Raw genomic sequence first — 288,358 nt, 5'->3', positions numbered from 1 at the left:
GGCAATTATGAGGGCGCAGAAGTAGAAATGGCTAAAGTGAACTGGCAAATTAGATTAAGGAATCAGTCAATCGAGATGCAGTGGCAAATAATTAAGCAATTTATTCAGAATATACAGAATAGCCACATTTCAATGAGAAGGAACAATTTCAAAGGTAGCACCCACCATTCATGATTAATTTTAAAAAGTTTAAGAAGAATCAAACTGAAAGAAAATGCAAATAATTACACAGGTGACAGGTCAGAATATTGGACAAAGTATGAAAAAAACCCAGCAAGAATGACTAAAAGATTAATAAGGAAGGAAAAATTAGAGTATGAAATAAAGCGAGCCAAAATGTAAAAACAGAATTTCCATAGATATATATATATTGATATTCAGGCTTGGATCTGCCCTCCTATATGCTTCTGAGACCTGGTCTACCTTCAGCGGGGATGTTTCAGGCACTGGAAAACTACAAAAAATGCAGGCTTGGCAAAATCCTCCAAATCCATAAACAAGCCAGTTAAGAGTCCCCTCTCAAGTTGGCATCACCATCATTGAAACTCTAGTTACACTGTCAGCTACACTGGGCAAGCCACATCTATTGCATGCCAACACTAAACTCCTGAACAGCCACTTTATTCTGAGTTCTATCATAGGAAATCTTTACCAGTTGGACAGAGAAAAAGCTTCAAGCATGTGCTCAAAGCCTCCTTGAGAAAATCCAACACTTGGGAATCCCTGACTTATGACTGTTCAAAGTAGAGAAGAAGCATTTGAGATGGTATTGAAAACACCATGTCCAGGCATTGGGAGCACACTACTTCACAAACTATCCACCTATCTGCCCTGTCAGGTATCTGCTGCCCTATCTGTAGAAGAGTTTCTATTTTAGTCTCATTGGTCACCCCAGAACCCACAAAGAACAGAAGCAAATCATCCTCAATACTAAAAAGAGTTAGCAAAATGAGTGGTGGTCCTATGGAAAGTGAATTTGGGGAATTAATACTGGAAAACAAGGAGATGGCAAATGAATTAAACAGAAATTTTGCATCTGTCTTCACTATGGAGGACAAAATAACATCCCAGGAATGGCTATACATCAGGAATTGAAAATGAGGACAAACTCAATTACAATCACCAGGGAAGTGGTACTAAAGAAATAGTGAGAGCTAGTGAGTTGGTGCATTGGTTTTAATTTTCCAAAATTCCCTAAATTTGGGGAAGGTTCATTAGAATAGAAAATAGAAAACAAAACTCTTTTACTCGGAAAAGGAGGGAGACAGAAAATAGGACAGTTACTGGACAGTATCTGTCATAGGGGAAATGCTAGAAGCTATTATTAAAAAGGTCATTGTGGGGCACTTAGAAAAATTCAAGGCAATCAGGCGAAGCCAGTGTGGTTTTGTAAAAGGAAATTCATGTGTAACCAATTAATTGGACTCCTTGAAGAAGTAACGTGCTGTGGATAAATGGGTGGATATACTAAGATTTGCAGAAGGCATTTGATAAGGAGCCACATCAAAGATTATTGCAGAAAATTAAAACTCATGGTGTAGGTGGTAACGTATTGGCACGTTTAGAAGATTGGCTGACCAACAGGAAATGGAGAATAGAACGGGTCTTTTTGTGGTTAGCAATTTGTAACCAGCAGCATCCTACAGGGACTGGTATTGGTGCTGGAGTCTCAGCAATCTTCAATTTATATAAATTACATTGATGAAGTAATCAGAAGTATGGTTGCTAAATTTGCTGATGACAGAAAGATAGGTAGGAAAATAAGTTGTGAAGAGGGCGTAAATAGGAATATCGATTGGTTAAGTGAGTTGTCAAAGATCTAGCAAAGGCAGTACAATATGGGAAAATGTGAAATAGTCCATCTTGGCAGAAAAATAAAAAAAAGCATATTATCTAAGTGGTGAGAAATTACAGAACTCTGAGTGGCAGAGACATTAGGTTGTCGTACTGCAAGAACAAGGGTTCTCTGTTTAAAAATTGGGTGTTGTCCACTTAAAATAGAGATGAGGTGATTTTTTTTATATCAGAAGGGTCATGAGTCTTTGGAACTCATCCTCAAAGGGCATTGGAAGAAATGAGAGATAGATTCTAAGCAAACTGGTGAAAGGTAGCCATGAGTAGACAGTAATGCAGAGTTGAAGTTACATTCAGATCGGCCTTGATCTTATTAAATGGTGGAGCAGACTTGAGGGGTGAAGTGGCTTACTCCTGCTTTTAATTTGTATATTTGGTTGTTGGTGTAATCTTGATTTGTGTTTCCTTTGCTTTCACTACCCTGTCCTCCCACTTTACACAACCTGGTTGATGGACAATGCATAGTGTCTTCAATGAGAAAGGGCAGGACTCAGTTTCCACTGCCCTTTGAGGAAGATTTCCAAAGACTTGTGACCCTCAGAGGAAAAAAAATATCATCCCTGTCTTAAATGCTTGGCACTCAATTTTTAAACAGAGAACCCTTGTTCATGCACCAGGACACGTCTATAAGGAGTCTGTACGTTCTCCCCATGTCTGCGTGGATTTCCTTTGGGTGCTCTGGTTTCCTCCCACATTCCAAAGACATACGGGTTAGGAAGTTGTGGGCATGCTATGTTGGCACCGGAAGCATGGCGACACTTGCAGGCTGCCACCAGAACACTACGCAAAAAGATGTATTTCACTGTGTTTCGATGTACATGTGGCTAATAAAGATATCTTATCTTATCAATATCTTCATTGTGTCTGAATCTGTCCATCCACTTAATGTGCATTCTTGCACTTACTTCCAAACATTATCTTTCTGTATAGGTCTAAGTATATTTACTGCTGTGACAAGAAAAGCATCTTCTACTGCTTATAGAGTATACATTTTATTTTGACTATTCATTGTGGCTTCCTCCTAGACTAGTCATGACAACGCATTGCTATAGCATTTGCTTGGATGCTCTGTAGCAATGTCATGAATGTGTTGACACATCACTGAAACCACCACTGTGGGAAAAGCAGACTTTGGTTGCTAAATGGTCAACAGTAGTTTGAATTATTACTGTGAATAGTCTTCCCAGCAAATATTCATGAAACTTTGAAACTCCAAATATAATCACCAACTATTTAGTGATTGAGTCATCTGAAAACGGCCTCCTTGGCCCAACTGATCCATGACAACCAAGATTCCCATCTAAACTAGTCCCATTTGCCCACATTTGGCCCATATCCCTCTAAACCTTTCCAATCCATGTACCCGTCCAAGTACCTTTTAAATGTTGTTAATGTACTTGCCTCAACCACTTCCTCTGGCAGCTCATTCCATATACTGACCACCCTCTGGGTGAAAAAGTTGCTCCTCAGGTTCCTATTAAATCTCTTTCCTCTCACCTTAAACCTATGCCTTCTAGTTCTTGATTCCCCAACCCTGGGAAAAAGACCGTGTGCATTCACCCTATCTGTGCCAACATGATTTTATACACCTCTGTAAGATCACCCCTCATTCTCCTACACTCCAGTGAAAAAAGTCCCAATCTACTCAGTCTCTTTCCACAACACAGTCCCTTGAGTCCCGGCGACATCTGGGACTCAAGGGACATTTGAGTGTAATTTTTTTGACTTTTGATCATTGTGCATAACACATAAGCAATGGGCTTCTCATAGCCACTGTGCATGACATGACTAATCATTGCCCCACATCTATAGTTGAAAGAATCGTAAGTTTTAGCACTTGGTTGGTGTCCTACTACACCAAAAATGTCTTGCTTTTTGAGGTTTTGTTGACCGATCACATTCTTTTTCCTGGTCTTCACTTCAGGATCATGGCCCATCCTTCATTAGTCATTGGTGAAATGGTGCCAACACTGCGGCAAGGTCTGATAAAAATCTAGTGAGGTACAGGATCATCCCTAGGAATGTCCGCAGCTTGGTAGAGTATTCAGGTTTTCCGGCTGTGGCAATAGTCTTAATGTTCTTTTTAACTAGCTACATCCCATTTTCATATTATCTGAAACCTAAGTAAATTGCTTCCTTTTGCGTGAAAGCACATTTGCTTTTTTTCCAAGCTTAACATTAGGTTGATCTAGTCTCCTAAACACTTCCTCAAGTCCTGAAGGCTTTCTTCCTCTGTGACTGCTGCAATTAGAATGCAATCCTGATTGCTCATCAGTGCTGGAGTCCTTGCAGCATTTTATTCATTGTTGCTTGTCATGTTTCCGGTAACAACTTTATCTGAATTTTACTTGATATTGAGTACAATCCCTTCTGGGTGTTCTTTTTCCAAGGTATTCTTGATTTTCTCTGTCAACATTAAGCTGGGCGTAGGTGTTGTACAGATACAGTTTGGTTCAGGCTTTTGCTACTGCTAGCTTGTATATAAATATTGAATAGTACCGGATGTAATGGGCTATTGCAGTAAAGATCATTTGAAAAAGCTCTGCAGAGCCTTGGGTATAAGTTTGTTTACCTCTTTTTCTGTCTAAATTTTCAGTGCATAAGGTACTGGACTGGGTTTAGTGTAGATCAGCTTGCACTCTATGCTTATGAGCTTTCTGTCTTTTGATGCCGGTGTATGACTCCTCAAACATCTCTTTATATTGTTCCAATTTTCCAATTCATTCGCAACTCTTTCAACCAATCTCTTCCAAGCAGAGTTGGTTTATTGACATAATATGCAATGTTCTATATTCACGAGGAATTACCCCATTATAAAACACTGAACATTCCATTTGTCCTGATATTCCCAAAATCTCACTGGACTACATTCTCAGCTTGGGTCAAAAAATGGCTAATGACACCTTCCTAAATTTCTGGAGCAGTCTACAGCTGTGTCAATATTTATATTGATATTCTTGTTATAAATCTTCCATTTTGGGATTGCTATTTTTCTTTTCATCACCACCAGTGGTATATATGGTATTTAAAGTGCACTCCTCACTGTTATTTAATCCCCCCTTCTGTGTTTTATTACAGCAGTCATTTCCAATCTGTTGGGAGACTACATTACTGCCACTGCTTAGCTGGCCATTCCTTTTTCAACACTCCGTTGAAATGCTCTAAACCTTCAAACTCGTGCTGAATGATGCCCATCGCAACAGTAACAGAACTTCCAGCCAATTCTGTGTTTGCTCTGTTCATACACATACGACTGAGGCTCTGTCAGAGCCCCACCATTGATGCTGCTATTGGACAGTGTACCATGTTTGCACTAATGTTCTGTACTGGCTGAAATTACTTTGCATTTTTGGAGGGCATTTCCATAGATCTTTTATACCTGAAATGTTAAGCAAGTTGTACTGGTAATGTTCATCCAATTGTCCATACACATCATGTCTCAGAGTGTGTGATCCAGAAATACACCAATATCAAAGTCATGACAGATCTTTCCGAGCAACTAAGTGGAGGCTAATCATCTCACCCGACCTCCGGTTATGTTTCAAACTTTCTGCAATCTCTGTTGGCACTGGGTTGAAATGATTTTGTAAATTCTCCATTATTTTGTTAAACAGCACAACCAAGTAAGTCTGCCAACATCACATAAGTATTTGACCCTTTTTCTGCCAACATCTACTTGCATTTGTGTGTGGCCTCATTATGAATATCTTCACTCTTGTCCTCACCCTTTGATGTTAGTCACCTGACAAACATTTTGATCCCTTTTCTAACCACCAATGTTTCCAATAAAGCCAGTCTATGATCGACCTTACATATTGTATTCATAGCCATAGAGTCATACGGCACAGAAACAGGTTCTTCTGTCCATTATGTCTATGCCGACCATCAAGTACCGATCTATAGTAATCCTATTTATTCGCCCTTGGTCCTTATCTTTCTTGGCCTTAGTGATTTAAGTGCTGGATGGCTACCTACAATGCTGGTCCTTGCCAATGACGCCCAATACCAAAAATGAATAAAAAAAGTTTAATGCTTTCTTCACTTCTACTCACTGCTCTTTGTTTCCAAGTCTTGCGCCAGGAAATGGCATAGTCTTTCTTAGCTAGGCATACTCTTCTTGCATTATGAGGTTGAAGATCTCAAAGTCTGAGTGGATGTGCTGAGCCATACACTCTTACCCTCTTGCATCCTACAATCCACAAAGACCCTCCCTTGCTGCCCAATGTCCACATGAAGTTAGAATCTCACCAATGAGTTGTTGAGCACTACATTTAAGCAGAATTTGCCTTTGGCAGTTTTGGTGTTACTATCTAACTAAAACAAAGCAAGAATGCAGTTTTTGGTTGTGTAAGAAACAGTGATTCAGATCTGCATCTAATAAAGCAGAACTATTTTAAAAGCAGAAAGGAAGTTTTGTGGTTTATCCTGGTGTGGGGGATTTTACTTGCAGTTTCAAATTTAGTAAGACAGAAAAAGGGAAGACAGTCGTATTGGTTGCATAACCTTGTAACTAAACATTGCTGGTTTAGTGATGTGAAGACCTAGCAAAGGTAAATCCAAAGTAATAACATTAATACTCAGCAACATTTATTCAAATTCATAATCACATGGTACATAAACTGCATAATTTTATAATTGTATTTCTAAACAAAAATGTGTTTGGGTCAGGTGGTCAGGCAACACACCAGAAGTCCCCTTTTCAAATATTTTTTTAAGATTTATTCATGTTTGGGAAATGGACATTGCTGCCAGGCCAGAACCAAACGGATAGTCAGAGCTTTTCTCCCAGGGTGGAAATGTCAAATACTAGAGGGAATAGCTTGAAGGTGAGAGGGGGAAAGTTTAAAGGAGATTTGTGCGGCAAGTTCTTTTACACAGAGAGTGGAAGGTGCCTGGAACGTGCTGTCAGGGGAAGTGGTGGAAGCAGACACAATAGTGACATTTGAGAGGCATTTAGACAGGCACATGGCCAGGCAGGGAATGGAGGGATATATTTCTCCATTTTCAGGCAGATGGGATCAGTTTAATTTGGCATCATGGTCAGCACAGACAATGAGGGCCGAAGGGCCTGTTCCTGTGCTGTACTGTTCTATGTTTCATTATTGCCCAACCTTAATTGCCTTTGAGAGGTTCAGGGTAAACCTACCCTCTTGAACTGCTATAGGCTTTCCAGTACCCAAATCTAATCACAATCCAGTGAGATTTTGAGCTTGTAGTCACTGAACCATTTCATTTGGTAACTGATTATCACTTTATTTTTGACAATGTTATTTAGCTGCATAATTTGCTCTCTCATCTCAGGGCCAAGCATGATAAATTCATTGTCTTCTAAGATAGGCTTTATCCTTCAGTAAATATGACTTTTCTTAACAAGGTGCCAAAGCCTTTGAGCAAAGTTTAACATCCTGAAAGTTTGAGTAAAAATGAGAAAGGTAATTTACCACTTATAGAGGGGACGTTGCTGCAGAAAAGTTAATAACATAAAATACAAATTGGATATTTTTTAAAACATGGTTAAGTTCACATCTAATCAATGAGATTCTGTACTTCCAATCTAATTGGTTGGAGATGAGAACCAATTCAATATGAGCTATATTTGGGCATCTGAGACAAAAGAAAGTTAAAGAGGTCACAGAATTCATGGGGTCTGCCATATTTGCAGAATTTTAGAATCTCACCAGGCGACAAACAAACTTAATTTAAAAAAATACATGGTAAAATGAAACAAATTTGATAAATGAAAAACACAAGATCCAAGAACATTCATTAGAAGATGAAAAATAACAAAAAAACCATTCTTGGTCAGGTTTGTTCTTGATTCAACCCTTGATCAACCCATATTAAAGGACCGTAAGGGCCCTAGTCCAGATACTCACGCAGTTAACTAAAAAAGCAGGACTGGAAGTTACCCCTAGATATTTGTTCAAACCAAGATAAATATAACATATTTAAAATGCATTACTGAGTTTACTAATTAGGCGCAATCATGGGGAACTTTCTCTCAGTCAATGAATGTTAGTTTACAGAATCTCTATGAGCAGCAGTGCACTCTGCTTCTTTCAATTTATTCATTCGCAGCATATAGGCTATAACAACAACCTCACACTCAATGTCAGCAAGACCAAGGAACTGATTGTGGACTTCAGGAAGGGGAAGTCGGGAGGACACACACCAGTCCTCATTGAGGGGTCAGCGGTGGAAAGGGTGAGCAGCTTCAAGTTTCAGAGGATTAACATCTCAGAGGATCTATCCTGGGCCCAACACGTTGATGCAGTCATGAAGAAGGCACTCTAGTGGCTCTACTTCATTGGGAGCTTGAGGAGTATGTCACCAAAGACTCTTGCAAATTTATAGATATACGGTGAACATTCTGACTGGTTGCATCATAGGCTGGTCTGGAGGCTCCAATGCACAGGATTGCAAGAGGCTGCAGAGAGTTATAGACTCAGCCAGCTCCATCATGGCACAACCCTCCCACCATAGAGGATATCTTCAAGAGATGGTGCCTCAAGAAGGTGGCATCCATCACTAAGGACCCTCACCATCTGGGACATGCCCTCTTCTCATTGCTACCATCAGGGACGAGGTACAGGAATTGGAATAGTAATTGGTTTATTATTGTCACTTGTACCAAGATACAGTGAAAAACTTGTCTTGCAAAATGTTCATACAGATTGATTCATTACACAGTGCATTGAGGTAGTACAAGGTAAAACAATACAGAATGCAGAATTAAGTGTCACAGCTACAGAGAAAGTGCAGTGCAAGTAGACAATAAAGTGAAAGGTCATAACGAGGTAGATTGTGAAGTCAAGAGTCCATTTTATCATACTAGGGAACCGTTCAATAGCCTTATAACAGCAGAATAGAAGCTGTCCTTGAGCCTGGTGGTACGTGCTTTCAGGCTTTTGTATCTTCTGCCCAGTGGGAGAGGGGAGAGGGGAGAGGGGAGAAGAGAGAATGTCTGGAATGGGTGGGGTCTTTGTGTCTGAGGGCTCACACTCAATGATTTAGGAACAGCTTCTTCCCCTTTGTCATCAGATTTCTAAACAGTCCATGAACCCAACCTCATTATTCCTTTTTTTTTGCACTATTTATTTATTTTTGTAATTTATAGTAATTTTATATCTTTGCTCTGTACTGCTGCTGCAAAACAACAAATTTCACATCAGATAAGTCAGTGATAATAAGTCTGATTCTGATAGATGTCATTACAAGGTCAAAAATTTATTGATCATACTGTATACAAAAAATGTTAGGAATACTCAGTAGGTCAGGCAGCATTGATTTATTGGACTTGTAGCTTGTCCTTGAGGAGGTGATGGTTTTCTCAATATAATGAAAGTACTCCCTCAGTTCACTGAGACAAACTTTCTTTTAGTCTGTCAAAAAATTGGATTAATACACTGACAATAGACTTCAAGGTTCCAGGCAAATCTTTAACTTCTCATCTTAACACCTCATCGAGGAATTGGCTGTGACTTATTGCTGATTTTATGCTCTAGAAATAATGATGGTCATCAAACTTTTTTTATCAACCAGTTCAGATGATAACTTCCCAGAGGAACTGTAATAACTACTGGATGAATTAATTAACCATATATAAAAATGGAATTTAATAAATTTAGAAGAAAGAAGAGGAGAAACATTTTCATACAAAGAGTTGTGAGAATGTAGAAAATGTAAATACTATGTGTAGATGTGTTTAGAACAATCTTCCAGTATGGAGGTGAAATACAAAATGGGTTGGTTGGACCAAATGGTCTTTTCTTCATGCTGTAAAATCTATTTGTGGACTTCCACTCCAGCAGTTGTCTTTCCCACATTTGGTTCATGAGTCCTGACCACAACTCATGAACCAAGAGTCTGATGGACAATCTGGGAACCAAGCCTGATACCGGCAATTTATGAACCAAAGGTGGATTGAAATTTGCCATTTTTACAGATTTTGCTGGCACTCACCACTGACCTACAAGAAACGTCTGCACGTCACTTGCTCACGTTCCATAACTTTGAGTTGTGCTCTTCAATTGACGCTGTCTTCAGTAATGAGGCCCAGTGTGTGAAGGGGCCTTGCGTGAAAAGGAAAGGGGCTGTCAGTGAGATCCTAAACATATTCACCAAGGAAAAGGACATGGAAGATCATGAGTTCAGAGGTAGGTTGGTAGTCTGGAGCACACCAGTATTAAGAAGGTGGAGGTATCAAATGTCTTGGTTTGCATAAGGGTGGATAAATCCCCAGGGCCAGATGAGATCTAACCCAGGATGCTTTGGGAAGCAGGGGATGAGGTAGCTGGGGCTGCATCCTACATTGAATGCTTCTTTCAGATCAATGGGGTGGGAAATCTCGCAAAGGGCATTCTTTACTCAGTCTAATATCAGCTGTCATGGGCGTTAGTGAAAAAAAATCCCTTAATTTTGTTAGTCAAAATGCTTTGTTTTCATATATAAGTCTGTCCCAGAAAACACCAGTCCAGCATTCCAGTCCAGTTGTATTGTGGCCCAAGATGAAGCATAAAAACCCAACTAAGTTAGAAGATGGAAAATCTGCTGAGAAGAACTGGATATGAGACTTTATCGGAGAATGCAATCTGCTATCATCAGAACATTTGTCTCACCACAGCAAGAATCTGTCAAAGATAATTTATTTGCTTTATTCTGATTTACTTGTTCACTTATAACTTATGATGCTATTAAAAGAGATCTTGGATATTTTGCTGAATACACCAATTCCATTTTGAAAAAATGACTTTCACTGCTTATCTGTGTCCTATTGTTGTGTTAATGCATTTTAAAAGCTTTTTTTTTGTTATGGATCACGTTAATCAAGAAATTCCATGAAGTGGATGACCCTACAAAAATTGATATCAGATGGATTTATCTTAAGCCTAAAGAATTTTCAATAAAATTCATCTTTGGCCATTATCTCTAAATGGGTGCTTGAGTACTGGTTTCTGTCATCGTGGAAAATGGGTATGAAGTGGGCATTACAACAGGAAATCAATGTTTCTGCGCTCTTTAGTGCTTACAATAAAAGATGATTTTCTAGCCCAGAGTTTAATTCCATTGGTCTGGAAGGAATTTATAGACAGAGGTGAAAAGGTATTAATAGATTCATAATCCATGTTAAGGAGAGCCCTATGTTAGGTCATAATATCTCATCTGTTGTTCAGTGACTTCCCCCAGAAAGTGTTAATTAATGGCTGATTGTGTGGAAGAAAGACTTCTTCTGTATGGGCATTTCTTGGTTTCAGAGCAATCATACCATGTTTTCATGTTTGAAGACAAAGTTGACCACATGTACCATCATGTAACTAACCATTACACCAGGTCCTGAAATATTTATCTAGTTATTTATTGTAGTTATTTATATTTGCAGGAATATCAGTTCCTTCTCTTCAGATTGTATTAACAAATAAAACTATTTTTCCACTCAATTTGTATAATGTGTTGAGATGATGACAGATGCACCTCTACTCTATTGATGTGATCCTATGAACTGTTGGAACCAAGTTCGGAAATACAATGTCGCTTGGTATTTATTTTAATTCGCTCTGAGATATTGGTCACCAAGTTTTCTTTCAGTTACTTAGGAATAATGCTTTTCCATCATATACTCTTTTTTTGCCTCAGTAACCCGTTGTGAGTGCATCAAGGTAAGTTGCTGGACTCGCAGTCACAGTTCTCAGACAATGATCCAGAGACACGAGTTTGAATTCCACCATGGTAGCTGGGAAACTTGAACTTAAGCAATTAAATAAATCAACAGATTAAAACAAATAGTTTCAGTAACGGCAACTGTGCTTACCCAACTTGGCTTATATGCGACTCCAAACAAAATGTAGTTGGCTATTAAATGCCTCAGTTCAGGGGCAACTAGAGAGGGACAATAAACACCAACTTTCTCACCCCATAATTATTGAATTTCCAACCTCTCAGTGCAGTTCTGATTTATGGAATTGATCTTTACAGTTGAACCACAAATATCCGTGACACTGCCATTGCTCCCAGGGTGAGGCAAGAAGTGGTTGTGAAGTTCCACACCAGCTTAAAATCCCAGTCACAGCACCCTCTGTTGAACCAAGTGACTTTATGCAGCGCAGAGAGGAAAGAAAATAGCTTTCAGAATATAACATACAGAAACGATTAATTGTAACCTTCTCAGTTCCGAAGTTTTGTTTTTTTCATTACGTAATGATTTTGTTCATGTAAAGTTGCAAAATTACCAAATGCCATTTCAATCAAAATTAACTACAAAGCAGCAGCTTAATCCATTTAGAACCTTCAGTTTTGAGAATCCAGTTGGCCTTTCAGTAGGAAGCAAATCTTTCACAGTTTGGAAATTGAAGTTGAAAATGCATTACTTCAGTGATAGTGGAAGCAGCTTCTGAATCTTATCAAACTCCATCTGCTGGTGGATATGTGCAATGGCAGGCATGAATCTCACTAAATAGTGACACTCAAAGAGATGATTACAATATACTTACTGCACTCCAAATGTATGATCCATGAAAGTAGCTTCCATAATTGTGGATACAGTACCATCAAAGTTCATCAAACTGAGAGAGAAAGAAAAAGCTGGCAGGAGACACTAAGTGCACAAGCGTTGTCTCTCTTGAAGGAATTTAACCTCAGAGTGAGAGTAAAATGAGGGAGAGTGCAGAGCAGTTGCTCTGTCCAGTGAATGAGCTCCTTTGAACTGGAGAACCCCTTAAATGAAATATTAGAGCAATCACAAAAGACCAATTGTTTCTTCAGCCCTGGGCCAGAGACCAGTGACTAACTCTCACGGTCTGAGGGAGCATCCCCAATACTCCAGGCTCTCCTTAGTTTCCGTACATTTTAGATGCTTGCTCAGCTGAATTACAAAGCCAGCCATCAGAACAAAAGAAATTGTTGGTTTCCGATCAAGGTAGGCAACTTCCATCTTTGGACAGGCCAATGCAAGGATGCAAGTTTCTCTGGAGGTCTTGCCACTTTAAAAAAAAACTTCACAATACATTCTCAGAGTGTCAGTGTTTTGTGATCCTGCCACCTGACTTTTGCCCTGTCAATCTCCTAGCCATGAAAATGTGGAGCAGTTTAAAGCTGGGCCTTCTCGGCCCAGAGATGCTGCAGCTCATCTGCAGCCTTCTTTGCTGTAGCATACCCCCAGCCATGCTGGAACCACTGCCTGTGTTAACATAGCAGCAGAGACACAACATTCACAAGGAAAACATAAATTAAACTTAAATTATACACAAGTTTTACAAGAAAGAACACAATTAGAACAAAATAAAGTCCACTGTAGTGCAATGTGGTCATAGTGTCGCTATACTGAGGTAGTGATTAGGGTTGTTCCGATTGGTTCAAGAATTGAATGGTTGAAGGAAGGTAGCTGTTTTTGAACCTGGTGGTGTGGGACTTCAGGCTTCTGTACCCCCTGCCCAATGGTAGCTGCGAGAAGATGGCATGGCCCGGATGGTGGGAAACTTTGATGATAGATGTTGCCTTCTTGAGGCAGCGCCTCATGTAGGTACTACTGATGGTGGGGAAGGATGTGCCCATGATGCATTGGGCTGTCCACTACTCTCTGAAGCTTCTTACGTCCCTGCGTGTTACAGTGCGGTGTAGGCACATGGTAGATATTTTTCTTGAGGAAGCCAACTGTCTGTCACATTGCAGCGGAGTGTGGTATTGTTACAAGCATGCAGTTCTTGCATGTGTAGATATTGTATTGAAGAGTCATGGGGTTGGCAGAATGCCCTTTTGTTTAGTTGAGGGGGCCCCAAAACAGATGGCACTGTGGACTGCCACAAAACAAAGGTGTCACATAGGCTGCCAAAGGAGCAGGCATTGACAACACCTGGATCGATATTTTAAGGGCTGAAATCTCTTCCCATTGTGGTACATCTCAATTGTGAGTGCAGTGAATGGTATCCTGCATAGGATATCTGGTGAAGCCACCTGCTCTCTCTGTCTGCTGTTCTCTGGCAAGAGATAAAGATACATTATCACCTGTCTAAGAATATAATGCAAGTCTAGTCTTCCTAATGCAACAACATATTGCATTAGGAAGACTAGACTTGCATTAATGCAAACTGCGAGGTGTTGCAAATATAGCCAGCCTGAGAAGAAATTGACACATAGAATTTGATGGCAAAGGGCTTCTGTGGCCAGATTACACGGCTCCTCTGTGTGGATGTTCTTACGGAACTGCAGAATCCATTAATCTTTGTCAGCAATGAATGTGGGAAAACTGCACCCTGAAAAGCCTTGGAAAATACACCCTCCTTATCTCTCCAGGGCTACCAGTTTGCCTTGTTCAGCATGATCCATTCTCTTTCTCTCTATCATCTTCTGTAGACATTACCAGCACAGAAGGTGGCTAGAGGCAGTAAACACCAGCTAACTTGAAAGAACACTCTGTAGAACTTAATTAGCAACTAACCTGCAAGTACTTGGTAATCCCTGCATGTTTCCTTTAGGTAGGGGGATTCTTCCTACTGCTCAGTGTTTCCTCTTCTGTGCCGCGAGCTGCATTGTTGACAGTGCTGGGATTAAATCAATGTTTGATACTGTGATCTACCTGCTCTCTATATCTTTGGCAGGATAGTGTTGTATCCACTAACTCTCCTCCCATAAGGCATTAAATATACCAAAAGTGCGCTTGTACATCCGTGCCAAACTGGAACCAAATGGAACCCATTGCAGCCAAACAGCCCTGATGAACATTTATGGACCCTGACTCCTGGGACCATTTGATGAGCTAATTAATCATTTAAGGTCACAGCACAGCAGCTTTTAAGTTTCCTATTACAATTCTTGTGTCAAATCTTTGATGAATACATAAAAAAAACACATCAACTCTCATTCCCTCATGTTCAGCTCAAAATCACACAAACTATTTGACAGGGAATTGGGAAAACCCACACTGCTGATGACAGGAAGATACAGAGAGAGTTAATGTGGGACCATGAATCGAGCACATGAATGAGAGGAAAATGGAGGGATAGGGGCATTCTGCAGGTAGGAGGGATTAGCTATGTTGGCACAACATTGTGGGCTGAAGGGCCTGTTCTGTGCTGTACTGTTCTATGTTCTAACATCATTAATACACAGTTACTCACAAGGCTGTTCTCTAAGTCATCACTGAATTGTGTCAGAAAACAGGCTCCTGTACAAAATAAAATCAAATCTTCTTCCAAACTGTCCTCATTGCATCACACCACCGTCTGACAGCAAAGGTCCACAAAGTGACCCTGAAAAACACCAAGAACTTTCCATATCTCAGAAGCTGCCTCTCAGACAACAATAAAGGAATTGGTAAATTGGCTTATTATTGTCACATGTACCGAGGTCCTGTGAAAACTTTGTTTTGCATGCTATCCATACAGATCATTTCATTACAACAGTACATTGAGGTAGTACAAAGGAAAACAATAACAGAATGCAGAATAAAGTGTTACAGTTACAGAGAAAGTGCAGTGCAGGCAGACAATAAGGCACAAGGCCATAACGAGGTAGATTGTGAGGCCAAGAGTCCATCTTATTGTATCAGGGGACCATTCAAGTCTCATAGCAGCAGGATAGAAGCTGTCCTTGAGCCTGGTGGTACGTGCTTTCAGGCTTTTGTATCTTCTGCCCAATGGGAGGGGGGAGAAGAGAGAATGTCCAGGGTGGGTGGGGGCTTTGATTATGCTGGCTGCTTCACCGAGGCAGTGAGAAGTGTAGACAGAAGCCATGGAGGGGGGCTGGTTTCCGTAATGTGCTGATCTGTGTCCACAACCCTCTGCAGTTTCTTGCGGTCATGGGCAAGGCAGTTGCCGTACCAAGCGGTGATGCATCCAGACAGGATGCTTTCTATGGTGGAATCCACCACCATCTCCCATGTGCCAACCCGTCCTTTGCCCCACAAATAAAAAATCTGTTTGAAGATCAAGACCTAAACTATAGCATCTTGCTTAAAGTATAACGAACAACATTGATACCCACCTTTCCTTTACACTTCAGATCCATGTTTACCTACAACAGGCACCTTAAAGCACAGAACAGGTCCCACCGTCACTGTCTCCCAATGCACTGGCAGGATAAATGAACCAATGTCAACATCCTCTCCCAGGCCAACATCTCCAGCATCGAGGCTCTAACCACATCCCGCCAGCTCTGATTATGGATAGGGAGACACAAGAGACTGTAGATGCTGGAATCTGGAGCAACACACAAGGTGCTGGAGGAACTCAGGGGGTCAGGCACCATCTGTGGAGGGAAATGGACAGTAGACATTTTGGGTTGAGACCCTTCACCTGGGCTGAAAGATAAAGGGGAGATAGCCAGTATCAAAAGGTGGAGGGAGGGGTGGAGCAAGAACTAGCAAGTGATAGGTAGATCCAGGTGAGGAGGGGGTGATAGGCAGATGGAGGAGGGGAGAGTTTAAGTAGCAACAGAGGATGGAACAATGACAGGTGGAGGTAAAGGGCTGAAGATGATGGAATTGGATAGGGAGGGAAGGTGGAGCATGAAATCACAGGATGGAAGTGGGAAGAGCAGATGGGAACAGTGGGAGAGAGGAACCAGTGGGAGGAGTGTGGGTGATGGGCAGATGGGTGGGTGGAGGAGGGAATGCAACAGGGTGAAGGGGGCTGGGGTGAGTGCGGGAAGAACTGGGTAGATCAGGAGGAGAGAGAAGAGGGACGGGGAGGTGGAGGGGGGTGGGGGGGGCAGCCACAGGGTGACAGTTTACCAGAAGTTGGAGAATTCTGTTTTCATGCCACCAGGTTGTAGACTACTCAGGTGGAATACAAGGCACTTTTCCTCTAGTTTGCGTTTTGCCTCACCCTGGCAGTGGAGGAGACAGAGGACAGACACGTCGGTGTGGGAACGGGGAGCAGAATTAAAATGGCTGGCAAACCGGGAGCTCCAGACGGCCCTGACAGACAGAGTGCAGGTGCTCGCAAAGTGATCCATGGATATGCCTGACGTCAGACTTCCAAGAGCTGGAGTGAAACCAAGTCATCCCTGATGCCTTAGAAGATGATCCTTAATAAAATCATGTACTTACAGACCCAATGCAAGTTTTGCAAAGTGGAACAGAAGTAAATAGAGCAAGCTATCTGGCAGAAAAGGCCACTACTCTTTTGACCATCTCTCCATTTTCACTTGTACTTTCTCTGAAATGAGAGATCTTTGAGGTGCGTTTCAGTATTTCATTCTTGCTTCTTTGCCAAAAATTCCAGGTTCAAGTTCTAAGGTGACACTCTAGTGCAGTGCTGAAGGAATATTGCATTGGCAGAGGTGTTGTCATTCAGATGGTCTATTAAACTGAGCCTCTTTCTGTTCTTTCCAGTAGTCATTGAAGATTGTTCAGCAAAAAAAACATTGACTGTTTATTTCCCTCCACAGATGCTGCCTGACCCACTGAGTTCCTCCTGAAGGGTCTCAACCCGAAACATCGACTGTTTATTTCCCTCCGTAGATGCTGCCTGACCTGCTGTTCCAGCACTTTGTGTGGATTTCCACCAGCAGTTTGTTTTTTGCTCCAGATTCCAGCATCTGTAGTCTCTTGTGTCTCCATAGAAGACGCCACTCAGAGTCATACAGTGCAGAAGCAAGCTGCGTGTATTTTTTCAATGAAACTAATAAAAGGGTACACAAGAAATACTGAATACACAAGAAAGAAGATGCTGGATTCTGGAGCAATACACAAAAAGTGCTGGAGGAACTCAGCAGGTCAGGCAGCATCCACAGAGGGAAATGAACCAGTGGAAGAAGAGCTCGGCGTCATGGCGGGCACGGAACTCGTTAAGGTGTCGGAGCAGGGGGCCAAAGGTAAGGCCCCTGCTGAGCACGTTCAGCCTCAGAGAGGGGAAGGTCGGAGGGGATAGTGAAGATGTGGCAGGGGTTGGAGCTGGGGTCAGGGGAGGGTAGAGGCGTCGGAGGAGAGAGGAGAGTTAGAGGGGTCAGGGAAGGTGGGGTGGGAGGAAGTAGAGGGCTCAGAGGAATGAAGTGGGGGGTCGAGGGGTGGGGGGAGGCTTGCGAGACCAGGGAAGGGTGGGGTGTGGTAGTGAAAGCAGAGGAGCAGTAGGACCCAGCAGGACCCAGCGGCAGTGTGAGGTGTCTCAGCCGGGGCCGGCGAGGTCAGAGCTGGGGGTGGCCAGGGTCGAGGTCGGTGGCGGGGGCCATGGTCCGGGGGTAGCCGGGTCAGATAAAATAAAAAGGGTAGTTATTTTTACATATAGCACATACTCAAAAAAGCCCATCCCAAGTAATGTTAAAACATTCAGGATAGGTTAACTTGTTTTGAGTCAAAGTGGGGAAGGTACACTGAGATAATTAGTGAGTGAGTGATAGGGAGAACATAGAAACTCCACACGGACAGCACCGGAGGTAGGATTGAACCCAGATCTCCAGAACTGCTAGGCAGCAGCTCTACTAGCTGCACCATTGTGCCACCCATCCCCTAAACCAGATCTCTGGAGCCTATATTTCGTATCCTTGTGTCTCCCACATCTCAAAGATATGTGGATTATTGGGTTAATTGCCTCCTGTAATTTGCCCATAGTGTGTAGGTGAGTGGGTAGAATCTGGAGGGAGGTTGATGAAGATGTAGAGAGGATAAGAAATGGGTTTATTAGGATTAGCGTACATAAATAGGTGGTTAATGGTCAGCATGGACTCGATGGGCTGAAGGACCCATTTCCATGCTATATCTTTCTATGACCCATGACTTTATATGACTCAAGGTGCAAGTTCAAACTGGGGTTAGATTCAACAATACTTTGAAAGTTGATTTGCAAGCTTGAGACAAGTGATTTATTGTAACAGGAGTCAGCACCAGGTACAGTCAAACCAGACTGCCAGCAATAAACTTCAGTTTGAGGGATTTTGATGAACAGTGGAACCAAGCACAGAAGTTAACAGCCTGCTGGGAAAATTCAGCTTGGTAGAGGAATTTTATGAAAAGGCACAGCGAATTTGTAACAAAGGTCAGTTGGGACTGAATGACTATTGCAGACAGGATTGCAGAAACATTTTAGTTATGATGTCTTGAATTACATGAGGTGTTTGCTTTAGCAGAACAGGGCATGGTGTGTGACTGCAATGTGCTGAGACTGTTAGAATGTGAGAATGGAAGAAATAGGAGAGCAGTAAACCACCTGGTCCTTCAAACCTGCTTCACCATTCATTGAGGACATGGCTGATCTCTACCTCAGTGCTTTTTTCCTGCACAATCACCAAATCTCTTGTTTTCTTTAACATCCACAAATCTACAGGTCCGTTTAAAATGAACTCAATGACTAAACCGCCACAGCCCTCTAGGTAGGGAATTCCAGATGATTCACCACCCCTTGGGTGAGGAAATCTCTCTTCAGTTCAGTCCTAAACAGCCTATCGGTAATGATGAGGACTCTCTCCCTGGCTCAAGGCTCTTCAGTGGGGAATTATCCTCCCTGTATCCACTGTGTTGAGCCCTGTAAAGATTTTGCCAGCTTCAGTGAGGTTTCTTCCCATTCTTCTAAACTCTAGAGAACAGAGACCAACCTACTCAATTTCTCCTCGTACAGCAAAGCTGCTATCCCAGGAAGAAAACCACTAACTGCAAGTATGCATCTCAACAGCAAGTACATTTTTCTTTAGAAAATGGATTTTATTTTCAAAGTAAATCACTTGGTAGGTAGCTTGTGTCAGGTGTGAACGTGATGGTGTGGCCACACCAAGAGACCCAAGGAGCATAGTTAACTTAGCAGGGTGACTTAAGGACACAGAGCATGGAAACAGGCCTTTTGGCCCACTGATTCTGCACCAACCACCCATTTACACTAATCCTGCATCAAGCTCAATTTTTGTTCTCCCCACATCCTCATCAACTGCCCCCAGATTCCACCGCTCAGCAACACACTAGAGGCAATTTGCAGTGACCAATTAACCTACTAGTGTGCACATCTTTGGGATGTGGGAAGAAACCAGAGCTCCTGGAGGAAATCCACAAAGGGAGCACGTGTAAGCTCCACACTGACAGCAGCCGAGGTCAGGATTGAATGAGAGTCTCTGGCACTGAGGCAGTGGCTCTATTAGCTGCATCACTGTGCCGATCTGCAACCTCCTGATCTACCACAGGTAGCTCATCCAATCAATGACCTGAACTGCAGTCAACCCTCCTGAGGCATTAGGCCTCAGGTAAGCTTAGGAAGACGGCTCAGCGGTGAAGTGTAGCTAGCCTGCTCCTACCAATTGTGGCTGGTTCCTCAGCACCTTTCTACCAGGTGAAATCAAGTGACCCCATTTTACTTCACAGGATGCCAGCTACCTCTGGGGCCCTAAAACAGGTGTTGGGCTCTTCATTTGCCCACAGAGGCCTAATATTCATTCCAGGGGACCATCACTGACACATGGAAAATCAACTGACCACCTCTTCCAGTCAAATGTCTTTCAAGTAGGATATCACCCCAGAAAATTTGTAAAACATCTAAAACAAGATCAAGTTTTTGTCCTGATGAAATGTTGACTGCCCATTTCCCTCCACAGATCTGCCTGACCCGCTGAGTTCCTCTAGCAGTTTGTTTGTTGCTCCAGATTCCAACATCTGCAGTCTCATGTCTCCATATGGGCTACTTGCTTTTGTTGGCCGAGATAGGAATACGAGAGCATGGAGTTCATGTTAGAATTGTAAAAAACATAGTTAGGTCACAGGTAAAGTGCTAAGTACAACTATGGTCATCACATTACAAGGAGGATGTGATAACACTGGAGAAAGTGTAGAGGAATTTTTCAAGGATATTGCTAGGGCTGGAGAATTATAATTATGAAGAGAACAAAGAATGAGAGATTTGACTGATATGATTATGAGAATCCTAGACAGGGTGAATAGGAATAACCCATGTCCCTGAGCAGAAAGGACAATAACTAGGGAGTATAGATTTAAATTAGTTAGGGGAGTTGAGGGAAGTTCCTCTAGCAGTTTGTTTTTTGCTCCAGATTCCAGCATCTGCAATCTCTTGTGTCTCAAATTTTTGCCTTGATGCTTTGAACTATTGTTGTATCAGCCCAGGAAAGCCACAGCTTTATTACATTAATGACATTTTGCAGGAAGCTACATTCTCTTTGGTGTAATGGAGTGACACCAAAGGCAAAAATAAGCAATCACTGGAAATATGTTAACTGCATTTTACATTAGTAAATCTGGCAGAATGAAATGCAATTTTGCACTATTTCATAAAATATCTGCTTAAAGATCTTGGCATGTGAAGTACTTGTCAACACACTAGAACAGTTCTGTTCATTACCTCACACAGCAGTATATTGGAGGACAGTCCATTTAGTTTTTTAAAAAAAAATGATTATTCAAAAATTTGTCAAGGATGCTTTAAGCTACATGGAATCTCCACCTGACACTTTCAATTAGCCAACTTCAAAGTAAGCAAGCAACATAATTTTGCAGTTGCTGATTTTCTGGTATTTATGTTGTCCGTTAACTTCAAATTATGATTCCCAGTTACATGTCTTTCACATAAACAGAAAATGCTGGGAACTCTCAGCAGGTCAGTCCACATCTGTGGGAAGAAAATGTTGGGCGTGTTTCTCTTCCCACAGATGCCACTTGACCTGCTGAGTATTTCCAGCATTTTCTGTTTTAGATTTCTAGTATCTGCCGTTTTTTTAATATTTTGATTTACACCTTCTTTCATTACCACCCGTTTTCATTCCCTGTCTCATCATTACCACCCCCTTTCAGTGGGCTTGATCATTCCCTTTCTCATTTAACTTCTGCCTTTTGCCCTATCAAACAGATCTTCCTATTTTTAAAAAAAAATTTAAGACATAGGAGCAGAATTAGGCTATTCGGCCCTTCGAGTCTTCTCTGCCATTTGATCATGGTGGATTTATTTTTCCCCTCAATCCCATTCTCCTGCCTTCTCCCCATAACCTTTGACACCCTTACTAATCAAGAACCTATCAACCTCCACTTTAAATACACCCAATGACTTGCCCTTCACAGCCGAATGTGGCAATGAATTCCACAGATTCACCACCCTCTGTTCATTACCACTGTGCAAGGTAATGAACAGAACTGTTCTAGTGTTGACAAGTACTTCACATGCCAACTCATCTTTTCTAAAGGGATGTCCTTCTATTCTGAGGCTGCACCCTCTGGTCCTAGACTCTCCCACTACTGGAAACATCCTCTCTACATCCACTCTATCCAGGCCTTTCAATATTTGGTAGGTTTCAGTGAGATCCCCCCTCATCCTTCTAAACTCCAGCGAGTACAGGCCCAGAACCATCACATGCTCCTAAGACATTAACCTTCTCATTCCCAGGATCATTCTTGTAAACCTCCTCTGAAGCCTCTCCAATGCCAGCACATTCTTCCTTGGATATGGGGCCCAAAACTGCTCACAATACTTCAAATGTGGTCTGACCAATGCCTTATAAAGCCTCAGCATTACATCCTTGCTTTTATTTTCTAGTCCTCTTGAAATGAATGTTAACATTGCATTTGCCTCCTTTACTATCAACTCGACCTGCAAATTAACCTTTAAGGAATCCTACACTAGTCCTTCCAATCCCTTTGCACCTCTGATTTCTGAATTCACTCCCCATTTAGAAAATAGTCTATGCCTTTGTTCCTTCTAGAAAGATAGAAGTCTGTACACTTCCCTACGCTGTATTTCATCTGCCACTTCTTTGCCCATTCTCCCAACCTGTCCAAGTCCTTCTGCAGACTCCCTGCTTCCTCAACATTACCTGGCCGTCCACCTATCTTTGTATCATCCACAAACTTGGCCACAAAGACCTCAATTCTGTCATCCAGATCATTAACATATAATGTTAAAAGTAGCGGACCCAACACCAACCCCTGCAGAACACCAGTAGTCACCGGCAGCCAACTAGAAAAGGCCCCCTTTATTCCCACTCTTTGCCTTCTGCCAGAGAGCCAATCTTCTATCCATGCTAGGACATTTCCTGTAATACCATGGGCTCCTATCTTGTTTAGCAACCTCATGTGTGGCACCTTGTCAAAGGCCTTCTGAAAATCCAAGTAAACAACATTCACTGACTCCTTTGTCTATCCTGCCTGTTACTTCCCCAAAGAATTCCAACAGATTTGTCAGGCAAGTTCTCCCCTTAAGGAAACCACGCTGGCCAGTCTATTTTATCATGAGCTTCCAAGTACCGCAAAACCTCATCCTTATTATTGGACTCTACATCTTACCAACCACTGAAGTCAGGCTAACTGGCCAACAAATTCCTGTCTTTTGTCTCCCTCCCTTCTGGAAGAGTGGAGTGACATTTGCGATTTTCCAGTCCTCTGGAACCATTCCTGACTCTAGTGATTCTCGAAAGATCACTACTAATACCTCCACAATGTCCTTCAGCTACATTTTTCCAGAACCCTGGGGTGTAGTCCATCCAGTCCAGGTGACATCTGCCTTCAGACCTTCCAACTTCCCAAGCATCTTCTCCTTAGTAATAGCGACCACATTTACTTCTGCCCCGACTCTCAAATTTCTGGCACATTGCTGGTGTCTTCCACAGTGAGGACTGACGCAAAATACTTATTCAGTTTGTCTACCGTTTCTTTGCTCCCTGTTACCATCTCTCCAACATAGTTTTCCAACAGTTCAGTGTCCTCTCTTACCTCTTTTACTCATATTATATATGAAAAAACTTTTGGTATCCTCTTATACTTTTGGCTAGCTTACCTTCACATTTTATCTTTTCTCCCCTTATTGCTTTTTTAGTTGCCTTCTGTTGTTTTTAAAAGTTTCCTAATCTTCTAGCTCCCCACTAATTTTTGCACTATTGTATGCTCCCTTTTGCTTTTGTGCTGTCTTTGACTTCCCTTGTCAGCCACAGTTGCCTCATCCTCCCTTTAGAATGCTTCTTCTTCCGAATGAACTGATCCTGCATCTCTTGAATTACTCCCAGAAACCCCTGCCATTGCTGCTCTACCATCATCCCTGCTAGGGTCCTCTTCCAATCAACTCCGGCTAGCTCCTCTCTCATGCCTCTATAGTTACCTTTACTCAACTGTAATACCAATACATCCAATTTTAGCTTCTCCCACTCATACTGCAGGGTGAATTCTGTCATATGATCACTGCCTCCTAAGGGTTCCTTTACCTTAAGCTCCCTCATCAAATCTGGTTCATTGCACAACACCAAATACAGAACTGCCTTTTCCCTAGTGGGCTCAACCACAAGCTGCTCTAAAAAGCCATCTCATAGGCATTCTACAAATTCCTTCTCTTGGAATCCAGTGCCGACCTGATTTTCCCAATCTAACTCCATGTTGAAATCCCCCATGACCACTGTAACATTGCCCTTTTTACATGCCTTTTTTCTATCTCCTGTTGTAATTTGTACCCGACATCATGGCTACTATTTGGAGGTCTGTATACAATTCCCATCAGTCTTTTTACCTTTGCAGCTTCTTAACTCTACCTTGAAGTTGCCTGAAGTTAAATTCTTATCCCTTTCTAAACTTTGTCTTATTCTTTATTCTGGAGACTTCAGTAACCTCTCCTGCACTCTCCTTCCCTTTTACTTTATCCATACTTTTCTAATCTGTTGAACCCACCCCCCTACTATTTAGTTTAAAGCCTCATCTGCAGGGCTAGTTACACAATTCACCAGGATCCTGGTCCCAGTGTGATTCAAGTGGCACCCATCCCATCAGAACAGTTCCCTCCTTCCCTAATACAGGTACCAATGTCCCACAAATTCAAACCTGCTTCTCCCACACCAATCTTTGAGCTACTCATTTAACTCTCTAATCTTATTTACCCTGTGCCAATTTGCATGTGGCCCAGGTAGCAATCCAGAGATTACTACTTTTTTGGTTCTGCTTTTTAGTTTAGTCCTTAGCTGCTCAAATTCCTTCAGCAGAACCTCTTTCCTTGTTCTACCTACGTCATTGGTACCCACATGGACCACAACAACTGAATCTTTCCCCTTCCATTCCAAATTCCTCCACAGGTCAGATGAGGTGTCCAAAACCCAGACACCAGGCAGGCAACACAGCCTTCAGGACTCCTGATCCTTGCAACAGAGAATTGTGTCTATTCCCCTGAATATACTATCCCCAGTCACAAATACATTTCTCTTCTCTTCCCCCTCTTGAATGACTCCCTGAACCACAGTTTAGTTGCTCATCCTTCCTACAGCCCCCACTCTCATCCACACAGGGAGCAAGAATCTCAGACCTGTTGAACAAGCTCAAGGGCTGAGGCTCCTCCAGCTCTACCTCTTGGATCTCCCTACCTGCCTCACTCACAGTCACACCCTCTCGTCCCTGACCATAGACCAAATTTGAAATAGTTAATCCAATGGGTGTGACTGCCTCCTGAAACACAACACCCAGGTAACTCTCCCCCTCCCTGATGCATCACAGTGTTTGAAGCTCAGATTCCAGGTCATCAACTTTGAGCCTGAGTTCCTCGAGCAACCAACCCTTACTGCAGATGTGGTCACCAGGAACCACAATGGGGTCCACCAGCTCCCACATCATGCAGCTACAACACATCACCTGATCCTGCATCCCTACTTTAATTAGTTACATTTTGGTATCTTTTTATTTAACTACTATAAAAAAAACCTTACCTGTTCTTACTTGCTACTCACTTGTGACCCCCACCCCCCCCCCCACCCCCCCCCCCCCCCCCCACCCCCACCCCCACCCCCACCCCCACCCCCACTCCCACTCCCACTCCCACTCCCACTCCCACTCCCACTCCCACTCCCACTCCCACTCCCACTCCCACTCCCACTCCCACTCCCACTCCCACAATAGCCAACTCTCACACTGGCTGCTCTACTTTATTCTACCTTCCTTTTATTGGCTGACTTGCCACACACTTAGCCAATCACACAACTTTAAAAAAAACAGCTAGCTCCTCCCCTCTGCTGCTTTGGCTGCTGTAACTGGTTTCTCCTCCCCTCCTCCTTTTCTCTGTGTCTTAAATCTTATTTATCCCTAGCTTTTCCCATTTCTGATGCAGGTCACCAATCTGAAACATCAACTCTGTTTCTCTCTCCATGGCTGCTCCCTAACCTGCTGAGAATATCCCTATTTTTATAGCTCTAGACCAAACAGTTACAACACAGCCAGAATGTGTACTTATATAGAGTCTTTAGCATAACCACATGTCCCAGCCCCTCACAGGAGAAGAGAAGAGGATGTAAGAAAGGAAAGTTTTAAGAAGCAGCTTGATGGAGATTGGGAATTTCAGAGCCCTGGGCTTTTGCAGATGAAAGCACTTTAATTTGGGGATGATCAAAAGCCTTCTATAGGGTGAGTGGAGATATTATGCAGAGGGATTACAGAGAAACAGAGGGGTGATGTGAAAAGAATCTTTTGTCACTTTAGTCAGACCTAATTTGATGATGTGAGAGGGCAGAAGCCTATTTGGGGGGATTCAAACAAGGAGATCTGGGAAAAGTGGACATGAATAGGTGTTGTTGACAGTGAGGAGGGTGGTCTTAGGTTACAGGAAGATAGTGTTCAGTTGGTAAAATGGGCAGAGTAATGATGGATTGAATTTAATCCTGATAAATGTGAGATGATGCCATTTGGGAGGATTAAAAAGGGTAGGACATACACAATGATAGGTCACTAGGGAATATTAAGGAATAGAGAAACCTTGGTGTAGAAGTCTGGGATCCTGAAGGTGGCAGCTGAGGTAGATGAGGTTGGTGAAGAAGGCATACAGGGTACTTGCATTCATTAACTGGGGCATAGAATATGACAGCAGGGAGATTATGGTACAGCTTAAAAAAAGTTGGTTAGGCCGCAGTTGGAGTACTGTATGCAGTTCTGGTCACCACACTGTAGGACAGACGTTTGCACTGGAGAGAGTTCGGAGGAAATTTGCTGCCTGGAATGGAGTATTTCACTTATGAGGTGAGATTGGATAGGCCAGGTTTGTTTTCTTTGGAGTGACAGAGGCTGAGGGGGAATCTGATTGAGGTATTCAAGATTATGAGGGCCATCGACAGGATATATAGTAGGGAACATTTCCCGATAACAGAGATGTCAAAAAGTAGAGGACATGGGATTAGTGTAAAGGGTAATTGGTAAAGGGATCTGAGGAAGAATTTTTTGACCGAGAGTGTGACTGGAATCTGGAATACACTTCTGAGTGGATGTTGGAAGCTGGTACTCTTAGAACATCTGAGTATCCGGACGAACACTTCAAATGGCAAGGCTAAGAAGGCAATGGACCAAATGGTAAAGGGATAGGTAATTGAAGGTCAGCAGGGACATGGTTGGCCAAAGGGACTGTGCTCTATGATTCTATGAATGAAGCTAAAACATATTCAAGAATTCTGGAGAGGGGAGAGAGATTGGAGTAGCACAGTAGTTTACAAGGATATAGAGGTCAAAAGTTTGAGTAGTGATTACAGAAGTTTTTAATGAGAGTGTGAATGGTACCTGAGGGAAGAGAGGCATTAACAATAACATGTGATCTAGGAGGAGAAGATCGGTAACCAGTAATTTAGCAATCGGCACTTTCTCCTGATGACGGCAGGGTTAGATAATGCTTTGCGTGATCTAGCAGTGAATGGCTATAACAGTAGACTGCCAGACCCACTTTAGTCTGCAGGGTACTTGAAGAAGTTCAAAAGCTAACCTGTAGGAAAATGTGACAAAGACCAGAGTAACTAATTCTCTGTTGTGAGAAGGTTGGAATGGCAACCTACTCCACTTCATCATCCCCGCTCTCTCACACTCTCCCTGCACACACAAGGCAAGCAAAGCCCCTACACCAAATAGCGATCATAAATACTCATATTGCCAATGTACTGTTCCAGGAACAGTAAAAACTTGTGTTTTGACAGATGTCTATGTTTTCACACACATAAAGAATTCCTTCAAAACAGCAGATTGTTTAATAATTCTCAGTTTTGAAATAATACCAAGGACAAAACCCACAGTGATCATTTGGGAATTAATACATATCTTACCCAATAGCCAAACATCTGCATTGATTCTCATGAGGCACGAGGCTATGCTTTTCTGCTGGCTAAAATAACAGCTCTAGTCAAAGAATGTGTTCTGGCAGGAGTTATTATGGGCAGTGAAGACAATAGCAAAGAAAGTAATAAAATCTGCATTAATGGTGTGTAATTATCATGACTCCTGCAAATGACTTCATGGCTCTGACAGGGGATGTTTTATAACAAGATTCTGCTTCCTCAGCTTTCTGGAGAAGACCCCTGATTTAAACTCTATATCTTATTGAGGTCAGTGGCCGTGTCAAAAGGTGTTGCAACATTCTCTGGTAGTAAAGCAAAGTATAACACTGGGAATTGTGCATTGATGTGGACTGTTTCCATGGCTTCTGAAAGCTGCCTGAATGTTCAATGAATAGAAGTCTTTATGACTGATGTGGTTATCAGATTGGCTAGTTTCTTTTCTCATCTGTACATCCAGGAAAGATCAATGAGCTCTATTTGTTAATTTTTTCGATTTACTAACTTCCCAGAACACTTCATTACTTGATTCACGAATACAGAACATTGTCTGACTATATCCCACAACAAAATATTTGCAACTGCCATCACTCTCAGTCTTCACTGAATAATGACTTCAGTGCGTTGGAGCAGTCCCACAGCAGGACTCAATTGTGTTTTTAAGTCCACTTGGGTAAACTATTTGGCACTGCCTTACATTTAGACTGATACTTAGAAATTGAAGTAATTACTGCGCAAAATACTCCTGGCATTGAGCAGCCATTTCTTGCATAGCTTCAGGGAGTGTAAAATTACCAACTGCTCAAGTAGATATTATTTCATTTACCTGAAAAATCAGTTTTTCTGCAGGGCAAGCTTTTCCAAAATGAATTTACTCATTTGCTTTCTCAGCAATGCCATCAGCACTGTTGTTATATTGGGGCTGTATAGACCCAGACAAAACTATTGTGCAATTGATACAGCTTTGCACTCTTGCATGCAATAAAATGGTAAAAATAATGCATTCACTCTGATGCCTAATCTCTACTCTTTAACATGTTTTTCTCTTCCATATTAAACTAATGTGTTTGGGTGACACATTTAATTAATTATCTTTGCAAACATTTACAACATTAAAGACTTACATGTGACTGTGTTAGTGAATCTTGCGTCAGTGATTAAGCTGAATTTGCATTCTCCTTCAACCCTTAGCAGGGGAAACTAAGAAGCAATATTAGAGCCACTTAATTAAATGGCCATATCAGATGACACCTTTCTGAAAGATGGCAAATTGAAGTTTTTTAACTGAAACCCTTTTAAAGGCATAATTCAAGGAAATCAGCAGATACGGTGCAGAGCAAGGTGAAGCTCCACGTTGTTAGCCTTTGTTAGCCTTTGACAACAAATTATGGACAACATTCTTCATGCTGTGTTTGGAAGAGCAAGTCAACTCTTCAATGACAGCATGGCATCATGACCAGAGCAAATTTGCACAGCACTGGGGAAAACTGATTCCCATTTAAAACCTGGAAGAGTTAATGTCTAATGACTACAATTTTTTCACATTGTCCATCTGTGTCCTTGTGATGTGGAAGTCTTATCCCCAACTCTCACAAACAGGCTTTGGCTTTAACCCCTCACGACTGGCAGAAGGCGAAATGTTTAAAATTATGCACCTGTTGCAGGTTTTAAGGCAATGGACTTCAATCTTGTGCCCCACTATATGTATCGACAGGATCCCAGGGTGCAGTTGGAAACCCAATTTTGCTTTAGCAACTGTTGGGTGGTCAAATGGAAGTGGGAGGAGCTGACTGGAAAGGGTTAAGTGCTCCCCACTGCAATATGGCCCAGGGGGAGCAGCAGTCTCCTATCCCCCAAACACCACCCTCCATCTTCCTTAGTCTCAAGAGGCTTTTTGCTTCCATTCTGTAAATTATACCTCCTGTCCCTTCCTTGATTGTGAATTCCCCCCAAGCCCTCACTCTCTCTGTCACTTCTGTGATGGTCTTTCTCCCAACCCCAAAACCCACGACCTCTTGCTCCCCAGCCTTCCCACTTGTCAGGCACCAATCTGGCAGGCTACAGATTGAGAAATGAATGTAACACTATAGTGAGGTACTGCCATTAAATTCAACAGGGTTTAGAACCATCACCCCCCCACCCCTCCCCCCCCCCCGGTGATTTCCTGAGCTATTGCTCTTTGAAACCCTCTCACAAGTATTGTGATTGAGGCCCCAACTGTGCTATTTAGAAAGGTCTCTAGAAGTTGGTAACCTACTGAGTTTTTGTCTCAGTTTACATTTGTACTCCAGGTACATTTTCTTTCAGGACCCTATCAAATACGTATAAATGTTCAAGCCACTGTGAGCTTACTACCCTAATGTAACCATTTGGTTTAACATATTACTGTCTGCATTGCCATTCCACCAATTTGTAGCTGGGAAGCTTGAAATAGAGATGCCTGTTTTGAGAAAACATTGCGGTATAAGACTATTGAACAGTTCCCTTATACAATGAGATGGACTATGACCTCATGATCTACCTTGTTGTGACCTTGCACATTATTGCACTGCACTTTCTCTGTAGCTGTGACACTTTACTCTGTAATTTTATTGTTTTTACCTGTACTACATCAATGGACTCTGTACTAACTCAATATAACTGCACTATGTAATGAATTGACCTGTACAATCAGTATGCAAGACAAGTTTTTCACTGTACCTCAGTACAAGTGACAATAATAAACCAATACCAATACCAATAGTGATAAAGGAGAGATCTTACAGTCTAAATGAGAATACTTTTTTCTTTAACAAAACTGCAAAGAGAAATGAGAATCAGAACTTACTCCATCCAAAGTAGTAAAGAGATGACAGTAATCTCTGAATCATGAACCATGTGTTTTAAATCTGGTCAACTGCCCAGAAACATATTGTGATTCTATTTTGGTAAAGTTAGCAGAGCCACAATCCCTTGCCACAATGCCCTTGCCCCACTCCCCCCACACACAGAGTTCCCCCAACATAATGGGAGATTTTCTTTCTGATCTTCTCTACGTATAGTCCATTTGAAAGAGCAGAAGTTTTTGACCGTAAATCACATGGCATATCTGTTCTTACATAGCATTGTAGGACATTTTAAAGTTAATTACTGCAGGATCTGTAATATTGGTTGCTTTAGTGCTGTCAAACCTATGGGGATGGTGCTATGTGGCTAACTGCTCTTTGGGCTACAACAATGTGTACAGAAAGTCCCAGAGATAGTTTATGAAGAGCCCTTAAATAAACTAAATACACCTTGCTCCTCATGGCTTATGTGTTTCCATCAAACATTCTGCAATGGACTTCGTGAGAAGTTAAAAATTCATTGAGTAGACATGCATTACAAGTACACCATGCTTTTGTTCATGAGTATGTAAGGACATGAGTGCAGCTTCTAAATTTTACAACATTTCTGCAATGGCCCAATAAACATCCTAATTGCTCTTCCTTTAATCTTTTACGGTTCACTTACAATGGATTTTGTGTTGTTCCAGCAAAGGGCCAGTACTGACAATAGGCCAAAGGAAGTTTGTTGTATGTTTCTATAGTACTATGAATAAGAAAAAAATATTACTGGATACACTTTAGGTCTCCTTACATTAAAAAGGATAAACCTGCCACACAGGGAGCACAGCAACGGTTCACTGGACTGTTTCCAGGGATGAACAGTCATGTAAGAGGAGAGATTGAGAAGACTGTTTTCTCTAGAATTTAGAACAGCGAGAGGAAATCTTATTAAAACTTACATTCTTACAGGGCTGAATGGGCTGGATGCAGGGAAGTTGCTTGCCCTGGCTGAGGAGTCTACAAGCACGGGTCACAGCCTCAGAATAAAGTGTAGGCCATTATAGAGTCATAGAGTTGTAGCTGCCCTGCCTGTCCATACTAATCCCATTTGCCTGCATTAGGCCCATATCCCTCCTCTCTTTTCCTATCCAAGTACCTGTCCAAATACCTTTTAAAATGTGTAATTTTATCTGCCTTTACCACCTTCTCTGGCAGCTGGTTCCACATAACTACCACTCTCAGTACGATAAACTTGACCTTCAGATCTCCTTTAAATCTTTCCCCTCCCATCTTAAACCTATGCCCTCCAGTTTTAGACTCCCCCACACCGGGAAAAACACTCTGACTATCTACCCTACTTATGCCCCTCATAACTCTGCAGACCTCTAGGAGATCATCCCTCAGACTCCTACATTCCAGTGAGAATAAACCCAGCCCATCCAACCTTTCCTTGTAAGTAAAGCCCTCCATTCCAGGCAATATCATGGTGAATCTCTTCTGCACTCTTTCTAATGTTACAACATCTTCCCTGTGGCAACCAGACTGTACACAACAAGTGTGGCCTGATCAATGTTTTACATAGCTGCAACATGACATCCCAACTCTTGTATCCAATGGCTCAGCTGATGAAGGCAAGCATGTTGAATGCCTTCTTCGCCACCCTATCCATCTGTATCATGGGGAGCTACAAACTTGTATGCCAAGGTCCCACCTGTACATCAACATTCCTGATGTTCCTGCCATTTACTGTTAGTATTTGATGTCCCAAAATACATTACCTCATACTTGACTGGATTAAATTCCATTTGCCATCACTCTGCCCAAATTTCTAACTGATCTATGTCCCTCTGAACTTTTTCATAACCTTCTGCACTATCTACAACTCCACCAATTTTCATGTCATCAGCAAAATTACTAATCAGTCCACCTACATTCTCATCCAAGTCATTTATATACATGACAAACAACAAAGGTCCCAGCACCAATCTCTGCTGTATACCACTGGTTACAGACTTCTGGTCAGAAAAACAACCCACCACCACTACCCTCTGCCTCCTTTCACCAAGCCAATTTGGATCCAGTATGCCAACACTCCTTGCATCCCATGTGCCCTAACTTTCTGGACCAGCCTACCGTGCGGGACTTTGTCAAAAGCTTGCTAAAGTCCATGTAAACCATGCTTATCACCCTGCCTTCATCAATTTTCTTTGTTACCTCCTCAAAAGCTCAATCAGACTTGTGCGACAGAATTTCACTTGTACAAAAGGTTGGCAAGGTAAGGGAACCTTGGATGACGAGAAAGGTTGTGAATATAGTCAAGAAGAAAATGTAAGGTTTAGGAAACTAAAATCAAACAGGGTCCTTGAGGAATATAAAGAAGCCAGAGAAGAATTCAGGAAGGGAATTAGAAGAGGCAGAAGGTGCCATGAAAAGTCCTTGGCAGGTAGGATTAAAGAATCTCAAGGCATTCTATACATACATCAAGGGCAAGAGGATAACTTGGGAGAGGGTAGGACCACTCAAGGATAAAGGTGGGAATATGTGCTTGGAGGCAGAGGATGTGGGAAAGGTCCTAAATGAGGACTTTGTTTTGGTATTCTCCAAGGAGAAGGACATGGAGGATAGTAAGATCAGTATGGAGCATGATAATGTGCCAGGACATTTTGAGATAAAGAAAGAGGTGGTGTGGTTATCTTGAAGAACATTAAGGTGGATATGTCCCCAGGGCCTGATGCGATGTACCTCAGGTTATTTAGAGAGACAAGATTGATGGGGCCTTGACCAAGATCTTTGTGTCCTCTCTAACCACAGGTGAGATCCCAGAGCACTGGCGAGTAGCTAATGTCATTCCTTTTGTTCAAGAAGGAAAATAAGGATAATCCTGGAAATTATAGGCTGGTGAGTTACATGTCAGTGGTAGGAAAGCTATTGGAGAGAATTCTTAGGGATAGGGTTTATAAGCAGGGCCTAATTAGAGACAGTCAGCATGGCTTTGTACAGGGCAGAACATGTCTTACTAACTTGATTGAGTTTCTCAGGTGACCAAGGTGATTGATTGAAGGTGGAACAGTGGACGTTGGCATTCAACAAGGTCACTCATGGTAGCCTCATCCAGAAGGTTCAGATACATTTGATCTACGGTGGCTTGGCTGTTTGGATTCAGAATTGGCATAGAACACAGAGGGTAGTGGTCGATGGGTCTTATTCTGTCTGGAAATTTGTGACAAATGGTGTTCCACAGGGATCCATACTGGGATCTCTGCTGTTTGTGATATATGTAAATGACTTAGATGAAAACATGATTGGGTGGGTTAGTAAGTTTGCTGATGACACAAGGATTGGTAGCATTGTGGATAATGTAGAAGGTTGCTAAAGGATATAGCAGGATATAGATTAGTTGCAGATATGGGTGGCGAAATGACAGATGGAGTTTAATCCTGGCAAGTGTGAGATGTTGCACTGTGGGAGATCAGGTGTAAAGGGAAAGTACACAGTTAATGGCAGGGCCCTTAAAAGTGTTGATGTACAGAGGCATCTTGGGGTCTGTCACGAACCAGCAACAAAAGAAACACACTGAGCATGATTTAGTGTTAAAAACTATTTTATTAATTACTACTTATGATAATACGTAAAATAAAAGTAAAAATGTTAGTATGTTAGAATTCAAAAATGTTAAACCTTGAACGTTAACCCCAAAACTAAACTCGTCGTGTGTGTGTGTGACTAAGTCCAAAACTCCCAGTTCTGGAATGGTTCTTAAAGTTCAGTTCCGCAATCCATAAGGTGAAACATGAGCAAGGTCTTCTTCAACAACCACCGTTGTCTGAAGATAAGACGTAGACGTAGAAAAACATAGAGAGAGTAAATACGAAATCCAAATGTTCCACGATGGAACCCAAACGACACTTCAGTGTTTACTCGGTAGTGACTTCCTCACCCCGAAAAGCATCCGAATCGTGGTCGTCCACACACAAATACCTGTTTCCTTCTACAGGTCAGCAACAAAGTGAACTCCACCGGATTACTTCCAACTTCCATACATGGGTTTCAGTGGCAAACACAGTTATTGTTTCTCATCCATCGATAGAGAAAACAAGCAGGCTGGTGTCTCTCTCCCTTCTCTCTCTCTCTCCTTCTTCTTCTGACTTCTTCAACAACGTCATTACGTCCTTTATCTTCTATTGACGTAAGCACGCCCCACACACACATACACACACACTCTCTATCTTAAAGGGACTTTCACTGAGTCCGTAACAGGTCCAAGTCCATAGCTCCCTGAAAGCGGCCACACAAGTCGATAGGGTGGTAAAGAAGGTGTATGCCATGCTTGCCTTCCTTCGTCGAGGCAATGAATTCAAGAGTCAGGAAGTTATGTTGCAGTTTTACAAAACTCTGGTTTGGCTGCATCTGGAGTATTGCATCAATTTGGTTGCCCCATTATAGGAAGAAAGTGGAAGTGATGGAGAGGGTGCAGAAGAGGTTTATCAAGATGCTGCCTGTATGAGAGGGCAAGTGCTATAAGGAGAGGTTGGACAAACTAGGGTTTTTTTCTCTGGAGAGGTGGAGGTTGAGGGGGGAGCTGATAGAAGGTTCTAAAGTTATGAGAGGCAAAGAGAGAGAGCCAGTATTTTTTTCCCAGGGTCGAAATGTCTAATATTAGAGGGCATGCATTTTAAATGAGAGGGGGACGTTTAAAGGAGATGTGCAGGGCAAGTTTTTTACAGAGTGGTGAGTGCCTGGAATGCACTGCCAGGGGTGGTGGTGGAGGCAGATACGATAGAGGTGTTAAAGAGGCTCTATATGTGGAGAAGGGAGGGATATGGACCATGTGTAGACAGAAGGGATTAGGTGTCATTAGCTTAATTAGTTCAAGTACAACTTCGTGGGGTGAAGGCCCTGTTAATATGCTGCACTGTTCAGTGTTCTATGTTCTAAAACCATGTTGACATTGAACTGAGGTGAAATTCCTTCAAGTTTTTAGAAATTTTGAGCCCAGGGGGCTGTGGAGACTCATTCACTGAGTTAATTTCAAACAGAGATCAAATGATTTCTGGCTATTAAGGGATATAGAGAGAGTGCAGGAAAATGGCATTGAGGTGGAAGATCAGCCACGATCTTGATGAATGGCAGAGCAGCGCCAAATGGTCTATGTTCTTATGTTCCAACATTGCTGATACAGCAAGATTCTTGGCTTGGTGAAAAACATTTGCAATGCAAGTTTTTTATTGTTGTGAATAGATGTGAATATTTTTGCTTACTCTATTCTTTCCTGAACTTCTTATTCTATTTACATTGTGCAGCACATGCTTCCTCCCTTCCTCATCGTGGACCTTCACTACACATGAGATGGAAATGCTGGACATGAACTCATTTTATAGAAGGGCGTATATACTTTCTTAGGCATCTGAGAAGATTTGGCTTGTTCACAGGGATTAACCATAGAACCATAGAACAATACAGCACAATACAGGTCCTTCAGCCCACCATGTTGTGCCAAACTTTAAACCACGCCTAAGACTATCTAACCCCTTCCTCCCACATATCCCCCTATTTTAAATTCCACCATATGCTTATCTAACAATCTCTTGAACTTGACCAACGTATCTGCCTCCACCGCCACCCCAGGCAGTGTATTCCATGCACCAACCTCTCTTTGGGTGAAAAACGTCCCTCTGATATCTCCCTTGAACTTCCCACCCATTACTTTAAAGCCATGCCCTCTTGTATTGAGCATTGGTGCCCTGGGAAAGAGGCGCTGGCTGCCTACTGTATCTATTCCTCTTAATATTTTGTATACCTCTATCATGTCTCCCCTCATCCTCCTTCTCTAGCCCTAGCTCCTTTAGTCTCTCCTCATAATCCATACTCTCCAATCCAGGCAGCATCCTGGTAAATCTCCTCTGCACCCTTTCCAACGCTTCCACATCCTTCCTATAATGAGGCGACCAGAACTGGACACAGTACTCCAAGTGTGGTCTAACCAGAGTTTTGTAGAGCTGCATCATTACCTCGCGGCTCTTAAACTCGATCCCACGACTTATGAAAGCTAACATCCCATAGCTTTCTTAACTACCCTATCCACCTGTGAGGCACCTTTCAGTGACCTGTGGATATGAACCTCCAGATCCTTCCGCTCCTCCACACTACCCAGAATCCTGCCATTTACCTTGTACTCCGCCTTGGAGTTTGTCCTTCCAAAGCGTACCACCTCACACTTCTCTGGATTGAACTCCATCTGCCACTTCTCAGCCCAGCTCTGCATCCTATCAATATTCCTCTGCAAGCTTCGACAGTCCTCCACACTATCCACACCACCACCGACCTTTGTGTCGTCTGCAAACTTGCTAACCCACCCTTCTACCTGATTCTCTTGAACTTCTACAGATGTGCTATAGAAAGTGTCCTGACGAGTTGCACCTCAGCCTGGTGTGGCAACTGCGCTGCTCTGGACCGACAGAACCTGTAGAGTGGTAAACACTGCCCAGGCCATCACAGGCTCATTACTTCCTTCCATCCAGTCTATCTTCACCATGTGTTGTACCAAGAAGGCTAATCATATCTTATGCCTGCTACCCTGGCCATTCCTTTTTCTCTCTTCTACCTTCTAAGAGAAGATACAGGAGCTTGAAAGCCTGGCCGACCAGACTCAAGAACAGCTTCTTCCCCACTGCTATCAGACTTCTGAACCAATCCCCTCTTTCACATCCCCTTCACTGGTGGTGCTGCCATGTTCTTGAACCCTTAATTCCTTCTCTTCCTTGTCACATTTAGCATTTCTTTTTGCACTACTTCAGTTTGCACGACTATACTTTGCACTATTCTGTTGTCCTGCGCTTATCGCTGTCTTTATTGTTGTATTAATTTTTACCACGTGCACTGTTTACTCTGTGAGCTTCATGCGAGCAAGGAATTTCATTGCACCCTGGTGTAAATGACAATAAACTAATCTGAATCTGAGATCATTGGTCTTCTGGGTGATTCTAGATGTTCAGAATGTTTAACCTTTGCCTTCTATCATTGTTGTTTCATTATAACTGATGGTAATCAAATATTTCTCATGCAATCAACTTGCAATAAATATACATATAGGGACGTGAATGACAAGACACACACAGATCTTTATCGAACTGAATACAAGGAAGATGTTTGAGTTGAAGTACCAGAAAACTTTTAGCCAGATTTATTCTATCCAGGATCATTAACTCAAGATCTCAGCAAAGAGACATTCTGCATTAAGGAGTTGCTCTCTGCCTTGGCAGCTATCCATTCTTTCTTAACACGCAACCAAGCAAATCAAATATAAAGTTTATCATTTTGCAATATCTTTTCATTCAATAACATTTTTTACCCAGTTTTAGTTAGCTTGAGCAAATAAACCAATATTTTAGTGCAAATTCTGTGAAGAGATTAAAACAAATAAACTAATCATAACTGTCCTTCCATAAAACACCAGGTAGGGTCGAACACGATCGGACCTGGGAGGGAGAAGGCCCAGCGTACCATGTAGGGTGAGCAGATGGACAGAACGAAAGGGCAACAAAACGAGGAATGCGCAACAGTAATTGGCCGTCGGGTGAAGCAGGGAGAGCGGGGTGACTGGAATTGGAGCGAAATGCGAAGAGATGAGGGGCGACGTGCAGCGCACCAGGTGGGGTGAAGTATGAACCAGTTCACTTTGAAGGCCAAGTGAAGCGAGAGTGAACTATGAGGGCACAGAGACAGCGGGCGGCAGGGAGAAGCACAGAAGGAGCAGCAGGATGATCCCGAGGGGACCTGGCAAACTGGGTGCGGACCTGGCAGGGTGGGGCTCAGGCGGACCTGGAAGGGAGAAGGCGGGGTGGGGCTCAGGCGGACCTGGAAGGGAGAAGGCGGGGTGGGGCTCAGGCGGACCTGGAAGGGAGAAGGCGGGGTGGGGCTCAGGCGGACCTGGAAGGGAGAAGGCGGGGTGGGGCTCAGGCGGACCTGGAAGGGAAACATTAGGATAGATGCGGACCGTGTAGGGTGAACCAGGAGCAGGGATGGACAGAGCGAAGGCGGCGACCAACCAAGGGACGTGTAACAGTAATGGCCCGTAGGCTGAAGCAGCGAGAGCAGGGTGACTGGAAGTGGACCAGGCAATGTGGCGAGAGCGTGGACACGGCCGGGTGAAGCAGAAAACGATGCGGGCAAATGGAATTAGTGTGGAGGGGTACAAGGGCAGCATGAACATGGTGGACGTATGGCCTGTTTCTGTGCTGTATGACACTGACTATAACTGCACAATGTAAAAGGACTAATTTTGCATTACATTTCATACAAATGTCCATCAATTGGCCATTATTACAGCATTTCTGTCTCTCCATATCCATTCAGTAACAGAATGATTGCCAATATGTACATACACTGATATATTTATCAGGTCATTGTTATATTGTGCTGAGCACACATTCTCCTGGCAGATTAAAATGTGGTTCAGGGAACATAAAAATTATCTGTGTTTGTGATACATGCTAAAGTTGTAATTAATACAGTTCCAAGAATGCATGCGCTTTCATATTTTTGAAAGTAATACTTGAGTTAAGTGATTTGTATTATAACAGTGTAAAGATGTTTCAGTAATGGTGATGTGTTGAATTCAGATTAAAGCCAGTGCACAAGAATGCAGATGCTGCTGTTATGAACTAATTTTCTATTATGATCTGTATAGATGATATTGATCATTGTATGTGCCTGATCATTTAACTGTTGCATCCTATTTTGGGCTGGACCAGGAATTCATAGCACTTTTTTCAATACTTCTGCCACTCAATGGTACTTTTAAAAGGAGACATATTTTATAGCAAATGGTTACAGCACTGTTTTCGATCAGACATATTAAAGATTATTAAATCTTCTTCTTTGGCAGTCCCTCCTCTTTGAGGATGACTTACATCCACACTGGTCCTTTGAGGCTCTCAGGTGGCAGATGAGGCCTATGTGAGAGCCACAGGTTCCTCCAAAGATGAGACAGGAGGTGCCTGACAGAGTGGGTGAGTGGGTAGTTTGTGAGGTGGTGGACTCCACCTGCTGTTTATGTACGGCTTCTGTATGCTTCTTATGCACGTACTGAATGTTCTCAATCCTATCCTGAATGCTCCTTCTCCACTTTGAGTATCAAGGGCCAGGACCTCTAAAGAATCAATAATACTGTTGTATTATTTTCACACAGGCTTTGAGTGCATCCTTGAACCTTTTCCTCTGCCTGTTTCGCAATCTCTTTGTATGACAGAGCTTGGAATAGAATGCCTGTTTTGGGAGTCCAGTGCCAGGCATGCAGAAGATAGAACATAGAACATAGAAAACCTACAGCACAATACAGGCCCTTCAGCCCACAAAGTTGTGCCGAACATGTCCCTACCTTAGAAATTACTAGGCTTACCCATAGCCCTCTGTTTTTCTAAGCTCCATGTACCTAGCCAAAAGTCTGTTAAACGACCCTATCGTATCCGCCTCCACTACCATTGCCGGCAGCCCATTCCATGCACTCACTACTCTCTGGGTAAAAAAACTTACCCCGATATCTCCTCTGTACCTACTCCCCAGCACCTTAAACCCGTGTCCTCTTGTGACAACCATTTTGGCCCTGGGAAAAAGTCTCTGACTGTCCACACGGTCAATGCCTCTCATCATCTTATACACCTCTATCAGGTCACCTCTCATCCTCCGTCACTCCAATGAGAAAAGGCCAAGTTCACTCAACCTGTTTTCATAAAGCATGCTCCCCAATCCAGGCAACATCCTTGTAAATCTCTTCCGCACCCTTTCTATGGCTTCCACATCCTTCCTGTAGTGAGGTGACCAGAACTGAGCACAGTACTCCAAGTGGGGTCTGATCAGGGTCCTATATAGCTGCAACATTACCTCTTGGCTCCTAAACTCAATTCCACGATTGATGAAGGACAATACACTGTATGCCTTCTTAACCACTGAGTCAACCTGTGCAGCTGCTTTGATTGAGTGTCCTATGGACTCGGACCTCAAGATCCCTCTGATCCTCCACACTGCCAAGAGTCTTACTGTTAATACTATATTCTGCCATCATATTTGACCAACCAAAATGAACCACTTCACACTTACCTGGGTTGAACTCCAGCTGCCACTTCTCAGCCCAGCTCTGCATCCTATCTATGTCCTGTTGTAACCTCTGACAGCCCTCCACACTATCCACAACACCTCCAATCTTTGTGTCATCAGCAAACTTACTAACCTATCCCTCCACTTCCTCATCCAGGTCATTTATAAAAATCACGAAGAGTAAGGGTCCCAGAACAGATCCCTGAGGCACACCACTGGTCACCGACCTCCATGCAGAATACGAACCGTCAACAACCGCTCTTTGCCTTCTGTGGGCCAGCCAGTTCTGGATCCACAAAGCAATGTCCCCTTGGATCCCATGCCTTCTTATTTTCTCAATAAGCCTTGCATGGGGTACCTTATCAAATGCCTTGCTGAAATCCATATACACTACATCTACTGCTCTCCCTTCATCAGTGTGTTTAGTCACATCCTCAAAAAATTCAATCAGGCTCGTAAGGCAGGACCTGCCCTTGACAAAGCCATGCTGACTATTTCTAATCATATTATACCTCTCCGAATGTTCATAAATCCTGCCTCTCAGGATCTTCTCCATCAACTTACCAACCATTGAAATAAGACTCACTGGTCTATAATTTCCTGGGCTATCTCTACTCCCTTTCTTGAATAAAGGAACAACATCCGCAACCTTCCAATCCTCTGGAACCTCTCCCGTCCCCATTGATGATGCAAAGATTATCACCAGAGGCTCAGCAGTCTCCTCCCTCACCTCCCACAGTAGCCTGGGGTACATCTCATCCAGTCCTGGCGACTTATCCAACTTGATGCTTTCCAAAAGCTCCAGCACATCCTCTTTCTTAATATCTACATGCTCAAGCTTTTCAATCTGCTGCAAGTCATCACTACAATCACCAAGATCCTTTGCCATAGTGAATACTGAAGTAAAGTATTCATTAAGTACCTCTGCTATTTCCTCTGGATCCATACACACTCTCCCACTGTTACACTTGATAGCTCCTATTTTTTTACATCTTATCCTCTTGCTCTTCACATACCTGTTGAATGCCTTGGGGTTTTCCTTAATCCTGCCCACCAAGGCCTTCTCATGGCCCCTTCTGGCTCTCCTAATTTCCTTCTTAAGCTCCTTCCTGTTAGCCTTATAATCTTCCAGATCTCTAACATTACCTAGCTCTCTGAACCTTTTGTAAGCTTTTCTTTTCTTCTTGACTAGATTTATTACAGCCTTTGTACACCACGGTTCCTGTACCCTATCATAACTTCCCTGTCTCATTGGAACGTACCTATGCAGAACTCCACAAATATCCACTGAACATTTGCCACATTTCATCCGTACTTTTCCCTGAGAACATGTGTTCCCAATTTAAGCTTCCAATTTCCTGCCTGAGAGCCTCAGAATTCCCCTTACTCCAATTAAGCGCTTTTCTAACTTGTCTGTTCCTCTCTCTCTCCAATGCTATTGTAAAGGAGATAGAATTATGATCACTATCTCCAAAATGCTCTCCCACTGAGAGATCTGACACCTGACCAGGTTCATTTCCCAATACCAAATCAAGTATAGTCTCTCCTCTTGTAGGCTTATCTACATATTGTGTCAAGAAGCCTTCCTGAACACACCTAACAAACTCCACCCCATCTAAACCCCTTGCCCCAGGGAGATGCCAATCGATATTTGGAAAATTAAAATCTCCCATCACGACCTTTCCAGGATCTGTTTCCCTATCTGCTCCTCTATCCCTGTTACTATTGGGCAGCCTATAAAAAACACCCAGTAAAGTTATTGACCCCTTCCTGTCCCTAACCTCTACCCACAGAGACTCTGTAGACAATTCCTCCATGATGTCCACCTTTTCTGCAGCTGTGACACTATCTCTGATCAACAGTGCCATGCCCCCACCTCTTTTACCTCCCTCCCTGTCCTTTCTGAAACACCTAAAACCCGGCACTTGAAGTAACCATTCCTGTCCCTGAGCCATCCAAGTCTCTGTAATGGCCACCACATCATAGCTCCAAGTACTGATCCATGCTCTAAGCTCATCTGCTTTGTTCACAATACTCCTTGCGTTAAAATAGACACATCTCAAACCGTCGGTCTGAACGCGTCCCTTCTATATGACCTGTCTATCCTCCCTCTCGCACTGTCTACAACCTTTCTCTATTTGAGAGCCAACTGCCTCTTCCCCAATCTCTTCAATTTGGTTCCCACCCCCCCAACAATTCTAGTTTAAATTCTCCCCAGTAGCCTTAGCAAACCTCCCCACCAGGATATTGGTCCCCCTGGGATTCAAGTGCAACCCGTCCTTTTTGTACAGGTCACACCTGTTCCAAAAGAGGTCCCAATGATCCAGAAATCTGAATCCCTGCCCCCTGCTCCAATCCCTCAGCCACGCATTTATCCTCCACCTCATTCTATTTCTCTACTCACTGTCACGTGGCACAGGCAGTAATCCCGAGATTACTACCTTTGTGGTTCTGTTCTTCAGCCTTCTGCCTAGCTCCCTAAACTCACTTTTCAGTGGCTTGCCCAATTCAGCCACATCTTTACAGAGTTTAAGAAGGGCTCAATGCCGGGGATGCTGGCTTGGGGGAGGATACTGATGTTAGTTCCCTTGAATTTGGAGGAATTTGCAGAGGCAATGTTAAATGCAGCAACACAATTCACTGATAAGAACTGCATTTACCTGTTTAACTAGTGTAAAGGATATATTGAGTCAGGCTAAAACTACCATGCTGATCTACTGGGTGTTAGGTTAGTAAATGCAATGTATTACTCCTCAGACATCAAAGTAGCATTCTTTTTCTTCTAAAAGCACTGGAAAATATTGTTAAAATATCATAAAAAATAAAACAGATTTCTACCAAGAAACAGGAGTTCTGAAAATCCAAAAATTATGTTAGTAACTGTATTTAGTCAGAGCAATTTACATTTACACATTAAAGATGTATTACTTCTTTCTTTCAATCGACTGGTCCTGTTTTAGTAAAAATATCATTTTTTAAAATTTAATTACAGCAGCACTGTGCTTTTATTTAGATTAGTTACTTATAATGAAGAGCCATCAAAAAAGGCAGAAGCTGTACCACTTGAAACTGGAGGGGAAAGAATACAAGTGTAACTCCCTGAAAAAAAAGATGTAAACTTTTGGATGCTGTAATTAATATTATTATTACTACAGAACAAATGGCAGTGATCATTCTATCGGAAAACATATAAACTTACACTGTACAAAAAGTAACAACCACACTATTCATTTAAGAATTATTACAAACAGCAAATACACTCATCTAAAACAGACCTTCTGACTGTAATAACAGATGACAGCATGGTTAAAAAGCTAACTGCAATTTATCATTCTGACAGATTCAAAACAAAACCTCATGTACCATTTCCCTCAAGGTTAACTTGGTATTTTGCATTTATTTGTTAAATTAGACACTTCCTGCCTTTTTTTGGACAAGACTTCAAAAAAATCAGTAGGAGTCTTATAATAGGCATTTATTTTTACCCACTTAACAATTTCATATAATTATTTTATGCTTTCAAGGTGCAAAGTTGTGAAGTGTAAAACATATATAACCTATATATAAGTATTAATTGATGCTATCCAAATCCTGATGTATTTTAAGAGGAGGGTAACTAGCATAAGAACTAGAAGCAGGAGTAGGCCATTTGGCCCCTCATGCCTACTCCACCATTCAATAAGATCATGGCTGAACTTTAATCCTAGTCCCACTTTCCTGTACTAACCATAAGCCTCAATTCCCTTAACATCCAAAAATCTATCTGTCTTAAAGAAAAAATCGTGCCAGATATAACAGGAAATGCGCTGCACTAATTTCTTTACATGTTACTTTAATACAGATGGATATGTTAAACCTTATCCAACTAAACAACAGACCCTCTGAAGTGCTGGTAACTACAGTTTGCTGGGCTATATAACAACCCTTAGTTGGGAGATATTATTATTAAAGAGGTTACTTTAATTATAAATTATTTTAGATACAAAATAATTTATTTAGAAGAACAGGTAAATCATATATGTGTCTGTCTTATCCTACAATCAGCTCCTACACAGAAAATTACAAGTTATCCCCATTATTAAGTACTTTGCATACAGCTATTTTTATTCCATTGACTACTATCAGTAACTTTATATTACACTCACCTTCAAATATAGTTACTACTGGTATCCAGTAAATTGCTATGTAGCAAACCAAAAAAACTGTCTACCCTCATCATCACATAATGGTCATTAAGCTTTCACCAGGAATACCTAGACATCACGACATCCAGGAGCTTTTGGATGCAAACAACAAACTTTGTTGTAAACATCAAAGCTAAACAGAAGATCTACTTACAGAACAATTGCATTACCACTTGAAATGGATTTTGTGCCCAAAACTGCATTAAGTGCATTCTGTTCAAAATATAATTGAACACAACTATTTCAGCTGGTATTTATTAGTAAATATTCAATTCCAATTAAGTGAATATCTGCCAAGTAAACATCTTTGTGAAGTCAGTAAAAAGCAGAATTTTTTTCTATTTTCATTTTTATTAATGAAAGTTGTAAATTCCTGTTAAGTGAATACGAATACTTCAATTACTTAATTTTACAATTCAATTGTAATGAAACATTGCTTGATACTTATTTAAATTACAGTAAATTTCAAAGAATATAAAACAAATCAGATTTCAGAAAACATTCCATTGTGATTAAAATGTGCATGGGATTTGGCCAAGAGAATAGTCTTACTAAGTTTTTCTGTCAACCTCTGATAACTAAATACAATTTTGACATTTAATGACTATTCAAGTAACAGGAATTGACTGTACATTAATGATAGTTTTCTCTCCCCACCAGGCAAATGTTTATGAATATTAATATATGTTCACATTGGTAGATTTAACCCTTACACCACATCTGAATATCCCTGGCTGACTGTACACTACACAACCCCCTCATAAATGACAACAGAAATTCTTGTTAATACACTTCACTCTTTGAAATATGACTAACATTGAAATCATTATGATCTGTAACACATTTTAAGACTGGGACAAATAAAAACTGATCAAAATATTGGGAGTGAAGTAAACTTATTAATTATTAGGATCAGATGTGATACTACTTATTTTATCATGTATATACATAGTTTTCTCTGAAGAGGAATAGATTAATTGTCATTAGGTCCTCTTGCTGGTGTGTAGCTGCCAGACTTCCAAGTAAGCTATAAAACGTGATTGATTGATTAAGTATACAAAATGTACATTATGCAAAATAAAACAGCCTGGGGCTTTGTTAAGGCTGTATGAGATCCTCAGAATCCTGAGGAACGTAACAACTGGATATTATTAGAAGACTAATGTATTTCAGCCTGCTTTGCACCTTGATCAGTATGTTTATCCACACAACACAACTCTGCTGGTAATGGGTGGGGAGGGAAAGGTTTCCAATTGAGTTTTCTTTTATTTTCTCTCTTTAATTCTCATCCACCTTAAATCATCATCAAACAGCCCAACCTTGCTACCTGAACGCATACCCATGCCTAGGGCAATCTCCAGCCAGTCATCAGCAGGTGCATGGGGCCTACTGAGAAGATTGGCTCACTTCTTCCCTCAAGGGGAACACCCTTGCTTCCACTCCAGCTTCACCTCTGCAAAATGCCTGAGATTAGACACGCAGAGCAAATAGGAAGTAACAGCCAATTATCTAAGTGCTTCAACAACATGACACATTATGCTAATACACCAGTGCACAAGCTGCTATACATTCCTATTTGCATTTAACTCTATGAAAGATGTTTTATTCAGATCACAACACCTAACCAGCAACACATGGTGTTTATTTCAATAATCCCAACGTGTGTGATATGTTTAAGTGGTGTAAGGGTTCAACCAAATGTACTTTTAATCATGGCAAAAGTAGACCAAATGACTTCCCCCCTCAACTGAGCATTTTCACATTCAAAAACATATTGTCCTTGATAAAGAATAATTATATGTGCTAAGAAAAGTTCTTTTAAAAGAAATCTAGGATACATTCACTCAGATTAAAATGTCACTTACATATAAATTATAGGAAAGATGCACTTGTTAAATAAAAAATAAAATGAAAAAACAATACAAATGAAAGAGGGATATTTAATAAAATTCCAAGCTATAACAAACTACAAAAATATAAAATGACTGCAGATATGGCAAAAGATATGAAAAATGTTCTATTGCAGAGTTAAGAAGTTCTCTTTCACTGTTAAATGCTGAGGAAGTCTTAAATCACAATTCATAAAAAATAGGTAAGATGTTCATTGTGGAATCAGCACATTGCTTTACAGCTGCTGGGCAGAAAATTTACATCCTGATTCTGACTTGCTTTAAATACAAATATACAAAATGTAAACCAAGACAGTTATAGAGAAATTTACAAAACCTCCTTTTTTAATAAAGACAAAATACAGTTCTAGTAAATGCTATATTATTTTTAAATACGTGCAAGTAGCCATTTTCATTGATTTGCTATTGCAATATTCTAAGGAGACACCATCTTGTTTCGAACATCATGATCCCAACCTCCAAGACAGACCTGAGAGGAAGTGAGGCAGCTAGAGCAAATAAAATGGAGCAGCTCTGTCGTGTGGAATGGATACTCTACCAGGAACTGGTGCTTTCCCGCTAAATAGTTCCAGTAAATGGCAAAATCTGAAGAATACAAAGATTCACCACACGAGCGATGAGCTGAGACTAGCTGTTTCCTCCAGAGTTTGAGTTAGCTTGATGATAATTCACATGATGATTGGAATGGGCCTTCACACCTGTAGTGCTGTTTGAATGACTATGATGATTCTGCAAAAGAGACCACAGTATATGACTTTGCCATTCATTCCATATCATTGCATTGCAAGCATAAAGGAAACACAATTTTGATTGAAGAGCACAACTGAATATTTTAACAGTAATCTCATACTGGAGAAATGTGGTTAAAATTTGGAATCTAAAATGGAACCTCTCTGGGGAAAGCATTCTGACTGGTTGCATCACAGCCTGGTATGAAAAGCTACTTCCCTTCAATCATTCAGTTCTTGAACCAACTGGTACAACCCTAATCACTGGAGTTTAGCAACACTATAACCACTTTGGTCACCTTGCACTAAAATAGATTTTTTTGTTCTAATTGTATTCTTTCTTGTAAAAATTGTGTTAAATTTATGTTTAATGTATGTTTTTCTTGTGAATGCATACATGTACTTGTGCATATGACGATAAACTCGACTTTGTCTTTGACTTTGAAACTCTAATGCACAGGAATGCAAGCGGCTACAGAGAGTGGTGGACTCAGCCAGTTCCATCATGGGTACAGCTCTCCCCACCATCGAGGACATTGACAAATTAACAGAAATTATAAATAAGAGAAACAAAGGACTGCAGATGCTGGAATTTGGATGAAAAACACAATGATGCTGGAGGAACTCAGCAGGCCAGGCAGCATCCGTGGTATCTATCATTAGAGACCCCCCACCTTCCAGCCCATGGCCTCCTTTTGATGCTGCCATCAGGCAGGAGGAACTGGAACCTGAAGACCCACACCTCAAGGTTCAACAACAGCTTCTTCCCCACAGCCATCATGTTCTTGAACTGACCTGAAAAACCTGAACATATGTCAGACTAGATTTCTCTCTCTCTCTCTCTCTCTCTCTTTCAACTTGCACTAATGTTGTTATGTTTATTTTGTTGTGTAAGTTATATATAATTTACACTCCCCTCCTTCCCCGCACCTGCCTATCACTATCTCTTACCTGCATCTACCTATCACCACCTTGTGCCCAGCCTGCCTCCCCTCTTTTGTCCACCTATCACTGCTCTGCTTTTCCTTCCTCTATATTGGGCTTCCCCTTTTCCTATCTTCAGTCCTGAAGAAGGGTCCTGACCCGAAACGTTGACCGCCTGCTTTTCTCCACAGATGCTGCCTGGCCTGTTGAGTTCCTCCAGCATCATCGTGTTTTTCATCTAGATTCCAGCACTGCAGTCCTTTGTTTCTCTTATTTATAATTTATGTTAATTTGTTTATGTTAACTCATGTTTGTCATGTTTGTAATGTACTGTGCTGCTGCTGCCAAAAGCTAATTTTCTTGGCATTTATACCCTGTGTATGGATGCCTATGACAATAAACTTGAACTTGAGAAACTTAGGTCAAAGGTTTCCATTTTTCCCATTTCACTGTACTTTCTTTAATTTGCTTTTTTATTACAAATTCTTTCAGCCGTTACAAGACATCAATGTCCTGAACCTGAACACCAGATGACACCTCAGGGGACTGGGTAGACGATGGTGTTTCAGACCCCAAGACGACACAGCCTGGATCACCAGTCTGGTCTCTGCTGTCTCTACTCTTCCCCTCACAGTCATCTCTCTGAGCTGGACTCTGGTCAGGATGAAGAGCTGTGTGAGACTGGTGGGGAGAGCCCCTGCAAGGGATGAATTCCCTGTGGGAGAGTGATCTGCTCCTGTGTGGAATCTCTATGTTCGTAGAGAAGCACGGCCTGCTCATGTGAAGCATCTGTTTGTTCATAGAGAGCTACAGCTGGCCAGGTGCAGCATTCCTGTGAATGGTGCGCTGCACATGATGGGTATCCCTGGGTCCACTGAGAGCAGCAGTCTGCTCACGAGGGGCACCTTGCTGCTCGATGAAGCATTAAGCTGGTCCCTGGTGGCACGTTGCTGTTGCTACAGGGCTTCAAGCTGCTCCCATGTTCAAGAGACCAGACCACTTTGAGACCATTTTTAGAAGAACAGATGTTTGGGGTGTTTTCACTAGCGGGAGAATCTTGAGTAAAGGGGCACAATTGTAAACTGGGCACCAAAACTTACTGCTTTTCAGACTTGAAGCCTATTCTATTCATCATATTTTCATTAAGTGATATAGTAACAAAATTTTCAATAATCTTTTGTCATCAGCAGAAGTTTACTCAAACAGGGAAGACCTTATCTCACTTTTTATTCTTACCCTTCTTCAGTTTGAACTTAACAGTTAAGGGTCATTGTGCACTATATATTCTGTCCTCACACCGAGATGGTGTAGTCAGACTCCCTGAAAATGAAGCTATCATTACTCTGCTGTGGAAAAGTGCCAGACCTCCCCGTTTGCTTTAATTTTCCTTTGAAGGCATAGCCAAAAGTGGGACAACAACACATGGGGAAGTTGTGGATGGGAACCCATGTTCGAATCAAAATCCTGCAGTATCCTTAGATATTTTTTGACCTTTTGAAATCTCACTGTTGTAGAATGTACTTTTCGCTATTAATTGCATCACATACTGTGTTGATCGCACAGCAGAACTGAAGTCTCAGCAGACTGCTTCCAACTTGAACTCAATATAATTCAAAAAACAGCATGTTGGGTCAATATCATGTCAGAAATGTGCCATAATCATTATGAAATCTGGTACACAGACCACTTCTTGCACGTTTTTCCATAGTTTCTGTGAACCATAACATTGAAACAAAGCTACATATTGCAGATGACTTTTTTTTTATATATTTACATCCCTACTGGATTCCTTTCCAAAACTATGATTCATTCAAAACTCTGCTGTCTGAATCCAGAGCTAAACAAGTTATGTTTGGTTATCGAAATGCTTTGGTTCCAAAATATAATGTTTTAAATTTAAGCATTTTGCATTCCTGTCTTTGAAAGAGTCCATAACTTCCTGCCCCCTGCCACTATAAAATTTTCCAGTTATGTGCCATGTGCATTTCATTGGCACCCTGTCAGCCATGCATTCAGTTGCTCAGGCCAATGTCCCAGAATATCCTCCCAAAGCTCCTTCAACCCTCCTTTTTGACCAGGCTTTCAAATCTTGTCTTCTTTGGTTCAGTATCCATTTTGATTATATTCCTCAACAAGTTCCAATGTATTTCCATGTTAAAAATGCCTTACATAAATGTCCATTTTATTCTATCCTAAAATATTGTTCCATGCATCAGGGCACAGCATTAAACACCATGTAACAAACTAAACATAACATCTCAAAGACATTATATCCAATGGGTAAATTTTAATCAAATTAGGCAGTTTGTGTTGAGAAGCAATGGAACAATATTTGAAAAGCTAACTGGGTGTGAGGCGAAAGAGAGCAGTTGTACACATTTCTTGGATTTCCAAACTGTGAATTAGAGTCAGAGAGTTATACAGCATGGAAACAGGCCCCTTGGCCCAACTCATACATGCCGACCAAGTTGCCTACCTGAGCTAAATGTATTTGCCTACATTTGGCCCATATCCCTCTAAACATTTCCTATCCATGTACCTGTTCAAATGTCTTTTAAACATTGTAATTATATCCACCTCTACCACTTCCTTTGGCAGTTAGTTCCATTTACTCCCACCCTCTATGTGAAAAAGTTGCCCCTCAGGTCCCCTTTAAATCTTTCCCCTCTCACTTTAAATCTATGCCCCCTAAGTTTTAGACTCCCCTAACTTGGGGAAAAAAGATTCTGACCATTCACTTTATCCATGTCCCTCATGATTTTATATCCCTCCATGAAGTCACCCCTCAACCTCCTAAGATCCAGGGGAAAAAGTCCTCAGCCTATCCAATCTCTTCTTATAACTCCAGCCCCGGTAACATCCTTATGGATCTTTTCTGCACCCTTTTTGGCTTAATGACATGCTTCCTATAGGTGGGCAACCAGACTGCACAAAACATTCCAAGTGTGGTTTCACCAACATCTTGTAACGTGATGTCCCAACAGTTGTAACATGATGTCCCATAAATTGTTTTACTCAGGAACAAAATTTTCTGCTCTGTTCTGAATAAAAACCAGACAGCCAACATCACTCTGAAGCTCAGATCCAAAACCACTAAGTCCTGTACATCCCAGCTTAACGTGTCCATAGGATTTGCTGCAGCTTGAATCTGCTTCTGTCAAATACATCATCTTACTTATTTTGGAATAAATTTATTTGCTTCATGCTGTTTTACATACGTATTTCTCTTGTGGTGTATTTACAGAAGCATTCTCTATGTATTTGCATATAATAAAATTATAACATGACAGTGCACAGTCTGAGTGTGCACGATGGCTACAACAAACATTCTTCCTGGAATTTTTGATGGCATTCTGCTTAAGGGAGCCAGATACAATGCGCATTATTGGACGGAAAAAATTCTCATCTTATCTTACGATGACAAGAGGATAAGCCCCTCAGTTCTACAAACCTAGGCTGATTTGCATCACAACCACATTAACCTGTATTTCAGTCACCCCAACAAAAATATATCAACTTCCGTTTCAAACCCTGCACCTCTGAGCAATTGCTTTTGGAATTATGGTGGGGTGGTAGGGGTGTGTGTGTGTGTGTGTGTGTGTGTGTGTGTGTGTGTGTGTGTGTGTGTGTGTGTGTGTGTGTGTGTGTGTGTGTGTGTGTGTGTGTGTGTGTGTGTGTGTGTGTGTGTGTGTGTGTGTGTGTGTGTGTGTAGAGGAGGTGGTTTAGTTCTCCATAACACTGCTGTCCTTTATATGAAACTCGAAAGGGATTACTTTACTGTGTTATTCCATGTCCCTTCATTTTTTAGTACCCAATTTGTCACACACAGATTTAACCTTAGTGTTAAACCTTGATAATGCACAGAATGCAATTGATAATGCGTTGATATACCTTTACCCAGTTTGTTGTGTCATTTAAATGAAAAAAACTACTTAAGTTTTAGATCAGAAGTCAAGATAAGTATGATGTTGGTGGCTTTAGCTCTTCACTACTAAATCATAGCTTTATGACGGAATGTTAATTATACAAATCCCATATTCCACAAACTAATCTGTTGCAAAATAAACTTTGATCAAAAATAAATTGTACATTGAAGCATGCAGTATTAATTTTCATCCATGTATGCTGCAATTAGAGGGCAGTGTAGATTTATTGTTACATTTACTGAGGAGGTACCACAAGATGGCACTAACTGTGCTCCATTGTGGATTCTGCCCTCTCATTTATTTACTAATCTGACATTGTTGTTAATTAGATAAGATATCTTTATTAGTCACACGTACATCAAAACACAAACTGTGAAATGCATCTTTTGCATAGAGTGTTCTGGAGGCAGCCCGCAAGTGTCGCCACACTTCTGGCGCCAACATAGCATGCCCACAACTTCCTAACCTGTACATCTTTGGAATGTGGGAGGAAACCAGAGCACTCGGAAGAAACCCATGCAGACATAGGGAGAATGTACAAACTCCTTAGAGACAGCGGCGGGAATTGAACCCAGGTCACTGGCGCTGTAATAGCGTTACGCTAACTGCTACACTACTGTGCGTGCCTATTAGCCATTAACTTCCTGATAAAGTTGAAGGGACCAAACAGTAGAACCGTGGTTTATGGTCTTAAGGAATTTTAATTCTCTTAGGTCACTACAAGTCACCAGTATCAAAATTCTGGTAGGCAATGTAAAGCAGATGTGCACAGTAACTGAGGAACCTCACAGAGTTCAGTCTCACCTGCCGCCGGAAGAGCCTTTGAAGTAGACTTCGTTTGGGTGGTTCAGGCAGGTAACTCCTATCAAGGTCCTGAGATAGACTTCCATTTGGACCAAATACATTCAGTTCCTTAAAACATTCAGTTTCTATCATCTGCAGTGAACACAAGAAATAAATATTACTGGCTATACAATAAATGTTAACAATAAATCTTCCAATACCTCATTAAGCCTATTTTGAACAAACTCATTGGTGTATTTGTTGCTCTAACTCTACATTCTTATTATCAATTCCTTGAAACACATCAGCCAGAAGAACCTGGTTGGTGCCTGCATACCAGACACCTACTACGCACAGCTTCTTCTTCCTCTTAGGGATTCCTTCGGAATTGAGGATGACTTAACGTCCACTCCAGTATTGTGGGTTCTAAGATGCTGGCAGGGTCCATGTGGGAATCTCAGACTCTTTCACAGATGGTGCGGGAGGTGATTGACGAGCCAGGTGAGTGGGTAGTTTGTGAGGTGAGGTGAGGTGAGCTGAGGTGCCTCTATTGCTATGACTTGGAAAAAGGGTTGACACTGGTGCACAGCAGTAGGTCATCATTAACTGAGGAGTTAAGTAAATGGATAAACCTTTTGGAGTTCTAGGTGTCGAAGATCATTTATGATTCACTTCTACCTAAGTGGTGACAGGTTGTTCTGCTATGAAGTGATAGTTATGTTCCGAAGAAACCTCGCATTATAGAAAGTCACAAAATAGCAGAACAGGCTGTAGTTGCCTTCAAAGCACAGATTTCAACAGGTTTTTCCGATCACGATCAAGCTATAACCAATGGAGTCACGTAATGCTAATGGTGTTCCCTAATCCATCAATCGCATTATAACCAATTCGCGGTATGGAAACACACGTTACAGCAGTCACTATGCCTAGGATGCTGTCTGGCCACAGTTACATAAAAAAGGCATCATCCCGTACCAAGCTATGTAATATCTGGTGCATATGAAAATCTCTTTGAAAAAATCTTCTGATTTATTGCCAGTTAGAAGTAATGTATGTTACGGGCACAAGGAAAATAGCTTTATGCAGTCTAAATTCATTCCATTCATTAGACACACTGCTACCGCTTTACATTGGTAAATTGGCTTGTTATTGTCACATGTACTGAGGAACAGTGAAAAGCTTTGTCTTGCATGCCATCCATACAGATCATTTCATCACATCAGTACATCAAGTAGTACAAGGGGAAAGAATGCAGAATAAAGTATTACAGTTACAGAGAAAGTGCAGTGCAGGCAGACAATAAGGTGCAAGGCCATGACAAGGAAGATTGTGAGGTCAGGAGTCCATCTTATTGTACAAGAGGTCCATTCAATAGTCTTATAATAGCGGGGTAGAAGCTATCCTTAGACCTGGTGGTACGTGCTTTCAGGCTTTTGTATCTTTTGGCCGATGGGAGGGGGAGAAGAGAGAATGTCCAGGTGGGAGGGATCTTTGATTATGCTGGCTGCTTTATTGAGGCAGTCAGAAGTGTAGACAGAGTCCATGGAGGGGAGGCTGTTTTACATCAGATATCAGATTCAAATTTCAACTCTGGCATAGAAAGGAAAGGGACCATCCTTCAATGTAGACTTCTATACCAAATTAATTCTGATAGTTTACCACAACATGCTTACTAAGCCTGGGTACTGGGCATTGGGCAGGGAGGGGGTAATAACATCACATTGCACTGATTAGTGATGGCATTATAAATGGGGAGTAGATGGTGTGAGAGAAGAGATGAGAGGTGTTGGTCTGGGCAGGAGGTCAGGAGTCTGCAAGTTTATTTGAGAAAATATTTTCAATACACTGCGCCTATGTTAAATCTTTTCAACACCGCTACAATGCCATATTGACACTATTTGAAGGGAGAAAGCCAGAAAGAACAGACAAAGGTATGATAGATTAAGCTATGTTAATCCTACTTCACCTGACACAGGAGCAACAAATAGAAAAAATTGGCCAACTTTCAGTTGGAGAGCAGCTTTCGGAATCTTGCAAAGTTCTTTGCAGCCAAGGAAGTATTTTTAAAATTTAGTCATTGTAGTGAAACTATCTGATAATAACCAGATAAATGACATGCTGCCTGAAGGATAACTAATGCCCAGAAAGCTAGGGGTAATCCTTCTGCTCTTCTTCACAATATATTGTAAGGGACCTTTTGCATCCAACTGAGAGATCAGACAGAACCTCTTATTAATGTTTCATCTGAAAAGCAGTCCCTCTGACTCTGCGGCTTTCCCAAGGGCTGCATGTGAAGGTCAAACTAGATTGTTGATACTCAAGACTCTGGAGTGGGATGACTTCACTTAGAGATGAGAGCACTACCATTGGGAAGGTAAGTGGGATAAAATGTAGTGTATAGGCTACATCCATTGAATGAGGCACTAATTTAACTGAGCATGAGTGCAATATATTATAGATTGTGAGTTTTTAGACACATATTCACATCTTAATTAATTTCTAATTATGGAATCAGCTGCCAGAGGAAGTGGTTGAGGCAGGTACATTAACAACATTTAAAAGGTACTTGGGGACGTACATGGGTAGAAAAGTTTTTGAGTGATATGGGCCAAAAGCACGTAAATAGGACTAGCTTAGATGGGAATCTTGGTCGTCATGGACCAACTGGGCTGAAGGGTCTGTTTCTGTGCTGTATGACTCTATGACTCTAATGTCATGATCGTTATATACTCAGCTGCAGAATTCTGCTATGTTTCAGCCTTAAACTACTGGCTTTTATAATATAGTGTTTAGACAGAATGGTCAATTCTATATTTTATTCTGAATAGAGACTATTACATACTTTCTATATATTTTCATAAAACTGCACCTGTGAATAACCGATATGATGAAAGAAAAGCTGACTGTCATATGCTTAAATAGCAAGCTAACACGAGGGATACAATCTTTCTTTCAATGCAGCCAAATTCAAAAGGAAATGGTATTCGGCTCACCTCATTCTGCCAGGGAATAGAAACACAGCCAGTAGAAAACTTTGAATAGAAATCGTCATCTGTCTGGTCCAGGTTCACCCCTTTCACAGTGGAGAACTGTTCAATATCCAGCACATCTTTGCAGTAGACTGCTCGTGGCTGTTGGAAGAGCAACAAATAACATTAGATCTGCTAGCATAGCCACAAAATGCAGAATGAATGTCAAACTTCAGTGTGTTTGCAAACAGAGGAAGCATGTTCAAATTTTTCTCCCTTTTTTGTCCCAGAAATGTTTGTCAATATTCGTGCTAAAATGTCACAATATATTTTAAGGGAAGGGAAAGAGGAATTACTGGGGACCACAGCCTTGCAGCCAGTGAATGTAGAGTTTAGAACAATAGGTTGTGGCATCATAGCCAATGCTGAATTGTTTATCTATTAAAGCCTTCATATAGTTGAAGGTTGTCTGAAGGGTAGAGTCCCGGCATGACAGGATCCAAATTTGCCTTCAAGAAATGGAGGCAGGATACAAGAACAATATTGTATTGTACTCTGTAAACAAACCAACAAGTTATGATTTATGAATATAAATACTTAAATCACTTCCCTTTCAGAATGGCCATAACACAATTCCCCAAAGCAGCTGCAATTGGCTTCTAATAGTTTTTCTTTAAACATAAAGAAAACTTCTATGTGTAATAAATTGTAGTAAATGAGGCATTACATCAGTGGGCATTACAAGAATTTACAATAATCCAGTCAGAATAATTTGTGGTTTTATGAGGTGCTGTTTGGATTACTGGTAATAACACTGCACTGAGCTCATGTACATGCTGAAAAATGGTGAGGCTGTACAAAATAATGGTCCATAACGAAGGTTAAAGAGGAAATGAATATTGGGTTGTGCTGAAATGGGATCCCTGCGTATTATGTCCGTTAAATAGAAAACAGTCCCACCCTGGAAATGCCTCTGAGAGCATTGACAGCTGGCAAAGCTAAACAGACACCTGTCAAAACTGTGACAGTTTTTAAATATCTAATAGATAGCTAAAAACTTTAAAATTGAAGTAAATAGCTGAAAAAAATGAAATAAAAAATAAAACTGGCAAAAGCAGTTATAAAGAATTAAAAACGTTATGCTAAAGTAGTTAAAAGGGAACTTATCTTTCCCTTTGCTTTGTTATCCCCATTGAAACTTGTGCCTGGGCAGAGACTGGGAGCTTTGCTGGGGTATCCCAGTGAGATGTAGTGCGGAGTGAACTGACCATGGAAGTCCTGGATTTGGTAAATGCCAGTGGTTCTGTTTGTAATGGCTAGACATTCACCAGCAAAATCTGAGCCACCTAGTTCAACGTATCTGTAAATAATGCTTGTAACAATGCATCATTACTCACATCAGGTACAAATGGAGGTTCCATGATGCCCGCTTCTAATCGCTTGAAATTGATATTCCTGAAGAATGGGTTTTTCTTCACATCAGAAGCACCACCTCCTGTACAGCCCAACCTTTGCTTGGGGTCTTTGGTTAGCAACTATTGAGGAAACAATCAGGGATTTTACATGCGCATAGCTCCGCTGAATCTATAATCACCAACTTTTCACACAGAAGAAGAAAAATATTGACATATCCACAGCTGCGTACCTGTCATTTATAATCACACACTAAATCCTTCAGAAAAATGCTAAGTGGTTCATCAGAGTTGCATACATTTGTGTGAATCGTCTCATGCTCATTCCTTTTGCACACATCAAAGTTTTGACACATTAAAGAACACATTTAGCATTGGCATAAAGTAGTGTGGGATGCCTTGAGGCCAAGGTAACTGCGACAAGCAAAGTCCTCTCTGTTTTGGTAATACAGAATTCTAATCATGTCATATTTATGAATGGAAATGTCATTCCTCCTATTTTTCCTGTTTGTCTTTTGCCTTTACCAGTGATGCCAGGTACCATCCACAGTTCGTTCTGTCATTTATGAAGAAGATGGTATGGGAAGAAAAAGCTTATTTTCATTATGTCGCTTTAATCCTAGAGCCTCTAAAATACTTCTTTCAATTCAAATTATCCTTCAGTCCACACAGAGCAAACAGGATGACGAACTGACGCTTTGATCTCCATGCACATAATATCGTTGTGTTGGTAACACGGATGGCCTGGGTGACTGCAGATCACTGAATATTGGCAATTGCTTAAAGATCCTTATGCTTAGTAAGTACCAATCTTCAGCTTGAAAATCAGTATTCCTAGATCATTCTGAGAAATATGATAACGCACCTAGCATAATGATTGTTCGGTTTAAGTTCCAGTTCATGCAGAGGTCTCTAATCAACCAGCCCTGTGGGATTTCCTTTACTAGAAGAACTGCTGTGGTTAAGATGGTGGCTCACCACCACCTTCTCGAATGCAATAAATTCTGGCCTTGTCACTGATTTCTGGATCTCATGAATGAGTAAAGAAACACAATCAATCATACCAGAGGCTGCCAAAGCCATCAAAAACTGATAGGAGGAAGATTAACTTGTAAAAATATGAGAATTTCCTTCAGCTGTGGTTTTTCTTCTATACCACACACTTCCTACCTCCCTTTATTCCAGGCTACATAGTATAGACAGTTTTAACACTGTGGCAAACCCAGAAAGCAGATAATCTTAACATCAAATTAACAATGCATGCTCTGCAAATAAAAATAATGAAATAGGTCTGTAAATGCTGGAAATGGAAACAAAAATTGAAACTGGAAATGGAAATAAAATTACAAACTGTTGGGAATACAGGGCAGATCCAATAATGGGAAAGGTCCTGCCAATGTTTCACATGTCCACCTTTCCCTTCTGCAGATATTAATGAATCTCCTGTACATGACAGGAACAATGATATCAATGATCTACTGTATGTAAGAGAAACCGTGCCAATGGACCTCCTGTACATGACAGGAACCTTGATATCAATGATCTCCTCTGTGTAAGAAGGAACATCCAATAGATCTCCTGTATGTCACAGGAACCTTGATATCAATGATCTACTGTATGTAAGAGGAACCCATGCCAATGGATCTCCTGTATGTGACAGGGACCATTATACGACCCAGTAAAGGCATTCTAACAACAAAGGAATACATTGCAGGATACATTGTCTACAACAACTCTCAGCAACTTATTCTGAACTAAAAATTACCTCACCAAACATCATGCCAAAAAAACAGAAGCTTGCTCAACATATTCGCCCCCTTAGAAGCACCCTGCCTAGTGTGAAAGAGAAGAAATTAGAAGAGGAAGAGTACAACGAAAGATATCTCTCCGATAAATAAACTCTCAATTTTAGCAGAGTTGCAGGCTGAGGAGGAGGCAGTGAGTCAAATGCTTGGGCAGAGCAGATGGGAAAAGAAGCTCTGTAATGGTAGTGGATTGATGTAGATAAAGAGAGGCAGAAGAACCCTAAAGTGTGAGGGTACCCTCGGCTATGACAACATAAGAAATTGGAGCAAGGGGAAGCCATTTGCCCCCTCAACCCTGCTCCATTATTCATTAGACATGACTGATTTGACCTTTGGCACAATACTATTTCTATGTCCGATTCCCTGGTAGTCCAGATATCAGAAAATGACAGCCCAGAATTTACCCACAGGCTTCTGGGATGGAGGCTTCCAAACGTAGAAACAGAAGGTAAGAAATAGGAGCAGAAGTATAACTGATACTTTGAGCCTGCTCTGACACTTAACAAGACTGTTGTTGACCTAACTCAATGTCCTTTTCCTGCACTATCCCCATATCCCTTCCCCCTTAATATTCAGAAAACTATTGATCTCTGCTTTCAAGAAATTCAATGACTATGTCTCCATAGTGATTCCAAAGATTCACCATCCTTTGTGTGGAGAAATTTCTCCTCATCTTAGTTCTGAAAGGTCTACCCCTTATTCTGATACTCATGGTCCCATACTCCTCAGCCAGGGGAAACATCCTCCCTAAAATCAGCCTGTTGAAGCCTTGCAAGAACTTTGTAAGTTTCAATGGGATCTCATCTAATTTTTCTGAACTCCAGAGAATGCAGGTCTAATCTACTCAAGCTCTGCTTAAACAGCAAAACCACCATCTCTGGAATCAGTTTGTTGCACTCCCTTAGTGGCATGATGAAAACTGTACCAAATACTGTACTGTGCACATACATCTTCATCACAATTTTACATGACTAAACTCTTATACTGAGGCTACACTCCCGAGTTCAACAGTCTCCTGTCAGTGGAAACATCCTCACAGCTTCTACCCAGTTAAACTCCCGCAAAATCTTATATGTCTCAACAAGACTACCTCTCATTCTTCCAAACCCAAGAATATACAACCAATCTGCTTAATCTTTCCTCAAAGGACAACTCCTTTGTCCCAGAAATCTATTGAATGAAATTTACTGCACTGCTATGAGGCATGTACATCCTTCCTTAGAAATACAAGGTATGCATCATACTCCGCTATCTCTCTATAAGCCAAGATTTCCCTACTTTTGGAATCCATCCCCCTTGCAATAAAGACCATTTTTCTTCTTAATTACTTGCTGTAGCTGCAAGCAAACTTTCTGTGTTTCAGGTCATTAATGAACTTGCATCATGTACAAATAATTGACAAACAAAGTTCAACACAGATAAGTGTTAGCAAAGGCATCTTAGAGAATATATGCACCGATTGCTACAAGTTAGCAAAGGCATTGAGAAAAAGCAAATCAAGCATGAGAATTTATTTTTAAAGAGAAAGAACTGAAAAGTAGGGAAGCTGTACAAACCTATACCAAACCTTGCTTAGATCACACATAGTACTGCATGTAATTCTGGTTACTGTATTATTGAAAGAACATAGAGGCATTGCAGAGGATGTAGAACAGCTGTATAAAGGCGATAGCAGAAATGTGACGGTATGCATATCAGGAAAGGATGAACAATTGGTCTTTCTTCTCTTTGCTGTTGATAGTGAAGAAGGTTATTGTAGATTACGGGGCAATCTTGATCAATTAGGGAAGTGGGCCAAGGAGTGGCAAATGGATTTCAATACAGATAAGTTGGAGGTGATGCATTTTGGAATGTCAATGCAGTGTAGGACTTATACTATAAAAGGTAGGGTACTATGGAGTGTAATAGAACAGAGGGACCTAGGAGAACAAGTGCATAGTTCGTTGAAAGCGGCGTCATAGGTATACAGGGTGGTGACAAAGGCGTTCAGCATGCTGGCCTTCATTAGTCAGAGCATTAAGTTTAGGAGCTGGTACATTATGTTGCAGTTGTATGAGTCACTGGGGAGTACTATGTACAGTTTTGGTCACCCTGTTAGAGGAAGGACGTGGTTAAACTGGAAAGAGTGCAGAAAATATTTACGAGGATGTTGCCAGGACTAGAGGGCCTGAGTTATAGGAAGAGGTTGACCAGGCTAGGTCTTTACTCCTTGGAATGTAGGAGAATGAGGGGCGACCTTATAGAAATGTTTAAAATTATGAGAGGCATAGATAAGGTGGATGGTAACAGTCTTCTCCCCAGGGTTGGGGAGTCCAAAACCAGGGGGCATAGATTTAGGGTGAGAGGGGATAGATTTAAAAGGGCCTAAGGGGCAACTTTTTCACGTAGAGGGTGGTGAGTGTATGGAGCGAGCTGCCAGAGGAAGTGGTGGAGGCAGGTACAACAGTATAATTTAAGGAGCACTTGGATAGGTACATGCAGGGGCGGGACTTAGAGGGAGATGGGCCAAGCGCAGGAAATTGGGACTAGCTGGGTGGGCACTGTGGACTCGTTGGGCCAAAGGGACTGTATCCGTGCTGTATTGCTCTATGACTGTATGAGTTAGTTAATAAAGGTCTATAAAACTATTAATGACTTTGACAGAATGGATGCAGAAAGAACATTTCCACTTGTAGGGAAGAGCATAACTAGAGGCCATCAAAATAAGGGGGGGTCACCAAGAAATTCAACAGGGAATGCTGAAGCAAAAACAGGAGATGTTGGAAAGAGAAACAGAATTCATGTTTCAGCTGTGAGACCCTTTGTTCTGTTTTTATGCCTGATTTCCAGCATCTGCAGTTCTACTCAAGGAATTCAGAAGGATCCTCTTTACCCAAAGAAAACTGAGAATGTGGAACACCCTTCAACAGGGAGTGATTGAAGTGAATAGTTCAGATACATTTAAGGGAGGCTGGATAAAGGTATAAAGGAGAAGGAATAGAAGGTTATGCTAGTAGATTGAGGTGAAGAAAGACTTTAGGAGGTGTGAATAGAGCACAAATACCCAAAAGGACCAGTGGGGCCAAATGGCCTGTTTCTGTGCTGTTTTTTCCAGGGCATCCCTATCTTTCTGGTAGGACAGTACCCAGCATGGCCCTGTTGCTTGATCCTTTACTCTCTGATGTTAGCGTAACGCTATTACAGCACCATCGACCAAGGTTCAATTCTGGCCGCTGTCTGATAGGAGTATGTTTGTTCTCCCCACGTCTGCGTGGGTTTCCTCTGGGTTCTACGGTTTCCTCCCACATTCCAAAGATGTACAGGTTAGGAAGTTGTTGGCATGCTATGTTGGCGCCAGAAGCGTGGCAACACTTGTGGGCTGCCCCCCGAACACTCAACGCAAAAGATGCATTTCACTGTGTCTTTCAATGTACATGTGACTCATAAAGAAATCTTATCTTAATGCTGTTCACAAACACCAATGCATAATAAATACCACCATTTACTTGGCAATGTGCTTAGTTCCTAACTACAAGCCAAACAAGAGTAATTAATTTAAGTCCAAGCTTTTGTTAGGATATCCGAGTGCCCTTAATAAAAGGGTTGGTTGATTATTAAAGTATTAAATATTATTTACTGGAGCTTACCATCTTGCAAATAGACTTTGCCTCTTCAGAGAACTTGTCTGTGTAAGCTTCTTCTGTTTCCAACACTCGTCGGTCTACCTCCTCCCTTTTGACTTTCTCTTTCCGACCTCTAAATGGAGACTGCCCAGCAATCATTTCAAAGATTAAGCACCCCAGACCCCAGAGGTCAGGGCTTAATGTGTATCGACGATTATTTAGTACCTCTGGTGCTAGAAAATAGAACTCCAAAATTAAAAGTAGAACTCAGGTCAGCAAATTCAGCTTTTTTCTTAAACAAAATCAAATTGATCCAACCGCTACACAAATTGAGAATAGCAACCAAATGCCTGGATTTATTTCCACAATGATTGACGAAACTACAAAGCAGGAATCTCAATTAATATTTAGGTTCTGAAACAAGTATCCATGCTGCAATTAGTTAAAGTATTTTTTTATTTTAGTAAGTTTTCTGGAGTATTATAACAAAACATAAGCTAATACTTCAAGAAGAAAACCTTGCTTTGTAGATACTGTTTGATTATCCAATATTTTCAGCATTTTCTGTTGCATTTCAAATTTCCAGCCTCCATGGTATTTTGGCTTTTGTATTACTTCAATGTTGGCCCTGTTACTTTGAGAACCATACACAGCCAACTGTGAATTTAATATACTACAATATTTAGCTCTAAGAGAGACAATAAATATTTCTTAGCTAAAATTTTAATTCCCCAAACTTGAGAATGATCCACAAAATAATTTGGAGCAATGTTCCTCAATGTAAACTGTGAAATGTCAAATGAATTTTATCAGAGTACTTCAAGGCAATAAATTCAAGTCATACTGGAGATACATCCAAGTGCACTATCCATAGCCCTCTATTTCTCTAATTCTGGCTTTGCAACTCTGCTGTAAATATAGGTGAGTGGTTGGACTGCAGCTGTACCTTGCTGCTTAATGCAAACTGATTCAAACTCTCGTAAAATTAATCTGCAATCCAATTACATGAAAAGAATTTCAACAAATAAATATGTTTGCTATCAGATAAGGCAGAGAGTTTGCCTTATTGAACGGAAGTACCAGAAATCCTCCAGGCAATAATATGGATCGGCAGGAAGGATTCCATAAATGGGATGCTTGCCTTCATTAGCCAGGGTATAGAATGCAAGATCTTGGAGATCATGGTAGAACTTTATAAAACTTTGGTTTGGCCACAGCTGGAGTACTGTGCACAATTCTGGTCACCACAGGTGGAAAGATGTGATTACACTGGAGAGGGTGCAGAGAAGATTTCTCAGGGTGTTGCCTGGGGTAGGATGGGTTTGTTTTCCTTAGAGTAAAGGGCACCGAGGGAGCACCTGACAGAGGTATACAAAATTAGGAGGGGCATAGATAGGAAGAAATTTCTCCTCACAGCAAAGGTGTCTATAAGAGAAGATCTGAGGAAGAATGTTTTCACCCAGAGTCTAGATGGAATCTGGAACACACTGCCTGAGGGAGGGGTGGAGGTAGGTACTCTCATAACATTTAAGAAGTATTTGGACAGGCATTTTAATCAACAAGACATGGAGGGCTACAGACCAAATGCTGGTAAATGGGATTGGCCCTGGATGGTCAGCATGGACAAAGTGGGCTGAAGGGCCTGTTTCTGTGCTCTCTGACTCAGTGACTCTGCCTTTAAATATCAGCATAACTGAAATACATGTTTTAAAGGGAGCAGACAAACAGATGATTTATTGCAGTGATCTTGTTCTGAGTATTTCAGATTATAACTAAACCAATTTAGATGCAAAGTAAACTGAAAATGTAAAGAGACCAACTAATGAATTGTTTGTTTAGGAGCTCAAATATCAATGCTTTGATGCTAAACTCAATAAGGGCCACATGATGGCTGCTAAGGTGTTTTACTGCAGTTAAAGATCTACTACCCATTTAGTATACCAGGAGATGAGCCACTATATAAATGCATCAAACTGTGCCAATAGGGTAATATGCTACCTACACTTAGCAGGGATACGTCATTCATTAAAATGCATTCTTGGATATGGCAACCCACTGCATGTGTGCTTCTTGTAAAACATTCCCAACTATTTGTTGCATAAGGAAACAGAGTTTTACATTAAAAGTTACTTTCTCTTACAAATTTTATACTCAAGAGGGAAAAATTTTCCATCAGTTGAACCATATGGCACCACATTCTTTGATGACTCATATTTACTATGTGTGAAGGTTAGTACTGATTATAGTTAGCGCAGAGGGAGACAAATCAAAAATCAGCCAGCAGAAAAATAATTTTGCATCAATCTTTATAAACACCTGCCAGTAATTACCAATTCAAAATATCATCTGAATATTTAAATTACCTAACCAGTGGGATAAAAAAAAATCCCTAGGAAATAGCATATCCGTAAGTCAACATCAAATCAAAAGTATATTAGATTCTATCCTTATGTTTTGCTTTTACATCAGCATATACGTCTTTCATTTTTAAAAATGGAATTCCAAGCAAGTATTCTTAGGAAGTGTGAATTATCGAATCCACAATACCATGGCGTTAATCCCATTACAATGACAGGTTTACATCTGGAGAATACAAGAAGGAAAGAAGGAAAAATCACAAAGTCCAAATCAAATGGAAGACCTTACCCATGTATCCTACTGTTCCTACCCTGCCACGGATCGTATCCCCTTCAGGAATTTTCACAGCTAAACCCAGATCAGATATCCTAATGTGACCTGCAAGAATATCATACAAAGTAACACGAATGAGTGAGTTACTTATCTGACTATCACTTTATTACAAAGACCCTCAAAGAGAACAAAAGATATGCTTGCATCCCCAAAATAAACCTCTCAATGAAATAACTAACATGGTTGTAACAACGGCAATTTTAAAAGAAAACTACTTCAATTTATTTGGGACTATCTACTAAAACACAATGAATAATTTACTATTCCCCTGTGAAATCATACTTGACCTGGCTTATTAGAAAGAAAATTAATTCTTAGTGACTTCATTACTCTGATACAAAAGAAATCATTTGTAAGAAAGAATTGTAAACAAGGTATTCAAACATGAGGAATAGATTTATTACTAATTTACTACAGCATAGGAAGCCATCCTGTTCACCTGATCCCTGCTGGCAGGGTCACCAGTCCCACTCCCACTTTCCTTATTTCCCTGTAGCCCTGCCTCTTTATTCTCTCTCATAAGCCCATCAACTCTCCTTTGAATTTTTGCTGCTTACCTGCAGTGAGGGACAATTTATAGCAGCCAATTAACCTACCAGCATGCCTTTGGAATGTGGGAGGAAACCAGAGCACCCAGCAAAAACTCACAGTCATGGAACTTGCAGACTCCACACAGGCAGCACTTCCAGCTGCAAGGAGCTGTAGCACCGTGCCTTGAGATAACGTTACTTGGTTTAATGTCCATATTCCACATGTTTTACATATAAAATGTTGCACAGATGTTACACTCAGGAAATGCTGTAGTTTTGTTTTTTTCCTATTTCAGAGTCTTATCTTATACTCTTACAATGACAAGGAGGCCATTGAGTCCATCAGGTCCATGTCTTCTCCAAGGCGATCTTATTCCCCTTCCCCTCAGTTCCCTGTACACCTCCTCCCCAAGTTACATCGGAGTCCCACTCCTGTAAACTGTCCATAAGCCGAACAGTCCGCAAGTCGTAAACGCGGCCATAAACCAAGTTCCCGGGTGACAAAAGATACCTGCAGCCCTGCAGCAGCCGGTAAAATCAACCTGCTGGTCTACCAACCGCCCATCTGTGTGTACAGGCTCTACATGTGTCGGGTGCTCGTAAGCTGGGGAGGACCTGTACTGCTGCAACTTAACCTCTCTCACACATTCCCATCAACTCCCCTTTGATTTGTTTATTGCCATTAACCTACACCAGGGATAATTTATAGTAGTTAGTTAACTTACTGGTGCTTCTTTGGCATGTCGGAAGAAACCAGAGCAGTGGGAGGAAACCCATGCAGTCACAGAGAGAACATGCAAACTCCACACAGACAGCACCCAAGGTCAGGATTGAGCCTGGGTCCCTGCAGCTGTACGCAGCATTGTATTTTTAATTACATAAGGTTAATATTACAGTGACGGAAATACTCTTGACATTTGAGTAGCTCTGTTACTGTAACATTAGCATTTGCTTTAGCAACAGCATGCAGGCTAAATAAAGGACAGTCCCAGAAATCAGCATATTCTTTGCTTATAGTTTCATAAGTAGAACTTCAATCATGGCTACCGAGGAAAAAAGGTATTCTAAGTATTGACTATCCGTTGTATCTTCCCCCAATTTTCAATGCATTTTGTTTGGTTTTCAATGACATATATAGTTACATATGAAATAGAAACTTTACATAATGTAGTGTATTAGAAGCAGCTGAAACAGTAACATATCTGATCTCTTAATCGTTAGCTCACAAAAAGATGAATTTGGATTTTACTGCGGAATAATGTGATTGCATTAGATCCCCATTTTCGAATGGAAATTGTTCATTTGATCATATTTTGACTAGTATGACTTTCCAAATGTCTACTTTAATGTCTCCTAAGTTGTTACTATGCACCTCACTTTCTCATTTCATCCATTTTTCTTGGTTAAATTACAAGCACTTCCACTAATACCGTGGCATTATGTTCTACACTATCAAAATCACTCCAAGGCATTCTCCTTCAGCTCTTTCCATTGTTAAAAATTCTAATTAGGATTGCAAAAATGTTCCATGAAACTCCCTAATATATAGATTATTGCATTCCATTGTGGTGTAATCCTACAGCTCAGAATGCCTCATTTGTGCGACATTTTATGTTATAAACTGCATAGAATATGGATGTTAATCAAGAATCTATAGCAAGTGACCGAACATGACGATATAATTGCATTCATGCAGCTTTAATGCAGTAAATTGGCTATAATAATCTGATGCTGAGTCACTTATATACATTTATTTACACACACAATTTTTAACACAACTGATATCTAAGTTAAGGAGGAAAATAACAAATGAAACTGCCAACATTTTAGTTAGACTCTAAATTCACCCAACTATGCTATACTTAAAAGTTAAAAATTTGAAGTACTTACCATAATCATCTAACAATATGTTTTCAGGCTTCAGATCTCTGATATAAATGAAACAAATAGAAAACATTACACACATGGACATTTTACATTTGCATTTTAGCAAAAATAAAACAGAACTTTATTTCTTTTTCTAATTGTATTTACAGTACCGAAACAGGCCATTCAGTCCTGCATATCTGCTGGTATTCGTGCTTGACATGTGCCTCCTTCCACCTTTCTTTGTGCCAACCATTAATATAACCTCTGATTTCCTTCTTCCTCATGTTATTACTAAGCTTCCCCTTAAATGCACTGAGGACTTGATGACCTGTCTCCAAGGGCTTTGAATGAGATTATGGATGCAGTGGTTTTCAGCTTCCAAAATTACATAGATTCTGGAATAGTTCCCAAAGGTTGTGATTGTAACTCCATTACTTAAGAAAAGAGGGAACTATAGAACGGTTAAGCCAGAATCGATTAAGAAAGTGGTACCGGGGCACCTATAAAACAATAATAGGATTGGGCAAGACAAAATGGATTTGCAAAAAGGGAAATTTTACTTGGCAAAACTGTTAGGATTTTTTAAACTTTTAAGCATCTAAGTAGATATAACTGATAGTATTTGGACTTTCAGAAAGTTTCCGATAAGGTTGTTAAACAAGATTAGAGCACATGATATCCAGTCTAGTTATAATGATGTGGCTTGAGGATTGATTAAAGGACAGAAAATAGGGTGTGGGAATAAACAAGTCATTTTCAGGTTGTTATGCTGTGATGAATGGGTTGCTGCAGGGATTAGTGCAAGGATCTCAATTGTCTGCAATCTATATCAATGGAATCAAGTGTAATATATCCAAGTCTGTTGATGTTGTAAAGCTGGGTGGCAGGTCGGACTGTGAGAAGGATGCAGAAAGGATTTGGGGAATATAGATAGGTTAAGTGAAAAGGTGAGGACATAGCAGATAGAATCTAACATGGAAAAGTGTGGGGTCATCCACTTTGGTAGAGAGAAACATAGAAAGGCAAATTATTTTCCAAACAGTGAGAGGTTGTTAATATTCAGAGGGAGCTGTGTTTTTCTTGTATATGAATCACCGTGCATGAGCTAGGGTGGTGCAGTGGTATAACTTCAGCAAACTGGATTCAATCTTATCTCTGGTTCTGTGTGGAGTTTCCACCTTCTCCCTGTGACTGTGTGAGTTACTGCTGGGGGCTCCAATTTCCTCCCACATCCCACAGATGTGCTGGTTGGTAGGTTAATTGAGTACCGCAAATTCACCATGGGTGTAGGTGGGTGATGAAGCAAAAGGAGTGCCGTTAATGGGCATAGAAGAGAGATGGGGTTAACAAAGCAATAAATGGGAGTAAAAGGATTGATGGGACTGCTTTAAGAGGCAGCATTGAATTGAATGGCTTAATGGCCTCCTCTGTGTTGGATGGAGAAATGAGTAACATACTGAAGGTTTGTAGGTACAGCTGATGATGAAGAAAGCAAATAGTATACTGACCTTTATTGCAAGATGATTTGACCACTTGAGATATCTTGGCCCAATTGTTTAGGGCCTTGGTAAGATTGTATTAGGGATATTATGTTATGTGTACTGGGCTACCTATCTATGATAGAGGGAGTGCAGTGAATATTTAGGTTCCTGGGATGGCAGGTTTGTCGTGTGAGGAGAGATTAAGCAGTTTGAGCCTACAGTCCCTTGAGATTTGAAGAATGAGAGGAATTTTAATTGAAATGTACAACATTCTTAAGGGATTCGATAGGCTTGATACAGGATGATGTTTCCACTGGCTGGTGTGCCTAGAAACTAGGGTTTACAGCATCAACATTAGGGGACAGCCTTTCAGGTCTGAGAGGGGAAGAAACATCTTTACCCAGAGGGTAGTGAATTAATTGGAATTCTCTACCCAAAAGGGCTGTGGCTCAGATACTGAGTGCATTCAAGGCCAAGGTTGATAGATTTTTAGATATTAAGGGATATTGGATGGGGGAAACCTGAATGAGGTATACAAAATTATTGGGGACATTGATAGGGTAAACAGTAATACATTTTTCTCCTTTAGAGCAATGTTTAAAACTAAAGGGTATAGGTTTAAGGTAAGGGGCAGGAGGTTTAGAGGGGATCTGAGGATGAATTATTTTCACCCAGAGAGTGGTGGGAACCTTGAATGCACTACGTGAGTGGGTGGTATTCAGAAAAACACTTGAATCACCAAGGCATAGAAGGCTACAGACCAAGCGCTAGTAAGTGAGATTAGTGTAGATGGATGTTTAATGGTCGGCATGGACATGGCCTGTTTCTTTGGTGTGACTATGAAAGATGCAGGAATGTATCCTGAAACATGTACTGCCCAGTAAGATGTGGCCTAATGCAGTTTTGGACATTTATCAGAATTGATATTTGGACATGTTTTGAATCTAATTTCTATTTGCATGGTTGCTTTTGAGGAAATATTTTTGCAAATACATAGGATGATCTGTACCCTCCTATTTGCTTCTGAAAAGCCGATGAAGGGTCTCGGTCCGAAACACTGACTGTTTACTTCTCTCCATAGATGCTGCCTGACCTGCTGAGTTCCTCCAACATTTTGTGTGTGTTGAGACACAGGATGATTTGTTTGTTTCCTCCCCTTGTATGTATATGCACTTTGTATTTGGTGACAATGGCTCATATTGACTGCAAGGGAGGAGACATCAAGAGCCAATTGTTTTGCATTAGGTCTGTCCATTCTTGGTATCTATGTAAATTGCAGTTTCAACTGTGTGTATGGATGGTGTTATGATCTGATGGGAAATTATATGTTTGATCAGCCAATGAGATGATCCATTTCCTTCATAATTCAGTGAAGTCTCTCCTTTTTCATGCACAGATTTTTCTTTTCAAAAAACTCATAGCTAGAAGATTCATTAGTCCCAGAACAAGTCACAAGAAACATTTATCTGTTTTGTGCATTATTCTTTCATGGCTGACAGAGCAATTGGTGGTTTTTAAATGACCGTCTGATTTAATTTCAGAAATTAAATGTCAAGCACCCCTTGAAGAGTCCAAGATCGGTGCTGAGAAGGCACAAGGGGTCAAAGTTTCATGTTGCATGACTCTGAATGAATGTGCATGGAAAGTTTGTATTGGAGATTTTCCATATGTTCCTAACACATAGCATTCTGATAAAGGAGGGCATTCATACACAACTGTTGGGAATGACTTCAAAGCTATATGTCCCAGGTGACAGTGCTAATGTAGTCAGCTTTGATTGACTGGTTTAAAATACTGATGAAATAAATATTTCCATTCTTGGTAATGTATTGTTTTCACAAAAGGATTTTGTTATAAACTTGCTGAACTCCAGAACAACAGACCAGCAAGGAAGAGCAAACTCAACTAAGAGGCTGTGTGTTTTATATCTTACAGACTGCATCAAATAAATTAACAACAGTTAGTCTTCACTTGAACTTGACAGAGAGTGAAGGATGAATCAAGGGTGAGCTTTGAATAGAAAAGCTCCTTAAGAATGGATCTATGATACAGGCTTGATCACAAAAGTACTACAAGAAGCTACAATTCTTTTAATTGTTTCATTCCCATAGGCATGACAGAGAGACATCATACTTGTAATTTGCCAGTGAAAGGCAATGTGATGTGTTCACAAAGCATACAGCACAGGGATGTTTTCAAAAAAACAATGGATATATCTGTCATTCATTACATAGAACATAGAACAGTACAGCACAGGAACAGGTCCTTCAGCCCATGATGTGTATGCTGACTATGATACCAATTTAAACTGCACATCTGCTTCCACATGGCCTAGATTCCTTCATTCCCTGCCTGTTCCTGTGTCTGTCTAAATGTCTCTTAAAATATTGATCTCTTATCTGCCTACACCACATCCCCTGGCAGTGCATTCCAGGAACCTACCACTCTGTGTAAAAAGCTTGCCTCGTAAATTTCCTTTAAACTTTCCATCTCTCACCATAAAGCTATGCCCTCCAGTATGTGACAGATCCACTCTGGGAAAAAAACTCTTACCATCTACCCTATCTACGCTTCTCATAATTTTATATACTTCTATCAGGTCACCCGTTAACCTCCAACGTTCTAGAGAAGACAATCCAAGTTTGTCCAACCTCTCCTTATAGCATGACGTAAATCAAAGATTTTACTATGTATCCAATCCAAAGGAATGATTTACAGTTTCACAACAAAAGGTAGAATTCATGGTGGGATGCTCATGCTCACTGCTGATCCATGAGGCAACTACAAACTTACCTTCTCCAGACCCCTAGTTAATGTTGATCCACATTGATTGCAAGCACTACAGAGCAACAGTGCGTTGCAGGATACAATGCTGTCATGTTTGGCGGTGGGGGATGAAGGGAGATGGACGGTGGGACAAAATGGCTGAAATAAAACCTCTGGCTCTCAGATTTTCTCACTGTCAAAGGGTCCTTAATATCTCGCATTCCAAACTATTTCAAAGATTGAATTGTTAAAAATATTAAACTAATTGTAAATGAACTTATGCTCTCCCTTCATTCTCTTGGCCTTTTCTCACCACTGAAAAGTGTTAGTTCCTGCTGAACAGACAGTCACCTGGGGAACTGCAACAAATCTGTGCTCCACCATAAGAGGGCAAATGCCAACTGTGAGGCGTAGAGCTGCCTGCGATCCCTGGCAGGTTTCAGCCCATTGTTTTACAGCTCTGAATTTTATCATTTATAAGGTTTAGAAAGGGGTGTTGCACAGATTTACTTCCACCGAGTTGCCTGAGTTTTTGTATTACACTCCTAGCTTTCTGTCGCAGGCAGATGAGATGTCCAAGGGTGGATGAGAAGTTTACCTCATCTTACTTTGCTTCTACCCTAGCTTTTCTGTATGTTTGTTTGACAGTTTTGCTCAGTCTCTGTATGGAGAATCACAGCCTTTGTGACACATTGATGAACTGCGTCACTGAGCTGCCTCACATCTTTTGACCAAATGCAACCTTTTCAATTGTGAGAAACTTCACTTGATAATTCCCATGGACGTTCAAAGACTAAGTTTGTTGCTAACTATACTTTAGCTGAAAAAACTGTTACTTTCCCACAGTCCATGATAATGTAGAAAGCCACATAATGACCTCTTAATATCAACAAAAACTTCTAAGTCTGACAATAAAACATCTACAAAAGTCAAATACTGCAGATGCTGGAAATCAGACACACAAACATAAAATGTTAGGCTGCATCTATGGAGAAAGAAAGAGAAATCCAGATTTTGAAGAAAATGAAAGTGACAGTATTATTGTGTGTAAAAAAAAAGAGGGCATAGGTTTAGGATAAGGGGTAGGAGGTTTTGAGGAGATCTGAGTGGATGGTGAAGGTTGGTGCTCTCACACTTAAAAACTATCTGGATGAGCATTTGAATCATCAAGGCATAGAAAACTAAGGAGCAAATGGGTAAATGGGATTAGTATAAATGGGTACCTGATGGTTGGCACAGACATGGTGGGCTGAAGGGCCTGTTTCCATGCTGTATGACTTTATACCTCTACAACTAATTCTGGATGGGAGCTCTCTCACACTGCTGGGTTTGACACTCAAAAACGTCGAACAGGCTTAGAGCACTTTCCAGGGGTCTGCTAATTAAATATTTTCGCCTGTAAGCTTTTCCACTATGCTCTCAATACATATAAAATCAACAGCTGGAAATAGAACTCAGTGTGCAGAAATAACCAAGCATGGCTGAGTTCTCTTTGAGCTGAAGGAATTCAACTCTGAGCCAGGCAGTTTGAGAGTACGGATCCAGGTAAAGTAACTACTACTCTTTGTCCCGCAGATGTAGTATAATAGTATCCAAATATTACTGAAACTAGTTGCTAAAGAAATGTACCTTTGGCCATTATTTGTTTTGCAAATTTCATAGCAGTGTCATATTACATACATAGTATACCTGCCCTGATGGTGTTGAGAAAGTGTTCATTGGTTAGTGATGTTTAGTGATGGATAAACTTCAGCTAGAGAGTGTAGGTGGGGAAGAGCTGAAATGCTGCGTCGGTGATTACTGTGTGCATCTTCCCCCATGCAAGTTTCTTCTGGGTGGGATGGATTGCTGCCTGCCTTTTCATTTTATTGATTGTTCTGATGTGATCAACGTGCTGCTTAATCTACAGCCAAGAAATAGGAGAACACGTCTTGGAAGTAATCCTCCTCTTCGAGTACATGGATTGGAAAATGAGATTGCGTGGAAAATAAATGGTGGACGAAGTGAAATGAGACAAAGCACATTTCTGGGTCGGCTCAGGTCACTCCATAAAACTGACTGGATGTTTCCCAGTTGGAGTCACACATGTGCGTCTGACCTGATTTCAACTTCTGATGCACAGAAAAATGATATCATTCTCTCTGCAATACTTGAGCATTGCTTGGTGAATTAGTCCACCAATTTGCTCCCACTCTGGCCCTGATCCTGATCGCCCTTTGAATTCAGTGCTTCTGAAGTATGCGGCCACAGACCTATGACAATAATGGTTGTTGGCACACCACTCAGTTACAATGTAGTGCAATTAAACTGGCGCACCACAACCTTGGACTTTGATACTTCCAGGCAGATGTCTGTGATGTGCATCAGGCTGCATTATGGTTGATAGAACTGCACTGCTAGACTGCAGTGAGAACACTGCAGTATGGAGGGGCACTTTAGAATTACTATGATTTTTCCATTTTTTTCTTCTATTTCCAATGAGGGTCATTCAGTCCATCGAGTCTATGCCAACTCACTGAGCAATCTCATTCCCCCCACTAATTTTACCTTGTAATCTCTTCTCTTCACATTCCCATCAACTCCCTGCAGATTTGACCATTCACCTACACAGTAGTGGGAATTTAATGGTGGCCAATTAACTTACCATTACATTTTTTTTTGACATTGGAGGAAACTGGAGCTCCTGGAGGAAACCCATGCAGCCACAAGGAAAAGTACAAACCACACAAACAGCACCAGAGGCCAGGATTGAACCCGGATTGCTGGAACTGTGAGGTAGCAGTTCTACCAGCTGTGCCACAATGCTGCTGATCTGGATGATTTAGATGGTAACTGTGGGGGCTATTTGCAATATACATCCAAACCCTCAGGCTGTTCCAGAGGAGACACAAAAAATTCTGCAGATGCTGGAATCTGGAGCAATACACAAAAGTGCTGGAGGAACTCAGCAGATCAGGCAGCATCTATGGAGGGAAATAAACAGTCGACGTTTTGGGCCGAAAACCTTCACCAGGACTGGAAAGGAAGTGGGCAGAAGCCAGAATAAGAAAGTGGGGAGAGGGGGAGAAGAACATGCAGGCAGGGGATAGGTGAGTCCAGGTGAGAGGGGGATGGAGGGTGGGTGCTCCCGGTGCGGCCTCCTGTACATCGGTGAGACCTGACACAGATTAGGTGACCGCTTCATCAAGCACCTTTGTTCTGTCTGCTGCAACAGCCAGGACCTCCCGGTGGCCACCCACTTCAATTCCACATCCCACTCCCATACTGACATGTCTATCCATGGCCGCCTTGACTGCCACATTGAGGCCTGACACAGGTTGGAGGAACAACACCTCATATTCTGCCTTGGTAGTCTCCAACCTGATGGCCTCAACATTGATTTCTCTAACTTTCTGTAACCCCTCCCCTTCTTTTTCTTCCCCCCCCCCCCTTGTCTTCCCTTATTCCTATGGCTCCCTTCCCCCACCTTGATGACCTGCCCATCGCCTCACCACCCCCTTCCCCCATCCTTTATTCCATGGTCCACTGCCCTCTCCTACCAGATTCCTTCTTCTTCAGCACTTTGCCTCTTCTACCTATCAACTCATTACATCTTCACCCCCTCCTCCACCCACCTACCTTCCCCCTCTCACATGGACTCGCCTATCACCTGAACTCACCTATCACCTGCCCGCCTGTGCTCCTCCCCCTCCCCCCACCTTCTTATTCTGGCTTCTGCCCTCTTCCTTTCCAGTCCTGATGAAGGGTCTCAGCCTGAAACGTCGACTGTTTATTTCCCTCCATGGATGCTGCCTGACCTGCTGAGTTCTTCCAGCACTTTTTGTGTATTGGTCCAGAGTAGGGCACTTGAACAGGCTGAAGTTGATAACTCTGTGCACAGCAAGGCAAGTGTGAAATAATGAAAGATTGATACTTCTTGTTTCATCTTTATCCAGCTCCAATCTGGCGAGATACCGTCAAATGTCAGTGATGCATGCACTTCTGTCAACTAATTGTGGCAGCAGGTCAAGAAGGCATGTTTTCTTCTATTTTTGGGCAGTTGTAGCCTTAAACTGTTTCAATTAAATCTGATAATCTGCTGATTCAGACAGACAGTTTGAATGATTTTGGCAGGGTCAATGAGCAACGTACATTTTGAGTAAAATGATGCCCCAGGTTACAGCTTCTCGAACGTGAAACAAAACTCAGCGTGAGCTGGGATTTGCTGCCTGTGGTGTGATTTGCCAGTGAACACTGGGAATGCACAGCGGCTCTGTCAGCATCTTCGAAAGAGGAAGAGTTACAGATTCAGACCATTGATAATAAATGTGCATCTTATGTGGATGTTCAGTGGTCACAATGGATATTAGGTATTGAATGAACTATTTGTTACGGTTTGCAACACACAAGCTGGAGGAACTCAGCGGGTCAGGCAGCATCTATGGAGGGAAATGGACGGTTGATGTTTCGGCTCCATTTCCTCCATAGATGCTGCCTGACCCGCTGAGTTCCTCCAGCTTGTTGTGTGTTGCTCCAGATTCCAGCATCTGCAGTCTCTTGTGTCTCTATTTGTTACCGTTTGTCAGCATTCGTAGTCTTCTCCCAAGTCACCCCCAACACCCCCACAACCACTGGCTTGCAGATACATAATTTCCAACAGGTAAGTATTTTGCTTTAAAGAAGCAAAACTGCTTTATGGAACAGGCGCTGCCTCACAGCTCCAGTGACCTTGGTTCAGTCCTGACCTCCGGTCATGCTTGTGTGGAGTTTGCAAGTTCTCCTTGTGACAGTGTGGCTTACCTCTCGCTGTTCCAGTTTCCTCCTACACCCCAAAGACATGTGGGTGGGTGGGTAGGTGAACTGACCACTGTAAATTGCTCCTACTGTGTAGATAAGTGGTAGAAGCTGGTGTGATGTTGATAGGAATTTGGGACAAATGAGATAGGGTAGGATTACTGTAGAAATGGGGCTTGATGATCAGCATGAACTCAACAGGCTGGAGAGCCTGTTTCTGTGCTGTATCTCTCTGTGACTCTATGGTTCAGTGAAGCTTGGAAGAAGCATGTTACTCAGCTCACCTGTAAACTATATTTTCCTTGTGAAGATCTCCCAGGCCACAACAGATTTCAGCTGCGTAAAATACTGCCCGATCTTCTTCAAACCCTGGATTTCCCATGTTGTAGATATGGAACTTCAAGTCACCTCCATTCATTAAGGTCAGAACTAAGCAGAGTGCATCCTTTGTTTCATAAGCATAGGCTAAATTAACCTATAAATACAAGAAACATAGAAGTTGTTAATTAAATAAATTTGAGTGTGGGATAAAAAGAAAAATAAACAGCTTATGGCATAATCTGAATTCCAGAGTACTAATATCCCTAGTATTAAAACAGGCATTTTTTAAAAACAATAATCAAGATTACTTCTGGAGCAAAGTACTGTGGATGCAGGAAACCCAAATCAAAAACATAAAATACAGGAAATTCTCAGCAGGTCAGGCAACATCTGTGGAGAGGGAAAAAAAGTTAACATTTAAGCTCGATGACCTTCTTGCTCAATTCCCCGTCATCATGTCTACAGGTACCAGTGTTTAAACAGACCTGCAGGGTGTCATATCTACTCAGCAATTTGCTCTCCAATAGATTTCCAGGATTACTGAGGGCCTAACTGTGGAGTGGCCACGGGTCCATGAAGCAGGAATCTGCCGTCCTCTCTCAGGATGAGAGTGCTTACAGTGCCAACACTGCCAATCGGCCAATGCACGTGTCACCTGGAAAGTGATGGCCCTCTACACCTCAGGAAAGCCTGTCATCCAAGCAGGCGCCACATGATGCTCCCTGGAGAAGGAGAATGAAACTTCACCTTTGATTAGAGAGCATTGGTGACATCACTAACTCAACAGTAGACGGGAAATTGCAAGATGTTACAATTACAGCTCAGCTTTGTAGGCTCCTGCTACATAACGTCTCCTCACCAATGTGGTCTCGACAGCTGCAGGCATTGCACTTCCTGACCAGGACTGACGTTAGGGTTGTACCTACTGCAAATGATGTTTAAGTTGGAACCCTCTTCACTGAGGCAAAGACATCTCAAACACAGTTCCTCACTGAGGTACAGGTAGGAGAACTGCTCCCGGTGGACATGGTCTTCCAGCCGAGAGCCATACCGTGATCCCCAGCAATGTTCCAGCTTGTCTTGTTCTCTGTGTATTTTCTCCTGGGTAGGCTAGACTCCAAGGGCAATGCCTACGGTGGACCTCACCAGGGAGAACTGGCTTGTGCAAAAGCCTGAAGTCAGAACAACAATGTTCAGCAGCTCCCTCATACTTGAGCAACTTTACAGAACTTCAGAATGTTTTATTTTTAATTGTTCACATTGCATACTGGCATTTATTGCCCATCTCTAATTGGGAAGCAGTTAAAAGTTGGGCATATTGGTGAGTCTGGCATTTTTCAAGGCCTAGGCCCAAGGGTGGAAAATGTCCTTTCCTGAATGATATTAATGACACAGATGCCAGTGAATGTTGCAAGCTATTCAACCATGAAGAATGGCAGTGCAGTCCGACAGGACTTTCACCTGTCGTTTTCCCAGAAACAATTGCCATTAGGAGTGGGAATCTTACTCATTTGTCCTTCACTGAAGACACACAGCTACTCCGTTTCCACCATGGCTGAATGTTAATTCAGGGCAGATGAGGGAGTAAATTTATGACAGGTTCTGAGCTCTGTTACTTGTTCTGTTTAAGTCAGCATCTTAAATTCAGAATATGCTGAAGTAGATCTAAGGAACTGCGTTGTTTGCAAAATCTAAACTTTGTAAACAATTCTCGAGTGCTGTTAATGTTTATATGGATTTTATACAAGATGTGATTAAGTATTTAATGGGAGAGACTGAAGTACAGGCAGCAGGCTAAACTGGATACTAGGGACACTGCTGTTCAAAACACCCTCCATGAACAAAGCATGGGCTGAAATATTCATGAAAACTCCTATTCTACTTTCTTAAGACAGCCGACAAATACATAAACATATATGAATGCAGACATGTTGAAAAGTAACATACTACCAAATAAGGGAAATAATTGTTGGCAGTTACCAAGGACTTCACACTTTCCTTAGTCACAAGAAAATTAATTTATATGACTAATGAAGCACCATTTAAATTTTCTAGAGACATTTTATTGTTTCAGAGGTACATCAGCGTCAAAGAACATCAAGAGTTATTTCAATATTTAGCAATGCTTCAGGACCCAAATTATTCACCTGAATGATTCACCTTCAAAATGAAGAAACCCAGAAGGTAAACTTATGCTTACATCTTTAGGTACTAACAAAATTGTTTGCAATAGGATCATGCTTTTTATTATTTGGATTTCCAGCATGTGTTCTTTTTCATTGCATATCTTATTTAACTGATCATTTTGTTTCTAATGACTGTATGTATACAAATATACGTTAAGATGTATAGCCCGTCCAACTGAAAGTCAGAGGCAAATGAGAGACAGCTTAATCTGGTTGATGGAAACGTAATAAGGCATGTTTGCCTTTGTTGGGTGGGATATTGAGTATAAGAGGAAGGAAGTCATGTTGCAGCAAAAGAAAACTGGTTAGGCTGCACCTGGAGTGCTGGGAGAAATTCTGGTCGCCCCATTACAGGAAGGATGTGGAGGCTTTGGAGAGGGTGCAGAAGAGGTTTACCAGGATGCTGCATGGATTAGAGGGTATGAGCTATAAGGAGAGGTTGGACAAACTTGGGTTGTTTTCTGTGGAGCGTCAGAGGCTGAGGGGAGGCCTGATGTAAGTTTATAAAATGATGAGAGGCATTGATAGGGTAGACAGTCAGAATCTTGTTCCTGGGGTAAAAATGTCAAGTACTAGAGGACATGCATTTAAGGTGAGAGGGGAAAAGTTCAAAGGAGATGTGCAGGGCAAGTTTTGTTTATATATATACAGAGAGTGGTAGGTGCCTGGAATGAGCTATCAGCCGTAGTGGTGGAAGCAGGAATGACAGTGGCATTTAAGAGGCTGTTTGATAGACACATGCAGGGACTGGAGGGATACACATCATGTTCAGGCAGAAGAGATTTAGTTTAATTCAGCATCATGTTCGGCACAGACATCGTGGGCTGAAGGTCCTGTTCCTGTGCTGTACTGTTCTATGTTCTATGTAATGAGGCTCAAACTGCAAAGACTGTAATCTCAACTTCTGAAGAGAAAATGTGAACAGTTCCCAACATACCTCTGAAATAAAATCTGATCATGTGTCAACATTAAACAGTTATGATGACATATTATTGTTTTAACATAATTGATGGAAGCAGCATTATTGTTGAAGAATAAAATGTTCAGCACTATTACAAAATGACGTATTAGACAAACACATATTGGCACAAAATTATGAGGCACTAAAAGTGAACACAATTTAAAGGTCAACTCTCAAACAGATAAGGTGGTTTTGATTCAATACATCATGTAACATATTGTATGGCAATTCATGGCAAATACTTACTACAAATCTACTGTTAACTTTTTCTAAAATCTGCTTTTCATTTAAAGCCATAGCTTCTCCTTTTCTCTTTTTTATTCGCTTTTTCTCTAACTTCTTACAAGCATACATTTTTCCTGTGGCTCGGACTTGACAGGCACACACCTACAATTGAAGAAAACACAATAAACATCTCTGTAAGTGCTTCCCTTGTACTTAGAACCAACTTGGTATAATAGGCATTTAATACATAAAGCCTCTTCCCTTGGCAAACGTGATGATTATGAAATTGAACGTCTTTGCAATTTTGTCTAAGGCACTGTAACAGTTAAAATATTAGTTTAAGTATTTAGATGAAATTGTTTTAAAAAATTGAAGTATTGATTCTTTCTTAGGCAATTTTATTTTAAAAGTCCTAAAGGAAAATGTGAACAGATAGAGCCTATCAGAGAGTTGTGCTTACCTCACCAAAGCCGCCTTTACCTAGTACTCTATATTGCCTAAAGGTGTTTTTTGTTACAGCTTGTCTGAAAGAAAGATACGTCATTAGTGAAGAATGCAGATCTTTCCATTCAGTAAAAAACAAATGATTAAAAGTTTTGACGTGGGTAAGTTTTAACATTTCTGTTCCATTCCCATCAAAGACACAAGAAAATTTTAACTGACTCCTCTTTACTCCTTTGTTGTTTTCTAAATGTACTAGCCAGAGCAATGTTATCCTTAGACGGTATTACTTCAGTCAACCAACTTTTACTAAAAATCATGGCTCACATCTGTTGCTACTGCTATTGGCTGCTGGACTAAATATATTTCATGGTAAAGAAATGCAGTTGGAAGGATTATAGTGCAACATGGAAATTAAGGCAGCATGTGAGCTCCACCACATACATCAAGGTTAGCTATTTATCCTGTCATTTACTGGAACATCAATTTAATTAAAAATATATGAAGTTAATAGCAGAACCAGCAATCTGTTTATAACGGGATTGTCAGACTTCTATAACATGCTAGCCCTACTGTATCTTGGTATTGGTTTATTATTGTCACTTGTACCAAGGTACAGTGAAAAGTTTGTCTTACAAACCGATCTTTGTCATCTATGCAGTAGAGCTGATGGAGAGAAACAAAGTTACCCACAGCCCATCTGTTCCTTTACAAGAGTAAAGATGTCTTACTCCAATTATATAGATCCTTGGTGATTCTGGTCTTCTTATCAAAAAAAAGGATATACTTGTTATAGAGGAATTGCAGTGAAGATTCACCACAATTGTTTCTGGAAACGGTAGCTTTGTCATGCAAGAAGAAATCGAATAGGCTAGGTTCTACTCCTGAGCAACAAATAAGATGCCGGGGGAACTCAATGGGTCAGGCAGCATCTGTGGAGGGAAATAGACAGTCAATGTTTCAGGTTGAGACCCTTCATCTAGTCCAGATGAAGGGCCTTGACCCAAAATGTCAACTGCCCTTTTCCCTTAACAGGTGCTACCTGACCCGCTGAGTTCCTCCAGCATCTTATTTGTTGCTCCAGATTCCAGCATCTGCAGTCTCTTGTGTCTCCAGAATGTTTCACCTGGCTGTGAAGTCTAAGAATTAGAGGTCACAGTCTCAAAATTAGGGGTAGGCCATTTAGGTCTGGAATGAGGAGAAATTTCTTCATTGAAAATGAATGAATCTTCGGAATTCTCTACCCTTGAGGGCATTAGAGGCTCCATCATTGATTTTATCCAAAGTTGATATTCATTGATTTTTGAATTAAGGGATCTGGGGATGGAGCAGGAGACTGGAGGCAAAGCAGAGATCAACCATTGTTGAATGTGGAAGCAGGATCGAGGGGCTGAATGGCCTACTCATGCTCCTATTTCTTATGTTCTGATGAAGTCAGAATAAACCATACAAAGATATTTCCAAACAACATGCCTGCCTCTAAACTGCATTTTTAAACAAAAGGCACAGATAGGGAATGATTTAATTCCATTTCTAAGTGCAGAGTTATTTTCTTACATAACAATTACGATCATATGACAATTTAGTAAATTACATTTTTCTTTAAGTCATGGGATATCATAGTTCACACAGCTTTTATATACTTCGTATAGCGCTTTGGGTGGTTTAATGTTGAACTGTGGTTTAGAGCTTCAGCAGCAGCTCTGTTGGATTTTCTGCTACACTGATCACATCGTACTGTAGTACCTGGACTTCAAAGGAATTTATTGCATGCAAATTCGGAGGCACAATACATAATGTAAGGTCTTTGGCTGACAACATATGGTAAGTGGTGTTGGAACGAGGTGGGTACAAGTCAAGAATCAAGCAGAGGGAGGAAAGCACAAGAAAAATAAATTCTCCCAGAGCTTCCAGTGGTCAACTGTAGAGCAACACTGGCAGAGGCCCAACTTCAGGTTGTACCTAGGCCTTAAAACTCTTCCAAGGCAAAGGTAAGGGGTAAGGGGTAAGGAGTGAGGTCAATAACATTACAGGCACCTCTGCATTACAGCCGTTTGGATAACGGAAACCTGCCTTTGCAGAATTCACAATTCACTACCCAAAAATCTGAGATATGGAATAAAATTCATTCTCATGGAACTTATGTGAAAAAAAGTAAACATGTAAACAGAAAATTTATTTTTATTGAACCCGCGCTATGACACATGCGTAGATTATGCGGTTACGTGTTATGGAAAATTGCGATACAGATTATTTTCTAAGAATGCAACCCCTCCCCTGTAATGTGGGGGTCATCTGTACTTGAAAAAAACTGTGCATCTCTAATGAAATACCTTTGCACTATTATGATACTTCAAAGGATTAAACCAATGACTGTGGCACACACATTGTAATACCTCACGGAAATTTAATGCCATAAGTTTAAATATCTAGTCTAATTATCAGCCAGTTAAATTAATCTCAAGTGTGGCATCTGCCTGGAGTTCCAGATTCTAAATTCTCCTGAACATTCCACAGCTTTCTCTTATTTTCAAAAATGTAGTGAAAATGCAATTTTAAGAAACTTGGCTGCTCTTCTACAAGCCTTACCTTTCCAGCCACTTCCACTGGAGAAAACGATCAAAGTACATACTTTCCTGATATTCATTAAACGGTTGTCCGCTGAGATAATCATGCACCGATCTGTTGTAGAACATACAAGTTATTACAAAGGGAGAAAGGATATGGTGACAGTTTAGAGCAACATCAATCTTCCCACATTTCTAACACCACCACCAATCACACATCCTTCCAGGTGTTACAGCAGTCTCCTGCAGATTCCTTTTCAATGAACTGTAGCAAGATGTTGTGGAGAAAAGGGTCATCAGCTCATTATGCCCATGTTGGTTCTTTGTTAGGGCTACCTAATTAAGCCTAGTATCTCACCACTTTCCTCTTGGTCTTGTAAATTCTTTTCCTTCAAGCATCTAACCAGTTCTCTGATGACGGTTACCACTGAAGCTGCTACTATTACTATGCGAGGCAGAACCATCTAGGTCCTACAGCTCAATGTGGGTAAATAAAATACTCATTTTCACCTCTAGTTCTTTGACTAATCATCTTAAATCTGTGTCCTCTGGCTACCAACTTTTTTGTTACTGGAAACATTTTCCCATTATTTAGTCATAAAAGCCATTCATGATTTTCAAACATCTCTAACAAATCTCCTCTTAACCTTCTCTGCTGATAAAGAAAGCAACTACATTTGCTCTAGAATCTATAGCATCCATGGTGCTGTTCCACTAAATCTCTTCTCCGTCCTTTCAAAGGCCTTAGTAAATTTTCTAAAAGTTCATTGCTAAATTGAATGCAGTACTCTGGCTAAGGCCTAACCATTGTTTTAAGTTTTAGCATGCTTCTCTCCTTGGTACTCTGTTTCCCTATAAATAAAGTCAACAAACTCTTGTACTTTTTAAACAGTCTTCCCAAATGGATTGCCACATACTTTCTCATGTGGACCCAATGGTCTTGTCTGTTTAAAACTGCAGCATTTAGTTACCTATTCTCATTCCTCCAACCAAAACTGGTTCACTTCACACCCTCCTTAAATTAAATTGGAGCTACATTTATCCTATTCATCTGCTTCATTGATTATTTCTAACTTCCCAGTCCTTCACACAGTAATTGAAAACTCTCCTTCCACCCCACCTCAGCTTTACCCTCTATATTGCTTGCAAATTTTCCCCTTTATCTCCTTCACACATTCTGTGGCATATTGTACACATCCAGTACCATAACAGCTCATCTTATCAGTGCTTAATTTTAACCAGATAGTGTCTGCCTTTAGTACTCATCCTCTTCAGTGTTTAACCAGTTGCTTTGATGAATGCTGCCATCTCCACCACTCCTTCCTTCTATGTAGTTCCTGAATATCCTGAAATCAGAAATTCTGTTCTCAAATAATAAACGAAAAAAAAGCCGCATTTGCCCTAATATATTAAATTTAACAAAATAAAGAGCTTCCTCAAAATTCATATTGAAGGTTTATGAAAATAATGAGTTGATGTTCTATTTCCCAGCAATCATTCTCCTTGCTTATTCGAAGAATTGACAATCTTGCTGTGCGTTTCTGGATGATCTAGATACTTAATGTAGAGTCTTCCAGGGCAACACAATGTGGATAAGACACCACATTCAACTGTGAAAACAAAAACCAAATTCTTGCAAGTGATCCTGAATTTTAGTTGGTTATTCTGTGTAAATCTTAGTCTATGAAAGATTTTTCAATGTCTTATAAGTTGATATTGCAAATTATAGCAAAAATGCAAATGTATTTGAATCAATATTCTCCCAGCAATGAATCATGTTTCCTCTCTCTTTCTCTCTCAGTTCTGATGAAGGGTCCCAGACCTGAAGCTTTAATTGTTTCCCTTTCCATAGATGCTGCCTGACCTGCTGTGTGCCTCCAACGTTTTCAAAATCTTTACCATATTTCCAGCATCTGCAGACTTTTGATTTTCTTTTATTGATGAAAAGCACCCCATACAGAATTTTTGTTTGTAATAGCTCGATATTATATAGTCATGCTCAAAGTATTAAACATTTTTGACTTTCATAACTTCTTTCACTATTGCTACACAATCTTAGTGTGTCACTTGCAAACCAAGTTAACATACTTACTTTGCTTTCACAACCTTATATAAACCTCTATTTTATTACCCTGAAATTCCGAGCAGCCATTGCCATTATTCAATTTAATGAGACTATTGCCCCTTTACAAAACTTGTAGGTGGTACAAGTGTCAGGCTGTAAGTTATAGACAGGGTTCTGATGAAGTATGCATCATTCACAACGTCAGTTAGTTGCTGCTGAGATAAATCAAGAGCTGCATTGTAACAGCTTTCTAATGTCATTCTTATGTTCCTGCCTTCCATTTGCATGCTGCCCTGTTTTACTCCTGTGAGGCTATGAGCATCAGCCATAAAAAAGGGTCGCCAAGTCGCACCTCTGACATTGGGAAGGTAGCCCAAATTATTCCACAGGAGCATTAAACAAAATTTAACACCAAGCAGTAGAAAGGATTATTGGAGCAGAAGATGAAAGGATTGGTCAAAGACTTGGGTTTTAAGGAGAGTCTCTAAGAAGAAATATCAGGAAGAAATTCCAGAGTTTAGGTCCTTGACCAGCTGAAGGCACTTTTATTACTATACAGGAGGTCATTCAGCCCATGGAGTCCACTCCAGCTCCCAGCAGGACAATCCCATCAGATGCATTCTCCCTCTCTTTATTTCTGTGTAGTCTGCAACTTATTCTCTCTCATACATGTAAATTAAATCTCCTTTGACTTTTTTCTGCCATTTAACTTACACTGAGGTGTATATACAGAGGCCTGGGGAATCCCACACAGTCATGGGGAGAATGTGCAAATTCCATGCTGACAGCAGTGAAGGGCAGGATCAACCTCATGTCCCTGGGCTTGTGAGGTGGTTGTATGAACTGCTGCATCACCTTGCCACATAGGCTCTAGTAATGGAGCAATTCTATCTGGGGAGGAACAAGAGGAGTGGCAATATCTTGTTGCTTGTGGAGCCAGAAGAGATTATAGAAACAAAGAGGGGTGAGGCATTGGAGAAATTTGAAAATTCTTTTTAGGAATTTTCATTTTAGCCATTGCTTAAGTAAGAGTCAGTGGTAGTTCAGGAAGCATAAGGGTGATAGGTGATTGACACTGGTGCAAAGTTTCCTCTAACCTGGGACCTGGCTGCAAGACAGGAAACTCGTTTGTACATTGAGGGGAAATACATTCAGATACAAGTTACTGTACCCCCTTGTGATGGAAAAAAATTAGCATTTTTGGTACTCATGAATAAATATTTACATTTCTAATTTTACATATTATGATGTTTCCTTAACCACATACTGACTTAATCTTAAAAAACTGCAGATAACAGCTGCACATGCTGCTTTCATAACTTAAGCACCCTCTGTCTTCTGTGCATCTACTGTATGTGTGTGTTCATACAATGAGCCTTATTGGGCAGGAGAGGCACTTGGTTTCTCAACAATATATAAGACCGCTAGCTTAAAGCCTCAATATATAAGTAGCGTATACAGGTATGTGCTACTTTGTAAGCAACAACCCCTTTCAAATATGTGCCATATATGTACGAATATCTTTGTGCAGATATAATTACAGCAATTAACTACAACTTCAAAGTGTAGAGAGAGAAGCATTAACAAACTTTCAAACCCTGGCATGTTTCTTGCATGCTGTATTCCAATTATCTTAACTTACAGTGTCACGTATGCAGGATATGATGAAATGAATTCACAAACCTGAATCTGAGACATACTTTAACCAAAGAAATGACTACTGGCCCCCCAAACAGAAAGCTGGTTGACTTGCAGTTCTTCTGACTTGGTTTATACTGCCACAGTAGCATTTTCCAGCAGAGTTAGGTCTAATTATATCAAACAGATCATCAACATTCCATTTGACTTGCAGAGAAAAGATGGCAGCTGATAAAATGGAGCAGAATTTACAACCAATGGCAAGTTAAAAACATTTGCTGCTGCCTCTGGTGTACAACATAACCCTCCTTCTGTGATCTAATTAGGAACTTATTATGATCTAATTAGGAAATAAGGCTAAGAGAGTACTTTGTGCCGAGTCTTTTCATTTCAAGACTGTAAAAGGAGTATCAAGTTATGTAGCAAAATTTAACAAAATTTGACAGCCAATGAAGTCATGTCCCTAGACTTTGCTAGAACTGTCAAAGATTTTGGAGGCATTCATAAACTTAGAGTCATAGAGATACAGCATGGAAATAGGCCCTTCGGCCCACTGAGTCCATGCTGGCATTAAGCACCCATTTTACACTAATACTACCTTAAACCAGTTTATTCTCCTCACATCCCCATCAACTCCCCCCAGATTCTACCACTCACCTACACACTAGGGGCAATATACAGTGGCCAATTAACCTACCAACCTGCATGTCTTTGGATGTGGGAGGAAACTGGAGCACCTGAATGAAACCCACACAGTCACAGGGAGAACATGCAAACTCTGCACAGATAGCACCCGAGCTCAGAGTTGAACCTGAGATGTTGGGGCTGTGAGGCAGCTGCTCTATTAGTTGTGTCACTGTGCCATCTAAAAAGTTAAAATACTCAAAAATATTAATAAACTCTTAATGACTTAAAAAAATCTTATAACGATTTAAAGGAGTACATTCAAACTAATAACTTGTCTGAGTATTTTTAAATTACAAAACTCTTGCTCAAGTGTCTTGCAGCCTTTGCTCCCATTAAAATCAACAGGAAAACACTAGGTCTTCTGGGACATTGCAGAATTCCAGAATTCCCCAGTGAACTTGTAACACCAGTGCTGGACTAACTACTTCCCACTTTCTCAGTTAATTCCATGATGATTATAGTCTGAAGTCTCAGGAGAACAATCATTGCATTTCATTTATGGAGAATTTATACCAAAATCTGTTGGCTTCTGCAGTGATTTTGTCGACTGAACTTCCATCAGCTTCCTGCAAAGCAAGACATAAACCATGCAAAAATAATATAATTTCAAGAATTAACAGAATCGCTAACCCCAATTTTCCACCCTTATGGTTGATGGTTTGTAACTCATTAAGAATTGAAGGCATAATCATTGCTAAGTCCTGCACCATCAACATCCCAGGGACACCACTGCACAGAAACATAACTAGACTACAACGCAAAACTACTAAAGCATGCCAGAAGCTGGGTATGGCTGACCTCCTAATCCCCCAAACCCTCTCTATCACTGACATGGAACAAAGCAAAGTATGATAGAATACTCTGCATTTTCTTGCATGGGTCTGGCTTCAACCACACTTAAGAAACTAGGACAAAACAGCATCTACAATCAGTGAATTGTGTATCCACTCTCTCTACTATCAGTGTACCAAGGCCACACCACAACAACCAAAATTTCACCGACAGCACAATCTCTGATTGCAACTTTCAGCACTTAGGAGGTGAAAAGCAGCAGATGCTTGGGACGACACAAATTCCATAGTCCACCAAGATTCATGTCAGATTTATCCGTAGCATGGTCACCCTGCACTGGGTGTCAAAGTACTTGGGTAGAAAAGGTTTAGAGGGGTATATAAGCCAAAAGCAGGCAAATGGGACTAACTTAGATGGGCATCTTGGTCAGCATGGATGAGTTGGACTGACGGGCCCATTTCCATGCTGTATTACTCTATGACTCCTGGAGTTCTCCAGCCAACATGCTCATGGGAGCACATTCATGTAGATAGCAGAGATTTGATAAGGAAGCTCAACACCACCTTTTCATGGGTATTAGGGATGGATAATAAACACAGGCCTTGCCAGCAATGTCCACATTCCAAGAAAGAATAAAATAGTAATGTAATGCCATCTGGTGAGGAGCTCTTGACTCTGCTGCTGCTTTGCAGTAACATGCAGAATACAAACGAGAAAGCTATCACAGCTGCCCGGTCTTTCTGAATCTAAAGAACATAGAACATTACAGCATAGTACAGGCCCTTCGGCCCACAATGTTGTGCCAACAGTTTAAGAAGGAATAAGGGGTATGGGAGTTTGAAGAAAATTCAAAATTCCCTATGAATTTTTATTTAAATCAGGAAGATTTTCGAACTGCTGAAGCTTCAGTCACATTGGTGCTGTCGGCTTCAAGTCTGGACTCACTTAAAGATTTAGATCAATACCAGTGCATTACTGATATAAATCCAAGAAATTCATGGAGCTGATCTTTAACATAAGCGTTACAAGGTTTTATCTGACATTTTGGAAACAGTGTAAACAGTTGTGGAAATATGCATGTGGTGATTGGATTCAGTGTAAATACATTGCAAGTAAATTTGATTAAGGAAAATATGCAGTTAACCAGAAAATTTCTTGGAAATTATGAGCTGCAGTATATTTAGAAACCACATTACCGATATCTAGGAGCAGAGGATAAATGTGTCTATCACTTTTAACCATTTCAAATCTGCAAATCCTAGTCACGAAATAAAAGGACAAAGTTCTGAGCTGAAAGGGGACATATGTTGCTTGTGACATGTTTAAAATGGTGCATCAATGGACATTTTACATCGTTTCTCAATAGATTTTGTCTTTGTGCCAGGATTCTAATTTGCCAGTCAGTGATGTTGGGCAGTGATTAAGTCTCCCCTGCCAGCCCGAGCCCCCTGCTGGATATTGGATAGGTTCCTTGCTCCTTACTTTCAGTGTGCAGCCTTCATTTTATTTTACATCCAAATTCTAGCCTGATAGTCCAAACTTACTGTTAAAATGGCACACCCAAGCCAATTTGGCATTGACTCTAATGTAAACATGAATTAGATTAACTGAATAAACATTAAAATGGTGCACATCTTTGCTCCAACTGTTGGCCTTTGCTTCTCTGTTGAGCTAAAGCTAAGTTATGAATTAGCAATGTTTAGCAAGAATCACACGCAAATAGCTTGCATTCATAAACACTCTCCACATGGTGCTGCAGTTTCATTTCTCTCTCAGAAGCTCCAGTGCCGTCTGCTCCAACGAACTAACTGTAGCCCATTGCAGTGATAAAAACAGAATCTTTCCAATGACATAAAACAGTTTGGAGACTGATTATTTCACAATTTAAAAGACACCTTGGACAGAGTGAAACATAATAACTACCAATTCTGGCTCTTTCTGCATCACTCAGGAATTTAAACCAGGCATTTGCCTGCTGAGTCATTTGATGTGAGATTTCAGCATCAGTTGCGCATCAAGGTGACATCAAGCACCTTGCAATACACTTTTTGAAAAAATGCAGTGGAAATTGGTCTACATTGTCCTGGAAATGGCCATTGTTGGTCACTTCCAGGACAACTGGGTTTACATTGCATAGCACTGGACTAAAACCCCATTAGCATAACTCTCGTAATCAAGTCTCAAACCATAATCCTTCACACTGCCCCTCACCCCACCATAGTACTAAACCAGCACCCACTCCCCCACCCTGATGACTGGTCCATCCTCTGAATCCCCTGTTGGCCCAGGTCCTGATACCTGATGGCCTCAATCCACAGGGTCCTGATTTTCTGAACCCTTGATCTCTACCTGCCCCAGTCCTCTAGTTATCTCTCCTCCCGGCCCAGATGCTCTGACAGTCGACCATTCACCACGCCCTCAGGTCCCAGTCATACCTCTAACTGCTGCCCTTCTCTCCTCACCAAACCCTGGGCCAACTTGGGTCCCCAGTGCATGCTTTCCTCTGCAGCACCAGAAGCCCAAGGTGTTGATGCTGAAGTGTGCAGCTTTGAATCCATAACAGGCTGGGTTGTAATCAGGCTGTACAATGACTGCAGTGCACATCTATACTGTCACACGACAGCTTCTAAACCACAGTGTCTTCATTAACTTACAAAGAAGCTTGCAAAAATGCCATCATCAAATACATGGTCCAGTTTTTGATCTATTTCCTTAAATTAAATGAATGCAAACCTCACAGGAGTTTCTTATTCCTCCTTTGGAGTGTGGGAGTTGCTGGCAAGGCCAGTTTTAAGTGTACATCCTTAATTGCCCTGAGAAGCTGATGGTGAGTTGCCTTCTTGAATTGCCACAGTCCTTCTGGTAAAGGTTTGCCCACCATGCTGTTGGATGGGGAGTTCCAGGATTTAGACCCAGAGATGTTGCACAGTAATATATTTCCAAGTCAGGGTGGTGTGTGACTTGGAAGGGAACGTGGAGGTGGTGGTGCTCCCATCTGCCTGCAGCCCTTATCCTTCTGGGTGATAAAGGTCATGGATTAAAACCAGGAAAAGCAATCCCAACTTAAAACTATTACTGCAGTCACAAGAAAGGAACCCAGATCAAGTAGCTTGGTGTAACAGGTTTTATACATATGGCAGACGTGAGTGTTTTGAGCCAAGGGAGATAACATAACATTGCAGCATAACATGGTAGCTCTCGAACAATGCAAGCTTGCTTCTCCTTATGATGTACAGCGAGTATACATTTCACCAATGTAGAATTAATACTTTTGGACTGGTACGAAATATGCAGGCAAAGGTCATTCATTTCCTGAATAATCGTTGCTTTCTAGGAGGCATGTAAAGAATTTGTGGTGAGAGGAAGTACGAAGTGAAATACCACTTTTAAAAGACTAGACCAAAAGAAAACATTTAAAAAATCCATTTCTGTTTTTTTGCCACCTTACTCTGGTGTTTAATGGTCAGATCACATTTAACACTGACTTGAATTTTGACAAATCATTTATCAGAAAATGCACTTTACAAATAGTGATTGCCCAGACTGTGCTGAAGAGTGATGTGTCGAAGTCTGGAAGCCTCCAAAAGCAACACAACTTGTTGTCTTTAAGCAAAATACCTTGGAAAAATTAAGGATGTGGTTTCTTTTACAGCGATAAATGTAATAAGTATTATGTACACTTTTGGTCTCCTTACCTAAGAAAGAATGTACTTGCATAAAGGGAGTGTGGTGAAGATTCACTAGACTTGTTCCAGGGTTGGTAGGTTTGACACATCAGGAGATATGCATTCATTTGAGTTTGGAAGAATAAGAGGAGGTCTGACTGAAACTTATAAAATTCTTAAAGGGCTTCACAGTGTGGCTGCAGGGAGGATGTTTTCCCTGGCCAAGGACTCTAGGATCAAGGGTGCAGTTTGAGAATAAGGGATATGCTGTTTATGTCTGGGATGAGGAGACCTTTGGAATTCTATACCCCAGAAGGCATGGAGGCTCAGTGGTTGCATTTATTCAAAACCAGGATTGATAGATTTCTGGGCATTATGGGAATCAAGGGATATGGGGAAAAATGGTGCTGAGATAGAAAATCAGCCTGCTGTATGACTCTGCGGCAGGTCTGATCTAGATGAATGGTGGAGCAGGCTCTTGCCCATATTTCTTATGTTCTTATGTTAAGAGATGACGAACTTTACTCTGACTGATATTCAATCCGGATAGCTTGCATTATACAAGTTCTGGTATTGCAAACACATCAACTAGACCATGAATGTGAAGAAAATCCTGTCGTCTAGAATGTGACTTTTCTCGGAAGTTACATAAATTAAGCAACATATTGCATGCAGTCTTACAGGTGTGACTGGCCTATCACACCAACTGCAAACATCCCTAGCATGTCCTCTTGACATTAACCCTTTAAAACTCAGAACCCTTGAAAAGTATTAAATTGAACTATTGCTCAGTCACAAATTGACCTATTTCAGTTAGGTTCATGTGGCACGAGGTCAGATTCCTGTTTTTGAGTACTGTTTAGTGGCCTTTACTGGAATCCATGTGCATAGATAACTATGAAGGCAGGAGTTGGAGCATGGCAAGAATATTCCAGTTGGAACTGCCAGCAGCCACACATTGCCTAGGTTTACACAGGCCACTGCTGAGGTACTAGGGAACAGTGACTGTATATATACCTTTATTTTATACCTGTGATCTTTAGTCTTTGGTCCCTCCATCAATGGGTATAACCTCCCACCATTCATTCTGTTCAGACTTTTTATAATTTTAAATACTTCTATCAGATCCCTCCTCATGCTTCCCTTCTTCAAAGAAAACAATCCCAGCTTTCCTGATCTATTATTGTCACTGTGGTCCCTCATCCCAGAAAACATACCCATAAATTGTTTTTGGACGCTCATGTCTTATGATGAGGCAACTAGAATTGAACACACTAATCCAGTTGAAGAAGGACAGTGCCCTTTAAAGGTTTTTCATGACTTTTCTGTTGTGCTCTATACCTCTATTGATAAAGCACAGTATTGTGCATGCCTTATTAACCAATTTTTCAACCTGCTCTGCAACAATGATTTGTGTGCACCTACCTGAGGTTCCTCTGCTCCTGCACTGCTTTTTGAATGGTATCTTTTATTCTACATTATCTCTCCTCATTCTTTCTACCAAAATGGATCACTTCAAATTTCTCTGCACTAAACTTTATCTGCCATGCATCTGCCCTTTCTACCAGCCTGCTCATAATCTGCTGCAAACTATCACTATCCTCTTTGCAATTCACAAAATTGCAAAGTTTTGCATGATCTGCAGTTTTAGTAATTATGGCTTGCAACCCCAAGTCTAGGTTATTAATATAGATCAAAAAGTGCTTTGGTCCCAAAACAGATTTGTATGAAACGCCACTTCCTCTAGTCCCAAAAACAAAAAAATTCACCATAACACTGTTGCCTGTTACTAAAGAACTTTATATTCATGCTATCAATGTTCCTGTTATGCCATGTGCTTCAAATTTGTTCATAAGCTGTTATGTGACACCTTATCAAGTCGCTTCCTTAAAGCTTTGCTTGTCAACATTTTATTCCTATTTTCCTGGTCCAGATCCAATCTTATCCCTTTGAAATTGTCCTTCCTCCAGTTATTTTTTCTTACTTTGGATTGTTACTTCCCTTTTCTATAGACAACCTAAACTTTATGATAACTAACTCCTGCACAGTCCCCTACCAAAACTTGGTGTACCTGACTCAACTCATTCCCTAGAACCGGGTTTAGAAATGCCTCCTTTTTGGCCAGAAACATACTCCTCTAGAAAATTGTTCTGGACACATTTTAGAAACTCTTCATCCTCTCTGACCTTATCACAATGAATAGCTCAATTCACACTCGAATAAATAAAGTCCCTCATATAAATACCCTCCAGTTTTTGCACAATTGCTTTTCTGTAATCTCTCTACATATATGCTCCTTTATATCTGCCCCTCTTGGTGTCCTATAGAATGCACCTAACATTATAATGTTCCCTCTACAGTTTCTTAGTTCTAGCCAAGCAGATCCTGTCTTTAAACCCTCTACCGTATTGTCTCTCTCCAACACTGTTATATTCTCTTTAATCAACACTATTTCCCATTCCTCCTTTTTATCCTTTCCTACGTTTCCTGAACACTTTGTATCCAGGAATATTTAATGCCCAATCCTGCCCCTTTGAGCAATGTCTCTGTTATCACCATAAGATCATTTTCCCACATGGCTATCCTGTGTGTATAGTTCACTAACCTTACTTACAACACTCGCATATTCACATACAGGCACTGTAAACCAAATTTTGTTACATCATTTCCAGAGTGAAATCCTTATGCTGACCTATTGTCATGTGAACTGTCTTCTCCATTTCTTTTGGCTTTTTTGCCTTTAATTTCAATTTAACATTTTTCCTGACTCCGACTGTATTTGCTAGTGCACTCCTGTATGCTTTGCCCTTTCCCGACACAATATGGCTGTCATTACTCCAGACTTTTCCTTCCTGAATATCCCTCACCTTTTTTCAGCTGAGTTTCTACTCTCAGGCTGCAACATTACGAAACAAACAAATTAGTTTAAAGACTTCCCAACAGCATTAGAAAACTCTTCTGTATGGCTATTGATCATGTTTCTGTGAAGGTCCAACCCACCCAACTTGTAGTTGTCCCATCTTTCCCAGAAACAGTTCCATTTCCTCACAAATCCAAAGCCCTGCCCCCCGTCCCAAACCTTCACTGCACATTCATCTGCTTTCCTAGCAGATGAAATAATGTTAAAGAAATCATTAGGATTTGAAGTATATAAAAGACATCTGCTTCAAACTGTATTTCCTGATACAATTCAAAAGAACATATACTCAAATAGAAAGCACTTAATGATCTTAGAATGATCTTAATTTGTAAGCAAGTTGTTTAGTAATTGTCTGGTTTTGTTCTCCTTAAACGTATGCACAGTGGAATATATTGAATCACAAAACATTGCACAATAAACAGAACAACATATTCTAATAGAGAGTACTGAACATAGATATAGTTTAGTTAATCATTTGTAGGCAGTTTATAATCAAACTCTGAATTAATTGTTCTCAAACTATACATGTTTAACTATTAACAACTGATTTTCAAAAGAAAACAACATGTGCAGGAGTCCAAGCACTGAGGTTGCTGAAGTCCTCAAGATAATTTACGTTCGTATTTTAAAACTTCTCGGTATTGCCTGCTTTTACAATAGACTTCTAGCCTTTATGTGTAGATATCATTACAATTATAGACTTGACCCAATTTGGAGCCCAGTGCATAACTTTTGTGTCAAAATCCCCTTTGTAAAGGAAACTAGACCTTATGAATTCTTGTTAGGCTGCTGTTTGATTGAAAACAAAGAATAAATTCAAATCTTCCTATCATTGCTTTTGGACAAAAGGAGCAGGCAATAAATTGCTATTAATCTGTGTGATACTTTGAAACATGTTGGTGTTTTATTCGTGAGCTGCACTTATTCCTTTCATTACGTCTAAACACTGTTTACTTCCTCTTCTACAATTTGCCCCCCTCATTATGTTAATACACAAGACCTGCCCTTGCTCTTCATTACTCTGACTCTGAGCCCTATGTACTCTTCCTCTCTCTGTTCCATCAGTGGGGTGGAACCTGCAGCCATGTCAGCTCTCTCCTTTGCCATTCCACCTATCTGCTTCTTGAAAAGTTTTGATGAAGGACTGCAGAAATGTTCCTCTTTCCACAGATGCTGCCTCACCTGTTGAGGTCGTACAGCATTTTCTTTTTTTGTTTCAGATGTCCAGCATTTGCAGGTGTTTTTTTGTATTTTCATTGCTCCTTAAAAGTCTCCCTAAACTCTCTTCCAACGCTGGTACAACTTTGTTATCCCTATTATCTCTGCAGTTCCTTATCATGTTTCAACTCTGTGATGTATCTGAAGGTATTTCTATGTTTAATACACTATTCAATGAAGTAGCCATCATGGTTTGAAATGTAATCAATACATCAATATGCAGGCTAAAGAGGTGTTTCTGCACACTAAGCAGTTTCCTCACATTTTCAAAGGCAAAATCTGTTGCATTTGCTCTGAACTATCTCAATGAAATATCAATGAGCTGAGCTTACTTTTCAGTTTGCGTATTTTAACCTAGTTTCCTTGTTAGTTTTGTATGAGGGCAGCCAAACTTTTTATTTAAAATCAATAAACTAGAAATGTCCCACAGGAGCATTTCAGAGAATGTCCAAAAGGAGGGGAGGATACGGTTTATGATAATAATATGGCAACCAAATAGCAAGTGGAATGTTATCAGAGATTCCAATTTATATCTAAAAACTATCTTGCATTGAGATTTTGTGCAGCATGTTCCAACTTGACACTTGTGTAAAATGGAGAGTAGAAATTACTAAAAGAATAAAACACATTAGTTATTTATGTTTTTACACTTACTTTACACAGTTACAGAAGAGTTCTTTGCATGCATTCATTTCAAGTTTTTCTTTACATTGTTGGACAATATCTTCGCTGACTTCTTCTATATATTCTGGGGTCTGAAAACACATAGGAATTGAACAAAATCCATCAAAAATCCACTTAAATTAGGTCACATCTGGGTAAATGAAAATCAGTAAGTTATAATCTGTAGTAAAATGTTTGCAAATCTCCAAATATCTACCAGTGATAAGCATTACAAATAAGGATGTTTTTATCTTTTCTGATTCTTGCACATTATAAATTACTTACTTTAAAGACATCCTGGAATATTATTTTCATGGACCAGTCAAATGACCAGGCTAAAAAAGGCTTGAAAATGTATTACAGAATAATACCAGTGGAAAATATTGCACCCAACCTTTTACTAAGTATATGGGAGCAAAGTTCTGATGGAAGGTCATGGAACTAAATCTTTAGATCAATATTTGCTTGGAAATAATGATAGTTCCATGTGGAATTGCTGACCTTTCAGTGTAGGTCAGCAAGCTCAGGAACCTTGAACTTGCTGGCTGAATATTGCTGGTGACTCCCAGCTGCATTCTGATCATGGAGGTCCGTGGCAAAAGGCCAACTTGCAAACAATCCATTCGTGAATGAAAATGAGTAATTAATGCACTTTCTTTTAATGTTCTTAATTGCTTAAAATGCATTTTTAATTTTTAATAATGTTTAAACAATACTTTATTGACTTTAATAGATGCAAAAAAACAAAAGAGCTGGTCAATGACTTCAGTAAGCAGGGGCGGAGAACGTGCCCCCATCTACATCAATGGTGCTGAGGTGGAGATGGTTGAGAGCTTAAGGTTCTGAGGTGTAAATATCACGAACAATTTGTCCTGGACCAGCCACGTGAATGCTACGGCCAGGAAAGCACACCAACGCCTCTACTTCCTCAGAAGGCTAAGGAAGTTCAGCATGTCCCTGTTGACTCTTACCAATTTTTACCAATCCTATCCAGATGCATTACAGCTCGGTATCACAAGGACCGCAAGAAATTGCAGAGTTGTGAACACAGCCCAGTCCATCATGGACTTTGTCTACACTTTCCACTGCCTCGGGAAAGCAGCCAACATAATCAAGGATCCTTTTCACCCCGGTCATTCTCTGTTCTCCCATTTCCCATCGGGCAGAAGATACAAGAGCTTGAGAGCACATACCAGCAGGCTCAAGGACAGCTTCTATCCTGCTGTTATCAGATGCTTGAATGCACCTCTCATACACTAAAAGATCTCTTGATCTCCCAATCTACCTCATTGTGGCCCTTGCACTTTATTTGTCTACCTGCACTGCACTTTCTCTGTAACAGTAACACAATTTTCTGCATTCTGTTTTCCTTTTTACCATCTTGACATACTTATGTGTGGCACAATCTGCCTGGTTGGCACGCAAACAAATGTGTTTCACTGTACCTCAGTACATGTGACAATAATAAACTAAACTAAACCTATACCTAAGGTCCTTGACAAGTTTGACAGCTGACAAAGCCTGGGATGTGGCTTATCCAGCAGCAGGAGTTGTCCAGGGCTGATCCTGGATTGGCTAAGTGGTGGCATTGTGTTGCTTATAGTACTGGCATTGTGCAAGGCCTTGACATCTTGGATTGGGATAGCTTCAGGCGGCTGATTTGACTTAGGGATTCAGGAAAGTTTGTACTTGATCCTTATGTCAGCAGTGAATGTGAGGGGACTTGTGTCTGGCAGCAAATTCTGGCCTGCTAACTCTGATTCCTTCTCCACAAATGCTGCCTGAATTGATGAGGATTTATAGTGTCTTCTGGTTTTAATTCTCACTATAATCACCTTTCGTGAGTAAGAGAATGGATATTCCACTGGGTAACAACATTTTAGCCTTTTTCTCTTTAACATGTACAATGTTATAGGACCAATTATAATTCATGACTAACATTAATTTCATGATCTATTGCCATCAGAGGAGGAAATTTCTATCAGCAGGAATGATGGAATGGGAGTTAAAACATAAACTTAAATCACCCATATTTAGGCATCTCATAGTCAGTGAAACATCTCAGGACTTTTGGGTGGTTTAGATACTTTCCTCCTAAATATATGTCAATCAGGGTCCTAAGGTGCCATTGGGACCAAAAATCAATTTTATTGGCTGGCCAAAGCGAATGACTATCATGGACTGTCCATTCAATAAAGCCTAGCAGAAAGTCAATGGAGAATGTCAAAATGGCATAAATTCCTTTTTGTGGGCTATTGAGAGCACACTTGTACCATAGTGCCCCATCCCCCTCAATGTCCCTGCCCCCTCTCCCAAGACTCTACCTCTGGCAACAACTCTCCTCTGACCCACAACACCTTAATGAGCCACCAAAACCTGCAACGTACGTCCCGAACTGCCAGCCTATGAGCCACCTCATCTTCAAATGCCCAGAACGTGCCTGTTGTCTTTGCATGGCTGCTTCAATTGTTCAGCTAGCTAACAAAACATTAACAAAGCTCAGCTTCTAGCAAGGATCCAGCTTCTTACTGCAACGCATGGCCAAACATCTCACCAAACATTCGACTGCAATACTTGGAGGTAGAGAAGGAAACCACAGGGTCTCATCTTAGGTATTCTAATCTTTGCATCCAGTGGTAAGAACAAGTTTAACTCCATAAAATGAAGTATGCTTCACTGGTACACTCATTTCTTTTGTTCTAAAGCTTTATGTTCAAAGTAAACAATGTTATAATCTATGTCATAATGGAAAATGATAAACTTTACTTCTTCCAACACTGTTCCTTTGTATTGATTAACTCTGCCTCTGCCTTAATGGCATAGAAAAGATTGGAGGGCAGCAAATTGTGAAAAGAGGAGAATGCAGCTTCAAACTAGCTCTCAGGAGCCCAAAGTCTTTCAGACACTCTCCACGTGCCCCCCCCCCCCCAACCCCCAACCCTTCCACAGTGGTGGGCATTTGGGCATCTGAGTATGCCAGCCTGGAATGGCAATTGGGGTCAGGATCTAACATTTACTACAACTGTACGGGTCTCAGCAGTGAAAGGGAGGTGGGAGTTAAAGCCTGTGTTAACACTCCCTGTCGGCCAGGAGCAGCAGGAACATTTGTCCTGATGCTCAAGGAAAATTCAGGTCTCCTCAAAAGGTGGTAGGGGTAAACTTTGAATATTTTTAAGGCAGAGGTAGAGATATTCCTGAAAAGAAAGGGGGGGGGGGAGTGAAAGGTTACAGAGGTGAGGCAGAGTGCAGGATTGAGGTTACATTTAGATCAGCCTTAAAATGACAATGGAGCGGAGCGACACTTGCGGGCTGCCCCCAAAACATTCTACACAAAAGATGCATTTCACTGTGTGTTTCGATGTACATGTGACTAATAAAAAAATCTTATCTTAGCTTATCTTAATTGCCTATTATTGCCCCTAATTTATATGTCCAATTGCTGGCCAGCCTCCTGCGTTCCTAACCGTGGGACTCTCAAGCTGTGTGAGGGATGTCCAAAGATTCCTAGCTGTGGCCTCTTGGAGTGAGTCAGCGCAAAGACCAGGACGCTGAAGTGAGCGGGGAAAGAGAAAGATTGTGGCAATGACCTAGAAGAAAGCTGCCCCACAAGATCCTCTTTACTGATGTGAGTTTCAGTCTGATAGAACTATGAGAATTTACAGTCTCTAGGCACAATGAGGTCATCAAGAGGCTGCACATCCAGCCAGACTGGATTATTACAGTCAACAAAGTAGAAAGCAAAAAGCATAGAATATAACATTGTTAAAGTATTTTACAGAAAGGAGAATAAAGGTTGGAACATACATAGGATTTAAGGTAAAAGCTGACATATCGAATGAACTTTAAAAATATTTTTTAATATTTCAAACATTAATGGAATTTTTAATCATATGATCAAGAGAATGGGATTCTGTAATCTAAAGGAAGCTATTCAAGGCCCAAGAGACTATTCTTCACTGATTTTGACAGAGCAGTGTTAAAAATCCAATTACATCTCAATTAACAAGGCTTAAAATTTTCACAGCGAGAATAATTCAGAAAACGTTGAAGGTCACATCAAATCACTGACACTGGATGTATTGTTTCTGTGGAAGCTGCAGCCACACACTGTGGAGGAACAGTGTAACATGGGCATTTAACCAAGCATACGCAAAGACCAGATGATGCTATCTGTTTTACACAGAGGTAATGGCAAATGCAAGTTCCTTCCCATTGTTGCAGAACAGAAAGATGCTTGTTGTACTTGCGCTGATGAGTCTACCGACAATACTAAATAAAGGACATGCTCTACTTCCACTGATTGACTTTATTTTTTTGTTGTTGGCTCTTTATACTTTGTAATAAACAACCTGCATTTAAATTTTGACTTAAACATTGAAATGTTCCATTAATCTAAACCAAAAATGTCAAGCCAAAAAGAGATTTTAGGATCAGAGATCAGGAGCTTAATGACAGAAATGAGTTAACAGGCTTTAAAGGAGAGAAGGGCAGAGAAGTACAGTGTACCCTTGCCTTACGGTAGTTTGTGAATGGAAATTTGCCCTTATGGAATTCATAAATCACTACCAAAAAATATGAGATACCAAATTAAAATTCGCTCTTACAAAATCTATGTGAGAAAAAAAAATTAAATGAAGATAAAATGCGAAAGAAACAACTAACTTTGTCACGGGTTCGCGTTACAGAAAATCATGATATGGACAGCTTTCTAGTAATGCACCCCCTCCGTAATGTGGGGATGGACTGAATAGAGGAAAAATTCTAGGCCATAGAACTTAGATGGATGTGAATGATGGCTAAGAAAACTGGGGAGTAAGTAAGTTTTGGTGGAGGGTGTGTAAAATATGTACAAGTGAAGTGGATTATAGCAATAAAAAGGGATGGCTGAGGCCATGAAGAAATTTAATACCTAATCAGTTAAGCAATGGCTAGATATCGTGCTGAAATGCCAATTAGCATGTTGTGTGCTGCTTTTGCTAAATTAATATACTGTGTTGTTGTGTAATAGGGAAGTTTAGGAGATGGAAGGGGGTGAAACGCAGCAGATACTTTGGTAGGAAGTGGAAAAATCAGGCATCTAATTGACAGAGGGTGAGCCCTCTGCATGGTATAGGTGATGATATGTGTGTAATGTATTTAAATCCACCTTCCTTCAGATTTGACAAATACCTTAAATGTTGGGATAAAGGAGAATCAACTTATATATTTACCCATCTAGTTAGAATAGAATCCACCTTCACAGACCTTTACATTGGTAGGAACCAAATCACTAAGAGATCTAAACAATTGATATTGATTCCAGTGAAATAATTTTTAAACAATAATTTTAATTTTCAAATAGCTTTAATTCAGTGGTAGTAAAGAAAATGGATTTTAAAAAGTTGAGTTATAAATGATTAAAATGACATATGGATACCCATACTTCACCATATTATTTATAAAATAAAATCGATATTGAATGAAAGGAAATCATTACTAAAAAGTTGTCAAAATGTAAGAAGGTATTCAGAAGTAACCGACATACTACAGTCATGGAATCAAGCAGAGGCATCATTTGAAGTTCACATTTATTAACTTTCATATAGTCCTAGTTTTTGAATAGCTTGTTATAACTTAATTTAGAAAACAAATACAGTTTTAAATTGTTGCTTCTCTGCATCAGAGCCAGGAAACTGAAGGTGCTCAAATAAGACCCTGCAGTGTCCCTACTGGTGGGAGTGTGAGATTACTTCATGGCAAATTCACATCAGCAGTGGCCACCCCCACCTCCCAACCCCTCCCCCCCCCAAAAAAAAAGCTAGCTCTTTGTTACTGGTCATCCACAAATTTGAGTTTTATCCTGGTTTTCTTGCAGGCTTGCCTTATAAATGTGGACAAAAGAATATGAATGAAAAAAGGGCAAAAACATGACAGTAGGGAAAAAGATTTTGTCGATGGGAAATGCGCATTGTGTGCAGGTATGTTTGGCAAGTACTGTATTTACATGAGAAACCACATCACAGCTCACCTTCCACCACTCTGTCGCTAATAAAACAAACCTGTATTCATATGACTTACATTCTTGTAATGGAAAAAGGCTAATATTTAAATTCTTGCAATTATTTACTGTAAGCTCAATGCAAATGCTTTCCACCTCATAGCTGTTAATATAGTAAATTCATTGACTATGATGCATTCACTGTAAACAGGTTGAATGCATTTTTTTTACCACGCAGTAGACAAAACACGCAGTCAAAAGTTAGCTCTTATATAATTTTAGCTTGGAAGGTGACTGTGCCTATGGAAGTACTAGTTTTTCAGCTAGAGTATCGCTGGTCTTTTATATTATTCTTTTTATTGAGTTCCTTCTTAAATTATACTTAGGTTTTTCTCAAAAGACATGAGATAAAATCTCATCTTAGAAACATACCTTGTGAAAATATTTTTTCCCTCTTCATTCTTGCAGTGATAATGTGAGTGTATACATTCCCTGATGGCCAGCATATATTTCCCGTCCTTAACTGCCTTTGAGAAGTCTCTTGGAACACAAAAGACTTTCTGGGTTAGGCACTCCCACAATGATGTTGGGTAGGGTGTCCCAGCATATAGACATAGTGCAGATTTTTAAGTCAGAATAGTCTGTGACTTGGAGGGGAACCTGAAGCTGGCTTCTGCCTTTGTCCTTTTTGCTGGTAGAGGTCACCAGTTTAGGAGATGTTGTTGGAATAGCCTAGGTGAGCAAATGCAGTGTGTTTTGTAGATAGCACACTTTGTAGTCATGCCGCATCAGTGGTAGAGGGAATGGATGGGTTACAAGGAGGCTTTGTCCTGTATGGTATTAAGCTTCTTGATTGTCACTGAGCTCCTTTCATCCTGACCAGTGGACACTCATTCCACCATGACCTGACCATTCCACCATGCTCATGGCCTGTGCCTTGTACATTATGCAAAGGCTTTGGGAGAAAAAATGAAATGTGCCACTTGCATCATGATACCCAGCTTCTGATCTGTTCTCCTAGTCACAATGTGTGTGGCTTGTCCAATTAAGTTTCTGGTCAACAGTCTCCAGGAGGTTGATGGTGGGGGACACAGCAAGAGCAATGCCATTGAACAGCAAGGATAGGGGTTAGGCTTTCTCTCAATGAAGGCGATCAATGACCTGCACATTTGTGGCATAAATGTTATTTGCCATTTGTTTGTCTCTGCCTGAATGTTGTCTAGGTCCCACTGCATGCAGGTAAGGACTGCTTTATTTGCTGTGCAGTTGCAGGTGGAATTGAACATTGTGCAATCATCAGCGAATCCTGATTTACCCACCCACAACCTTACATAAATTTGAAAGCTTTTGTTAGATTCCTCCTGGTAACTTACTATGTAAAAATGTTGATCTAGGGTTTTGTCGTTACCACCTGATGACATGTGGGTGTGAGGTTTGCAGCCATGCTAAGTATGTGGTGGTACACATGGATATTAGGTGTGAATCCAGAATCTGGATAAGAGATTTTTAGTGGTTCAGATGTAATGGCATATTATTCAGATGTTGTGAATTCAACAGCGCCTGAGTCTAGGGGGACAATTGCTATATGGCACGTGAAGTTCTATTCACCGATTTTGACTATGTATGTGAGGACACTGAAGTTCTTCTAGCACTGCATCTGGTCTTTGAGGTTTGCTTCAGGGCAATGAGTTCCAGGAGTGATTATTTCCAAGGCCCCAAACCACATGTCTAGAGGACCTTCTGGTCTCTTATGGATTACAGGAAACATTTTTATTCACCCCCTTTAATGGGCACCAAAAACCATGGAATTTGCTCTTATTGAGCCAAGTTTCCAAGTTCTAATTTCCTAGGTAATCTGCGGTTGTAGAATGTCTCCCAGCACCTGCCCCAGCCACAACGAGTCCTTCCTTTAGGAAGTAAAGACTGGCTTTAAGCAACCTAGGCTAGTTTCAACAGGTGTTGGGTACTCATGATATCGGACCCACTGTAATCATTCACCTAAACTAATAGGACAGGTTTGACATGCTGCTTACATTCTACTGAATGGATCAAGTTTAATTACATGTCGTAACCTCTGTACTTGTTTTCAAGAGCTATCAATCTTAATCCCACTTTGCCTTTCCCACTTCCAATAGTGATACTGATGTGATTACACAGCAAGAAATCAACACAGCTCAAAAATACCGTGGTGACAGTATAAATGAAGCAATATATATGTTTCTGTCTTCTGCCTGCTTCTTAACAAAGGGAATGCTGACTAATAGTAGCTTTGTTAAGTGATAAAAGCAGCATTAGAGAAGCAATGTCAAATATTGAATGCTTATTGTTAAAGGCAACCCACAATCTTATTTGTGGAAGACAGGAATCCAATTACAAATACATGGATGAGACAACCAAGTGGAAATTGTGACAGTATAATCAATTTGGAGTGCAGTCACACTCCAAAATTTTTATGCAGGCTGATGACAAGAAGTCAAAATCCAATAAAGTGATTTTATGTTTCCGAGGAGATTTGCTTATGTGTACATGGCACAATTTGACTAAAACCCAACTTTTTTTATTGTTTGTGACATCTTAGGTTTATAAGAGTAATCAATCTCCATTCCCAAATGCCCCATAATTGGGAGATACATATGGAGTTTATAATGAGCTTTACATGAGTGAATAAAACAGATGCAGTAGATTTCCTTTTCCAATTAAACACATTGTAAAAAACACTAAAATATCAGAATTCCAAAACTCATTTGTGAGGGTGGACAAAATCAGATAAAATATTGTCCTTATTCTACTCAATTTTCATACATAGATCTAAGACTGATGGCTGGGGGATGCTGAAATTACGTTACTTAAATATTTACTACAATGTTAATTCACTATTTTAAAGCATTCAAAGTAGATGTAAATTAGGAATCTTTATTCACATGGAGTCTTTCACTTTCTCAGAACATCTCAAATTGCTCCATATCCAATTAATTATACCTAAGGTGTAGTTACTGTTTAATAGAATAAAGCAGCAGCCAATTAGCACATCAGCAGATCCTGAAATAACAAGAAGACCAGCTAATGACCTTGTATTTTTAGTCAGCAGTGTAGCAACATCACTAGCTACTGGCCTCAAAGAAAGTAGCCCTTGACATCCAGCAATCTCAGTGTGAGAATTTATCCTTTTCTGATGTCTGCTAATGTCATGGGTCAGTTCAAAAGAATCCTTGGGGCCCAGAGGGCTCAACAGGTACTGCAAATCTTATTGCCATCAAACCAAATTAATTAATTTTCAATATTGAATTAATTTTTAATATTTTACCAAATGATAAATAAAGAATGGAACATACACATTTCACTCAGGCAGAAGCTAAATAACATAGATAAATAGACTTTTAAAATTTGTTATAATTTGGAATATTAGTTGAGGGACTTGCACACTTGATTTTTTGAGGAGACTTAAAGTTTGTTAAGGAGTAATTATTGCTAAGTGCATTTTTAAGACTTCATTAACCATGTGCAGGCTTTTCAAGGTATTTTACAGCAAGACTAATTCATTGTAGATTAAATTCACAGCAGCCCAGCTGCTGCAGAGAAGGCTGCATACACCTCTGTATGTAGAAATGAACGTAATCACTGACAGCAACTTCAGGATTTCTTCATTCAACCACCTAATAGCAGCAATTGCCAAGTTGCTGTCAGTTTTACAGAGTAATGATGGTGAACACCTATAGTTTTATCATTTGCATTTCTGCAAATCTGGATCAGGCTGAGTAATGAATGTTACCTAAGATAACAGAAAACATTCTTCCTCAACAAAGTGCAAAGCAATCTGTTTCATTTCCATTTGAACAGGTAAAATGGGGCTCCAGTCTGATAACTCAAGAAGGCGGCATCCATCATTAAGAATCCTCACCACCCAGGACATGCTCTCTTCTCATTACTACCATCGGGAGGAGGTACAGGAACCTGAAGACCCACAGTCAAAGTTTCAGGAACAGATTCTTCCCGTCCGCTATCAGATTTCTGAACAGTCCATGAACCCATGAACGTTATTCCTCTTTTGCACTATTTATTTATTTTTGTAACCTACAGAATTTTTACGTCTTTATGTCTTGCACTGTAGTGCTGGCATGAAACAACAAATTTCACAACATATGTCAGTGATAATAAACCTGGTTCTGATTCTGAAAGAAGAACCCCATAAAATTGCATTGAAAGTCCAAGTTAAGTTACATGCTCAACTCTTGGGAGTGAGGTTTGACCTCATTGATAATTGTGGCATTTGTGCTACCAATTGATGCAGGCTTGGAGAACGAAACCACTGAAAACTGGAGAAAAGATCTCATGATTGATTCTGATTCAAGGTGGAAGAACAAGGGATGTCCTAGGACAGTACTAATAGACAGGATTGGCAGTGGAAGAAATCACTGAATTCTTATATGAGTAAAATGCTACATTTGACATACAAAATCCAGATCTAGTCCAGTTTACAGTAATTTAGATTTAACTTGGCCTTTTAAGCAAACATAATTTTTTGGACAAAATGATAAGTGCATTCATTTACCACTATTCCATTTTTGCTAATGAAGTGGTTGACCCACTTTGTGATGCTATGATAGACAGGGGCTCTTTGAAGTTTATCAGAACTTTCGTTTGACATCCTGCCAGCTGTCAATGACTAATTTAGAAGGAGAAATACTTGGTACTTTCTCCACAGTTATTAGGTTAAGCTGACATGTTGGCATCCTGCAAAACTGTAAAGGCAGTCCAGAAACAAGATCATCGCAAATGCTCCTTTGTAACTCTGACAGAGCTTTAAGTGATTAAATTGCTTGAGGAAAATTAAGCCATTACTTAGAAGCTGTATATTTTGAAGTTAATTGTATTTCTAGATTAATGAAGCAACCACTTACACAACTTGCATTGTACCTTTAAACTAGGAACCAATGTGTTTTAAACTTCAGGACTGAACAGTGGGTAAGCGGGGTCACATTGGCTGAAATTAAAGTTAAGAAGGAAGTTATTGAAGGGGTAAAGAAATGCTATAGGCAGATTTACTTGTAGAGGAAGTGCCAGCTTACGGGGCAAGATTGCTGTAGGCTCTACCCCAATGGAAGTCTGAGTGGGGAGGTGCGGGGGGGGGGGGGGGGTAGCGGGATGGGGAGAAACAGGTGGTGAAGCAGAGAACTGGAAAACTGAGGAAACTGAGGGGACAGGCAGAAATGTGGAAGGGCGGAAAGCTACAGAGGCAGGAAGATGAGACTGTGAAAAACGGACAAGGGTTTTTTTGGACAAGACTGGACTAAACCTTGATTCTTTTGTCCTCTCTATTGGCCTCTTTAACTCTCCAGTCCTGAGGAATATGCTTTTATGAATAACAGCTACACACCTCTTCCATGATTCATTCTTCAATCCTCAATGTAATGGCAATTCAGGAGAAAACTCCTGTGTGATCTCCTCATCCTCCATAAAAGCATTCTCCAACATTGATTGGGCTTTCCAGAGGCATCAATTTTGTACTCTCATTGCTTACCTGAAAATCACTCCCTGTAAGGAACATTATGTTTGTAATCTGACAATAAGTGCTAACTTCACTTCATTAATTAATCACGTTCCTAGGTTAACCTAATGAAATACTAGTGCTCAACAAAACACTGGTTACCTTTCAGTGTGGTATTCTCATGGAAACGTCAGTTCATGGAAACATGTCAGTGCACACTGATGGTGGAATTTGCACATTATTCAATGGTGAAATAACGGCTGCTGCCATAAATTGAGTTTATCTGCAAATTGGCGATGCATTCAGTAGTAAATGTTAGAATAATATCCTGGAGTCTATGGTATTGTCTATAAATGAGTGCAGTCTATAAGGCATTGGATGTAATTGAACACATGGTTGAAACTGGGGTGCTGGAAGAATGAACAAGAGTATCCTTCAGAAGCTTGAAGTGGGAAGAGAGGGAGATAGCATGCCTGCTGAGGAGATCATGTTGTGAACTGCCTGACAAGTAGATAGGCTGGTAGTTTGCAAATGGTGGTGGGGAGAGCAGAATTATGGGAAATACAATGGTGCACTTGAGAGTCCAGACACAAAGAAGCTCCATTTAAGAAAAAAACAAGATTTTTTCCAGAAGATTTAGCACAAAATAAAGGTGTTAGGATAGATATATAGAAAAAGAGAGAAAAGGCCATAGGGATAATAAGATAAGATATCTTTATTAGTCACATGTTCATCAAAACACAGAGAAATGCACCTTTTGCGTAGAGTATTTATAATTGTGGGAGTCAAAAATAAGGGTCTGAAAAAGCTATTGCTAGACTGAGAAATCCATGAGGATGAGGAAAGAGAGCAAGAGAGAGATATCCCATGTGAAGGGTAAGAAATGGATGGAAGCTGAAGAAAGAATTAATCACATCCTCACTCAGATTTCAATCACAACTTCACACACTGAAGTTTGGAAAGATGTCCAGAGTCTGTATTACTCTGTCTGCAATGTAGCTTCAGATGTGGGAGACTACAGCTGTTGGGGACCGGCAGTTGGTTTTGTATCTGGCTTGTGAATTTACATTATGATGCACAAATTGCATTCCTATGGGCCAACTTGCCACATCTTGTCAGCACCGTAAGAGATTGCCAGCCCCAACAAGTTAGCTGGCTGTGATATTTTCATCGGGTTCAGCACTGGACAAAGAGACATCTATCACTGTACATTTTGTGGTACAACTAAGAACTGTTAGTTTGCAGCCTCCCCCACTTAATAGATAAGCAATGCTTGGCGAGCTTTGGGCTAAAGAAGATAACCATTCCTTTTGGCAACTATGTAATGCTGCCATGAGCTGAAAATGAAGACAGCTGTCTGTCTGATACCAGAAAGAATTAAAAATTTACCCTCCTGTTATGAGGTCTGACAGGGGCAAACAGAAAGATGTCACGGGTATCCGTGAGTAATGAGACCAGACAACCCTACATACTCCTTCACAATTACTAATGTAAAATGCAGATGGTACTCTTCCTCCACCAGATGATAAAATAATTTTAGTTACTCTTATCATCTGAAAGTGATCAATAAAACACCAGTTGGCGCAGCTGATTATAGTGTGGTGTGTGTCCAAGTAGCCCTTTAATGAAATGATTGCCAGGTGCGGGTGTGGGGAGGTTATTTGAAGTTGTCACAAGCAGGACGTTGCTGCCTGTTACTGACAACACCTCCCAGAGAAAAGTTCCAGATTTTATTTGGTCCTGGATCAAATGGAACATATTTATTGCTGACAAAACTATTTCCCATTGAGGCATCCAAGCTTTTGTTGACAATTCGGCTTTAACAAAATCCAAAACATAGAAGTTCTTTGATATATAGGGTTCATCAAGTAACTAAAACAACAGGGAAATTTATCTGCATGCAAAGCTCCAGTTCAAATACTAACAACTAACTATTTTGCCAGAAGTGCAATTTTGAGATCAATTTTAAACTATGATATTGGTTCTAGATAATTAAAACTGTTTAAAGCAGAGCTAACTCCACTTTCAATCCTGTGAAGAAGAGAAAACAAGTTACATTTTTGAGAATAGGTGAAAATTTTGAACAGGTGTCAGTCTGGTCCCAAAACTTCCAAGAATGTCAATCCAATAAGAACATTTAAATCTGAAACTCCAGTCATATATTTTAACCCTGCATTTTCCCTTCTGTAACTTAACCTGCCTCAGGTTTACATGGGCCTTACACACTTGCAATGTCATCATCAGCTCCAGATTTGATAGCTCTTCACCCTCACAAGCTCATCTGCACACTGCTGCCTCTATCTTACTTCTCACCGAGCATTATTAAACTTAGGTTCACTGGTCCATTCTGGCTTCCAATCCTTTTAGAGCTTCAAGTTTAAAACAATCATTTAAAATATCCAATGAAGATATTTAAACCCCTCTGCTACTCCATGAGCAACTCTAGCTATAGACCCTACAGTCCTGGGCTTCCCTTTCTTTGGCTCCAGTCCTGTGCATCTCCTCCTCCCTTTCACCCAGCATCGGGAGCAGTCCTTCATCCAACTGGTTCCACACCACTGCAATCCCCTTCCTAAACCCTCCACATCAATCTATTCCTTCAAAGCCCACCTCGGTGATCATATTTTGGGAATATATTTCAGAAAATAAAGTATTTTAACTAATTTTAGTGCAGAAGAGCAAGGTACAGTATGATCTGTATCATGTTGAACAAGCTGATTAAAATAGTGAGTTATTTTTGTGTAGATTGTTTTTATTCCTTCCATCAATGTGGATGGTGCTGGTGGTGCCAGCATTTATCTATTGTTCATGCCTTATTGCCCCTGAATGGCGGAGAGAGATAGCAGTCAACTTCAATGGTGCATCTGGAGTCACATAAAAGCTAGATTGGGTAAGAAGAGCAGAGTCCCTTCCTTGAAGCACAGTGAACTGGGTGGGTTTTTACAACAAGCCACTGTTCATTGCTATTATTGATGCTACCTTTCATTCCAGATTTATTTAACTACACAAATTTAAATTCTGCAGCTGTTCTGATAGGTTTCAAATCTGCATCAAGTGTTCAGGCATCTGGAGAGTCATCTTAACCACTATGTTATCACACTCCTAAGGAACAATGAAAACAACAGGATAGAGTTCAGCAAAGGGTTTGTGACTACCATGCAAACATTTTGGTCTTCCATGCAAACATGCTATTGTTCTGCCTTAATGCTTCTAAGAGTGTTGTATTTGTTATTTTGTTACCTCATGTTGGAGTTCAATGGCATAACTTTCAATTTACTAGCTGACAAACATGGTGAAAATGCTGCTTGACTGGACCATTAAAAAAGCACAGAATATTCTGTTTTGTGAATGCTGTTTTTATCTCTATTTCCAAGAAGCAATGCACTCAACTTGGAGGTAGTGTAAATGTAGATTTACCAGACTGATTCCTGGGATAAGGGGATTCACTTGTACTCACTGGAGTGTAGAGAAACAAGACGTAATTTACCTGCTGGACTTAAGATATGGAGAGGGATTATACAGTGTAAAAACCATTAGGTTCTTTAATATGACTGGAGAGTGTAGAACTATGGGTATGTTCCCAGATTGCCATTTAGAACTGAGATGTGGGGAAAATTCTTCACTCAGATGGTTGTGAATCTTTGGAATTCTCTCACCCAGAGGGCTGTGGGTGCTCAGATGCTGAGTCCTGTGACTGACAGATTTTTCAGCACCAAGGAAATCAAGTGCCACGGGGATAAGCAGGAGCATGGACTTAAGGTGCAGGATCAGCCATGATCTGAGCAGCTGCTGGGCGATAAAGTCATCTCCTTTTCATGTCATTTTTGCTATGTGAAAAAGATGATTTACGTAATTGTGTAAACTTTCATTCTAGTTTATTGGTTGATGTAGTGGTGTATCATGAACTTTGTAGATTGTGTATCATAAACATATTGGTCAGAAATTCTAGTTTGTAAATCTTCACAGGGGTTCATTGGGTTACGACATAATATTGCGTAAAAATGAAAACATTTCTAACTAGAAAGCTGCATTGCATTTAAATAAATTAAACAGTAATTAACTAAAGGGTATCCATGGATTTTAAATGCAGGCCAATATTTCAATGTAGAACCTTAGCTATAATGATGTGCAATACCCTTGCTACAATGGAAAAGCCTTATTGTACAACAGAGGTGAAAGAGGGGAGGTAGGGCAAAGAGAGGAAGCAAGAAAGTAGAACTGGAATACCACCTCCAAAAAATAAATACATTAAAAACTAAAGAGAGAATCCAGTCAGCCTACAGTGAAATAATCAGCACTTGCATACCTATGGAACTACTACAAAGGGGTCTGCAAAAATAAAGGCTCAGAACTGTGACACCCCTAAAAATGTGTGTTATATCTAGACTGGGTTCTGAGTGAGGTCCCCAGGCAATGATATTCTTTAAATGACATTGTGCACAGTTTAATAGACTTTACACAGGTGAAGTCACAAAAAGACCTTTCCTTCACAACCTAGCGCCTTTGCAGATCGTGAGGATCATGGAGGAAATAACTTAGGGATAGGACAGGGTGAGGGGAGAGTTTGAAAGGTGGAGTGCTGAGATGAGCAGGCAGTAGGTGGGGGTGGGGGTGGGTGGAATTGATCAGAGGGTATCTAGGCCTAGGTTGGTGAACCAATTGGAGGTTGATTTTGAGATGATTGGGCAGCTGGGGTTGGGAGCAGGTCCGGGGGCAGTGATGAGAGGTGGGGAGCTGACCTCAACTCTGTGGTCAAGTCCTGTTTCAACGTATGCAGTGCAAACTGTGTGCTCTGTGCACCTTCAGCACAAGTGACAACAGAAGCAGCGTTCCTTCCATCTGACACCCAGCACAAGCCCAGGAGCTGAGAATGGATTGGAAAAGCGTATTCTCTGTGAACATTAATGGTTATATTTAAGCAAATTTCTGGAACAACATGAAAATGTACTGAAGGACACACACACACAGACACTTCTGTGTAAAATCAAATGCCAAGCCAACCCGCTGTAAACCCAGAGCACACTCAAAGCACTGAAAGCTCAGGGGAATTTGTACGTTCTCCCCATGTCTGTGTGGGTTTCCTCTGGGTGCTCCGGTTTCCTCCCACATTCCAAAAAAGTTGTGGGCATGCTTTGTTGGCGCCGGAAGCATGGTGACACTTGCGGGCTGCCCCCAGAACACTACGCAAAAGGATGCATTTCACTGTGTGCTTCGACGTACATGAGACTAATAAAGATATCTTATCTTATCTTAGTTGCACAAACCTAAGCAACATACAGCATTGGTGAAAATGGCAGTGAATGACTGAACAAAGCCCAAGGGTGTCGGTATCCAAGGCTGATACCTGTCCATCTCTGCAGTGATTACAAATTAATCCCTAATAGGGCAGTAGGTGCCGAGCAATACCCCCTGCCGCACAGGCCAGGAACAAAGGTCATTCCTAAATAGGATATGTCATGTACTTACACCCAATATAACTGCACTGTGTAATGAATTGACCTGTACGATTGGTATGCAAGACAAGTTTTTCACTGTACCTTGGTACAAGTGACAATAATAAACCAATACCAATACCAACTTAATATCATCCGAGAAAGCGTTGCTACAAGATGATTAGCACGCTTGGGGTTGCACTCATATACTAGGCCACCATGCAGGGTGAACTCGTCACATAAAACATTCCAAGCAACAAAGGGCAAGATGCTGACTGGGTTCAGGTTGGTTTGCAATCAGGATGGCATTCTATTTCCATCTGTCACAGAAGAAGAAAACCATTTCACACTTGAGCAAGTGTTCAAAGCAAATGGAATTGATTTATTTAGGCCTGCAAATAGCTAAATCAATTATTTACATTAAAGTTGAAACTATTGTCAGAGCCAGAAAACAATAGCAAACTCCAGGCATTTCTAGAAATACTCCCATGCTGTGCCAGATTTCTACCACAGCTTGCTAAAGCACTGACTCCATGTCACAAAGACAAACCGTGGTGGTGGGGTAAAAGGCAGCAAATAAAAAAATGCTTGCACATCTAACAAAAAGCAAAAAATATTATGCCCAGATAGAGGAGGTGGATATATTGAGAGTCATAAGGTTTCATCAGCTTTTGTTGCGAAGGCCATTCTGACCACAACCTGCTATTGTCCATTTTACAATTGAAGTCTGCTATTCCGATGATGGTGTCATCGAGGATGCAGATATGGGTCATTCTATTGTCTCAATTGGGCTATATTGTTGAGTACAGTGCATGCAAGCAAAACACTATAGTGGATGCATTGTCAAGATTACATTGTGAAGACACAAGGGATATACATTAAATAAAATATATACTCTTCAGGTGATGGAAGATGATTTCCCCATTACGACTGAGGAAATAACCAGAGCTGCATGGAAATACCTTGTTTTGAAACAAATGTATGAATAGGCATTAAGTGGATTGAATGATTCAGACACAGGTCTGAACGAGGACATCACAGGTGCCATGAATAGTCCACAACCTACCGTTTGTACAAAATACTGAGCAACTCACAGTGTTGTTCCTCTCTTTTTCAAGATTCCAGCATCTGCAGTTCCTTGTGTATCCGTATAAAATACTGACTTTCTGAAGAAGTTGTATCAGACAATGATCCACAGTTCAGACTGCTTTTCATGAACTTTTCAAATTAAAACAGTGGAATAAAACATCATTCCTCTTTGCCCACCTCCCCCCACCTCTTCAAATGGGGAAAGAGAAAGGTCAGTTTGCATGGTAAAGGAGATATTGATTAAATAGATTTTAGTGGGCTGATAGAATCTCACCATGAAACACTGGCATGTAACACCTCTCCTAAGCTCCAGGAGAGAGCCATCTTCCCTAACAGAATACATTCTTGCTGAAGGGTGAATGAACAGAAGACTCAGAATGTGATTGAGTCCAACCTCATTCAATTTGGAACCCAATGCACAGAGGCAGAACAGTTAGCATTGCTCTCTCACAGCCCCAGTGAGCCAGGTTCAATCCTGACCTCAGTGCTGGCTGTATGAAGCAGCATGTTCACTCTCTGACTACCTGTATTTTCCTGGATACTCCAGTTTTCTCTCACATCTCAAGCATGGGCTGGTATATGGTTACTATAAATTACCCTTTGCAAAACAATCAAAGAGAAATTAATAGGCATGTGAGAGAATAAGTTGCAGGAGTACAAAGAAACGGGAGGGTGGGTTAGGACAAATGGGATTGCTCAGCTGAGAGCTGGGCATGAGCCTGATAGGCTGAATGGCCTCCTTCTCTGAGGTAATAAATAAATAAGTAAGTAGGTTGGAGGACTGGCAATTAGAACAAGTAAAGCATCATGTGCATGCTGTTCACCCCACAATGATAGTGTTCATGTACTAAGCCTACCAGTAATGAGGTAGAACACTGAGGTGTATATGTCTAGGAATTGTGAAAATTAGAGAGAAATTTCCTCAAGTCCACATTGACAACTTAATCCTATCAAATGATGCCCAGAACAATAACAAAGGAAACTGCTTGATCAAAGATATTTTGAAGTGAGTCCAACAATTGTGCAAGGGGTGTCAATATATGACATTACTGAGGAGAGTCAAGGTCAAATTACATTGTCAAGTACAGACTGCAGAGCATTCAGCAAATGAAACAGTAAGGGCCATGTGCTGGGCACCTTGCAAAATGAGCATTAATATTGTGATGCAGAATCAAAACTATTCCATCCACATATACAATGGCTTCAATTTTTCATTTCATTTCTGATTTGGTTTATGAGTGCTTTATGGTCATTATTTGGCAAAGTCAGGCATTTTTGGTTATTGATTAAGACTTTGGGCTAACTCATCAACTTATTGATGCTGTCAGTAATAATAGAGGCACATTCAAAGTCACCCATTGCAAGATTCCTAAGCAATCTGCCAAGAAATGTGTTTAGGAACAAAAGTCAGCCCTTGACACATAATATCTAGCTGGTTGTCTGTTACCAATGCTGTTAACTATTTGGTTGAACACAGAAGTCATTGACAGAATTGCTGTGCTTTTACTAATCTGAGTTTTATCTCATTAATCAGTCATATCATTGACTATTTTACCACCAGGGCTTGGATCTTTCTGTTTTAACTGATAGAAAGCATGAAAGTACTCCCAATAGTCTACTCGAAAAGGTCATTTTTCTCCCCACACCAATAAATCTCTATGTTGAGGATAAATGGTTAGCGTGCAGAATTTAAAGTTTGCTTGCAGGATGTTGCACACGGCTTTTAAAACACATGTAAGGACTGATGATCAATCAATTTGTCCGTGGATGTGCTGTTTAGTGGCATAAAAACTGGAAGAGTAAAAGCACATGAAAATGGAGCAAAACACCAGTGGAGTGTGTGATTACCTAAAGGTGTTCAGTTTGAGGAATTTCACTCGAGGGGCTGAGAGACCTAGTGGCAATTTTGTGAACAATCTCCTGTATTTAACCAAGCAGCAAATAGCCGTGGTAATAGAAGAACAACCAGGTGTTGTGCTTTGAGAGATCGCTTCTGGTTCTGAATCCCCATTTCATGGCAGATTACAAAGTTGGTTCACTTCAACTCCTCTGCCCATTTGCAACAAAAACACTAGCAAGAATGCCAGGACCTTTAAAAGATGCAGCTTCTGTGCTTAAAATCATGTCAAACAGTTTTAAAGTCATGTAACAGTTTAACCAGCAGCAACAAACAATCTGCTGGAGGAACTCAGTGGGTCAGGCAGCATCTGTGAGAGGGAAGAAATTGTTGACGTTTTGGGTGGTGTTTCAACCCAAAACGTCAACAATTTCTTTCCGCCCAGAGATGCTGCCCGTCCCACTGAGTTCTTCCAGCAGATTGTTTCTGGCTCCAGATTCCAGCACCTGCAGTCTCTTGTGTCTCCAAACAGTTGAACCATGTACCTTGTAGAATCAGGGTAATCAGTAAATATATCATGTGAGCCATAGTTTGGTTGTGTTTTTGATTTAATTGCAGTTTGAGAGAAAGAAAATTAATGCATCTTATTGACTGAAATGCTTTAATGACTGAAGTTTTGGCAAATAGTATTAAAAAATACCATGAACCAAACAAAAATTAAAACCAAAAAGATTAAGCCCTATCAAGTGTCCACAGACAACGCAATTAGTCAGCTGTGCATGCTCAATATCTGCATTTTCAAAGCTTATTTCTTAAAACAAAATACAAAGTTGATATATAAAATAACTTGAAAGCATAAGATCCTTATCTGTGCAAAAAAATTAAAAAATGAATTTATTAAGTCAGTCTTTGGGACTTTTTTTCATTGAATATTGTTAAGGATTCATGCTTCATGCAAGGAAACAAAATGTAATGAATGGCATTTATCTTAGAGAGGGTTCACGTCCTGAAAGAAATGAAGAATGAATGATATCACTACGAATTGGACTTTTAGATGGGAATATCTTTAAACCACATAAAACAGATCACTAAATATTGTGAATCCACTTCTTTGATTAGAAGTATGGAAAAAGAGTATCTGAGAAGCAAGTACCTAAGAAGCAGTTATCATGTCTCTCAAAGCAATCAATTACTTTGAAGTGCAGTCAGTGCTATAATTCAGACACAGCAGCAACTTTTCCACATAGACTGCACCAAGTGGGCAATAGGTTAATTGATTTAAACTCATCTATGAAAGACAGAGCCAGACCAGGTAATATTCATAAATGAAAGATTAAAAAACAAAGATCGTGCAATAATTAGGCCAAATACATGTAATATATTGCATTCATGCTTCATCCGGTTTGCTTTAAATAATACAAACCCTCACATTAAAAAGTATAATTTTTAAAAATCATGATATTAAGGAATCTATTAATAGATTCAGATGTCAAATAAATTTCTATTACCAATCACATAGAATATGAATTATACTAATTTTATTTTTATCAAAAATAGGGCATAAAAGTTTATATGGAAGATTAATCAATGCATTGGGTGAGTCAGTTGTTTTATTTATTGTCCAAATATTTTATTTGGATTAAAAAGAGAAAAAAAAACATTTAGCAGTTTCCAAAGAGCAGGCCAAAGACTGTTGGTTCATGTATCCTCAAATAATATATTTGTCACTTGTACGTCGAAGATACTCACATACAAAGGATGTGGCGCTGCTGGTAGGGCTAATAATTCTTGCCCATCCCTCATTACTTTCTTGAAATATTGCTGGCCATGTAGTGAAGGTGTTCCCACAGATGCAATCTCAGTCAATTTCTAATGTTCCCCAAGAATAGAGTGATAGATGGCAAATATATTTTATTCAATAAGATTCCTACGAGTAAATGAAATATGTAAAGATGGAGGAAACAATGCAGCAATATTGAGGAGCTGGACTGAGGGAGGATGAAGGAGAAAGGGTGAAGAAGAGGGAAGGGGATGAAGAGAAAAAGAGAGAGAGACACGGAAGGAAGGAGAGGATGGAGCAGGGAAGGAGAGGAGAGACAGCATGTGCACAGAAAGACAAAAGAAAAAGTGAAAAACAGAAACAGAAGAGACTTGGAGTTCTTATGGAAACAGACATATCGGTGTGAATATACAACAGTACTGGAGAAACCTTGAGTGTAAAACATTCTGCATATACTGGAAGGAGTCTCACAGTATTTTATGTTGACAAGAAGCAGGAGAGAGAAAGGGAGATGGTCTGATAGTGGACCAAATGTACAGAAAAGGCCTGCACTGAAATATAATGCTATTGTCAAGTTTGAAATGGAATATACTGGTTTATGCTTCTTAGAGTATCTTCTAATAAGCATAAACCAGATACTGTATAGAATTTATATAATCTCACTTTGTTTAGTTCTTTCAGGTTACACATATCTTCTCCTAGTTCCTTAAATAAATATTCATTATACATAAATCCAGAGATTTGCAGAAGGTAATGTTTCTTGGAAGCTCATTTTTAGGACTGCTTATTTTTCTCCTTTAACATGAAAGTGCTTTTGTTGAGAATATGCAAGTTTGTTCCAGATTCTCTGGATACACACTCCCAAGAGCCAAGGAATTTGTCTGCGCTGTCTTCCAGTATTTAAATGACATTAGCAAACTCCCTTGTGCTCTTTTAAAAAAACTAAAAGAAATACATTGCAAAATTTATTGGTGCCACTTCCAATGCAGCACCAACAGACTCCTTCGTGTAATGCTACCCTATTTCAGGACTAGTGGGCATGAGGGCTCAAACTTCCCCCATTGGGAGCAGCTTTCTTCAAATCTGTGACTTCAGGGTAAGCCATCACATGCAATATAAACCAGCCCTCTTTCAGCTACTGGGCAGTGTCACCGAGGAATGAGTAAACTAGGAGGCTAGTAGAGTCCTCCTGGGGTGGGAGGTGGGGAATGCAGTGGAATCTACGCGGGCTTCTAAAGAAAAGCGCACACAGGAAGTTTGCAGGTGGGTGTATGTAAGGACATTAGTGCCCTCTATGAATGCTTGCACTTTGGGAACCTTTTACCTGCAACTAAATGCACTTTTCATGAGTGAATGCAAAAGATGCATTTATCAAAAATGGAAGGTTCCCCAGCTGGCCAGAGAAGCAGTGAGCAGCAGTGTCGTATGAGGCACATGTCGCCGGAAAGCTCCTAAAGCAAGGATTCTGAGAGTGAAGGTGACCCCAACTTTGACTCTGAGATCACTTGTGCTTATTTGCTACTTACGATAATTTACCCTGGTCCCAGATTATGGGATAAGGAAGGTCTTGGACTCGGACTCACCATGTTCGAAGAGCTCATCTTTGCCTTATCCATGTGTTTTAAACTTTCACCACAGAGCTAGCAATGAGAAGTTCTTACCTCTGGGGTGAGGTATTTACTAATCATTTCTTGTCCTTTCTCTTCACGTTTTTCATCTGGCATAACTTCATACTCTGCCTGGGAACAAACAATAAGGGATGTTAAATCATGCAAAGGAATAGTTAACAGAATGTCCACATTTCACAATAAACACAAGCTGTCCTATTACCAAAAATAAATTTTGGATTGTGGACCATTGATTATTCTCTGGTCCTTTGCTTTTGTAACATGTCTTGACCCGAAACGTCAACTGTTTATTTCCCTCCATAGATGCAACCTGACCTGCTGAGTTCTTCCAGCATTTTGTGGGTGTTATTTCTGAAGTACTGTTACATAGGAGTATCATTTCATTTCATTTAACAAAGAAATTATTGTGATCTTCATAACAGAGATGCAATTCTAGAAAGAGCATGGAGCAATACAATGAGAGTTAATGTGCTCTGTTCAGGAGAGCATTAAGGATGAGTCCAGCACTTTGGCTCTTTGTTACAAAAAAGGGTCACACAACTGAACTTCTGTTTATTTAGAGAAAGAGTGACATGATCCAATTTATTGAGATGTAAAAAACAGATCAGGCAGTAGGTTATTTAACTCAAGCTGCAAGCATGGAACTGAATAAAGAAACAATTGGGTTTAAAAAATGTTTCCTGTAAAAGGAAAAGAAGTCACAAATTTCACAATGACAGCACTCCTGTTACCTATACCTCATTATTATAAGCACTAAATATGACCTCCAGGCATTCTGAGTACAGTTGTGGTGCATTTCCACTTCATCAAAACTTCATACATCTACCCATGCACTCGACTGATATCCAATTGACAGCATGGATACTACACATAACATTCATTCCACAGCTGTCTGCCTATGCAACCTGCAATATTCATAAGACTTAGCCTACAGCATGAACTAGACAGTCATAAAATCTGGTTATTACTAAGGAAAAATAATTGACAGCACATACCATATCTTCTAATCTTGCCAAAATGTGTTAATCATTCAGGAATTACCATTCTAATCCTTAATAGAACTGTGCTCTACTTCATTGGACTTTGCAGATAACTTGCTAAATTTAAAGGTTGTCCTTTACAAATTAAATATAATCTCAGCAGTGCACTTTGAGTGATTACAGATCAGCTCCAACTCCACACATATCAACATTAGCTTCCAATGGACTGTTGTCCACTTGCCACAATTTTAGGTTGAATTTCACTCTCTTCTTATGTGGTGAAGTAATTCTTGTGTGCAAAGAGTTACATGCTGATCCCTGGAGGACTCAAGAATTCACCAACCTTTTTCCCTCAATCTCAATTTCTCTACTTTTAAATTTGAACAGTATCAACAACTTGGTCATAGAGTCATACAACATGGAAACAGGCCCTTTGGCCCAACTCGTCCATGCTGACTGTGTTGCCCAGTGAGCTAGTCCCATCTGCCTGTGTTTGGCCCATAGCCCTCTAAACTCTCTTATCCAGGTACTTATCTAGATGGCTCAACCACTATTTCTGGCAGCTCATTCCAAATACGCACCACCCTATGCATTAAGCTGCCGCCTCTGATGTCCCTTTTAAATCTCTCGCCTCTGATCTTAAACCTATGCCCTCTCCCTGGGAAAAAGACTATGTGCTTTCACCCTGTCTATGCCCCTCGTGATAGTATACCTCTAACAGGTCACCCCTCTATCTATGTTCCAGTGAATAAAGTCCCAATCTATGCAATCTCTCCTTGTAACTCAGGCCTCCAAGTCCAAGCAACATCCTGATAGATCTTTTTTTCACTTGTTCTAGTTTAATAACATCTTTCCTACCCTCATCTACCCTCTTGGTTATCTCCTCGAAGAACTCCAAGAGATTTGTCAGACACGACTTCCCATGCAGAAAGCTGTGCTCACTGTCCTGAATCAGAGTCTGCCTCTCCAAATGCTCCCCTCCAGCAATTTACCCACCACCGATGTCAGACTCATTGGCTTGTAGTTTCCCGGCTTGTTTTTGCTACCCTTTTTAAACAATGGTACCACATTAGCCATTCTTCAGTCCTCCGGAACCTCACCTGTGGCCAGAGATGAAGCAAAAGTCTCTGCAACTTCTACTTTAGCTTCCCATGCGGTCCGAGAATGCACCACTTCAGGCCCTGGGGATTTATGCATCTTAATGCATTTAATGCCTCCAACACCTCCTCCCTGCTAATTTGTATGTGTTCCAAGACAACACAACTCACATCCCCCATTTCCTTAGCTTTCATTGTCTTCTCCACAGCAAAAACTGAAGAGAAATATTCATTGAAAATCTCACCCATTTCCTATGGTTCCACACACAGACAGCCATGCAGATCTTTAAGGGGACTTATTCTCTTCCGAGCCACCCTTTTACTCTTAATATACCTACAGAATTTCTTGGGATTTTGCCTCAGCTTGCCTGCCAGATCCCTCTCATATCCTCTTTTTGCCCTCCTAAGTTCTCTCTTAAGTGCACTCCTCCACTTCTTGTTGTCGTCAAGAAATTCAGTAGTTCCCAACTGCTCATGTGCAGTGTATGCCTCCCTCCTTTTCTTAACCAGAGCCTCAATACCTCTCGTCAACCAGGGTTCCCAAAACCTGCCAGCCTTGCCCTTCATTCCAACAGGAACACGCAGGCCCTGAACTCCTGACATCACACTTTTAAAGGCCTCCCACTTGGCAGAGCTCCTTTCCCTGCGAACAATCTACTGACCTCACAATCTACCTTGTTATGACCTTGCACCTTATTGTCTACCTGCACTGCACTTTCTCTGAACTGTAACACTTTATTCTGTGTTCTGTTATTGTTCTACTTCAATGCACTGTTGTAATGAATTGATCTGTATGAACGGTATGCATGACAAGTTTTTCACTGTACCTCGGTACATGTGTCGATAATGAACCAATAAACCAATATTGCCCAATCAACCACTGTGAGATCCCACCTAATGGCTCTGAAATTTGCTCTGCCCCAGTTCAGGATCTTAACCTGTGAACCAGCTGTATCCTTCTCCATAACTATTTTAAAACTGAATAGAATTATGGTCACTGGACCCAAAGTGCTCACTGACAGACACGTCCACCACTTGCCCTACCGCATTCCCCAGGAGGAGGTCCAGTGTTGTACCCTCTCTAGTAGTTCCCTCTATATATTGATAAAGGAAGCTTTCTTGGACACATTTCAGAAATTCCACTCTGTCCAAGCCTTTTTTACACTATGGTTGGCCCAGTCAATATTAGGGAGGTTAAAATCTCCCATTAATGCTAACCTATTATGTTTACAGCTAGCTCAGCCTCTCCACATATCTGCTCCTTCAATTCCCGCTGACTACTGGGGAGCCTATAATACAATCCCATCAGAGTGACGCTCCCCTTCTTGTTTCTAAGTTCTACCCATATGGCCTCACTGGATGATCCCCCAAGAATATCCTCTCTGATGACCATTGTTATGTCCTCTTTCATCAAGAAGGCAACTCCCCCTCCTCTCTTACCTGCACCTCTGTCACGCCTGTAGCATCTATATCCTGGAACATTGAGCAGCCAGTCCTGCCCTTCTCTCAGCCATGTTTGCGTTATGGCTATGATATTCCAGTTCCCAGAGCCAATCCACGCCCTGAATTCATCTGCCTTATTTGTTTTGACCTAATTATCCAGAGGCTGGAGTGTGTAATTTGCAGCTAACCCACTACTGCCAGTCCAGGGAGGATAATGGAAAGAAAAACCAGATTGTGTACACACCAGGTGGCTCATCCAATGTCACCCACTTTATATATAGAACATAGAACAGTGCAGCACAGGAACAGGCCCTTCAGCCCATGAGGTCTGTGCCAAACACCAAGTTAAATTAAACTAATTCTCTTCTGCCTGCACATGATCCATATCCCTCCATTCCCTGCATATGCATGTGTCTGTCTAAAGGCCTCTTAAACACCACTGTTGTATCTGCTTCCACCACTACCCCTAGCAGCCCATTCCAGGCACCTACCATTCTCTGTGTAAAAAAATGTGCCCCGCACATCTCCAACTTCCCCCCTTATACCTCCACCAAGAGCCCCGTATTTGTCTTTGTACTTGGAGCCCCAACTGAATTTTGAGGTTTATTGCAGTTGGGATGGTTAAAGATAGCAGCCAGTTACCAAACTTTGCTAATTCATTCAAGATAATTCAAAACTGGGCAAACCTTACATTTACTTGCTGCACCCAATACTTGCACATTTTTCACATAATAAAGAAGATTGCCACCAGTTCCCATGCCATCCTGATTTGGGAATATACTGCCATACCATCATTGTTGGCTTAAAACCCTGTAGGACCCTACTTAGTAGCACAGCAGGAGTGCCTTTATCACAAAGACTGCAGAGATTCAATCAGGTAGTTCGCAACCACATTCTCTCGGGTATTTAATTCTGGCCTTGCCAATGTGCCCATATCTCCTGAGAATTAAAAAAAATTTCTTTGTGCATATATGTTTAAATTTCAAATTACTGTATCACCATCTCTCAGAAAGAATCTTATTTACAACGTGGGAGCTATCAATGGACAATATTGTGAAAACTGCCGAGACTGAAAAGATAACATAGATTTTGCTGATAAAGTAGCTGAGAAAAGGAAACCTTTATCACATGTTGAGAATTTATTTTTGTGGTCGGAAACATTTCTAATCTGTAAAACAATTTCATAAAAGTTATTTATCAAGTTAATGGCAGTGACAAGATGGGAACAAGATAAGCAGGAAAGGAAACTAAAAGTTTCCAATGATTTGCAACAGTGCCCTTGGGATTCTCAATATGCAGTGACAGATAACACTACCATGAAAGTAAAAGCAATCATTTATCAAAACCCTCAAAAGGAGATTTTAAACATAATATTCATGACCAACTAAAACTGCAAAACCACCTTTACAAGGAAGTAGGTGATAAGAACACTGCAACAAACACTCTATAGCAGTGAGACATTCCCACATTAGCCAGAGATGTTGCAGTAACTCAACATTTATTCTATTCCTACATGAATCCTGTTTTTTTATTCTCCCCACACTCTCATCAACTCCCCGAGATTCTGCCACTCACCTACACACCAGGGGCAATTTACAGCGGCCAATTAATCTACTAACTTGTAGAGTTAGTTACCCCTAACACACTCATACTGTTCCTCCTGGCAGCACAACCACTACCATTCTGTTCCCACACTTACTTTCTGTGTTTTCATGCATACAGTCAGTTTTATCGTCCTTAACCTTCTATGCAGTATTTTAGTAGCTATAAACTAATCCATAATCTTGCAAAGACATCAATAACACTGACATGTCCAACACAACTTTTTCACTCTCATGTGACCATTATTTGAAGAGCATTTCCCTGCAGAACAGGTTAGTCACTCATCGTAGTCAAAGCACTTTGAGATGTTCTGGGAGTTGAAATTAGGAGTTACACAACTACAAATCTTCCACAGCACACACGTTGCCACTCTGCCTTCCACACTAACGAAACTGCTTTCCATGTGACTGCACACTGCAAAATTATTCAACGCTGCTTACAGGTCCTACCTGGGTTACGAAGGCCTGCCTAATGTGTACCCCGTTCATACGAACAAACGTTTGGATGACTGGCGGGATGGATGGGGATGGATTTGCCAGCTGCTGTGGGGCTGCAGGCATCTTCTGCTGGGTGGGGACAGGGCACTTCTGCATGCCTTCTTTCCCCACACCCCTGAGCCGCAACACTTGGAGGCCGGGTCAAGTTGAGCAGAGCTGGAAGTGAGTCTGCTTAGCTGGGAGCAATGACCAGACGCACTTGCTCACTCACTGAGTCAGTGAGGCTAGCTGGTGGCTGCTCTTCCCGTGCCTACTCAAAAAATTACTCAGCAACAGAATCTTATTGTAACCTGGGGACTGCCTGTATAGTTCAGCTCCCACACTATTTGTGGTATCGGTTAGACATCTATCAGTGGTATTCCCATTTTCAAATTCCATTTTAATCTCCCTGCTCCATTTATCCTCGCCCAGAAGTTACAGATTAAGTAATGTCCTGTTATGGTTTCATGACTTCATCTGCAATAGGATTCCTAATTTATCAAGACAGTTGTTTCCTGTTGTTGTTATCATTATTTTACAATGCTTCAAGTTATGTCATAAGAAAGCAGGGGAATACAGGAACACAACTGGGCCATTCAGCCCCTCAAGCTTGCTATATTTCAAGGGTATTGTCCACTTAAGGCGAGCAGCACCATCACATCATGGAGATCACCTCAAGCAGTTGACATAGGATTACAAAATGGGAACTGATATTTCAGGTTTATTTATATATAGATTTCTGACTTCCTTCTAGATAAACAAAGAAACTTTAGACATTATTTTCCAAATTATATTTTTTTTATTTACGTATAAACTTGCATTTTTGAAGACTTTACACAGTTTCACTTCAGCCACAAACAGGAGCTCTAGGACCCAGAGAAAGAAGTAAACACACTAAATATGTCTCCAGCAAACATACTTGTGCTCATTAAGCAACAGGAAATGTGTGCTCAAGAGACATTGGCCTTCAGGTCCAAACAGTTTTTTTTGCTAAACAGATCAAGATCAATTCGTTTATGAATGCAGAAATGCAGTTAAAAATGTGGAGCACAAAACATCACTTGTAATGTTTGAATAAGAAATTGCAACGTTGATAATATTTTCAGTCTGACTCACTTTTCCATATTAGTTGAGACCAAATCCTAATTATGTTGGCAGCTACATTCCATTATTTTATACGTATTTTGTCTAGGATAAAATGCATCAATCTAGATGGTGGTGGCATTAGGGCAAAATACTTTTCAGAACACATACCTTACATTCCACCAGAAAAGTGCTCATTGGTATTGCAGCAAGACTCTGTTCTCAGAATTTATGGCATGGAAGTAGCCATTAGACCTAAATGATCCAAGTCAGTATATTTGCTTTATTCAAACCTTCTCCACCCGTTGTGTAGCCATCAGCACATCCATTGTATTCTCTACTGGATTTATGACTTTCTCATAATTGTAATCTAGAGTTTTGGTCTCTCCACAATTCTGTCACCACCACCCATCCCTAAGGGGAAATGCCTTCTCTACATCTATTTTATTGAATGTTGTCATAACTTTAATGATATCTACTGGGTCACTGCCAACTTTCTCTTTCCTACAGAAAGCAGTCTCAGCTTGAGTGTTTCCTGGCAAGTATAAGTCCTCAGTTCTGGCGTCTTCTACTCACAGCTCATTAAATAGTGCAGCAGTCCATGCCCACAAGCAGAGCATTCAGACCGGGGTTGCAAAACAGCAAGAATCATTCACTCAGTACAACTGCAATACAGTGACCATCTCCAACAGGAGGAAGTCCAACCACCTGTCTGTGACAATCAATGGATTTTCAACCGACCAGGAACTTAACCAGAGAAGCCATATTAAAACTGTGGCTACAAGAGAGGTCTCAGGCCAGACATCCTATGGTGAGTGTTGCCTTCCCCAAGTGCCTGGATGAATGTTGCTTCAACAAACCTCAGGATAATTAATGTAATCCAGCTAAAGGAACCAATTTGATAGCTATCCCATCTTTCACCCTAAATGTTTACACCCTCCATCACAGATTCACTGTACCTGTACAAAAGGCACTGTAACAACTTGCCAAGGTTTCTTCAATCTCACCTGCCAAGTTCCCAGTCTCTATGATCTGGGAGGTATGGGTGGAAATGCCATCACTTGTGGGTTCCCCCTCAAATCACAAACCATATTGTCCTGGAAATACATGGTCATTCCTCCCTAAATCTGAATCCTAAAACCCCGTATCCAATAGCATCTAAGACAGTGGTTTACTATTATCTGTTAGTGGGCAATTAGGTATGGGCAATAATACCTGTCCAAGTATGTCCACATCTCTCGGTGAATAAGAAAAAAAATCTTATCAATCTTTGAGCAGTTCTTTTAAAATGAAATTTTAAAAAAATTGGGCAATGTGAGCACCACTGGCAAGGCAAGCATTTCTTACCCATCTGTAATTGCCCCGGAGAATGTGACGGTGAGCTACTTCCTTAAATTGGTGCCGTCCTTTTGCCAAGGACAAAATGCTTCAAAGGACCAGCTCTTCACATTTGCAGAAGGATATTCCATTCCAAGAACAGACCTTGCATGAAAAATCCCCACAAGAAGAACAATTTCTCTCAACTATTACCTTCTTGTTTAAAAATCAGTTTATTCTTCTTAAAAGGGCAGCACCAGAAACCAGGGTTCAATCCTGACCTCAGGCGCCGTCTGTGTGGAGTTTGCAAGTTCTCTCTGTGATGGCCAGATTTCCTTTGGGTGCCCCAGTTTCTTCCCACACCCCAAATATGTGTGGGTTAGTAGGTTAATTGGCCTCTGTAAATTGCCCCTAGTGTGTAGGTGAGTGGCAGAATCTCAGCAGAGTTGATGAGAGTGTGGGGAGAATAAAAAATGGGATTCACGTAGGATTAGTGTAAAATGGGTGGTTGATGATTGGTGCAGATTCGAAGGGCCAAAGGGGCTGTGTTCGTGCTGTACGACTCTAAAGTACTTTGATTTCTAAACAATAATCATAAGTTATTTTGATAATATAAACTGTTAGTCAGATCTCCAAACCAAAGGAGGAAGGAGAGACTTACCACAGGATTCCCAGATTGGTGAGAATTCATCAGGGCTCCAAACACACTGTAGAATACAAAGCTAGTTGTTTTCACTGTCTACATAAAGTTAAAGATTAATCCAGGGTTCCACAGATAGCGCTTAAATGACAGAAGATAGTGTTCTGGTAACTGGATTTTTAACGTCAATGTGACTTTTCATACCCAAAAATAGTCAGGCAAGTCAGTTCTTTACAGTCATTAAAAGTGGGCGGTGCTATAGTGAAACTAGACTTCATTTATCGGAATTCATGAACCGTTTTTGGAAATGTTATTGAAGAATGTGACCAATAAGAAAAAACTGAGGAAGTATTTTGTCGCTTGCACATCTTGATAGGCAATAGTTTAACACTGGTATAGTCCTGAAATGTAGACAATGTTTGTATTTTGTTCCTCATTTATGTCAATACTCTAGAAGTTGAAAGGTTATTTTTCACATTGTATAATAGTACCCCCAGTTAATTAAAACTTAGAGGTATGGATACATCACAAGGATTCCTGCTGTGAATAGCTGCTTAGATGGATTAACACCTGTGCAAAGTTGCTGATGTCATTATTCAGCTCTCAACAGCTATGACATTGCCAATCATTGGACTTTGCCTTGGATGATCAATGACATGAGCAGAGACCTTCAGCTGGTCCACGCGATTTAAAATCTTGGAGAACAATGATACTTCTACATCAAGCAGAGGAAGACATAGTGATTGGTGTTTTCGATGCAATGGCCTAATACAAGGAAGTGTATTTCAGTCTTTAACACAAATTTTACCTCCATTCAAACACATGTAGTTGTATCTAGAGACACAAGAGACAGCAGCTGCTGGAATCTGGAGCAACACACAAAACACTGGATGAACTCAGGTGGTCAGGCAGCATCAATGCAGGGAAATGGACAGTTGATGTTTTGGGTTGAGACCCTTCGTCTGGTCCAGAAGACATTTCGTCTCGACCCAAAATGTCGACTGTCCATTTCCTTCTATAGCTACTATCTGACCTGCTGAGTTCCTCCTATAGTTTTATCTATGCTGCTAGCAAACTACAAAAGTGCACTCAGACCAGTTTGCCCAGTGTGAGATCACTAGAACCTTACACCAGCCTAGATTACTGTCCATTGCTACACCAATCAATTTAACCCAAGGCCAAGCATCTCAAAGGTCAGTCTCATCCGCTTGCTCGTTTGTGACGTGAATAAAAAGCTAAACATCAATTGGAACAATGTTTGTCTCACTCACTGTGCACATCCATTTTCACAATCACAGAAAGAGAGTGTTCAGTCTATTGGGCTTTTACCACCTTCAGGTAGGAACAACCTAGCTGGTCTCACTCTCCTCTCCATCCCCACAGACCTGCAATTTCATTTCTTCTTAGCTCTCTCCAGCTCCCATTTGAATACTGCAATCAAATCTGCCTCTACCACTGCCCTCGGCAGTGCATTCTAGACACCAGTCATTCACTGTGTCAGAAGGTTTCTCCTTATGTCACTTTTGGCTCTCATCAACTTTTAGCTCAGAGTAAGCCTGAACACGAGAGGCATGTTGAGAAGGTGAGAAGTAAAGTCAGTGCTGGAAACACCGTCATCTAGAAGCTTGCAAACTCAAAACTAGGAAAACACAGGAACCCTCTATATGGTTAACACTGCTGCAGAAAACTAACTGGTCAGACAGAAGCTCCTTCATAGCGATAACAGGTAGCCAGCACCACCTCTGCTATTACCCATGAGGAGCTGGGGCAGGCACAACATGCAGACTTTGAGAATGGGAGCAGCACTGAACAGCTTCCTGTGGTGCAGAGGAGAAATGGTAGGCCTTAAACTGTTGCCGTGGGCAGGACTGCTGGGCAAGAGCCAACAAGGTGAAATGGGGCCTGCTTCTTCTCGCAGAGGGCACTGTTTCTCTGAAATTCTCCACCCTGGAAGTTGTAGAGGCTAGATCATTGGGGATATTTTCAGTGGAAGTAGATAGATTTTTGAAAGATCAGGGAGTTGAGGGCTATAGGGAAATGGCATAGAAGAGATGAGTTATGGGGAGATTAGCCACGATCATATTGAATGGTGGGGCAAATGAGGGGCCGAGTGGCCTCTTCCTGCTCCTATTTTCTTGTGTTGTTCTGTTTTGCTATAATATGTAAGACCTGAAACTGCAGTACGTACACACTATACAATGATTTTTGGTCCGCTCGCTCCTCAAGGGTAGGCCATGCATGGTTCAGCAAATGGTGAGGCCAACTCATGAATTTTGCAAAGTACCCATTAATGAAGACCTTTGATTTTGCTGGATGGATGCAAGAAGGGGAAGGAATCCATGTTGATCCAGCACTTGGAAGGACATTAACAGAAGCCCATGCAAGATGTGCATATGTGCAATCAGCACACACTTCCAGACGTATTTAAAGAAACTGTCACATTTAAGTATGGTCAAATATAATCCTGAACTTTTCAAAACTTCTTGGAAATAAATGGATGACGTGTGTATTTATTCCCTGGAATATATACAATTAGGCACTGAAAAATATCCTTAAGATCAATCGGGATATTTCAGAACAGAAATTTCCCTCGATACTATGAATGCTCATTCAGCTGAAGATGGAAAAGCTCTAGAGAGAGCACGAGAGAAAGCGGAAAAAAGGGCAGGGAGACAGAGGTGCATGTGTGCAGACTGAAGGAGACAGAGAAGGGGGAAAATCCATTAACAGATTGATGTGCAAAGAAGACCTAGAGCTACAGATTAACATGGTGAGAGATTGAAAAAGAAGAGAAAAAACAGGGAAAGTTAGAGAATAATATAGCTTGGGAAACACAGAGGCAAAGAGAGAAAAAGACTAGAGGATTGGGAATAGGTTGCGAAAGAAACAAGCACAAATGCTTGGGAAATGAAACACTGGCAGAAAGTGAAAGGTGTAGAGGATCTACTAAACAGAACAAGAGACAGTACAAGACAGGGGAAGTTAGTATGAGGGAGGTTCACATATACGAACACTGACAAAGACTCAAACACAGGTAAGGAGAGGTGCCTTGCCTCGAATTCAGATTGAAATATGCATTGGAAAACAGTTACTGGATGTCAGTTTTCAAATTAGGGGCTGTTAGACACTCATACATTTGTCTAATCCATGATTTGTAGGTCTAACTCCACTGATGGCATACTCCCAAGAGCTTTAAACAAATTACTTGGTCAAAATTAAGGTTCCATATGTGACTCATTCAAACTTGGCACACCATCATATTTTGAGTTGGTTCACTTAAAGATCATTAACCCTTACATGCCCCTTGGTTTGCTGGAGAATCATGGAACTGAAGAAAATGTGTGACACAGGAGGAGGTTATTTGGTCCATGGCTGGTTGTACAAGATGAACTCAGTTTAAGCCATCTGCCAGTACGTGGCCTGTGGCTCCCCCGCAGGTTATAACCCTTCACACACACTTTCTTTTTAAATGTATTGAGAGTTTCTGACCTCTGGATGGAATATGTCTTCCTCTTTTCTGCACTAATTCTTCGACCAATTACCTAAAATCCATAACCTCTGTTTTTTGACCCCTCTAGGTCCTTCCACTTTTCACTGTCTAGATCCCTCATAATTTTCTACATCTCATCCTCATCTCTCCTCAGCCTGCTCTGTTCCAAAGAAATCAACCCCAACTGAAGTTTTTCAGTCCTGGCAACATCTTTGTAAATTTCCACTGTACCCTCTCCAATGTAATCACATCTTTCTCATTATGTGCTGACCAGAATTAGCGATGTATAACATTCCAGTATAACATTCCTGCTCTTATACCCTACACCTTGACTAATAAAGGAAAGCATCCATATGCGTCTTTAACTGACCTATTGAGCAGTCCTGGTGCCTTTAAGGTTTTATGGACATACATGGTTTCCCTTCATCCACACCACTCAACATTCTTCCATTTATTGTGGATTCCCTGGCTTCGTTGCACCTCCCCAAATGCTCTACCTCACACTTCCATTTGCTGCTTTGCTGCCAACTGACCAGATTGTGGTCTAAAGCTTTCCTCCTCATTGGCAACCACACCACTAATTTTTGTATTGCCTGCCAACTTCTTTATCAAACTCGCTATATTCAATCATTAATCTGTACTGAAAAAAGCAGGAGACCAAATACCCTTGTACCAAGTACCCTTGTACCCAAGTACCAAGTACTGTGGAACCCCAGTGATGACAGTCTTCACGGCAAAACACTCGACAACTATTACCCTCTGCTTCCTGCCACCGAGCCAATTTTGGATCCAATTTGACACATTTCCTTTCACATTTATATTTTGACAGGGCCGGCCCTGTCAAAAGCCTTGCGAAGATCCACACAGGTGCACTGCCCTCAGAAAGACTCCTTGCTAGCTCCTCAAAAAAATCCAATTAAGTTAGCCGGATATCATCTTCCCCTAACAAATAATATCATTTTCTAAATGAAGTTACGCTATCCTTACAACGGATTCCAAAATCTTACCCACCAGTGGTCTGTAATTACTCATTTTATCCCTTCCTTTCCTTTATAAACAGTGGTGCAATATTAGCAGATCTCCAGTCCAGGGGCACCCCTTCTTTAGCTCTGGGCTTGTACTGGTTGGAGTTCAGAAGGATTAGGGAGCATCTCATTGAAACCTAGTGGATACTGAAAAGCCTGGATAGTGTGGACCTGGAGAGGATGCTTCCATTAGTAGGAGAGTCTAGGATCAGAATAAGGGGATGATGTCCCTTTAGAATTGAGATGAGGAGGAATTTCTTCAGCCAGAGGGTGGTGAATCTGTGGAATTCAATGCCACAGAGGGCTGTGGAGGCCAAGTCATTGAGTGTGCTTAAGGCAGAGATTGATAGGTTCTTGATTGGTCGGGGGGTTAAGGGTTACAGAGAGAAGATGGTTGAAAAAAAACTCAGCTCTGATCAAATGGTAGAGCAGACATGATGGGCTGAATGGCCCAATTCTGCTCCTATATCTTATGATAGTGCTTTGGTAGTTTCCTACCCTTCTCCTTTTAACAGCTTGGAACATTTTTATACAGACCTGGCAATTTATCCATTCTCAAAGATGCAAGACCACCACGTTTCTTCTTTTAATATGAAAATGCCACCCAAAGGCCCACACTCATTCTCATTGGGCGCCACTCCTCATTTTTGTAAAAAAAAATCTGCAAAGTATCCATTTGGAACCTGAGCCACGTTCTCCTCATCCACACGTGGCTTAACTTTTTTTGGTCCCTAATAAGCCATACACCTTCCTTAGTTACCCTCCTGCATGAATAACATTGCAATAGATTATACTTTAACTATCAAGAGGAGTACCAAAATTAAATTTAGCAGCAATGGGAAGAACTTTCCATCAGGATTATCGTTAGACATTCCCAGCAGAATAAGGGAAATGTCAAAAATGTCTGAGGGGGAAAAAATTGCTTGTCTATATTACGTTCACAAGTTCTCCTTGATTATAATAAAAGAAAGCAAGATTTTAAAGATTTTCTTTGTATTTCAAGTGCAAACTAGACTTTAACAATGAATAGCAGTGGAGACAAAAATAGTTTGAAATAATTTCAACCTATCCTGTTGCAATATTAGCCTCATCAGTTTTGACCATCACAATAGCATAAAGAAGAAATTTTCAAAATAATTATGGTTAAAATAATTATGGTTAAATTAAGCACATTTTTAAACAGATAGAATCAGAATCAGGTTTATTATCACTAAAATATGTTGTGAAATTTGTTGTTTTGCAGCATCTGACTGCACAATTATTATTTGCTAAGTCCATACCACTTGATATTAGATTGATTCCACATTGGTATAGGGCACATTTCACAGCACCAAACATCACCAACTGTAAGGTTTTAATGTGTCATTTTAGCAATGTCTTTTATGAAGATTCAAAATTAATAATCCCTTTTGTTTTCCAGGCAATGTAAGTAAAGAAAATAATTTTCTATGAAGTGATTATTGTGTTAGTTCCAGCACTGAGAAATTTTACAGAAAGAGCAAAATATATAAATACTATTAATTTTAGCTGGAAGCCGGGAAATGTTTAATTTAACTAGTTGCCATATTCTGTGAAATGAGACAGTCAATTTACTTTTGTTTCTGCCTCTAATGCTTGCACAAATTATTGCCGTGTTGTCAAAAATTAGCATTTCATATTTGAGCTAGAGTCATGGAACCATAGAAGCAGGCCCTTCGGCCTACCATGTCCACGCCAACCTTTTTGCCCATCTATATTAATCCCTCATAATTTTACATACTTCAGTCATGTCTCCTCTTAACCTCCTCCACCCAAGGGAAAACGGACTCAGCCTCTCCATTCTCTCCTCAGAACTGAAACACTTCATCCCAGGCAACCTCCTGGTGAACCTCCTCTACATTCTCTCCAACACTGTGCCATCGTTTCGACAGAGTGGTGACCAGAACTGCACGCAGTACATCACCTGAGGTCTAAACAATGTTATATAAAGTTGGAGCATAACCTCCCTGCTCTTCTATTCAATGCCCCAACTAACGAATGTCCGCATCCCATATGCATTCTTAACCACATTATCTACCTGCACTGCTACCTTCAAGAATCCTTGGATCCACCAAGGGCCTTCTGTTCCTCTATACTTCCTAGGACCCTACCATTCATGATGTATAACCTAGCCTCTTTGGTACTCCCAAAATGCATCACCTCCCATTTACCAGGATTAAACTTCATCTGCTACTTCTCAGCCCATTTCACCAACACATTAATATCATCCTGTAGCCTAAGACTACCCCCCATATTATCAACAATTCCACCAATCTTAGTGTCATCTACAAACATACTGATCATGCCTCCTGCACCCAAATCCAAATCATTCACAAATATTACAAACAGCAAGGGTCCTAGCACCGATCCCTGTGAAACACCACCAGTCACAGGCATTCAATCACAAAAACAACCCTCTACTATCACCCTGTTTCCTATTGGCAAGCCAATTTATCAACTTGCCCTGGATCCCATGGGCCCTAAATCTTCTGAACTAGCTTCTCATGCGTGACCTAATCAAAGCCCTTACTGAAGTCCATGTAAACCTCATCTACTGCACTGCTCTCACCAATACGGTTTGTTACCTCTTCAAAGAATGTAATCAGATTGGTCAGACAGGATGTGTCCTTGACAAAACCATGCTGTCTATCTCTGATTAGTCCCTGTCTTTCCGAGTGATCGTTAATCCTGTCCCTTAGACAGACTGAGAAAGGAATTCCTTTAGATATGTTACAGAGCAGGATTGAGGGGATTCATTCATTCAGTGGAGAAGAAATATCACACAACCTCTCAGGGAGTTATTCTTAGAAAGGCAATTTCTAGTGAATTCCTCCACTCCTGTACCTCACCATATGTGAAGGCCCAGTAAAAAAATAACAGGTTATTAAAACATGGTCTGACACCACTACTCAAGATTTTAGGCACATTGCCACAATGACATTATTCTCCTGTAATAGATTCTACAACCAACTCACCACCAAGTCAAGAAAATTTATGTAGTGCTGAAGGTCGGGTCGGGCTTCACAGAATTGTCGAAAAAGTAGCCTTCCAATTGGCTGCTTCTCACACAGGCTGGAATAGTTTCTCTCTACAGTCAAAGGAGGGGAAAGAGAATGTCAGTATTTTATAGAGTTTCCTTAATTACATATTAACTTAGGCTTAAACCCAATTAATTCTCTTTGGCACTAACTTAACCAAAGATGTGAAAAGGCAGAAATAAACACTGAAAGTGCATCTACATTAATCCAGCAGTTTGAAAATACCCTGATTGCTTGACAATCCTTGATTAATTGTTGCTTCCTGAATACTTTCTTTTTGGCACTCAACATTTCACGTCAATAGTACGGAGCATACAATTTTACTCAATATTTTGAAAAAAAAATCCATCAGATTCAACAAAAGCACTGGCTGTTATATTCATTTTCTAAATTAACATAAAACAATATTACATTTTTTATAAATTTGGAAGCTTAAAGACAATCAGTTGATCCTGATGAAGAAGTTTTTGCCAAAGTGGTTTGATTTGGTATCATGAGTGTGCAACCATAAGCTCTGAATTAGTGAGCTCTCAATTGCAATGAGGAGGCTGTGGGTCAACTTGAACATTTCCCAATGAACACCAAGGTTAATTGAGGTTGATTATTCCAACTGACATTTTGTAGCCAATTAGATTGTGATGAGGAAATGGAAACAGGTTATCTTTACATTGTCCCCCAGGAAGGTATCAATATTGGAACAGTAGGCTGAATTTTAACAGGCTGGTTGTGGGTCATACATAGAAGTAACGACCGATGACTCTGATCTCATGATCAATGATACTCTCCCTTCTGGTAGGACAACAATCATCCCACCTCCCTCACACTTCTCTCCCTCACAACCATTCCCTGCCTCTCCCTAGACCCAGCCTCATTTCTTGGACTTACTCTGTGGCCCTTTCCTCACCTTACCTTGGCATGATGCACAAGGAAAAAGATAGATTTAGTAGTCACCTGACATCTTGGGGCTTACCGCTAATGAATTTTTAAAACTAATTCCGACTTAAACAAATGGCTTGCCCTCTTGATGGGTTGACCTGTTTGTGCAGGTACTGGTGAATTTCTAAGCCCCATTGAGCAGGCAGTTTTGTAAACAAAGTAGGCTAGGAACTCAGTACCATGGTTGCTTAGTTGTGTAACTGGCACACTTACTGTATTGCAAGGAAATAACTACTAGGCCATCCTATAATCCTCATTCATATTGGATGAAAATCATTTTACTGTTTGAAGTGCATTAGTGAGGGAGACATCTTTATAATATTTTGAGATTTACTCCACCTTTTCAAAGCATACAAGCATTTTCCAACATTATAGATATAAAATAATGAACAACATAAAGTGATTTTGCAAGGACAAATATTTCGGGATCTTAGAAAGGAACAGTGCCTCATATATTATCTTAAAAGAAGTTGGTTCCAATAACAAATTTCAATAATTAATAGAAATTGCAAGATGAGAAAGAATTTTCTGCTTGTAATGAGTACAAGCATCATAGGAGTTACAAGAACAATATTATTTGTGACATTACTGCTGTGTTACGTGGGACTGAGGAAGGTTAAGTCCATCAGTTCATAATTGGGAGTGGATGAGACACTAACAGAATCATGTATCTCTATAATCTGCAGACTCAAGGTATGTTCTCCCTCTGACATCATCAAGTCCTGAAATCAGTACGGAGGGGCATAGGAAACTTCAAGGATGCTATTACTCCTCTTGTACTGTTCCTGTTGGATAGTCTGTATAGTGCATCTCTTGCCTTTCATCTCTGTAGTTCTGCTTTGCCATTCTCTGTATTCTCTCATCATTCTCCCCATCTGTTGGTGTATGCCTTCCATTTTGCTTCTGACTTTAGATTGTTCTTGCTCGTGTTCCAAGCTCTGTCTAAGCAGGACATCATGGACCATAGTGGGGACCAGCATTCAAGAGGAATCAGTCTTCCTGTGCATGTAATGTTAGTTGTGATAAAGGATCAAGCCAGGTACCCAATGAGCTTTGCTGCATTGGTACATGAACTTGGAAAATTGATGGTAAAGTGTTAAAAGTACCGAAGCACCATATCTGACATGTGATTATCTACTTCTTCAATGCTCCGATAATCATTACTAATCAAATTAACATAACCAATACGAATTAGTCCGTCATATGCATAACATTGCTGATGGCCTGCTGTGAGAGTTAAAGAGTCAGCAGGTCAAACAGTAGGCTTTGCCAGTTGTTTCAAGCAACCAATGGTAACGCTGACCCTTTTATCACATTGTACGTTCATTCTATTTAGAACATCCAGCATAATTACATACGCAACGAAGACAAACAGAACTAATGACTAATACGCAACAGTAAACATGGTGACAGCAAGGAAGGACTGACACGTACTGGAAGACTCCTGAAGCAATCACAGGTTAATCTCTATGCCATTATGATTGTAGAAAACATATGTTTATTGCTGTATTAAATCTACAGAAATGACAACACTGGTGAATATTTAGTTAGCTGCATGGTTGGTTCATTCAGGTTAATGAATCAGAGATCATTTTGGTACACTGCGATTACTCAGAGTAAATGTACCTTTCTACATAGCCTTGTTATGCACAAAACATAGTGACATTTAACCATGTTCTTAAAATACTCCTGGCCAAAATACAAAATAAATTCAGAAAATGCTAGAAGTGCTCAGCAAGTTGGGCAGCATGTACTTTAACTGGTTCTCCTGCTATGGAAGCTCCTCGACTTGAGTATTTTCAGCTGCTCATTTTTATTTCAGGAATCCAGGACCTGCATAATTTTGCTTCTATGTCAATGGCCACTTCACCTGAAGGTTGAAGGAATTGGGCATTTGTTTCTGAGAAGTCACACAGGAACGTAAGACAGTACAGAGTCAAAATAACACATTTACCATCACTCTTCACGCCCTTTCTATTAACAAACACCATGATGGAGGTCCATCCCCCTTAAAAATGACTAAAGCTCTCCCATGAGGGCAATCAGAAACTCAATCTGACACATACCCAAGTACCCGCCTCTTATGATTTCCTAAAATATGTATCATAGCTGCCCAGAAATGGTTTTACTTCACACAGGTTGAGCATGGGTTTAAAATTTACAGTTATGCAAAGTAAATTGATTAATGTTATAATGTGGCTAGTAAAACCTTGCAAAACCAATTGAGGTTAAACAGCACACATCAGTCACTGCAGTCTACAAATTATTTTCATCTTCCTGTTGTTAACATCAGAAATGTGGGAGATTAAATTATTACGCATTAATATCTCCCATTCCACTTGCCGAGGAATAAGTGTCTGATCCTGTAAATATCCAGGATGTTCCCCTGAAGCATGACATGTTTCAGTTTGCCTTAGCTAAAGGAATACTGAATTGCCTCAATGAGTACTGAAAAACATTAGATACGGTTTTCCTGGAGTAGTCAGTGGCAGAGTGACAGGCTGGTTTAGCACGTAGTTAATGGTATTGCACAAAATGCACTGATCATTAATTTTATAAAATGAATCTATCAAACTAACATAATACTCTGCTAGTGCCATTTTGGGGAACTGTTCCCACTGAGGATGGGGTCAATAATTAGGACACACAAATGAAGGTGATTGGTAAGAGAACCAAAACTAACATGAGGAAAACATTTTTTTTTACACAGTGGGTGGTTATAATCTGGAATGCACAGCCAGGAGTAGTGATGGAGGTGGATTCAATTTACCATACATAATGGTGCTGGATAAGTGTCTGAAGGAGTGTGCAGTGCTAAGGGAGAATGGCAGGACAGTGGAGCTAGCTGGATTGTTCTTACATAGGGTTGGTATGAACTGAATGGGCTGTATGTCCTCATACCATGCTGAGATCCCTCTGTGTTTGTGTGGAAAAACCTATAGGAGCAATATGGGCCAGCAATAGTAACCATTGGTGCAAATTTCAGGGCTTCCAGTATTAACATGTATTGTGGAATTTGGCTGAACACTCATAAACTGTGAATTAATGCCAGCAGTCTGGAAAAGTGTGAGGTACACAGCCTACAAAAGACCGGCACCATAGCCAGTGTTCAGTGGCTGAGGTTCAGAATTCAGTTTTAATTTTATGTTTTAAGCTCTGCTTGGTGCACTCATGTATCATGCCAGGCTGAATCATCATTGCAGAGACTAAATGTTACCCTTCTGATGCAACAACATTGCTTCAATCTATCTGACTTAATAGATATACTAACATCAATGGAATTACTGCAAATTCAGGTTGTGTTTGGTCATTCTGATAACCTTGCCATTATCCTTCTATGGTTATAGTCAACTTGCTACTGTGGACTAAACAGGGAGAGTGCCTATGCCACCTACAATACAGCAATCAATTTCACAGGGAAGTAGGAAGAGTGACATTAATATTCAGTTTATTAGATTCCCACCTCCACACTGGAAAGAATCAATCTGGTGCATCAGAGAGCATAAAATTCAGTTCCCCGTGATTGCTTGTGAAATATTATGCTACATTAAACTGTTTAATAAAATCGGATTTCAATGTGCCAAGACAAAGAGGACAGAGAGATCTGTAGGTATATGTGCACGGATTGTTGCAGTGGAAGGGCAAGTTGAAAAAATGGTTCAAAACTCACGTGGAAGCCTTGGCTGTATAAGTGGAGGCATGGTGTACGAGGGGATGTAAGTCACGATGAACATTTACAAAACACTGGTTCAGCCACAGCTGGTGGATTGTGTCTAGTTCTTGACGCTACACCTTAGCAAAGATGTGGAGAGGCTTTAGAGAGGGTGCAGGAGAGATTTACTGAAATGCTAATGATTCCAGGGATGAGTGACTTTAGTTATGTTGATACCCTAGAACAAAGAACATTGCAAAGAGATGTGAGAGGGAGATTTGTAATTATGAAAGGAGTGAATAGAGACTAGCGGTTCCCATTGGTGATGGGGTCAAGAATTAGGACACACAAATGAAGGTGACTGGTAAAAGAACCAAAGCTAATGTGAGGAATTTTTTTTAAACACAGCAGATAGTTATAGTCTGGAATGCACTGTCAGGATAGTGGTAGTGGTAGGTTTAATGTAGCATACTAAACAGAGCTGGATAAATGTATGAAGAAGCTTTCAGGGCCATGATAGAAGGGTGGGAGAGTGGGGTTAACATAACATGAACCTGTTATGGACTGGATGGGCCAAATGGCTTCCTTCCATGCTAAGACCTCCTCTGTGATTCTGTGTGAACAATATTGACCAGCAATAGTAACCAGTGAATTGGTACAAATTTCCACTGATAAGCATGCATTATGGAATTTAGCTTGACACTCATACACTGGGCATTACTGCTGGCAGCCTCAGCAGGTGTAAGGTAGTCAGCCTTCAAAAGAACCATGCAGTATTTTTAGGTGTTGTCTAAGGGATGAACATTGGCCAGAAGGAACTTGCGTAAAAACATGGAATCTTGCAAGGTTCATTTGAGAGAGCAGATGGGACCTCGATTCAAAATCTCATCCAAAAGACAGGCTCTCTGAAGGTATGACTCTTCCTCAGTCCTGCACTGGAATGTCAAACTAGGTTTAGTGCTCAAAACCGGCAAGAGTCTTTGAAACCGCAACCTTTCCATTCAGAGATGAGTGGCACCAACCAGCACAGTTTTCTCTTTCCTTTTTGATTGTAGGTTGCTACTCATATTAAACTCTACATTCTTTGCAACTCTTTGTCTTCACAGGTCTTGAGCCTTATATTCTAGCCTGTTGTTTCCAGAGGCGCATTTACAGTGTTTTTGCAATGTTGTTGGATAACAAGTGCTGGTTTTCTAGGTTGAAGCATATGACTGAACTAGTCAACTGGGTATTGTTGTACTCTACTGCACTTAGTGTTAAGTAGTGGTGATGAGCACTGAGCAGAGATGAAACATAAATTTGGTTTTCCAGCAGATAAAGTCAGGTTTAGACCAATATTACCAACAATACTATAGGTGGCCCCTGGGTCATGGGGAGGTTGCGTTCCTAGTAAACGGGTCATATCTCATTTTTCTGTAACATGACACCACGTCATCTGCACATACACCAAGAAAGGCAAGTTGGGAAAAAATAATTTTGGGTTGATTTATTTATTTTTTTTCTACACAAATTCCATGAGAGTGAATTTTATTCCATATCTCAAATTTTTGGGTAGTGATTTGTAATTTCTGGAAGGGAAAATTTCCGTAATTCAAATGGCCGTATTGCAGGGGTCACCTGCAATGTATTATATTGAGTCTGCTGTTGGTCCAATCAAAAACACTACTACCATCTCCTTGTTCTTTGTTTAATTATGAGTTGATCCCAAGATTAATGATAGCTTTCAGTTCCAAAATGCCGATGCACTTATCTAAGATTGAACACCTCTGATTGAATTTACCACCATATCTCAAGTTACTGTTCCAACAGAGTGAGATTTTTGCATCACATTATCAAAACACATAAAACAATTCAATATGATCAAGTTACACAGATAGCAAGAAAAAAATCAACCAATTAAATTGAAAAGTTTTTAAGAGCATAAACAGAGATGAGCAACTTGACCGTTTTTCAGGTGGTTTGAACTTTGTTTCCAACACTATGATTCCAGCCTCTAGTATACTGTTCAATGTGCAGCTATGTGTGAAACAAGAGAAACATTCCCAAAAGTGACAAGTGGCAACATTTTGTTCTGCTTGAAAAATAGTTATTTCCCACATTAATTTAAAGGTCGCGAACCTTCATTATTGACAATAACTCCCCATCTAATAATCAACTAGCTGGCACAACTGATTAGCTATTGCAACATACCACAGACTACAAGATCCATTGTCTTGGCTTCTGCAGGTATGGAGTTCACACTAGTCTGACAAATAAAGTGAATGTAAGTTCTTAACTAAATAAAGAGAGGAAAGTTGATGGGATGGACCTATATAAAGACTGGTTATTAATTTTGTAGCCTCATCAACCAGTCATGGAGCAACAATATTTAATGAACCTCTAATCCAATGTATAAAGGAGAACATTCGATCATAAAGACAGATTACTTGGGATGGACTTGTGTTCACTTAAGCACAGAAGATTAAGGGTGATCTGACTAAGGTGCTTAAGATGTTTTAATAAGTAATTAAGGTAGATAAAGGGAATCCATTTCCTCTAGTAAGAGGGTTGTGACACCTGGAAGCACTTCATCACTCGATGGATAGCAGAAATCCGGAACTTCTCAAAAAGCCAGGGCAATTAAAAATGACATAAAACTGCATGATATATTTTTGATAGGCAAAATTTGTAAGGGTTACAGAACCAAAGCAGGCAGATAGAGTTAATATACAAAATAAGTAATGGTCTAATTGATTGTCAATATAGGCTTGACAGGCTGAAGGACCTACAACTGTTTCTTCCTATGGGGGCTGAAATTGGTTAAAAAAAGTACTTCACTGAAGGAAAGTGGTCATCTTACAAATGCAGAGGTCACTTAAACTACTTGTCAAACTGAACAAAATTAAACACAAAAAGGTTTCAATTTTCTTTTATATTCCAGTACTTGGAATAGCTACCTTCAAATTTCATCTTATTCACTTTGAGTTTAAATGTAATCTGAGAGAATCGCAATCCACTGTTTGAAATTCTAGTTCCTTTTTACTTCTCATATTGTGTTCGAACAGACCGTATCTCCTCAATTCTGATGCCAATGATTATTTTACAATACAACAACCTTTACTAGTTTTGCACTCATAACGTAATGCATTACATTCATATATACAGTACATGAGCACATACTGGGCATCTCCCATCACCTTATTCACAGAAAGCAGAGAATATGGTCTGTCCTACCAGTCTGTTACCATTTCCCCATCTCATCGTAACCTTCTGACTCATTCAGTTTTCTAAAACACCTTTCTCTTTCCCGTCCCTCTCTTTATCCCCATTAACTAAATGATGATTTCCCTTTCCCATCAACATCTTTTAATATCATCTCTTACTTTTATGCCATAGCTTACAAAATCTACACTTCTTTATGTTTGGTGCCTTCATTTTATAACAGTCCAACAATATAAATCTGTCCTTCCATTACAAGATGCTGTGTATATGGAACTATGTCACTCCTTCGCAAGTTCTAACATTCATCTAAATCACCTGGTCTGATCCTTTCTCCACAAACAGATGACCTAATTCTTGTGTTAAATTTCATCCAGCATCTCCTGAACTCACTCACAGTCTCATCAGCTGTTTTTGTCAATGGCTTAAAATGGACAGTAACAGTTAAAAAAAAATTCACTACATGTGCTTCTCGTGACGCTCTTTACTTCCAATACATGTAGATCATTTCGCACCGCAAGTCCACCAAGAAAATGTAGTTAGTTAAGAGATAAACAGATTTCCCCTGAAGTGATCACAGTGGCAATAAAAGCTGTCTTGAAGCAGGCACAAAAATTTATATAAGAAGAGTAGACCACTCACATCCTCCGACCTGCTCCACCATTCAATAAGATCCAATCTCCAAACTCCGTCCTCCTGCTCTCTCCCCATACCCATGAACTTTCTTTTAGTCCATCAATTTCTGCTAGAATATACTCAATGGCTCAAAACTAAAGATAAAGTTTTGTGAATACTAAGATAAGAAATCTTGTGATCCTGACATTTACATCAAATTATAGGTGGAATAAACAACCCATGTACAAAATACAGGAAAACATTAACTAGCCTGCAGAATGGGCATAAGCATGATATAGTAATTTTTGGTAGGAAGAATAAGTAGACCAGATATTCCTTGGAAATAAGTATCCACATGAAGTTCGGTAACTGAGAGATCGGGGGAAATCACAGATCACTAGAAGCAACAATACACATTGGTAAAACCGCAAAAAAGCATGCTAGTTTCCAAGGACCTGAAAAGCAGACATTGAACTTTGGTGGACCTCATACGGATAACTGAAGAGTACTTGGCCCTGTATTATCACAAGTACAGGGGTAATGGGGAAGATGCAGAAAAAAAACCATTAGAATTACAGAAAACATGAGATGTTTATATCTATTAGGAACAACTGAATAGGTTGTTCTCCAGAAAAGAGAAGACTGAGGAATGTCCTTGATAGAGGTCTTTGAGTTTATGGAAGTGTTTGATAGGTTGGATGTAGTGAAGATAGCTTCACCTGACATCAAAAGCACTGCAAGGGCATGTAAACCTAATACCATTACTAATAGAAGGTATTATTCTAAATGGGTGGTGGGTTATTGAATGAGCTGCCAGAGAAAGTGGTAGAGGCGAGTACAATTACAACATGTAAAAGACACTTGGGCAGGTACATGGATAGGAAAGCTTTAGAGGAACATGAGTCAAATGAAGGCAAATGGGTCTAGCTCAGGAAGACACATGGACAAGTTGGGCCAAAGGGCTTGTGCTGTATAACTCTATAACTCCATGACTCTAAGTCCTATTGCAAATTTAGGAATAAATGTACTTACCCAGAGACCATTTAAAGCACTACTAGTAGTTGAGTCAGCATAAAAATGCATTTAAAGCGAAATTAGATAAGCACAAGGGAGAAATGAGTAGTTGGATACGTTGAAAGGGTGAGATAAAGGCAACTGACAAGAAGTTGGTGCCAGGCATAAACATCCACATGGTCCCTGTGCCAAATGGCCTGCTTCTGTATTGCAACTCCTCTGTGATCTTGAGTAACATGGAGCTCATTAAATCTACCAGCCTACAAGGCTCTTACCTATGTTCAATCCAGGAGCAAGAAATGAACTCTCTACTCTATTATATGATGCCACAATAACCCACTAGAGAGGAAAGTTATGGCCTTAATAAACCAACTCACTTTCTGCCACTGCATGTTTAAAATTGCTATACTAATATTGCAAATTTGAAGAACCCACATCCTAACCCTTGTTCGCCCCTAAATATATAATTAGTAGTATAACTGAATGGCACCCCTTATACACAGCTGCACTTCAACATTTTTATACATTAGCTCCTTGCCTATTTTATGTTCTTGCTTTCGAGTAACCATCTCTTTCCCACCATTAGTAATATCTCCTGTCTGCTTTTGACAATGAAAACAATTACCATGTTCTCTGTCATTCAGCATGTAGACATTCCATTGCTGGAAAAATAAACTAAATAATGTACGATGAAGGCTATTTTCCAGCTTTTTGGGGCTGGATATTGATATACTAGAATATAGAATATACAGTACAGGATCTTCAGCCTACGATGTTGCGCCAAACTAATTAAGGTAATGACACCTAATCCATTCTGCCTGCACATGGTCCATATTCCTCCATTCGCTGCATATTCATGTGTCTATCTAAGAGCCTCTTAAACGCCTTTATTGTATCTGCCTCCACCACCACCCCTGGCAGCGCATTCCAGGCACCCACCACTCTCTGCCCTGCACATTTGAACTTTTCCACTCTCACTTTAAATGCATGCCTTCTAGTATTAGACATTTCGACTCTGGGAAAAAAATACTGGCTGTGTATCAATGCCTCTCATAATTTTATAAACTCCTAGCTGGTCTCCTCTTAGCCTCCACCACTCCAAAGAAAACAACCATAGTTTGTCCAACCCCTCCTCATAGCATCTGCCCTCTAATCCAGGCAGCATCCTGGTAACCCTCTTCTGCACCCTCTCCAAAGCCTCCACATCCTTCCTGTAATAGGGTGACTAGAATTGAATGCAATACTCCAGATGCAGCCTAACCCGAGTAGCTGGTTCAGGAATGAGAACAGATTTGCAACAACAAAATCTTTCATGTAGAAAATAATTGAAGGGAAAGATATGAATGTTAGCTAAATCAGTAAAACAGATAAATAAAACATGTGGCTAAGCTGATTACCGGAGTCAGTGTTGAGTGATTTTGCTTGAAAGCTTCTCAGAAGTGCCTTCAGTGCAACATGTTACAAGAGAATTACAGTAGGAGTGATTGTCTCCCTTTTTGTCTAAAAGAAAGCATTAAAAAGGGAAAGATGAGTGAAGCATGTTACTGAATGTCCGGATAGGAACAGGTTTTGTTTTGTTTATCAGGCTAATGTGAATGAAGGGTTTTCTATTCTACAAGTAAAGTGAAGAGGATGATAAAGATGTGTGTGCTGGACTGCCCACAGCAGCCCCTACAATGAGCACAAGGAAGATGAGTAAAAGGAGCTTGGCCCAAGGAGTTATAGTGCCAACCAGTAAAGGGAAAGGTGTAGGCATGGGTATGAAGTGTGATACCATCATCAGAAAGGCCACTGCTGGCGATGGTGCTCCATCATGTAAGCAAGTGCCCTCTGAGACTTTATGAAGATTAAATGAACTATGAAGGTGAATGGTGAAATAGCATGAAGGCTTTTATAGATGCTTATATTAAAATATGAAAAAGAGGGAAGTGTGTTACAGTATTTTTAGTCATTCTAAATATCATGGACAAAATTCATGGAAGGCACAGTGCTGCAGCAGGTAGTGCTGCTTCCTCACGGCTCCAGCAACCCTGGCTTGATCCTGTCTCCGACGCTGTCTGTGTGGAGTTAGCAAGTTCTCCCTGTAACTGTATGGGTTTCCATCGGATGCCCTGGTTTCCTCCCACAACCCAACAATGTGCTGGTCAGTAGGTTAATTGGCTGCTGTAAATTACAGGTGTAGGTGGTGGGAAGATGATGGGCAGATGAGAAAGAATAGTTTACGGGCAACTCACCCGTATTACAGGGGGAGGGGGGTTGCACTTCTAGCGAACGGTCCATATTGTGATTTCCTGTAATGCGAAACCGCATCATCTGCACATGCGTCAAGAAACACGAGTTGAAATGAAATAAACTTTGTGTTTATTCATTTACTTTTTTCACATACATTCCATAAGAGCAAAGTTTTATTCCATATCCCACATCTTTAGTAGTAATTTGTGAATTCTGTAAGGATGAATTTCTATTACCCGAACTTCCGTAATGCAAGGGTCACCAATACAGGGAAATAAGGGGGAATGAGATTGACGGGATTGCTCTGAGAACTGGCATAGACTCAATGGGCCAAATGGCCTATTTCAATGTTGTATGGAATGTCATTCAGCTTACAGAAGGTCTGCTACAATTTGAAAATGTACACCATTTGAAAAGCTACACCACTATCCAGTGGCTAGCAGACATAAATTTGCTTAAGTTCAGTGACGTGGCTCACCAATAAATGAAAATGTACATGAAATGTGGGATGTAAAGGATGATGCACCAGAAATGCTGATGTCAAATATACTTCCTTCATAGCTCTTCTATAAAACTATGATTATTATCTAACTGAATTCAGATGTATTTGGTGTGCAAGATCAGATGTTAATGTGGCTTTAAAGGTCAAACATTAGTACATTTTCAAAGCCAGTATGAATGCAGTGTCCACTGCATAAATCGTACAGATTCATAGTAGAAAATAGCAAAGAATTTATGGAAAATAATCTTAACTGGCCCTTGGGCTCTTTGTGGTCTCCAAGACCAAGGTACTCACCCAGTGAACCAGTTCCCATTTACCATCTGGCTATTTGAATCCTACAGATGTTGTGGTTTTTAAAGAGCTAATTTCACCACCTTACTGGCAGAAAAAAAACATTTGAATCCATCTGTTGCAGATTGGAGGAAAGCTTTCATGTGAATTTAATTACACAAAATTACTTGATTAATTTTGCGAAGTTAGTTAGCATACCATATTATAATTATTAACACATGATTTTCAGGGCTTGGTGTGTAAAAAAAAGTGGTTTGCAAGTAAAATTTTGTTAGAGCAGTAAATGCCAACAGTATGAATCTCAGAACATTTTAAAGGACTACCCAATTTAGGTACAAAACAGGCCATTCAGCCCTTCCTGTGTTTTCCATCTTTCTTCAGGTTCCATTTGCAATTTCAGTCAGGTTTCTCTGAAGTTACACATGTGGACACTGATATGTTTACATTTCAACACTACAGCAACATAAAGCTGGCACTGGAAAGTGTGAGCCTGGAGCTAGCTAAACCAAAAATAGAATCTCAGGATGAGTGAAATGAACTCTCACCAGATAAGAACCTTCCATCCATAAAGGCTGCAGGAATGGCAATGTTTAATGAGTTTATTTTTACACGTCACCAACCTCTGTTTATTTTTGGATGTGGCCACTGTGCTTCATAGCTCTCAAAGCAAAGAGTTAAGTGCTCTGTCTGCCATGTGAAGAACCCTAAATGGATAGCAAATGTACTTGCACTAGTTTGAAAATTATACGTAAAATTAGTTTTGCATAAATATACAGGTCTGAAAATTACTGTCAAATTTACAATGGGACTAATGTCACTCATTCTTATTCCCCAGCACATCCTCAGTAAAGCAAAAAGATGCATTTCACTGTGTGCTTCGATGTACATGTGACTAATAAATAAATAACTTATCTTATTCATGTGCAAGTACCAAAGTAAGTGAAAGTGAGGACAGATCTCCAACATTCAACACAAGAATTGAAATGTTGCTGTCAGTATGGAGCCTGTAGGCTCTTTTGCTTTGCTACTTGCAAAGGCAAGTACTAGATGTAGAGCTACCCACAGAACGTGTTTTATTGATATCAAACTCAACTACCAGCAGTGTCTGATGCAACAGTGTATTAGAGACCATTACACGTGGTACACAGGGTTCTTAAAGATACACTAACAAGTAGGCACACCACAATCAATAAAGTGCCATACTACTTTTAGCTTCTTTAAAGTTGCACTTGTCTGACACCCCTTTCTAATGCACAGTAGATATGAAATTTGCGACATTGTGACGCAAATTGTCAATTTTAACAGCATGATAAAGGCAAAGGTTAGTTACAGCTAGATGACAGTCAGGCACTGAAAAATAATTATAACACTTGCTTTAGGTTTTAACTGTCATTGGAAATATCCAAAAAAATTTGGTTGACTATTTTTGTCTCTATTTTCTTCAGTTCGTTCAATCTTAAAAAAAGAACAAACCTGTGTTTTTGGCCTCGCTGGGACATCGAGGACAACTGAGCAGTTGTAGGGGTTACACCAATTACGTAGTGCCAGAGGTACCTTTACCAGTCATTTGTATTTTTAAATTCAATCTTCCTCTCCACCTCTTGATCTGTCGCTTTAAACCTAATCTCACATTGAATTCTCTGCTCTAACTTACTTTCTCTTACCTGTCACTTTTTTCTCTGTCTCATTCCCACTCTGACCTATCTGTCTCAGTCCTGCTCCATTTTCAGGTGTAAGCTTGAGGAACAACAGCTCCTCTTTCGTCTAGGAACAGTTAATGAATTAAACAATTTCAGAAAATGTTTCTGCTATTCCCATTTACACTTCCTTTAGTTTCATCTTTACTCTATAGCCTTTCTGACGAATGATCATTGACTTAAAATATTAACTCTCTGTTGCTCTCCCTACAGATGCCGCCCGATCAGCAGAACATTTCCAGCAGTTTCTGTTCTTATTTTTGATTTTTTAAAGATTACATAGCAGAATTTCTGGTTTAAATCAAGCACGGCAACTCTATTTTAAGACTTTCCACCCTGTCAATCCAGTTATATTAGAAGAATTTGCTACACAAAATCAGGCTTAAAATAAAACAAGTGGAACCAGTTCTTTAAGATTGAACTGCTAAAAATAAATTGAAAGGTTTATTTTAGAACTAAGATTGTTTGAATTATGCAGTTCTTAACTGTTTTAGTTGTATTCCTAGCCCAAATAAAATGAATTACTAAATTATTAATTAACTGCTAAACAGCAAGAATGACATTACTAAATTAAGAGAAGACTTAGTTTGCAAATCAACCCCTGTTCTTTCAAAAACCCTTCAAGAAACCCAGCAGAGGCAAAGCAGAAGTTCCTGACCAGTTTGGAATGGGATTAAGAATGCAGATGAAACTGGAAGAAGGTTATTTGGCCCATCAAGTCTATGCCAGCTCAAATGCAATCCAGCTCTTCACCCCTACTCACCCTCCCCCAACCCCACATCACCACCGCACCTCCCCCGCCTTCTCCACAGAGCCCTGCAAAATTTTTCCCTTTCTTATCCAGTTCCCACATTCTGCAAGGGATCAACCAGTGGCAGCAGCAATGCTGCAATGGCACCGGAGCCCTGAAAGAGTGCTGCAATGCAACAGCTCACACAATGTACTTGCCCGAGTCCACAAGACTTGGTTTGCCAAATCAATAATCAGCAGTCAGAATGTAGCACAAAGAAATAAAGTATTTTAGTTATAACAACTGGAGGTCATCTGCTAACCTGCAAAATTTCCCTATCATGCATGTTTTCTATTGCAGGAACTCAGCAGCCCAAGAGCTGTGCTACAGACCACCACAGAAAGCTTAATTTTGAGACCAATATTGGGAGCACTTAAACTTCTTTGTACCCAAGATGAAGCACGAGATGTGATGGTCCTCATCCTATGGAATTAGAACTTTATCCCCTAAGTGTGTCATCACCAAGCAGCACTACATCTTAGACTGCTCCACTATTTCAACACTTTCATTTCAAAACTAATCTACAAATATAACCTTTTCTATAAACTAAATTTCATTCCATTCCATGAAAAACAAGTACTATGTCAGCATGGAAATACAGAAAAATAATTAGCACTTTCTTTAATGATCCTCATTATATTATAATTTCAATCATCATTAACTTCCACACAGAAGCACAATAATGCTGCACATCTGAAACCATGTTGTTTTTTAAAAAATGACATTTAAGAGTTAATGAGCTGCAGAAATGTTTTGACAACTTTGACAAGAAGCTGTTCTTCTACAACTAATAAAAGTCAAGCTGGGTAAAAACTGAGTATGTGTTGGAATTAAAAGAACTCAGTACTATTTAGAATGTACTTTCAAAAACTGAAGTCAGATGTTAAACATAATTAAGTTATTAACTTATTTCAAAACAATATAGCACTTCCTCTGGGTTTCACATCATGCATCACTAATCCATCAAATAAATATCAGATGACCCATTTCTCCAGTTTCTGTCACTGGCACTTTGAAACAGATGTACCTCAGCAGGCTTGGAGACAGACTGTAATGATTTTTCCTCTCCATGAGGAACAGCTTCATCTCCATCCTGTGTCATTCAAATGGTTTGCTTGAGAGTAGGAAGATGTACTTTTAAGAGTCTATTAATCATTGACAACTTACTCTCTGAAAGACCTTGAATGTCAGGCTTATTTGAAATTTTTTAAGGACTGTGATGAATAGATTTTTAGGCAAGGATTTGGACCAAAAGCAGGTAAATGCAAACAAAAAAACATGCTGGAGGAACTCAGTGGGTGAAGCAGCATCCAGTGTTCTGTTTTCTTTTCCATATTCCAACATCTGCAGTCTCTATTGTCTTCAAATGGAGACAAGCTGCTGATCAGACAGAATCGAACAGAATGACAGAATAGACTCGAAGGGCCAAGTAGCCTACTCCAGTTACCATAGCACCATGACACGGGGAATGATATAATAATGTATTTAGCTGATCAGGTTGAACAATTTCAAAGTCAAGAACGGCATTTGTGCCTTCACAACACAACATTTTAGAAATGAAATTAGGCTACGGGAGAACAGGAATCCACCACTGCATTAAAAGTGAAGGCTGGCAGTGATTCATGGCATTTTAATTCTACTGTAGCGATGCAATTATCTTCCCTTCTATCTGGTAGTATTCTCCTTGAGAGTATAGTTGCTTTAAAAATCCCAAAGTGACTGAAGCATGAGAGTACAAACTGACATCACAAAATTGCCAGTAAATCATTAAATATTAACGTGACCTTTTCCCGATGTCTAATGTGTGCTTGAATAATTTTAAAAATCCGTAGAAAGTAATGCAAAATTAATAAAATATATATCCATCAAATGAACAGTACTGAAATTTGTGGAACTTGTAATCTTCTTTAAGCAACTCTGCTGATTCTTTGATGCAAAAGCCATTTAAACAAAAAAGAACATAGTCCATTGGAAAAAGTTAAAGGGCATAGACCTAAAAGTAAAGGGACATTAAATGCAGAGTGGGTAGTGGGCCAACCAATCTTTATTTTGAGGAGCTCCACCATTATGAAGTGCTTTGAGATGCTGGTCATGGCACGTGTCAACTCCAGCCTCCCAGACAACCTGGACCCATTGCAATTCGCCTATCGCCGAAACAGGTCTACAGCGGATACCATCTCCCTGGCCCTACACTCAGCTCTGGAGCATCTGGACAGTAAAGACACCTACGTTAGACTATTGTTTATTGACTACAGCTCTGCCTTCAATATAATAATCACAAGCGAGCTTGTCACCAAACTCCGAGACCTAGGACTCAACACCTCCCTCTGTAACTGGATCCTTGACTTTCTAACAAACAGACTGCAATCAGTGAGGATAGGCAGCAATACCTTCGGCATGATTATTCTCAACACTGGTGCCCACAAGGGCGTGTCCTCAGCCCTCTACTCTACTCCCTATACACTCATGACTGTGTGGCCAGATTCTGCTCTAACTCCATCTACAAGTTTGCAGATGATACCACCGTTGTAGGCTGTATCTCAAACAGCGATGAGTCAGAGTACAGGAAGGAGAGAGGGAGCTTAGTGGAATGGTGTCATGACAACAACCTTTCCCTCAATGTCAACAAAACAAAAGTCATTGACTTCAGGAAAGGGGGCGGTGTACATGCACCTGTCTACATCAATGGTGCTGAGGTCGAGAGGGTTGACAGCTTCAAGTTCCTGGGAGTGAACATCACCAACAGCCTGTCCTGGTCAAATCATGTAGATGCCTCGGCCAAGAAAGCTCACCAGCGCCTCTACTTCCTCAGGAGGCTAAAGAAATTTGGTTTGTCCCCTTTGACTCTCACCAACTTTTACCGATGCGCCATAGAAAGCATCCTATCTGGATGTATCACAGATTGGTACAGCAACTGCTCTGCCCAGGACTGCAAGAAACTGCAGAGAGTTGTGGACACAGCCCAGCGCATTACAGACACCAGCCTGCCCTCCTTGGACTCTGTCTTTACCTCTCGTTGTCTTGGTGAAGCAGCCAGCATAATCAAAGACGCCACCCACCCGGGACATTCTCTCTTCTCTCCTCTTCCATCAGGTAGAAGATACAGGAGCCTGAGGGCACGTACCACCAGACTTAAGGACAGCTTCTACCCCACTATGATAAGACTATTGAAAGGTTCCCTTATACAATGAGATGGACTATGACCTCACGATCTACCTTGTTGTGACCTTGCACCTTATTGCACTGCACTTTCTCTGTAGCTGTGACACTTTACTCTGTACTGTTATTCTTTTTACCTGTACTACCTCAATGCACTCTGTACTAACTCAATGTAACTGCACTGTGTAATGAATTGATCTGTATGATCGGTTTGTAATACAAGTTTTTCACTGTACCTCGGTACAAGTGACAATAATAAACCAATACCAATCTCCTGCTGCAATATTCAGATGAGGGGGAATGAGTGAATGTGGTCTATTTGGATCTTCAGAAGCCTTTCGATAAGGTCCTGCACAAGTAGATGGACAAGATCTCAGCAAGTGGAAATGTGGGTAATACACTTAGCATGGACTGAGAGTTAGTTAACGGATTGTAGACAAAGAGTAACTGCAGGGATCAGTGCCTGGATCTCTAATATTCAAAATCTGTATCAGTTATTTGGCTGAGGGAAGCAAATGAGGGAAGGAAATGACATTAAACTAAGTGTGAAACTAATTTGTGTTGAGGATGCAGACAAACTGAATGAGCGGGCACCATATGGAATACAGTGCAGAAAAATGCAATGGTATCCACTTTTGTTCGGGAAAACCAAAAGGCTGAGTAATTTTTAAATGGTGAGTGATTGGGAACTGTTGATGTTCAATGGGAGCTGGGTGTCCTTGTTCGCTATTCACATTAATGACCTGGAAGAAAGAACAGTATATAAGGTTTCCAAATTTGTCAATCATATGAAAATAGATGGAAGGGCAGGTTGTGATAAGGATACTGTGGTTCTGCAATGAGATATAGATAGGTTGAATGAGAGGGCAACTCTCTGGCAAATGGAGTTTAATGCAGGGAAGTGTGAGATCATGCATCTCAGTCAGAGAAATCAAAAGGAAGATTATTATCTAAATGGAGAGAGACTGTGAGTGAGTGAGTGAAATACAGAGGGATCTATGTGTTCTAGTGCATGAATCACAAAAAGCTTGCAGGCAGATCCAACAAATAATTAAGAAGGCAAATGGCATTGTACAAAGGAGTTGGAGTTTAAAAATAGGGAGGTTTTGTTGCAATTGTACAGAGTGTTGGTGACGCCTCACTTGGAACATTGTGCCCCCTTACCTAAAAAAGATACTAACATTGGAGGCAGTACAGAGGAGATTCACCAGGGTAATTCCTGGGATGAGAAGGTTGTCTGATCAAGAGAGACTAAATATTTTGGGCCGGTATTCCTTGGAGTTTGTTAAAAAGAGGGGTGACGTTATTCAAACATGAGATCCCAAGGGGGCTTGACAAGATAGATGTCAGAATGTTTTCACAAGTGGGACAATCTCGAACAAGGGGCATAAGGTTCCAGTTCGTTGTTGTCATTGCATACATACACTGGGTATAAATGCCATGAAAATGAGCTTTTTGAAACAGCAGCAGAGTACACTACTACAAGATAAGGGGCTGGTCATTTGAAACTAAGGTACATAAAATTTCTTCTCACAAAGGGTGGTGAATCTCTGGAATTCTCTGCCCTGGCTGTTGGTGGAAGCTGGATCATTAAGAACTATTTAAAGTGGAGGTGGATAAATATTTGATATATCAAGGATTAGAGGGGTATGCAGAAATGGCACAGAAGCGGAGCTGAGGCCAGCATAGATCAGCCATGATCATATTAAACGATGGGGCAGGCTCAAAGGGCCTGATATCCTACTCCTGCTCCTATGTTTTTATGTTCTTGAGTACCCAAGTCACTGAAAGCTAACAGCAGGTGCAGCAGGCAATTAGGAAGGCAAATGAGATTTTGGTTTACTTGATGAGGAATATTTTAGAATAATTATATCGGACCTTGGTGAGAACAGATGAATTTTGTTCTTATCTAAAAAAGGAAATAGATGAATGACATCAAAGATTTGACACACTGATTCCTTAGACTGCAGGTCAGTCATATGAGAAGAGAATGAATAGTCTCTAAAAGTTAAGAAGACTGAGAGGTGATCTCATTGAAATTTACAAAATTCTTAAAGGGCTCAACAGGGATGTGGGAAGGATCTGTCTAAAGAGTCTAGAACTAGGTGTCATGGTCTCAAAGTACTAGAATTATTTAGGGGCTTGATGAGTCCCCACCTGAACTATTGTGTGCAATAGTGGTCTCTTTAACTGAGGAAGGATGTACTTACAGTGGAAGGAGTGCAGCAAGCATTCACCAGACTGGTTCCTGGGATGGCAGATTTCTCATGGAAGGAGGGCTTTGGAAGCTCAGTCATTGGTTGCATTCAAAACTGAGATCAGTATATTTCTAGATTTTAATGGAATCGAGGGATACAGCAACGGTGTTTAAGATGGAAGGTCACCTATGATGTTGTTGAGTTGTGGGGCAGGCTCAAGACCCCAAATGGCCTACCCCAGTTCTATGTCTTACGTAAACCATGAGCCACTCACAAGCTATGTATTTGTCAGCCTCAATGGCCTAACAATCACATGACATGAACTGCTTTCAATCCGATTTGCAGACTCCAAGCTGGGCATCTCATAATGCAATGCGATCAACTCAGTTTGCATTGCATCCCACTCTGAACAGAATCCCAGGATTCTTTGCTGACCACACACTTCCACATGATGAATGCCGGAGACTCTTACCATCAACAGTGCACCTGAACGCTCATACCAAAGCTCATGTTGGAAGCCAAAGCTATCTTCAGCTATTGAAACACAAACTTCTTCCAATAAGTGCAAATAGAGTGATCAGTTGATAAAGCCAGTGTCTAGTTATGCCAAGGGACAAAAACTGTGAAAGTGAACTGAATAAAATATGGAATCGCACTCACCTGTGGCAGGTGAATTTCTTGCAAATGGAAATGTGGAGTATCACACTTCAGCAAATATTAAGGACATATGTATTTCATCAAAAAAACAAAGACCAACTGTACAGGTATATTTTTGTGGAACATGGAATGTTGGTGCAGCTGGTAAAACATGTTGTGAAAGAATAAATTTTCCTGTCCTTTTAAACAGGTTAGACGTAGTTTCTGTAATTGAGCTCACGAGCTGGGTGGTACAAACAGAGATATATAAGAAGGATTTAATTGAGTTGTTGGCTTCACATTGAATGCTTTCTATGACATCAAGGGGCCATAGGTAATTAAGCTCTGTAGGAAGGCAGGAAGAGGTGATAACTTAAGGTAATTATAGCAAATTGAGTACAAATGACCTTTTAAAAGAAAGTGACACTGATTGATTGGCTGGATCAAAGGTATATTTGGTTATGATCAGAATAATGACTAGGCACAGGGTCTCATCTGTAGTGGGTCAAAAGGTAATAATTATATGTTTGCATATCAGTCAAGAAAACACTCATCTATGATATGTGAGTTTAGGACTGGAAGAAACTACAGCCCTGACATTATTATATCAAACCATTTTTCATAATTATTCCAAGGGTTTTACAGCCACTGTTATGTGGAGGTGCCCATTGCCAAATGTTGAAGAACATGTTGATATTGGTCCTAAATTTGTTTTTCAGCAGTTTGAGCTGACTTCCCAAGTCATATGTACTTATGGTAAGAGTATAATAATCACTGTATGAGTTGTGATGTTCAAGTCACCCTGGAACTCTGTTTCTGGTGAACTCCTTCCACAAGCTTAAACAAAGGAATTTGAGTTTCCAACTGATTATTGCAGGGTGTAGGGACTGACTAACTCCCACAACACCAGCATTCAAAATCTGCAAGGTAGAAGAAGATGATAAAATTGTGGAGCACTTTTCTAAGACCAGAAAGAGCATCTCAAAGAGGAGCATGCGGACCTGTCCTATGCAGTATCAAGGGACCGCTGCAGCGGAGGTACTACCTATTGGGTGAAACATCAAAACAAGGCTCCATCTACTCTTTCAGGTGGATGTAAAAGATCCTAAACTATTTCAAATAAGAGTTGGGTAGGTATTCAATTTTTACTTCCCAAGCAACATCACTAAAACTGGTCATGGTGCAGTATCATATCTCTTATAAGAACTTGCTGTTTCACTTCCCATATTACAACAGTGACTGTAGTTCATTGGATGTAATGTGTTTTGCAGTGCCCTTAGGTCATAAAAGGTGCGATATAAATGGAAGTCTTTCCTTTTATATGCAAGCAAATTTATAAAAGAGGCAGTTTTAAGCGCAGTTGTAAACTGTGCTGGGAGGTCAAAGGAATCCAGGTTCAAACTGCCAGAAAACAAATTTAGGACCATGTTCTTCAACAATGAACAACATTTGGCAATGAACTCTTGCACAAAACAATGGCGTTGAATATTATGAAAACAGCTTGGTATTATAATGTCAGGACTGTAGTTTCCTTCAGGATGGAAGAAGTAAGATACTGCAAATGGTCTTCTTGTCTATACATTGTGGTGTTTCACTGCAAATGGATTGCACAAAGTGGCTTAATCAAGAATTATTATTTTCAAGCTACTGTACACACAATAAATGTATCATGTACATTCAGTAAAATATTTTCATTCAAAGAATAATGTTCAAAAATGTACATTCCATTCCCTCTGACATACAGATATAATTGATATAAATTTTATAAGCTTTTAGAGAAAAATAAGTTTTAGTCAATTCCTTATAAATTCTAAGTGCCTTCAAATGACATCCAGTCATATATTATACATATATCCCAAAATGTGAACTATATTATGTTAAATTAGGCTGCAATATCCATCTTTTTCTGAGACACAAGATCTCTTTAAGAATTGATAATTACTGTTTTAGCAGAAATATGTACCTAATAACATGCTTAGCATTTGTCAAACATTGCTCTGTGATTGTTTACATGGTGGATTTGCCAAATGCGCTTTGTATGCTTTACAATTTTGTTAAACCTACCCACCAATTACCATGTTATCCATGACCATTAAATTACCCAGAATCATCACACAATCTATGATAATTATTGGTCTGTAATCTGCACAAATTTTCCTATTCCTTCAGTGGGCAATGAAATGAAATCCAGAATCCTGCAATTCAAAGTTTGCTTCTCCAATACTTCACAACATTAGCAGACAACTTTCCATTTGGAACTAAATATGCTGTTGCATGAAGTATCCATAAATGAGGCTATACTGGTGTTCCAATTCTGTATACATTCCAACCCTCATTTAACCTACACCATTCCAAATAGAAGGCAGGTATACATTGCTGTAAAACTGTGTTATGAAATACATGCTGGAGTTAATTACAGGCCAGGTGGCAGATCAAAACCCTGGACTCATTTGACTTGGCAGGTGAATTAATGAAATGGAGGCCAGTTGAACCAACAATTTCTGGCTAAGTTGGAATTGCAACATTTCCCTCTGTAACAGAGACAAGGCAGGGAAGAAGGTAAAATGGCCGTAACTGTAAAAATCAAAGTTTAAAGTATTTAGGCTTGGAGCAGTTCAACTGTTTTTAAGACTGTTTTTAGTTGACTTGGTCTGTTGCAGTGCCAGACAAAATGACAATCACCACTGGAAGGCAATCACATTAAGTTACCTCTGAATGGCTGATTCAGACACTGAGGCAGATAAGAATAAATGTGGTGAATAGAATTAAGAGTGACACAGCATGCTGAAAGTTTCTTCAGATCTGTCACTTTTTAAAGCACACTTTAGCTTTAACCTTTCCCATAATAAACGTCCGAATCCTTATTTCTCCTTCAATTTTCATATCTATGAGTCACACTGCAATTCTACACTGTGACCACTGGATGGCTTTTTAGAAAACTTTTTTCAGCTCCGTGGTCTTCTTTCTCACCAGCATTTTATGCTTTCACTGTTCCTATACTCAACGATTCCTTTCTCACCTCCACCAATGAACGTTCACACTTACTAATGCTTCCAGATTCCTATGGCCTTCATCCTCTAAATTTGGCATTTTGGGATCCTTTCTGACCCACTTACTCGACACGCCAGCTCTTTGCTCTTCTTCACAGGTCACATTGTTCACATCTATTCTCCACAATTTGTTTCTCTGTCCTCCCTGCTGCCTTTCTTCCTCATTGCATTTCCACAGCCTCACCATCCCCATTCTTTGGGTTGTTACTGGCTACTGTCAGACCCCACGCAGAATGCCCAATATCCTGAGGCCTACAACCACTGTCACTATGCTTTGCCTCCAATAATCAGTTGCTTTACAGCCCATTGCCCAGTTAGAAGGATTAAGTGAGAAACTGAGGCTAATTATTTTACCTAGTTGATGGTGTGGGGCTTGGAACTCATGGTTGCTGGAGACAACAATCCTCATGATCCTTCGATTTAATGTAACCCACAAGGTTATAGACTAAGTGGTGAGCAGAGGGATTAGCTTAAATAGTTTTGGTCAACAAAGAGAGGATGGGACAAACAGTCTTCTTCACTGTAAGTTTCTAAGATACTATCTCCTGTCATTGGCCTATCCCCCTTTGTCCTTTCTCTTGCTGTAGAGCTTTTTGTTACATATCTTTCCAGGTGACTTGTTCTCCCTCTCTTCCTCTATCCCTCACCTCAGAACGATGATAAAAAAACTCAGTCTTCCGAGTGGCTGGGTTGAGTTGGATGTGATACATGGCCCAAAGGAGCCAAATGTCCAGGGCCAGGGGAATACAGTACTGGAGATTGGTAACACAGCAGATCAGTCTAGGCCAAGGGACATGACAATAAAGGTCATAAGAAAGTGGGAAGCCCAGCTGGAAACTGTAGTAGGATTCAGGTCAGTCACAAGGATCACAGTGGTTCAAGAAGATTGCTTACCACCACCATGTCAAGGGCAACTAAAGGTGGATAATAAGTGTTCGTTCTGCCAGCAATGTCAACATGCAGTAAAAACTATATTTTGAAAAAGTACAGATGCCAAGTGTCACAGAAGGGACAATGACAGATAGAACGTAGGAAAGGTATAAGTAAATATTGTGACAATGGGAAGCAAGGATTTGGGACAAGAAATGGGCAGGTATTCATAAGTTATTCACTATGAAGCTAGCCCTTGATATGAAATGTTAACTCTGCTTCTCTTTCTACAGATGCCATCAGACTTGCAAAATATTTCTGACATTTTTTGTTTTTATTTCACAATTCCAGCAGTTGCAGTTTTTTGATTTCCAAGATTTGTGTGTCCAAGTATAAGATAGACTCAACTTTTCCTCAATGCAACTCAAATTATCTTCAAAAGAATTACTCTAAAATGTCTCATTTCAGTATAACAGCAAAATTATATCTTATGATTTGCCCCCTTTCCCCCCCTTTGTTCTCCAGTAAATTCAGCAAAGTGTTTTGGGAACTGTGGTCTAAATCTAAGCCAAAAGTTGAAAGCCAAAGAGGTATAATTTCAGAACCTTTTGCAAACCACAACAGATATGTTGGCCTGTCAAGGAACTAGCTTAATACGAGTATCAATTGCCAGAACATTTTACCTCAGGAAAATTAATTCAGAAAATAAATACCTCAAAGAGTGCATGCTGAGAACTTCAACTCAGCTGTAGACCTAAACCTATGTGTGGACTGTAATTTCCATCATATACAGCATAGTTCAATTAATCAGACAGGGGAATGGGGTCAGCCAACCTAACACACTATTATGGCAAAACAGACCCATTGCCAGATTAAGCTGGCAACAACTCAGAATACATTTTAACATCTTCTTTGAATTCATTTCCTTACATCTGTGCCTTCTCACTGACCAAAAAAAGAATTTCATAACTTCATAGGTTTAAAGTCACTAAGCTGTCAACCTCAGCTCATTAGTGGCCCTCTTGCCTTCCAGTCAGAAGGCTATGGATTCAACCCCAATCCAGACACTGGTACAACTAATCTAATCTGATATTTCATTATGGCACTGAGGGAGGAATGCTCTTCTGGGGTTCTAACTTTCAATTGGGTCATTCAACCAAGACCCCACCTCTTGAGTTGGCTGTGAAATATCCAGTGAAGCTATTCAAAGAAGAGCAGGGAATCTGCCTGCTATACTGGAAAATACCACCAATAGCATCAAAAAGAAGATTATCTGGTTATTAAACACATTGGAAGTGTTGTCCAACAAACAACAAAGTACTTAATACACTAAATGCGTTTCAAAGTTATGTAAAACACAAGATCTTTCTTTTGATTGGGATATCTTCTCAGTTGCAATAAAAAGGGTCCTAATTTATCATGTCTACATTTATAATTAGAACCTTTGATTCCTGGTTAGTAACCTAGCAACTCAGTGTGAGACCTGCTCCATTTCTTCTGCGTCCTTCCTGTAATGGGGTGTTTGTGTTCCAAATTGGCAGCCTAAGTAAAACCCTGGAAAAGTTCAACATTACCTTCTTACTTGTGCCTTTTATCTTAGATTTATTTTGCTCTTTTGTACTATCACGTTTAATGATCTGTGAAACAAAATCAAAGCCCCTCTTATTCTACAGGCCCTTCAAAATCTTATTTTCTTTGTATAGTTTTTAGACTTTTACTCAAGGCTGGTTTATAACTGATGGCTACCCTGCAATACAGCATAAACTGTTTAATAGCTTATAACCAACAAGAGGTTTATTTGCAACGATGTATTAGTCAATGAATTGGGAGGAAGGAAATATGTTTGGGCTCACAGCAAGCAATCAATAGTACAGGAACAAGAGTGTAGGAAACAGATAGAAACCACAGCCACTTCTCCAAATGAAAGGATAATATGCTATTAAAATGCAGTGAGTGGAGGACAATTACATTTAAATTATACGTTTAAAACCATTTAAGCCACTTGCAGAAGAAACAATCCAATCATCCCATTCCGTATGGGCACAGCATCACTATATGAAGCATTCAATGCAAAGCAACTTTCTTGAATAGTGTTGAAGAGAATTCCATTAAAATGTCCAACAACTGATATGCTACAGGTGTTTAAAAATCTTGTCTTGATAACAGTAAAGACAAAAGGCGACCTGAGTATGCAGGCAGTGCATTCTTTTGTCCTCTCTGCAGAGACTTAAAATTGTGATCAATTTTGGAATTTTTTTAAAGTCACGGTGGGCTTTACAACAAGCCCTAATGTGCACAGGTTGAGGAAATTGCATAGACGTACATTTCCAAGTCAAAGACTTGTCCATGATCATTGGAAATGTTATATATCATTTATAAAAATAGCCTCCATCTGTCAGTGAAGGCATAATTTTGCTTTGGAATCATATTTGCAGACTTCTCGACGTCAAAAGCCATCTTTATTATCTCATTATTCTTACAGATGCTATCCACCACTTGCATGGATTATATTATTCATCACGGCACTTATGTCAAATGGGTACAGCAACCAGCCAACAAACAAAAGGTACTCAACATTAGTGTACAAGTCATCCGCTACACCTGCCATCATTTTTGGCTTTTAAAGCAATACTAAAGCGTTCAACACACATCAGATTTTACATGATGTGCACATTCGATCACTTAATGTTTACTCAAATTTTTAAGTATGATTTCAGGGATTTCCCAACATCCAGTTACTGTATCTTGATTTCTGTGCTCCTCTTTTTCTTCCTCTTAGGCAGTTCCTTGGCATCAAGGATGACTTGCTTCTATTCCAGGTGTGGGTTCTGAGGTGACCGATGAGGCCAATGTGGTAATCATCGACTCTTCCACAGATGGGGCAGGCAGTATTAATGCAGTGGGAGTAGTTCTCAAGGTGGTGTGTTCCTTCTGCTGCTTGTGCAGACTTCTGTATACTCTCAACATATGGTCTCCAAGTTCTCAATACCACCTTGAATTCTACTTCTCATCTTTGAGCAGTCATGGCCCAAAGGTTCCCAGGAATCAGTTGCACTTTTTCATGGAGACTTTCAGCACATCCCTGAATCTTTTTCTCTGTCCACCTGGCAGTTTCTTCTCAGGACAGAGCTTGGAATAGAGTGCCTGCATCAGGCATGTAAACGATATGGCCATCCCAATGTAACTGACTAAGAGTAATTAAGCCACTGTGCTGGGGATGTTGGCTTTGGAGAGGATGCCAATATTCATCCGGTTATCCTCTTGAATTTGGAAAATTTTGCAGCTACTTCATTAATAGCATTTTCCAGTGCCTTGCTGCAAGCAGTCCAAAGCTCACAAGCACAGGGATTACTGCTGCCTAGTTGATCATGAGTTTTGTGCCTAGTCTGAAGTATTGGTCTTCAGATACCCTGAATTTCATCATCAATGCCTGCATTCGCTGAGAGGTGGTTGTGAGCAGTGATGCACGTTGTTCAGGGTCTTGCTGCGAACCTTTATTGTCAGAGGGTATTGTCATACAGCAGGGACAGGTTGGTAACTGGCGATATCTTGGAGCTCGGCCTTTGACCGTGCACAAGCATGAGCATTGCCAGGATACTCCAGACAAGGCTTCGGTGGCCTTGGCACAGCCTTGTTTGACATTAGTTTTTTACTGAGAATGACTCTATTCTAGACCTATTGGTTAATATCACAGCTTGCATGCCATTGTGGACCAAACATAAAATGGAAACAAATTTCTGTGGGTAGCTGAAGTTGGGGAGGTTGTTTCACAGACCATTAGCAACACCTGACCTCCCTACAGCTCTGCATTTGTGGCTTTTGTTTGTTTTCTGTCTTTCTAACTAGCCTCATGTATATCCCTTTGTTCGCATTGTCTCTAACCTCCCTCATTAACCCATTTAACCTGATGATTTCATCAACAGCTTATCCCCATGGCATCCTTGCCCTCATCCTATCAGAAATATTCTCTTAGTCCTATCGACTTCTTGACCCCATCCCTTTCTGTAATTTAAAACTAACTAGTTTTCCCACTTTCTCAATTCTAATGAATGGTCTTTGACCTGAAATGTTAACTGTTTTTCATTCTACAGATGCTGTCTGACCTGCTGAGGGCTTCCAGCATTATCTGTTTTATTACCAAATTAGATTTACCTAGGTATCCATCACTGGTTGGTATTTCAGAGTGAGAAATGCTGTTTACTGCTACTGATTAAGGATGAATTTCTAGGCACATGTTTGGATATTATCTTACTGCTGTTGGAGGAACCAAGATGTGCACAAATTGATGGCTGCAAATCTTACGTTACAATAGTGACTACACCTCAAAAGGTAATTCAGTTGTTGTAAAGCCTTTTGGAAAATCTTGAAAGAGATATGAAAGGCTCCATATAAATGCAAGTGTTTCCTTCAAATTTTGTTGATGAAAATTCACTGCTGAACTCCACAAATTACTTAATTATTTACAGTATTCACTGCAATTCGATATTTACTTCTGTACAACAAATAGGTCTCACATATTTGGCTGCCTGATTAGAGTTGTACAGCACAGAAACAAGCCCTTCAGCCCACCACGTCCATGCTGACCTTTTTGCCCATCTACACTAATCCCATTTGCCCATATCAGGACAGGATCCTTCTCTGCCATGTTTATTCAAATGTCTGTCCAAAAGCCTTTTAAAAGTAGCAAAGTGTCTGATTCCGCCACCTCCTCTGGATAAAACAAATGCTCCCGATTCCCTTCAAAACTCTCACCTTTCACCTTAAACCTATGCGCTCTTATTTTTGATACCCCTACCATGGGAAAAAGACGTTGACTGTCTACCCTATCTATGTCTCTCTTAGTCTATATATAAATTTCTATCAGATCACTGCTCAGCCTCCTGCAGTCCAGGGAAAATAAGCCAGTCTATTCAACCTCTTCCCATAACTAGTCCTCCAATCCAGGCAATATCCTGGTGAACCTACTCTGCACCTTCTCCAGCTCATTCCTATCTTTCCTATAGCGTGGTGACAAGAACTGCACATGATACTCTGAGTGCCCCCAACCAGTGTTTTGTAAAGTTGCAACATAACATCCCAACTCCTATGTGCTAAACCCCAACAAATGATTCTTTGTTGGATGTATGAGCTCAAGATATGGAATGCCAGATCTGGGAAGCAGGAATAAGAACATTTGGCTCTCACACTACAGCAAAGCCTGCATGAGTTAGGTACAAAATAAAGCCCACTCTACTGGATTCAACAAATCTCTGCACCAGTCAATCCACTATATCTTCAGCACACCAGTGTTGCTGTTATCTCTTGTCATGATCACGGTGAACCTGGGGACTGTGCAGAGTGGAAACCTTTACCCTAATTCTTGGCAAGTTTCAATCTAAACCAAAACTCAAGGTCCTCTACACAAATGAGCATTCTAAAACAAATTGATTTATCAAGTTTAATTTAAATTAAGTTCAGCACCTGGATGAAAGTAAGCGTTGTAGAGCAGCCTGTTAAGTATATAGTTTGTTTTTTTAAAGACCTTCATTAAATGTGCCATTGAGCATCACATTCAGCGAGTCTCATGTCATCAACATTACATCCCAAGTTGTTTATTGTGGCCAAGAATCCTAATTCCAATAATGAAGCCACAGAACTCAAAAACTCTTGCCCATGTATAAAAATGTATGGAATAACAATTCACAGAATCAGGGAAATTTACAGCACAGTTGGAGGCCATTAGGACAACCTAGTTAGTCTAATCCTTCTTCTCAGCTCCCAATCCATAACCCTGTAGGCCATGGCACCTCATCCAGTTATTTTTTTAAATGAGATAAGAATCTTTGCTTGCATCATCTACAAAGCTGTGCATCTCCTATTCCCAGGCACTTTTGACTTACAAACAACATTTAAAATATTTGTAACTGTAAATTCAGAGAACAAACCCAAAGTTGCAGACAGTTCAGAGAAAAAGTATGAATTCTGATTTGAACAGGATGTGACAACTAGCCTATTTGTTAAATAGACTTTGCACTATGCTCTGACATCCTACTATTAACTTCAGCCTTGCTGCCTGGTGACAATGTTGAACTTCTTACTGTTCAGCAGCTTACCAGTATAGTATATATGTATAAAAACACAACGTTCTAGGCTATGTGAACTGATGTCTAACATTAATAAATGTTGCAGCTCCTGAAAACAATGCAATATTTCTGCTTGTGCTGGACTGGCAGTGAAGTTTATTAACAAGTTTCTGCTTGTTAAACGAGAGGCAATTCACTTCCAGGGCATAGCCATGAAATTTTGTGATTTTGTGTGTACATAAAAAATATCATATAAGCAAGATAAGAGATCCGGTTTGGACATCACCTTTTGCTGGTTTGATAAAGCAGATGCATGCATCACAGCATAACTGTAAAATATATACAATGGCTTGAATTTTCAGTTTTTACAAATAAATAAAAAAAATCCTCACTTGCAGCCCTACTTAAAAATTGTTTTCCTTTTATTGTTTCATAATGTCAACTATGCCTTTGCTTTACAAATGCAGCCTTCAAAATGCAGAAACTGCAATAGACAATTGATCAATCAAATTTGTTTGTGGACACATCATCGTACACATAAGTCAATGACGTGACTGAGTAATTTTGTGTGTCACTGGGGGAGGAGCCCAGATTAGTAAAAACACAAATGGCAATGGATGACTTTGAATGTGTGGTTATTACTTATTGTCATTAGCAATTTAGCTGCACAGTTGGAGTCTCACTCTCAGTACACGCTGCACTTGGGATGGCTACAATGTGGATGAGAAGATCACCCACCTCTTTGTGAACTGTGGATTTGCAAAGAAGGTCTGCAAAAGGATGCAAGGGTTCTCAGTGAGGTTCATGGTAAGCAGCTGCTTAGCGGAGGACTTTCTGATCTATGGCCTGTTCCCAGGGACGCACACCAAAACAAACATCAAGTGATGCTGGAAGATTATCAATGCACTTTGGTCTGCCAGGAACCTGTTGGCCTTCGAGTACAATGAGATGTCCGTAAGTGGATGCTGCCGACTGGCACATTCCAGGCTACAGAAGTACATGCTAAGGGATGCATTGAATTTTGGTACAGTCAATGCAAAGGCTTTGTGGGGAAGGACTGCTAATTCCTAAGTCTAAGGTCCTGCTGCTACTCAACATTGATGTACTAAGCTCTGGGTAAAAGCCTCTCAAAACACTTGAAGTTTGTATCATCCAAAGGGGCCACATGAGTGGCCATGATGCCTTGTACATAGAATGTGCTAACATTACAATAATACCATGAATGTATAGACTGAACAATATCATGAATACAAAGAAAGCCACGGACTGTATTTTGTATTTCTTGTAATATACTTTTTATGAATGAAGTTTATTTTTTAAATCAAAAAGAAATTTATTGTAGAAACCAGAAGCTGATAAACTTGTCTAAAGATTTTTTTTAAAATAACCAAGAATACCCAAATTTTCGTAAACAATAATGACTGAGAAAACACTCCAAACCAAATGTAAGAACTGAAACATTTAAGCCATTTATATATTTTATCATGGTAACAACATAAGAAAACATACAGTAATGCACTTCAGAACTGCACGTGCATTATTTAAGCTATTCTAAAGCATATCTTAAACACATCCGTTTTTTTAAAATTGAACTTTATATGCTGAATAGTAGCTACAAAAATAAATTTGCATTTATTCAGCACATAGTCACCACTCAAATGTTTCACTCTGCATGAATCATGCGATTGTTAATTGATGAAAAACAAAGATTACAGAGTTGGAAAAGCAAACTAAATGTTCAAGATGGAATGCTTCCCAGTTCCAGATCAGAGTTTGCACAATGCAGGTATCTGAGAAATAATTTGCAAAATGTAGTTCAATTTCAATATTTTTATGGCACTCCAGTCAATTTAACTTTGATCCATTGTCTTTGACCTCACTGACCAGGGTCTAATCAGTCTGCCATTATGTTAATCATTCAATACAAAAATGCATCCACAAACTATTATCTGCAAACTATTTTATAATTCTTTAATGATGTCATAGCAAAACCAGCAACTTCCAGCCATATCTAATTGCCCTTCAGATGTTGGTGCTGTGTCACCCTTTTTTGAACTGCTTCATGCTCTGTGGTGAAGCATAGTGGTGGTTTGGTACAACGCTTCAGAGCGAAGCTCTAAGTCAATTATACATCTGTAGGTCTAGAGTCACATATTGGACTGGCTAAAAACAGCATAATTCCTTCCCTCCTAGACATTTGTGAACCATATGGGCTTTTTAACAATGATCCAGTGGTTTCACAGTCACCATTATTAATAATAGGTTGTGATTCCCAGCTTTATTTCATTAACTAAATTTAAATTCCCCAGATGCTGTGGTGGGATTTGAACTCAGCTCTCCATATCTTTCATTCAAGCCTCTGGATTAGTAACCATTTTTCCTTCATTCTCTGGGGTTATAGTCCCAAAGAACGAACCTGTAAAATTGCTTTATATCACCATAAACACTGGAGTTGATTAATAACAATAATATTAATAGTAAACCATAAAGTAAAGAGCAGTACACATGCTGGGTCCTGTTACACTGTCTGCTGCATAGTCCCAGTGGCACTTGACTGTGCCAGTAACACTTGAGACAAGTGGGTCTATTTTCACAGAGACAATAACATAGGAACCCAATGTTTTGGGATTAAAGATGTAACAGAGACCCGGGCCCTACGTCTCCTCAAGTGGAACTCTTCCCTAGCAAAGTTTCCAACCTCCGTCCTTCACTCACTGTTTCATGCCCATGGACAAAACAATTGGGAGTGTGTGTGTGTGTGTGTGTGTGTGTGTGTGTGTGTGTGTGTGTGTGTGTGTGTGTGTGTGTGTGTGTGTGTGTGTGTGTGTGTGTGTGTGTGTGTGTGAGAGAGAGAGAGAGAGAGAGAGAGAGAGAGGGAGAAATTGGGAGTGTGTATGTGTGCTTGCATACATGCACGAATGAGAGAGAAAGGGAGAGAAGGGAGAGAGTGCAAGAGAGAGGAATTGAGAGTGTTAGAATGAGAAAGAGACATTAGATGTGGATGTGTGTGTATGTCTGTGAGAGAGGGAAAAAGAGAGAGGGAAGGGGGATGGAGTGTGGGGGAATGGGGGAGAGAGAGGGAGACATGCAGAGAGAAAGAGAGATATACACAATGAGAAACAGATACAGAGGGGAGAGGAAACACTGAGATATGCAGAGTGGACAAAACAAACTCCAAGCTCCACTTTGCTGTATTAACAGTTTGATTAAAGGTGAGGGATTAAAAAAAAGGGGAAAATATATCCACATATTAAATAAATAATAAAGGATCCTTGGTTAAATTATCCACCATTAATAACCAAACAACTCAAATACATTGACATTGAAATGAGTGAAATACTATGGGCAAGAGACAACCAGGTCAAGGAATAGGGTGGCTAATGCACCAATTTCTGGAAGAAGGAATCTCCATGGGGTTGGTATCACCATTGAGAATGATCTAGTGTGGTGTCTTAGTGACTCCCTGTGTGGGATCAACACTTCAGCTCACTCTACCATGGAATCAACACAATCAGCACATACGTGCCAACGTTGGAAGGGACAAAAAGGAATTCTAATTCATCTATGATCAATCCATAACCTGAGCTTCAACCGGAGACAAGCTCTTGGGTGACTGTAACAGTAGAGTTGGAAGGTTAGATTTAAAGGGAATCAAAGGATATGGGATAAGTGCAAGAGAATGGTGCTGAGATAGAAGATCAGCTATGATCTTATTCAATGGTGAAACAGGCATGAGGTGCTGAATGGCCTACTCCTTCTTCTTTTACTGATGTAATTAGATGCTTACGTACAAATCGCTGTGCTACTGGCAGTAATGGAGTAGGGAAAGCTAACTCCGACAGAGCCCTCCTCAGGACAAAATTCTTAGAACACGGTCTTGTTAAAGACGAGTAAAAGACACCAGAATCTTAAAGCAAGTGCCCCACTCTGAACTCTGTCATGGTAAACAATTCCCTGAAGGCAGCAGAAAACACCTCAAAGACATCATAAAATCTTCCCTGAAATATATTAATTCCTCACTGACTCATGGGAATCCCTGGCCCAAGACTGCTCAGACTATAGGGAAAGATTTGGGAAGGCTGTAGGCACTTCTGAGTCTCCCTGACAGGAGCTCATGGAGGCAGCACACAATATCCAATCACCCCACCCAGCCACAGAAGACAATATTAGGATTGCTTCGTTTGTGTGAAAGAACCTGAGTCATTTGATGTAAGTTCACAGAACAAAAAAATGGCCTTTCCTTTTTTTGTTTATTATAAGAAAGCGATCTTATAAGAAAATAAAACATTGCAATTACAGTTCATTCATCCAGTATCATCCAGGTTCCTTTTTTAAAAACATCCATAAGTCGATTTTATCCATAAGTTGAAAAATACACAAAAATCACTCGATATGGTAACAACACCTCCACAGAATTGTGATGGATGGCATCAAAAGCACGTAAGTCTGATAAGAAAGAACAATTACTAAACGTGGAGAGAGGGAAACTAGTTCTGCCATTCTTAGGAACAAACCTATGTATGCCCGTTGTGCTTTTGAATTTAATAATATTACGGGAGGGGTTGTTATTAAATTGGGTGTTCTTAAACTGAGGACGGCCTGTGCATTGCATGTGGTGAATCAGATAAAAGCAGGCTAGGTATATGATAGATTGATTCCAGTGGGTGAAATGAAACAACCAAACACAAGAATATTAAAAGCAACATTTTGGATTAACAGAAACAACATTGAACTGCTTCCATTAGTTGTCTGCTTGGTGAGGACTTGTTCTTGATAGTACTCATAAAAATCACTTCCGTAGCTAGCAGTGACTAAGACATGATGTCCAGCTGAAGTTTCTGCACAAATAAAGTAATCATGTAATGCGACTCACCTAAACATTTTCTTTGCTCTTCACACTGAGTGATGTGAGGAAACCTCAATATTTCTTTCCACTTTTTACTTTTACCCTTGCGTTTTCCTCCACCTCCTATACATAAACAGAAAGAGTTTGAGACACAAACCTGGAAAAAAGTAAGGTGCAGTAACTTAAATTAAATTCTCATGTAAAATTGAACCTCATGCCTTTTTGTTTCTCCCTCTATGGCAACACACCCAATGTAAGAACATAAGAAATAGGCCAAAGGCCCCTCACACACTCTCTGCCAATCAGCCAGATCATGGCTTATCCTTTTACCTCAAATCCAGCATTTACACCATACCTTTAACCAAATACCTGAAGGAAATGATTTGTCAGTCATTCTTCCCTCTGCTGAGGCTAAACTGAGATCAGGAGATACTTGCTGGAAAATCCCACAACCTCCCACTCCGGCTCTGCACTGTTACATTTTTGCAAATTGCTTTATTTCAAAATATTAAAAGCTGCTTTCATGTCAAACTGCATGATTTTGAGTCAGCCCTTATTCAGTTTCACTTCATGGCCCTTTCTTAGTTTGGGGGAGTAATACTGAGATGCTTTCTTGTGAAGTCACAACATTCAATTAGTGCCTTCAAATAACATGGCCTATTGTATTGTAACTCAAGCATTTTTTTTAGAGAGCACCCATTTTATTGTCATTCTTTGGTGGAATTCTAAAGCTTGTTTTCTATCAATATTGTAATATCCCAGCAAAGTATATCTGTGAGAAGAGGATAAAATCAATCTCACAACTAGCTTCCCCATCATCAAATTTGCATTGTTGTACCAAATGCAAACCTTCCCCATCACCTATTTAGTCCCCACAGTTATTGGATTGAAGAAATTAGCTTCCCACACAACTTAGAGAGTTTCCCCAGTCAAAGATCAGGAGGATTTCACATTCAGTGTGGAAGCTGCAGAGTTACTGATGTTAGCTGCGACTGTAAAGAGGAAAACTGACCAAGGCTCCTTCCCACTATGCTGGAACTGTGTGAATGGGAACCAGATCCTGACAGGATCACAGCTGCAGCAACCCGGATTCAATTCCGGCCGCTGTCTGTAAGGAGTTTGTAAGCTCTCCCCGTGTCTGCATGGGTTTCCTCCAGGTGCTCTGGTTTCCTCCCACATTCCAAAGACATACAGGTTAGGAAGTTGTGGGCATACTATGTTGGTGCCGGAAGCGTGACAACATGTGTGGGTTGCCCCGAGAATACTCTATGCAAAAAGATGCATTTCACCATGTGTTTTGATGTACATGTGACTAATAAACACTATATCCCCAATTTAGGACATGTGACTTTGCAACTTTGATTCTTAAAGGGTCAAATCATATTTATAATCAACAGTTTGCAGCTTCAAAAGTTCAGGAACTGAAGTCCACAGTTGTTGTTATCTTGCTACAAAAAAAATAATTTTGCTTTTAGAATGCAATGCAACTGCAGATTTGATACCGTGTCTGTCATTTGGTCATAGAGTCACACACTATAGAAACAGACCTTTTCCCCACCAAGTCCATGCCAACCCACTCCATTCTCCTCACATTCCCCAAGTTCTACCATTCTCCTACACACCAGAGGCAACTTACAGTGGCCAATTAACCTAACAACCTGCATGTCTTGATCACAAGGTGCTTTGTAAGTAAAGACCATGCTTTATTAGAATAGCAAGGAGCCACTTGACACAAGTGATCTGGAAACTGATCACTGTATTTATACAGACATCATAAAGGCAGAGGAAAGCCACATTGTTACAGGGAGAATGTGAAAGCTCTGCACAGACAGCAGCAAAGGACAGGACTGAACCTGGGTTACTGGAGCTGTGAGGAAGCAACTCTCTCTACTTGCTGTGCCACTCTACTGTCCTTGGTAACTCAGTACGATTGAGATACCAAAATTCACCATGGTTACCGTAGCTCTATTTCAGATCATATTTTTCATTTAGTCCCTACTTAAACTTCAATAAATTCACTGAAAATGTTGCAGGTCACTCATGTATTGATTCTCATTCTGCTCATTTCCCCTCATTTAGGAACCAAGTTTGACTTTTCGTGTAATTGGCAGGTGCCCTGGCAATACACTCTGTCCTCGTTATCTACTGATTTACTATCCACTGATCCATACACTCATAAACTCAACCCCAGATTCTGTTCAAATTTTTCTCTAATAAACAGTCTGTATAATTGTCTGTATTAATCATTGTCTGTATAAACACAGTGATCAGTTTCCATACTACTTGTGTCAAGTGGGTCTTTGCTGTGTGCTGTTCTAATAGAGTAGTCTTTACTTACACAGCTGCACCTTGTGATATAAACACTGATCTCTGGAAGTTTCATTACATTCTCTAGAAGTAGCCTGTTAGGTAATATTATTCACCATTAAATGTTCTATTGTGTTTATTAATATGTATTAATGTTTTTGGAACATTATAAGGCCTATTTATGTTTATCTGGGGGGTGTCTTGGGTACAAAGGAGAGGGCCTTAGTGTCATCCATATTTTTTTGTTAACTGCATGAAATGTGTCCTCATCCCCCATGGATAACAAGGATTTAATGTAGTGCACAACACTTCACACCTCTTCTCAGCGGTCTACTAAATCCATTACCAGTCTCTGCAGTGAAAAGTCTGCATATCTCCTTAATCTTTAACTGTTCTTTTAGCCCACGTTTTGTTCTATTCGACATAGGACTTCCAGCCACTAAACTATAGCAGGTTTGATGAAGAGTTGTCATAATAAAATTGCAACTCCATCTCTTTTGTTCAGATCCTCACATACATTTGCTTCAAAATACTGGCATTCATTTTTAATCTTTAGTTTCATTTTGTTACTACAAGTACATAGCTAGTTACAAACACTTGCATGGACTTCACTGTGGAGGATGGAGGTATTTCTGCAACAAATCATTGAATATTGCTATTTGGTTACAATATTAAAGATGAGAAGTTGAAATGACCTTGAGTGTAACAGGTTAGCACCTTAAATATATTTCACATTTGACCTTTAGAGGCCAGATCCTTCTTCCAAATGTGTTACAGGCAACATATAAGAGCTTAATATTACTCAAAAGAGACAAGTAGATAATGACAGAACTGTTATGTTGACAACACTATGACAATAGACTATGACACCCCACCTGCTTAAAGCCAAGAATGGAGGAGAGCTTATTGAGGACAAAGAGGGAGTTAGTGCTCACTGGAAGGAACACTTTGAAGATCTCTTCAACTGAGACTCTGTCTTAGACGCAAGTGTATTTGATTCCATCCCAGAGCACACTATCTGGCAAAATCTCACTGCTACCTCAGCCCAGGTTGAAAATGCGAAAAAACAACAAGGCTTTTGGATGGAAAAAATCCCCAAAGTATTAAAGCACCATGGAGAAGTATTTCTGGTGCAAAGTCCATGAGCTCATTTCGCTCGTTTGGGGGGAGTGAGCTCATGAATTTTGGGAAGAGGATTGCTGTCTACCATGGGGAAAGTAGCTCCATGGACTCACTTCCATCATGTTCTCCCAAAGCAGATTTTGTCCATTAAGGGGAATGACAGAAATGATCTTCACTATGTGATGAATCCAAGGAAAAAGGGTGAGAGCAACACCAAGGCTGTACGCAACCTTTTCAACTTCATAAAAGCATTCAGCTCCATCCACCGAGACCTATGGTGAAGAATCCTTCTTAAAGTTTTCTGTCCTCAGAAATTCATTACACTTCTATGTCTGCTCCACAGAGGCAATGCAGACTGTGACCTTCACCAATGGTTCCACATTTGACCCAATCACAGTATGGACTAGGGCCATACAAGGCTGCATCATCGCTCCAACCCCATTCTCAATTTTTGTCACTACAATGCTGCACCTCACCTCCAACATACATCCAGCAGGAACAGAGGAAACTGTTCACCCTTTGTCATCTTTATTCCAGAACTAGGATCCCTCTAACCTGAGTACACAGTTGATGTTTACATTCATGTAAGCTTGGAGATCAATCTCCAAGTCATCATTGATTTCTTCCTGAAGCGTAGGAAAGTGTGGGCCTTACACAAAGCATTTGGAAGGCTGATGCCTTCTACCAACCAGCCCCCGTCACACAAAACTGCCCCCAGACAATCCAGATCCATAGTGTAAGCCTGGCAGATGTATGTCACTTTCCACGCCTTGGAAGCCACCTTTCAGTCAGGTTACAGAATCCACCTTTGCTTCCAAAGTACCAGCATACCTTTTAGCTGACGGAGGAAAAATGTGTTTGAGGACTAATACCTTAACTTCATATCATATCTATTGTGCAGCAATGATCCCTGCCCTCCTGTTTTGCAGTCACGGACAACTGGGAAAATGCCATCTCTGCATTCTTTGCAAAATCCTAAAACTTATAGGAGGTATCAATGAACCATGATGAACATACTCTCCCGGGCCAACACATCCGCAACATCGAGCTCTGATCACACAAAGCCAACTCCACTGGCCATCCACAAAGTCCCCATCCCAACACCTCTGCTCTACTCTGAGTTCCATCACTGGCAGAAGTTTCGCAAAAGGACTGACAAAACATTTCAAGGACCTCCTCAAAGTCTTCTTGAAAAACTGTAAAATTCTTACTTGACTTATGGGAACCTTTGGCCTGTGACCACCCAGCCTGGTACAGGAACAGCCAGCAAGGTACTGAGCTTCTCCAGTCTATTACAGGAGCACAGAGAGGTCACGATGGAACAGTAGAAAAAGGACACAACAGTCCAAACCATCCACCCATCCTCCCCATCAAGCACCACTTGCCCCATCTGTGGAAGAGTCAGAACTAAGCCATCTCAGAACCGAAGGATCTCGAGGGACTGAGCAAGAGGAAGAAGATGATAAGATGATGCATTTGCATGCAGGCTAATTAAGTCAGTGAATGTTTTTTCTCATGGCAGGCTTCTGACAAATCTGTTTATGCAATTTTTAGCAGTTACTTATACTTTCCAGTCAGTTTTGCCCAACATAATCTCAGGAATAACTCTTGCACAATTTTCTTGCAGAACTATTGAGGAAACAGATAATTAACTACACAAAAATCTTCACAGAGTTGCAGAAGAATCTATCTGAACTAATGCAGACTGCTAAATAAACTACCCACAAACCACATCCACTTAGTCTACAGGAGAAACTAAATCTTATTTGAACTTGTTTCCTGTCAGTTTCTGATACGTCGTAATTCAGAATATTCTTGCCGATAAGTGGCTCACAAAGTTACCTTGATAAATTAACAGCCTGTTTTCTCAAAGCACATTTGAATTCACAGGAAATAAATAGCTTAACAGTTAAAAGATCCGCAGTCTTTTGAAAAACAATCCTGCCGGCATCAAAGACAGAGAAACACAAATACATAAGTTATGTTAAAATAGAAATACTATTTCAAAAGTTATATAAAGAAATTTTAAAGACATAATATATAATTAAAATTATAATTTTTCACCAACTGGCAAATTTTCTGAGTATCTGTAATTACTTGCAAATCAAAATATATCATTCATGATTCTAAATGTATGTGACTTTGGAAACAAGTTTTGTAAAACTCTATCTGAATTAACACTGCAAGGAAGATGGCACATCTTGTAGGTCTTAAGTAGCTCAATGACAGAGAATACCTGTTTTTCAACAGGATAAAGGTAAAGTGATTGGCACCATGAGCTGCAGCTTCAGTTAGAAGTTACTTATCACGATGTCAGAAGACCACCCCACCCTCCCCCCTCAAGTCAGCAATGGAGACAATTGCCCATTTTAATTTTTAAAAAGTGCTGAGCAAAGCACTAAATTGTTAATAACTTTAAGTGTCAATTATGGATGATTTATTTGAGGTTGCCACTCATTTCCTGTGGTTGACACTTTCATACATCAAGCTCTCACACTACACGTTAAACCAAAATGGGAATGCTGAGGTGAGAAGCAACAGTTGTGAAATCCATAAATAATAATTCATCACCTGGAAACTTAATTGCTTAACACTTTATTTTTCAGCTTTAAGCAATTGAAGATTCATTTCCTTCATGAACGAAATATAACAATGACTGTGTACAGTGCCTAGTCTGTTAAAGTCAAAGTCGAGTTTATTGCCATATGCACAAGTACATGTGTGCACAGGTGCAATGAAAGACTTACGTGCAGCAGCATCATAGGCTCATAGCATCAAATAAGCAGCATTCACAAGAAAAACATAAATTAAACATAAATTATACACAACTTTTACAAGAAAGAACACAATTAGAACAAAAAAAAAGTCCATTTCATTGCGAAGTGATCCAAGTGGTCATCGGGCTGTTAAACTGTAGTGATTAGGGTTTTGCCAGTTGGTTCAGGAAACGATTGGTTGAAGGGTTGTAACTGTTCTTGAACCTGGTGGTGTAGGACTTCAGGCTTCTGTTCCACCTGGCTGATGGTAGTTGCGAAAAGATGTTGCTTGCAATTCAATGCTGCATGACAATGACCAAAAAGGTCACTGTCCTACCACATCCACTCTACTGTTATGCACTTTTAGGATAACTAACTCCATCCAGATACCACCATTATTTCCATGTTTTGGATTATAAGATGGGATGGATAAGAACTTTTATAAAGGCATATAAGTAATTAAGGCAACTAAAATAATGAATTTCAACATCCAGCCAATGAGAGAGCCAGTTCTAAAACAAATGAAGCATCACCACTTTACTTAAAAAAAGACTTGTAACAGGAATGGCAAATCTGATACCACATGAAGAGACTTCACATGTGGAGAATGTCTAAAATTGATTCACAACCAACAAAGTTTAAAATCCAGAAGGAACTAATTTTCCCCATTGCATCTCTGCTCAAGGAATCCAAAACAAATTCCAAAGTCTACTTTCTCCAGTGACTCAAAAAGTTATCAAATTTTCCCTTTAAAGATGCAATTGTCTGTCTCAAATGCTCCCTGCGGCAAAACATTCCATGGGAATGCAACTGTCCTGTCCTCCTCATTCCAACAGTCTTCCAATAAATAAGTTCCTAGTCTTTTTCTACACCTGATTTTAATAGACAAATGTCTTGACACTGACTTCACAAATAGATACTTGTTTTCCTATTCATCCTGTCAATATTTTTGTAATTTTAAAGAAAATTTACGTGCCAGAATTTGCTGATCAATAGCCAGTAGTTGAGAAGGAACTGCCAGTTATCAGCTGTGTGTGATCAAACACAGAAGTCCGTGACATTCTGAAGCTTTATGTCAACTTATTTGACAGTCTGCTCTGCTGCTAGACTCACCGTTAAGGCCACAGGTGGAGCAGTGACTTGCATCTTGCCAAGGAGGCTGGTGTACAACTGCAGCCCCATTCATTTGAATAGGGTCACAAAACCTGATAAAACCAGGTTAATGGTTTTACTCAAATTACATTTATTGTTTTTTTATCAGTTGTTAGTGCTTTAAATTATTTTTAATAAAAATTATTTCTGATCATTTTTATATGATTTGCATACAATTAATTACATTTGAGAATGTTTCTACCTGACACCTACTGAGAGTGGTGGTGATGGGGGGGGGGGAGAGAGAGAGGGAGAGAGAGAGAGACTGAGAGAGAGAGAGAGAGAGAGAGAGAGAGTGAGTGAGGTGAGTGTGTGTGGAGCGAGGGGGAAGAAAGAGAAAGTGAATGACTGAGTGAGAAACAGAAAGAATGCATGTGGGCGAGAGACAGACAGCAAGTGAGAGAGAGTGAAAAAGAGTGGGTGAGAAAGAGAGTTACACAAAGCGAGAGAAGATGGAGGAAGCGAGGGAAAGAGAGACAGACAGACAGACAAAGACAGAGAAGTTCAGTTCATCTGGCCCTCCACATCCAGCAGATACAGGTGTACGCTGCTGGGGACCACAGCTCCAAATCAGCAGGCTGAGTCCTGGTTGATCCAGCCCCAGGTTGCCTCCTTTTAACCATGCCAGCTCCAGTATCTACTCATTACTACTGTTTTCCCCATTTCTGGTATCATTCGGGTATCTACACTGCAGCCTGTACACCATTTAAACCTCATTCTGCAATGTGTCTAAAACTACCTATGTTGCCTTATGGCCTACCATTGCCTTATGCAGTTTTATTTCTTTGCTTCTGTACTCCTTGCCTCAGTTTATACAATATAGAGTGCTATTGATTTCAACTAATGAAGCTTGAGTGCTTGTTGCCACCACAATTGCAGCCCCGGGGGGATAAAAGATAAATGAGACATTGTAAATGACAGGAGTGTACTTTCATTATGAAGCTATTTCTATAATATTGTCAAGACAGGTTGTTTCAGGATCCTGCTACTTGTCCTTCAACATTTTATTAACATCAGAACCTATTCCAATTTTACAAGAAATACTTGCCAATCCTTGGTGGAGGACCTTGTCGTTGTGGGCATTGACCGTAAGGCTATCTTCTCAAATGCTTTAGCAAGTGAGCCAATGATGTCTTGGAGCATGACCTCGGAATGTGCATAAATGCAAGCAATGTTGGCATTCTGCAGCTTGGCTACTTAAGTTTGTTTTACCTTGACACAGCCTTGCCTTACACTAATCTTTATTGAGAATGGTTTTGCTGTAGACCCATTGTTTAATATCACACCTTGAGTGCCATTGTGGATCAAGCTTAAGATGGAGGTGAATTTCCGTAGGCAGCTGAACTTGAGGGTGTTCCATATTCTCTCTGATTGATGGAGTCAAAGGCTTTGGTGAAGTTCAAAAAGGCCACATGTGATGGCTGGTGCTGCTCTCTGAATTTTTCTTGGAGTTATCACATAGTGAAGTTAATATACAATATGCTTCTGTATGAAGAGAATCCACACTGCGATTCAGGGAGTAGCTATTTGCCAATGAGGAGATGACAGTTCAGAAGGAGCCTGGTGATGACTTTCCCTGTGGCAGCCAGGGAAAATCAGTTACCACAGGCAGGCTGGTCCCCTTCTTAATGATGGTCACAGTATGCTCCTCTTCCAGGCATGTGCATAAGGCTGGATTTGTGGCTAAGCTCTTCACTGCAGTTTGACGATTTCAGCAGGGATGCTGACTCCTCCTGAGGGCTTGTTATTTATTTTAGTTGGGATATGACCTTCTTGACTTCTTACTAGTTAGGAGTGGCGGCAAGGCTGCTGTGGAATGAAGTCAAAGGTACTCATGTCCAAGGTAGAGTCACGGTTGAAGAGATCTTCAAAGTGTTCCTTTCAGCAGGTGTCGACTGCCTCTCTGTCCCTGGAGTTCACCCCCTACTCTTAGCTCCCAGTGTGGTGGGGCCATGGTGTCCAGACCACTGATGACTTTTATAACACTGATGACATGTCATGGCTGTCGGTGAGTTGCTGAACCTCCTGAACTCTTTTCAACTAGCATTTGTTTATTAGGTCATAGGCCTTCCACTGGATCTTTGCCTTCAAGTACCTATTACTTTTCCCTTGAGAGATGGTGGAGCTTCCAAACCAGGAATGCCTTGTGTTTTTGGTTCATTAGCCACAACAAGGTGGTGGGTACACTTTTTTTTTCCCAGAGGGGAAATTGAGAAGAGGAACATTATTCATGCAGAGGGAGTTTCACCATGAATCATGAGCTCGTGAGGCTTCTCAATGATACACTACGTGGAATCAGTGAACACCTTATGATCCTTCAGTGCATTGTAATGTGGAACCAACAATTGAAGCTTTGGACAAGGCCAAGGATGACTTCTGCTCTGATTTGAAAATAATCTGGTCCACATCCTAACAGGAGATAAACTGATCCTCCTGGGTGACTTCAATGCCAGGGAGGGAATGGACCCAACCTCTGACAAGGTCTGATCAGCAAGGAAGAAGTAAGGAAGGCTAACAATATCTTGACCAAATGCTTGGAGCATGTCCTTGTCATAACAAACACTTTGTTTCGTCAAAGGGACAAGCACAAGATGTCACAGTAACAACCCTGGTCAAGCACTGGCAACTGCTGGATTATATCATTACAAGGGACCACAAAAATGTTCCTATCATTCGTGCCATGACAGGCACCTGTGACTGCTGGACTGACCCAGTCTAATATCACCATCAACCTGGCCCCAAAACATCAGTTCAATAGAAGTGCTGCCACATGAATGTCAATGGTGACGCTCTCAGTGTTGATTCTTCTCCATGAACACCTCAACCAGCACTACCAAAAGAGGCTACCCTCACAGGCATCACTGGAATCGTCCTCTGTGCAAACCCAAAAATGCAAGTGCATGCCAGAAGTGATTCACTGGCTGTGAGCAACCTCAATTCTATGCACATGAAATGAATTATATTAATATAGTTCGTATCTGTTCTGAAGATTCCACTTTCACAGAACTGCCATGAACTACCCAATTTTTAAAACCTCATTTAAATTCTTCTCTCCTCTCTGAATCCCAGCTCCACCAGCCCCATACAAACTGTTGTGTGGAATTCCAGTGAGGTCACAGAATTCCACAGGTCAGGAGGAAATGGAAGCGAGCTAAGCTCCGGGTTATACCAATAATACTTCTGCTTTAAAAGAATCCTTTAAGGCAGGCTGACAAAAGCCAGGCTTGAGAGCTTATTCCAGAAATTGCAAGTGCCTGACTTCAATGCTGTCCAAAGTAAATGAGTACAAAATAGATTGGCTACAGTAATACGGTTACTGTCACATGTATTATTTTTTCTGGAAATGGTTTGCATATACATTCACAGTACAGATAATTCTAATTGCTTATTCACCTTGCATATACCTCTGTTTGTAACCAAGGAAGTAAAACTGCTTTTTATCTCACTAATCTACCAACAGGTGCAGAAAAAATTTCAAAATAAATCAGTTGAAGCGTGCAATGCAATTGAGAAATGAGGTCACAGGCTAACAATGCCCATTACTTGATTTTTAATGTTATTAATTTAAAATGCAATTAGCCAAATCTGAATTCTCAAATAGCCACATTTGTCTAGAGACCAATATACTGGAAAACACTGAAGAAATCCAGGAAATACTCCACAATTCAGGCTGCAACTGTGGAGACAGAAGCAGAGTCACTGATCCAAATAAAAAAATATTAAATTTATGAACTAGATTTCAAACTACTTATCTAATTTTATCATCAGTATTAAAACATTAAAACATTACTGGGTCCCCTCCTCCCACTGTTCCCATCTGCCCACCCCACCTCCCTTATTTGTTTCCATATGCTCCACCTTCCTTTCCAATCAGATTCCATCATCCGCAGCCCTCTGTTGTCTCCACCTATCACCTCCCAGCCTCGGTCACCATTTCCACTCTTCCCTCTGCCTGTCAACCCCCTCACCTGCATCTAACTATTGCTTGCCCCCTTCCCCTCACCACTTTATATTGGCTATCTTCCCTCCATCTTCCTATATCTTTCAATCCAGGTGAAGGGTCTTGACCCTAAACATCGACTCCATTTCGCTCCACAGATACAGATGGCCCACTGAGTTCCTCCAACAATTTGTGTTTTGCTCTAGGTTACAGCATCCACAGTCTCTTGTATCTCTAGTGTATATTTGAGGTTTCCACAACATACTCAAGGCACTCATGTACATAGAAAAGCAAAATACTGTGGAAAATGGGAATCTGAAATGAAATTGTAAAATGCAGTAATTACTCAGTAGGTCTGGCAGCATGTGTGGGAAGAGAAACTAAGCTTGTGGTGGGGAAACTGCTGCTGGCTACTGACATTTCCATACTTAACTGTACGGAACCTTTGGATTTCCCTGAAAATGCAGAAGACACAGAGTTGTCATCAGTAGTTTGTTATTATTGTTCCAAGTGGAGTCCAAGAGGAAAGCCAAAACTGCAGGATCTGCTCATTATAAAAGGGGAAAATTTGAGTGAGCACTTGAATCCTGTGTCAAGACAGACCAGTTTAGGGACTGCTTCATCCCTGATTTCAATAGCTGCAAGGGCTAAATGCAAAAATTATTTAAATGAAAATCAAAAAACAAAACCTTCAGATGCTGGAAATCTGAAATAAAAACAGAAGATACTGGAAATACTCAGCAGGTTAGGCAGCATCTGCAGGAAGAGAAACACGGTTAACATCTCAGTTCAGACCCTTTCTTTCTGAAGGATCTGATGAATGGTTTCTGACTGAAATGTTAATTCTGTTTTTCTTTCCACTGATTAATTAATTTAGATTATGAGTTATTAGTTTGCTTAGATTATTTTTTTAAGTTGTTTTGAGCGTATTTTAAAGGCTGAGTTTTTTTTAAAATCAGCTTTGTTTTGTGGACAGAATTTATCTTAATTTATCTGTACTTCTAACATTTACAGAAAAGTTGTCCAGCTACTACATGCTACGTTAAGACAGATTCTAGAATTCCAATCTGTACTGGAGCACAGTGTGACCAATCTTCAGCAGAGGTACTTTAAAGCAATTTACTCTTGTGCAGTAAGTTCCACTTAGTGGCAAATAAGATCTTCTAATATCAATAGGATTTGTTCTTTGACTGATTTGAGTAATTTTGTTCTTATTATGTGATCTAAAAGTTAACATTATGTAAATAGTTAACTTAAAAGGCTAGTAATGTGTCCCATCAGAATAATGAATGAACCCAATTCTGTAGTACCAATAACACCATTCTTGTGTATAACAGTTTGTTGAATCCAGCTTGTCATCTTTGCTCATTTACTCATTTTCAGAGATCTGAGCATTGCCAGGAAGGGCAGAAATAATTGCCCTTCTCATGAAAGCACTCCCACAGTGCTGCTGGGTACTGAGTTCCAGGATTTCGCACCAGCCATTATGATTGAAAGGTGGAGCCTAGTTGAGAAACTGCAGAGCACTGTGGAGATTGGACATTCTCAGGTCACTGTGTACCGGTGGTGGAGGGGCATGTATGTTTAGATTGCTGGATATGCTGCCTGTCAAACAGGGTGCTTTGAGCTTCTTGAGAGCTTCTAGAGAACGTTCCATCATACTCCTGACGTCTGCACTCCTCATTGAACTAGGATTAATTCCCTGGCTTGATTACAATGATAGAGTGAGATATATGTCAGGCCATGAAGTTACAGATTGTGGTGATGTATATTTCTGCTCCTGCAGATGGTCGACATGGTCTCATAGATGCCGAATGTAGAGCTGCCAGATTTGTTGTGAGTCTATTCCATTTACCACAATTGTAGTGCCAAATACTACAATGAGGGGATGTCTTTGAGGTCAATATGAGACTTTGCCTTCACAAGGACTGTGTGGTGGTTACCTCCACAATGGACCAATGCATCTGCACCTGGTGAGGACAAACCTACTTGACATCCCCCAAGCTGGCTCACTCACTACCTGCCGCAGACCCGATCTGGCAACAATGTCCTTCAGGATTCATTTAGTTGCTACTAAACCACTACAGGAAAGATGTGGACACACGAGAGACTGCAGATGCTGGAATCCGGAGTCAAAAACAAACTGCTGGAGGAACTCAACGGTCAAGCGGCATCTGTGGAGGCAAAGGGGTGATCGACGTTTTGGGTCAAGATCCTGTATCAGGATTGGATGCAGGGTCTCAACTTGAAACACTGACCACAGATTCTGCTTGATCTATTGAGTTCTTCTGGCAATTTGTTGTTGCATTGGAAAGATGTGATTAAGCTGGAGAGAGTATAGAAAAGATTCACAAGGATGTTGCCTAGATTGGAGGGCTTGAGTTATAGGGAGAGATTGGATAGGCTGGGTCTGTTTATCCTGGAGTGAAGGAGGCTGAGAGGTGACATGATAGAGTTAAATAAAATTATGAGAGGCATTAATAGGGTAGAGAGCCAGTATCTGTTTCCCATGGCGGAGGTGACTAAAAGGTGAGGGGGAGGGGTTTAAAGGGGATACAAGGGATACATTTTCTACATAAAGAGCAGTTGGTATCTGGAATGAGCTGCCAGAGGATGTGGTGGAGGCAGGAACAGTAACGACATATAAGAGGCATCTGGACAGATATTTGAATGAGCAGGGCATAGAGGGATATGGAATTAATGCAGGCAAATGTGATTAGTATAGATAGGCCTGATGGTTGACATAGAAATGGAGGGCTGAAGTCTGATACTTTCTATGCTATACAACTCTATGACTCCATAAGTGCCCTTTGCTTACTTTCGTGGCTTCTTCCAAGTATTTTTCAACACAAGGAGCATTGCTTCCTCACTGTGGGAGGACATAGGGTGGTAATCAGGTGTTTACTTGCCCATGTTTGGCCTAATGCCATGGGACGTAGTGGGGTCTGGAGTGAACATTGTGCACTCTCTATTGCCTGTGCTGCTGTCAACTCTGGTGGGTTGGTCTTGGGACCGAATGTACCAAGGAAACTGTAAGGATGGCAAATTTTGTTTGGAGGACATTAGGTTTATAGACATCATTATGAATGATTAGTTTATTTTTAAAAAATTCCAGACCGTTGACTAAATCCTCCACAAAAAAACTCCACAACTGCCTTGCTTGGATTTGAAGTCAGGCCTCTGAGTTGTTAGTCCTGTAACCTAACTACTCTGCTACCACTGTACTGTACCATACAATACACAGCAGACAAATCTAATTGCACATCATTAATTCATTATGACAAGGTCATGCCTTACCGCCAGTCATGAAAAGTGATACACATCAAAAAAACTATGGAATTCAAGCTATATTTTTCAAAGAACCTTACAGGCCATTTTGAAAGCATATTGTAAAACCTGCCTTTCAACATCTTTAGAAATTGTAACAACGCTGCTTAAATAATAAGAAATCTTAAGAAGTCACACTTCCACGTGTGTTTTGATGATCTGCCATTCCAGGATATGACTTATTCTCAAGTAGAATCCCACTTTGTTACTATTTCAGATTTTGCAGTTGGCAGCTATGACTGTCAAAATGAACAAAAGGTCTTGCTATAGATCTATCAACTCATTAGCAACTGGCAGGGTGGAATTTCCTGAACTAGATGGTACTAATAAATAAGTCCATATATAGTAGTCAGAGGAAGACTACTTGCGCAAAGCTCTAAATTTTTCAGCTTATTCAGAGACTGTATTAACTATCATTCTAAAAATAAATGAAACAAACCACATTTAGACAGTTATTATGTGATCATTTGGAAAGTTCACAAAGAGGTATAACTACATTTTTAGTTTGTGCTATTTCCTCCTAAGCTCAAAATGGCGAGGTCAGAAAATGCATGGATCAAAAAGCTTGAGAGCTAAGTGGTGTTTGAGCAAGTTTTTCCAAAATATTCTGGAACTCTTTAAGATGAGAAAGCGTGGGTTTTGGGCCATTTCAGACTCCTTGTATTGGCTTCTTTCTTAAAAAAAACAAATGTTAGGAATTACTTACAAATTGAATCTTTCCTGTATCTTCATACATCAATTTTCTAACACATACCTCGACGATGGGAGAGCTAGGGTTAAGTAACTTGAATCATAAAGGTGAAAAAAAATCATAAAATATTGTAACTGGCAAAATCATAGGGCTGCTATGTCTTATTTCTGTCCACTTTCTCAATCTGTGGTGACAAGGGAAGTGGAGACAGTTGAGGAATACAAAGCTTAAATGGTGAGCTTGGAGCCATTACTGACACAAAGCTTGCTCCAATAAACTGGCACTTCTAATAATTGACGAAATGAGAAATTTTCTTTGAGGTCAAAAAGCAAGCAGAGGAAATACCAATAATACCTCAGAAACAATAAGAGCTACACAAATATTAATAACTTCATGCTGCATGTATGATCCATTGAGAGTGAAATAAATAGTGCAGTCTGAAAAGACCAAATAAAGGTCATAAAACTGACAGGAAATCTGAATCATTTGATTAGTTTTGATCTCAAACATTCTGTGCAGACATCAGTTCAGCAAATGAGTGAGGTTCTTCTGTTGGCTTGCATTGTTAGATTGATAGAGACACACATTTCACAACTTCTACTGTGCTCATCAAACCCTGCTCAGCACAGAAATGCACCATGTCTGTAGGACTGAAAACAGCGATTCTGGCAGATGTTTTCTTCTGGGTTCCATGAAACAATTTTAGGAGTAATCAGGAAATGTCGTAATCAAATTAGTTAAATCCGATCAAGAGAAACATAGCAAAATAATGATTTAAACAGTCAGTCAAGTACAATAAAAGATTTGTTTTGAACAATGCACCATGTTTAACATCATGACATAATTTCAAAGCAAATTAGTATCTGTATTTTTTTTTCCAAAATTCACTGCCCAACTAAGACTATTCTGAACCATTCTGGAACCAGCGGGCTCCACAAACATCACAGATCTTTAGACACCTCAATCCTGTTTTTAAGTCAAGTCTTGATTTGAATTAATATTTACACTTAACATAGGCTAGGTCCATTTAGAGAAAACGACTTTTATGTAATGTTTTCATGATACTGTAACCGATAGAGAGAAATAATTTCACTGGGAGATGAACATTATGTTGTAGAGTTCAGAGATCGACACAATATAAATAATAGTCTTCATCGCTCTGACAGAATCTGCAACACCAAAGGTAGTGTCTTAGACTGTTTCAACCCCACTGCAGTTTGAGATAAATCCCCTTTCAGAAACTTCCTGTCTTTGGGGACGGGGAACTAGCCAAGAAGATAAAAATTCTGTGTTTGCAAGGAAAATGGAAAACTTAACACTTAAACAACTGAATTAATTTCCAAGAAGCTACATTTATCCAAGATTGAAGGCAAGATTACTTCGGATAGTGCTTCTGACAATAAGCTAACTTGTGGAAGAGGAGTCATCTGATTTCATGAAACTTTTTATCCTTGGGTCTTGTCCAATGTGAAGACTAGATCTGCTTGCAGCTAGTGGCAAGGCAAACAGTCTTTAACCGCTATAGTAAATATTTCAGAGGTCATCTGATAAGTTCAGACACAGCTGTCCACAGGGAGTTGTGTAATTGCATTGATACAAGAGATATTGAGAGCCTGGCTGCAACTGCATTTTTGCAGAACAAGGCCATGCAGGAGACCTTTAATGTACATATGTCTTGTTTGCATCTCATCCCCTTCTCCTGGTAAATAAAGCAACTTGTGATATACATGTCTTCCTTCCTATGACTCAAGTATTGTTGTGCAATATGCACAAGACAAGACAAAAAAATTGAGTGCATATGAGCATGCATGGTCAGGCTAGCTGGACTCAAATCTCCAGCTTGAGACTTGGTAGAGCACCAGAAAGTGGAAATTCTACCAGCAGAAATAGTGGAGGTGGGATGGGGGACATGGGTTCAGCCATGTGGAAGGCAGGAGCAAGCAAGCTGGGATAACTGAAGTGTAGTTAATGGATGTTCCATTTATGTTCATAATAAATGATCCATAAAATGCTTGCTGGATCTCGTTATGCAGAGAATGGAAACAGTAAACAAATTAACCAATGAAAGCCAAGGCAGTATTTTATATTTGTAAACATTCTCACATTGAGACTCAACAGTAACCTTTGCTCTCCAAAGGGCAATTATTGCATTCATGCTCATAATGTACATTAGTAAACCAACTTGGAATTTCAGTAGACACATCAAAGACTTTTGCACTGACGTACTCAATTATAAAACAAAATAATGAGCAAGGTAAAAATTCTTTACATCAAGAATAGGTAGAATATGGAATCCTCTGTCACCACTGTTTGTGTAGAGTTGTACTTTATATTAAAAGGAAATTCTACATAGCTTGAAAGTGAAATACTTAAAAGATGTGGGAAGTAATAGCATTAAATGGCAGCTACTATGGAGGAAAATGCTATTGCAGAATTAATAGGCACAAAAGATGTCATTTTAGGTCCAAATCAACAAGCCATTTCAGACAAAGACACTTCCATTACACTGAAAAACTTCTGCAAAAAAGTAGCAACTAAATTAAAATGACCATCTACAAATAAAGGAAGAGTTTAAGCAAACTCTCTCTCCACCCTCATAAAGAGAGAACGAGGGAGAGAGAGGGGACGCAATGGGGACGAGAGAGAGTGTTTTGCTAATACTTTGTGTTCAGTATCTCCTACACTGAAAAGTGAAAAGACTGAATAAATGAAAAGAGCTAATATAAATTGTGTGGGCTGGAGGGCAAGAAAATACCTGAAATGAAGATGGGAATGTTAAGAAGTGTGTTAACAAAAAGCCAGGTAAAGAGGAAAGGAACACAAGAGGAAAAAGAACATAAAGGAAGAAATTATTGCATTATATTAACTTTGCAAGAACAGCCAGAGAACTCTAGAGGTTACCAAGGATAGAAACCAGGAGGGACATGAAGTAAATGTTAGATTACTTCCTCCTTGTATCCACTAGGGCAAACATGAGCGGGCTTCGTATCTTGTGATTATCTATACACAATTATCTAGTGCAACATAAATAAGGCTTCTAAAAGTTTTAAAGTAATCAGAGAAAATAATTGCTGAAATTTGGGCCTTATTCATCAAAAGGCATTACGATGCAGATGGAATGAGACTGGTGAGGAAATAATGGACATTCTGAGGAAACTGAAGGCACATAATGTTTAGAAGATTCCATTTGATTTTAAACAGTACACCATGGCACCAGCTTCAATAGGAAGAAAAACGGATATCCAGACAACTGCAATCCATTAGACTCTCAGTATTTAATCAAAATGCATTATCATTTCCTCAACAGTTAACTCAACAAATTATTTGTGTGGAAACCTTATAAAAGCAACAAATACAAATTCAGAAAGGCAAAGTTCAGCTTGACAAATTATGATTTGTTTGAAGAAAATGACACCTCAACAGATTCCTAAAAGTTTTGAAAATAAAAATGAACTGTTGGTTTTCAGTCAATGTTATATTCTGAATAGATCTGTACTACCCCAAACCAAAGTGCCCAAGTATACTTAATTCTATTATCTCATTCTAAACCACGTATATGGGGGTTTACTTGTGAAAAAAATGATCAGTTGTTTGTTGAGGTAAGGTAACAGAACAGAGGATGTCAGAAGGAACAATTTTGTGGTTTAGCCAGTTTAGAAGAGCAAAGGCCATGATACAGGGAGCCAAAATTGCAGAAAAAGATTCTCGCTCCAATTATCAAAGGTGTTACCAGATTAATTTAGACAGTTCTATTGCAGGCCAGACTAATTTCTGGAATAGGTTTCACTAAAGTACCAATAAAAGTCTTTCATTGCTAGTTTTAAATTTCGAAGTTGTAGAGTTATATAGCATACAGGACCTTCAGCTCAACTGGTCCATGTCAACCAAGATTCTCATCTAAGCTAGTCCTATTTGCCTGTGTTTGGCCCATATCCCTCTAACCCTTTCCTATCCATGTACCTGCCCAAGTATCTTTTAAATGTTGTGAATGTACCTGCCTCAACCACCTCTTCTGGCAGCTCATTCCATATACTGACCACTCTCTGGGTGAAAAAGTTGCCCCTCAGGTTCCTATTAAATCTCCCCCTTGTCACCTTAAACCTATGCTCTCTAGTTCTTGATTCCCCAACCCTGAGCAAAAGGCAGTGTGCATTCACCCTATTTATACCCCTCATAATTTTATACACCTCTATAAGATCACCCCTCATTCTCCTACACTCCACTGAAAACAGTCTCAACCTGCTTAACCTCTCTCCATAACTCAATCCCTCGAGTCCCAGTAACATCCTCACAAATCTCCTCTGCACTTGTTCCAGCTTAATAGCATCTTTCCTATAGCAAGGTGACCAAAACTGAACACAATATTCCAAATGCGCCTTACCAACATTTTATATAACTACAACAAAACATACCAACCTCTATACTCAATGCCCTGATTGATGAAGGCCAGTGTGTCCAAAAGCCTTCTCACCACCCTGTCTACCTGTCATGCCACTTTCAGGGAACCATGTACTTGTACTCCTAGGTCCACTGCTCTACAACACTCCCCAGGGCTCATTCACTGTGAAAGTCCTACCCTCATTTGTCTCCCAAACTGCAACACCTCACACTTATCTGAATTAAACTCATTTGCCATTCCTTGGCCCAGATACCCAGTTGATCAAGATCCCTCTGTAAATCCTGATAAATCATCTTCATTGTCAATGGCACCACCTATTTTAGTGTCATCTGTAAACTTACTAACCATGCCTTGTACATTCTCATCCAAGTGTTCCTTGATAATCTGGCAAAAGTTCACTTCCACATTTCCATCTATGGTACAATTAATTACTAGTATGTACACCCCTTATAATGAACTAATTAACAATGCTTTAAAGTCATCCTTTCTTAAAAGGGGAAATAGGCTTAATGCATCCCATATAATGTATAAGGGATAGGGAGGAAGGTGAAAGAGTAGGGGGAGTGGCATTGCTAATCAGGGATAGTATCACAGCTGAAGAAAGGGAGGACATCGAGGAGGAACCGTCCACTGAGTCAGTGTGGGTGGAAGTCAGAAACAGGAAGGGAGCAATCACTCTATTGGAAGTATTCTATAGGCCCCCCAGTAGCCACCGGGACACTGAGGAGCAGTTAAGTAGGCAGATTTTGGAAAGGTGCAAAAATAACAGGGTTGTTGTAATGGGAGACTTCAACTTTCCTAATATTGATTGGCATCTCCTTAATGAAAAAGGTTTAGATGGGGAAGAATTTGTTAGGTGTAAGGATTCCTGACACAGTACTGTGTCATGATTAGTACTGGATCCAGAGGCCATACTGGATCCAGTACTAATCAATGAACTGGTCAGGTGACAAATCTCTCGATGGGCGAGCATTTTTGAGATGGTGACCACAACTCCCTGACCTTTAGCATAGCCATAGACAAGGATAGGAGCAGATGATATGAGAAAATATTTAATTGGGGGAGGGCTAATTATGATGGTATTAGGCTGGATCCTGGGATCGTCAATTGGGAACAGATGTTCTCAGGGAAATGCACAGCAGAAATGTGGAGGTTGTTTAGGGACCACTTGCATGGAGTTCTGGATAGATTTGTCCCACTGAGACAGGGGAAGGATGGTAGGGTGAAGGAACCATGGTTGACAAGAGAGGTGGAACATTTAGTCAAGAAGAAGAAGGAAGCATACTTAAGGTTTAGGAAGCAAAAATCAGGCAGGGCTCGTGAGAATTATAAGGTAGCCAGGAAGAAGATTAAGAAAGGACTTATGAGAGCCAGAAGGGGATATGAGAAGGTCTTGGCAAGTAGGATTAAGGAAAACCCCAAGGTGTTCTACACATACGTGAAGAACAGGAGGATGATTAGGGTGAGGGTAGGACCGCTCAGGGATAAAGGGGGAAACATGTGCCTAGAGGCAGAGGAGGTAGGGGAGGTCCTTAATGAGTACTTGGTTTCAGTGTTCACCAGGGAGAGGGACATGAACAAATGTGAGGTCAGCGTAGAACAGGCTAATGTGGTGGAACATGTCAAGGTTAAGAAAGAGGCAGTGTTGGGGTTTCTGAAAAATGTTAGGATATTAGAAACATTAGAAAAACATCCCTGGGGCTGGCCAGGATATACCCCAGGTTACAATGGGAAGAGAGGGAAGAGATTGCTGGGGCGTTGACGATGATCTTTGTGTTCTCAGTGACCACAGGGGTGGTACCAGAGGATTGGAGGATGGCAAATATTGTTCCGTTGTTCAAGAAAGTTAATAGGGATAATCCAGGGAATTAGAGACCAGTGAGTTTTACGTCAGTGGTGGGCAAGCTATTAGAGACAATTCTTAGGGACAGGATTTATGAGCATTTCGAGAAGCATAGTTTTATTATAGATAGTCAGCATGGCTTTGTGAGGAGCAGGCTGTGCCTCACAAGCTTAACTGAGTTTTTCCGAGGAGGGGACAAAACAAATTGATGAAGGTAGAGCAGTGGATGTGGTGTATATGGATTTTAGTAAGGTGTTTGATAAGGTTCCCCATGGAAGGTTCATCCAGAAAGTCATGAGGCATGGGATCCACAGAGACTTGGCTGCATGGATCCAGAACTGGCTTGCCCACAGAAGGCAGAGGATGATAGTAGATGGAGCATATTCTGCCTGGAGGTTGGTGACTAGTGGTGTTCCACAGGGATCTGTTCTGGGACACCTACTCTTTATGATTTTTATAAGTGACTTAGATGAGGAAGTGGAAGGGTGGGTCAGTAATTTTGCAGATGACATGAAGGTTGGTGGTGTTGTGAATAGTGTAGAAAGTTGTCGTAGGTAACAACGGGATATAGATGGGATGCAGAGCTGGGCAGGGAAGTGGCAGATGGAGTTTGATCTGGAAAAGTGTGAAGTGATATACTTTGGAAGATCAAACTTGAAGGCAGAGTACGAGATTAATGGCAGGATCCTTAGCAGTGTGGAGGAACAGAGGGATCTTGGGGTCCAAGTCCATAGATCCCTCAAAATTGCTGTGCAGGTTGATAGGGTAGTTAAGAAGGCATATGGTATGCTGGCCTTCATTAGTTGAGGAATTGAGTTCAAGACCAATGAGGTAATGTTACAGCTCTATAAAGCTCTGGTGAGACCACACTTGGAGTATTGTGTTCAGTTCTGGTTGCCTAATTATAGGAAGAATGTGGAAACTTTAGAGAGAGTGCAGAGGAGATTTACCAGGATGCTGCCTGGATTAGAGAACATGTCTTATGAGGAAAGGTTGAGCACGCTAGGGTTTTTCCCTTTGGAGAAGTAGGCGGATGAGAGCTGACTTGATAGATGTTGTATAAGATTATGAGAGGGATCAATAGAGTGGACAGCCAGCACCCTTTTCCCAGGGCGGCGATGGCCAATACCAGAGGACGTCCATTTCAGGTGTGTGGAAGTTTAGGGGGAGATGTCAGAGGTAGGTTTTTTTTTTTACACAGAGAGTGGTGGGTAGCCTGGAATGCAACTGCGGGGCTAGTGGTAGAGGCTGATACAATAGCAACATTTAAAAGACTCTTAGATAGGCACATGGATGTAAGAAAAATGGAGGGTTATGGGCTGTGAAGGAGGAAAGGATTAGACTGATTATGGAATACTTTTATATAGGTCAGCACAACATAGTGGGCCGAAGGGCCCGTACAGTGCTGTACTGTTCTATGTTCTATCACAATAGCAGCAGGCTGCAAAATAAGTAAAACATCCTTAATTGGGACAAACAAGGAGAACATTTATGAATTAAATTAGTATATCTGAATCTCTCAACTAGTATCTTCACAAAGAACAAATTATATGGGTATTGGTATTGGTTTATTATTGTCACTTGCACTGAGGTAGGGTGAAAAACTTGTCTTGCATACCGTTTGTACAGATCAATTCATTACACAGTGCATTGAGGTAGTACAGGGCATAAACAATAACAGAATACAGAGTAAAGTGTCACAGCTATAGAAAAGTGCATTGCAGGTAGCCAATAAGGTTCAAGGTCATAACAAGGTAGATTGTGAGGTCAAGAGTCCATCTCATTGTATAAGGGAACTGTTCAATAGTCTTATAACAGTGGGATAGAAGCTGTACTTGAGCCTGGTGGTTTGTGCCCTCAGGCTCCTGTATCTTCTGCCTAATGGGAGAGGGGAGAAGAGAGAATGACCCAGATGGGTGGGGTCTTTGATTATGCTGGCTGCTTCACCAAGGCAGTGAGAGATATAGACAGAGTCCATGGAGGGGAGGCTTGTTTCCATGATGTGCTGGGCTGCGTCCACAACTCTCTGCAATTTCTTGCAGTCTCGGGCAGAGCAGTTGCCATACCAAGCTGTGATGCTGTCTATATCCAGATAGGATGCTTTCTATGGTGCATCGATAAAAGTTGGTAAGTGTCAAAGGGGACATGCCAAATTTCTTTAGCCTCCTGAGGAAGTAGAAGCGCTGGTGAGCTTTCTTGGCTGTGATGTCTACATAGTTGGACCAGAATTGGCTATTGGTAATATTCACTCCAAGGAACTTGAAGCTCTCAGCCCTCTCGACCTCAGCACCATTGATGAGACAGGTGCACGTGCACTGCCCCTTTCCTAAAGTCAATGACCAGCTCTTTTGTTTTGATGACATTGAGGGAAAGGTTGTTGTCATGACACCATGTCACTAAGCCCTCCATCTCCTTTCTGTACTCCGACTCATCGTTATTTGAGATACGGCCTACTACAGTGGTATCATCTGCAAACTTGTAGATGGAGTTAGAGCAGAATCTGCCTACACAGTCATGAGTATATAGGGAGTAGAGAAGAGTGGAATATTGCAAGCAGCTTTGTGAGCAAGTGAAAATATCTGTTTCAAAAGCAGTGAAGAAAACACACTTCAATCTCTTTGGACACCACAGGTATTTTCCATATCAAGAAAGTATTTTTGCTTGATTTAGTTAGGATACCATTTTTAATACAATCAAAAAAAAATGTTGCTGCATTAGTTAAATATTACATCTTCCACTGCAAGAGCATCAAAATAAAGAGTACATTATAGATCGTAGGTACCAGCATGGGAAAATCAACATAATTGTTCAGCTTTATATCTCTGACAATTAGTAAAGATTTCATGAAGTACTAAGCATAGTGTATTGTTCTACTTCTCAAACCAGGCGAGATTTCTACTTTCTGGCACATTCGTGTGGCTTACTGACATTTGACATGAATAAAAGTAAAATGGATACCAAAGAATTTTGTGGGTGTATTTCTAAGGAAACAATTGGATCAGAGTGGTAATATGTTGATATTCCACACTTTACAACCAAGGTCAAATAATAGATAAAGGCAATGACACATCTGCATACTGTATTCACAAAGTGAACCAACTAATGCTTATCCTATCACCAGTGAGTCCTCCTGTAAGACTTCCCTCAACAGTTGATTGTTATGAATACTGCTGATCATTTGGATGAACTTGGTGGACTTGATCTTGGGTGGACTAAGTAGTGGAGGTCTACTTGGGCAGATGAAGTATCTGTTGGGCATATGAATGCATTGGTTGTTTAGGTGTGTGCATATGCTGCTAATGAGCCATAAGTTGACTGGTGCTGCTGATGTGCTGACTAACTTGCATTGAAATCTGATGATCTTGGCAATAAGCAGCTAGCCAACCGATCTGCTACAGAATCTTCCCCCCAATTAATGGATTCTTACTTAAAATATCACTGGTCTAAAATACTATCAACTCTTTGTTGGAGGGAATGATAGATTGTTGCCTGTTTTGTTAGCTTCCCTGGTGGGTCAAATTACCTTGGCTCAGATGGATCCATCTCATACCAATTTTCTCACTTTCAGCTTCTCTGTTGCATCTTTTGACAAATGCTATTTCTAAGTACAGAGAGGCAGTTTGGCTTTGCTGTTTCCAAGGAGCTAATTCTGTAGCACACTCCTGGAAATGTCTTACCACCCTGATCCAATTGTTGTCTTAGAAAAAGACAACAATTTTAAAAACAGGAGGCATTTAAAAACCACAATGATGGTACAAGTTTTGTCAAGGGACTTTCCTTCCAGGCATCATTTGTTTTCCAGTCATTCAAATGGTTACACATCTAAAGAGTCCAAGGCAGCACTGTGGCAGTAAGCAAACTGATATCAAAGCCATGGGATGGTACGGTAGGCACGGTAGTGTAGCGGTTAGTGCAACGCTATTACAGCGCCAGCGACCGGGGTTCAATTCCAGCCGCTGTCTGTAAGGAGTTTGTACGTTCTCCCCATGCCGCGTGTGTTTCCTACAGGTGCTCCGGTGTCTTCCCACATTCCAAAGCCGTACGGGTTAGGAAGTTGTGGGCATGCTATGTTGGCACTGGAAGCATGGTGACACTTGTGGTCTGCCTCCAGAACACTCTACGCAACAGATGCATTTCACTGTGTTTCGATGTCCATGTGACTAATAAAGATATCTTTTAAAAATGGGATGTTATATTCCTAGAGAAAATGGCAACAAAATGATCTTCAGTGTATATGTTAAGTGAAAATGTTCTCTAGAAACCTTGAATTTAACTCTTTGGGTACTGGTCCTGTCCTAGGATTTATTTATTCTGGACAAATTGTAACACTTCATCAGAGTCTGCATTATCCAGTTCTGTTGGAAACCTTAGAATAGCAATCTTATCACCACTCTGCCCTTGCTTCTCCAATGAAAACATACCCAATTGACGTAACTGCTCTTCATAATCTATCCCCTTAGTCATTCTGGTTGCTCCCTTCTGTATCCTGAATAGCTGCAAAATATCTTTTATACTGCAATTACCAGAGCTCTAGCCAATATTCTAAGCACCATCTGTAAATGATATATTTTAGATTTCCCTCTTCTTAATCTTTATATCACTGTTCTTCTCTACAGGCTAATTCAGCTGTGGAATAAATTAATTGTGAACATTAGGGGCTAAACTTTCTTTTGTCTAGTTTCTTTCTTTCTTTCTGTTGTGTTGTGTTGTGTATTGAGACTGAATTTCATCTGAAACCCAACTGCTAAACATGATTGGGTGCTTGCTGTGCACAATATGCACTTCCTGAAATTCAAACATGGTCCTCCATGCATGAGATGAGCTTAGGCACAAGAGGCAGCTGGCCACATTCAAGTGACATCAATTGGCATGCAACTCATGATTGACGTCATTGACACAAGTGGCGTACAAGCTACCCAGGACTTAGCTGTAGGAGGAGGCTTAATAGTTACTTAAAGGGCCCAAATCTTCCTGGGTTGCTGCCAGGGAATCTCAAAGGTTGGGTCATTCTTTGTTCGGTTAATTTTGTCATCCTTTTGCTGAGATAATGGAGACATCATGCACCACCATCCCTGCCCTCTTACCCACCTCTGGCACTGGAGGCGCACTGGACCCAGACCATCAAAGCTCCATCAATTGAGAGGAAATCTGCCCCACAGCTGGCCAGCAGGTCAGGCAATGAATTGTAAGCTCCCTTTGTCTCGAAAGTATATTTGGGCCTATCACACAATTTGAACACACAAGGGCCTAAACTGCTGATTCAAATATACATCATGGTGACAAAGATCTTCCAGGCAGCTCTATATCAATACATGCTTTCATACACTGAAGAACTTCTGGATTTAGGTAGTTCCATAGAATCAGACCAAAGGTATTGCCCCCAAACCAATTCTACACAGTTAAAATTCATCACTGCTGTACATCGCAGGAAACAGGAACAAAGTAGCTGGTACAGATTATGGAATAAAGTGAGGGAGCAATATCATTCAATGCACAAAGGAAAAAAAGAACACCCTTTCCAACTGGGATTTCCGTGATTTCAGACTGTCCTCCCACTACTAAACAACCTCTGTTGAAGCATCTACTAACAAAGTGGTGAAGCATACCCTGTTATAACATACTCAACAGTTACTTCTAGAATGGAGACACAAGAGACTGCAGATGCTAGAATCTGGAGCAAAATTCAAAATGCTGGAGAAACTCAGCGGCTCAGGCAGCACCTGTAGAAGAAATGAACAGTCAACATTTTGGGTGGAGACCCTTCATCTAGTTACTTCCCAGAATTTTTTTTTTGCATTTGAGAAGACAGTGAATTACAGAAAAGTTTCATTTACAATCAGATTTAGCTTTATCTGATCAAACCATTGGTTGCTGTAACTGTTCAATTAGGTTATGTTAAATAATTCAATATATTACTGTATTTCTCAATTTGTTTATTATTTCTCACATTCTTCCATACAGACGACCATTCAGCCCAATGAATCTATGCTGGCTCTCAGCCATCCCATTCCCCTACTTATTCCCTGTGATCTATTCCTTCCCACATGCTCATCAACCCTACCCAAATTTTCCTGCCATCCACCTATTCCAGGGGTAATTGACAATGGTCAATTAACCTAGCAACCACCACATCTTTTGGGATGTGAGAGGGAAGTGGAGCGCCCTCGGGAAATGCACATGGTTACAGGGAAAAGATGCTGATCCACACGAAGAGCAGTGGAGGACTGTTTGAAACTGGGCTACTGGAGTTTGAATCAGCAGCATTACCTGCTGCACTACTGTGCTGCAACAATGGCTTCCATAAAATATTCTTTTATATTAGTTGCTCACGATCTATCCTTAACAAATCTCTGTTGATTGCCCCTGTAGAAATGTTCAAGCATTTCTAACTACTTCCTGATTTTAGTCTAAAGTTTTCCAAACTGTGGTAAAAAGCATAGACTATAAACTTACTGGTTGGTCTCATCTCTCTTAAACAGAAATCTCCAATTTGCTGTGACAACTCCCATTTTATTTTTTATATTCAGACGTGCTTTAATAGCCGTTTGTAAAACCACATTTTACAAAATGAAAGTTCTCTGTCCAAATTTTATGACTGACCCAACCAACATAATAAAAATGCAGCCAAATACCTGTGGCTAACAGCCATCAAGACAGTACTTTATCAATTAAACTTTGTAATTGTTATCCTTCTCACAAAAGAACCCAGCCTATCTTGAAAGTTTCCCACAAGATTAAACAAGAACACACAAGAAAGCAGGAGCAGGAGTAGGCCACCAGGGCCTTCAAACCTCCCCTGCTATTCAATATGATCGTGGCTGATCTACACTCCTCTTCTCTGCCAGTTTCCCAGAGCCCGCAATTCCCTGATCTTTCTACTATTTATCAGTCTCCACCTTATACAGGTCTAATGATCAAGCCTCCACCACTGCAGGGGCACAGAATTCTAGAGATTCACTCCCCTCTGAAAGAAGAAATTTCTACACACCTCAATTTTAAATGACTGGCCCCTTATCTTGTAACTATGTTCCCTTGTTCAAGACTCTTACACTTTTTTTAAGATCTTTATTAGTCACATGTATATCGAAACACACAGTGAAATACATCTTTTGCGTAGTGATTTTTGGGGGGCAGCCCGCAAGTGTCGCCACGCTTCCGGCACCAACATAGCATATCAACATCTACCCTGCCACTCCCCCTTAGGATCTTATATGCTTGAATATAGTTACCCCTCATTCTTCTAAACTCCATGAAATATACATCTGGACTGTTTAGCTTCTCTTGACAGGACAAACTGAACCCTAATCTCCTAGAAAAGAGATCTGCATTTAGTTAGTGCCTTTCACATTCCTTTCGGGGTTTCCTTATAGTCAATGTACATTTGAAATATTGTCACTGTTGCAATGGATAAAATGACATTACAGCCACTATGACAATGTCTCAATCACTCAGGCATACATCCCTCTACATACATCCCTCTGACTCAGCATACATACATAAATCCACCACAAACATTGCAGGAGATGCAGTAATTACAAACAAAATACTACAACTGGATAGCCCAATAACTAAAGTAAGAGATCAAAGGATTCAGAAAAAAACCTCAACTCAAAATTTGGAAATCTGGTTTCAATTACTAGCCCATGAAGAAAGATTAACCAAATGTTAACAGAGGTGAATTGTTAAGTATACCATATTCAATACAGGCAATCCCCACGTTATGAGGAGTTGCATTCCTAGAAAACGAGCTGTATTGCAATTTTCCACGATGCAAAGCCACATCATCTGCGCATATATCAAGAAACACGAGTTGAAAAAAAATTGCTTTGATTTATTTACTTTGTTTTTGCATAAGTTCTGTGAGAGCGAACTTTATTCCATATTTCAAATTTCTGAGTTGTGATTTGCGAATTCTGTCAAGTCAAATTTCCATAAACTGAATGGCCATAATGCAGGGGTTACCTGTAAAAATACAGATAAATCTTCAGATGAATAATCATACTGAGCCAAATAAGTGTCAAAAATAATAGGGTAAAGAAGAGGAATGCTGAACATTTTACAAGAAGTTTGGTCCTTTGCAGCACAATGATAAAGCTAGTATTGAAACTATGCATCCACTAGGTTTACTATAATTACAGTATATCAACTGCTTGCTCAACACAGTCCCCGGGACATTGAGAGCCATGGGACACCTCTGACATACTGCCTCAGGCGGTGTTGTTGCCTGTAATTCTGCATCCAAACACAGATAATCAATGAACCAGTGGTGTAGAAAACCTCGTCTTGCCTGTAAATCGTCCAAACCAAATTCTTTGCTCTCAGCAATCAGTCATGTTAATGGCACGCTTGTGAGATCTCAATCATTTTCTCTGGATATGTACCATATCTCCCCTCTAACAAAGTAAGCACACTTTGCACAGCAGAAAGGAGAAAGGCAATCCAGGCAAAGAAGTGGAAAATAACTCAGGCTGATGGTTTGGGGGAGGAGAGAGGAGGCATTGTTTGAGAGGGAGAGGAGTAAAGAGTTTCAAAAGCGCACCTTGAACTGGTGAAGAGCAAAAAGAACCATTTTGAATGGGTGCAGTGAGCAAAAAGAAAATCAGACGACATCATTGAAGTAAGGGTTCCTTTTTCCTCTGGATAATTGGAACACATCAACTTTGTATTACGAGAATGAAACAAGAATAGCAAACTCCATATCAATTGATGGGGATTTTAAATTAGGAACAAATGTCTATAGTGCTGACAACATAAATGGCCAGATAACTTATTGCCACAAAGCATCAGAGTTCTTGATTTTAACCACTGTGCCGTGGAGTCGATAGCTTCTGAACTTGCCAACACAGCTTTCATTTGAGTGTGAATTAACTCCTGGTGAACAAGACACATAACAATTGTTCAATCACATTATAGTAACAAGCAGAAAATGCCTCTTGCATTTAAGAGGCGTAGAAATGTAGCATCTTGAAAATGTCATGATGATCATGCTGTTGTTTGAAGAAAGGCCATACATCCCTTGCATTCCCATGGATATTTCTATGGGAAATGCCTTTGTATGTATTTAAAGCACAGTGCTTTTAGAGTGTGCTTTACCTGTAATCTTCAGGCGTCACACGTGGGTGCAAGACTTATTTATGAGCAAATTTGGCAACACATTTAACCTTGATTGGCTCAGCTACTATTTGAAAATAACAAAATGATTTACAAATAGAAAACATACAAATCTAACATGAACAAAGCTGGTAAACTTCCAAGAAGGAAATACTGTGGGCACAGGAAAACAATGAATGAAGTACGTCCAGTGATATAATTTATTAAACAAAAATAAAAGGGAAATTAGTTGATGCAAAACCAAGTATATCTTTAAAATCCTTTAGGGTACTTATTTTGTCTCCCTACTTAGTACATACAGTGGATGGAATGCCATGTGAGACACAAAGATCACATGAATCCAAACAATAGCTTTTCCATTGGAAGCTAGTGCCTCAAGCTCATGCAGTTTCTCAGAAGTATCATGGTCAGTTAAAGACTGAACAAGGTAACTTGCAATAATTCCCAATTTGCAACACTGCCTGGAATTTCTTTTACGCTCAACAAGACTGGCAGATTTTGCAAGGTTGATTAATGCTGCTTGTAAGTCTCATGTCCACTAATGGAAAATTACCGACAAATCTATCCCTCAGAAGTACATATTAACACAACACTTATTACTACAATTGATAAGTTTAACAAAAAGCTTGAATGCAGTTGCATAGGAGACAATCCACGATTGGGGAACTTCTCAAGCAGGAAGGACAAAGTAGGTTTTTCTATTTTGAAGTGCATTCTAAATAATATTGCTGGTTCTTTTAGTTATGATTTTATATACTAAGTTCAAAAAAAATGAGTAAATCCTGGCTGGACTCAGCTGTGGAAAAAAATTCTGAATAAAGTTCTGAATTTAAACATTCATTTGAGCATTGTTGGAGAGATAATTAGGAAAAAGGGAAAGATGCAGATGAGTCCATTTATGTTTTTATATGTTACATATTCTTTCAGCTTCATGATAAAAACTATATCCAAATATCAGAGCAACACACAAAACACTGGAGAAACTCAACAGGTCAGGCAGCATCTATGGAGGGAAATGGACAGTCGACGTTTCAGGTCAAGACCTTTCACCTGGACTGCGTCTGGAGGGTCTTGACCCAAAATGTCGACTGTCCATTTCCCTCCATAGAGTTCCTTCAGCATATTGTGCGTTGCACTATCTATAATTTGTCAGAAGCTGTCACAACCTTCTCTACAAATGCACATCAGGAAATAAATACAGGCTGGCAGCTACATGGTTTGTGTTTGTTTGGGTTATTTGCATAATTTGAGTAATGGAAGAAAAGAGAAAATTAATTTTAATATCAGTGTACAATAAGAGTCAATTTTATATTTTGAGAAATGGCGAATTTTCATTTGATGGAGTTGGTAGTTTACTGAGGAGGAAGTTGAGATTATGTAATTATTTTTTATTATTCACAAGATACGGACAGCATAGATTTCATCAATCCCTTCTGTGCTGCAAGCCTACTATTCTAGTGTTCTTCCTTTAATGACCTTGAATTGAGTGCTTGCAGTTAAGAGTCAACCACATTGCTGGTGGTCTAAAGTCAACCATAGGCAACTTTCTTTCCCAAAAAGACATTAACATGCAGGATTTTCTTTAATCATCAAATGACATTTTTATGCTCACCATTATTAATACTTTTTTAATTCTAAATATAACTAAATTCCCCTGCTGTCATTGAGGAAATATGAATTCTTGTCCATAGATCAGTCTTCTCCTTCTTAGGCAGTCTGTCAGGATCAAAGATGTTTTACATTCACTCCAGTTTTGTGTGTTCCTAGGTAACTAATGGGTCAATGTGAGGACTGCAGTTTCTTCCACACATGGGGCAGGAGGTGGCTGATGCAGCAGGCAGATGGGTAGTTTGTGAGATGGTGGTCTTTTTGTGCTACTTATGCAAGGATGCATCAAGTGCTCCTGATGCATGGTCTACAGGTTCTCAATGCCATCCTGAATGTTCCTGCTCCAATTTGAGTGGCCGTGGGACAGAAATTCCCAGGAGTCAGTGGACATGGTGCACTTCTTCATGGAAACTTTGAGTACATCCTTGAATCTTTTTGTCTGTCTGCCTAGTTGTCTCATCCCACAATAGAACTCACAATAATACATCTGTGTACGTTCCCAACATCAGGCTCCCAAAACAATGTGACCTGCCCCATGTATTGGTATTGGCTTATTATTGTCACTTGTACCGAGGTACAGTGAAAAGCTTGTCTTACAAACTGATCGTACAGGTTACCCTCACAGTTGTAACTATATACCATCTATCAATGTCTTCACCAGACTTTCTCAGAGTTGATCTTGTGTAGTTTCTATGCATACTGCATTTTTACTCAAGCTGGTTCTCTCACCCATGGAGCACACCTCCACAAGAACAAACACCATCTTACCCTGCGTTCTTAGAATCATAGAGTTATACACCATGGAAAACAGGCCCTTTGGCCCAACTCATCCATGCCAACCAAGTTGTCTACTTGAACTGGTCCTATTCCCCATGTTTAGCTCGTCTCTTTCTAAACCTTTCCTATCCAAGTCTGCGCAAATAGTGTGCAAAGAAAATGGCGTAAGATGTATACAGGAATCCAAATGCCTCCCCTCATCACCATCTCTTTCATGAGGACTTGCAACATTACCTCCTCAGAATTAGATTTCCAACTTTAGCAGAAATGTTTCAAATAGAAGCTGCAAGTATTTTTCAAACAAATGAATATCAAAACATGACACTATTCCTCTCCCTTCCCTATACTATTCCTAATATGTCAACTAGACAAAAACAAGAAAAAAGCTTATCCTTAAGGTTCAAAAGAATAAAGATCTTGTTGTTATCCAAATAGAGGATCAAACATCATGTTAATAATAATTGAGAGATATCTGCACTAACTAATTGGATAAGTGTAAATGAAAACAGAAATGCAAGTGGTCTGAACAAATGACCACTGTATATTGTAACTACAGAAAAAGAAGACATTCAAATACTTGAACTGAAAACTGGATAAACAAGAATTAGATATGAAGTATGTTTAGTTTACAATTAACTACTTTCCTTAAACCAAGGATCCTGCTGCATTTAAAATAAAAGCAGAAAAATGTCAGAAATACAGTGAGTCAGGCAGAATTTGTGAAAAGAGAAGCAGAGTTAATATTTCAGATTAAAGATGCATTTTCTGTTTTTATTTCAGACATCTGCAGTTTTGTTTTGATTTTCATTTACTGCTGAGTTTAAATGAATTTATTGAACCAATTACAAAAAAATGCTTTATGTGGCGAGCTGAACTGTTCACAAAAGGTAGAACAATTCCACTTCTTTCCCACTTTCATACAGCCTCTGTAACACAACATTTTGGACATTCTGTCAGGGATTTTTCCATGATTTCCCGTGTCAATACTGACACTCACTCAGAATCCTAGAAGCATGTAACTGTTACAGGTCCAGGATTATAAATGCATGCACTTCCCACTGATAAGGAGCACTGCTCAAACATTCAGGATCAGTCATCCAGTAAAGTGGTTGAGGATTGTGCAGTGTGTAAAAGGTGATTACAATCACATAACTAAGTTAAGTCATTTTGCATGGACTAACTGGTACATTATAAAACAATTGTACTCACCTCACTTTATCTGCACACACATACATATAATCAGACAGTGACCTACTCCCAAGTGTAGAGTTGGAGAATGGGACAGAAACAGACACTGTTGATCAGCTGCTAAAGAGCTTTTATGCATTTCTTGGAATTAAGTGGTATTTACAGAGTATCTGACTTAGAACAAATAGAATAACGTAACATCAAAAAAGAACAAGTGGCAAACACTTAGTGAGACAGTTTCACAGGAAAACTCCACTGATGTTGCTTGGCCTGCTGCATTTCCAGCAGTTTCTGCTTCTAATTTTAGGTAATCAGCACTGGGAGTATTTTGCTTTTATATTCAAATAATGTACAAAGCACTTTATAAGCATGAAGTGTCAACTTCGTTGCTATTGCAAGTAGAAAATATTTTTAATGCTGCATTATGAAGGGTAATATCCAGACCCCAAAACCTCCAACTATCGCTGAGTCAATGTCATACCTATTTAAAGAGGTGAACTGAATTAATTGAAACATAAACTTCAAGTACATAAACCTCCCTTCATCCCTGTTGTTTTGTCCACCATTTCAGTGACCTCTCAAGACCACAGTAACAAGTACAGAAATTGGGAAAAGACCTACATCCAGTGTCCCAATAGTGAACTGACCAGTGAAAGGGTAACCAGGTGTGGGCAAGGCTTATTGGCTTTCAGCTGCTTTGCGTGGAGGTGCATGTGGTCTCTGCTAACTTGCTCTACACAGACTCTGTGTCATGCAGGTGTTACAGGCATTCAGTATTCCTTTAGACCCTCAGTCTACTCGATCACGATAGTCAAAGATCATAATGAAAGGAAAGAAAATAACAAAGGTATTCAAAGCTAAGGGAATTGAGCACTGTGGTGATCACAGCACGTTCAAGCACTGAGATGCAGGCTCATTCCCGGCAGAAAATCACGCTTCAGTCTCAAGACAAGAGTTCAAATCCGAGCACTGAGCAGTTTAAATGCAGTTAATTAAATAAAAGACTGAATATAAACATAATTACCAAAGATGGTGATAATGGCAGTACCAGATTGAAATGGTGGACAAAATAACTGGGATGGAGAGAGGTTTATGTCCTTGAACAAGAAAGGAAGTCATTTTATGATTCAATGAATTTGGTTCATCCAATTAAATAGGCATGATAGCAGTGATTGTTGGTAATGGTGTGCTGGAAGTGTGGTGACACTTGCGGGCTGCCCCCAGAACACTCTGCGCAAAAGATGCATTTCACTGTGTGTTTCAATGTACATGTGACTAATAAAGATATCTTATCTTATCTTAATAGATCTGGATTTCACCCTTAATAAGTTTATGCCGACTCCAAGCAGAGCAATTCTAACTCTCCCATTTCCCTATAGCCCCGATCCCTTTCTGATTCTTTTACCACTTAACCAATACTAAGGGGCAATTAACAGCAACTAGTTACCCTACCAGTACGCCTTTGGGGTGTACAAAGAAACTGCAGGAAACTCATGCAGTCATGGGAAGAACATACAAACTCCACACAGACCTCACCTGAGTTCAGCATTAAACCTGGGTTCCTGTGAGGCAGTAACACTAACTGCTTCGCCACCTGCATGAAGATATGGTCAGATTTTCACATTAAGGACACGACGTGCACTCTATGCGCTACTGTTGGGCTAAATCAAATTGACTTAAAAAAGGTCTTTAAGGGGACAAAACTTGGGATCAATGAGATGCAAAGAGCCATAGTACTCCACTCCCAAGATTGGCACACCCCCTGTTCTATCAATCCTGGATAAATGAGAAGTTTTGAACAGCATTCCAGAAGCAGAAGTAGGTTTATGTAAAAATAATGTTCCAACCTGGCAAAGGATGCTGAACAGCAGATGCAGCACAGTATAGATACAGTTTAGTGATGCCACAACCAAACCAGTCATTAGAAAATGAGAACACATGTATTCAAAGCCAGAGTAAGTCATGCAACAGCTTGAATCCACACTGCCATTCAATCATCATGTCTGATCATTTACCATGTAAACTTTACTTCCTAATTCCTATGTCTCTCAACTCCCTTAAATATCCAATCTCAGTCTTGAAAACATTCAATAACAGAGCATCCACTCCACTCTGGGTAACGATCCCAACAATTTATAAACTTCTCAGAGAGACGTTTCTCTCTGCCTCAACCCTAAATGACCAGTCCATAAAGCTAAGGTCACGCTTCCCAGTTCTAGGCCCTCCAACTAGAGGAAACAACCTTGCAGCATCTACCCTGTCAATCCATTGAAGAATCTTCTATGCTTCAGTGAGATCACCTCCCATCTGGGTAACACTCTGTGGTGCTGCTACATCCAGTTATGAATGGTGACGGGCAATTAAACAGCTAGCAGGAGACAGAAGCTCATGATCATACCCGCCTTCTATGTTGGTGGAGCCCACGCAAGTGAAAAAGACAAGACTACAGCATTTGAAATCATCTTTAGACAGAAGTGTGAGTCGATAATCCATCTCTGTCTCACCCTGAGATCCTCAATGTCACAGAAGTCTTCTGTTTCTTTTTACTTCATCTGATATACAGAAAAAGCTGAGAACATTGGATAGAGCAAAGTACAGCTGAGGTCACCACAATAGATTCAGCAAACATTTACAGGACCTAAGTATATCCCATATGTAGATTTGAAAGCATTCTCCAGAACCAACTTCACCTCTAGTCAAACTGTTCAAGTACAGCTACAATAATGGCATCTAATAGGCAAAGTGGAAATCGCTTAGGTATGTCTTTTCCACATGTAGGGCAATCCAGCCTCAACAGCCAAGTGACATCTCATTCATCAAAAAGTGATGGTAATCATCATTAACAATGCAATCAAGCATCACTTCCTCACCAATGCCAGGACCATTACATCCTTTTCCTCATATTGCCTTTGTATAAACAGAGACAAAAGAGCTTAATTCCATTGATCAAGTGTTCTATTCCATTTGTGACTTTCCAGGTAATGAAGCTGTCTTGCCTTCATAGGGCAAAACCTGGTGTACATTTAGGGTTAAATTCTTAGGTGGCAAATGTGTACTGTAGAAGTGCTATGTAATGACCCTTCCCAACAATCAAAGTTCTAAATGAATCCTGGAGACATTTAATGGCATTGATATTATTGAACCTTCAACCATCTGCACCTTGGGGAACACTGTTGACCAGGTCTTGATTTGTGATCATAGAGGGATATGGACCTCATGTGGGCAAATGGATTTAGTGTTTCTATAATTCTATGATTTTATGAAGTTTAACTGGAGCATCCACTAATAACATGGTTTCAAAAGCAAGTCAGAGGGTGGTTATCCTGTGGTGTGACTCACCACCTGACCTCAAAACCTTCAAGCATCTCCAGGCAGAAGGAGTGTGATGGAATACTGTCCACTTGACAAGATAAGTGCAGCTCCACAACTCTGGAGACACTTCACACTCTGCAGGATAAAATACCCCAAGTGATTGCTCATCATCCATCTCCTTAAACATTCACTCCTTAAACCACATGTACCTTGCACAACAATGGTTCTCAATCTCTCTGAATGAAAGCTGGATTTGATCACAGCTAATAAAACACATTTCTCATAAATGTCTGACCACATCAAGGGTCGTTGCCTTGGAGTTGGGGTGGTCTTAGGGGGATTCCCAGGGATTATTTGTCGTCCCATAGCTGGTGCTGAGTATATTTCATTTATTTTTAATGAATAATATTAAAGCCTCATGGACCTACTGTCATTTTTGGTATCTTTCCCACCCCCAAGCACGAATCATGTACCTTACTGATATACAAGATATACTGCAGCAACTCTTCAAGTCGATTTTAATAGCATCTGCAAACCATCACCTATAGAAAGACAAAGCAGGAGGCAAAATGAAAACACCACCATCTGCAAGTTCTTCTGCAAGTCACATACATCCTAATTCGGAAATATATCACTATTCCTTCAACATCACTAACCCAAAGTCCTGGAACTCTCTATCACATGATGCTGTGGGAGTACATATGGACTGCAGTGGTTCAGGAATGCTCCACATCACAACTTTCTCAAGGCCACTTAGGACCAGACATTAAACGCTGGCTTTATCAGTGCAGCTCACATAGAATAAATCTACGGCTACAGACCATCAAGAGACACCAAGTGGAGGCAGGATACTTCATGAATGGGAAATTCTATCTGTTTTAAAATTCTTTCTTAGAAATATATACCAGAAATGTAGGTTAGACTCTCACACATTTTACATTCTAAAATTTCATAATTTAGAAACAACAAGTAATTTATGGCCTTTAGATAATTAAAGTCCTTTAAATACTTATGCAACATTCCTATGAGATAGGTTTAGAGGGGATCTGAGGGGGAATTTTTTCACACAGAGCATGGTTGGAATCTGAAGTGCATTGCCTGAGGAGGTAGTGAAGGCAGACACTCTCACAACATTTAAGAAGCATCTAGACAAGCACCTGAATCGCCAAGCTAAATAAGGCTATGGGTCTAATGAGGGCAAATGGAATTAGTACAGATGGGTGCAATTGTTAGCATGGACATGGTGGGCCAAAGGGCCTGCTTCTTGCTGTATGACTCTGTCAACCTTTATCTTTCCAATACCTGCTCAATTATTACATGTTCCCTTTGCCTTAAAGCCAAGAGATGATGGGTAGGGTGGTCTTGTTTCTTTTTTTTCATTTTTCATATGGTGCTCATACATAACACCTCTGAGTTATTACATAATCTGCCAACATTTGGTCACTTAAATAGCTTCAGAGAATGCTCAGAAGAATTAGACAAACATGAATCACTGCATTTGAGAGAGACTACAGATAACATTGAAAGCAAACTGGTAGGAAAAGATTAGGGATGCCAACAATAAACTGAATTAAATGATACAGTCTTTAGTGAGTTAAAATGCTTGGGAAATCACAGAAACCAGATATGACTTGTCATAATATCATCTCGAAATTAATTGCTTCACCATGGTTTGTTTCACAGAATTTTGTGAAACACCTAAGAACTTGACAAATACTTTGTCAAAAAGGCAATGGGCCAGATGACTACAATTAGCTTCTGTCGTCACTGCACTATCTGGTCTGCAAGTGGAGGGTTCCTATTGCCGACCTGAAGTGTGCCTGCCTTGACCTGAACACTGGAGAATTCCCACCCTGAAACTCCCAAGAAAATTTGAAGCTGGAGTTTTAAAATGTTTCTGAATAGATTTTACATTTGCAACTGCTAGCATTAGCAGCAAAATCCTGGCCTAAATTGCTTTAATATCCACTACTGAAACTGAACCATCCTTGAGTTTAGTGACTTCCATTATTTCTCAATTCAGTTTGGTCAAATGACCATGCATGTGGCAGAAATTGTTTATCAAAAGAATTCTTTAAATGTCTCCCTTTAACGCATGTAATTGGCTGCTGCGGGGCTGCAGGCATCTTCTGCCTTGTGGGAACTCGGTTCATGGCTGCACTTCCAACTTGCGAACTGTTGGGATTACAAACAGTTCACAGGAACGGAACCCTTTTGTAACCTGGGAAGGATCTGTATAAAGAATTGACCACCTTTGATTTCATAGATGTGTACTCCTGGCTTTCATTCCCCAATAAGTTATTGGTTTCAACACTGCATATTCTAGTTTCTGAACTAAATAAATCTTTGTAATTCAATCCTTCTGGAGAGATACTATTAAATTCCTAACTTGTCCATTATAACAGTAACACGATGAAAGAAATAGCCGGCATGGAAAGAGACTTACCAAACATCCAAATACCTTTTGAAGGACACAGATAAATAAATTCCCTCTGCCCTTAATACAAAAGTCACATGGCTCTGAATTGATGGTTAAAGTTCATTAAGTGCATCAAGTTAAGTGGCTATATTTATGGTTCTGCTATGCAATGGGGTAGGTTGGATGAGACAACTAAGACCGCAGCACATTTTCTTCAAAGAAAATACCATTGTTCTTTATTTTAAGCATGAATCTATTTCCTCTTCGATATGTGACACGTATACAAGTCATCCCTCTAAATATAGAGGTTTTTAAAAAGGCATAAAGTGAAGACTTAAGTGCTGAGTTTATTACAGTTCTTTTATTCAACAATGAGCCTCAGGATAATCTGGATGTTTATGAGATTTTGATTATGTTGTATCATATCATGCCTTTCTACTGTGTCAGTCATACAGCACCATATAACATGACTGTTGTGTAAGACAGCAAAAGCTCTGTGAAATGGTACGTGAGCCCAGGGACAGCACTAAAAGAGGGGCAGCACCAATGAAGCCCCAGGGTGACCTGTCAGTAAACAGAATATTTGATTAATCAGCATCTATCAACTGTACAATCCCTACTCACCGGCCACTGATTGAGGCAAGGCTTTTCGGTTGAGTGATTTACCAATGCAAAGCATATAAAGGATATCAATTAAGTTCAGGTTGGGCTGGAAGCATTGGGCTAATATGTACAAGGGAGTGAAGGTTGTTGTGAGGGAGGGTCTAGGATAGTGGTGGGGAGTTGGTGAATGTTAGACTAGTGGGGGGGGAGTGGAGGTTTGTGAGGAGTCTGTTGAGAGTGGTAGTTGGTGGTCAGGCAGGGGGATGCAATCAGGGGTTTGAGGGTTGATCAGTGGGCAGGGAATAGGGATGGTCCAGTTGACAGGTGCTGCTTAATCAAATCTTCTGGTTAGTGGGCAGTTAATGGACACTGAGTGCTCCCCTGGTACTTGCCCTATGTTGGTCAGGACTTTCCCTCATTGCTGCCTCTGTCGACGTTGCTGCTCCCTCTAACATGTTGGTTACTAGAGCATGCCACATTATTAAACACTGGGTAACAATGCTTTAATTGTGGCACAGATCCAGGAAAAGAAATCAAAATGCAAGGAGAATCTGAAATTAGGAAATAAGAATTGGAATGGGACAATTTAAGAAAAAGCTGGAGTAGTCCATATGACCCCGAGGCTAGGGCCATTCAATTAGATCACCACTGATCCTGTACGTCCAGCTCACTTTCCTGCTCAGTCACTACCTCACTTAATTCCCCTCGTGTCAATATATCACAAAATTAAAATACGCAGAATTTAAAGTGCATCTCTGTACAATCTGTGTCCTTGAAATAGTGCTAGTTGAAACTGTTGGTTGTTATTTAACACGCTACGCTGGATTAACAGAGTAATCTTTGCTATGTGTTTCATTGAGTCATCCCATGATAACTGCAGGCACTGGTTTGTTTTAAAGAAGTGAGCGGTTCCTACAAAGGGGTGTTAAACAGCCACTGCAAGGCAGGTCTACGTACATTTTGTTCATTGATCCACTGCTAAGAAGTTCAGAACTGCAAATAATCTGGGACACTACTCATGCGACCCTACACAAGGCAAGGCCTTTCAACTGGGCGCTTTGCCAGTGCAAGACATGTGAATAATATCAGGTTCAGGATTTGGGTGGGGGTTGAAGTATTAGGATCTGGGCTAGTATGTAGACAATTGAGGGAGTGAAAATCATTGTGGGTAAGGGAGGGGGGAGTTGATTAATGCTAGGAACAAGTTGGGTGGGGGAGGTGGATGAGGAGTCATTGAGGGTGGAATCTGATGATCAGGTGGGAATTCGACTGTAAAGTGCATGACAATGTGGCAATGTTCCTTCTAACCTTAAGGCAATATTACTTAGTGCATGACGTGTCTACCTTTGATTTGACCAAAAAATCTCTAACTTACATTCTATCTTTCTGATAGCCAATGAAATACTTCTGAAGTGTATTCACTGTCTTAATGCAGCAAGTGCACAGCCACTGTAAATACAAGGTCGAGATCTGTATTAGTTGCATAGGTTAAGGAATAAATATTCACTAGGCCTTCAAATGTAATGGTCCATCATCTAAAGAAGGTTGTGCGATATTTTAACATCAACCTGAAAGAGCGGATGGGGCTTTGGTTTAAAGTCACATTTGAATGAAGGCACCACTTCCAATTTTGCAGTACTGCACTGGAGTGCCAGCCTAGCATTTTCTGTTTGAGTCCCAAGAACCTACAACATCTGACTCAGGGCCAGGAATACTACTGCTGCCCCAAGTCTGTTACAAGGAAGAGTCAATTCACTTGTTCATCAACCTGAATCAAATTAATTTTGATTCAATTAGCTTCATAGGTTGAGTCAGTTTTTAATTATCCCTAGATAAACACTAAGATGTTAAGGTCCTTTACAAAGAGTTAATGAAGGGTATTAGAGATACACCTCCATCTTGGCAGAGCTTTAGCAGAATACCGTTTTCCATCTTTCTCACATCCCCACCAAGATGAAATCTGTAATCTCAGCACAGATCAGGTAGCTAAGGTGTGGTCCTCAACCTGAAACGTTAACTCTGTTTCTCCCTCCACAGATGCTGCCTGACCTGCTGAGGATTTCCAGCATTTTCTCTTTTTCTTTTATGTTTCCAGCATCTGCAGTTTTATGCCTTTCAAAACTTTCCTAGGAACTCCTAAGGGAAAGCCATGAGGACAGGCAAGTATATTCCTTAAGCAGGGCCTACCTGTGACAGAGGGATGTTCTTAGTGCTGGAGCCTGTGGCCTGCACCATTGTGGGCCACATGTACTTTAACCAAATTCCCAGTAGTTGAGTCCAGGCACACACTGCATTGCTGGATGCCACAGTGAATGTCGAGGCTCTGCATATGCAGGAGCATGAAACAAGAATACAGTGGGTTTTGAGAGAGGTGAAACGATTTTTCTTAACAATTTTTTTTACTGGAATGGAAGCACACAGCACACAAAACTGTCGCTACATAATCCAAATTCAAGGTGAGATTTTGTCCATACAAGTGCAGGAGAATTCTACCCCACCTTATAATTCTGAACTACTGCTAGACAACTTCTCTAGTATAGAAAGTTACTGTTACAAATGTGGATTTCATTGAATCAGATTCAATTTCTCCATTAATCAACTCTCCGTTTATCTGTGTCTTGATATTTTTTCCTTCACCCTCTTTGTTTCCTGTACATGGTATGTTAATGATTCTAATTTCTTGTTTCACATGCCACAGGTCCCAGTAACGTTTCTGCAATTGTTTAATGAGACAGGCAGTTGTTTGCCCCGTTCGCACGAGTCTCCTGTCCTCTGTAGCGACTGACATTTTGTTTTGGATTTCTAATAGCTCCAAGTTTCAAGCCAAATGTCTGAAGAAAGTTTGTCGATAAACACAAGTTAATGGCTAGCACTACTTATTAACTGCTGGCTGCAGAACGTGGGCCAGTACAGAATCCAAATTGAGAGAAACTGGTAACATCTCAAGAACTAAATGGAAAAAATATTTGCAATGAAAGAAATATATTTTTGATATTGTTCCATACCGAAGTACAAAAAAAATCTGTGGGAGAGCCTGAAGCAACTTCCTGACTTGTTTAATTCTATGTTCTTTATTGTGTTCAGTTTAATTCTACTTTATAATTTCACTTGAACACTGTATCTTCAAACTACTGACACTGAACAAAGATCAGTGTTATCTTTGTTGACCACATTCTCAAAGATATATTCTATCACTTTCCTATTCAAGTTTAACATTCAATCTGGTTCTCCTGATGTGAGCAATGTATCCAAACTGGAACAGAGATAGGAAGGCCATTTAAAATTTGGAAGATGACTGGAGCCAAAGGAATTGATTGGTAATTCTAATCCTGCTGCTTCTCTATACCATCAGATATTATCTATATGAGCATCTTCTGCTCCCCCACTAGTTTCTTTCTAATAGTACTGCTCCATTTTGTGAGAGAATAGATAGGTGTCTCAGATCATCTATTCCCAAAAAGTATCCCAAGCTTCCCTTAGGTCCAATGTATCACTGCTGAGAGCAACCTGGGAGTATGAAAGGTCTTGTTAAATAACACTCATGACCTATTTCCATTGTTAGAACAGTACTTGTTAATGCTATTTTACAAAAGCAAGAGAGTAGGTGTTGGAAAAACTCATGGGCAAGCTCGATTAACTGAGGAAAGGCCTACAGAAACAGCTCAAATACTTGCTGAAACCCACAGGCATTACCTGGATGAATGGGAGATGCTAACAGCTGCATGACAACAACCGATTTTTTTAAATGATGTATTTGTGATGTAGAAGAGAGAAACATTAGGGTATAACCGTAATAGTATCAGCTGACAGGTCAATAGTAGTTATTTAATTGTAATACCCTGCAATAACAACCATAATCTGAATACTTCTAAAAGCTTAAAAGGCAATTGGCTGGCATGACAGCTCAACATTTTTTAAAATACCACAGTAAGTAGTTTAAAAGAACATAGCCAGTTTTTGTGGATCATTATTGTTCTCATTCATAATACTCCATTAAAGGATTTTTTCTTCCTTTTTGTTGCCTTAATATCAAGGCAGCTTAACATCAAACCCCAGAGATAAAACAGCAATCCATAAATCCATCTTGCTTTGTCTCCATATGCTGAGTTTGTCTTGCAACCTTATGCTTTTCCTCAGGGAGTAAAAGAATGAGTCCATCACTCTGGGTTTAAGGGCCAGGCACATTAATTGAACAATAAAAATTGGAATAAACAGTAGCAATGACAACATAGGGCTTTACAACAGTTCTTGAACTTAATTATTTCCTCGAGTAAATAATTAATAGTTTAAATGCTGCACTAACTTATACATTCCCATATGGCAAAATATTTTCATTTTCTTTGCTATTGCTAGAGTATTTCTGCTCAACTAACTCCATTCAAAGGCTTCAAAATTTGTTATGATAAGAAATGTTTTTCAAAAAATGCAGTTGTGAAGCAAATTTAAATAACTTAAAAAATGATCAAAAGCATTTCTGCACAATCTCTTCAAGCTGATAATGTCAGAACTGAATGCCCTGTCCTCTGGTTGCCTGCTTAAGATAAAACAATCAGAAGCTAATATTTGCATTAATAATAATTTCAAACAGTGACAGCTTTTAATGCCTCATTATATTATTATGGAATAAAAGTAATACATGTTTAGAAGGCTTCCCACTGCCACTTTCCAAGTGATAGCTTCAAGGGGGGCACTGAGATTTTATTCAAGGGTGGGACAACATTAGGAAGCAAGGGAAAGGTGACAGTTCAGGAGTCAGGTTGCAACAAGAAGTCACAGCATCACAGGCACAGGGGGAAGCAGGAGTGGGTTGGCATGAAATGTGATGGGTGACAGGAATGTCAGGCAAGAGAATTACATTCTAATTTCCAATATCAGCTTTTCCAGGAATCTCACCCAAGTAAAAAAGCCACAGTTCCAGCCACTGTGAAAAGTGGGAACAAATTTCATATTTCCTTCTGTCCTTTCATAAGGATAGTGAAAACAAAAGGAGTGAGAAAGAGAGTGGTTGATATCTAGGATGCACTACCAGAGGAACTGGTGGAGTCAGGTGCAATTAACATGTTTAAGAGGCACTTTGACAGTCACAAATATGCAAGGCAAAGAAGGATACGGTCCTCATAAAGGCAAATGGGATTAATGTAGGTGGGCAAAAAGGTTGGCGTGGGTATGGTAAGCCAAAGGGCCTGTTTCTATACTGCAAGACTCTATGACTCTATGAGACATGGATGAAAGAATTTGGGAGATTTGGATGAGAGACAGCACCAAAAAACTGAGATCAGCAGGTTTCAGTTGAGCAGGCCTGAAGTGACCGTAGCTGTGGAGACTGACACCAACCACCTTGAAGCTGAGAAAATCAACTATAAATCAATGTACATTTAATCGTGATGGGCAGGTGCAACAGAAACAGTGCAGACAAAGATTTAGGTGCTAAGTGAAGAGGGTTGAGAGCTTCAAGTTCCCAGGAGTGAACATCACCAATAGTCTGTCCTAGTCCAACCATGTAGACGCCTTGGCCAAGAAAGCTCACCAGCGTCTCTACTTCCTCAGGAAACTAAAGAAATTTGGCATGTCCCCTTTGACACTCACCAATTTTTATCAATGCACCATAGAAAGCATCCTATCTGGATACATCACGGCTTGGTATGGCAACTGCTCTGCCAGAAACTGCAGGGAGTTGTGGACACAGCTCAGCACATCACAGAAACATTGTGTGGATTGAATGGATTCATCCATTCAAGTCTAAAGGATTAGATGCTGCAACATAACTTCTCTGGCACTGGAAAGGTAAAAATGAGTACTATAGGAAGTCTGAGAGCAGATCCTAGTCTCCTAAAGCTCACAGTAAAATCCAGCCCATTGAAAAAACATTGTTAAAGAAGTAAACAAGAAAATCAAATCTTGCATTTGTGCAGCACCATCCAAATTTCTTTCAAAATATCTCACAGCATATTATAGCCAATTAAATACTTTTTTAACATTGTCACTATTTTAATATAGAAATCATGACAGCCAATTGTGCTTCACAACACCAACATGATAATAACCAGATAAACAATTTATGAAATGCTGACAGAGGAAAAGAATATTGTCCAGGACCCTTGGAATAACTCCCCTGCTCTTCTTTAAAATAGTGTCAAATACTGGACCATGAGCTGCTGTTGAATACTAAAAAGAGGCCAGCTCTTACAATGTAGCATTCCCTCAATACTTCACTTGAGTCCTGGAACCTGAATAATAAGGCAAATTTTGTTTTAATACCAAAGCATTGCTATGAAGTGCATCAGGTTTTCATAATTGGTTATCTGAGGAAGACTGAAGTAAAAACAAAAAAATGCTGGAAACACTCAGCAGGTTGGGCTGTATCTGTGGAGGGAGAAACAGTCAATATTTCAGGTCCAGGACCTTGTTTCTCAAGGCTGTGTACTTATCACATTCTAAGATCCAGAGTTCAAACATTCTGAAAAAGGCTTTTTGTTTATTTGTTTTCAAGCAATTTTTTTTCATTATGCAGTTCTTTACATATTTTCAGACAGATTACAGCAATTAAGCTGGCAAAGTAGGACAGCTGAAAGAGATGTTTGCTCTTTACTGTTCCTACTGGTGTTTAAATAATCCATATTTTTTAATATATTGACACCAGATAAAGCAATACAGACAACTTAACTGCTCATGTTATTGTATTCTGTACTTTTTACATTGTTTTGCTTTCCCTGAAGATGAATATTAAAACAATTCAGGAGAACAAATTGATTTTGTATGGACATATTTAAAACTTTGTTTCTAAATTCTCAGCATCCTTGGCTTCAAGTACATTGACTTATTTTGGTTAAGTAGCTCTGTACAAGTGAATGGAAAATTTGACAGATGTTGTCCTTTTTGTGCAATGTTGGGGAGCATTTGCTAATCTTTGAAGTCTTGTTCCATTTCATAGATGTCATGGATCACAGATATAAGACAGTAACTGTTCAGATTAGAATTCTGGATCCTAGCTTTTCCAAATTGCCTAATTGTCAAGGGAGGCAGGAAAAATGCAGCAAGTTTATCATGTGCAAATTCCAAATTCAATGAATTACATTAATGGACAGGACAGCACGTTCATGTTGTAAATGTTTATCTCTTTGGGAGGACAGCTTGTGTTGCAAGAGTTTTTACTGCCCATCCCAATTTCAAGATTCCAATTTGCTCAATTCCCATAAATTTCTCTGGTACTGGGTTGAGTTGGTTTCAACAAAACCACAGCTAAAGATCAGTCATAGGTCTGCAGCTGTGGAAATGCATCTTGCAGTGTGATATGTAAGGAATTGGAGCAGCCTTGATAAGGATGTATTCTTAGAGCTACAGGCAGAGTTGATAGAGCAACTCAACTTTTGAAGAAGGACATCTACATCATACATTCATTCAAAAACAGCCCCAGACATTATTTCTGTCAGACAGAGAGTTAAAAATAGCATTTGCATGAGAAACTGTACTATACCCAATGACATATAATAACAATTTTTCTTATTTTTTTTAAAGCTCTATATAAATGCCTGTATAACAAAGTTCTGCAAATTCTTAAGTTGGGCTCTTCAGCATATCTGGAGCATCGAGTGATGACACTTAGCTATTTCATCACATTAACTGAGCACCAGCTCTGCTTCAGACAACAGAACTCCCTCCAACTTCACAAAATTTCTGTTGTCAGTTCCCAATCTGGAGACTTGACCCCTATATTTTAGCTGGCCCTACAGTGCAGTATTGAGGGAGTGTTGCATTGTTATATGAAAATGTTAAACCAAGTTCAGTCTGCCAATTCACAAAGATGCAAATGATCCCATGGCACCATTTTAAAGAAAAAGCAGGGGTGTTCTCTCAGCCAGCAAGCTGAATAAAAGATTTAGTCACTTTTACACTGCTGTTGTGGAAGTTTGCTGTGCATCATTTGGCTGCTATGTTTCCTTCATTACAAAAGAGACTGCACCTCAAAATCTGTAGTGCTTTGAGATATCCCAAAGACTGATCAGAGACAAGATTGGAAGGAAACTGGAGTCCAGAACTTAAATAAAACCAGTTACTTTGGGGTGAGAGACTGGATGAAGGGTCTTGACCCAAAACATCAACTTTCCATTTCCCTCCACAGATGCTGCCTGACTCACTGAGTTCGTCGAGCAGTTTGTTTTTTACTTTAGGGTGAGTGCTGCAATGGATCATGAAGATGTGGAAATTAGACAAAAATTTTTGCCAGACATCAAGAGTAAGAAAAAATAAAAATAAAGCAAAAATCATCAATAAACGCACATTCCATCGAGGAATAAAGACTTCATGAGCAAAGGTGATTGATCAATGGATAATTATGGGGGTTAAGGTTCGCATTGGATTAAAAAATATTTATAATGTTGCCTAGAAAAATGTCAGTCCTGAGGATTGCAAAAGTATTAAGAAGCACAACAAATAGCCAAAACATGGTAAAAAGGGAGAAGATAAATTGTGAGAGTTCACTAACAAGAAATATAATAAAAGATCATATGAGCTTCCACAACATGTAAAAAGAGTATTGGTATTGGTATTGGTTTATTATTGTCACTTGTACCGAGGTACAGTGAAAAACTTGTCTTACAAACCGATCTTACAGGACAATTCATTACACAGTGCAGTTACATCAAGTTAGTACAGAGTGCATTGATGAAGTACAGGTAAAAAAAACAGTAACAGTACAGAGTAAAGTGTCACAGCTACAGAGAAAGTGCAGTGCAATAAGGTGCAAGGTCACAACAAGGTAGATCATGAGGTCACGAGGTCATAGGTCATAGTCCATCTCATTGTATAAGGGAACTGTTCAATAGTCTTATCACTGTGGGGTAGAAGCTGTCCTTAAGTCTGGTGGTACGTGCCCTCAGGCTCCTGTATCTTCTACCCGATGGAAGAGGAGAGAAGAGAGAATGTCCCGGGTGGGTGGGGTCTTTGATTATGCTGGCTGCTTCACCAAGACAACAAGAGGGTCCCATGAAAGTAATGACAGGAGAAATTATGGACTAAAAAGAAATGTTTGTATTTGTTTTCAATGCAGAAGACAAAATCAATTTCGGGGAAGTGGAGGAAAATTAATGGAGGGTCTAATGAGAGTGGAGGCACAAAAGACTACAGATACTGGAAGAACTCAGCGGATCAAGCAACATCCATGGAGGCAAAGTGATGGTCAACATTTTGGGTTAATATCACTTAGGAGAAAATACTGGTGAAATTATGGAAAACAAAAGCTGGCAAATCTCCTGGATCTGAGAGCTTACACATCAGGATTTCAAAGGAGGTGGCAGCATAGATTAGAGATGATCTTCCAAAATTCACTGGATTCTGGAAGAGCCCCAGCAGATTGGAAGGTAGGTAAATTAAAGCTGCTATTGAAGGAAGGAAGTTGAGAAAAAATATAGGATCCAAGCAGTCTGACATCTGCTGTCCACAAAATGCATTAATTATGAAGGAAGTAGTAATGGGGCACTTAAGAATAATATAATTAGGCAGAATCAATATGGTTTTATGAACGGTGAAGCATATTTTACAAATCTAATAATTTTGAGGATGTAACTGGCAGATAAGGGAGAACCAATGAATGTAACATGTATGGATTTTCAAAAGGCATTTGATAAGGTATCATACAAGATTTTGTTACACAAGGGTTCACCAAATCAGGATAACATATTAATGTGCCTAGAGAATTGATTAAAGGACAGAAAAGGATACCTTTTCCATGTTGGTACAATGATAGTAATGGGGAGCCCGGGGATCAGCACAGAACCCTCCTTTATTCACAATTTATATTACTGACAGACAAAAAGACAATATATCCAAATGTGCTGATGATATAGCACTATGTGAAAAACAATTGTGAGGAAGATGCAAAATGTATCCAAAGTGACATTAGACAGATTAAGCAAGAATGGCAAGACAGCAACAAGTAGAATATAATAGCAGAAAATGGAGGAATATGTACTTTTGGCTGGAAAAATGGAAAAGCAAGATAGTTTCCAAACAGTGAGAAAATAGTAAATGTGAACAGTGTGATCTTGGTATGTTGGTTCATGAGAAACAAAGTAAACTTACAGTTACACAAAGTAAACTTATAGTTATACCAAGCAATTAAGGTGGTAAATGATATGTTCATTTTTATCCTAAGGTGGTTGGGATATCAAAGAAAGAAACTGTACAGGGTTTTGGTGAGATTTCATTTGGATACCATGTATGTTTTAGTTTCAATATCGAAAAAAGACATACATGCCCTGGAGTCATTGTGGCATAGATTTATTGGATTGATCCTGAAGATGAGGAGCTGTCCTGTTGAGGGGAGATTGAGTTAGATTAACCTTATGAAAAATGCAAGATTCCAAGAAGGACTGGGTTGATGCTAAGGGGCAATTTTCTTGAGCTTCAGAACCCAGAATATTGTCTCATAGGAGGCTCAGCAATTTAGGACTAAGAAGAGGAGAATATTGTTTTTACCACAGAGATTAATGAAGTTCAGAATTTTCAACTTCAGAAGAGCAGTAGATGCTCCAGGCTGAGACTGAAATGTTTTATTTAGTGATGAAGGGAATCAGAGGATATGGGGATTGGGCAGGAAAATTGACTAGGTATTTTTGTTAATTTGTTTGTTCACATGAAGTTGCTCATGCATTACCCATTTTCCAATTCCCCCTGAACTGAAGAGGGAGTTAAATATCAACCACACTAATGGGGAAAAAGAAAAAATACTGCAGATACTGGAAATCTGAAATAAAAACAGAAAATGGTGAAACACTCAGCAGGTCAGGCAGTATCTGTAGAAAGAGAAACAATTAACATTTCAGGTCTGAGACCCTTCATCAGAATTAAGAACTCTTTCCCAGTTCTGAGGAAGGGTCTCAGACCTGAAACATTAACTCTGTTTCTCTTTCCCCAGTGCTGCCTGACCTGAGTATTCCTAGTATTTTCTGTTTTTTAAATCACATTGAATGGTCTGGAATCACATATTGGTTACGTAGTTTCACACTCATCAATGCAGAAACTATTTATGTTTTAAATGCAGATTTATTTAATTACTTAAATATAAATTCCCTAGCTGCCTCAATGAAATTTGAACTCATGTCTCTGGCTCAATGGCCCAGAACCCTGGTCAGCCACTCCAGAAACCCAACCACTCTGCTACCATGGGTATAGGATCAGCCATGATCTTACTTAATGGTGGATCAGGCTTGATGGATTCTATGACCTACACCTCCTATTAATTCATATGCTCTTAAAAGTCTTTTTATTTTAAAGCTATTTCTTGAAAAAAAGTCACTTTGCATCAATTCCCAAGACATAGAGCAAAACCCTATCCTTGACAATCTCCAGGACTGTTCCTGAAGAGGGTGAGGTGGACTCAGCATTTCTCCAATTGGATTTCACTCAGCCAACATGTAATGTTAGGAGGAGAAAGTTTACCATCCAATTAGCTAAATTAGGAGCAATTTTTTTTCAACTAAAAGCCTATATAAATCTCAAACTCTGTACAAACCAACAAGGTGGAAATTAATTTCAAAAGAAAATTAATGAGGTAGTAAATGACTTTGGCATTATGATCATTGGAGATAAAATAAAAGCTTATTCTTTGACAAAGCGGAACAAACATAGTGTTATGCCTGTCAGCAAGATTTCCTGACACCAATGAAAGATCAGATGTTTGGATGTGATTATTCATTAATCTGAGTGCAGTCTTATTGGCAGCAAACTACTTCAATACTATGAATAATTTATCAATATCTTCAGTATGAAGTCACTCACATTTTCCAGTGGCCTCTTCACCCGCTGAGCATGTATCAGAATATAAGAACATAAGAAACTGGAGCAGGAGCAGCTATTCAGGTCCTTGTGTCTGCTCCACCATTCACTAAGATCATGTTGTCCTTCTATCGTGTCCTATTCACACATCTCTGCTTGGACCATAATGAATGACTGAACTTTCACAGTATTCTGGGATACAGGATTCCAACCAGTCAGAACCTTTTGAAACTTCTCCTCATTTCAGTCCCAGTTGCCCAACCCCTTATTTTGAGACCCAGTTCTAACCTCCTCAGCCAGGGAAATATCCTCTCCACACCTACTTCATTGAGTCCTCTAAGAATGTTGTATGTTTCAATGAGATCACCTCTCATTCCTCTAAATTCTTAAAGGCCTGGACTACTCTATCTCTTCTCATATGACAGACCCGTCATCCCAGGAGTCTGTCTGGTAAATCTTCGCTGCACTCCCACTATAATAATATCCTTTTTTCAGGAATGGAGAGCAAATTTGTACACAATACTCCAGATGCAATCTCAGCAAGGTCCTGTATAATTTTAATATGACATGTCAACTATTATTACACAAACCTAGCAATAAAGGCCAACCTTCCATTTGCCTTCCTTAGTGACTGATACACATGCATGTTAGCTTTCAATGATTGTGCACATGGACAACAGATTTCTCTAAATATCAATGTTTCTCCAATTTCTCACCATTTAAACGCTACTCTGTTTTTACTACCAAAATGGATAACCTTACATTTCTTCGTGCTGTACTCGACCTGCCATTTTGTTGCCCACTCACTTAGCCTATCCATATCCCTTTGAAGCTATCTGCATCATTACTGATCACATGGGATCTATGGTGAATTGTGTAAATTGCATACAAATAGAAGACAGGGGATAGTGGTGGGGGGGGGGGGGGGGTCGACTGGAGGTCTGTGACCAACAGGGTTCTGCAAGAATCAGTGCTAGGACCTCTGTTGTTTCTAATATATATCTGGATGAAAATATAGGTGGTCTGATTAGTAAGTTTGCAGATGACATGAAGATTGGTGGAATTGTGAATAACAGGGAAGGTTGTCAAAGGATACAGCAGGATATAGATCAGTTGGATATTTGAGCAGAGAAATAGCAGATGGAGCTTAACCCAGACAAGTGTGAGGTAATGCATTTTGGGAGATCGAATGCAAATAAAAAGTATACAGTAAATGGCAAGACAAGACCCTTAGGAGCATTGATGTACAGAGGGATCTTGAGGTGCAAGTTTATAGCTCCCTGAAAGTAGCAAGACAAATGGAATATGGTGGTAAAGAAGGCGTACAGCAAGCTTGCCTTCATTGGTTGGGGTATTGAGTATAAATGTTGGGAAGTCACACTGCAGCTGTATAAAACTTTGGTTAGGCCACATTTGGAGTACTGTATGCTGTTCTGGTCACCACACTTTAGGAAGGATGTGGAGGTTTTGGAGAGTGTGCAGGAGAGATTCACCAGGATGTTGTCAATAAGGAGAGTTTGGAAAAACTTGAGTTATTTTCTTTGGAGCATTGGAGGCTGAGGGTCGACTTGACAGAAGTTTTGGACAAACTTGAGTTATTTTCTTTGGAGCATTGGAGGCTGAGGGTTGACTTGACAGAAGTTTATAAAATTATGAGGGGCATAGATAGGGTAGGTAGTCAGAGTCTTTCTTCCAGGGTGGAAATGTCAAATACTAGAGGGCATAAGTTTAAGATGAGAAGGAGAAAGTTTATAGGAGATTTGCGAGGCAAGTTTTTTGATATAGGGAATGGTAGGTGCCTGAACTTGGTAGCTGCAAGGGGAGATGATAGAAGCAGATATATGGCAACGTTTAAGAGGCAGTTTGAAAACACATGAACAGGCAGGGGATAAAGGGATAAGAACCATGTGCAGGCAGGTGGGATTACTTCAGATTGGCATCATGGTTGATATAGATATGGTCGGCCAAAGGGCCTATTCCTGTGCTGTACTGTTCTATGTATTCAAATTCCGACTTACTTTCACATTATCATAAAAATTTGTAAATATTACATTTGGACCCCTCAGCCAAACCATCGATATAGATGTGAATATTTGGGGCCCAAGCTCTGACCCCCATGGTACCCCCTATGTCATAACCTGCCAACCTGAGAAGAAGGACCCCTTTATTGCTATTCTGTTTTCTATCTGTTAAACTAACTCTCGGTCTATGCTAGTGTGTTACCCCCAATACCACATGCTCTAACCTTGTGTGGGACTCTATCAAAAGCCTTCTGAAAAGCCATTCACTGGCTCCCCCTCATCTACTTCACTACATACATCCTCAGAGAACTCAGATAGAGTAAACAAACATGATTTCCCTTTCAGCATTTTCCTAATATCAGGCTAAATAAGTCAGTAGTTCCCTGATTTATCAACCCTTTCTTTCTTAAATGGTGGAGTCATATTTGCCATTCCCTAATCTGCATGAAATATTCCATAATCTATAGAATTTTGGAAGACAACAAACACAGCATCCACCATCTCTATAGCCACCTCTTTCAAAGCTCTGGGATGTAGGTTTTGGAATTTATCCATTTTCAGCTTATTCACTTCTCCAGTAGTCCTTCTTCACTAAAATCTATTTCTCTTATTTCCTCATTTGCTCTGGACCCTTGGTTCTTCATTATTTCTGAGATTTTCTGAATCTGCAACTGTGAAGACTGACATAAATTATTTTTGTAATTCCTCTGCCATTTCTTTATTTTCCAATATAAATTCCCCCTTTTCTCTCTTTTAGGAACCTACATTTTCCCTCGCTGGTCTTTTTCTTTCTACATACTCATAGAAGATCTCATGGCCTGTTTTGGTTCCTCCCTGGTTAACCTTTTATTTTATTTTCCCCTTCTTTATGAACTTTGCTGCTGAATTCCAAAACACCCTTATTCCTCAGTCTTACTGCCTTTCCAACAACCTTATCAGCCCATTCCTTAGATTTAATACTATTTTTAATTTTCAGGCATGGTCAGATGACTTTTGCTGCTGAGGTTTTGTGCCTCAAAGGATTGTATATTTCTAGGAAATCATGTATAATTTCTTGAAATCTGAGTACTGCCTGTGCACGTTTGTAGCTTTCAATTTTGTTTCCCAATCTACCACAACCAATTTACCTCTCATACTTTCATAGTTTCCTTTGTTCAGGTTGAACTATATCATATTCATATTTAATTTCATTTTATCACCTTATAGTCACTCTTTCCTCAGGGTCCCTCTACAACGTGATTAATCAACTCTTTCTCACTGTGCAGTACTAGATCTACTAGTATAGCCTGTTCCTAGGTTGGTTCCCCAACATATTTATAAAGAAATGCACCTTGTATACATTCCAGGAGTTCATCCTCTACTTGCACTGACTTGCCCAGTCTATAAGTAGATTAAAGCCTCCCATGATTACCATGTTACACCCTTTGCATGCACCTCTAATTTTCTCATTTATACTGTGCCCTACATCACAACAACTGTTCAATGGCTTCCGCCAATATTTTCTGTCCCCTTCTTAGATCCACCATCTTCTGCTGAGCCAAGATCCTTTCAAACCACTGTACTAATGTCATATCTCATCAACAGTTCTACCCCATCTCCTTTCCCCTTTTACCTGTCCTTCCCGAATGCTGAATATCCTGAAATATTAACTGGAGACACAAGAGATTTGTCATCCACCTGCCAAATGTCTCCCAACTCCAGCTCCCCCCCTCCCCTCCTCTGTGCAACCTGCCTGTCACCTTTCTCCCTTCTTCAGCCCACGAATCACCTTGGACTTCTGCCTCACCACTCCCCTTCTCCTCTTTATACTGGCTAGCTCCTCTCTCTGCTCTCAGTCCTGATGCAGGGTTTCGACCTGAAATGCTGACAATTCCTTACCCCCACAGATGCTGCTGAGTTCCTCCTGCAGATTGCTTGTTGCTGGAATACTTACTTCCTAGTTTTGATCACCACACAGCCATATTTCCGTAAAATGGCTGTTAGATTGTACATTCACTACTATTCACGCTGTTAATTCATCCAACATAATGCAGTGTGCATTCAGATGCAGTGCCTTTAAATCTGGCTTTTTAACATTTTTCTGACCCTATTTGCACCTGCTTTAGTTTCTACTGCCTATTTATTTTGTGTACTATGTTTCGAACTTCCACTTCTAGCTTTGTTTCTCTCCCTCCTGGCTCTCCTCTCTGGTCTCCATCCACCTATACTGCTTTCATGTTGGGGAATGAGGGTTTTTCTCCTGTACTAAAGATTTTCCAAACTAAAACATGCCTTAAAATCCAGAAAGGAAATTAACCATGAGCTAAATAAATGACATATTTAGTTGTTATAGTAACCATGAACCATTGACTTGACTTGGTCTGGACAGTGCTAGTGTGAACTAATTCAGTATCTTGCCAAGGGATAGCGGAGTGAGGAGGCAAAAGAGTTTACAAGCCATTTGTTGTAATTAAGGTGCATAGCAGCCATAATACTCTTTATCATTAAACTGTTTCAAAAGCTTTTGCTCGAAAATACTGAACACCGAAAGTTACAGATGATCATGCATTTTGACAAAACTGGAGTCTGTGTGTATGTGCTACAGAATGTCTTAAGTGTTACACTGGATTTTGTTGCTGACACTGGCAAAGGGACCTGTGCTAAATTAATAAATTCCATCCAGTGGAATCACAGAGCACATGGAGATAGAAAAGAGGTGATGTCAGAACACTGCCTGTTAAGTACAGCACCCAGTGTTCAGTTCCTCTGGTTGCAATGGCTGGCCAATCTAGCAGTGCCCATCTTATTCCACTGCCCAAGATGAATTTCAATATCATGGTGAGTTTAACTTTCGGTCAAAAGGTTCACTGTGGCATTGTGTGAAAATCTGAGGACTGGGCCAAGGTCCTAGACAGTCAATTAAGCCTAAATTTCATTGATAATTTCTCCCCCTCAGCATAATCCACAGGTAGTTTCATCTGCAAATATCTAACTGAAGGCCTTTTGACAATTTCAAAGTGATGGACAGCACCTATTATAGGCTGAATACTCATGGTAGCTTTCAATCTGAGGCTGTGGCAGAAAGAGGGAAACACTTAGAACTAAACTTACCAAACCGTGAACCCAGAAGTATGTGCAGAATGTAGTAGATAGGAAATCTATCCTTCCTGGCTTTAGTGGGTTTTAGTGTCTAACCATATCACTGCCCAAGTCAAATTTTCCTGTGCATAGATAGGCACTTGCTGCAAGTAACCAATTAAAAGAATGTTGACTGTTTCAATCAATATTCTGAGAAGCTGCATCTTTTCTTTGGCTTTATTTATGTCTCAAATATTTCTTTCTAGATACCACAGACAACAAATAAAACAAAGAAGCTAACTAAGGAAAGTTACTTACAAAACGGAATCAGTCTACTAGATGTTATTTTTCCTATTCCAAAGGTAATTTATATTATAGTTTTGTGAACAAGTGCAATTTGAACAAAAAAACCACACTTCAGGTGCAAGTTCTATCAGAGAGCACCAGCAGGATTTTCTTTTGAAGGGCAGTCAAAATCATTTAACAAAGCCAGGTCTATACTCACTGGAGCTTCGAAGAATGTGACGTAGTCTCACTTAAATGTACAAGATTCTGAGAGGAATTCACAAAGTAGATGCACAGAGGTCATTTCCTCTCTCTGGACAGTCCAGAACCAGGGGGCATAGTCTTAGAATAAAAGGTCAACCATTTAGGTCAAAGATGAGGTGATGTTTCTTTGCTGAGAGGATTGTAAATCATTAGAATTTTCCACAATAGGGATTGGTGGCTGCTCAATTCTTCTGTATATTCAAAGTTAGGATCAATACCGGCATAAAGTAATTGCAAATATAGCAATTAAGCCAGGGTACATCTGTGCACATTAGAGTGGAATAGGAAGAACTGAAGGTATTCAAGGTATAATTTTGGATCAGGGCCCAAAATGCAAAATTTTTATTTAGGAAAAACATTCATCATATTCTAAATCCACAGTTAGCTGCTACAGTAATTCAGTCCTCCAATAAATTTGTCAGTTTTGCTCATTTGTTAGCACTTGCATTTCTAAGCCAAAGACACTGAGATCAAGTCCTTGCCAGGATTTGCCCCTATAATCCTGACTGACAATTCTGTGCAGTGTTGGGGCGTGTTTGTGTTGTTGGATCCCTCTTCTTTCAGTTAATAACTTGAACCAAGACACCAGCTGCTTGTTCAGCTGAATGCAGAATGTACCAAAGCTGCTACATTTACTTTATAACAAGAGTGATTGTACATCAAAAGTAAACCATTGCCTGTGAAGTGCTCTTGAACTTCCTGAGAACATGAAAGACATTATATAAATGCAAGTTATCCCTTCCTTCTATCAACATCACAATTGGATTCTGGAATTTTCAAGAAACTAAGTTGAGTTCAACATTGTGGCAGCAAAAGAATGTAAATTCTGCCATATAACTAAGCTTATACAATCTGTCTACACAAAGCAGACCTTTAAACTCTGACAGAATTCTGGTGAATCTGAACCCAACTCCCTTTAATCCCAGGTGAACATATCTTTCTCCAGGCTAAAAATGAATATCCACATCAAAGGACCAAACTCTGACCAAACTTTCAAGCGAAAGCATTGGTTCCTTACTTTTGCATCCAATCCCATTGAAAAACTGGCCAACATCCCCAACTCAACATCAAATAAAAGTATTTCTCATAATAACTTCTGGACCCACTCTTAATGAGCAGTAGATCCTTATAATGATCCTGCTTTTGTCAAATACAGCCCTTCCAGACCAATTATTTGTTTATTTTTCCATTATACTCCCTTTTACCTTAGACGACACAGGTTACAGCAGGGTTCCGTTCCTGTGACAACAACCTGGACAATTTGCAAGTCGGAAGTATGGCTGAAAACTGAACTCCCAGGCAGCAGAAGATGCCTGCAGCCCTGCAGCAGCTGACAAATCTATCCCACTGATCTCCCAAATCCTCATTCATATGTACATGCTGTACATCAGTCAGGCTTTTGTAACCTGGGAAGGACCTGTAATCTGTTTTATTATTTATTTACTCCTGCTTTCTACCTCAGACCTTCCCTTTCCCTTCCCGTACTTCTGCTTCTCTTTTTTACACTTGTTTAAAACTTATTACATCTGGGACATCCTTTAATCCTGACAAACTGTCACCCACTTGGCATGTTAATTCTGTTTCTTGCTGCACAGATGCTGCCTGACCTGTTGAATAATTATGGCACCTTGTGTTTTATTTCAGACTTTATCTACTTTAAAATTCCTTCAGTCTCTTTGAATCTATTTTACACTCCTGCACTAGCATTTTGTGATTTGCATAGTTGGACATTAAAATCCCAAGCTCCACTTCTCTAATGATTAAAAAGTATCAAAGTTATATACTTAGACATCATTAATATGGCTGGTGAGAAACTAAAGACCCACCACAAACCTGAGTACAACTGCTGACCAGATATTCACTTTATACCTAAAATCACTTTCTCTACTTCTCACCTTCAAACCAATTAACATCCTATGCCACTTCACAAGGTTATCTCTAATTCTGTCTTTTCATCAATAATTTCCTTTGTGAAACCTTTTGAAAGGCCTTCAGTATGTCCATAATAACCACATGCATTCTTTGATCCACCTGCAGCCATTTGACACAAGGGCCATTGTTGCTGTAGCTCAGAATAAGGAGCAGTCTCCAGCAGCGAGGATCTTTGCAGAAGTAGCTCTGGACTGAGAGGTCCAGGAGTGCCTCGAACTGTGAGGAAGCCTAGCTGAAGCGGCCCCAGAATGAAGGACAAAGGCTGGGGACAACCCTGGTTACCAGCGGTCAGCAGTAAAGCAGCGGCCCTCAATGGCAGACAGTTCTGGCAGTAGTCCAGAAGAGCTTCAAGTGGTGACCTGAGAGCAAACATGGATAGTCTAGAAGGCGATCACATTGTAAGGGAGCACCAGCCATCTGAAAATGAGGAAAAAAACAGTGGTGAGAGTGGGGGGGGGGGGGGGAGAGAAGGGCAAAGAAGGGTGAGGAGGGAGAGTAAAGAGGGAGAATGAGGTTGGGGGAGAAAGTAGAACAAGGAAGAGGAGAGAATGAATGTGGGAGGGGGAGAGAGAGAGGAGAAGGGAGAAAAGAAGAGTGAGAGCATGGGTGAAGAGGGAGAGCAGGGAAGTGAAAGAAGAAACAGCAGGGTAAATGAGCGAGTAGGGAAAGACATGAGGAGTAAAGGAGGCAGAGCAGTGACAAAGAGGGAGAGTCAGGGGAAAGTAGAAAAGGGAGTTGGAGGAACAAGGAAGATGAAGTGCGTGAATAGAAGGGAGAAAAGGGAGCACAAGGAAGGAGGAAGATGAGGGAGAACAGGGGTAAAAGTAGGAGAGAGAAAGGGAGAGCTGACAAGCAAGAGGATAGAGAGAGAGAGCAAGGCAAAGGAGGTAGTGGGAGGAAGAAGAGGGGTGAAAGCAGGAGGGAAGTGGCAAAGATAGAGAGTGGAGGGGAAAGAGAGACCATGTGGTAAGGAGGAAGAGTGGAGGGTGGGAGGGAGAAGACGGGGAGTGGAAGGAAAGAGAGAAAGTGAGGATAAAGAGGGAATCAGGGAGCAATAGGAGAAAAGGGGGAAGACCCAGGAGAAAGAGGGAATATGGGGAATGAAAAGAGTGAGAGTGAAGGGAAAGGAGAAGTGAGAGGCTGGGAAGGCAGGGCGAAAGAGTGAATGCAGGGGTAGGAATAGATGGATTAGAGGGAGAATGGGAAGAGAGAGAGTAGGCAGGGGAAGATGAAGTGTGCAGATAGAAGAGGAGAAAGAGAAACTGGAAGGGAGAGAGAGTGGTTAGAGGTGGAGAAGGCTACGGAAAGGTCAAGGCTGTAGAAAAGGCTGCAGCAAAAGGGTGCAAGTGTTTTGAGTCCATCTGTGCTTTTGAGAATAGTGTACTTGTTCATTATAGGAGCAGCATTATGTGCATTTGTGCCCATTATGCATTATGTGAGAAGGACTCCTAGAGCAAATACATGATCTCATCAACCTCCTCTAGGAAGAGAAAAGCATGTCAGGAGATTTCAGAGACACTTAAATTATAACCATCTTCAAGGAAGGAGAAAGGGGTCTCCCTGCTATCTGCCACAGGGGACATTGTCACAAGGATCCTCCTCACCTACCTACTCCCAGTGACCAAAGAACTCCTCCCAAAGTTGCAATGCAGATTCTATCCATCATGACATACAAGGGTCTCATCTTCACCACACCACAAATTTATGGTAATTGCAGGGAGCAGCACGAAGCACTGTGCAGAGCCCACCTTAACCTCACTAAAACCCTTGAATCAGAATCCTTCTCAAATTTTGCTGCCCTCAGAAATTCATCACAGACATTCTGCAATGAACTCAATAATTTTGCTATTATACCATTGACTCCTTGATTAATGAATTTGATTGACTTCTTAAGAATCAATTTTTTGCTATAATGAATAATGTGCCAAAGTATCCATAATGCATTACACCCAACCTTTCAGACTTACATTAATTCATTTAACAAATGTTGACCAGGAATGTATCCCTTTGGTAAATTAAGAAACGGCTGCAGAAGTCTGCTTCTGCCACACAATGATATGCCAGTTGTTATCTGAACCAACAGGTCTAATGTAGACCCAGGCCACTCAAGTTCAAGGATGAGCAAGGCTATATCATCACACAAACCCTCCTGCCAATCTTCACCCATCTCACCTCCAACAACCTCCTGGTTGGAGTACAGGACAAATGGGAAACCGTTCAACCTTCGTCATCCCCATTTCTGGCCCAAGATTCCCTAACCTCCAATACCAAATTACAGTAAGCAGACAACACTTGCAAACGTGCACATTCAGAGATTAAGCTCCAAGTCACAGCTGACTCCTTCACTGAAGCGTGCATGCAGTCTAGCCATGCTCTTTCCATCCAGAAAACCAATGTCCTTGACCTGCTGCACAACACAGCCCTCTAAAAATATCCTGAAGAGGCCTTGGAAAACATGGATCACTTTCCGTATCTCAGGAGTCAGTGAAGGCATATAATTTACTAAACTGCTTGTACACCAGAACAGCCATTGGCCATCTAAAGAGCAGTGAATTTGACCTCAAATCTGGCAATAAGTTCATGGTCTATAAACTAGCCTCCTATAGGCCTCAGAGACATAAAGAACTACAACAGAAAACTCAATGCACTGCAGTGGTATGACTGACCAATGCCATCACCCCCAAGTCATCCAAACTGATTTATAGGATAGATGACTGAAGTCAGCATCCTCTCCAATGTCAAGATTAAGGCTTTGATCACCCTTAACCAACTCCGCTGGATAGGGCTTGTCTACCATGTGGCTGTCGGTAAACTTCCACTACCAGAACTTGGCTCCCGACTTGCTCATGACAAGAAGTTCAGGCCAGCAGAGGAAATGTTTCTGTCTTCTTCCGAGGAGAAAAGTTCTGAAGTCTCCTTGGAAAAATGTAACATCCTCACCAATTCATGGGAATCCTTGGCTATTGTTACTCAAATTGGAGAGGAAGTATCGGGGAAATAACTGAGTGCTTTGAGCATTTACGATGGGATCACGCAGAAGTAATGTGCAAAGGGCAGAAGGTGTGTACAACATCCTTAACTATCCATCCTACAAAGCATCTTTTTCCCCACCTGCAGCATTGTCGGCAGATCCTATGTGGGACCCATCAGTCAACTCAGAACAGGTGGGAGAGTGACACAGCACTTCACTGCTCCAGCCACCCGCTTCGATCCCGAGTCCTGGTGCTGTCTGTGTAGGGTTTGCACATTCTCCCCGTGACCACATTGGTTTCCTCTGGGTGCTTGCTCCAGTTATCTCCCACATCCCAAAGATGTACAGATTGGTAGGTTAATTTGTTAATGTATATTACCCCTAGTGTAGGTGGGTGGTTGGAGAATTACTGTGGAGTTGATGGGCATGTGAGAGAGAACAGGTTGCAGGGAAATAGATAGGGAATGGGACTGATGGGAATAGTCTGAGAGACAACAAACACTTGAGGGACTTAATTACCTCCTTCTTTGTCATAAGAAAATATAAAAAAATATGAGAATCCACTGGACTGGAGTGGAAGCAATCATTGTTGACCCCAAGGGACTAACTAAGAAGATCTACCACACTAGTCACATCTTCAAAAATTTCAGCAGGGTTAGTCAGACTCAATGTACTCTTCACAAATCCAAACCGATTGCTGTAATTAACTGATACTTGTCTAAGTGCTCAGTCACTCTGTCTCTGATAAAACCAATTTCCTCATAACTGTCAGGTCTTTAGTTGCCTGTTTTTTCCACTAATGTCTTCGTAAGGAAACCAGGCATGGATCAGTGTCATCCTTAAGCTTTACTGATTACAGTAACTTAGAGGAGAGGTGTTGGTTTGTGGAAACAGGCAGTTAGTTCTACAGCAGACTAGAAAAACTTCCCTTAAAGAAATCAATGCTAGTTCTCTAAGTGATGGTGACACAACAATATTTCTCTATGATCTGAATAAAATGAATGACATATGATTTCCAGGCTCCATGAACAAGGAACAAATATCAATGATTCAAAACATTAATAAAAAATAAATTCACACTGAGTTACAAAATGAAAGATATATTAAAATTATATTCAGGGATCTCATTGATAAATTAGAAATCAGACATCCCAGTAGTTCATATGAAACTTGAAATTATAAACATCAAGAACATAATATCCCATGATAAATAAACCCATTTGTTATTTTAAAATAAATAAACTTCCTTTCAACTGACTAAAATATTCATATTACAGTCCCATGGTAAGACCACGACAATTCTGAAAGGTATATTGCAAAGCATTCACACAAGGCCACTGAGGCATTATGATCACAATAGTCTACAGACACAATAAACTATATGATTGACTAAAACCCTAGTCCATGCAACCCCGACCTTTCTATAGATACAGCCGAGTCATGCTGGAAATAGAAAATAATCTCAGTTACCAAGTCATTTACATATTTCACACAGAAGAGAAAACACACCTCTACCAAATACAATATAGTTTTGTTTAAATAAATGAATCACATATTATTTCAGTCACATTGATAGCCCACTTTAATTACAAATTAAGACACTATGTACATGAAACAAACAGGGATTTTAGGGCAATAATTAAAAGAGCAGTGAAATGATAGTACAATGTCACAAAGTTCCAGTAAATATGCCGGCCAATGCAAATATCTCCATTAATAAGATCAAGAATCTAAGATGTTGCATAAATATTACCTTTAAAAGACTTCCCTATAAATCACACATCAAACTTAAATGTTTGATTTTTGTCAGTAAGTTCAATCGGAAGTTACAAATTTCTATGATGCTTCCTTTATGGTGTTCAGAGGGAAAAAGAAGGTTGCTGGGAAAAAAATACGGTCGTTTTCCCCAGGTGAATTTATGATGTCTGAAAGCAGGTCACTGTGGTTAATTGCAATTTTCAGATCAGATTTTGGATACAGAAACATATTCAGTTATTTAAAGTTGTGATGTCCGAAGTAAATAGTAGACGAATTGCTCTGAGCTGGCAAGCTCAGCATATCTCCCTGATGTCTGATAGTTCACTAGACTTGGAACTAGATCCTCAAACCATCCAGAGTGGTTAAAAGTTGTTTTAATTATTACAATGCAGGAGGAGGCTATGTGGACCATAGGGTCCATGCCAGCTCTCAACAAAAGCAATCCCATCTGTCCCATTCCCCTTCTCCTTATTTCCCTACACCCTGCAATTTATCCTCTCACACACATACCCATCAACTTCCCTTTGCTTATTTTTTTGGCATTTATTACTCTAAGGAGTAATTTTTACAGTAGCCAATTAACCAATCAGCACATCAGTGGGATGTGGGAGAGAAACCAGAGCACTCAATGAAAACCCACATAACCTCAAGCAATTTCCACACAGACAGCACCCAAGGTCAGGATTGAAGCCTGGAGCTCTGAGGCAGCTGAACTAACTGCCACGCCACCCATGAATGAATGAATGAGAAAAGTTTCCATTTGTACAAAAGACTTACTGCATTCAATAAGCTTTATGCAAATTAATTTTAAGATATCATTTATTAGTCACATGTACATTGAAACACACAATGAAATGCATCTTTTGCATAGAGCATTCTGGGGGCAGCCCGCAAGTGTCACCACGCTACCAGCACCAACATAGCATGCCTACAACTTCATAACCCGTACATCTTTGGAATGTGGGAGGAAACTGGAGCACCCAGAGGAAACCCATGCAGACACAGGGAGAACATAAAAACTTCTTACAGACAGCAGCTGGAACTGAACCCGGGTCGCTGGTGCTGTAATAGCGTTATGCTAACTGCTACACTACTGTGCCTGCCGAATTTCATTACCCCTAGTCTGAACCAAAGGACCTCATGATGTAAAATAAGGTTAACACACATTAAAGGACAAAAACACCTAGTGATCTGAACTGATGCTGTATATTAAGGTGGAAAGGGGCAAGTTGGTGCCAGTAGCCAGAGAAACAACAAATTGTTTTGCTAAATTGCTGGAGTGATTCAGATGCTTTTTAACCAAAACAAAGATGTTATCAGTTTAATGTTGCTCAGAAGTTTTGTTGGGCATTTGGATTTGCAACTCGATTCTAAATACTGCCTCCTGTTTTCTGATACCAACAGAATTCCGAGCAAGTTCTCATTGATGTAGCTGTTCAAAATATATTTCCAACAGTAAAGAATCCAATATACTGCATCTGTTTGAATCTCATCAGTTATACACAGACACAAATATTAACAATTGTGACCATCCTTAATACTTCCTAAAACCTCATAAGAGACACACAATGTTGGCTTTGCAAACAATCAAGCCCATGGTGGACTTAATGTGGGATTTCATGTTTTCATTCAGTTGTCACCCAGGAATCCCAAAGGGTAAGAATATAAGGTGCCTCTTCACATTACTGAATGCCACGTGGCTCTATGAAGTGACTGTACAATAATGGTATTTTTTATACAAAATATAAAAATATATACAAAACACAAAAATAATTTTCCAATGTTTCATTCTTCTAATTTTAGTCAACAAAATAAACAATAAAATGCCACCACCGTGGCAAATCTTGAATTGCTCAGTTGTTTTCTATAAAATAACATTAATATTTTATGCCAAGTTATCACCTGACTTTAGCAATTGGCATGCTTAGATAAAAAAAGTTTGTTCTCCCCAGACCCCAAATAATATCAAAATTATTTAAGTGGTGAACATTGTTGCACTTTTCTCATTTTTACTTACCCTTTCTAATGGAATGACAATTCAAACAGAAATAAGAGAATCAAAGGATTGCAGATCCTGGAATCTAGATGAAAAAACAACAAGATGCTGGAGGAACTCAACAGGTCAGGCAGCATCCATGGAGAAAAGCATCTGTCCTGAAGAAGGGTCCTGACCCGAAACATTGACCACTTGCTTTTCTCCCAGATGCTGAGCTCCTCCAGGATCTTGTTGTTTTTTTCATTTAAAAAAAGAAATAACATGGCATCTTTCACAGCCTCAGGATATTCCAAAGTGCTTTAAAGCCAATCATTCGCTTTTGAAGATCATTACTGCTGTAGTGTAGAAAAGTGCAGCAGAAAACAAGAAGTTCCCACAAAATGAGGGATAAAACATTTGTTAAGACCGAAGATTCTGTTCTTCTCTGAAGTGCTGTGGAATTTTGCTATTGATCTCAAAGAAGATAGGGCCTAGATTGTCTCATCTGTGCAGTGCATTACTCCATAGTATAGATAAAGTGTTCATGGCTGGAATGGGACTTGATTGAGTGCAAGCACTAGTCATGACTGATATTTAAGAAACCAAATTAATTCCAGCCTGAAAGATCATGGCATACCAAATAGTTTGAATTACTTGAAAATGTAATCTTCATACAATCAGTATGTGATCATCTTTCAATAGCACTGCAATAACTGAACAAAAATCCATAAAGAAACTGTGTTAAGACCTAAGGCACAGTGTGAAGTCTGGTACATTGCTCCTGAGGGCATGCTGTAATCAGGAAGCACAGTAACTTCATGAACTATGCATGAGAATGTGCACTTTCAGAGTTTGAGACTGTGCACCTAAATATTCAAAGGTTTCAAAAATTAGATTAAACATTATACATAAAATAGATTCATAATGGACATTCTTACCAATCCAATAACAAAACAAAACACTGAAATAAGAAAGCCTCAATTGCAGCACTGAGCTCAATTCACACAAATATGGATTTTTTTTTCCATCCTATACTTTAGTGATTGTCATTCCTATTCCTTCACAAGCATGGAAACAGAAACTGCTGGAAATACTCGGCAGGTAGGAAGTCTCTGTGGAGAGAAACAGAGCTGATGTTTCAGGTCAATGACCTTTCATTACAACATTTCATTTGGGTTCTGATTAAAGATATTGACCTGAAACATCAACTGTGTTTCACTCTCCACAGGTGCTGCTTGACCTGCAAAGTATTTCTAGCATTTTCTGTTTTATTTCAGACTTCCAGAATCTGCAGTATTTTATTTTTGATTAATTTTTTTGTAACCACTGAAATGGTGGCAGTGCACTATCAATCACATGTGAAAAATTAGGAACATAGCACAAGCAGCAATCCAAAGTTGGATGCTTCAAAGGCAATTACAAACAGAACCAAAATACTATGTCAGAATCAGATTTATTATCACTGACTTTATGACATGAAATTTTTTATCTTGCAGCAGCAGTACAGAGCAAAGACATAAAATTACTATAAATTACAAAAATAAATAAAAAGGGAATAACAAGGTAGTGTTCATGGACCATTCAGAAATCTGATGGTGAAGGGGAAGAAGCTGTTTCTGAATAGTTGAGTGTGGGTCTTCAGGCTCTTGTACCTCCTCCCCGATGGTAGTAACAAGAAGAGGGCATGTCCCGGGTGGTGAGGGTCCTATGTATGGAATTATGTATGTTCAATAACTAGCCTGAAACAAGGCAGAATTCTCCATTCAATATGTAAAGGATACTCCATGCTGGTCCCCAAGATCCATTTCATATTCCAAAATGGAGTTGGCCTTAATGATTTGGGTCACAAGCATAAAAAGGATTCCTACCTTAATGAATATATCACTCCCTCTGCTACCCCAATATTCTTCTCCTGTGATGATAACTATTTCTGGGAAATGTTTCTACAGATGCAATCCGAGTGTGTCGATGAGTGGCAGATTTTAGGGATCAGAGGACCTGATGGGAATACGGGGAGAATAAAATAGGTAAGGGTAGGATTGGTGTAAAAATGGCTGATGGTCGGCATAGACTTAGTGGGCTGAAGGGCCTGTTTCCATACTGTATCACTCTGTGACTCTATTGTTTCCGAATCCCATTGGCGATTCTAAAGATTGTCCATTCCATCAAAAAGGTTACGGGGAGAAGGCAGGAGAATGGGTTTGAGAGGAAAAAATAAATCAGCCATGATCGAATGGCGGAGCAGACTCGATGGGCCGAATGGCCTAATTCTGCTCCTTTGTCTTATGGTCTATCTTTTCTTTACTAAAAAAGTATAGTTCCAATAGAATATTTTCACACTGTAATGACTTTCCAGGTGGCGGGGGGGGGGGGGGTGGTTATAGCAGCAAGATGTATTTGCATATATATAATGTATTCATATAGAGATAATGTAATATGGTGCCATAGAATCCAAATATCCCTGGGTCAATGCATGTATCACTGCTGTCATTCTGAACATCTTATCTCACTTACTTACCAAGACATAATTGTTTAAGTATTTCTTAATATATTTCATATTAATAATATGATGTAATGTAAGTGAAATCACATTCAGAAATGCTACGGTTGATTCACTAATTTCTACGTGGAACAGAAAAAGGACTGAGAATTATATCAGGGAGAGCAGTGGTTGACACCAGCTCGGTGCCATAATCCATCAGTCTGCACTGTCAACTAATCGCACACAATTTCTCTGACTTGTATACCTTCCGCGTGCAAATGCAATATAATATCCACGTTATCAGCCATACGTTGCAAAAGCAGAAACGTGCGTAAAAGCTACAGTCCCTTAGGTCTCCATCGCAGCTTCCGGAGACCTGTGCCATCTAACGTCAGATACAGAAAATGTAATGTGCTAAAATGTGTGAATAAAAACGTAACAGACGGGCTTTTCTTCTTCGGCGACTCGGGTTCTGCTCATGCCAATTATTTCCTGTCCAATCCTAGTTACACAAAGCTCTGCGCATTTACAAGTAGCAAAAAAAAAACACATTCAGATGAAGAGAAGCAAAAATAAAACCACCTCAATATCCACGTAAAAATATTGCATTTTCATGCAGATTTTCATATCTCAAGGCCAAATCATACTGCAAAGAAAATCATTGGAAAATGTTTAACGAAAGTCTAACCCACACCATTCAGAAATAAATGCAATTTCTTGGATTAAAAAAAAGCATCTTTGCATCACAACCAGATACAGCAACTGACGCTTCATTTTGTTTTAAATCTAATTTTTGGAGCCCACCGATATGAAACCCAGCACACCGCCTGCCCCACCGTCCCCGTCACTTGAATGTAAAAAAAATCCACCAAGAACACGGCTAGGTGAGATCGAAAGCCCTAGGGTGACGTCTATCACCAGGCGAACGTGATGTACAGATTGCAATACAAGTAAAGCCACTTCCTGGCTCATAGATGTACTGCATCTCGTTAAACGAGTAGATATGCATTGTTTTATTTTAGAAGTTAATGCAAAGGTAAAATCTTTTTTTCGAAACCTGTCACACGAAAGTTATGCCAATGACCCTTCTTTTCCCAATACACTACCACCTTTTCAATAAAACGGTAAATCCATTTAATTCGAAGTGCAGAACCCAAGCGGGAACCACATCACCCAAATATCTATTTACATCTCACAGTCAAAATACACAGATTCAATTATTAGCCCTTAAGCTGCCCAGCAAATCAATTTACCCACGTAGATAATTCACCCCACATCTGTATTCGTGGGGAAGGCTACATTCATACAATCACATATACCAGCGGAGAAAATATTTCTACTGGCGATATGATCTGCTATCACCCGCCGGATGAAAGATGTCAGGGTCTTCCTTTGCACTGAAGCCCTCTGTTACTGCACGATCCGCAAGAAAGATTCTCACACTGGGAAACCAGAACGTGATGTCCATATACATTTCAATTCAAACAAGAGCGCACAGAGCGCCACCCCCATCTCTGCCGAGAAGACGATCAAAACGGAGTGAACAGGGTATTTTGGGGGGGGGGGGGGTGGTGGGTACACACCACGAATGTTTTCAGTAAAACCAGCCATTGCTGGAAATGCCAGCCTGTCTGCTGTTAGCACTTACAGAAGCTCGCGCAGTGAAACATTTACATCTCACCAGGAAATCCCTCAGCTCCTCAACAAGTCATGAAAAATAAAACAGTGCATTTAAGCTCTTGATTGCAAAATTAATTCATTTGCTGGTGTTTCTCCATCCGTTTCAGTGTTTCACTCCCTCTCTCCCCAAATGTGCACCAAAAACCCTCCGCACATCCTGCTGCTTTTTCTTTTACGTTTTACCTTCTCTGGCTTTTAACAGGACCGTGTTGGCGACTATATTCTCCAGCTCCATTGACCTGCAGAGATATGTGGCTCAGGAAAAGCTCTTCTCCTGCTTCTGTCAGTCTCTGTCTCTCGAAGACTGCTCGCCGAGCTGGACTTTCTGTCTCTGACTTCCCCTCGGCGTGTCTCCGCTGTATCGGAGACAGCGAACGCACCGGGACATCACACACACACACACACACACACACACACGGAGACAGAGACTGCAAGCGACTCGCCGCCGAACAAAACCCCTTCCTGATGCTGGGTTCCTGCCGGGGTTGTGGTACCCTCCAGTCCTGCAGGGGGCGCTTTAAGCCCGAAGCCCGCGTTTCCTCTGCGCAGCCGCAGCCTCCCGAGGCTCCATGGGAGTTGTAGTCCGTGTAGTTCCCAAGATGTGCTGTACGATCGACAGATGCTGGAGATCTGAAATAAAAGAAGCAAATGCTGGAAACACTCAACAGGTCAGGCAACATCGGTGGAAAGGGAAACAGAGCTAACGTTTCAGGTTGAAGACCCTTCATCAAGCATGCTTGGATATGCATGCTTAGGGGTTCATCAGGATAGACCATGACTAGTTCCCATTCCACTTCTGGTGGGTCAGAGGTGGACCATGAGGCCAATGTTGGAGCCATAGCCTCCACCAGAGGAAAGGTGACCGTTTTTAACGGGTTGTTAGGGAAGTGGTGTGACTTCCTGCTGCTTCTGCTGGGGTTCTGTGTGCTCCTGACTCAGAGAGGAGATCCTCAATGCTCTCCCAGATATTCCTTATTTATTTTGAATGGTCATGGCCCAGGGATTCCAAGAAGTAGGTGGGTATGTTGCACCTATTTCAAGGAGGTTTTCTTTTTCTCTGTCCACCTGTCATGATGATGTCTGTTTCTGGAGTCTGGTATCAACCCTGTCCAACGGAACTGACTGAAGATCAATAGGGTTTCAATGCTAAGGATACTGGCTGGTAGAGATTGCTGAAACTGATTCACTTATTCTGCCAGTGGATTTGAAGAATTTGAGAAAACAGCTTGGTCGTATTTCTCCAGTGTTCTGAGGTCCCTGCTGTAATCAGTCCAAGTGTGAAAAGCACAGAGGAAGGCGGGGATCGTTGCTGCCTGGTAGATCATGAGCTTTGAGCCAGGTTTCAGGTTATAATCTTAAAGCACCTTTTCCCTTGGTCGTCACAAGGGTGCTCCTCCCAGTGACCAAAGGGCTGCTCACTTAATCTATACTTCGTATTCCATCCAACAAGAAACACAATGGACAAAGTTTTCACCACACAACTTCAAGAGAAATCCAAGAAGCTGCATCACTACATGACCTTTTATGACATCAATAAACCCAATGACTCTATTAATTGAGAGGAACTGTGAAGCATCCTTCTCAAATTTTGCTTGTTGCTGAAATTTAACTCCATCTTACGTTTGTATCATGGCGATATGCTATATGTGATCCTAACTAATGGGTCCACAACAGCTCCAATCCCATTGGAGACTGGTGTCGAGCGAGGCTACATCCTTGCTACAACAATTTTTGCATCTTTCTTACATCAATGCTGCACCTCAACTCCAACTAAGTTTTTACTAGAGCGCAGTTAATATATAGGACAAATATATAGGACAAGTTAATATATAGAACTTACACCTCCACCCCAGGACCATGGTCTTCCCAACCTTCAGGCTTCAGTATAGAGACACTGCCTGTACATGTTTGCATTCAGAGGCCAGGTTCCAAGTCATTATCGATTCATCCACTGAAGCATTTAAGAGGATTGACCTTAACATTCGCATGACAAGAGCTCTATCAATCTGCCCTGCTGTTCAGCAGTGCCCTCTGACAATGAAGATCCGCGATGGTACCCAGATAAGCATGGACTACTTCTCATATCTTACGAGGCAACACTCAGCAAAGCAAGACATCAATGATGAGATTCACCATCACCTTCAGGGCATCAGCGAAGTCACTGGCCATTTGAGGTAGGGAGTACTTTAAGTAGTACACAATGCACCCTTAGCTTGCCTCCCTCATTATATCCTCATTATAAGTATAAATCTTTCAAAGATCTCCTGATATGGAAGTAACCAAACCAAGCTCTATTTACCCATCTTTTTTGTCCTTGCTACTTAGATTGACACCTGATCCAGCAAAGTCTCAGTTTTCAAATCTCTATTGTTTTTGCTGTTTGGCATCTCTGTAACCCCCCCCCCCCCCCATATGAACCATTCTTCCATTTTCAGCCTCTAAAGTGTCCCCAAATTTAATCATCTCACCATTGGCAGACAAGTCTTCAGTTCCCAGGTCATAATTTCCAGGATTCTCTTTGTATCTCTATCTCTCTACCCATCTTTCCACCTTTAAGTTGCACCTTAAAACCTACCTCTCAGACCTAGCTTTTCTCTTGTTTAATATGTGTCTCCAAGTAGGCAGCATGTTAAAGGTGCTGTAAAAATGGAAGTTGTCTTTGTTGAATTTATGGCACAAATCGCTTATACACCAAAATATCTTCCTCCCACTATGAACTATTTCACCTCACAACAATCTTTCTTTCTATTCTTCTCTTCTATATATACTTACCTATATTCATGCATGCTAATGGCCAGAATCACATCATGTGGTTGGAAGATTCACATTCTCACATTTCACTGGGTAAAAGATGTTTGTTTTGAATTCCCTTTTAGATACATTAGTGACTATCATATTTTATGTCCCTAATATTGGTGTTTCATAAGGAAACATCTTAAACATCTTTGTTATGCCTGGATTAGTTTGAACTTTAGAAATACCTTTGAGAACCCCATATTTCATTCCAATCAGAAAATAGTTGCTCCATATAAAATTTTGTCAGTTCCCTCCATATTGTAAACCCTTAAACACAAGATTAGTGTCTTCACCTGCAGAGGATGTAACTACAAGTCTACACAGTCATAGACATAACCAAATGTAGAGCCTTCAAATTAGGGTTGGGAAGGAGTAGACAGGAATATTTAGATATAGATGACCCTGAGACCACTGAAAGTTTTTAGCATTTCATGGATAAATCAGGAGAGTTCCTGTGTGTGGTATATATCAAACAAGATCTGGCAAGACTATTCTTCTGTTTTCTCTTGTGTTATTCTTTTCCCTTCAACTTTCAACTTTAAATGCCATTCAAGAAATTAACATCTGAATCTCAACCATGTTTTACTATTTTCAGGCGCTGGTTTGCTGTTTACTTCCTCCATTCTCATGTTACACTGGCCTAATGTGGCGGTGCATAGCAGCACTTGCAGTGAACACAATAGATTCCTGACTTGCTGACTTCAAATTTCACATGTACAAAGTCAAACAAACCCATTCCATTCCTCGGTTATTAAGGACTGTAGGATTCAATATAGATTGCAAAAAAGCCCTCAGAAACTCAGCCAGTTTCACTCACTGGGTGACTTGATGGGCAAGTGATTGTTGTCAGTAGTGACCAGCGGCAGCAGGTGATTTCCCCTGTTATGGGTGCTGAAGTCCTGTTGACATGACTCCACCATTCAGTGATCTGGAGTTATAGAACATAGAACAGTACAGCACAGGAATGGGTCCTTCAGCCCACGATGTCCGTGCCAAGCACGATGCCAAATTAAACTAAATCTCTTCTGCCTGCACATGATCCATATTCCTCCATTTCCTGCATATTCATGTACCTATCTAAAGGCTTCTTAAACACTACTATCATATTTGCTTCCACTACTACCACTGGCAGCCCCTTCCAGGTCCTGATGAAGGGTCTCAGCCCAAACCGTCGACTGGTTATTTCCCTCTATTGATGCTGCCTGACCTGCTGAGTTCTCCAGCATTTTGTGTGTGTTGTACCTACCACTCTCTGTGTAAAAAACTTGCCCCACATATCTCCTTTAAACTTTCCCCCCTCTCCTTATATGCATGCCCTCTAGTATTTGACATTTCTACCCTGGGAAAAAAATTCTGACTGTCTACCCAATCTATGCCTCTCGTAATTTTCTATCAGGTCTCCACACATCCTCTGATGTTCCAGAGAAAACAACCCAAGTTTGTCCAACCTCTCCTTATAGCTCGTCCCTCTAATCCAGGCAGCATCCTAGTAAACCTCTTTTGTATCCTTGCCAAAACCCCACATCCTTCCTGTAATGCAGTGACCAGAATTGCACACAATACTCCAGGTGCAGCCTAACCAAAATTTTATATAGCAGCAACTTTACCCTTACCCTTATGCTCAATGCCCCAACCAATGAAGGCAAGCATGCCATATGCCTTCTTTACCACCCTATCTACTCATATGGCCACTTTCAAGGACTTTATATCTAAGTTGTCAGAGCCCCAATAACAGTCATAGGTTATCAGAAACTTTGGAATGAACCTGGAGGCTTTCCAGACATTGCAGTGAGTGTTGTGATTGTCAAGGATGATACCCATAAATTTACAAAAATATGTCATTTTCACTCACAATGAATGGCACTGGATGCCAACTGAATGTCAAGAACCACATTTGTTTCCAGTTCTAACGAAACTTTTATGTCATCATAGCCAAGTTGTACTCTGACAGGTTGCACTCATTGAAAATAGTTCTGTTCTACATATACACAACTGTGACTGTCTGTAAGGAGTTTGTATGTTCTCCCTGTGTCTGTGTGGGTTTCCTCCGGGTGCTCCGGTTTCCTCCCACATTCCAAAGACATACAGGTTAGGAAGTTGTGGGCATGCTATGTTGGCGCCGGAAGCGTGGCGACACTTGCAGGGTGCCCCCAGAACACTCTACGCAAAAGATGCATTTCACTGTGTGTTTCGATGTACATGTGACTGATCTTATCTTAAATTGAATATGAAAATTATATAAAAGCAATTGAGGGCAGTATTGTGGGCCCACAAAAGTATGTCTCATGCACTTGACCTTCACACACACTGCCCTATAATGGCAGCTTGGCCATGTGAAGTGGAAGTTAAATCACTGAATCTTTTTAAATTTCCTTCATTATAAATCTTTTTCATCTGGAAATGAACCACAAAACAGTCACTTTTCAGCTACATTTAACTGGCATACCAGAAGCTGAAGCTCTGAACATACATGGTTGTTGTCATGGCCAAAGCTGTTGTGCTTGGTGAAAGAGTGAAACAACAGCCAGCAGTCAACCTGCTGGTGCCTCACTGCTCCATATGTATTCTGCTCATTCAAGTGGAATTTCTCTTCAGTGTGAGAGTCCCTAACACATCATAACCTGAGCTGCCTCTCGTGCCATTCCATCTACATGAGGGGAATTTCCTGTATTAGTTGCTTCTGCAGACTCTCCACTCCCTTTACTTTGCCTTTCCTCTGAGTAATGTGTACAATCCAACACCTTGACATGGTCTAAGATCACCCAGCAGAAGGCTTTAGCTGGGTTGGTGCACCATTGGAGATTTTGTGGAGATAGCGTTGGTGGTATCTCTCCAGTAATTTGAGGTGCTGTAAGTAGTCCAAGTTTCAGAAGCATATATGAGGACAGGGATCACTTCAGCCCCAGCAGACCATGAGTTTTGTGCAGGATTTGCATCTTTTTTCAAAAATTTTATTTACAGCGTGGTAACAGGCCCTTCCGGCCCAACGAGTCCACGCCACCCATTTTAAACCCCCAGATTAACCTACTCCTACATCTTTAGAATGCGGGAGGAAACTGGAGCACCCAGAGGAAACCCACGCAGACATGGGAGAACGTACAAACTCCTTACAGTCAGTGATGGGAATCGAACCCCGATCGCTGGCGCTGTAATAGCGTCGCGCTAACTGCTATGCTACCGTGCCGCCAATCTTCCAACACCCTTTTCCACATGGCACACTGAAAGCAATTGTGAATTTCATCGTCAATATCTGCCTTCACTGAGAGGTGTTTCCCTAGATATGGGAAGGTGTCCACATTTTCCAGGGCCTCGTTGAGAACCTTTATTGGTGAGGGCAGTGTTGTACAGTGTGGTCAGACTGGTAGAGGATCTTTGTTTTGGGGATGATAAGTGTGAGGTCCATCCTCTTCTGATTTGATGACTTGGTTCCACCTCAGATGTGTATAGATGAGTGCACTTATAATTCTTGAACAAAAAAAGTATCTTACAAGTACGTTCTAAATTCAATGTGTAAGTATCGTCTTCGGTATTTTCATCTGTGCTCATCCTTCAATGTTAGATTTATTTTTAGGAAAGCCTTTAAAACATAAGGTTCAATTGATCCACACAAAACTTCTGGAACATTTGGTACTTGTGCATCTGACGAACTTTTGATTCTAGCATCCACAGATAAAATTATACACCAGAGAAACATGAATTTAAAAAATAACTTGGTTAGCAGACGTATTTTAAAAATTACAAATGTGCCAAAACCACTTGAACATTTTTTAATGTAGCAGTTACTGTAACATAATTTCATATTTAATCAGTACTGAAATAATTTAAGAAGTATTTTATTCAGTAATTCATGGACAACCAAATTAAATTCTGTTAATTAAAGTGAGATTATGAATAGAGTCATAAAGACATACAGCACGGAAACAGGCCCTTTGGCCCAACTGGTCCATGCTGACCAAAACGGCCCATTCAAGCTAGTCCCATTTCCCAGCATTTGGCCCATCACCTTCTAAACCTTTCCAATCCATGTACTTGTCCAATTGTCTTTTAAAAGTTGTTATTGTACCTGCCTCAACCACTTCCTCTGGCAGCTCATTCCACATGGATACCACCCTTTGTGTAAAAAAGCTGCCCCTCATATTCCATTTAAATCTTTCCCCTCTGACCTTAAACCTACGCCCTCTAGTTCTTGATACCCCAACTCTGGGAAAAAGACTGAGTGCATTCACCCTATCTATGCTCCTCATGATTGTATGCACCTCTATAAGATCACCTCTCAGTCTCCTACGCTCTAAGGAATAAAGTCCTAGCCTGTCCAGCCTCTCCCTATAACTCAGTTCCTCAAGTCCTGGCAGCATACTTGTAAATCCTGTCTGCACTCTATCCAGTTTAATAACATCTTTCCTTTAGCAGGGCAACCAAAACTGAACACAATATTCCAAGTGTGGCCTCACCAGCATCCTGTGCAACTGCACCATGATTTCCCAACTTTTATACTCAATGCTCTGACTTATGAAGGCCAGCGTGCCAAAAGCCTTCTTCACCAGCCTGTCTCCCTGTGACTCCACTTTCAGTGAACCATGTACTTGTACTCCCAGGTCCCTCTGTTCTACAACGTTCCCCAGGGCCTTGCCGATTACTGTGAAAGTCCTATCTGCATTTGACTTTCCAAAATGCAACACCTCACACTTATCTGAATTAAACTCCCTTTGCCATTCCTCAGCCCACTTACTCAGCTGATCAAGATCCCCCTGTAATTTTTGATAACCTTCTTAGTTGTCCATTATACTACCTATTTTAGTGTCATCTGCAAACTTACTAACCATGCCTTGTACATTCTTATCCAAATCGTTGATATAGATGACAAACAACAATGGGCCCAACACCGGCCCTTGAGGCACACCACTAGTCACGGGCCTCCAGTCTGAGAAACAACCTTCTATCATCACTCTCTGCTTTCTACCATCAAGCCAGTTGTGCATCCAGTTAGCCAGTTCTCCCTGGATTCCATATGATCTAACTTTTCGGAGAGGCCTACCCTGTGGAACCTTGTCAAAGACCTTACTGAAGTTCATATAAACCACGTCTACTGCCCAGCCCTCGTCAACTTTCTTGGTCACCTCATCAAAAAAGTCAATCAAGTTCGTAAGACATGATCTCCCATGCACAAAGCCATGCTGACTACCCCTTATCAACCCCTGTCTTTCCAGATGTACATATATCTTATCCCCCAGAATCCTCTCCAGTAATTTACCTACCATAGATTTTAGACTTCCTGGCCTATAGTTCCCAGGTTTTTCTTTGCCTCCCTTCTTAACTAAAGGAACAACATTCACTACCCTCCAGTCTACTGGCATCTCACCTGTGACTAACGATGATGAAAATATCTCAGCCAGGGCTCCCGCAACTTCTTCCCTAGCCTCCCACAGTGTTCTTGGATAAACCTGGTCAGGTCCTGGAGACTTGTCCACCTTCATACCTTTTAAGAGATCCAGCACCTCCTCTACTGTAAAGCGGACTATCCCCAAGACCTCCCCATTTACTTTTCCTAGTTCCAAAGTCTTCATGTCTTTCTCCATGGTAAAAACAGAGGAGAAATATTCATTAAGAACCTTGCCCATCTCTTGTGGCTCCACACAAAGGTGTCCCCTTTGGTCTTTGAGGGGCCTTATTCTCTCTCTAGTTATTCTTTTTCCCTTAATATACATAAAATCGCTTTGGATTTTCCTTAATTTTCTCTGCCAAAGTTATCTCATGCCCCCTTTTTGCCCTCCTGATTTCCTTCTTGAGTACACTTCTGCATCCCTTATACTCCTCCAGGGATTCAATTGATCCCAGCTGCCTGTACCTGACCCATGCCTCCTTTTTCCTGGCCAGGGCCTCAATATCCCTCATCATCCAGCGTTCCCTACTCCTACCGGCCTTGCCCTTCACTCTAATAGGAACATGCTGACCTTGAGCTCTCACTATCTCACCTTTAAAAGCCTCCCATTTGCATTTGGTCACTTTGCCCGCAAACAACCTACTCCAATCAAGCTTTGCAAACTCCTGTCTCATTCCGTCAAAATTTGCCTTGCCCCAATTTAGAACTTGAACCTGTGGACCAGTTCTGTCTCTTTCCATAACTAGTTTAAAACTAATAGAACTATGGTCACTGGTCCCAAAGTGCTCTCCCACTGTCACCTCAGTCATTTGGCCTGCCCTCTCACCCAAGAGTAGGTTGAGATTTGCCCTCTCCCTAGTAGGGCTCAAGGAAACTTTCCTGAATGCACTTAACAAATTCACCCTCCCCATCTAAGCCCTTAACAGTATGACAGTCCCAGTCTGTTAAGAAAGTTAAAATCCCCTACTATGACAACCCTATTATTCTTACAACCCTGCACAATCTTCCTGCATATTTGTTCTTCTAATTCCTATTGACTATTTGGGGGCCTATAGTACAATTCCAACAATGTGATCATCCCCTTCTTATTTCTCAGCTGCACCCACAAAGCCCCACTGGATGATCCTTCAGTAATTTCATCTCTGACTATTGCTGTGACATTCTCCTTAATCAAAAATGCAGCTCCCCCCCCCCCTTTCCTCCGCTTCTATCCCAGAACATTAAACTGCCAGTCCTGTCCCTCCCATAACCATGTTTCCGTTATGGCAATAATATCCAGGTCCCATGTGGCTATCCAAGCCCTAAGTTCATCTGCCTTACCTGTCAAACCTCTTGCATTGAAATAAATGCAACTTAATCCAATAGGCTTTCCTATTGGACTTTCTATCCATCAGCTCAGAAGTCACAATTGTCTAGTAGCCCCAAAGTTATCACATGGATTCACTCTTAGTTGATCTACTAACCAAAATAAAAATGGAAAATGGTAGGAACTGGTAGTAGGCTTGAGAATGTGCTTTCTCCTAATTTCACAACTAAATCACTGGCACAGATCAAAATAAATGTAAAGATACAAACACATTGGATTCAGAAAGTATTTGTAAGATACTTTTTTTAACTTCAGGGGCTGTAAGTGCACTTAGGGATATAGTAAGATAGTGATTAAGTTAACTGGACTAATATTCAGTGTCTGGATTATTGATCCAGAATCATGAGTTCTGATCTACTACAACAGATGGGGAGTTTAACTACAAGTAATTAAATAAATCCAGAATTTAAAAAAAATCTGGTATCAATAATGGTGACCATGAAATTACCAAGTTGTTGTAAAATCTTATCTGGTTCACTAACATGCTATCCATATTCATCTGGCTTACATGTGACTCCAGACCCACCATTGTGGTTGATTTTTTGACTGCTTCTTAAAATTAGGAATGGACAATAAATGATGGCATTGCCAACAACGGTGACATTTTATAAACAAATTAAAAAATCTTAAAGTTTGAACTTACTGGGAAAGATTAATGCAAAAAAATGTCTTTTATTTCTGGAAATCTGAATCCAGTTCAGTAAGATGGCACAACCTCCACTCCTTTCTGAAAAAACATTGTGATATCAACACATGCTAAAAAAAAAGTCATATACTAGCAATCTCACTGAGAGAGTTCACAGACTGGACGTTGACAGAATTGGGTGGAAAAATATCCATACTCCTCAATAGAGGTGACCTTGAGGGTAGCCTAAGGCACATTAGCAAGCAGAATGTTAGGTGATCATTGCTGTTCTTGAACAAGATGGAATGACTGAAATATGAAACCATTATGTTTGCAAAACTAACATCAATCATCTAATTACTGAAATGTCAGGAAATAATTACTTAAGAAATAAATTAGTTGTGCGTTTTAAGTTTCACTTGTAATAGTTTACTTATTTGAGATTTTAAAAAAATGAAAGCTGATGGAAACTTGAAATAAAGAGAAAATGCAAGAAAATTATGGATAATTGATCAGCTAAATTCCTAGAAAATATTATTAATTTTACCTCTTGAAGGTGCTGATCAAAATACTGCCTGTTTCTACCATTTTCCATTTTTATTTTGGTTTGTAGATCAACTAAGAGGGAATCCATGAGATAGCTTTGGGGTTACCAGACGATTGTGACTTCTGAGCTGATGGATAGAAAGTCCAACTGGTGTGACCCTGAAAAACATGCCTTTCTTTCGATTGCCACGGTGACTAAGAGATTGGTAATCAACCCTTGATCTCCATTGTGATGGTGTATAAAGAGTAAAATTGCTCTGCTAGTCTTAAAACAACCACTGAACAGGGAGGATTGCTGGTTATCTGTTCCCTTTTGTCACCCCGCCACGAATCTTGAGGAGTATGTGCCAAATCCGCCCCTACCCAGGCACGAGATAATTTGCCAGCCTGGCATCCATCTCAAATTTAACTGGCCCATATGAGATTGGCTCAGAAATTGCTGCCTGAAAATCTGAGCTTGACAGAGAACTGGAGGACACAATGATCAGAGAACCTTGTCTGTAACAAAAAAAATTGATCAGGGTGACTGGATAGCAAGAATGACAAGTGAACAAAAGATGCACATAAGTCTGCCTTGTATTGTAGATCGCAATATCCCCAACTTTCAGAACCAGCAATTTTGTACTTCTCATCCGTACTTCTATCAGCTGGTTACACATCTATAGAACTTCTTGAAGTTGATTAATTTGTGTTTCCCCAGCTCAATAATGCTTCTTTTCCTCATAGCTAAGAATATGCATTCTGTTTCGGTCTGGGATATTAAGTACAAATGAAACAAGCTTTTTCACAGTAGGAAGTGTAGTGCCATCTCCATAAATGCTAAGCACCTGAGCCCAGAGTAGCCTAGCTGCTTTTTCCCAATTCATGAAGATTTCTCAGAGAGTACAACATTCAACACCATTGAGGACATCTTCAAGAGGCAGTGCCTCAAGAAGGCGGCATCCATCATTAAGAACACTCACCGTCCAGGACATGCCCTCTTCATATTACTACCATCAGGGAGGAGATACAGGACCCTGAAGACCCGCACTCACTGTTTTAGGAACAGCTTCTTCCCGTCCACCATCAGATTTCTGAACAGTCCATGAACCCATGAACACTACCTTGTTATTCCTCTTTTGCACTACTTATTTATTTTTGTAACTTCTAGTAATATTTATGTCTTGCACTGTACTGCTGCCACAAAACAACATGTTTCAGGACATATGTCAGTGATAATAAACCTGATTCTGCTCTGTTCAATGTACAGCTCATCCAAATCTATGGTATTTGGGTTCAGTTAATATTTAAACATTGAATGTTTTTCAAGTGGTTAGTGAAGGAGTCAAACCAATTAGAGTCATAGAGTCATGCAGCATGAAAACAAGCCCACCAAGTCCATACTGACATCAAGCATCCATTTACACTAATCCCATTTTATTCTCCCAACATTCTCATCAACTCCACCCCCCCCCCCCCCCCCCGGATTCTACTACTCAACTCCACACAAGGGACAATTTACAATAGCCAATTAACCTACCAGCCCACACAGGGGAAACTCATGCAGAAACAGCGAGAGCGCGCAAACTCCACACAAACAGCACCAGAGGTCAAGATTGAACCTAGGATACTGGGGCAGTGAGGCAGCAGCTCTACTCGTTGCTCTCCAAATATTTCACATAAGTATTATAATATTTGGTATAGTCTTTGCAAAGGGCATCTGAGGAAGTCATTTCAGTAAGGCATTGTTGACTTCAGAATAGGAAAATCAGCATCTTTATTGTTATCATAACTTCATTTTCAGATCATTCATTACGGCATGTACTTCACAGGACATCAAGGAGCCTTCTCCAAGCAGAGCAAAACACTAAATATATTCTGTAGGAAAACAGGGGAACCTCATCATTTCAATTTTCCTGACCACCTTCACCATGTTCACCCTCAGTAGAGGCCAAAGCTTTGTGGATGTTCATCGCTGCACAGAGAAATGAGGTAGCTGTCGACAGACGACCAAGTGTAAACCAGTCTGTTCGCAGTTGGGAAAAAAGCTCAATCAACAAACCAGGACATGGTGTATTAAAGTAGCGTACTCAATAAACCAAAATACATTCTGCATTGCAGCCACTTTCTTAGTAGAACTGCTAACATGATTGAAAGCCTTTAATCACCAGTGATTCAATGTCCCGAGCATGGCGAAAGTGTTTTCCTGCATTATGCATGATACACAGAGGACAAGTGGTAGGTAAAATATTTTCAATCTCCTTTCTTTGATTTCAGATTCATATTTCTGTCTGCAATAACTGGCATTCGCAATATCACATGAAAAGGATGGACCTTTGATTAAAACCAGTTGATTATTTTTTTCAAACTTGCGGACAGGCTCGAAGGGCTGCGTGGCTGACCCCTGCTCCTAATTTGTGTGTCACAGATGATGTCAATTACTAATTCTGCAACCTCCTCAATTTCTTCATAAGAGCCCAATAGTTTATCCTGCATTCCTCATTCAGGTATCAAGCAGTTCAATGACAATGGAAACTTTTTTACTATGGTAAAATTCCATTGCCAATTTTGATAACATTAGCTGTTGAACCGCAAAAGTTGAAACGCAAATTAAATGCTTTTATTTGAAATTTTATCTCTGTAAAATGTGGGTCTAAGATTCAGTTCATAATCACAGAACTTATGTACTGGTGACTTTTGTTTTATAGCAGTTTACATAACAGAAATTCACACGTACAGAATTCACAGATCTCTACCAAAAAAATCTGAGGTTCACACTTCTTTTCCCCACTAAAAGCACACAAAAGTACACAGGCACAAGCAATATGACTAGGGTTAACGTTATGGATGTCATTTCCATAATATGTCACAACAACTCACGTCATGGACCAGATGGTACGAAGGTAATATAAAATCTCTGCATGTGTGCAATTTTAAGAGAGAGATTAGTTCATTAAAAAATGTAAATGCAAATATGACTACATTTTTATGGAGATGAATTACTACTCTCTGCTTGCATATGGGCTAGTGTTGCTGCTAGGATGAAGTGGCATGCCATGGTCCATGTGAGAAGATTCAGAGTATTATCAGGGAATGCAGGCAGTTTCTCCACAGTCTTGAGTGTCATGATGTTAAACAACCCCACACCATCAGTGATCATGTAAAGAGAGAGAAAGAGAGGAGTTGAAGGGCAGAATAGGATTAACTTTTGGTGTGTATGGATTGGTGCACTCATTCTAGTTGCTGTAATTACCCATTCCCATTGACAGATCACGGTGCAGTAAAAACTAAGAAAACAAAGATACCTCCTTTCGAGATCTAATTTCTGAATCAACTCAGGGAAATCAGTGGACATACCAGGCCTTGCCTAATTCAGGCTGGGCACGGGAGAACATGACTACATGGAGATTAGCACTTCTGTAATCATTGTGAAAGAGCAGTGAAATTGCAGCAAATTTCAGCCCCAGCTGGTAGCATTAAATGTGCCAATTAGTAGCAACACTTCATTGTACTCTCCTTCTGAAATCCAGTTCCACTGAAGCCAATGAAAAACTGTGAATTAGTAATTTCCATACTAAACAAAAACTTAAGCATGCATAAGTTATAGGGAGCGGTTGGCCAGGCTAGGTCTTTTTTTCCTTGGAACATAGGAGAATGAGGGGTGACCTTACAGAAGTGTTTAAAATTATGAGAGGGATAGATGGTAACAGTCTTTTCCCCAGGGTAGGGGAGTCCAAAACTAGGGGGCGTAGATTTAGAATGACAGGGGAAAGATTTAAAAGGGACCTGAGGGGCAACTTTTTCCACACAGAGGGTGGTGTCTATATGGAACGAGCTGCCAGAGGAAGTGGTTGAGGTAGGTACAATAGTATTATTTAAGAAGCACTTGGATAGGTACATGGAGGGGTGGACCTTAAAGGGATATGTGCTGAATGCAGGAAATTGGGACTATCTGGGTGGGCACTGTGGTCAGTATGGACTCGTTGGGTTGAAGGGCCTGTATCTGTGCTGTATTGATCTATGACTTGAAGTTTTAAACTTATTTGAAGAGAAATGATTCCTGTTTGAATTTTTTTTAGTCTCTTCGCCTTTTGAAATGAAGACATCGTTAACAAGGCCAACCTTTATTGCCAATCCTTGAAAAGCTGGTGGGACACATTCATGAACTGCAGCAGCCCTTCTCATGAAGGTTCCCCTACAATGCTGCTGAGTAGGGAGCTTCAGGATTTATATCCAGTAACCATGAAGGAATGATGATGATGTGACTTGGAGGGATTCTTGCAGGTGATGGTGTTCTTAACAACAGTAACACAGAACACAAAGGAACTTGCTAATTAAAAAAATATAAGGCATCGTCACCATTTCCTAGGTGACGAGTACTATGGACAGATAAAAATTGGAAAGCACTTGAAACTTTGAAGTTACAAATGATCTTTGCTTTATGTAAAGAAACTGAAGACAGTGGAACATTTTGACAGAACTCTTATTTATACACTCATATAGTTATCTGCTGCACCACAGAATGTAGTTTTTATATTCTGTAATGCTTTTTAAATAGTATCTGTCTTTCTTTAATCTCAGAATATTTAAAATATATAAACAGCAATTGTTCACGTTTATGCAGCTGCAATATTTACCCATTTGTCTTGTTCAAAAGTGGATAAAGCAAATTTGCTTTGCAGATATTATAGCCGGATTCTGGGATTTCCCGAGAAATGCTTACTCCTTCTGTCAAGTATCATAATGCCATTCAATGTATTTATTGATTGCTGTCCATCCTTAAGCATTCAGCAGGTTGATGCCTATGCTTCTGTATCCATCCCCTCTATCCATTGTTCACCTCTTCATTGTCATTGTCCAAGGCTGCTGCTTAGATTAAATGTAGATATTGAAGCAAAGGCACTTCAGAGTTAAGAGACTTGGGTTTAGGAATCAAGAGTAATGATTAATATAGTCATGAAGTGAGTAACCTGAGCACACTTTTTATATAAACATGATCCAAGTTTGGCTAATCAATTACTTGGTAAAGCACTATTGGAGGAGGTAGTGGAGGTGCTAATCTGTTGGGAGGAATGGAGATGGTAGCCATATACTTGCCAAAAGGCAGCAGCTAAGAGACCACCAAGCCAAATATCTGTCAGGTATTAAAATGCTAGTTTTGACCACATTACAAGTCCAAGAGGAACAGATGGTACATTTTGCCATTCTCTCCAACGGGCCAAAAATGTAGAACCGCTTCTCTCTTTCAGTAAACTTGGGAGCACACACTGTGTGCTCAGGCATTACTAATGTTGCCATCAGCAAGTAAACACCACTCTCTAGCAGCTGGAAGAGCTCTGATGGATCTTTGTATATTTAAAGTCTGGCTGAGGTGTTCTCAGCTGCATGGCTACGTTCTGGCAGCTGAGAGAAATTTAGGCTACAGGTTTTCAGTAAAATCAGTAGTTTCTGATTCCATGCACCATTACACGTGGGCCGTTACATTGTTATTTTAAACAGACCTGTGAATTTTGCAATGTTATTAAAACAGCGTATTAGCACTTAAATATTTATCTGATTAACAGGATAATGCAGGAAAGAACTACGAATAAGCCATTAAAGAAGGCTCAAGGATAGATGAGATTGTCAACTATGTTCAGTGACACTGGATAATGCTGCAAAATTACTTGTTTTGGAACTCCACATTCTATTATTTGATTAAGATATTACTTGATTTATTATTTAAGTACAGCATATTTAGGGTCCAACATTTTTTTTTTAACAAGTTCTGGGCTTGTTTAACCAGAAGCAACACACACAAAACACCACTTCCAGCATCTGCAGTGTCTCTTGTGCCTCCATTTTGCTTAATCAGAAAGTTGAGTTCCAAAGCAGCCTAAACCAGAGGGATGAAACTCTGTGCTGGATGGAATGGCTTTACGTGAAAGTGGTTGGAATAGTCTCAATTCATGATTTAGCAAAATAAAGTACAGAATTCTACGTTGAATGTCACTTGAACATTAATGTGGGAAAGAAGGAAAATAAATATCCACACTGGCTTAGGAAACAGTCTCTTCTGAAATTGGGGTTGCGGCTTGTTTTTAGCTCAGAGCAGAGGAGCTTTAGTTTGTATCATATTTTGCTAGAGGATGCTTGAACTGATGACAAATGCCTGAAATGAAAACACTTTACTTCATAGCACTTACATCTTTCAATTTTATACATTTGAGTCTTGTATATCTTCCTGGGTTCAAGTGTCATCAGTTTTCTGGTAAACAATCGGCTCATCTTCTAGGAGGGCTGACTCACACTACCCTAAATCTACTAATATGATAGTGTGCCCAGCTGCATGACAATATGATCGAAACTGGACACTTGTATTTTTCAAACATGTGCTACTTTCATCCTTCTAAAGGCAATATTTGAGGTAAGGGCAAATAAAAATTTCCAGGCTTTATTACCGAATACACAGGACAGTTATGTTAAGGTACACTTCGCACATTCAGTACAAAACATCCTTGAACAGTAATACAAAATAAACCACGTCCTTTGCTTCTCACAGTAGCGCCTCATTTTACTTAAAACTATGTTACAGTTTTTCTAAGCCTTGTCTCAATAAAAGCTTTCACTGCTTTTGTTTTAAGAATTTGAATGTTGTTTCTTAAAAAATCTCCCACCATTTGTAGATAGAAAATTTTAGCCATGCGGCAGGATTAAAATTACCCTTTGATTCCTTAAATTTCCACCAGTGTTGTTATCATTTCGCAATGAAAAATATTGCATACTCTCCTTTAATTATTTTGCAGATTGTATAAGTCACATGCTAGTTGGTCACCCTGTAATTTCAATGCAAGAATATAGCTTTCAATATTATTGTTGGCTTAAGATTTTAAATAAGATTTAATTAAATAGTGGTTCAACAGTTTTTGGACCCATTTTACCAAAATTCACACTGACATGCATTTCTCTGCTATTTTCAAGGCATGGCAATTTTTTTTCTCCCTTTCATCGCCTTTATGCTGGAACAGCTTTCCTTGCTCAGCTATATATTGCCACTGTGTTTTTCTTTAATTCAAGTTTGCAATATTCCCTCTTTTTGCATCGGTCTCGTTCACATACTTTGTACGGCTTTGCTCATTCAAGATTTGACATTAGCCTTTACTCACCCGAGTGAAATACAACCAACATATAGATTTACTTCAGATCAGATCATAAAGATATTATATGTTTCATATATCTTCCGTAATCTTTGCAAAGGCAAACTGACAATCTTTCTGTTATAATGTTGGTACCACATTCTCAGGTATGTCTAGCATTGCTCTTTGAGCAACATACATTTATGGACCAGAATATATTGAGTTGGATCCAACTGACTACCGTCACCAATTCTGAACAAAACCTCCAGCATTTAACCATATAAACAAAAAAATGCCTGGGACTTCTGTACATACGCTATCAAATATACAAGTCCTTGACGGGCATGGGGTATTAAATCTGTCAGTGCCACTAGACTCTGCATGAAGTCCAGCAGCAGAGTTCAGTTTTTCCATCCCACTGGGGAAATTGCTTCTTGAAACTTGTGTCAGTTTAGACATGGTAAAGAATTCCACTTTGTCCTTTTCAATGGGGGTTGGAGGGCCTTGGATTAGGAGGCAAAGGGAAATTATTTTTTTTATAATTATTGTGCTTTAGTTTAAATATGTTTAATAATTGGTAAATTGGTTTATTGAGGTACTGAGGTACAGTGAAAAATTGTGTTTTGCATGCCATCCATACAGATCATTTCATTACAACAGTGCATAGAGGTAATTCAAGGGAAAAAAAACAGGGTGCAGAATAAAGTGTGTAGAGAGCAGCTTGCGACAAGCCACCATGCTCCGGTGTTATCTTGCCTTGTCTCCGGATTTTAGAGACATTTAAAAATCTGTTATAAAATCTCTCATAGCTAGTCCTAGAGACATGCTTGTGAGAGGCTGGGATGCTTTGGGCCAGCAACATTAGTCCTATGCGTCCTAAGTAGATTCTGGGTGGGGGAACCAGGTCTACAAGATCTGGTCCATTGTATGTCAACTCTACAGAAAACATTCCTTTATCTTTTAGTCACTGTGGTAAATACAATGCTCAACAACATATCAAATTTCAGTAAATTACTTGAGTTTTTAGCTAACAAAGTGAAAAACAGAATTAATAAAATAAAAAAATAGAATAGTTAGTCAAACTGCCCATCTTCACAAAGCTACATCCACTAGCGTGTGATTAATTGGTATGTAAAGGAAAGTTTTTTTATTTTGCCATTATGGAACAGTCAGAAGCAATATAACAGTCATAGATGAGAATACATGAGCACATATTATAAAGGGAATTACTGTACTAGTTTATTAAAAAATTGCATCAACGCAATTTAAACAACATTCGAGATATCCTAGAGCAGTTCACAACCAATGTCAAGTGTGGTGACTTTGTTCCTTATACAAAGACAGCACCTAATTTGTGAACAATGAATTACATATGGCAAACAAATGATTTGAAATCATATTATTTATTAACTAAACAAAAACTTCAATTTTCTGAACTATAAGAAAATTTGTTATTTTCAGTAAATGCATATCAATTCAGTTTATGCAAGAAAATGTATTGATGAATAATGCATTGATTAATATTATCATCCCGTCACAGAATGGGAAGGCCATCTCTTCTGGCTAAAGGTTCATTATGGTGAAGACTTTTTCTCATTACATTTTCAGACCAAGAGGGCGGAGCCTGAAAACCAGTGAAGTTGCTCAATATATTCTTTCTGATGCATGGTCTTTTAAAAGTACAGCAATTCATACTCACCATTGTAAAATATAGTTTAAAAACATTTTCTTTTTAGTTCAGTCATTTTTAGATACAATCTATGCAAGTTCAGCAGGAAGACCTACTAAGTCAAGTTCCTTAAAGCTGGATTAAAAGTCTGGTATTGTACTTTTATTTAGTATTCATCAAGAGCATCAGTACGAGGGATGGACAATCCTCGCTCTTTTAACGCTTCACTTTTTGCCTTTTCTGCCTCTTGCTTTTCATGCTGCTGAACTCTTTGAGCTTCCAGAATCTCCTCAATTGACACTCGCTGCAAAGGGGTATCGGTCTCCCTCTCTAGATCCTGCAAGGGTAATATTGGTCATTTAACCAACACAAGTGCAATGGCAAGTTTAAACATACTAAGACAATTACCTTACTAAGTGAATTAGAAGCAAACTATATTTGATTAAATTGCAAGACTGAATCCACATGTGAAGTCTTCCCTATATTCTTCAGGTAATGTAATTCCATTAAAAAAAATGCATAGGATACGAGGGATTAATTAAACTTACTATTTCCCCCAGAAGCACCACATTTTCTCCTCGGACAACGAAAATCCCTCTTGGAATATCACCGTATTTCCTTCCTACGTGGATTCGTTCCACTGTCCGATGAAGAACCAAATTAGCTGCAACGTGAAGAGGGGTATGGAAAGGAATTAGCATAATTGTATAGCAAAGGACTCTATTCATAAAGGAGATTATGTGTTAATTAATCAAGAAAATAGTATTGCACGGTTCTCAATAAAATTGATAGGTTAGGTTACAATTGCTCTGCAGTTTCAAAGCTGGATCATTCTTGCCTGAGGCAAACATGAATCTTAAAATAGGTTTTATTTAAATATACACAACAAAATGCAAAATAAAAACCTCAACTGGAATAGACATACCAGAGGACTACAGTACTAATCTAGATCAACTGGGACAAAAATATCACTAGGATTAGTTTGAATTATTTGCATCAAAAGGCTATTTGATATTATACAAAATACCTTATACTGAGATGTTCTGAACTTGTAGGATGCATACCAAAATTAAGGAATTTAAGGGAATTTATATTTTCTCCTGCTTATAGAATCAGAATAATCTGAATATAAATAAACACATGAAAAATGATCAAATTATTTTAATCAGGCAGCCAATAATTGTATGAACAGGTGAAATGCTTCTGAGATCTAAAATTACAAACTCCACTAGCCAGACCTTAACCTGTGCTACTTTTTACTAAAAGGAAAAGCACATTTCATAAAAGGATCCAATTCCCAATTGTCTCAATTAATAATATGACTGAATTACACAATATTCAATGAAAGGTCATCAATCTGAAATAATGTCTCTTTCTTTCTGTAGATGCTGCCCAACTTGCTGCATTTTCTTTTATACCATTTAAAGTAGCAGGTTTCAGGTCAGGCCACCAATAGAATAAAGCATTAATTACTCACTTGTTTCACCTATTTTTCCTGTCTCCAGCACTGGTACAATGAAGCTCAAATGGACAGCAGTAAGGTTCAAGAGGTAAAAATTAAAATACCAATATCTCCTCAACTGTTAAGTGATCACTCTTTCTAATACTTGATAGCTCTGAGGCAGTATAATTGTTGCGTCACAGCCACAGAATAACCAATGTGCCACCTACTTAACATTAGCTAGAAAGTAAATAATTCTGAAGGCTTGCAGACAGAGCATGTTAAAAATTGTAGAACTATAGGACAATGATCTCAAATGAAACTGAAGTTCCTTAGAAGGTTACTTGTCCTCTCTTTTTCAACATCCATTCAAAAAAGTGGCACGGTAGCACAGTTCATAGAGCTACTACCTAACAGTGCCAGAGATCTGGCTTCTGTCCTGATCTTGGGTGCTGAGTGGAGTTTACACATTCTCTCTGTGACAGCATAGGTTTCCTCCAGATGCTCCAGTTTCCTCCCACAAAGATGGGCGGGTTGGTGGATTAATTGGCTGTGTAAATTGCTCCTAGTGTGTGGGTGAATGGTAGAATCTGGAGGAAGTCCATGAGAATGTGGGGAGATTATAAGAAATGAGATAAATGTAGGATTAGTGTAAATGGATGGTTATTGGTTGGTGCAGACTCAGTGGCTTGAAGGACCTGTTTCTGTGCTGTATCTCTTTTTGACTCTTATGACTAAAAGTTTTCTTAACTGCATTTTATTTTTTTATGTTGATTTGGAGTATGTCACAAAAATACTCTTTTTGTTGACAGCAATATTCCTCCACAGATTGAGGAACTCTTCTGCAGAGAAACATGAAGTGGCTTGAGTTACATTAATCAGGCAAGGACAGAATTCAGCAGGGGAGGGAGATACTCAGTGTCCAAGATAATGGTTATGAAAAGTAGCTGAGTGTCCCAAATTTTTTTTACTCATCTGAATTCCACAAGAATAACAAGTTGTTCTCAACTTCTACAAGAGCTGTTGATGAGCCAATGACTGGGGATAACTATAACTGTTTGAGTGAAGTTATTGAATAAAGTTCAACTTTACTCGATGATGAACCTCTGTGCCTTTCAAGGCCTCCTACTTGGGTGATAAACTATATAGGGCAAGTTCAAGTGTAAGTAATCCATCTTTCAACATAGTTTAAATCTCAATATTACAAATACTTGCACAGAAGCCCCAAGTGTAAAACTTCATGTCCTATTGTCTAGAACTCTTTTGTTTACCCATACTTAAATCTGAATAATTGCCTTTATTCAATTACATTTGTCGAAGCATACATCACAGAATGACAAACCACTAGCTCAGAAGTTGAAAGTACAATGCTTCCTGTGACTTTACTTCCAACTCTTAGCTACATCCTGCTACCGTATAAATCTACACTCTGCAATTATTTTTTGAAATGGATAGTACATGTGTGGCACCCAATTGTAACCCTTCTACAATTTATATAAACAAATCTATCATTTACATCTATATTTGAAAGAACAAACTACATACTTTAAGTGGAGTATTTTCATAACACAATGCTGAAAAACCTCATTCTGAATCTCCACAATTAATGTCCTGATTCAAAACCATTATTGTCTGCACATCACCTTACTTTAATCATCTAATGAAATAGTTAAGTTTTCACCATTAATCATATCTGATTAGTGCAACTCAAGTTATTTCATGTTTCTCAACAGAAAAGTAATCAATCTGTGGAGAAATATTGCTGTCAACAAAAAGATCATTTTTGTGAGTTGCTCAGTATTAACAGAAAAACAAATGGTAGTCAAGCCCATCTCTCCTTTTTCTCCTCACCTATTTTTTTCTCTCCTTTTCCTCTTCTCCTGTCCTCCCATGCCGCCTGCCACCATACCTTTGACCCTAGTGGATCTGCTCTCCCCTCCTCCTCCACGTCTGCCCATCACGATCTCTTACCTGCATCTATCACCACCTTGTGCCCACCTCGCCTCCCCTCTTGGGTCCACCTATCACTGCTCTGTCCACCCGCGCCCCCCCCCCCCATATATTGGGCTTCCCCTTTTCTTATCTTCAGTCCTGAAGAAGGGTCCTGACCCGAAATGTTTACTGTTTTTCTCCACGGATGCTGCCTGGCCTGCTGAGTTTCTCCAGCATTGTGTTTTTTCATCTAGATTCTGGCATCTGCAGTCCTTTGTTTCTCTACAAGTATCCATCATCTACTGAGCTTTTAGTTTCATTTGAAAACACTGCCCAACAGTTCTAAAGTTTAACTGTGTGGTATATTAATCACATTTTATTACCAAACGTGATTAGTATACTGCCCAGTTAAACAATACTAATGAAAGGACATTGACCCAAATGTTCGCTGTTTTTCTCCCTCTCTACTGATGCTGCCTGACCTGCTGACTATCTCCAGCATTTTCTGTTTTTATTAACACAGTTAAACTATTGTCATTTGTTGCTGTCACAATACTTACCAAATTGATCTACACTCCTCAAGTATCCTATTAATGTTCTTCCATCTCGAAGTACAACTAAATGCTTTTCTGCAAGAGGGAAAGCAAACATTTTAGGTGTAACAAAGTCTTCCGAAACAATATTCTTGAAAGCTGATATGTATGAACTAATGTTAATTTCTGACTATAATCACTGTAATTCCCAGTGCTATCAAAGTTCTATCCTGAACAAGGGAGAGGAAAGATGCAAAAGAAACAGAAGCAGGTGGATAAGAACACCAGACCAAATTTGATGTCAAGTAGTTGGTTTTACTGCTGTTAAATTGAAAAACCCGAGAATAAATTCACATTAAACAAATGCGAAAAGCCATGAAATTGTAATGTACAAGGGCTAGTACTGAGTATACAAAGGAGTTTTCAGCTTCGGTATAATTGAGGTAATAATCAATGTGCTTCTGAAACTATTTTTGTACCATTACAAAACCTTTCTTGTTTTAACCTCTTTAACATTACTCACCTCCTTAACACTGCTCACACTCTCCTCCTCCTCCTCCTCCTCTCACCTTCAGCACATATAAAACTTCACTGTTTGTGGCCTATTCTACACCAAGAATTGCTCAACTATACCCTGTTCTTACTGAATAACACTGGCTAATGTTGCTCAAACACATCCCACTTTAAGTCTTTTTTTGCTAACAACCCCATATCCACTCTCAAACTCTCCAGTCCTTCTGTGAACTCTGCTCTTCGACGTCAGCCATGTTCTCAGCTGCCTTGACCCACCATCTGGAATTCTCTCCCTGCATTCCTCCATTGGTTTTCTTTTAAGGCCTTCCTTAAAGCTACCATTCTAAACAAATTTATCCTGATCTTTGCTTCAGTGTTCATTTTTGCCTGACTGTGCCATTACCATCTGATAGATTTTCCCACAACAAAAAGTATATTCTAAAAGTTTTGGGTTACATAGATTAATGTCACTATTAAAATAATGGATAAATGGATTTCAGTTAACTAATAGGGCAACGATCATCTGCAGAGATGAATTATTTTACTAAACCTTGTAATTGATGTTGCTAATCTAAATGCCAAAAATGAATCTGGTTCCAAAAAAGTTTTTCTATAAGTGCATTATCTTGTTAGTCATCTAAAATAATAAAAGCAAAAACCTTTCAATTTTTAACAAACTCGTTCATTAAACACAATAATTTACAAAGCTATTTTCCTCAAAAGTACTGTAAAATAAAGGCTTCTATCAATACTGATTTAATGGACCAAGTTACAGATATACTTCTCCTTTTATCCATTAAGCACAGCACATATTGATAAATGCAAGAGGAAATGCTTGGAAATTCTGAACAGCGTTTATGGTAAATCCATGTTGCTATATTTTTGCTGCTAAGTTTACTTAAAATGTTCTGGTGCCATGTGCTTAAAAAATAAATGAAAATTATTTGGAAGCCTGTAATTTATGAATACAACAAGATAAATGACAGTGAGATGCAGCAGTGTCAAGGAGAAGGCAACGGTGTCCTCTTCATGAGCCCCGCTGCAGCCAAACCTGCAGTCACCATTCACAGTGTAAACCACTTTGATGCATGGACACATGACGAGCATTTGTCACTTACACAATGCCTATTATGAAAATGGCTCACAGCTACTTGCCTTTTCCGCATCTAGCTTAAAAGTGTCTACTGAATACTTGTGGCCCTTCAAGTATAACCAGCAAAAGAACTATTTTGTTTGCAAATAATGTGGATCAGACTACAGAGACATATTGCACACTAACATTTTCTTCATGTGTAATGCAGAATGAAAGAGCAGATAAATTCAATAAATAAAGTATTACACAATACAAACTATTTTCATGCACAACAGCGTGCATGACAATTGTAAGCATGTTAACATGGAATGTGAATTGATACAGCTACTGCTGATTTGGAGAAACTTCTTAATTTGTGGAAAAACCTTGTGGATCAGCAGCTTTCCTATTAAATATTGCTGTTATATAACACCCTGTGTGCTCCTTTCAAACTAACAATTTCTGGGAATACCTTGATCTTTGGCACAGTATTTACTTTTGATTACATCTCTAATGCATCTTGGAACATTTTCCTACATTAAATATAGATGTTTTACTACATGCTTCATATATTGTACGCTGCAAGGTCAAGGTTGTGAAGCAAAAAGAGTGTCCATAGCTGTTGAACTGGCATCAGCAAGTCTGGTTAACTTGGGTCACAGAACTGGGGGCTCATCATCCTTTTTAAAAACAAATTGTACATCAAGTTTTATAGCGGAGTTTGTATGAATAGTTTTACATAATGTTTCAAATGTTAGCACTCAGCGTAAATGAAAAAAAAATGGACCAACCACATGATTGCATCAAGCAGAAAAGGGCTTGTGATTTTCTTAACTCAAAAGTTTAATTTAAGAGACTTGCCTCAATCCAAAACATATATGTTTCAAATAAAAGTGGCTCAAATAAAAGTGGCAAAAGATAGTTACATTTCTATTTAGCTAGCTTGTAATTCTGACAGGGATTGACCTCTGTAGGTTTTGCGATTGAACATGCTGATAGAAATACAAGGAACCAGCCAGGTTGCAAAACGGAACAATTATGCCAAGTGAAGAAGAATGCAGATAGACAATTATGATGTACATACAAAGTAGAGCAGGACTAAACCACTTGGCCTCTTGAGCCTGCTCTGTCATTTAATAAGGATATGGTTGATTAGATTCTAACGTCAACTCCACACTCCTGTCTAACTGTGGTAACCTTTCAATCCCTTACTTATCAAGAAACTATTTATCTTTGTCTTAAAAATATTCAAAGACTCTACTTTCACCACCTTTTTGAGGAAGTACCAAGTACACACAACCCTTACAGAAAGAATTTCATCTCATCTCTGTCTTAAGTGAGTAGATCCTTACCTTTAAGGTTTAAACCCAAGTCCTAGGTTCTCCTATAAAAGGAAACATAATGTCCACATGTACCCCCTTAGGATATTCTACACTTCATCAATTAGAAGATACTACAAGTCTAAAAAGATGGACCCTGGTTTAAAGATTTGTAACTTGTTTTTATAAGGAAAAAATTATATTGGGTCAAGATTCTCATGGTCAAGGGCACCATTGTTGAAGACTGGTTTCCTGATATAAATGCTGTCAGCTCCATCTGAAGTATGAGGAGGACTGCTGGAATTATCCTCATTTTCAAAAGTCTATTCAAAATCTTTGTAAAATTATGCAATTTTAATGTTAATATTTTAATAACAGATGCATTACTCCATAATTTTAATTCCTTCCTTAGGCTGCCTATTACACTGCTTTCTTTTATATTTTGAAAATCTTACAGCAATGCAACATTACCAAGTGTCAAAAGGTGAATAAATATGACTATTTTCTATTCAAGTGGTGCTCCAAGGACTCTTGCAGATTCAAGGATTTGTGTATTTTGCAGAACAAAAGGAGCTTTAAAGCGCAAGTAATTCACAAAACCTTTAAACCTTTTTCAGGACATTAGTCACTTTCCTTTTTTTAAATTTACATTAAGTAACCAGTTTTTACAATAATGTCCCAGAGTCCAAATGATTCTACATTCTCCCCATTTATTGTTAATTTCAAACATAACCAAAATCCAATAATTAATTCATAAAAGGTCAAATTTTCTGTTTACAAAACAGTTTACTGTAGGGTGTATATAATGGAAAACAGTTGATATAATACCAATTCCACTTTGGTAATGCTAAAGCACCTACACTATCCTTCCTTTTTTAAAAAAAAAATTTACACAGCTGATCTGGGGCTCCTTGATGTTAAGAGTAGGCATAAAGGATTTGAAGTGCTCCAACCCTGGCATGAACTTATTGAGCAAAATATTCACCATGTTTTGCATTTCAACAATGCCTCCTAGGACTTGTGGAGATGTACTCAGAGTAGCTTTGTGTATAATTTACTTTGATCTTTTATGTAATCAAGTTCTTCCTATACTTTATCCTTAAGTAATTTTGCATAACATGCAAGCTATCTTTTGACTCAGGTTGTAGTACATAACCAGCACCCTACAGACATCAGCATATACACACCAAGGAAGACTTCTACCCAGACCTTGAGAAATTTCAGCCCATGATCCTCCTGTACAACTTCAATGCTGAAGTCGAAAAAGACCGAATCCTCTGAAAAGGCACGGAGGGAGTATGGAAAGTTGACTTCAATGAGTCCTCCACTTTAGCATGGTTTTGTGATAACCAACACCCTGCTTCGTTAGAGAGACAAGCACAGGACCTCTTGGTAATTCCCTCAATCTAGGCATTGGTACCTGTCAAGCTATCTCATTGTCTGAGCAAGAGATCATAAGACAGTCTGCATTATCCATGCCATGACAGGTACTGATTGTTGAACTAACCACTGCCTAATCCATTCTGTTACCTCCATCAGTCTGGCTCCAAAGCAAAAATGGCAACAGAAACAGTAATGCAAGAAAATCGATGTTGAATGTCTCAAGGATCCCACAGAAGTAGCTTGTCTCAGACAGCACTTCTCAAACAACCTGATGACAGGAGGAATGGAGAGTGCACAGCTTCTAAACTCCTCTGAGGATCACCATAATTAGCACCTGTGAAGATACTCTTCATATTACTGCTGGGTAACACCAGAACTTGATTGATGAGGATGAGCAGGAGATCCAGGAATTAATTAAATGCGTATGTTCAGTGCTTTTGGACTGCTAACTCCACCACATCTCAAGGAAAATGAAACAGTTGAGGCTTAGCAGAAAACTACGCCCTAAAGAACAGATGGTGGGTGGAAAGAGAGCAGAAAGTCCAGCAACATGCTAATAACCATGATGTGTGGATTCATCAGCAATATCAAGACCACTATGGCCCAAACACCCAAGAGTTCACCCCGCTAAGAGCAGAAGTGAACTTACAAGGACAGAAAGGTACTAGTTGCCTGCTGGAAGCACTTTGAAGAACTAGCCCTGAATCCATCCCCGACAAGGCTATCTGTTCCAGCCCCACTGTCATTTCAGACAGATAAGAAATTGAAAAGCTCATGTGCCAACTGAAAAAACATTAAGTGGAGACGGTATTCTTGCTGAAGTTCTAAAACATAGCAGAGAAATTCACAAACTCATCTCCCACATAAGGGGACTCAGAAACATCATAATTGTGACCATCTTCAAGAATAAAGACAAATCAATTGCATTAACTGCAGAGGAGTCTCCCTGCTGTCTGTCAGGGTTCTCCTCAAACATCTCCTCCTAGTGGTTGAAGAACTGCTCCCCGAATCACAGTATGAATTATCTCTGTCTAGAGACAAGATGGGTATGATTTTAACCCTACATTAACTCTATTCAGTGGATTCATGACTTTAGCAGTTTCTAAAAACAAATGTCATCCTTCAATTGACATCAAAGCTCCTAAGCTCATGTGGAACAGTACATCTCTAAGCTATTGAGAACTAATTTTGAAATAAAAACAGGAAAGGTCAGGTGGCATCTGTGAAGAGAGAAACAGTTAACAATTCAGGTCAATGACCTTTCATTGCTGTCAATGATCTGAAAGATTAACATAATTTCCAACTCCAAAAATGCTGCTTGATCTATTGAGTACAGTATTTTCTGTTTTACTGTTTAAAATTAACATTTCAGGTCAATGTTCTAATTTTGTTAGAACATTGACCTGAAATGTTAATTTTAAACAGTAAAACACCCGACCTGAAATAATAACCAATATTTCTCCCTCCATTGAAAGCACCTAATCTGCTGAGCATTTTGTCTTCTTTCCTCCAGTTTCAGATTTCCACCATCTTTAGCACCTTACAATTGTAGAAGAAATTCTGGTCAGTTTTTTTTCCAAGCATTGCAATTCTGCTGGTAAATCAACCTGAATAAAGTTAATAGTGAAGGAGGGTTCTCTTGCCTGATCAAGTTTCTAACATGGGACACCCAAGTGGACTTTCGCTGTGATCAGTCCCCAATGCAGAAAACAGAATGAGGAAATGATTTAAGAATATTCTCAAGGCCTCCTTAAAAAAAAATCAACATCATCACTGAGTCCAGGAATCCCTGGACCACCACAGTTCAACCTGGATAAGGAGCTTTCTGAATGGCACCGAGAACCTCAATGTGACAGGGGCACACAGAAGCCCAGCATAAATGGCAGAACAAACACACTGCCTCATTACCTACCTAAAGGATCTGCCACCAGAAACATTCCTCTTTCCACATTCTGTTCCTCTTTCCACAGATGCTGCCTGACCTGCTCAGGATTTCCAGCATCCTTTGTTTTTATTTCAGATTTCCAACAGCTACTGTTTTTGTTTTTGATTTTCCACAAACTACCCAAGCAACTTCTTTCACCAGACATCCGTGGAAGGGTCTGCGATCCCGCCCCCCCACCCCCCATTGACCTCATCAGTCTCCTCAGAACCAAATCAAGTCAGCCTTGATCCCGAGGGGCTGCCCAAGAAGATGAAGCAGTAGCAGCTGATGCCACAGGTTTCCCAGGCTGGGGATAAATACAACCCTGGGTGTGCAAGATAGTCTGCAAGGGCGAAGCTACCAAGACTCCCCAATGCAAGGAGGTGACAATTCAAGAAGCTGAAAGTGATGCCTTACTGTCAATGTCTTCTATCAGGCTGGCTGTGCCGGGCGTATAGTTCATCTTGCTCCAACTCAACCATTGGACGTCACATGGCCCACAGGAAGCGGAGACAACGGCTCGTCACTTCCACCGCGGAGAAGGCGGCGCCTGAGGCCGATCTGGGTCTCGCCCCGTTCACATTAGTCTTCTTGGCGCCGCCGAGATTGCATTTGCCGGCACGCAGCGCCCCGTATTCCCGTGAACGTTTTCAGCACCGCGCCTCCCGGGGGGGGGGGGAAGGGGAGGGTTGGTTTCGGCGAGCGAGGTCGGCCGGGGACCTGTGGCAGGTGTAAGATGGCGGCGACGCTGACGGCCCGGGTGAGGACGGCGGCTTCTCTCGTGTTTCCCGCCACAGCTCGACACCGGGGGGAGCGGTGGAAGAACAGCACATCTTATCCCACCCGTTCAAAATAAATACACGGTGGTCCTTCATGGCCTCTTGAGGGTCTGTGGTTGTCACAGTTGGTCGTGACCCCAGAAGGACGTTGCCTCACAACCTCTTTCATTCGTGCTGTGGGCCTTGGGCACGGCTTCGTTTATCTTTTCAGAGAGGCTGCAGGTTGCCGCGAATTTACAGTGTGCGGGACACTCTGTGCCGACTCCCACCCCCAAACGTTTTCCCCTTAAGTGGGGCTGTGACTCAGTTTTTCACTGAGGAATCTCAAAAGGCAGTGAGGTGCCGTGAGACACCACCTAACTCTTGGATTAGCTTTCTCGAAGATAAAATAACACACTTTACAACAATAGAGATTTGGCCGGTTCTTTATCTCATCCACCTTCCTTGTTCACAAAATTTTAAATCAAAACGAAACTTGTCAGGGCTATTTTATAGTCTTCATTGCGACATAGTTGATTAAAGGTCAGGGTTCATTCGGCACTTACAGGTTAACTTTGGAATTTAAACTATTTTAATGTATTGAAATTCCTCTGCTTGGGAGCTAAATTAATTAGCAGGAAATTTGGAGATGATGCAACTAACCCTTTTTTAGTTGGATTGATTGACTTGCTTTTCTGTTTGTATCACTTTCAGCTTTATCGGGCATGTGTAAATATGAGGGGAGTTTCTGCAGCTCTGCGAACACACTGCATTCAAAAAAATTTGATAAACCGTCAGATTTCAACTCCTCTTGCAAACTATAAAAGCAGCTTTAGTACAAGTAAGTGCTGTGGAAAATTGTTCTTTTTTATAAGGGATGCCAGAAATCAAAGAAATCAGCTTGGATGGCTGCAAGGGAAACGGCCTCTTCACAGAGTCTACTGAATTAAAGACTACTGAACCAGAACCATAGAATTATTGATCAGATAAAGTTGGATGATATTTCTAAAGAGTTCCCTGTATCCAAGTGTGATGCAGTCACAAACCCCTCAAAGCTTGTTGCAGTCTTAGAAGAATTAAGATAGGAGGGTAGAGAACTCTCTATTTGTGGTGGTGGTGGTGGTGGTGGTTGGGGGGGGGGGGAAGTTGAGAGTTCTTTCTGACCAATTTAGGTAATGAGCTTAAGAGACCATGGTAACTTGGATGTTTCTGATGTTTAGTTTTAATAACCTGGTCTTTCCCTTAGAGCATTTAATAATGTTTAGCCTATTTTCCACAGATACCCTACTTTTTCTTTTAAGTAACCAACTTAATTGGCCAAAATCTATTTCACTTTAAACTCTCAATCATATTTCATATAAGCCTGTTGTCCACTAAAAAAATAGTATTTTGAGTCAGGGAATCTCATTAAAATGGAACTGTGCTGCTGAGCACCATGTGAAGTTCAGTGACAAAATGTATTACAGGTGTCATTCTGTATTTGTAATTAGGACTTCTGTATTTGACAATGCATGTGGGGAACTCCATTTAAAAGATTAAATGCCAGCATTTGTCATTGACATCTGGCTCTTTAATTGAGATTTATACTTTTTCTTTTAGCTTATTCAAACTTTGCTCCTGCTGTTACCCAACCTGCACCCTTTTTTAAGGGCACTGCTGTGGTCAATGGTGAGTTCAAGGAAATCAGCCTGGATGACTACAAAGGGAAATATCTGGTCATTTTCTTCTACCCTCTGGATTTGTAAGTAATCTTCACATGTGCACTTTGCTTAAGGCTTGACTGTAAAAGGAAATGTTTCTCAGTTACAGTGTTTTCCCCTTTGGCAAATTTTATACAAATCTCATATTTAATGTCATGTGCATTTTTAAAAAGAATATCTTTGGATAAAGTTTCAAGGTATTCTAATGTTCTATTTTCATGTATAAAAGTAACGTTTTGTTATCTGCATCTGAGAGCAGCAAAAACAAAGTGTAGGTACTATCTCTGTTGCTCAGAATTAGGGAGGCCTGCATATCTAAGCCTTGCTATCATCTTTGAAAGTATTAACCAAGTGATGGGTGGAGAACTTTTATGGAGCTATTGCTGCATTTGTGCTTTCTTATTTTATGTTCTATTTAATCTGTTAATTGGCAAGTGGATTTTTTTTTATATTCTCCTCTGGTCTTAATTCCTTTCCTATCTTTGCTTTTTTCTCATTCTGAACCATCCTGGTAGCCGATAATATATGCCCATTTTTGTGTACACATATAAATGTGCTTGAAAACAATATTTAAGATGTCCCTGTTTGTATATGAAACATTGCTGTTGCTTGATAGTGCCACTGCAGAGCTGTATACACTGTAGTAATTGAAATATAAACAATATTCTTTGTGTAAAGTTCTAAATATAATAAACACTTAAGATTTTATAAATTACTAGTGTGATGAGGAATTTGCTCGTCCAACTTGGTATCTTTGGAAATATTTGGGAAAGAAGATTGATTCCTATAATAAAATTAACAACTATATCAGACAGGCTCTGGAATGTTGGCTGTGTTACAATCCTTTTTGATTGCGCTTTTGCAGAATTATTATTTGTACAGTTTTTAACCATTAATAAGGCTTCCTCCCTTAAAAACACTTGGATGCTTTAGAATAGTTGAAGATTTATGACACAAGTAGATGATATTGGACCCATTGCATCCCTGCCAATCTCTGATCCAGCCTATGCCCATCTTCCAGCAATTGGTCTATAGCTCTGCAGGTTGCAGCTCCAAGTTCACACTCAAGTACTTTCTATGTGATGATGGTATCTACCTCCCTTTCAGGCAATGAATTCCAAAGTTCTGCTACTCTCTGGGTGGGGAAAAAAATTCCACCTAATCATGTTAATAATTTTTTCAAATTTCTGTCCCCAGGCATTCATCCTCATAATTTCAAACCTCCAGTTAAGTCTCCCCGCAGCAGGTGTGTTCAAATGAACCAAGTCTATCTAATCTTTCCTCATAGCTGAAATTTTCCAGTCCTAGCAACCTCTTTGAAAATCTCTGCACACTTTGCAGTGTTGTCATTATCTTTCTTGTAATGTGATTATAACTGTATGCAGTACTCAAGCTGTGGTCTAATTAACATTTTGTAAATTCCAGCATAATCTCCCTGCTCTTATATTGCATGCTTCTGTCTAATAGAAAGCATTCCATGTGCCTTTCTATCCACCTTATTGATCTCTCCAGCTGCTTTAAAGGATCTGTGTGCGTACTCTCGGGGGTTCTTCTGCTCCTCCACATCTCACAGCATCCCTCCATCTATAATGTATCCCCTTGCTTTGCTACTCCTCCCAAATGCAATATCTCCCTTTTTGGATTGAATTCCATTTACCACTTTTCTGTCCAACTGATGAGGCTGTCTATGTTTTCATGCAATCTAAAGTATTCCTCAATGATAATTACTGCAACAATTTTTGTATGTTTGTATATGTCTTTATTGTGCCCTCTATACCCAGGTCTAAATCATTAAGCTGCAAAAAGCAAGGGACCAAATACTGAAGCCCCTGGAACCCCAATGATGATGGCTTCCAGTTGCAAAAACACCCATAAAGCACTTACTTTTGCTTGCGGCCACTGAGCCAAATTTAGATTCTTGTCAACTTGCCACTCTCCCTTTAGATGAAACTCTCAAGAACTGCATGCATGTTTACTGTGTATACCCAATTTACAAAATAATGCCTTTTCAACAACCAGTGGATTTAAGATTTGAACAACATTACTTTGTTCTGTGTAACCACTCAAAAATGTAGAGTCATTTTATTAAGATTGGTGCTCATATTTCTTTGAGATGCACATGAAGGGTGCGCATGCGGGAACTGGAACTGCAGCTGGATGACCTTTGGCTCCTACAGGAGAACGAGGAGTTCATAGATAAGAGCTACAGGGAGGCAGTCACTTCTAAGCTGCAGGAGGCAGGTAGCTGGGTGACTGTCAGGAGAAGGAAGGAGAATAGGCAGGTAGTGCAGAGTACCCCTGTGTGCGTTCCCCTGAATGACAGGTATAGCGCTTTGGATACCGTTGGGGGGAGACGGGACGTACCAAGGCATTCTATACATGTGAAGAATAGGAAGATGACCAGAGTGAGGGTAGGACCAATCAGGGATAAAAGAGGAAACATGCCTGGAATTGGAAGAGGTAGGGGAAGCTCTTAATGAATACTTTTGCTTCAATATTCACCAGTGAGAGAGAACTTGACATTTGTGAGGGTGGCGTACAACAGGCGATACGCTAGGGCATATCAACGTGAGGAAAGAAGTAGTGCTGGAACTTTTGAAAAACATTAGGATAGATAAATCACTGGGGCTGGACAGGATATATCCAAGGTTATTATGGGAAGTGAGGGAAGAGATTGCTGCACCTGTGGCGATGACCTTTGTATCCTCACTGGTCACAGGAGTATTGTCAGGTGATTGGAGGATGCAAATGTTGTTCCTTTGATCAAGAAAGGGAGTAGGGATAACCCTGGGAATTACAGGCCAGTGAGTCTTTCTTCAGTGGTGGGCAAATTACTGGAGAAGATTCTTAGAGACAGGATGTATGGGCATTTGGAGAAGCATAAGCTGAATAGGAACAGTCACCATAGCTTTGTGAAGGGCAGGTTGTGCCTCACGGGCCTGATTGAATTCTTTGAGGATGTGACAGTGCACATTGATGAAGATAGAGCAATGGATGTGGTGTACATGGATTTCAGTAAGGCATTTGATAAGGTTCCTCATGGAAGGCTCATTCAGAAAGTCAGGAGGCATGGGATCCAGGGAAACTTGGCTGTGTGGATTCAAAATTGGCTCGCCCATAGAAGACAGAGGGTGGTTGTAGATGGAGCATGTTCTGCCTGGAGGACGGTGACCAGGGATGTTCCGCAGGAATCTGTCCTGGGACCCCTGCTGTTTGTGATTTTTATAAATGACTTGGATGAGGATGTGGAAGGGTGGATTAGTAAGTTTGCAGATGACACGAAGGTTGGTGGTGTTGTGGATAGTGTAGAAGATTGCTGTAGCTTACAACAGGACATTGATAGGATGCAGAGCTGGGCTGAGAAGTGGCAGATGGAGTTCAACCCGGAAAAGCGTGATGCTATACACTTTGGGAGATTGAATTTGAAGGCAGAATACCAGGTTAATGGCAGGACTCTTAGCACTGTGGACTATGGTCCACATCCATAGATCCCTCAAGGTTGCTGTGCAGATTGATAGGGTTGTTAAGAAGGTGTATGGTGTGTTGGCCTTCATTAGTCGGGGTACTGAGTTCAGGAGCTTCCAGGTAATGTTGCAGCTCTATAGAACTCTGGTTAGACCACACTTGGAGTATTGTGTTCAGTTCTGGTCGCCTCATTATAGGAAGGATGTGGAAGCTTTAGAGAGGGTGCAGAGGAGATTTACCAGGATGCTGTCTTGACTGGAGAGCATGTCTTATGAAGATCGGTTGAGCGAGCTGGGGCTTTTCTCTTTGGAGCGAAGGAGGATGAGAGGTGACTTGATAGAGGTGTACAAGATGATAAGAGGCATAGATGGAGTGGACGGTCAGAGACTTCTTCCCTGGGTGAAAATGGCTAACATGAGGGGGCATAATTTTAAGGTGATTTTGAGGAAGGTATGAGGGGATGTCAGAGGTAATTTTTTACATAGAGTAGTGGGTGCGTGGAACGCACTGCCTGCAGAGGTGGTGGAGGCAGATACAAAATGGGCATTTAAGAGACTCTTAGCCACATGAATGATAGAAAAATAAAGGAGTATGGGGGAGGGAAGAATTAAATAGATCTTAGAGCAGGATAAAATGTTGGCACGACATAGTGGACCAAAGGGCCTGTACTGTGCTGTAATGTTCGATGTTCTACTGTACTAAATGAGTTTAAAACTTTAAGGTTAATAACTGCAAATTATTTAAGTATCTTAAAATGGAATGTAAAAGTGCAGGAAGTTGCTCATGTTTGTTTCTAAAGCTAATTTTGAGGCGTGCTAAATCAAATGGGTAGTTTTCATTCCCTTTTGCTCTGTTTCCTCTCAAGAATCCCCTCATGTTTTTCCCCCCAAAGCTATTACAAATGCAAAGAAGTGGACAAAAATCCCATTTAAAAAAAATACAACTTGTCTGCTTGTGTTTCAGAAGTATTTTCTAGAATGCATTCATTGGTGGATATATTTTTATAGTCAGCCTTTTGTTTCTTTTTGTATGTATGTTGTAGATATGATTAGAAAAAGTTGTGTGATTTTTAACTAACTTTTTTAAAACAAAAATCCTTTTGCAGTACTTTTGTTTGTCCAACCGAGATCGTTGCATTCAGTAACAAAGCAAATGAGTTCCATGATGTAAACTGTGAAGTAATTGGTGTTTCTGTGGACTCTCATTTCTCCCACCTTGCCTGGATCAACACTCCAAAAAAGGTATGGAAGCAGGAAGATTTTACAAATGTACTCTATTACAGTTTGATTTTATTTTAAAATGCATTTTTTGTTAGATTTGTGTATAGTAGTTCTGTAAATTAGTATTTAAGAAAGTAATTGCTGTTTTGAACTATCAGCAAAACAAATCAGTTTTGCTGTTGAAAACAAAGCAGTCTTTTATCAGGTTATTCCACAATTGCAATATGTTATAAGGTGACAGTAAATTCTTAAGATCCGCAGAACATAATTTTCTGCAAAAGTAACTATCTTTGGATGGGAGATTTATGTATTTTTTGATTGTAGTAAGTGGTAAAGGTACAGAAATTGAGTTTATTTCTATTAAGGATCTTAAGAATTATATTTCAATGTCTGTGTCATTTTAATTTACTTGTAAATGTCTTTAAATTTATGCATTTGGTTAAGTTTCCCCAATGTTCATTCTTTTGTTCCAGAGTGGGGGGCTAGGGCACATGAATATACCACTGCTGTCTGATTTAACAAAGCAGATCTCACGGGATTATGGAGTGCTTCTGGAAAATGCTGGTATTGCTCTAAGGTAAAAGATTTTGTGCAATAAGGGAAGCTTCCACTTCAGTTCTGTGATATCTGAGGGGCCGATGAGGCCAATGTGGGACCTGCAGATTCTGCCACAGATGGAACAGGAGATGCTTACTAGCCAGGGTAATATGGGAGTTGGTGTACTACTACTGCCATTACACTGGGCTTCTGTGTGCTCCTAATGAATAGTTGAGGTTCTCAATGCCATCCTGAATGCTCCTCATCCATTTTGAACAGTTGTGGGCAGGGATTCTCATGAGTTTGTGAGGATGTTAAACATGCAGTCTTTAAGAATATCCTTGAATATATTTTCTGTCCAGCAGATAATATGTTGCTCTGACAGAACACTGAATTGAGTGTTTTTGGAATCTGGTTTTGTGCGTGCAAATGACATTGGAGCCAACTGAGTGTAATTCAAGCTTCAGTGATGTTGTCCTGGGAAAGGTCAATGTAGGGGGGTAGAGAGTGATAGTACAAACAAGGAAGCATAAAATCTTGTGAAATACAAGGTGGTGGGACGTACCCAGTGGGGCAGTGGTAATGAAGAGAAAAAAGACTGAGCCCAGTTCTAATATAGGCAAAGATATAAAGGTACCTGAAGCTGTAGAGTTTGACATAGAGTCCAAAAAGCTGCTCAGACTGGAGATGAGGTACTGTTCCTCAAGCTTGCATTAGGCCTTGTGACAACAATGCAGGTGGTCACAGAGAGATGGGTCGAAGTGAGATGGAGAACAGGAAGATTAGGGTTGCCCCTGCAGACTGAATGCAGGCTCTCTGTATTTGGTTTCTCTGATAAAGAGTAGACCACATTGTGAGCATCAAATGCAGTATACTAGATTGGATAAGTGTAAGTGAATTTCTGCTTCACCTGGGAAAACTGTTTGAGTCCCTGGATGGTGGAAGGGGAAAGAGATGGAAGGACAGGTGTTACATCTGCTGCAGCTGCATAGGAATGCACCATAAGAGGGGAGTGGTTGGTGGGGATGATGAACGGAGGAGGGAGTCACAAAAGCTCCTTCAAAATGCTGAAAGGGCAAGAGTGGGGAGAAGAATGTGTCTGCTGCTGGAATCTTGTTGGAGATGGAGGAAACTACAAAGGATAATCTGTTGAATGTGAGAACCAGGGGAACTCTATCCTTGCTTGTTCAGGAGGAGAGGGTGTGAGAGCAGAGTTGCAGGAAATGAATGAAAAGCATTCAGAGGCACTGACTGCTGTGATGGAGAGGAAGCCGCTATTCAGGAATATGGAAGACATTTCAGAGGCATCTATGTAGAAAGTCTCATCATTGGAGCAAATATGATGGAGAAACTGGGAGGATGGTATGGGGTCTTCACTGGAGGCAGGGTAGGAGGAAGTATTGTCAAAATAGTTGGAAGTCTGTAGGTTTGCAATGGATGCATGTGGCTAATCTATCTCCTGTGGTGGAGACAGATCTAGAAAGGGAACGGAAGAGCCAGAGAAGCACCGTGTGAAGCTGAGAGAAAGGTGGAAATTAACAGCAAAAGTAATGGCATTTTTGAGTGTCTGAGTGAAAGCAGCAGCATCAATACAGTCACTGATGCATTGTAAAAAGAATTGAAGGAGGGGATACGATTATGACTGAAACAAAACTGTTCTACATATCCCAAAAAAAATCAGATGTAATTTGGGTGCAGGCAAGTTCCCACAGCTACACTTTTGATCTGGAAAACTGACTCTGCCACGATTGTGAGCTGCATGTAGAAGATACTTGCTCTCCTTTACACTGTCACAATTAAGTTTTGAAGTCCCAGAGAACAGAAAGCAATGCTTCACTAAGATTGGCTGTGCAGACTTGCCTAGTGCAACACTTGCAGCAGAGACATGGAGATGAGCCAAGTTCTGGTGGCAGGAATGGTCCTCAGATATAGATGACAGTGTGGAAAGTTTTAGAACTGAGGGAGAAAACTGAGGTGCACCTAAATCCCACAAATAAAGGAGGAATGCACCACTATTTTAGATGTGCTGTGCCAGAAGCCAGGTCTTTACAGGCTTTGAGCATATTCAGAATAGAAGAGTTGTACAGAAGTTATTTCCATCAGTAACCCAGAGGATATAGATTTATGATGGTGGGAAAAGAGGGGAAAAGAGAACCTTTGTTAGTGTTGCTAGATGTTGTATTTTGCATTGAATGGGATGAAACTTTGTTAGAATATTAGTAATAACTTTCTAGAGTGAATTGAATGTATACTTTAAGAGGGAAAACTTGCGGAGATAATAGGTATAGAGTGGGGACTAATTGGATGGCATTCTCAGAGCTTGGACTGTTGCACTGTTATGAATTGTACCCTTCTGTTCCCTAAAAGTTAATGGCTGTGGGTCCTGCAGATAAAGGTCTACAGTAACAAGAAAAACAAGTGCCTCATTTTGCTGGATTTCAATAAGATCAGCAGCAATTAGATGTACTAAAAGAGGAAAATGATGTTCCCAGGCATTGGTCTGCCCTTGATTCAAGTTACTGATTTATGTTTAAGTCAATCGGGTATCTGTATTAACGCTTAAATTAGCTGATCTCCACCACATATTAAATGCTTATTATTGAATTAAACAGCTATTTTTGTTATTAGTTCTCCCTGTTCCTGTAACCTGTTTGTTAATACTATTTATGTGACTTGTTACTATGCTTATTATCTTCAAGCAAAGGAGGAATGTAGAATTTTGTGTGTGCCAGCATTTAAGATGATTGGAGCAAAGATGTTTCTGCTATGAAGCAATAACATGCTTCAATAGGTTACCTAGAATGCTTTCAATTGCATGTCTCTAACTTTCTATTTTCTTGATCTGCCATTTGTGACCTAAAGTTTCTGTTTCTTTTTAACCTGCATGCTATGTTGCAGGCAATTTTGTTCTGGAATAAGGCATTTCACACTTACAATTCATTTATCTCACAAAGTAGAAGATCTCCTCTAATTATTTTGAGTAAGGTTTGAATCCACATTGGAAATGAAACAACCATGAGCCCTTCTTACTCCTCAGTTTCAAATATTCATTTTTGTTCCAGATTATTTTCATTGTTTTATCCTAGAAAGTAATTGTTTCAAATCTCACATCATGAAGTGAAATGTGATTAGTGTTTGAAGTGAATGTAAAAAAAAATTAACTTTTCTAAATATTCTAATTTTACCAGAGGTCTCTTCATCATTGACATAAATGGAATTATCAAGCACATAGGCATCAATGATCTGCCTGTAGGTCGCAGTGTTGAAGAAACTCTACGCTTAGTTAAGGCATTTCAGTTTGTGGAAACCCATGGAGAGGTTTGCCCAGCTGAGTGGACCCCTAACTCTCCAACGGTATGTAAAATTGTACTTAATTTAGCAACTCAATAAATTAGTAGGGCTAAGCATTTGTAGAAGCAAGCAAACAATTCGGTTGTAATGTAATTACAACTTAAGTTTTACATAACATACAGAAGTTGTATTTTCCTGTGGTTACTTCAAATGTCTGCATATTTTTCAAGCAATTTAAAATTGTCCTAGCTGATTTCCTGTTAACAAATAGGCAGGTGTGGTATCAACATGGTCCATAAACTCAGCCTCTTCCCTACTTTCAGCAGAACAAAAGATGGATGTCAACTACAACTGGATTATCACCCTCTTAATGTGGCACCTTGATTCTCAGTAATTGAGTTCTCCAGCTTCTCTCTTTTCAAAACATTGAGGAGGAATTGAAAAGAGAAAGAACCCAGTTTGAACTAAAATCTGAATGTGAATGAGCAATTGCATTATAATGTGTAGAATGCACTTTGGAAATTGCATAACAAAATGTTATGAACTACCAATCAGTGAGGTTGCACATAAGTTTGGTGAAAAATAACATTTGATTTGCTAAATCCTGATGTTCTGTAAGCAGAATTTCAGATTTAGGCAGTGACAGGTTTTCTGTGATTTCATAGCTTGTGAAGTCTGGGTGCCACTCCCTCAAATTTTCATTTGCCTGAGAAGGTATTTGGCATCTTGCCATGGCATTTTGGCTGACATAGACAACTTGGTGTGGAATGGGGGAATTGAAATTATTTTATATTGTCATCTGTTAGTGTTCTACTTATTTGCACTATTGTATTATTAGTTTAACTTCTTTATGGTTTTTAATTCTCTTCCCAACCTCCAGTATTTTCCCCATTATTTGGATTTGGTGAGAAGTTGCATTGTAATTTTAGTTTCTGGACTAACACAGATGAAGTAGTTTCTCTATATTATAGATGTCACCATTCACAAAGCATTTCTAAACTCCTTTCCTTGCTTGGATTATACTCCTTCTATAATGCTCTATTATATTGCAGAACATATTTTGCCTAGTAATCCTCTTTCATTTTTTTTAACAGATCAAGCCTTCCCCAGAAGCTTCCAAAGAATATTTTTCAAAGGTCAATGAATAGCATCTAATTTCCATACCCTTTTGGTTATTTTATTGATGTTTGGACAGAATGGGTATTTGGAGGTAGAGGTTTTCTTTACCTGGGATGAGTGGTATGTAAGATTAGAGTCAGCAATAGGTCTAATGTTTAGTCATTGAATCTTGTTTATCATGTGCAAAATAAAGACTAAATGTTCACTTACTGTTTAATATGCCACTTACCCAAAGTAAACCAGAACAGAAATCCTGTACCAGCAAATGAATCACAAATTTACACCAATGATTTCTTTATTACAAGAAAGTAAATTTAAAAGATAATGACCTCTATTACATTTAATTCTGTAATTCTAAGGTATACACATGTGTCTTTGAATAAAGGTATGAATGCTTACATTTATCGTCATCCATCTTTTTTTCCCAAACAATCACAGTGCTGAGAAGCATGATACATTTTTGAAGAATTCAAGCTAAACTTAGTGCTTTAATGTTGAAGGAACCATTGGCAAGAATTCTACATGGCGTTTGTGCAGTGTTGATGATTAAAAGACTGTTATTTTATGTCATATCTGTTATTACCAACATGGATCTTCTCACAGGATAACTTGTTTGTTTCCATGTCTGTTCAGTAGAGGTCTTTTCTAAGATTAATCTGCTAAAATGACAAAGGCTATTTTCCTCGTAATTTGGACAACACTAGAATCAGTATTAACAGTGTAAAAGGGAATAATACTTTATCTACCATTACGTCTCTAAAGTGCTGATTATTTTGAGACTGATCCCTGGTTCTACACCCCCAGCTAGATGAAACATTAATTCTACATCTACCCTATTGATGCCTGAAAGAATTGTGTATGCTTTGGAAAGGATCACCTATCAGTGCCCTTAATTTTTCTTCATGACAAACATGCCATCCCAGGAATCAATCTATACTCGCTCTCTCTTCCTTTTGATAGGGAGACGAGGCCTGTACACAGTATTCCGGATGTGGTCTCTCCAGGGCCCAGTGCAATTGGGTAAAACATCTCTACTCTCATTCAAATCTTACATTAATGACCTTTACAATTTTAAAATTGAATGCCCATGTTTACCTTCTTTACTGCCTGGAAACCAGTCCTGTTCATCAATTTAAGATTTTTTTAGCTTTGATATCCAATAAATTCATATTGAGTATATGGAGCACATCATTATCTTTTTTATCTCAAGTTTCATATGTTACTAGCCTTTCATGTTGAAATAAATCTGCATGTGTGTACACTGACTCTCATTTAACCATTCCTGCCATCTTAACATAATGTGCAAATCTAGTGACTTTTGAACTTAGTCCAGTCTTTCTCATTGATAAAATGACAGCAAGTGATGTGAATAGCAATCCATGTGATATGCAGTGAAAAAACTGATTTCCAACTTGATCTTATTTATAACTTTCCCTATTCTTATCATTTTTTTCCCTCTTATTAAAAATATATCTTTTTCTGTTCTTTTAGTCTTAACCTTATACAATAATTTTTCAGGAATTGCAGTTCCAGACAAATATCATTCTCTGAAGTGCTCAGTGTATTCATAATGGATTTCCCAAACACTGCTTCCCTTTCCAAGTACAAATGCAAAATAACACAGCAGGAATGAGAGCATCTGTGGAGAGAAATCAGGAGATTTCTCACCTTTGATCAGAGCTTAGAAAAGTTAGAGGTAAACAGGATAATTGAGTTTGTCCATTATATTTACTGCACTTCTGTCACTCCATCTCCTTCCCAGTAAAAGACAGGGTTCCCCTTGTCATCACCTCTATCAGCCCAGCCCACACCTTCAATGGAACATCTTTTGCAATTTCTTTAATAACATGATATCTTGATAATGCATTCCCCTCCCCTTCTTGTTATTCTGAAACCATTATTCCCTCCAGGGCATTCCATTTCCTCCATTAGCCATCCCTTTCACATTGCATGCCAACACAGGAGATGTCATACCTGCCCTTCTTTCCACAGCTTTTTCCCACTGTCTAGGTGCCAAGTGCAATTTCCTGGTACAGCAGCAATTTCAGATTATTATACTTAGCTGTTTGCAGTGTGATCTCTATGCTGAGAGACCAAACATCAATTACAGGCATTCTGATATTGAATTTTTGTCACAATGCCATAGATTGTTTGGGGTATGTGTCCTCCATTTACAATTCTATTTTTCTAGGAAGACACTATCAAAATACCCATAATGCAATCTATCTAATATTGTTAATATATAAAATTTTGCTCAATGCAATACTTGAAGTTTGTGGAAAACTTCACTGTTGCATTATGATCCCAATGTTCTGATTGCCTGTCACTTTAATTCTCTGTTCCACTCCTATCTTGGCCATTGCACTGTAATCCATCAACGCTCAACATCTGAGGGAGTGCAGTAAAGGGTGGGTTGGGGAGGGGCTGCTGTGTAAGGAGAGTTTAAATAGAAGAATGAGAGGAGAATTCATAGAAACTTATACAATTCCTACCGGGCTTGATAGGCTGGGACGATGTTTCCTTTGATTGATGAATCACAGTTTCAGAATAAGTGGTAGGCTTTTCCCTTGTACTACTTACCTCAATGCACTGTTGTAATGAAGTGATCTGTATGGAAGACATGCAAAACAAAGTTTTTCACTATACCTTTTTACACGTGACAATAATAAACCAATTCACCAGGCTGTTCAGGACAGAATAGGAAAAATTTCTTCACTCAGAGGATTGTCATTAGAATTAATTCAAAGGAGGAGTTCATAGATTTCTGGATATTAAGGGAATTGAGATATGGGGATAGAATAAGAAAGTGGCTCTGTAGTAGAGGATCAGCCTTTATCATGATGGGTGGCAGAGAAGGCTTGAAGGTCCAGATGACCTACATCTACTTATGTCGAGGAACAGTACCTCATCACACAAAGGGGCATTTTGCAACATTCTGTGCCCAACTGTTTCAGGAAATTCAGGAAAAGAGCACTTCAACCTCGTTATTAGTTTTTGAACATCTTTCCTGTGGCAATTTGGAAACTTGAAATTGTCCACTCTGTCAGAAAAAGTGCAAATGAAGTATATTATCTAAATGGTGAGAGATTGCAGAGGGATTTGTGTGTCCTAGTGCATGATCTGCAAAAGGGATAGCAAGTAATTAGGAAAGCTAAGAGAATGTTATTGTTTATCGATGGGGGAGTTGAATACAAAAATTGGAAGATTATACTCCATGGGCCATTGCTGAAAGCACATCTGGGGGATGGTGTACAGTATTGGATGTAACTGCATTGGAAGCAGTTCAGAGGGTATTTACTTGACTAATACCTGAAATGGTTGGTTGTC

General features: G+C 40.2%; 3 protein-coding genes across 4 annotated transcripts; 1 reads left to right on the top strand and 2 right to left on the bottom strand.

Moving 5' to 3' along the window:
• Positions 1-45,142: 45,142 nt before the first annotated feature.
• Positions 45,143-243,844, bottom strand: LOC127576641 (G protein-coupled receptor kinase 5-like). 2 transcript variants are annotated; one of them, XM_052027214.1, is made up of 16 exons: positions 243,532-243,844; positions 172,624-172,719; positions 136,786-136,898; positions 120,673-120,750; positions 97,403-97,503; positions 83,786-83,878; positions 81,216-81,279; positions 80,777-80,917; positions 77,347-77,537; positions 68,064-68,101; positions 65,599-65,688; positions 62,977-63,185; positions 57,531-57,668; positions 56,158-56,295; positions 53,186-53,317; positions 45,144-47,532 (listed from the first exon to the last, which is right to left on the bottom strand). In XM_052027214.1, exons 1-16 carry the CDS (start codon positions 243,581-243,583, stop codon positions 47,431-47,433), a joined length of 1,776 nt encoding a protein of 591 aa, XP_051883174.1. In that variant the 5' UTR covers positions 243,584-243,844; the 3' UTR covers positions 45,144-47,430. The 2 variants fall into 2 exon arrangements, with proteins under 2 accessions (XP_051883175.1, XP_051883174.1); XM_052027215.1 differs by lacking the exons at positions 136,786-136,898; positions 172,624-172,719; positions 243,532-243,844 and adding an exon at positions 130,549-130,680 and having other exon boundaries at positions 45,143-47,532.
• Positions 243,845-262,369: 18,525 nt separating this feature from the next.
• On the bottom strand, positions 262,370-273,427 carry LOC127576647 (U6 snRNA-associated Sm-like protein LSm1). The gene is made up of 4 exons (XM_052027225.1): positions 273,359-273,427; positions 266,758-266,826; positions 263,373-263,488; positions 262,370-263,161 (listed from the first exon to the last, which is right to left on the bottom strand). Exons 1-4 carry the CDS (start codon positions 273,402-273,404, stop codon positions 262,991-262,993), a joined length of 402 nt encoding a protein of 133 aa, XP_051883185.1. The 5' UTR covers positions 273,405-273,427; the 3' UTR covers positions 262,370-262,990.
• A 44-nt stretch (positions 273,428-273,471) lies between these two features.
• Positions 273,472-285,429, top strand: prdx3 (peroxiredoxin 3). The gene is made up of 7 exons (XM_052027220.1): positions 273,472-273,701; positions 274,414-274,540; positions 275,299-275,440; positions 279,970-280,105; positions 280,558-280,661; positions 283,810-283,975; positions 285,007-285,429. The coding sequence occupies exons 1-7, from the start codon at positions 273,678-273,680 to the stop codon at positions 285,058-285,060; spliced, it is 753 nt and encodes a 250-aa protein (XP_051883180.1). The 5' UTR covers positions 273,472-273,677; the 3' UTR covers positions 285,061-285,429.
• Positions 285,430-288,358: the final 2,929 nt, after the last annotated feature.

This window comes from Pristis pectinata, chromosome 12, assembly GCF_009764475.1.
Source record: "Pristis pectinata isolate sPriPec2 chromosome 12, sPriPec2.1.pri, whole genome shotgun sequence".
Taxonomy (NCBI): domain Eukaryota; kingdom Metazoa; phylum Chordata; class Chondrichthyes; order Rhinopristiformes; family Pristidae; genus Pristis; species Pristis pectinata.
Note: the sequence above shows the minus strand (reverse complement) of the source record. Positions and strands in the feature narration are given on the sequence as shown.

What these genes read in the sequence shown, in the direction of transcription:
- LOC127576641 (XM_052027214.1), bottom strand. Translation starts at nt 243,583, where the DNA reads ATGGAGCTGGAGAATATAGTCGCCAACACGGTCCTGTTAAAAGCCAGA. An exon ending in TAAATTTTCTTGACTTGGTG is followed by an intron (nt 120,751 to 136,785) that starts GTGAGTTGGTTG and finishes GTTTGTTCCCAG; the next exon opens with GCAGAGTATGAAGTTATGCC. An exon ending in AACCTCCATTTGTACCTGAT is followed by an intron (nt 56,296 to 57,530) that starts GTGAGTAATGAT and finishes CTCTTCCAACAG; the next exon opens with CCACGAGCAGTCTACTGCAA.
- LOC127576647 (XM_052027225.1), bottom strand. Translation starts at nt 273,404, where the DNA reads ATGAACTATACGCCCGGCACAGCCAGCCTGATAGAAGACATTGACA. An exon ending in CCTGATAGAAGACATTGACA is followed by an intron (nt 266,827 to 273,358) that starts GTAAGGCATCAC and finishes TCCCTCTTGCAG; the next exon opens with AAAAGCATTTAGTTGTACTT. An exon ending in GAGGAGTGTAGATCAATTTG is followed by an intron (nt 263,489 to 266,757) that starts GTAAGTATTGTG and finishes TTCACGTTGCAG; the next exon opens with CTAATTTGGTTCTTCATCGG.
- prdx3 (XM_052027220.1), top strand. Translation starts at nt 273,678, where the DNA reads ATGGCGGCGACGCTGACGGCCCGG. An exon ending in CGGCGACGCTGACGGCCCGG is followed by an intron (nt 273,702 to 274,413) that starts GTGAGGACGGCG and finishes TATCACTTTCAG; the next exon opens with CTTTATCGGGCATGTGTAAA. An exon ending in TTCTTCTACCCTCTGGATTT is followed by an intron (nt 275,441 to 279,969) that starts GTAAGTAATCTT and finishes ATCCTTTTGCAG; the next exon opens with TACTTTTGTTTGTCCAACCG.